Source organism: Zosterops lateralis (genome assembly GCF_965231275.1).
Source record: "Zosterops lateralis genome assembly, chromosome: 2".
Classification (NCBI taxonomy): Eukaryota; Metazoa; Chordata; class Aves; order Passeriformes; family Zosteropidae; genus Zosterops; species Zosterops lateralis.
Window position 1 is genome coordinate 74,193,194 of NC_139763.1, and position 258,551 is coordinate 74,451,744.

General features: G+C 39.1%; 1 protein-coding gene across 1 annotated transcript; it reads right to left on the reverse strand.

Moving 5' to 3' along the window:
- Positions 1 to 86,039: 86,039 nt before the first annotated feature.
- DDX10 (DEAD-box helicase 10) lies at positions 86,040 to 242,744 on the reverse strand. The gene is made up of 18 exons (XM_083854830.1): positions 242,318 to 242,744; positions 238,009 to 238,069; positions 237,639 to 237,769; positions 235,844 to 236,002; positions 235,269 to 235,389; positions 233,965 to 234,154; positions 231,781 to 231,907; positions 230,336 to 230,498; positions 228,970 to 229,054; positions 216,283 to 216,384; positions 209,557 to 209,644; positions 204,063 to 204,151; positions 195,773 to 196,241; positions 146,334 to 146,447; positions 144,168 to 144,329; positions 130,254 to 130,310; positions 95,539 to 95,672; positions 86,040 to 86,675 (listed from the first exon to the last, which is right to left on the reverse strand). The coding sequence occupies exons 1-18, from the start codon at positions 242,513 to 242,515 to the stop codon at positions 86,486 to 86,488; spliced, it is 2,640 nt and encodes an 879-aa protein (XP_083710956.1). The 5' UTR covers positions 242,516 to 242,744; the 3' UTR covers positions 86,040 to 86,485.
- Between the last annotated feature and the right edge of the window lie 15,807 nt (positions 242,745 to 258,551).

Sequence of the window (258,551 nt, forward strand, 5' to 3'; positions counted from 1 at the left end):
GAGGTGGGGTCTGTGTATGACTCTGTATTTCTCCTGTAAGATTATTTTGCAAGGATGTCCGTGATTAATATGCCCTATGGTAGCAAAGAGAGTTTATTTCTCATTTGGGATGAGCCCTTTGAACTGCCAAATGATAATACAAAGAAAATGTTATAGCCAGTTAGTTAACTTCCTGCAGCCTTTGTTTTAACGCAGGGGGGAATGTATCTGTGTTTGATCAGCCAAAAATTACACACCCTGAACTCAGATTCTGCTTTGATCTTCCTTTGATCATACACTTCCCAGGAAAAAGGAACTTGCTTGCATTTAGGGTTTGACTATAGAACAAGGAAGCAGATGCAATGAACAGAAGGCAGACAACATATTTTATTGATTCTGATTAGTAAGCAGTTCAGATGGATATAAATACATATGTGCATATATATGTGCACATATAGGTGTAAGTGGAAATAAACATATATAGTTTGAAAGACCATGGACACAAAAAAAGGGATAATTTTCTAATATTTTTTAAATCCAATGTTCTGCTCTGCTTTGGTTTACAGTCAGTAGAATATTGTTGCAGTGGGTTCTTTCCTTAATTGCACACCTCATATTTCCCACATGAGGGTACAACTGAGCAAGATGTAAATTCACTCATGAATGATCACACTTTGCAATGTGAAGTAAAGCCTTCCCCTTCTCTGTCCTAGATGAAGCCACTGTTAATTGTGGCTTCTCAGCCTGGAGTTGTCAGTGAGCTCAGTAGCGGCTAATTGCATTTTTTGCTGTTATAGTTCTTATTTTGTGGAATGCTAGAAAGAAAAAAATTATTTAGGAATACAACAGTGTTTTCCTGGTTGGATGGTGTGGTAAATGAGAAGCCATGCTTCAGAGAATGTCTGTCATGTCTAGAACCCAAACCAAAACACAACATATTCACAGGCACAGAACTCCAACAAAACCCTTACCCTTTCCCAGCAGCAGCTTGCACAGCTGTGGACACCAGTGCAAAGCTCTGCTCAGCACTATGGAGCAAGAACAGCAACAAAATAGATGTCTAAGTTACTTATGCTGCAAGTCAGTGAATTAGTTAAAAACCTAGTTTTTCAAAGTAAACCTTGATTTTTCAGGTGAGTACACAGATGAGTCCATAACATCTCACACTAGGATTCTAGGACATGTAGCTCTAGATGAATTTGCTCTCCAGGCTTTCTAATATTTATTTCTCTTAGGAGAGGAGAAAGGTGTACTTCTTCATCCACTGAAGTTCAAAGCAGTCCAGGGAGTCAACTGTGCCTCTTAGGTAACTTCACCTCCCTACCTCAAGGCAACCTAACTTTACTTTCTTAAATGTCTGGCTAATATCTTACACCATAAATGAGGCTGTGTTTGCTGATGTTTGGTAGTAACCAAATGCACAGGACAGCAGAGGAACTGAATGCTCAGTAGTATTGCCCTTGTGGAAATAAAACTTGAAGTACTTTCAGAAGCACTGCTTAATGTACCTTTCAAATTTGGGCACAGCTGCAGGATAAGTCAGGAAGAAATTATGGGGCAATTCTAGCAATGTTTAAACCAAGTATACCCTGATCATCTTCTGATACAGGCACATAGGCATGAGATAGCACACTTTGGTAACACATTCTTTGGGGACCTTTAATACTTCCTGACAAAAATCCATTGGCCATGAGAAACTGAAACAAAAAACCCTAAGAAAACAAACATGTGATACAACTCATTCTTCCTGGACTCTCTTAAAGCTACTATAACATTCATCATAAATTATGTTGCAAAATCTTAAGATATAGAAGCAGCAGTGATGTCCACATTCCACCACATCTCCTGCACCATCAAGTGGTTAGAATCACACACCACAGGTGTGTGGAGGTGCTAAAAGGGGAAGGAGACAGCTATGCCTTTATCTGTCCTCCTTCTGCCAGTGCAGAACAGAAGAGCAGATGTGGCACTGTCTCAGCATTCATAAAAGAATGAAGAAAGTTCTTACTAATTACAATTATATATGTTTAGCTTCTAGCCCTGGAAAAAGACAAAAACAATAGAAAAAGTCTTCTTAAGAAGTAGTCATTTCATTTGCATAGAATAATGCAATAATGAGCAATAAGAGTGAGGATTTATAAAGAATAGATCTTGCCTGACAAAGATAATTCCTTTTTTATGGAATTACCAAATCAATGGATGAGTGGAACAGAATAAATGTAATACTCTTGGATTTAAGCCATTTTTTAAAACAATTGGTTTGATCATCTTCTGCCTCAAAGCCAGGCAGCTACCCTGACATAAAACTGGAGAGCATGAGAATGGAAGATTGCCTCCAAAATTTCCCAAAAACATCCTTAAAAGCTTTCCTGAACTTGCTTGTGCAAAAAAAGTCTCATTTGGTCTGAAGTCTGGAATGAAGGACCAAAACACAGTTAACAAAAAGAAGAACACCAGTTTATAGGCAGGACAGGTAAATATTTATGGATCAGTCTTTGGTTTTGTATGATTTAATACTTCCAGTAATCACAAAATTACAGAATAATCTGAGTTGGAATGAACCAGAAAGAGGCATATTAAACAGTATATTAATAAAATTCATACGTGTTGTGACAAATTGAGAAGAGACAAGAAAAACAGAGAGGCCAACAACGTGGGACAGAGGGATTAATTAGCTACACAGGCCAAAAGTAACAGAACGAGAATCACCTTGGGAAAATACCATAAAGGACAAGCACTAGAGAAAGGAAAATTAGCTTGGAAGATGATTTCTATTAGAGGAAGGTTCTTTGATGACAGGAATGTCATAAGGACTAAGAGGACAAAACCCAGCAAGTTACTTTCAAGCGTCAAAGAAATACGGTAGTAGAAAAGGTCAGTGTAGCTTGTATGCAAAGAAGCAGCAGCTAAGAGAAGCAAGAATCACTCTCTGCAAGACTGAGATGAAGTGTGTGGGAAATATTGTTTCATTTCTAGTGAGATTTTCACAGACTACAGGGCTGTTTAAAGAACCACAGCACAAATAAGAGCACTGAGAGGAGGTGGTGCCCAAGGAGTGATTAAATTAGAAATGCATAGATTGAGCAGTGACCAAGTATGTGATAGTAACATTGAAAAGGTGCAATTAGCAAGCAAGAAAAGAATAGAAATAGAGGCAGCAACAGGAACAAAAACTCAGCAAGAGCTGAGTTGCAAGAGGGATCCAGAGGACTTTTATCTCTGGATTGATCTAACAATTGGTGTAACAGATGTAACAGCTACACAGCCTGGGTTTGGCTAGAGATCCATGCCAGACTCGATGTGCTGAGTCTTCTTATTTCCCTTACTCTTCTGGTTGTACCTTGGGCTCAGTTCTCAGTGTCCTGGCTCTTGCTCTGTTTGCCCTGGCCTTGTTCCCAATCAGGTCTCTCTCGGCATTGAGCCAGATGTGCATATTCTTTGTTTGAGGTACTATCCTATAACATGGAGGTCAGACCTCATTCCTATCAGGACATATTTCCACAGTTCCCTCCTAAGAACATAGCACTTATAATGGTTTCTGCATTGGTATTATTTCAAGATCTCGAGAGATTTGTCTGGATATTTCTCATGCAGTTCTAATTGTTATTCTCTCCAAGCCTATTTCCAGCATGAAAGAAGATGCAGAATTTGCAGGTAAAATTGTGTTCCTAATGAAATAAGGAATGGGGATCTGGTAAAAAGAAAATGGCAAAACCTCACAATTCTATTAAAATCTCTCAGGGAATATGCTGGGGTAAAAAAGAAATTGTCCATAAAGAAGAGGCCTATGGAGTGTTTGACACGAGTCAGCAAACATAAAGGCTGACACACTAGAGAAAATGATCAAAGCATCTAGATGGAGCCAAGGTCAAAGCAGACATAGAGAATTTTCTAAAGGGTTAGGTCTATCATTGGTAGGTCATGTGAAGAAAGATGAAAAAAATGCTTTCTTTTCATCCTAAAATACCCAAACATTGCCTTATCTAACTCCCTCTGTCTCAAGACACAGCCTTTATGGTCACAGTACACAGGAAAGGTCAAAGACTTCTGTTGCAAAAAACCCCAAGAAGCTTCTCTCAAACATTTTTTTCCCTGGAAATAGCTCCCTACAGCCACAGTCCTCCGTTTATAGAATGAATTTTAATATGTATCTTTTTTCTTTTGTTCCTCCTTACTGCTTCAGTTTTATTGTAGCTTTGCCTTTGTTTTCATTTTCATGCTCTTTCCCTTCTACTGCGTTATGAGGTCTCATTTTACTTGCTGAAAGTTGGAGCTACTGTACATATATTTAGAATACACGGGGGTGTATGTGGATACAGGTATTAATAGATACATAAGCATCACATAGCTCTCATTACTGTTCCAATATTATCAATTTTGTTCACCATATGTCATGCTATACAGTTCTCACCTTTACTAACTTTATATGGCTGTTTGCACATGGTCCATTAAAAGCACATACAAATATCTAGTATTTCAGTATTCAGGATATTTTTGATTATGTTGCTTGCCTTAAAGATGATACAAAGAACCTGGTAATAAAAGAATATCAAACTAATGTGACTGAAGTTTGCCCAGAAGAGGGAATTTTTTGATAACTAAAGCAGCATTAGCATAAAGCTGTTTTATCACATTTAAACAATGGGCAAAGGCATCAGCATAGACAATCAGAAAACAGGTTACATCCTGCTCATCAGAGGGAATTCATGTTCATTTTCATTCCACAGCATTTGTCCTCATTTTTACATCATAAGGCCAAGGAAAAAAACGGTCTACTGCCATCCAGTACTTTAAAAATCATAGCATTTGAATATTTTGTTCTGTATGAATGGCTGATGTACTCAAAACTAGCACATTTTTTGTATTTTAAAACTTCATTTTACATGAAGACACTGGACAGAACACAGCATACTGCCATAATAGGCAGGAACTGATGTTTTAAGAATTCAGCTCTGCAGGAAACAAGAAGTTAAAAAGCAGGAATAAATTCCCTTTTGTTACAATTCAAAATCTCCCAGCCAGATACTGTGTTTCATTTTGATCTCTATGCACTGCACTTTCAGCTCCATTTTCTAAGGCATTATAATCATTCAGCCATTAATATTTCTCATCCCTTTCTAAACCTCACACCAGATAGAATCAGCCCCTGGGGAACATCTCCAGAAAAGGAGATGCTGTGGCAGCACAGAGCAAAGAGGTTTCCCCGTAGCACCATGCATGGTCGTAAAAGGAGGGAGGAACCAGCAGTTTTTAACCCACATCTTCCAGCAGCTGCATGCACGTACCTTGCTCCCTTCCTCGGCAGGATACAGTCACAGCCACGTATCAGCCCCATCAGGATCCAGACTGCACATCTCTGATTGTCATGGAGACTGTTTCAAAGTCTTGCCGTGCTTCAGCAGCAGCAGCAGAGGACAATAGCACTTGGTCTTAAATGGCTGAAAAGAAAGCAACAAAGCTCAGTGTAAAAGAGAAGCAGCTGTGGCTAAAAGGGATATGAGTACAGCAAGACACTCTTCCAGCTGCTGCAGAGGGCTAGAGGTGTAGGTTAGAGCAACCTTCCAGAGGTGTGTAACTGTGCCTTCAAGATAAGCACAGGAAGAGCATTCTCAAGGATAACACATTTCTCCTCCTTCTTTCTCCCCCTCAAGCTAAGTTGCTGGGGTGTTTTAGATTAAAATGTGTTAATTAGGAGACTATTTAGTTTATGAGGTCTTCTGCTTTTTCATTCCCGTGGGCACTGTAAACATGCTGAGTTTTGGAGTAAGTGATATACAGTGTCTTGGAACAAGAGACAGGCAGAGGCACAGGCAAGTACAAGGCATTAATAGAGTTGATAGTTTGCAGGACCTGAGGCAAAGAAGTGATTTTCAGAAGAGTGAGGAGACAGTTTTTTGTCAAATAGCAAATCTGCTAAGAATTGCAATTTATGACCACCCATAAGCTATTATCAGGTCAGGTCAGTTCTCAGAAGAAACAGGAGTAAAAGGTGCAACTGAGCAATGTAAAATGCAAACAAATATAAAATGCAAAATTCAAATGCAAAACCAACTGAGTTTAATCACATCTCAGAAAATAAATCGTCAGTTCAAACCGTCAATGTAAGTGCACTTAATAAAATACAAATATAAACCTCTGAAAAATTGTTTGGTGACCTACCTGTCAAGCTCTATGTTCATATTACCAAAAGAAAAAAAATCACAGAATTTCTCCAAGGACTGAGCAAAAGCATTATGGATGGTTCCAAAGTTTTGATCAGAGTCAGTGCTTTGAAAATGTGAAAGACACCATGACTTGCAAAAGGGGAGTAAAAGGGTTACACTGAAATCAGAGAAATAGTAGAGCTAAAGATACTTCCACAAGCTTCTTCTACTGCATTTGGAGCAAACGTGATGTAAGAAGCAGATCTGCTGTGGAACAAACCAATACACTGGAAAATCATGCTCAGAGTAAAAATGAAATATTTTCCTTTGGAAAATGAAAAAGGTGAGTTTGATCAGCATATATGAAATCTCATGATAATAAGCAAAACAGGCTTCAAATCTCCTGGGAATATTCTAGGCAAAATTCTGCAGCATTCAATGTTTACTGCTTGTTCTTATGAGGGCGCAATTCTTTGGGGTGAGAAAATTCCTTTAACAGATCCTTTCTCAAGGAAGACATGGAGAAACAAGAGCACAAGAGAGAACAATTGATAATGTCTGCCAAAAGATAAAACCTGCAGAAATTATGAGAGTGACAACAGAATGACATTTCTAAGAAAAATGTTAAGATCAAGGCACCCTGCACAAACCCAACAGCTTCCTGGTGCTGTCTGTGATTTCAAAAAGCAGTTGATTGTGGGCAAAGCAAAAGGAAAAATGTTGGAGAAAATTAGTTTGGGTGGTACTCAGGAATCTAGAATCCACACAGGTTTAGGAACTGTGTGGGTCTCTCAGTTTTGGGGTGCTGGAACAGCCTGCAAACCAATCCCTTTGCTCCCAGTGGCCATCAGAACCAGCAGGACACCACCCACACCAGCACAAGTGTGAGGTGGTGATGCTGTGCTGTGCCTGTGCTTATGTGGAATGCCTAATTCATCTGAGAGAGAGAATTCCACTAATGAACATACAGCTCATGATTAAGGTCCACTGCCTTGACAGGAACAGCTGGTATCTGCAGACTTCTGCTGGTTGCAGGACTGCTGTGTTTTATTTGCACGCAGAGGAAGAGTGTGAAAAAGTAGGTAAGAAGTGGTTCTGGGGTGATGAATTTTGCACTTGGCATTTTCCTTTCTCTGTGTTAGGTCAAGCAGCATGAAGGCAGGTTGTCATGTTTGAAAATTCAAAAACTCACTTATTTACCACTCTGCTGTGCAGGTTTCCATTCCTGGGAGCAATGCCTGAGAGAAGACACTGCAGATCACAGAGTGTGGTGGGGCAGAAAAAAGCACTATATGAGAGGGTCAGATTTTCCATGTGAGATATTTCCTTTAATTCTGAGACAGATTTAACTTCCTCTTCCTAAGAGATCATTTTATACATATAACACAACCCAAATTCCCCTAGTTTCTCTTGTATGTATGAGGTGCCCTGTAAAATAAATATCACTTACACAGCAAATTGCCTTTACTATACTGTGCACAACTTTTTTTTTAATCCAGTCAATTACTGGATTCACGTAGAGAAAATTAGCAGTCGCATAATTTCCTCTGTCTCTCGTGGACAGAATTATACTGTTGTTTACATGTCAGACACCTGTGGGGTGCCCAGGAAGGCTGTGAAGCTTTCAATGCCTGTCTGTTCCCAAGCTTTTGGACCCAAGCACAGAGCTGCAGCCATTTTGTTCAGAAATAACCCACCTCCCACATGGTTACAGCCTTCATTAACATGTAATAAGTAATGTTTCAAGAAAAAATATCAATTTTATTCTCTCTATTCATAAAGCATAACTGCTCAGACAGAAGGTGATTATGTTAATAAACATTTTGGCACCTCTTCTGTGGGGAAAGGGTAAGAGAATTGGGATTGTTCAGCCTGCAGAAGAGAAGGCTTTGGGGCGACTTTATTTGGCCTTCCAGTGCCTGAAGAGAGCCTACAAAAAAGATGGAGAGAGACTGAACAGTGATAGAACAAGGAGGGTAGGTTTAGATTAGATATTAGGAAGAAACTCTTTACTGTGAGGGTGGTGAGGCATTGGCACAGCTTGTCCAGAGAAATTGGATTCTCCATCCCTGGAAGTGTTCAAAGCCAAGTTGGATGGAGCTCTGAGCAATGTCTGAGCTAGTGGGAGGTGTTGCTGTCCATGGCAGAGGGGTTGGAACTAGGTGATCTTTAAGGTCCCTTCCAATGCAAGCTGTGCTGTGATTCTATGAAATAAAAACTCTGAAGGACAGCACAAGAAGGCTACTAGACATCAAGCCAATCCATCAAGTCATCAGCAAGATACTGAAAAAGACAATATAAGCTGATCAAAACGAGATTTTCAGATGAGCAGTGTGATAATGTGATCAGATGCACAAAATACTGAGGATTTTATGGATTTTGCATTGAATTTTTCTGAGAAGACCAGTCAGCAAGAAAAATCGGGTTTCTTATGCATTAAAACCTGTAATTTTGCAGCCACCACAAAGCTTAAACCCTGCTTAACTCTGAGATTTCCTCAGAGAAGTGTCACTCAGTCAAATTTCTAAGAAAAATCTTAGCTTTATCCCCAAAGTGAGCAACTCCTCTCCAGGAGTTCACACATACTGGAGGTACCTCTGCAGCCTGAGCCAGGTCTGTGCAAGGGCTGCCTGCTCCTGGAATTCTGGTGTGCTTCCAGTGGCAAACACACACATTCCAGGAGAGGGAGAGGACTGAATCAGGTGACAGGGATGCAGAAGGAGGTGCATTAATCTTCAGTCTGGAGAGATTCACAGACCATTGTTCCCAAAACTGGAAGAGTTTTTAGAAGCTTTTCAGCGCTGAAGGCAATGATAATTACATTCCTACCTCCAGCATGGTTTGGAAAGGGACTGATTCTCTGCTGTACTGCCTTGGGGTAATACAACAAGAGCAAATAAACTTGAAGAATTCTTGTTTTCCTTTTCAGCATGCACCACACACACAGGCTGCTCAGGATTCATCGTGGAAGCTCTACTGACTGACTCAGGAAGAACAAGAATCAATGTTTTGTCTCCATAAAATATCCATGACAGGTAAATATCACTGTCCATGTGCAGCAGATGTGCAATGTGAAGGCTGACCCAGTCCCATTGTAGTCAGCAAGGCTAGAGAAGGAAAGCAGAAACCGTCTCAAGTCAGGCCAAGCTGGGGGCTGTGCCTGGTGCTGGGGACTGATGCTCCCTCCCACTACAGCCTGGATGTCCCTAACCCTTTCCCTTACCTGGCCACTGCTGTGGGGGTTGCACATTTCCACCTTGACTCTGACAGACTGGTGGCTGCTTAGTTTGCATGAGCAGGTCTGGCAGAAGCAGACCTTCCTCTCTATAGTTTGCACAGCAACTTCTTGAAAGCAAGAAAAACTACTTTGCAAATTAACTTTTTAAAGCCACAATAATTTTATTTATTTATTTATTTATTTATTTATTTATTATTATTTTTTTTTTTTAGTTCTTGGCACATTTCACCCCTGTAACCTTGACAATATTTTTAAAACCCAGACAGAGGTTTGCGATTTCACTGCACACACCAACCCTTAGCTTCTTCCCCCAAATACACAGATTTATGATGAAACACAGCAGCTGTTAAAATGCTATGCACAATTAGCAATTCTGGAAGCTTGTTTCCCACCATATTTCAAAACAATTGAGATACAGGACAGGGCAGATTTCTAGGTTGTTAATAGCCTAGCTGCAGCACAAGGGGAAAAAAATGTTCTGATTGCTTCAAGCAGACTTTTTTTAAAATTTGGTTTTGCAGTTCTGATCATCAGTGAAAATAAGATGTACGCTCTATGGTCTCTGTAAACTAATGTCATTAAATAAACCAGTGGAGCATATTTTTGTTATAAACTTCTTTCAACTCTAGTCAACTCTGGCTTGAAAATCACACAGAAAGTGAACAGAATGACAGAAAGACAACAAAAGGATTAGAGTTCAGGAAATGTTTTAGCACTTTTTAATTTTTCTTGAGGAGAGATTAATCAGGACCTTCTGGGCAGTGCTTCTCCTACAGGCAACACATGGAAAGAGGCACTGCTGGTAGGCAGCCTGCAGGCCATTTAGGATTTATTGCATAGGTCAAACCAAACTGTAAACACCAGGAGACTAACAGGGAGACAGCTTAGGTCTGTGCAGCACTGGTGTCTTGGTTTTGATTAGATTAATTCCGCAGTATGTGGGCTCCTGTTTTGAACTAAATTTTTCCTTAAGGTGGAAACCTGAAGAAAAAAATTTGAACACAGGAAAAAGGCATGTGTCCCAAAGCAAAAGAGGTGGTCACAAGGTGTGAGCAGAGCACAGACACAGAGACTGCAGCCTCCCTGGATACTCATTCTGTATAGTCAGGCAAGGGTCTGTGTCATGTCCCAGAGCTGGAACACTGCTGATACCCAGCAGGATCCTTCTCCCCACCACACAGCTGGCAAACATTCCCATCACACCTGCCAGGGGACACAGCAAGCTGAGCCATGGCCTGGGCTAGGGAGGTCTAATGTACACACCTTGATGAGGGGTGAACAGTTTAAAGAAAGAAAACAAATTTCCTTGGTATGGAAAATACCCACCCGAAGCATTTTTTGTAATAAATATTTTCATGATGTTTCAATTTGTACTGAAACCATAAGGAACTGGCATTGTGCGAAGGTGCTTAGATATGGGCAATGACTATCAGAGGTTTCTGGGGTTTCTACTAGGCAGGCAAAATCCCTGGAATCTCCATCATCATCACCACTTGAAGGTAGCCACTGGGGCACCACACTGCCACAAGACCATGCTTTTTAGAAGCATCTCTCACATTTGCACATTTGCATTTAATCCCACTGCAAAGAGGATTGATAGAGATGTGAAACATCTGTAAAAGTCCCCAGCCCAAATACAGCACCACTCCACTGAGCAGCAGGGCTGGCCAGTGCCCAGAGAAGGGGCCAAATTCAGAAAAATCCTGATGCAAAGCTCTAAAGAAACAGCCAAACTTTGTACTTGAAAACATGCAAATTAAAAGTTCAATCTTATTTCTAAGTTTTTTCCTCCCTTTGCTTCTCTGGAAAAGCTCTCAGTCCATTGACAACTGTCACTTAATTTACTTCAGTAATTGCACTGATGTTAATTTCCAGCATTTGCAGTTTTTTGTGGCCATTGTCTGCGTCTGGCTTCACAGATGAATTTTTTTCTCCCATTCATCTTTTTCCCTAGTTCCACTTCATAGTCACAGTCTGGCAGTATTTGTCTCTTCTCTGACTCTGCCTTCACTCCCATCTTGTTCATTATTATTTCACACCATCACAAATCCTACATTTGCATCTTGCAGGCAATGAGATTATTATGGATAACTGGCTTTGCTGCTCCACTGGCAGAACTTCATTTAACTGCTCTTTTCTCTTTCTATTCTGCCATGCAGATGACATGGTTTTTAAGACTGTCCTCCTAGACTTTATGACTGTGAATGAGATAACTCTTTACCATGGTGATGGCTTTTTTACCTACCCATTTGGTTTCAGGTTATCCTCGCAATTATTGGCACGTGTTAGTCAATCTGTGCTGATGTTAATTGCTCTTTTGTTGGGATATGTTTGGAAGTACAGCATCCATTGGGAAATAGGAAAAATAATGTCTTTTTCTGCAAAAAATGCAGACTGGGATCTAGTTTTTAGCAAATATATTGCAGGGTGATCAAGCCATGGAGGCAGAAGTTCTGAGCTGAGCTGTTGGCTGTGACACAAATTGTATGGACAAGATTTTTCTCTATTTATATCTTAAATATTCCACTTCAAATAGAGATTGGTGCTGGCAGGATTATGATCTAGACTGTTAGTATTGTCACACTGAAAACACCAGCATTATCACACTTCATATCACCTATCACCTGATTTTTTCTTTACTTTGCCTTTCTTATACTCTGACAGCAGCAGGCCAAACATTTTAACATCCTCCTATTCAGTCAGGTGGGGTCATTTTACAGGAAGATTGGTTGATACACTCTACAACTTAAAACAAAAGCTGTATAGAATCTCTAGCCACATGATGCCCTAAGGTCAGAAATGAATTGTCAGCTCTTTTATGCAGCACTTCTGTGTGTGCAAGGAAATGCCCAGCTAATCCTCTGCTGTCTTATCCCTTACCTCATCTGTACCTGTCCCAGCCCCTCTCGGTCACACCCACCTCTGGGAAGTTCCTGGTGGGACATGACATCCCAGAAGCTCTGCTGTCCGTTGGTGTATGTGTGACAATTCTTGGTCACAAAACAAGTGTGAAGGATGCAAAGCCTTCAGTGTGAGCCCCTTTGCCACAGCAGGCCCCAGAGAGTCAGCGTGCCTCTTTGTCCATGTGGGATCTTACTGCACCAAGTAGAATGCTGAGCACCACCTCTTTTGGTTCTCACTGCCAGTGTTTTCTGGGTCAGGATATTAAAGCCTGAGGTCTGTGCTCAAATCTGTCTGGACATGAAAGCAATGGTCCAAGGAGTGAGAGTATAAGGCTATCCATCAGATTTAATGTCACCATGGAGATGACTTATATTTGCATCTCCTCACGTTATCTGAAACTGGTCTCAGGTGCCTATTTCCCTCTGGCTTGTGCACCTTCTCCTCTATCCACTGCTGATAAAGTCAGCAAGTTTCCCCTCCTTATGCTGTGGCAGATGCAGTCACAGTTTACAAGCCTGCACTTGCTGCAGAACAAAAAGACACTGGGGAATATTTTTAATTAGACAAGAATATGCTTTTTCCTGGATGTTATCATCACCCTAAAGATATTTATCTTTGCAAATTGCCTTTGTGCATTTTGCCCTTTGACTTAGGATGGTGAGAAGGAAAATCTTCTGGGGTGAAATGAAAATGAATTGAAATAGTTCACAGATTTTTTTTTAACAGAATCTTAACAAGATCTTGCTTTACAAAATTTCTTAAGAGTCTTTCCATTATTTGATAATTGCAATTATAGTATGGGGATTGATTAGTTGTAGAAAAATAATTATACACCCAATTAAAGCAAATTGAAATAGATTCAAAATGTTGGCACCCATTCCTGCTGTATCCAACAGTAAGAATTAATTTGACCAGGATGGTTATATCACAAAAATGCTTGACTTCAGATTTAAAAACCATGTAATTCAATTTCTGGCATTGCAACAATGAATTTTCTTGAAAAACTTTATTGTAGGGCAGTGCTGACTGGGCAAAAGACAGCATATGAGATTTGATTGAAGAAATCAATAGTTAAAAATAAAACAGAAATTGATAAATCCTCAGAATGATCATTTGGCCCATTTGCATAGCTCTGCAAAGATCTGCTGCTTAAATCTAGCAAGGAAGGCTGGACCTCAGGATGAAGCAGACTTCTCTTCAGACTTCTAGAAGAGGAAATCTTTATTAAAGGCATTGGCCCCCTAACACAGCAGTAGTTTTATGCAGATGTGGCTCAGGCCTGGCACAAGAGATGTTCAATGCATTAAAATTTGAACAGGAAATGTGCGGTGTGATCAAAGTGTGCGGGAATTAAACAGAAAGATGCCAAAGAAATGTCAGTCAGACACACACAGGCCCCAGTTCCAGCTGCAAATGGATCCAGGCTGCAGGAGTCCAGTGTCTTAAATGTGTCAAGAACCTTCTATCAGTTACGTGCCAGATCAAAGGACAGGAAAAGCACAAAGGTAAAATCCTTAATCCTCTTCCTTCTGGTTCTTGCCTTCAGGCATTATGAGGTAGGATTCCATCTCATTGGTGTTCCTTGCTGCAGGTCATGCAGGTGCTGGGGGACAGGGCACCCTGGGGACAGCTTACCCAACCTGTTGACACCCAGAAGCCATGCAGTGGCAGATGGCTCTGAGCTGCATGAGTTAAGTCACAAACACCCATTTTAGAGCTGGTATCTTTCAAAAGGAATCAGCATAAATCCCACCACTGCAGTGCAATTCGAAACAAGTTACACTCTAACTGCAAGGCAGAAACAGCTTAAAATAAAGCAGTGAAGTAATATGCAGAGCTTGCATGATGCAAACACCAGCAGTGGGCTTCACATGGAGAACCTAAACCCCTTCTCTCCTGAACAGAACCATGTGGCAGCAGCAGCTTTTTTCCCTTCCACCTCACCATTTGCCACCAAACACCACTATTTGCTCACACTCTAATCTTAACAAAGAAATGAAGAATAAGGTTGTAGCTGCTAGTTTCATCTCACACCTCCAACCTTCCTTCCAAGTAAGTATATATACACTTGAATCAAGACTCCCTTTCTGTTAAACACATTGGCAGAACTTGAAATATTCTCTTAGGAATATCCCTGTGTCTGACATCCTTCTCTTTCCATTATCAGACACAGAATCATGTAACAGTCCTGCTGCATGTTTCAGTCCAATAAGTTTTAAAGGACTTGGAGAGTAATGGCCCCAGTGACCTAGCTAAACTACAGACACATAAAGAACAGCAGTGACCAAAGTGCCAGCAAAACAAGTGTATAATCACTACTTCCTACACCAAAACCAAATGTTATTTCAGCTCTGGTTTATCAGCAATTAAAATAAATGATTAGAGAAATTAAAGAAGTATTCAAAGCTCCAATGTGTTGGCAGACTTTGATCAAAATATTTTATTAGTTCATCACAAGCACAACAAATGACACCTGCAAATTAGAGCTATTCTGGATTGCTAGGTGCCAGCAGAAAAAAAAATTTGCAGTGATACATTAACTTATTAAAGTATGCTATTAAATGTCAAGGAGAATATCATAAAAATGTTTAATTTATTGAATAACTGTATTTGCTGAAGGGCACCAACATGATAACATTAGCGTTTTACACAAAATTCATCCTGCAATATAGTAGCTTTACCTCTAAAGCCTATTATAGCTCTATTCCCTAGGGCAGAAGCTGGAGAACTGCCATTTAATTGCCAGCGTTATAAATTAAAGGAGTGCTTGAGTCAGATGTCATCCAGAGCTTACAAACCAAGTAGAGTGGGTAGGAGATGCTGACAAGAAGCTTCCCAGTAGCTCTCCCAGCACTCTGAACATAATTAATTCTGCTGATCTTTTATATGCATCTGCGTTGTATTTAAATTAAATACAGCTGTGTGCACTGAGCCGGGCAAAGCCTGGATAGCTAGGAAACTAAAAGCATGAAAGAAAAAACACTGATTCTGGGGTTTTTTGGCTATTGTTTAGCACTTTACAGAGGGAAATGTAAGTCTAACAGCTTACAGAGTGCTACAATTCCCTCAGGTGTTAAGAATTATGTTACAACCCAAAGCAGGGAATCATTTCTAGGAAATACGTGAAGACAGGATTGCCCAACACATGGAAGTTAAAATCCTAATTGGCAGAGGTAAAATAGATCAAATTCCCTACTAATGACAGAAATCTTCCTAGAATGTCAGCTCTGTGTCTTTTATCTACAGACAGGGAATAGTGACAAGCTGAAGGCATTGGTTAGAGCCCATCAAATTCACCCACAGGAACCAGTTTATTCATATTCAGCTGCCTGCTCCTATGATTTAAGCTGTTTTCTTGCATTTTTCGCCATGTTCTATCAAAAAGTAAAGGAAAAAAAGAGCACAGTATAGTCACTGTAGAGTGACATTGCAGCCCCAATTTTGTATTTACAGGTTACACTCAGAGAGGCAGTGTTAATAAACACAGCATCACAGCATTCCTGCCGCAGATGTCACTTCACCTTTACCTTTTTACTTACAATCTTGTCACAACATGAGCTTTTCCCCTTCCTTTTCCTAAAAGAAATAGTGTTTTAATCTAACAAAGTACTCAAATGGTAAGGTTAGGGATGGAAATCAAGGTTTGTCAATGGTGAGTGTTGATCCTTGAATAAGGCATCTTATTACAAGGCTGTTTCATTATGAACTCAGATGATATAACAGCACCTAAGTCTGAAACCAAGGACATCTACCATTCATTTGCTTCCATTTTTTTTCCACGCACCTCCACATATGTTGAATGCTGGTGGCCCAGTTCACCAGAGGAGCTCAGTTCCAGCAAGGCTGAAGGTTCCCTTAGAGCTGGGTATTTTATTCTCAGAGTTTGTCACCAGTGAGAGCAATTTGCCGTTTCTCTCCCAATGTGATAATCACTACTTTATTTCCAAGAGTCAAATACAAGATTTAAGAGCTTCCTTCCATTCAAATTCACCTAAGACACTTGCAGAAAACAGCCATAAATCAACATGTAAAAAAAAATCCGAATCATTCTCATGAGCAGAGACAAATTATATGGAAACATTTGAAATTCAGTATGGCTGGGGGAAAGCTGCCTTCATTTTCTACTAGGTTTATGGGAAGTGGATGCAAAATTAAAACAGCATTCACAGATTAGCATGGACACAAACATAAAAACTATAGTACATTTTAATTAATCTGCATTTTAAAAAAATTTAAAACCCCTCAATAACTAACCAAACTCACATAAGTGCTAAGGGCTATTTCCACAGAGAGTCTTTGTCACTGCCATGTTCCTGTTTAAGTAGGAGGCATCTGCAGTCAGGAGTGGCAAACACAGCCCTGAGCTCTCGAACACCAGCTGAGGAGGTGGAGGAGACTCCAAGGGACTGTCACGAGCCAGCACCTGACATTCTGGATGGATAAATCCACCAAAGGGGAATATTGCAGAGCACAAGTTATAGTATTTCTCCTCAGAGATAAGGCTCCATCTTTGCACCCCAAGTGATGTATGGGACATCAGGTATCACAACCTTAGACCAAAACTAAACTGTGGCAATGATATTCCCTATGGGAAAACAGCTCAACAACTGGGGCACTGGAGACCTGGGACAGTGTCCTCTTTGGTCTGAGACATTCAAACCCTCAGATCCCATCAGAGGGACAGCTTCAGACTTTGTTCTGGGATAGCTCATTTGGAGTACAATGGCATGGAAGTCCACCTCAGTGCCTGGGAGCTGTTGTTCCACGTGTGATACATCTCTGGTCATGTGGGAAAAAATGCAGGTTTGCAAAAATAAAAGTCAAGGACTTTCTACACAGCCAAGATTAAAAAACTAAGGCAAACAGTGCTGATGCTTGCACTTCCTGATGGCCAGGGTAAGCTAGCACATGGCCAACTCTTCATTTAACCAATCCTAGGACAAAAAAAAGACCAAAACATCTCCCAATGTTTTCATAATTTTGTAAATCTTGCCAAGGGAGGATTTGATTTTCTGTGGCAGAACATCCTAAGTGACCTTCAGTTCACTAATGGCAGGTCATTCTTGGCTCTGATTGTTTCTTCAAAGAGTGCAATGGTATAATCAGTACAAAAATTTACTGAGAAACATAAGCTATTTCCAAATGTAGCCAATTAATAACTTGATAATTAAAAACAAGATGCAAGCAAATACAATAATAGAGAAAGGGTAAAGGGTACAGTTTCAGTCAATAATTCAGAAACAGCAGTTATATTTTTTTCAGAAATTAAGCTAGCCCAGAGAAACTAGGAAAAGATGATGAAACCCTGTCCTCCTTCATGAAAGTCTGTAAAATCTTGCAGTATCCCAAAATATGCAAAGATACTGAAAGCCTCATTTTTTCCATAACAACTAGATGATATGAATTGTGGGAAATCAATGGTGCAGACAGTTAGAAAATTGAAGTTTTTGCACTGTGGCAGACAAAGAATCCTGCATCTCCTTGAGGCAAAGGACAATGATTGTTTGCGATAAAAATATTAAAAATACTAGTGTAGAAATGCAGACTGTATAAGAGATCACTATAAAAAGATCCACATTTCTGGTTATATCAATCAAAGACAAAATCTAAACACAAGGAAACCAGAAGGTGCTGAGGAAGCAAAGTTGCCAGAAGGATGTAACAGATGCTGAGTGCAGCAGCACCAGCATGCAGAGTTACCAGTGAGACAAGGAGGTTTCGAAAAGTTTAGCCAAGACAGCACTGGTACTTAGTTGTGGGTAAATGGAATTTGGCTAGTAAGTGCTGATATAAGTTTTGATGTCTGTTGCAGGAGCTGGCAAGGATCAGTCAAGCAAGCTCTGAGCTTGTGAATTGCCAAGACACGCTGTAGGATGCACACCCTACAGCCCCCCAGACACCCAAACCATGCTTCAGTAGTTCAGTCACAGCTTTTCCATCACTATAGGCACTGGTTGGAAGGGACCTTAAAGATCATCAATTTACAATTTCCCTGCCATGTACAGGGGACACCTTCTACTAGACCAGGTTGCTCAAATCTCCCTCCAATGTGGCTTTGAACTCTTTTAGGGATGGACATCCGTGACATCTGCTGAGCCTGTGCAGATGTTTTGAGCAAACAGAGGGAAATTACTCTGAATGGCTGCGAACCAACAAGCAATTTTGGTAGGCTCTGAAGCAGCCTTGCTAATCCTGATACATTGACCCATGATAGGAGAGGGTCTAACATTCTCTAAAGCCTGCAATATGCATCTCAGCTTCATCAGCCCCTCCAAGGCCAAGAGGGAGTAGGAGGGAATCTGGCTGCTGCCTCTGGCTCAGAATCAGGGCAGCTGGCACATGAATGGAAAACAGCTGCTATAGGATGAATGTATACGGATATCTGCAACTGCACACAAATGGGATTTTGCATATAGGATGAAAGCTGTTGTGTTTCCCTTTAAGACAAAAGGTTCTTCTGCACACAAGACTGTTACTCTTTACTTGTTATTCACCATTTACCCATTTAAAAACTTTCAGTTCCCTAGTCAGGCAATAGAAGCACTGTGGCATAACAGTTCAGTTACACCATATGAATAATGAATTGTTGAGGTTTACCAGACATCAGCAGGTTCCTCCAGACTACCAACCACTTATAAATACCAACCACATTTGCAGAAATCCCTGATGATTCAAAACTATTTTCAAATAGAAGCTGGCACATTCGTCAGATTTTATATTCCCAGTAAATAATTTATTCAGCTTTAGCATCTGGCAAACAACAGAAGAAAGTACTAAAAAGTTAGCAAAAGAAAAAAGAACTGTAAAAAACTCTTTATTTTTACTTTTATCCTTTCTTTTATTTTTTTTTTTTAACTGGAAATGAGATGAAGCAACCAAAGAGACATTTGGTAGCCAAAAGATATTGTTACTTGCTGAAAGGTATTTGATTAACCAGCAACAATGATTTGCAATTCTATAGCATTTCTCACACAATAACCACCACAGAGAATTTCAATGAGCTTCATCTCTGGGCTGGCCAGCAAACAAAAATGATAAACAGCTCAGTGGTGTTTTATCAGTAAAAGGAAGGGATGCAGCTGGCAGAAGTAGGTTTAATTTCTGATTGAGCAAAATGATGGAGTTGAAACCTGAATTGACATTTACACAGTGTTAGCTAGACAAGGTAACTCAGAGACTGCACAACTAAGTAAACTGTAGTCCATCATCTATCTGTGCCCACTTTCTCTCACACCCATAAAAGAACAAAAGCACAAACCTGAAAGTGCAAGTAAAAGTTGCTAGCTTTTGCAGTAAAGGCATCCTGGGCAAATCACTGAGGAATGGTTTTTGCTGCTGTCCTTATTAGACAGTGTGAGCATGAGCTGTGAACGTTTTCAGAATTTTCCTTAGGACTCAAATTAAACCAGACCAGAAGAAGTTTAGAGGTCATTCAGCTCATCACAATGCACCAAGCAGGACTGGCTCTGGCTCTGCCTCTTGGAAGCCGCCAGTGATGAAGAAGCCCAGGCCCCACAGCAGCCTTCTCCAGAGTGCAGCAAGACACATGGGTACCAAGTGCAGTCTAACTGTCACTTAAATGTCCCTTGTTGGAATTTTAGGTAATTAGTTCATCTTTGTAATGGATATGGATTACATTAGACTGCCTTCAGTGCAGTTCTGATTTACATATTTGAAGATTATTTGGTCTCACTTCAGTAACTTCTCTAATTCCTTTTGTCCAACACAGTTCTTCCAGCCTTCCCTCAGAATTCATGGGTTTAGATTTCAGGCATTTTATTACTCTCCATTGCCTTCTTTGCAGCTGCTCCATTCTGAACTTGTAGAATGGTACTTGAAATAGGACACAGTGCTATACCAGATATTTCAATGGAGCTGAGCAAAGTTTTTCTTCATATGGCCTATGGCACTCTGTTTGTATGTCATTGTTTGGCGTGACCTGTTTCCTTGTAGTTTCAGCAATACAATATTTTTCAGCTCATTTAAGTTTAAATTAATATTGATTGATTGCAGGAATGCAGCTTATCAGCATTCTTCACAACTTGATTTTGCACAGGATCATTCTAGTCTGTTTTTGGATAGAAATCCAGATGTATACACTTAAGAATATATAGTCTAGCCTCCCTCCCTCAACGCACAAAGTGATATTATAGAACTTTCTTATCAGATACACCTCAGCTGACATCATTAAAGGAACTCTTAGCACAGGCAATCAGAAGAACTGAAATATTCAAGTTAGCCACTTGCAGAAATCTGCATGCATAAATCTTGTGTACAAGAGCTACTGAAATACTGTCCACTGAAAGAACAGGAAGTCTGGTTAAGGAATGGAAGATTCAAACTGGCCTACAACTGACAGCACAATGCACTAGTGAGTAAAAAATGGAACAAAAAATACAGATAATATGGTTGTATTATCCTCTCAGTCCAGCTCAAAAATAGCAGAAATTGCTATTTGAAAATAACCAGTAATTATTTTAAGTGAAAAAGTATGCATAGCCAATGTCCATTCCCTAAAATGGCAATTTTCAGACGAGATAAAACAAAAAGTGAATGCACAGCGCATTTTCCAGGGTAGTAAAATTTTAGCTCAGTCAGCTTATTATAGATTAAAAAAAAAAAAAAAGAAAGTAAAAAAGCATTAGGCAATGTTCTCACACTTCCAGTTCTGTTTTGTAATAAATGTCATCCTAGGGAAGTGTATTAGCAAATTCTGTCGTGTAATCCCAGCAAACATTCCTGCTGTGAATTTTTTGCAGAGGTGCTGTTACAGCCTTGGCAATGAGCTGCTGATGCCCTCGAGTGCTGCTTGCTGTGGCAGTGCCAGGGCATGGCAGGAACCACTTGCATCTCATTGTTCAGGGTGTAACGAGTGCTGCAGAGTAATGAGACATGACACTGAATAAATTGATGGAATGAGATACAACAGGAAGAGTGGGACTGAGCCCTACAGACGAGAACTTTGTGTTGGTTAATCTCAACCTTTAATTTAATTAGATATATGTGCAATGACAGCAGGGCATGAGGGCACAACCAATCTCTGAGCTGCTTTCTGGGAGACACTGCTCTCCCAAGATGAAATAAAATAATGCAAAAAGGTCTTTTATGTAGGGCCTGCTGCGAGTTTCTTTATTACACTTTTTTATTACTATTATATATACTGTTCCTAATAAGTACAGGGCCTCACTCTGGGAAGCAGCAGAGGACAACCCTTAGCCTGAAAGCAAGCAAAAACATCACCTTGATTTGTCAGAGACACAGAAATAAAGATTTGATCCCATCATTATAGTGCCTAAAATAGACTCTGGCATCTGGGTTCAAAAGAGTGGTGAACAGTTGCATCTGTGCATCAGCCAACACAGCCAGGCCCTGGCTCTGCACTGGGGACACTGGGGACATTCACTGCCCATGCTTGGATCACAGGTGACCAGCAGCTGCTAAGGGCAGAAGGTTGGAGCTCTCCACTCTGGTATCATTCTTCAAGCCCCTACCAGGCACTGACAAGTCTCACACAGGGTCACGCATTACCACCACACTTGAGTGCCAGCCCAGGGACTGAAAATCTGACAACTATTCCTTATGTCCACTCCTTCTTCCTCACACAAGAACAAGGTGGCCAGCCACTATTGTGAATCATGTTGCAATTACCTTTTAACTTCTATTTAAAGAAAAAGTTTTAAGGATTAATGTAAGTCCTTGCATTTTTGTGCAGAGCAAACAGACTGCACTAGTGGGAACTTGGAACAGCTCTGAGGCTGTCCCCACCTGGTACCTTCTGGAACTGAAATTCAGCACATGGAGACTAAGCAGATGCAGTACAATGCCTACAAAGTGATGGGTAGAAGGAGATGCAAACGAAAAATACAAGTTTATCACCATATCTTGATTGAAGTAATGTCATAAACATCCTTCTTAATTGATTTGGAAATCAAAGTCAAAAACCATGCAATGACATTCTGTTGATACAGGGTAGAAAAAGAGCTTCTCCTCTTCTAATGCTCCTTTGTGGTCCAGGTTGGACCCAGACCTAATACCCTACAATGGCACATTGCCAGGGTTCTCACCCATATTCCTCTGAGGAGTGGGTTTGCCTTTCTACTGATATGATCTTGGCCAACTGTAGAGGGGGAAGAGAATGGGACTTGTGAAGTCAGTGCAGAAAAAAGAGGCTAAAACCCAACACTATTCAGTTAAAGAGATTCTGGGATAACATAATGGGGGAAAAATCAAGAAGAGGTCTTTGCCACCACTTGGGAAGTTTATATCCAGTATGTAGCTTCTTTCCTTACAGAGAAACTGAGCACATGGTCTATACATGAAACCAAATAGATGTGGAGCATTTGGATTTGACATTTTAGTTTGGATCTCTTCTTCATTTGCTCCTTAAAATGCTCTTGAAACTACTGAGCTGAATCTGACAGGCTGGAATTTGGTCTTGCTAGTGGTGCATTTGATCCTTTCAGCTCATACCTTTCAAAGCTTCACAGAGAAATGCCTGCTCTCCCTCCCAAGACACCTTGCATGCCAGGCTTGTACCAAAGTGTAATGCCTCTGGAGCATTTGAGCAGAACCTGTTTGCAGAAATGTGTCAGCAAGCAAGATTCACAGCTCCCACGTTATCCTGGTAAAGCTGATTGCTGAACTGTGATACAGATTTCACATGAACCAACACATGAGAATAAAACAGCCTCGACCCCAGACCTTCCCATCTCAAAGCAGGGCGGTGGAATTGCCCTTTTAATCTTTTCTGTACACCCATCTCTACAGAAATCAAATATATTTTCTCATTATTTCCTAAATTCTCTTCCATTTATACCAAGTTTCTACTCTTGCAGATCCCTGGGCTTTGTATTTACTATTTAGCATCTCTAATGTTTTATTTCACTTCATTATTCTCTGCTCAAATTTCTAGTCAGTCTAGATCCCTTTGTAGGCATTTATTATCTCCATTTATTCTCTGGTCTCAATAACTGCTGCTTTCATTATCATGCAGTTTCCTCTCTTTTTAAGATCATTAAGCAAAGTATTCAATGAAATTGGATCAAATAAAATCCTATACAAGCTTCTCAATAATTTAATCCATTTTGATTCATTATAGCACACATTTTTTATTTTCATATTATGCCATTATCTTCATAATAAAGTTAATCCAAGCTACTTTTTAACTGCAAAAATCCAGAACATACTGTATGAAATTGTTTGAATCCAAATATATAGCAATTATTGCTCATTTATTGACTAATTTTACAACTGCTTAAAAATAAAAGAGATTGTAAGACTTCTGCATTGTAAATCCAGGTAACTACTTTTTCTTAGGTCTATTATTGTCTAAATGTTTCATGAAAGCAATTAAGTTTCCATTTTCTGCCAGGTCTGGTTTTATCACCGAACAGAGAGATCTAATTAGCATAGAGCAAGACAGATTCAATAATTTAGGAAGAATGTCATAACAAATCTTCATCACCCAGATTGCTATACCACACCCCTTTCCGATGTCTCTGAGCACATCAGGAAAAAGATCTGTTCATTCACGTTTAAATCACAAAATGCAAATATGTCAGGATACTCACTGATGTTAATGTGAACTTGCAGCTCTGTAAAGAAAAATCACAGAATGAGCAAGTGCAGAAAAAGCCTCTGCACAATCCAGAACACTCAAGCACATGTGCAATAGTGTAATAAAAAAACCAAGTACCTGCTGCAAATGACAAAAACAAAAAAGGGAAGTAAAAAAATCATTAGAAACCTAATGGCAAACAAACTTAATCAACAGCCAATGTAGTGTTGCAGAACATATGGTGGAAGTCTTCATTCAGGCAAAATTGGAAGCATTCAGGCACCCTGACGTGTTCTGCAAGTGTCTATCACTTAGGGATGTTCCCTACTGCACTTCACAAGGGCCACCTAAGGGCCTTCTCAGTCCACCTCATCTCAGCCCCAGAGGCATCCCATTTCTTTTGCAATATGTGGCACCTCCCCACTGCCACGCAGATGGCAAGAGAAGCATCCACTCCAGTGGCACCTCCCCAGTCCTGTTGGGACAGGAGAAGTGGAGGCAGCAGCTGGGGCAGCACATGCTTGGAGTCTGAAAGTCTGGCTGGGGCAAAAGAAGGGAGAAGAGGGAGAGAAATAACTTGTCATGGTAAGAGAAATAACTTTGGTGTCAGAGAAATAACTTTTTACATGGTAATTGATATGTTCTGTTAATAAAGTAATACATTCTTTTTATACACCATAGAAAAATTGTTTCATATCTTTGCTTTAATATAGTTGTGAGACTTGGCCAGACCAAACATTTTTGTCGTTCCCCATAGATCTCAATCCTTCCTTCTGGTCAACACAGGAATGTACATCAAAGGTGGATAGAAGTTCAAAAGCTAGCAGGAGATCTTAGGAAGTTAGACAGGCATCCAGGATTGAGCAATTGAGGACTTCCCACAATATAAGGAGCAGGAGTAATCAGGAAGGGATGTGATATGCATTCAGAGCACTTTATCTTCCTGAAGATATTCTTTTCTGAAAATACATTTGTCCTAAACAACAAATACAATGCTTTAAGGATGTTATTTGGTCACATAACTACTAGTGTTGCCTGTGATGAAAAAGATTTGCACATTTGAATGTAAGTTTGACCTAGTGAGGTAATCATGGGTTGATATACATAAGACTGCAACCCTGGGATGATCTGAGGGAGAATTGCCTGGTTCTGTGGCATGAAAGGAGAGAGCTGGAATAGGTGTGTTGTGCATTGACCATGGGATGCAGTACAAAGTCATGCATTTGCCCCTCGCTAAACAGATATTACTGTTACAGGCCAGAGGTTTCCTCAGCTTCCCAATAAATTAAACCAATGGGCCTTGTGATGGCCTAAAGCATCTGTAACCCCTTAACCTTAGCATTAACTTCAGCAGCCCAGCTGTACCGAAAAAATAGAGACAGCTCCAAAGAAGTAGATCTTCTGTAGCATTTTCACTACTGCCTGGGCTGTTTAAAGACCAAGATGTCATAAAGTAGCATGACCCAGAAAAAGAACCATGGGCTGTATACAAATCACTTTGTGGATCCTTGCAGCTATGGGGTCCAGTACTGCAGAAGGCAAAACTAGCTAAACATTGTCATCAGTAAGTAAACAGACAAAATACCAGTGCAAGAGCCACAGCTGGTTACCCCTGTAAATTGCTGCTCCAGAGAAATATCACAGAGTAAGCATAAAAATAACTGAGCATAGTTTTGCTGAGCTCACTCACTCATATTGCCCCAGCACAGAGGGAAAAAAGGAAAAAAACCCTATCTATTTGCAAATCCTCCAAAACACTGCACAGATTCATGTTTACAGTACGTGACTTGCTTACGACTGGAACCGAGGACAGAAATTCCAGCTTCTTCCTAAATCTTCAAGCTGGATTTAGGTAGCAACACAATTTAGATTCAGGTGTATCAAGCAACAGTAGGAAAATAGATTTTTTTTTAATAATATTTTTTTAATTTTTTTTAAATTTGGATATATGGTCAGGTTCTTTACTGTGCACTCTCAAAAAGAGGATGCAAAACAAAGGACAAACTTTCCAGGGAACCGGTGGAGTCTCCATCCCTGGATGGAGATGCATGGATATGGCACTTGAGGCCATAGTTTAATGGTGGATGTGGTGGAGGTGTTTGATTGATGACTGGACTTGATGATCTTAAAGGTGTTTTCCAACATTAACAATTCTATGATTCTAAATCATGTTGGTGCCTAGATGCAGAACTGAAAACCACTGAGGCAAATGTACGTTCTTTGCTTTTTCTCAAGTATTTCTATATCCAGCCTAATTTCAGGATTCTGGGGTTGTTTGATTTATTTTCTTTAAAACTATCTAATCTCTGTAAGACCTTTGGTAATTTTTGCAGGAAGATTCAGAGATCTATTTCTTATTTCTATATTTCATCACTTATCTGAAATCAAGAGACTTCTTAACGATCATATAGTGCCCTTCCAGCTCTAATGTAATAAAGACATCTCTCTTTCAGGAAAGGAGATACTTTTTCTTTTTATCTAAATAGCCTCTCTAATATTTCTCTTTTTTGATTATTAGCTGTTCACAGTTGTCTCTCCATTCATTTCTCTCTCTAAACTCTATTTAGGAATGCTCTCTATAGCTTGGTTGCCATTTCAATCACAGTGCCCAGTGGGGATGTTATGTCAATAGTGATATTTGCAGTCTTCTCTATCAGTGTGTGTTTTATTGAACAATTTGATACCAATTGCACAAGTTAGGCCTCTGTGCCTTATGAATGTTTTATTTTCCGTCATCCACTAAGTGACATAACTTTGGGATTACAGAATGAACGTGTACAGACATTTTTGCTGTTCTTTTGCATTTCATTTCTAGTTGAATAAAGAGGAGGAATAGTTCACTGACCACAGCAGTAAGAAATGTGGTCTTTTGGGGAAGTGAGTTCAATTATTGGCACTGCCAAAACAATTCTGTGGCTTTATCTGCCCTGTCCAAAGCATATGATGCAGAGGTTCTTGATTCACAGGTCCTTGATCAAGTCAATTCCTAAAGCAAACCTCCAGAGCTGGCCCAGAACAATTGTCCTCTACTCCCAGACCTCTGTTGCTGCTTCACGCTGTCCTGAGCAGCTGAAGGTATGGCTGAAGTGTCCTGTCACATTTTCTCTGAGTGATTCCCGTTTTCACACAGGTCCTTATTCACGAGTAGGGAAACACATTTTTATTGTGATGGTGAGCAAGCACCAACACAACCTGCCCAGGGAGGTTGAGAAATCTCCCTCCTTGAGAACACACAAAAGATAGATGACCTGATCTTGGGTAACTAATTTTAGGTGTCCCTTCTTGAGCAGGGGGAGTTGGACTAGATGACCTTTGGAGGTCCATTCAACCTCAAACATTCCATGATTCATCAAGGAACCAATAGTTATCTACTTTAGTATGAAGATAACTCCTTTCCAGGCTCTATGGGTTTGATGAACTACATCTCCATCAACAGTAACAGGAGCCTTGATACCCTCCTGGCACTGAGTCAGCAATGCCCATATGTGTTTGAATCTGGAGCTGAAATTCAACTTGTGTACCTCAGCTCTGTGTCAGTGAGATGGTGACAATACACTGTGCCTTTCTGACAGAAATGTTGTTAGAGAAAAGTGTTTAGTATTGGAAGGGCTGTACCGCTGCTAAAGAAGCTCATGACATTTACCTTACAGTGACTATTAGCTGAAGTTCCATAATTTCTAATTAATTCTGAACAATTGAGGGTGAACGCCTCATCAATGTACATATACAAAGCCAATATATGCAAGTTTTGGTGTGAGGTGGAACAGCTGTAATGCTGCTTCCATTATGTCATTTAGAGGGGGTCAAGAGAAGCTGAATCTTATCTAAAAACAGAGTGTGACTAATGTGGGCAAGTCACACTTGGGCCCTTAGCCAGATGGAGTAAGTCAATGGGAGGCTTTGAAATGTAGTTTAGTGAGCATTGGTGTGCAGCCTGAGCAGGTCTTGTGTCAGTAGAGTTATCTCCTTTTATTTTTTGCATCTGATGAAAGACAAGTCTTCTCCAAAGCTTAATATTGCTCTGTTAATTAACTAGCATATGAGCAGATGTTAACTGCTTCAGAAGTGCCAAACATCTCTGTTGTTATTCACTTCAATGTCAGATGTGTCTAGATAGCTTTTTTCAGAGCAATGGGCAGGGTTTGAATGCAGCTCTTACTGGCTTGAACTGCATCTGTGTGGCTAAATCTCCACATTGGGCTTCAAAAATTGCCCTTGAGGCAGGGCTGTATTCTGCCACTCAGTGCATATAGAAAAGACAGCACTCACAGAGTGCTGCAGAATATGGAGCATAGCTAATTAACACTGCCTCATTAATCTCATCCAGCTTAGAAAAGGGACTGGTTCCTATAACATTTTCAAGTGATCATAGAATCATAGAATTATTTAGCTTGGAAAAGACACCTAAGATCATTGAGTCCAACCATGAATCTGATACTGCCAGGTGCAACATCTACAGATCTTTTAAATACCTCCAAGGATGTGACTCCAACACTTTCTCGGGCAGCCTATTCCTGTTATTGACAACTTTTTCCATAAAGATTTTTTTTCTGATGTACAATCTAAACCTCTCCTGGCACAATTTGAGGTCATTTCCTCTCATCCTGTTGCCTGGAAGAAGAAACCAATCCCCCCCTTGGCTACACCCTCCTTTAAGGCAGTTACAGAAAGTGATGAGGTTCCCCTGAGCCTCCTTTTCTCCAGGCTAAACACCCCCAGCTCCCTCAGCTGCTCCTCACAGCACTTGTGCCCCAGACCCTTCCCCAGCTCCGCTGCCCTTCTCTGGACACGCTCCAGCCCCTCAATGTCTTTCCTGCAGGGAGGGGCCCAGAACTGAGCACAGGATTTGAGGTGTGGCCTCAGCAGTGCCCAGGACAGGGGGACGGTCACTGCCCTGGTCCTGCTGGACACACCATGGCTGATCCAGGCTGTTGGCCTGCAATAAAAGTCATCAAAAGGAGACTCAAGACACAGAGTTTGAAAGTCCATGACTGATGTAAGCTGAAGCCCCAGAATCAAATGCAAGTTACAGAAAAATGAAAATCTAAAGCTTACTGAATAGATGAAAGGAAGAAAACTTTGCAAGCATCACACTAACAGGGCTGCATTTTGTAAATTGCTGTCAGTTTGGTCTAAAAGGATTAGGGCTGATTCCTCGCTTCAAGTGGTGACAGTACCACAGAGCTACATTTTTTTGGATGATTTCTGAAAAAAAGTCTTTCCCTCTAATCAACCAGTGCTGTAAACAGCAGTCTCTGACCTACCACTTTTAGAGTTTGAATACAAATCTCCACATACACTGAAATGCCATGTGACATTTACCTAATTTCTCATTCTATTATAAAATGCATGAAAAAAGGAAGAGCTTCTAAATGACCAAGCAGGCAGTAACCTGGCATGGAGTGATCTGTTACAGCTCCCTCATCCCTTGAGTTCTGGTTGTGCTGCTCAGAGACTAAATGTCATATGTGATTTTTGAAACTGCCCAAAGTGCCCTACAAAGTTTATAACTCCAATGCAGAGAAGCTTTCAAATCAATGCAAGTCTTGCTGTTCCACTCCCACAGGCTATGTACTTGCAGCATGTGATAAGCTAAGCAGTAGTAGATGCATTCAGGTTGAGACCTGCAATTAAAACCCATTTTTTTAAAAAAGTACAATGGTTGTAACGTCATGACATGAGCTGTGCCTCCTTCCAAAAGGAGAGACAAAAGGAGTTTCTAATTAAAGTCTCCTCTTTCTTAAATATGCTGTATCACTTCATGATAGTTGCACTGCTCAGAGTCCAAAAGGAGTATGTGAATTCTGCCTAATAAAGTTTTCTCTTTGGGTCTTTTTAAACTGTGTTTGGGCTCTGTAAAACCCCAGTTTGTAATTCAGGAACTGGCTGTGTGTTGCTACTCTCTCTGTATCTTTGCAAAACACTTGTGCACCTTCTGATGATCTGCACAGCCTGCAATAAGTACAGAGGTGCATCAGGAACATCTCCAGCTCTAAAACACTATTGAAAACACCTGAATATAAAGAATTTCTATTTGCTCAGGGATTCAATGATAATTATTTTGGGGTTTTTTACTAGCTGATCCAACCAAGAGAAAAAAGAAAAGAGGAAGAGAGAAAAAAGAAAAGGAAAAATAAATTTCCCAAACATTTTCAGGAGAGAAAAAAGAAAAGGAAAAATAAATTTCCCAAACATTTTCAGGACACTGCAATCAAAAAGTCTGTAATCCCTACTACAATAAAAAACAAACCAAAACCAAGCCAAAACCACCTATGAACAAACAAAAAAACCCATATCACACTGAACTACTGAACTACTACTCTAGAGAGTAAAAAGTTAATGCTGCATTTGACTCTCGTAACTCACAAACGAGCTGCCAAATTGACTCCCAGAGGCTGGTTCAGATATGGCATAAAAAAGAAACCTGACTAGTGGGGACCCATCAATTCCCAGTCAAGACTTTCTCTAATCTGCCATCAGTCACAGAATATGATTATAATTATCCCAACTGTCAAAATGCTCTGGAACTCTTAAAACTGTGTCCAGAGGTTTTCAAGTATTTTTTATCCTGCTGCAAAATACAGAAGATGAATGACTCTTCTGAGCTCCTCCTAACAACATTTTCTCTCTGATCTTTAATCAGCAAAGGTAAAATCATGCTCAACTTAACTATTTTTTCCCAGTATAAGAATCTGAAGTGGTTTTAGGAAATGTCACCCAGATATGTATTTGAAATGCAGGGTGCAGAGATGTTCAGGAAAGCTCAGTATGACCGTGTTTAAGATCCCAAGACAGTATCACTTTTTTGTGAAGTAAATCTCACATTAATTAAATCTTGAGAGACATCCTGTGTTACCTAAAATAGAATATATCCCAGCATTCCACAAGGCTAGGGAAGAGAAAGCTGTTTGGTACTCAGTATATTTCCTATAACATCTGGATTAATGAAAGTCAGGCTTTAACCTAAATTTCTGGGATTACTTTATGTTACAGTAGAACCAAAATGTAATAGTTACTTACGAAACCTACAAGACAAGTCAGTTCTTGCCCTTAGGCAAGACGAAAAGTTTTCTTTTTAAAGAAACTTTGGAATTATTACCATATAACTATTGGCTGTGTGCAAAGCTGCTGGGAATCTGCTGCTGGAGGCAGAGACCTCTGTCAGGAGCACGAGGCATTGAGTTGGGCTGGCTGCTGGTTTATTTCCCAGTAGAATTTAATCCTTAAAGCTCTCTTTTGTCAAACACCTGCACATCCAAATGACCACTTTTATATCTTCTTCCCCCATTCCCTCTACATCCATAGTTCCCCCAGCCTTGCCCTTCTAAACCTAAATGGAGCGGATTGAGGCACAAAATCCCAGGTAAGCTTTATGAAAGAATAACAACAACACCAACAAGAACTCCTGATGGATGCCTGAAATAAATTGAAATGGCGTCTCTCCTGACCTCTAATATTTTATATTTGTCATGTTGCTCCTGAACTTTCAATCCTAGAGTCAAATCCAGTGCTGATCAGACAGCATAGGTATTGGACTTACCTGACTTAAGCTCTCAGAAAGAGCACTAACCATATGCTTCAGACACACAGCCTGGTTCCACCTCGCTGCTTTTTCAGAAATTGTTCCTCTAAATCACCTGGATCTTCTTGCTCCAGTGACTCTCCAGCCTTTCTGAACTTGCCATTGCTCATGGTGATCCAGCATTCCTCACTGGACCCCACAGGGTGAAGCCAAACAAACTGTGAGGTATCACAGATGTACCAGGACCCTGAAATAATCCTCTCTCACCTCTATTGTCATCACCCAGACCAAATTCCTGAGGACCACAGTTCTTGTGGATCACAATTATTTTATGTGAGGCTGCCTATTTGTGCAAAAGTTCTCCCCAGATAGTCTCCAAGCCAATAGTTAGAAATATTATCATTTTCAGCAATACCTTACCAAGAACTCAAAATCATTAGTTCTTCTGCAAACCTTACCTTAATTGTTGGCAATCAGTCCTTATTAAGTAGTGCCAGGAAATGTTCCCAACTAGTGGAACTGGATTTCCACCCTGTGCTGATTGGGTGAGAATTTTGTGCCATGGACATGGACCACCCCATTCTGGAACAAGTTCCAGACATGCTTCATTTCCTTACCGAGAAGTAACCCCAGGTTCTTCCACAGAAAAATAGATCCGATTCAAAAGTAATCATAATAGAAGACATTTGTGGCAAAACAAAGGAGAGAGAAAATGTTGCTGAGAAAATGGTGATGAGATCCTCACCAGAAATGCCATCCTTTTTCTATCTACAAAGACACTTACCTGAGATCCCTCAGCATCATACTGTGAGAAGCAAGTTCACCACTAAGGTGCAAACTATCTTAAGTTGAAATTCAAGGCCTTGAACTTCATCCAGAACCAAACTGAAAGCCAGGAAGATTCAAGAGCATAAATGCTACCAAGACCCCTGAGGAAAGAACAGCCAAGTTGGAAAGCAGCTGCTTCATTCCCTGGGCACTGCATATAGAGAGGGTTGAAACCCAAAGGGCACAGCCTGGATCACTGCAGCATTGCTTGCATCTAAAAAAAGTGACAATTTTGTGGATAAGAACAGGTAGAAAAATGGGTGGTGTCTGTTCAGTTCCACATCAAGAAGAACCAAGGACTCATCTCGCCTTCCATTTAGTGATTTTGGCTTTAATAAAAGGAACTGACTCTCAGTTGTTGCCTCACTTACAAGGAATTTTAATTTCACCTAACTCTGGCTAAGTATCAATCTGATCACTCCTTCTCTGTAGGGAAGCCTGGCTTGTGGTTCTATCCCTTCCTCAAGGAAGAGAGGGGGTATGGTATGTCTATTCCAAGCTTGCTGGTCAGAGCTCATGCTGGATGAATTGCTACAGTGATGGTCATTGGAGAGGTGTGAAAATAGACTGTGGCAGGCTGGGTCCCCAAATGCAATGCTAGTAAGCCCCCAGCTTTGTGCTGCCATGGTTGGGGGCTTAGCTGGCAGTAATTCTGCATCAACCCAGCAAATCTGCAGCCATGGTCTCCTCGTTATCCTGAAGTACGAACTATGAATCATAACCCACATCACCTCACTACCTAAAGAAGCAAAATCAAACCTTTTTTCTGCAATATTCGTGATGTCCCTGGGGAACTCACAGGCACAGAACACTGTGAAGGCTGAAGGGTTGAGCAAGTTTGAGAATTCCAGGATGATCAGTCATTCGTGGCCATTAAACTCAGCAGTATGCATGGCACCTTACCATACCACATGGACAGCACCATATCCATAAAGTCTTAAACCAGACTGCTGGGATCAGGGGTGTTATTCAAGGGCAGCGATTGTTCTTACCTGCTCCATGCAAGCATGCACTGCTGGCTCTTGGTGGAGACAGCGTCCTGGGAAAGATGGTCCTGAGGCAGCAAGGGCATTACTTTGGTAACATCTGAGATGTGTTGCCCTAAATTTTCTTGCTTTCAAGTGTTTGAATCCCTGCAGTGGAGATTCTCACACAGTTTCATGTAAACTATGTATATATTTAGAACTTATCAATTTTGTTTACATATTTGTCCTCTGAGAGGAGAAATATAATTGATGGTGATGTTCACCAATGAGGTCAAAGAGGTGGCAACTTGTGCAGCCAATCTTTTGCCTTCTGATCAAAGTGTATTTAAAATGGAATAAAAAAAATTAAAATAAAGCTTTCCTGCCTGTTCTTCTGCTGCCTGCCTTGTCCTTTGTGTGTCCAAAATAGCAACAGAGATGGGCCACTGTGTACACAGAAAGGGCCTGGTACGAAGGAGGACTGAGAATACCCACAGAAAGCACTAAGGATTACAGAGTGTCACCCAAACATTTTTCCATGAGTTGTTTGAGAAAGAGAGCAACTCTTTCTTTCCTTGACCATTTGAAGGGCATCCAGATGCCAGGTCCTTTGCTAAGTAATAGCAAAAACAGTCAATAGGTACAGCCAAGAAGCTGTTCATAGTTGGTCTTCCTTTTACTGGAGCTGTGTGAATGTGTGTTATGTGTGTTCACAAGAGGAAATTTGCTCTGTGTTGAAACATTGCTAGCACTGCAACAAACTCAGTCCACTTTCCTGCTCCAAAGAGTAACAGGTATGGAATTGTACAGGACTGTTTAGGGCTTGAGTTTTTCTCAGTGAGATACACAGCTAGAAGGTGCTTCACAAAGGAAATGCCCTTTGATTCCAGCCTCCTGACTCATAGTCCTCAGTGAGTGGAGTCTGCTCAACAGCCTGCTCTGCTGACTTGCTTGTGTCTTCCCCTCGGGAAACTCCAGATTCCAGCAGCCTTGCATATGCCAGAGCATCCTTTTGCACCCAGCTTAACCCAGCAACAGAGGAAGGGGCATGTGGACATGGGCTGCCAGAGAACACATAGGTCTGACACTTCTATTAAAGGGCACCATTGATATGGCTAATTATGACAAGACAAAAATTTGAGAAATGAAGAAATATGCGTTGTCACAGAAATAAGCTTGATATAGACCAGTAATCACTGATACTTAGAGATGATTATCCATCAAATTCCAGAACATCATACTTTATGACACCTAATTTTGACAATTACAGCAAGGAATGTAAAGAAAACGTCTGAAAGAAGGGGACCAGAATATTGCAGCTAAAATGAAGAATTAGTAGTTTTTACAGGATGGGCCCAGTTACTGCATGTTAACACTTCAGTCCCTGGTTTGATTTGCTGAAATTACATGCACTTAACCTTTTGTGATGCACAAATGATTTCATTAACTTCTTACTAACAAAGCATGACAAATTCATTTAAGTAATGGGAAATGAAAAGAGGAAAGACCAAGTGTCTGCATCTAAGCTAGACACTCAGCTGCCTTCATGTAATCTCCTATTTCCAGGCCATTTTCTAGTTCCCTCTTTATCCGAAAGGTGCAAAATAAAATATTTCTCAGAATAAAATACTCTACCAAGAAAAATACTCTCTAGTTACCTAAGCTTGCTTAACCTGCCAGAGGACTGTGAGAGACACCTAGATCCAGCACCCACTGCAGTCAGTTTATGACCTTTCCTTGACTTCAGGCAGGCTTCAGGCAGAAGATAATGTTCTTACTCAAAAAATATGCATCCTCTGGGGAGGAGAAGGGCTACAAAAAAAAGTCTTGAAAAGAGAACTGAGAGAGAACTGTGGAGGGCTCTATGAGTTCTGAACTCTAGAGTGTTTTCTCTTACACATAAATAGTTTTTGAAGTGCATTTATGGAATAAAAAAGCAGAATATCTAAAGGTTTTTGGCATCTTAAAGTCCCAGCTTTTACAAACAAACATAAGAAAAGAAGAAAACAGTCATCATTGTTCAAACATTAACCTGGAAGAAGCAGAAGCTTCCTTTTCACCCATGGTACCATCAGAATACATAATGTACCACAGTTAAAACAACACTGATGATACCTTGCTAGGTAAATAATCAGAGCAGAAATGCTGAAAATAGTCTCAGAAAGAAGCTAAAGGTGGCAGACAGGCCCCCATTGTAGTTTGAGAAAATAGGAAATTATAGGGGACAAAAGTATGTTTCCTGGGAACAGGAAAAGTCACTTTTATTAGAGTTGACCCTTAGCCATAAGTCCATCCAAATGTACCATGCTGAGGATCCTTGAGGTCTGAGGAATAATCAAATTATTTTTAAAAGTACAACAAGATATGAAAGAAAATTCTCCTTATTAAAGTCTGCAACTGGATCCCTAACTGAAGGAAAACAGGGACAGCTGGAGGGTAATAGCAATCCTCTAAAAAACAAGAGATAAGGAACATCTGCTAGCAGGGACCTGAGTGAAAAAAGACCTGTCTGGGAATGGACATAAAATATTAATATTCCCATATCTAAGTTCCTCTAGACAATGGAAGAAATGAAGAGCAAACCTTGAACAAACAAGGGTTTTGCAACAGATCTCTGTTCTGTGAAATTTAAACCCATATTTCACAGCATGTCATGATTCTCAGGATGCCTCTTCACTACTGCACTTCCCAAGAGGAAGCACGACATGGAGCCCTGGAGACTGTGACACCACCAGTACCCAAACAGAAGGGAAGATTTCAATGCATGGATTTTCTATTGGTTGTCTGCTAGCTTGTTTTTTTTTTCCCTTTGTCATTTTAATTCTGCCTGTATTCTGTGTACGTATTACAACGAAGTGGCCAGATCAACAGGGACTTCAGCAAGCCACTGAACACACTTACAAAAAAGGATAATGGACCCCTTGACACCTTGCTGATGCACACTTTGCATGTGTGCCATGTTTTCTCATGGTGGCTATCTTCCCTTGGAGAGGAAAATAACTGGAACTTTAAGCAATTTTAGCAACAAGATATATATAGGAATAGAATTCCTTGTGATAGATGTCTGCCACTGGCATCATACTGTCTGAAACTGTTTCATAGCCACAATAAGCTTCATTTTGGAAGCAAGACCTGTGTGTTGTTTGGAAGGCTCTTCCTTTTCTGCTGTAGTGATGGGGAGGCACCTTTCCTATTTTAGCTTGATTTTGCTCCTGGCCCATTTATATATCTTCAGTTCTCATATGATTTTTTCTGTTTTCAGAACATCCTTGTTCTTCCCACCAGCACTTTCATAGCAGCTGCATCACCTCCAGCCTCCATTTAGCTAAGCTAAACAAGAAAAGCTCCTTTAGTTTTTTCTGATAGAACAAAGTCTTCCTTCTCTTGTTACACACAGTAATTCTTCTCCCAACCTTTTCCAGTCCAAAGGCACATATGGTCCCTGACACACTCAGAACAAGACCTTGCAATGAATCTTACCATCTCTCCACTGGAAATAGGGGAATATTCCCTTTTACATACCTGCAGTACTGCTAGCATCACACTCTTATCAGTCAATACACCAAGAAGTTTCCTCTGGAAAAGAAGCCCAATCCTGAGCTCACAGAACAGCTGGCTCAGGTGGCTCCTCCTTCCTGCAGTGCTGTCTATTGAAGAGATTCAAGCAGGAGGCACAGAGCAAAATCATTCTGTAAGAGGAATTCAGATGCAGCTTGCATCCTATGTTATATAGTAAGCTAAAATTGATGGCTGGACATCAGGCCTGTGTTATCTACCTGCAGCAAAGTCCACGTTGCAAATTTTTTCTGAGTCCTTCTCTATTCAACCCGTGGTTTCATGCACACTCAGACCTGCTGGTGTTTCTCTCCCAGCATATGAGCTACTGAGCAATTTTGGAGATACTGACTAAATTTGAAGCCACACAGGTGAAGATTAACATGCTAGGTATGCTGGAAGATTTGCAATGCAATGGTTCTGACAGTAGAGAACAAAACCATGATAAAGCACTGATGTCTGGGTGAGCCTGCAAATATACCTAGAAGACATCAGCATCCCAGCTAATGTGAGTCACTGCACATCCACAGAAACTCCTCAGCCCTTGCCTACAAGCTGATGAAAGTTTTATAGCATTGCACATGTCCTTCCCTTTGCAGTGTGATGGAGAACCTAATAGAACTTGTTGGCAGAAGTTTGAGTCACAAAGATATTGAGAAGACTGAAGCTTGGCTGCAGTAGGAATCGTGTTCTCTGGGCAGGAATACCACCACACTCTGGTAGGCACAACTGGGCAAATGAACTGGAAGGGAGATGAGGCTCAGTGTCAGAAATCCCATCAAACTTCCTGTGCTGCCTGCAAAAACCTGCTGCAGTAAACAGCTGCAGATCTTGCAGATGTGCAAAGCTCTTCGCAGACTATTTGAGAGGAGGCAAAACCACTGGTTTTGGCAGAGGGATGAATCTGAATGGATCAAAAGAACAAGGAAGAAAGGCCTGGTGTGTCTCAAGCACAATCAGCTGAGGAACCTGTCATCAAGAGCAAGGCTGGAAAATGCCTGGGACTGAGCTGTGCCTGCGTGAGGGTGAGCGAGGAGAGCAGCTCCCAAAAGGAACAATGAGCCAGTCTCAGCAGTCTTCCAGCAGCTTCACTTCACAGGGATTGCAGCAATGCCAAGCCAGTCTCAGGTGACAGAGAATATTTCATCAGCAGGTACCCAAAATACTGTACAATAGACAACCCTGACACATAAGACATTTTCTTGTTCTCAAAAGAGAAGTGCACAAGCAGCAATACAGGAGCCAAAGCCAAATGATCAGCCAGGATCAAATTTGTACTCATCATGAGAACTGTGAAGCAAGGGCAGCAAGGGCTGTAGGCAACCACTTCCATGAAGAGGAAGCCCTAAAGGCTGCATATCCCTGGGCATTGATCAATACTTAAGCACCTGGGACTGGAGCTATTTGTCTACTTATTTATTTTACAGCTGTACAAAATTGTTCTAATGTGCTTCTCTTTGGCTTCTATTTTCCCACAGATGTTTCAATATAAATTATAGTAATTATGTATGGTGAAGAGAGTAATTTTCTTTAACAATTGTGTGAAGTGTAATTCTGTCCTGTCCAATTGTCCACATAGTTTGAATGATCTGTACATCATGGAAGTGTGGATGTAGAGATTATTCTCAAAGGATAAATTTTCCATATGCATTTTATTCCATTTGACTTGGGGCTTTGGAATGAAACTGAATTTTCTGGGGGAATCAGAAAGAAGAGGTGCTAGAAAATACTTTCTAGAGGCAGGCTACAATAGAGAGAAAAAAGCCCTGCAACTTATCCTCATAACATTCTCACACAATAGGCAATAATCAACAGAGGCCAAAAATGCCACAGCCAATTTCTGTCTTTAACAAAAATGACAGGACAAGAAAAATTTTTGCTAAAATTTTCTTTCTAAGGTATCCAAGAGCACTTTCCATCACAACTTTCTGGAGCTGGAGTTAGAGATTTTCAGCAGGGCATTTGGAAAAGAACCTAAACCATTCATCTCCCATTCTAATGTGTTAAATGAGACTCTAAAGAAAGATAAGAAAGGCCCAGTTTAAAGCTAAATTAAACACATTTTATATTTTTAAAGCACAGGCTTCAGCCCTCTCACCCCATTGAGTCCCACCAGAGCAGCAATGTTACAATGCCTATGACTGATTTTGCTCAAGTTTCTACAGTGGCTAAGCCAGTTAAAATACAGAAGATCTGTATGTTCTTATGCATTTGGATTCCTCATTTTCTCTATGTCCTCACAATCCCTTTTTATTAATGTCATACGGATGTGAGTTCAGAGATCAACAATTTCACTTCTTAGCACTCACTTGTTCCTTAAGGAAACAGAAACTGGAGGAACATAAATGGGACCTCTATATTTGAGCGCTCCTCACTGAGGAAGAAGGACTCCCACTTCCTAAAGATATTGCATGATAGCATTTCTTTTCCAATGATTTCTAGCAGCTGTTTTAAAAAGGTTAGAATTTGCTACTTTTGTTTGTTTGTTTGTTTGTTTTGTGTTTTTTGTTTTTTTGGGGTTTTTGGTTTTTTGTCCCTGCTGTCTGGAAAGTTGACAGCAAATGTAATTGCTGTGATGGATAAATAATATCTTGTAACTTCAACTTTTCGGTTATTTATGGCAAGCATAAACCCAGCTATTATTGTCTGACCATGGCCTTTTGCAATAAATATTTCCTCTTTCTCTGTGGTGCTTAAATCTCCCCTTCATACACTGCGTATTTTTTTTAGATAGAATTTTCAGCCTATCATGCAGGATTGGCACTCTAGGACCCCTCTCATTCCTGTGACCCCTCTCTGCACTCTGAATCCATCTCCTATGAATCACTCAAGCACAGATCAGCTAAGGTGGGAAAGCCTTTATAGAGGTCAGCAAGTCCAGTCCTCTGCTCAAAGTAGGATCACCTAGACTGGCTTTCTTAGAACCATGCCTGGGTTGGTTTTGAATATCTCCAAGGATAGAGACTCCACAACCTCTCTGGAAAACCTGTTTCGGTGCTCAGTCACGATCACAGTAAAAAAATGTTTCTTCTCACATTTAGATGGAATTTCATGTCTCAGTTTGTGCCCATTGCCTCTTGCCCCATCACTAGGACATACTGAGAAAAGCCTGGATCCATCTTCTTTACTCCTCTCATCATATTTACATTGAATAAATCCTCCTGAGCTTTCTCATCTTCAGGCTGAACAGTCCCAGTTCTCTCTGCCTTTCCCCATCTATCAGACACTCCAAGCATTTAATAGTCTTCATGGTCCTTCAGTAGACTTACTCCAGCATGTCCCATATGTCTCCCTTGTACTGGGGAGCCCAGGGGAGCCCAGAACTGGACACAGCACTCCAGGTGCCTTCTAAGGCTCAGCAGGAGGGAAGGATCATAGCTTTGCTTAATGCAGCCTGGAATGTTAGAGCTGGGATCAGTGTTTCTGGCATACCTCATGGAATGGCACTGATATTCTCCTACCACCACTACTGACAGCTAGCCTAGTTGAACAGCCTTTTCTCAGATACGTAATTTTGAATACTTACAGCACCTCTGACCTGCCAATTGCTTCAGAAGATTTTCATTCTCTGTCGTTTACAGCTGCTAAGATCTCAATTTGTAATGAAGGTTTCGTTATTAGATAGCAAGTACCTGACATTTCATTTTGTACTGTTAAATTTCAGTCCCTTTCAATTACTGTGGTCCTCAAGGTCACCCAGTTCTTTCTGAAGATGGTTTGAATATCTTACATTTGTCCAACTCAAAACCTTTCTCTTTGTAATTCTCATTACCTTTTAAAAGTCTCTCTAGTCGAAAAGCCTCTGAAGTATTACATTCTTTATTCATTTTCCTGCCCTTTTTAAACTTTTATTATTTCTCCTTTGTCCTTCATCTTACCTGCAGTTATGCACCCCAGCAAAGCCCTCCCATGCTTGGCACCACCCATTAATTTTCCGTTCACTAAGAACAAGGTGTATGTACCTTGCAACAGGAATAACCTAGGCAGGTACTGCAGGTACTTCCAAAATTACCAACCTAGATCAAACCAAACTTTCAGTCTGGGCTGTTAAATCCACTTAAGAATCATTCTTGTGCTTATGGTGTACTGTAAGTTCAAAACTAAGGCAGGTAGCTGCTCCTTACATCTGAAATGCTAGCATGGTTCTATCAATTGTAAGATGTAGCATTTAAGCTACATGCTGTGCTAGCCAGAGATCTTCACTGAGCTACAAATGGTGACTGAGTGATTTCCTAAGGTCTTACAAATAAATCAGAGCCTAAAACCTCTATATACTGAAAATGTTGTCTGCCATAGATATATTCTTGCTAATGGAATTGCAGCTGTGATTTCTTTACTCCCTTTGAGAACCTCTTCAGTTGATTTAGACATTAGTAGGTAGGAAATGTACAGGCCAAAATAAAAAAAAAAAAAAAATTGAGCATTCTTAACAAAGTGCTGGTTAGACTATTTACCAAACTTAAAGCCAATTCAAAACCTTTTAAAATCTTTATTATTTACAATTCAATTCTTAGCCTTGGGCAACACCATGACTAGATATTGGATAATATAATAAACACCATATATGCTCTTTGGGAGTGGAGCCAAATGCAGGGAGAGTTGTTAAAAGCTATACATTTTTAGAAATTGAGAAGAAAATGGCATAACCTTGGTCTACATAGTTTGCATGTGAGGCTTAAAACATTGCAGTATGGTTTTATCTCCTTAAAGTTATTTGTATCTCTATGGTCAACGTGGGGAAGTCCTCCTTTGTGAAGTAGTTGATAGATGTGGTTTTTTTCTCCAATTTTCCATCTTTAGACTTATTTTGAAAAATTCAAAAGCCTTTAACTCAAAAACACATTGAAGTATCAATGTGTAAAAACACATTTGAGTTTTGAATATTTATCAATAGCCAGGAAGTAAATCAAGACTTCTAAATTAAAATTGAAAGTGTATTAACCTTGAGAGCCTTTTTAAGGGGGAAAAAAAAAAAAAGCATGAAGGGAAACATTTGCTTAGTTCTATGAAATCTGAAGACAGACACACACTCAAGCACTTGGGAATCTTAGAGTCTGTTCACACTGAAAACAACAGCTTTGTTTCCCCTATGTGAAAACCCTTCATACTTTGCCTTTTAGGTTACATTTCTGATTTTATGAGTACTCAAAGAATAAAAGCAGAAGAAAGATGTGGCCCTGTTAATTATTTTAGAAGGAACCCTCCACAACCAAGCAGCCTGTGAGCATTAAGCACTATCAGCAGTTACCAGGTGGGCGAGGGGCAGAGGCAAAGGGCTGGCTGGTGATTGTCTCTGCTCCACAGGGACTGGCAACCAGAGACCCTCCATTAACTTCTACACCAGAAAAGTGATTGAATATGCAAGATGTGGTGAAATGAGGAGCAAACTAGAAGTGAAGGGACTGAAGAGAGCATGTGAAACTAATTGAGGGAAGGTAAGGGAGGAAGGGTGCTCAGAGACCCTCCTGATCTGAGGAAGACTTCCCTGGAGAATCTTTAGAAACACTGCTTTTGGGGAAAAAACAACTAAGCAAACAAAACCAAACCAAAGGAGAAAAGAATAAATGAACCTGAAATTATTGGGTCACCTCTGTCAATACCCACACCTGCACTGCCCCAACACCAGGAACATTGCAGATAGTCCCATTCTCAGCAAATGGGAGGTGTGGGAGGTTGGTTGCTAGGAAAGGGAAAAACGATTTGGCATTTACCCATATAATGGGAATGTACTTATGGGCTGCTACCATCCAGCAGCTGACAGATCTGTTTTTCAGATTTTTTTCTTGGTACACAAAGGATCACAGAATGGGAAAGGCTGGAAGAGGGGACAGTGGGGTTATCTGGTCCAGTCTCCTTGTTCAAGCAAGGTCATCCTAAAGTACAGGATTGCATAGGATTGCATCCAAATGGCTCTTGAATATCTTAATTGAGGGAGATTCCACAACTTCTCTGGGCAATCTGTTCCAGTTCTTCCTCATCTTCAAGTGGAACTTGTGTGTGTAAGTTTCTGCCTGTTGCCTGTTGTCCTATTGCCTGGCACCACTGAGAAGAGCCTGGCTCCATCTCTTGGCACCCACCCTTTAGATACCTCTAGATATTGACAAGGTCCCCTCTCAACCATCTCTTCTCAAGGCTGAACACACCCAGCACCCTCAGCTTTTCCTTACTAGAGAGATGCTCCAGTCCTTTCATTGTCTTTGTAGCCTTCTGCTGGACCTGCTCCAGGAGCTCCATCTCTCTCTTGTCCTGAGGAGCCCAGAACTGGACATAGCACTGCAGACAAACTGACAAGAAGTGAGGTCACCTGGTGATGTTCTAGCACAAAAAAGAAGCACAATAAAGCCTGGAAGCGCTAGGAGATGACTACAACAGATAGTTCAATATGTAGAAAGTAGTCTTGGCCATCTTTTAGGAAATGAAGGAATGGGAACAGATCCAACTCACATGAAAGTGACAAAAAATACCAACACCCAGAAAGAACTGAAAATGGACACTACTGGGGTAGCAGTGTCAAATACAGAAGAGGCAGTCACCTTCACAGCAAATCTATCACAAAAACAGCACTTCAGTGACTGGCTTCACAAAGAAGCAAAATTGTTCCAGTGGGGAACAAATCCAAACAAAACAGAGCATACCATGCTTGGACCAAAGAGGAACTATTTTCCTTTGACCCTGGAAGCCACAAGTTTGATCAACATGTGCACAACACCACAGCAATAATGGCTGCAACAGGTATCAAATCTCCTGGGAATGTCCTTTGGTGAAGTCTGGATCATTTACCAGCAAGATTGCAGTACATCATCTCATAGATTCAAAACACCATTTAAAAAAAAGAAAAAAGTGTCTTGTAACAGATTCTTTCTCAATGCTAAAGAGGAGGGAGACTTGAGAACAGAAATACATGATATTATAACAGTCAGCAAATGTAATGAGAGAAAGATGAAATTATAACACAAGTGAAACTTCTAAGAAAACAAGTGTCACCAGGCCAGTCTGCATAAGAAAAACAAGCTTCCTGTAAAGTTTATTAATTTGGGGATGGAAAAGTAGTCCATGTGAATAATGAGCATAGCTAAAATTGATTAATTTTCTTCAGGAAATTTTAATTTTAAGGAAACAATGGACAGAAAAGATTATAAGGGGATTTTTATGCAAAAAACCCACAATCCAACAACAACAAAAGACAACAATCAAACAAACAAAAAGCCCCAAGAAGACACATATTTTCTGGCCCTACTTGAATTTAGAAAACAGGACACATGTTTAGAATTTGCTGCATTTGTTTCAAAGTGCAAGAGACAGAATAACAAGGAGCTGCTGATAATTTGTGGTACTCCTCATGGAATCTAGCAGAAATTGGCAACTGATTTGTTTGAGCACAGCAAAGCCCTGTGCAATGATAGCTGATTATTACTGTCATATTTTACCAAGTAGTTCAGCTAAGCTTCACATTATCCAGCACAGCAGTGAATGGCATAATACGATATTTGCCAAACCTCTGATGAGCTTGTTTTGAACACAGCACAAGACACAAGACACTTCCAAGACTGCAGAGGATCATGCTTCATACAGAAATTACAATCTATATCAAATGTATGCATGCCTAAGCAAAATCAGATATAAAAAGCCAAGAATCCCAAAAGTGCCAGTCACAGACTTCAAAATCTTCACATGTGCATATTAAAGAGTATTTTCGACTGTGTTAATCTTCAATGGAACCAGCTGAGTGTGGTACAGCCACACTAAGGCTGTAGTAGGTACAGCCGCTTTCAGTTTTCCAAGGACCAGTAACTGTCCATGAAACACTTAAATGTTGGCTACAGCTCTAAATTCCACTCCTACAGAGCCACTGGCTGATGTCAGCTTGGAGATCACCCAACCACATTCATATGCTGAAAATTTCATGCCTCCCCTCTGACCAGACATGTCTTAATCATAGAAAGTACCCTCTACCACCTCCCACCTGTCCCAACTGAACAGGTCAATGAGAACAACTTCAATATTAATTTCACAAGTTGAAAATTATAGAATGGCTTGGGTTGGAAGGAACCTTAAAGGTCATTTAGTTCCAACCCCCCAACACCTTCCCGTAGACCAAGTTGTTCAGAGCCCCATCCAACCTGGCCTTGAATACTTGCAGAGATGGGGCATCCACAGCTTCTCTGGGCAGCCTGTTCCAGTGCCTCACCACCCTCACAGTAAAGCATTTCTTCCTAATTTCTAATCTAACCATACCTTCTTTCAGTTTAAAGCCATTCCCCCTTGTCCTGTCACTACATGCTCTTATAAATAGCCTCTCACCATCTTTCCTGTACCCTCCCTTCATGTACTGGAAGGCCACAGTTAGGTCACCCTGAAACTTTCTCTTTTGCAAATGAAGCTGCGAAGTTAAAACCACTTTGAAGAATAATATTTTAGTTACCTTATGGTCTCATGGACTGTGCCGTGTCTGCAAAATTAATTCTAGATGAAGTTGATGTGGGTTGGAAGATAGTGTTTGCTCTTGAAATTTGGGTGCATCAGGGCCAAAGTGAAGGCATAACAGTGAGCAGGCTTAACAGCCAGCAGAGAGAAGACCCCCATTAGCAAATGAGCATCCATGCAAGGACTGATCATCCCTCAATCAGGCCTTTCCCACAGCTCAGCATATGAGCATATTAATGCACAGGTAAGTGTTATTGAGAAATGCCTAGCACAAGGGAAGTGCTGAAATTTGTCATTGTTTCATCTATTTTCTTTAACACCAGAAGTCAGTCATTTTCTGCCCTACTCGCTTTGCACCAGGTGTGGTGTGAAAGCAGAGCAAACAGCTTGCTTTATTTTGGCTACATAGCTACGAAAAGATATTAGCTCAGCTGGTTAGAGCGTGATGTTATTAAAGAAAAGGTTGTGGATTTGATCTCTTTATGATTCACTTGGGCTCAATGATCCTTGTAGGTCCCTTCCAACTCAGAATATTCTATGAATCTGTGTTTCTTCTAACAAGCCCCCAGTTCTTCCAGGAGCATCAGGATTAAAACTGGTGTTCTAAATGTGTGAATAAAGACCAGAAAAGACAAAGAGAATAAAAATTAACTATGGGAAGAGGCTATCTCTCAAAGCTCCCCAAAAGGGTACCCTATCCCTACATACATTTTGACAAACTCCAGTGAATTTGTACATCATGGATCTATCATAGAATCTGGACTGTTTGAGTTGCATGGGACCTTTAAAGATCCTCTAGTCCAGCCCCACTGCAATGTGCAGGGACTCATTCCACTAGAAGCTTTCTCAGAGCCCTGTCCAATCTGACCTTGAATGTTTCCAGTGATGGGGCACCCACCACCTCTCTGGGCAACCTGTTCTAGTATTCCACCACTCTCATTGTAAAAAAGTTTCTTCATAATATCTAGTCTGAATCTATCCTCCTGTAGTTTAAAACCACAACAGGCCCAGCTAAAAAGCCTATCCCCATCTTTCTTATAATCCAGTTTAATAGGAACTGGAAGGCTGCTATGGGGTCTCCTCAGAGCCTTCTCTTCTCCAGGCTGAACAGCCCTCACTCTCTCAGCCTGTCTTCACTGGAAAGATGCTCCAGCTCTCTGATCATCTTTGCAGCCTTCTCTGGACTCACTCCAGGAGATCCACATGTTTCCTGTGGTGGGAGCCCAGGGCTGGATGCAGCCCTGCAGGTGGGGTCTGAGCAGAGCAGAGCAGAGGGGCAGAATCCCCTCCCTGGCCCTGCTGCCCACACTGCTTTGGGTGCAGCCCAGGACACGTTTGGCTTTCTGGGCTGTGAGTGCACACTGACAGCTCATGTCCAGCTTTATCATATCATCATTGAGGTACACATTTTCAGAGCCAAACCAGCTATTACAAGCTATTATGGTGCCATTTTTTACTGAATGAAAAAAAAAAAAGAAGTTAAATACCTTCAAGTCAACCCAGAGCAGATGTAAGCTGTCACACAAGCCTTTAAAAGCAACTTCACAGAGTGCTCAGTTTCAAAAGCTGGGACTTCTTTTTAGCCTACAGACACAACAGCATAAGCAGTAGAGGAAGGGGGATTGTACCAAAAGGAAGAGAGATCCAATGGCCCAAAGATGCTGAAGCCAAAAACCTTGCAGAACTACCAGCAGGAAGACAGTCTCAAAAAGAACCTCCATGCTGAAGATGAATAGTGATAACTACATGTATTTATTAGGTTAATCCTCTTTCAATAACTAAGCAGTGGGTGAGCATATATTTCATTAAAATGGCAAAGCCTTTCGCCTACCATAAACCAAAAATATAAACATGAATATGAAAGGCCATGAATTATGCACTCTGCTGTCTTTGATCATCAAGTAGGGAGGAGAGCTTTTAAAATTACATTCAGGAATCAACTCCAGTTACCAGAACACCTCAACATCACAAGCATCAAGTAGGAGTTATCTCATAGCTGATCAAAACCAGATTTGTTGCCTGCCTTTACAGCAAATACTTGCAACATACCAAGCTACCTGTAAGATGTGCATGTTTCTCAGTAATCAGCTACAAAGAATTGCTTATCCATACCTATAGAAAAAAAACCCCTCCAAATAAGCAAGTAAGTTTTGGGTTAATAGAAGAAGAAATTATTTTGCATTTACTGATTAAGAGACAGAAAGATTACTGCCTGCTGGTAGTGATCTCAGTGTGGGAATCCTTCTGTCACACCTGAACTACCCACACAAAGCCATGCAGACCCTTGCTTGGATCCTCCTTTGTAAAGCAAAGAGTCGGGGTCTCATCTCTTGGGCCAACCATTGCTCTAGCACCATGCTATCACTTTTTAATTTTAGTGCAGTCAATTCAGTCAGCACTGGGAGGCTTCTTCACTTCCCAGTGGAAACATGCCATTGCACAGAGGTATCTGTTTGTAAATGTAGAGGGAGGAGAAAACCAAATGTCATACAGCCTCTCACTTTTGTGCCTGAAGACCCATCATTCCTGTCATCACTCACTTGAGCTGCTCCCTGTGTTGCAGCCCCATGGTCCCCAGGGGAATCCACTGTGTTGACACTGGTCACACAACCACTGCCCACCTCCCCTCTCTCTCACCACTGCAAACTGTGATGAGGGAGGAAGCCTGTGAGCTTCCAAGCACTAAAGCATCCTGCAAAATCTGCTGACTTCACCGACAGCCACGGTCATTTACTCGATAATTCACTGAATGCATCAGGTGGGCAGCAGGACCATACATCAGCTCCAGCTGTCAGCTTCCTGCACTGATTGTCCCCAGGGAGCTGCCAGGCTCCTGTGCTCCCTCTATACTCGTGTCTGCAGGCTCTGGCACAGGGTCAGTCTCAGACCTACACATGAGGGAACCATCAGTCACTTGAAAAGCAGCAAGGCTCTGACACTCACTTAGAGACAGGCAATTTCAGTGAGCCAGCAGCACAGACACAATTGCCTGTGCTCAGATTATTTAGGGTTGAGAAGGGCCTGCCAGTCTTGGTGCTGGGCAGCAGCTGCCAATTCCTCACTCACACACGGGGCCCTTTAGATGCAGTATTTAGATGTAGATGATTTTCACCTTTATAAGCAGGCATATCACTTTATATTTAAAGGTGAGAAATAGTTTTTATTTTATACCTCTGAGCTTTCAAGTGGTTTTCTTCTCTAGAACAGGAATCAGGGAGGGTTGAGGACAACCAGAAGCTTGCCAGAGAGGCACTGTCCCAGACAGCATTGCACCCCATGAAGGGGAAAGGCATCTGGAAAGGACTTACTGCCCAGCTCAGCTGCAGGACAGACATTTACAGGAAGAGCCAAAGAATGGGAATTGCGGGGAGAACAGGCAGCTACTGCAACAAGGCAAACCACATTGCTTCTTGCATGCTCTGTCCAGATGACAGACATCAGGGCTCTGCAGCTTACTGGCTTCTGCCTGTGATGAAGAAGAAACTAAGTTTCCACAGTACTCTGCCTTGGGAAAGACTCATGTCTTTTCCCAAATGATGCTCTGCCCTCTTCCTTCTCCAGACTCTGGAAAAAGCAGATGCAGGCAGCCCTGAGCACTGTGGTGGGTTTCAGGTAGGAGAGGAAAGGAGGAATAGCTGAGATGGCGTATTTCAGGCACCTGGCTGAATACACCTGTTAGGAAAGGAGGACTCATTCAGTTCATTCTCACTGTGGGAGTGTTGAGTCAGAGGGGCTGTGTGGGCTGAGGGGATTTATGGGGGCAGTGCTTGCAGAGCTGAGAATACAGCATCCTGCCAGAAATACAGTGTCTGTACATGCAAACTGTGTATGGTGGGAGACACGACAACTCCATTTGAAGTTATTAGTTAGAACAACAAAGAAGACAAAAGGCAAATAATATCTTTGTCTAAACTTCTACCTACTGTGAGAAAAACACTCCCACTTCTCACATCCCAACAGCAGAGACCCCAAGCCTTCCATACAGCCCTCTGCACACTTCTGCAAAGCTCTATGCCCCAGGGTCAGCCCTGGCTTTGCCCTGCCCTATGAAAGGCCTGCAGCCCCAAGCAATGCCTGAGGTGTCCCTGGCAAGAAAATAGCCTGAGGAATGAGAGAGGAATAAAACTGAGGGAGAAAAAACACAAATAGAGAATACTTCTGATTTTAAGAGCAGCACATTCAAGTGGACCAAGTGGGAATAAGGCATTTTTAACATTTGGAATTTTTTTAGATCACAGAAAGAACACTATAAAATGTCTACAGGTTAGAGACAATAGAAAACAGGATGAGAGAAGTCACCTTATTCTTTACAATTGAGAAAACTGTTCATATGGTCCAATTTGAGCACTTTCTTCACCAGCAAACTGTGGAGATCAAAAATATAGATACATTCAAAACTGGCTAAGTAAGTGCAGAATAAAAATGTATGCAGGGATTTAGGGAGAGTATCATTACATATTTGACCTCTTCTCATGCTCTTGTTATTGATCAATGTCAGGTAGAGGTCTTGATCTGAACAGAGCTTTGCCTGACCTGGCCCATCCCCAGCAGATCAGACAAGATCTTGGAAAATCCAGTATGTTTCTCTTTCTCCTCTCACTCTTTGGTTTTTTTCCCCCCTTTGTTCTAAGCAAAGTAACTTTCTACCAGGATATATTTGGAAATGATAGATCAGTATGGTATCAATTTGGACAAAATGGATGATTGATGTGCTTGTCAAATCCCAGGGGATTAACTCATTTGTGACAAATGTTAGGGAAACAGTGCAGATGAGACAGCCAGGTCATTGCTGCAGACATAGAGAACAGCAGGTCTGTGACCATTCTCTTCCAAAAGCAGCTCAAAAGAAGAATGCTATAGAGCAAAGCACAGATGTGAAATTACAAAGAAACCCCACCAACATTTTTGCAAAAGCCCGTTCAGAAATGTGAGGGGAATGGGATGCAAAAGAGCCTCCACTTTCCTAATGCTAACAAGGCTGTTCTCCAATACATCTGCACTGGACTAAATGCAGGGACTCTCTCTTTGAAATAATAAATTAGCTAATTAAAAAAAGGTTGGCTTCATCTGGTTAGATCTTTCCCCTGCTGCTCTGAAGGAGAAGCCAGCCTCACATAGGAGCAGGCAAGGAACCTGCCACCTTCCCTCCAGGACACAGACGATGACTGTGTTGGCATTACCACCATGATCCCACAGCCCCAAGAGGGCTTCAGGGCTATAGCCAAGGTTTCACTGTGACAGAAAGCTGATCTGGCACTAATGATGTGAAACACAGCAACAAAGTTCAGTCCATGACAGAGAAAAATTTCAATATATACTCCACATCAGAAGCAAAGAACAAGAAAACTGTTAACTAAAAAGGAAGATACAACCCTTCTGCCCTTGACTGACAAAACTGCTGCATATACCCCTAGGCAACCACTTGGATAGTTTCCTTGGAGTTGTTAATTTTCACAGGGAAAATTCATTCTGTTTACTCCTTAAAAATGTCGTTATAAGTGTTAATTTGTACATCTCCTCAGCTGTATTTTCATCTGCATATTGCACTGAAAAGTCTCTACAATAATGGCATAAGCCTAATGACAGGAAACTATTAAATGAGGCAGCCTTCTATTGAATATAAACGTTCTTAAACAATTATTTTAATCTCACCAAGGAAGTTGGTCTCCTAGGGGAGAATATGCTTTTGCTGAAAAAGAGGCCTGCGAGATCAATGCTCCAAGGCCCAGAGCTGCTCCACAGGCATATGGCAGGTGGATGGTGTTGCTCTGTGCCTCTCCCAGAAGTCATGACATGCAAACAATAGTGCTCTCCCCCTGCAGCACTCCATTGGCCTATTGGGAATTCCTCTGAGCCTCTTTAAAGCAGTCACCAAATGTTGACACACTGGTAAGGAATGAACTGTAATATCAAATTGATTTTATTCAGTTCCACAGAAAAAAATCAGCTTTTCTGTAGTCATCGTAGATGAGACAACATATCTCAAGGTTCCTAAATAATGCATTAAAAACAGAAGAGTTACTTTTCCCTTACATTTCTGTGGTTATCTTGTCAGCATTCAACATTACTGACCACAGCCTCTCTCTTTTCAGCCGTGGAAGGTGCATTGTAGGATTTTCACACAGCAAGGACTGTATCAAAGCTGTTCCAAGACAGACAACCAGGTCCTCTGCCTAGGCTGAGAATCCTATAGCACCCTACAGCAGAGACATTATCCTCTGGTGTAATGCTTGACTGGAATGTACTTCATATCCTGCCTTTGTGCTCAGGGTGTGTTTCTGACAAACACACATCAAGAAGCAGCAGCTTCCCTGGGACTGGCCATCAAAAATAACTCAGGCAGCATTATGTGTTTTGATACACCAGCTCTGTACCCTGGTTTGGTCTCAGTCATATCTTGTAACATCAAGAGACCACTTACCTTAGTTCCAGTGCCAGCCACTGCAGCCTTATGTTTTCTGGTTTGCCTTCTCATCGGTCCTTTTATTTCAGCTGAACATGAGTAGGGTAATTCCATTAGCTTTCCCCATAAGATGATGAATTTGCCCACCACCGTATCAACCTGTAAAAGTATCCTTAACCAATCCTTCCCTCCAAGAGAAATGGTCATTTTCTTGGACAGATATGCCCATTCTTCATTTCCTCATGGGAAGCACAACCAACCCAAACTCGTGCAGAATGTTTCTCCTTCATCAATGTCATAACCAGAGTTTTCCACCCTGGTGGTATTCTCCAGTGCATTGGCATTTTTGTTCTAAGGTTAATAGGGGTCATCACCAGGCAATGGCAACAAAGAGGACAATAGCCAGCACAGAGTCCAGAGACAGGTATGGAGATTGGGTCAACCCCATAATGTCAGTAAATAATTTTTCAGAGCAGCAGTTTCTCCCTGGCCAACATCACTTCTTATTTATCATTACTTGTTCAGCTCAGAGGAGCAGCCACCTGGAGTCTCTTGGCTGTTTCTAGAGCTTATGACTGGATGCACATCAGAAACAGTTCAATCTCCTCAAAAAACAAGACCTAGGATTAATGTGGTGTGGGTTTATTTTTAGGCACCACTTTCCTTCCAGAAGCCTTTGCCTGTAGTGACAGAAATTATGTAGAAATCCTTTTGGTTTCAGTGAGGATATGTATGTGCATAGCCATGTTTTCAAATAAAATCAGTTTTAAAACTCTTGGGCTGGTTTAAAACTCTTGGAGGGTAATTTGCCCCTACATAATTGCATCTTCTCAATGAATGGCAGCAGGTTGATGCAAACAAGCCTTGCTTCCTCTAGGCTCTCGAGGCCCCTGCACTGTTGTCTCTGCAGGTCTATACATCCCAGGTTTTCCTGCAGAGACCTGTAGTAACACATAATTTATTGTCCTGCAAATAGCTCAGAAACCCAAATTACAACCATTGCAGTGGAAGAAAAAGTCCCATGAAGTTCTCTTCAGCTCTTGTGCTAAAAGAAAAATCATGAAGTTTAATAAGAGAGAGGTGCCTACTGAAGCTTTTTCTTTTGTATTTGTTGAATATGACTTTCCATGCCATATTTCATCATGAGCAATGATGACTGCTTTATGAAAACTGTAGAGAGATTTGAATATTTCCTTGCATTACTAGCAAGTTATGACATGGGCAGAATTTCTTGTTTTACCAAGCAGGTAATGCCACAAATAACTAAACAGAGCAGGTGAGACTGGTCTTGTATTTGAGGGGTTGGATAACCACAAAAAATCAGCAACAGCAACAACAACAAAAGAGCTTACCCCACAAAAAAAAACAAAACAAAAGAAAACAAAAAAAAGGAGAGAATATCTGTGATAGATTATTCTCTTTTCTTTCCTTGTTGGGTAAGTTGCAAGAACATGCCATGTTGCTGAGCTGCCCAAATGCCTGTCATCATGGGCAGAACTACATAGGCAAGTCAATAAAGAAGTAATACTCAGGTGCCCAGCCAGTTACCTGTACTGCCTGAGCATCTGCTTAGGGCTGTGCTGGTCCCTGGAGGTCCTTCCAGGACAGAGTTCCTACTGTGGCCCTCAATCAAAAAATGAATATCTGGGCAAGAGATGGAGCATTGGTCAGGCAGAGCTGAGGCTGTGGATGAGCTCCTGTGGGAAGCAGGGGCCATTACACACCACAGCACTGCAAAATACAGCAAAATATGCACCCTTGTTTTTGCCTTTTCTAGCATACAGCAAGACATATAATAAGACAAACTAGTTTCTCCCCCATTCCCCAAGTCCCTAATTTCTATACTGCAAACTGATTGAAAGACTGAGCAAATTTCATCCACCAGATATAAATGAGCTCTAGGAGGCCAATGAAATACCAGAACCTACAGAGAACAGGGTGCAACAGGCACTGTGACCTTGGCTTTCATCACTTAGTATCACTTCATCATAAACTCAGTACTGCCCTTTGGAAATGTTTTAACATCGATGTGCAATATTGAGTTGTATTTATCCTGAAGGTCACAAAACAAATAAATCCAGGAAGATGGCTTAATACAGAAGGACTATTAAGTTATCCTATTTGGAACCAGAGTAGAAACAGAAAAATCATTTCACTTTCTTGTTGAAATAATATTTCCTGTCACAGTCTGGTTACTAATACCCTTCTTCCCACTGCCAGAGCTTCCCTGGATGAAGAAGAGCTGGGGCCACTACTCCACTCTGCTCTTCAAGGAGGAAGCTGTAGGTATCTCAGTGGGGATCAGCCTTCCCTTCACAGAAACATGATACTTGACCAATATAGAGTATGGATCCACGAATAAGGAGGGCATGAATGTGGGAAAGGATCTGGCATTATTCCTGTCTGTGACGTGGTAACATGCACTTTGCTTGTTAAAGGTTTTTAAAGCCTCTGACTTCCCTCTCCTACTTCACTCTGTGTCCCACACAGATCCTATTTATGCATCAAAGACAGCAAAAATAATGGTCATGACCTACATCTCCAGTCCCCAAGCTTTTTCTTCCTGTTCAATTTGTGTTTCCTTCCCTCCCAAGCAGGTGCCTCTGGTCATATTCTCTACTGCTACCTGCATGTCCTGAGGCTCAGTTCACTCCTACATCTGCATTTCTACATTGTCTTCCAAAGCGTTTTCTTCTAGATCAGTTATTAATCCAAATTGTCCATTCCAAAATGGTGTGGACTTGAAATCAGGGAGGATCAGAGAAAGAAAGTGGAGAAAGAAAAAGAAAAGGAAGAAGGGGATACGCACAAGTCTTGAGGCTCATCACAGCCTTTTTTTGCTCATCTCCATGTGCATGTTGCTTCCAGAGGCATTTGTTCTTTGCCACTGATGGTTTCATTTTTTTGCATAAAGTGCTGTGCAGTATTTTGGCATTATGGAATTAATAATGAATAATGCAATCTCTCACCTTCCCACTGGAATAAAATCATCGTTTGATTTTTGAATAATTTACTTGAACTCCCACTAAAAGACTTCTGTCAGAGATGGAACATTTTTTTTTTAATTATTAGTGGTTCTTCCCATTAAAATAAATAAAACAATAAGTTGAATTTCTAAATGACCTAGTGTTATTCAGAAATAAGTGTGGAGCAAGTTATTTGATGAGGCTGGTAATCACAAATAAATTAATCAAATTTTCTTCTTATAAATTATAAACATTTTCTAGAGAACACACCAGAAACATCTTAAATAAGAACTTTAAGATCACAGAACATCAGAGATTTATTTTCCTTCGCTCTGATATTTCCTATATTGAGAAGGTTCCTTAACAAAGGATCCAAATTCATTCCATGATAAGGTGAGTGGAAGTTTCTATTTCATCTCAGCCAGTGTTGAAAGAGATGTAGAGTCCTCATTCAGCCCACAGCGGCTGCAGCTGGACACCTCTGTGCCTTCCCTCTTCCTCCAGGCAAACTGCCAGGAATTTGCTGTTTGGACACGTGATTTCTTTTTTCTTCCCTTTTTCTTCTCTCAATAATACAAATTTAAGTTGCAAATCTTACGTGATAAATTTCTCCATACAGTAAGCAAAGTTCAACCAGGTGCCTTCCAGCTGGAAACCACAAAGAAGTGGTGATAGAAAAGCCGCAAGTAATCAGAGATGTTTAGCAGAACAGTGTGCCAATACATTATAAAATTGATAAATTGAAGAAACAGTCTGAAATTAATAATGTTCATCAGGACAAATATAAATTTATTTATGTCAGAAAACTTTTTCCCAGATGCAGAAAGACTAATACTATTAAGAGATCTCCAGAAATTTACTGCCAAGCCCTATTGGCAGTGTTCTCATGAGGAAGATGTTGAGATAGCAAGAAACAGCCACATACCATTATCAGAGTTTTCATAAATTACCTGTTAAAAAAATACCTTAAAGTCTTCCCTGAGCAGCAGAGGAAGGGCCATTTGCCTCACTAGTTTTCATTCTCCTTTATCTTGTCCCAGAATGCTATAAAATCCACAGTAATTAAGTTTAAGTACCTATTATCAGGGATCTAGAAGGAGGATATATGAGAAAGTATAAGCAGCAGTGACTCTGGTGCCACCACTGTGACAGTCACAGGCAAAGAGGAGCCAGGAAGGAGGGCACAGAGCCACTGGCACAAGGAGAATAAATCTCCATCACTCCTCCTCTGCACCCCTGCAAAGTGACCCCCAACACTGTGTCAGGCTCCAGGGGACTAGTGCCAAGAGGGCAGGTTATCAGCATGAAACCTGACTCAGAAAGATGGCAGCCCCTGAAAAAGGCCAAACCAGCAGTTTGTCCAGAGTGTGATTCTGCAAAAACCTAGTACAATCTCCAAATCACTTGGACATCTGTCAAACAACAAACACATGCAGCAATTCATCCCTGCTCCTATCTAAGCCCCATCTCCAGTCATACAGAGTCTACTGCAAATAGAGCAAAGACCTTTTCCTCCCAAATACATGACAGTTTCTGGCTGAACTGGAGTGGTAAGCCAAAACAAATCACTTAGGGGTAAGAAGTGCAGTAAATACACCCACACTTGGCTTGTCTCACCAAGCACTCACAGACAGAGGGGAAAGGTGGGGTATGTGGTCCTTCTGTACACTGAAGTCTTCTGGTTGCCCTTCTGTTGAAGACATAGCTTTATGAAATTTTCATATTCAAGCCCTTTCCTTTAACCCTCCAAAACTGATTGTGAAAATATGTATATGTTGTCCTCCTTCTAGGAAAAAGGCATTTTGTAGTCTCATCACAACCAAAAAACCATTTCAATTCAAAACACAATTCACATCCAGCCAGGCAAGGGCTCCTGAAGACTGGTTTGTTTTATTCTTCATTGGTCAAGTTCAGTCCGGAGACTTGTCTAGATGTGGCTCAGGCAGGAGTCTGTGGTCCCTGCCAGAGGCTGATTTGACACCACCTACAACAGAGAGCTCTGACACCCCTTATCTCCTGTGTTAGACCAGTTCCAGTCCAGTGTGCTTTGCTTTGGTCCACAAGGTCTTTTCCCAAAGCACAGCAGCCACCTCTCTCCTCCTACACAGACCCCATATGTCACCCACCAGCCCATGGGGTGCTGGCAGCTGCCCCTGGCCTCCACCTCACCTGGGCTTCCCTGCCTAAGGAATCCTCCATTTCTGCAGAGTTCCTCAGGGGCCCGTGAGCTGCTTCTCCCTCTTCTGAGTTTGTCTAAGAGCAACCAAGAGGGTAAAATTTTTTCATGGATGTGTGAAGAAGCAAATATCAAGATAGGTAGGACAGCTGCAGAAATTTTGTCCCCCAGAGGAGAAGGCTTGTTTAGAAGGGGTTAAGCCTTTCCTAAAATACCCAAAAGAGTTAAAATATTACTTTCAAATCTTTATTAATCATATACTTTTCAAAGATATTCAAAAAATATGTAAAAAAGTACTTTTTATCAATGGTGACTTCTCTGCCAAATCTTAACAACATCACAAATCATTTCAACAGTCTGAAAGATTATTTTTAAAGTAGAAGGTAAAGCTTTTCTTATGCGTATAACTTCAAAAGCAGCATTTATACACCCAGAGAGACACAGCTTAAACTAACTAACAATCAGATAATAATATGTCTTCAAGACCCTGTTGAAACCAGAGTATAATAGAAATTCAAGTGGCAGTCTTACTGCATCAATGAAGTATTAGTGCTAGTAACCCTCTCTTTCCCAGAGGGCTTGGCACTTCAGATTTGAAAATATTGATGAAAAGATCACAGGATAAATCTGGAAATATATTTGAACTGTGGAAGAACAGCAATTTAAATTATGATAATATGACCTATTAAAGTAAGAAATTAAAATTTCCCAATTGATTATGTTAAAAGAAGCTCAATTCCACAAAGACTTGAAACACCAGATATGTCTCAGTTTTGAAGAGGTGGAGGGAATATGGACATTTTTTTCCCTGAGTATTCTCTGGCTATTTACAGAAGTGATCCTGTGGCTATCAACCAACCTTCTCCGATGTTCAGACCCCTAAAATTTACAGCAGAGTGTCCCATTAAAGAAATCACAAAGCTGCTCACAAGAGGCTTGCTTTACCTGTTTAGTTTTACTGATCTGTCAGAAATAGTTTGTGGGAATTAAGGCTTTAAGGGGCGGTAGTCCACTCCTGCTGAGGACAGATGCTGCTTCGATGCTGAAGCACCTTGCTGTCAGCTCTTGGCATTCCCAAAGTGTCACCTGTATTTGGATTTGCGCTCACATTCAGGCACAGGTCCTGGTGAGGCCATGGGTGGGAGGAAAAGCTCTTCAAATTAGATGTAATTAGCAGGATGCTTCACCCATATGAACACCTTAATGGCAAGATAAGGCAGCATGGGCTGTAAGGAAACTTTTGTAATCTAAGGAAAGGACAAATGCAGGAAAAGGGAATGGACCTACCTATGCTATAGCAGGGCTGAACTGAAGGCCCATACTGCCAGATTTTCTCTAGACACTCATTCAAGTTCCCAAAAATCAGTGTTTCTTTGGAGAGGGACGTCCAGCTGCCCTGTGGTTTGTGCTCTGTCCCTGACAGCTTGGCCCATCATTGGCACCTCCTCTTTCCCTTCACCCTCTGCTGATGGATGGGGCAAGGAGAGCAGAGCCAACAGCCTCAGGCAGGCTCTTAATCTCACCTGAATAATTAGTTCTACTTCATATAAGCAGCTAAATATTTAATTCTCTCCCTGGCACAAGGTAGCAGAGGCAAGGGGGCAGCAAGGGCCTGCCATAAGGGAACAGTGGGACTCAAGCCCTTCTTTCATCCACCAATTCCACTCTCAGACACAGTGTCAGTTTGGCCTTTCTCCTCCCAAACTTCTAGCTGTTATAGATGCTACCTCTATGAGTTTATACACAAAGTCTAAGTTTTATTTACTTGTGAAATTCCAAAACTTCCACAATATTCACAAACCAGAATTTTTACATTCTGGCCAGCAAAGTCATCCAAATTTTCTGCTGCAGGAACCAGGACAAGCAAAGTGACTTCATCACTTAGGGATAAGAAGTTATTCTCATCCCTGATATTCACCTTCCCTTTTTAGGATCACCTTATGCATTTGTAGCAGCACAGCACCCCTGAGGACAGTGTGCATGTCACATTCATCACTAAGGCAAGACATCATGCCAATTATTCTTCACCTCTCTTGTACAAAGAACAGGTAGGAAACAGAAGGAGTTACAATTCTCCTGTCTTCACTTTCACAGCTTCCAGAAATGTGTCGTTTATTGTTGCAATTCTAAATGTTGCATGATTATCTAAGCACTAGAAAACCAGAACTAGAAGGTTCCATAGACAGACAAGTGATAAACACATTAATGATTCAGACTAGGGAAAGTTGTTCAAAACTTGTCTTTTAAGTGAATAAATACATGTAGAAGGCATGCCCCTTCTGGAAAGAGTGTCTATTTCCATAGTACTGGATATCAGCTGTGTCCTGTGTACTCCCAAATTAAAGAAATGTATCCATTGGCATATGATTAGAAACTACAAGAGTAGGCCTGTGCTGCAGAAAAGAAAAGGGTTATGTAAAGAATTAGATCAGTATGACTCATCCTGAACATTGGGTTTGAAGAATGTTAATAGTACTAATTGAGTATAAAGCTGGCTGTTACAGTTAAGATTGCACTTGGAATTTCCATTATAAATCCTATTTTCAAGGGTTTATAACTTGGCTGTAGTATAAATTCAATCACAGCTAAAACTCAACATACAGAGTCTCATCACTGGAAGCAAAAGGTTTTGTAGAGAAAAATCCTTCTGGATGTTGGAGGTCAAGGGAAATAAAAAAACCCAGTAAAATCATTAAGGGAGAGTTGATGCTTTTCTGCCCTCCAGTAAATTACAAATGACCTCTGTATTTAAACTCAGGATTTCATAGGTCATTAATTCAGAATGGAGAATGCTATCTCTAAGAGTATGGAAATACAATTAATTAAAAACACTTGATCTGTTACCCTGAAATAACTACTAGGAGGCACATTCAGCAACTTTTTTCAAAGTTTCAGTATAAGTTTTGACATTCAGAGTACCAAATTTCAACATTGGCATTAACTGAAGAGCTTCCATCAATTTCTGAGCCACTAATGATACCACATACTAAGTGTGGAGCTGCCTCCAAGTACATTTGACAAAGTCATCCTGTTGGCACCAGGATGGATCCCACAGAGGCAGGCAAACAATCCAGAATTCACAAGTCAGCTCAGGTACATTCATGTGTCAAACTCCAGCTGCACCAGAAGCTTCCCGTGACCCCAAGTCTTTCTTTGTAACTTGATGTTGGGGTGTAACCCCAGCCAGGGACCAAGCCCCAGGCAGCCACACACTTGTTCCCCCACCAGCAGGATCAGGGAGAAGATCTGGAGAGTAAAAGCAAGAAATTTCATGGTTTGAAATAAAGTCATTAAAAGGGAAAGCAGAAGCCATGCATGCAAGTAAAACAAAACAAGGGATTCATTCACCATTCCTTGTGGGCAGGCACGTGTTCAGCCATCCTAAAGAGAGCAGAGACCCACCACCTGAGAAGACAAACATCATCACTCCAAATGTTCCCCCCTTCTTCCTCCCAGCTTGTACACAGAGCATGATCTCAGATGGTCTGGAATGTCCCTTTGGTCAGTTGGGGTCACCTGTCCTGGCTGTGTCCCCTCCCAACCTCTGATGCACCCCCAGCCCCCTCCCCATTGTGGCAGCACAAAGGCCTCAGCTCTGTGTAAGCCCTGCTCAGCAATAACAAAAACATCTCTACATTATCAGCACTCTGCTCAGCACAAATCCAAAACACAGCCCCACAGCAGCCACTGTGAAGGAAACTGACTCTACCCCAGTCAAAACCAGCAGGTTTGACAAGACATGCTCAGGTGGATAAGCAGTGATTTCAACATGGTCAGTGCCTCCTAGATGTGAAACAGCAGAACACATCCCAACAGGGTCTCTTGCTCAAGCCACCACTTACCTGGACTCTTACTCCCTTCCCCCTCCCCTAATTTCACTGCAACTGTTTAATAATAACCATTTAAGCCATTTGTTAATAGTGCATTTTTAGTTCCATAAGCACAGACTTTCTCTACTTTAGTTGAGAAAAGACCACTTCCACCAATTCCTATAAAGATACACCTTTCAGCTAGTCTTTTGCTGAGGTCTTTGTTTCTACCCAGCTTACAGACAAGGAAAAGTGCAGGAATCCCTTAAAAACCAAATATAATAAACCAAACCAGGTGAAGCTCAGGCCAACAGTGAGGAAAAACTCTTCCCAAAGGGGTGGTATTAAATCAGAGAAGTCACTTCTGTATTTTTAAAAGTGGGATCATAAGAAATGTCTGAGGCTTCAATCATTTTTAAAAAGGTAGGAGGCTTGGGAAGGACAGTGCTAGCAAGGCAGGAAGGGTGACACTGTGCTGCGGGATGTGGCGCTGGGCAAGGAAGCCCAGAGCAGGTCTGGAACAGGCTTCCCACCAGTCAGTCTTTAGTGGGGCTCCCAAAGAGCTCAGCAGCCCTGGCCTGTGGATGGGCTCACCACAGGCTGGTTCTGCTTGCAATGCAAAGCACTTCCCTGTGCCACTGTGCAAATGATCTACTTTGGAAAGAAAAGAAAAAAGAAAAATGTTCACATAGGCATCGAGTTTGCCTTAGGTAAGCTACTTTCATTTCAGATCAAGCTTTTTAATCATTCCTTCTCAGATCTTTAGTGTCAGTAGCAGTGGTTTGGAGGGTTAATAGCACTTTAATGATGTATGGTGCAACCTAATTGGAAGCTTCTAATTGAGTGTTTCTAAATGGAAGGAATTAATTGTATCTATGAAAATTCGATAGGGCTCCTGTCAGGTGTCCATCTAGATTGAAAGCATTTTCCCAAAGCTGCTGAGTTAATAAGTTTCTTAATTTCATTGAGGGAGATTTTATTTCATTAACTTTCCTCATGCACATATTTCTAGACTTGTCAAAACAATTCCACCTGAATATCAGAGCACCTTGATGCATCTCACACATAACCCACCAGGACCCTGATCTAATGCCCTTGAGGCAAAATGTACAAACTTCTCCAGTAGGGGCTCTGATCTTCAAATTCACAACATGTTTTCTTCCTGTTTTTTTCCTCTTCAGGTGGAATATGCATTGGCTGATGAGCAGTGCCTACCATTGTCCATGGGAACCACAGGGCTCAGGTGGTGGAAGTGGCTGCTTGGCCCCTGTAGGGACAGTCCCAGGGTCTGGAATGCTTGGCATTGCTGGGCTTCATCACAGCTCTGAGTTTTCTCTCTGTTTGGACTGATTTCAAACCACTCAAAATACATTTGGCTTTTTTTTTTTTTTTCCTGCATCAAAACAGTGTTAAGGAGTGTTCAGTGTGCTCTACAACATATGACAGCACGGTGCTTCACTTCAGTGCTTCACTTCACCTCCTATTTGATAAGCAGTATTTCTGCCCATACATCATGAAGCAGTGCAATAAAGCAGAAGGGTCCCATCCTGCAACGTCAGAGGAGTCTATCTGGGAGAAACTTAATGAGCCCTTTAAAAAACTGGGGATGAGGAAGACATATGAGGGGTAGTTTATGAGAAAATTGAGGAGCTTACTGCAAAACTCGTATTGCTGGCAATATGGTGAAGGACTGCAGTACTTTCTCCTTGCATTTGAGACAATAAATACAGAAAAGCAGAAAATATTTTTCCTCAGTGTCTGTGCCAGTAAAAGATACTAGTTTAGGCATTTGGTGCACCCTCAAAACACAGGAGCTGGGACCTTTGCAGGTTTTCTAAAATTTAAGAACAGTGTGTCAAGGTCAGCCATACAGTGCAACATTGATTTCAGAGCAAGGCAAAGAGGAGAGGGGAAAGCACTGCTGCCAGAGGCAAGCAAGGGCTTAAGAGCAGCAGGGATCAGGTTCAGAAAATAACCCAGAGACCTGACTACATAGGTTGGACCAAACTGTGGTTTCAACATTCAAGAGACAACACTGACAGCTGCTCTGAGGCTGGGGAGGTGGCAGAGTCTCCAGGATAAAGGGAGAACTGGTGAAAAAAATGGCTTTAGCCCAAAATCCAAACACTCTGCAGTGGGAAAAATGCATGTGAAATCCAGGGTTTAGGAATACAACCCCAATATCCTGACCCTTGACCATGGACCATCACCAGCAGCAATGCTGGCACTGCCAGATGGAAAAAGAAAGGATGCAGTTTGGGCCCCTACTTCTCTAGAAATACCTTCCTACAGTCAAAGGAAAGGGACAAAGGAGAGATCAGGTGTCTTTTCACTCTGAAGGGAAATAAGGGTAATATTAAACAATGAATAAAATGTAAAAGTAAGACTTCACAAAATGACAGCAAAGTTAAGTCACTGGTCATCAGTAAGTAAAATAGATTTGTGATCAAAACTGAAATAAAAATAAAAGAAAGAACAATTGACTGTGTTCTCAACTTATTTTTTTAAGAAATCAGGAAACTGCTTCTCTTTAAACTTGAATACTTCAATTGGGCTTGATGCATTGTACAATTCTTCTAAGCAGAAACATTTACTTTTTAAAATCTAACTAAAGAGATGGTTTCAAAGGACTTAAAAGACACATTGCTTTAAGGGTGAGCAAACAAAAATAAAAATATTGCAACTGTTATATCTAAAACTTCACAGAAGGAAGTAGCCATCTATTTAGGTGGTTGTAAAACAAAATATATTGCAATTGTACCTTCCATGATGGATCTATCTATGCTAGAAGAGAAATTAAAAAGCATTCTACACCAGAAAAAATAAAATTATTAAAATCCATGCCAGCTGCCTGTTCAATCTCTGCTATAGTGCATGAATTGCCAATTCTGGTGGGCTGCCCCCACTGCCCTTGCTGCCCTGCATGGATGCATGTGCCTTAATGATACACTGAATAATACAGGAACAGGAAATTTCCCCCATAATCTTTAATTGCATAAAGGTATTTTAAACAGAAACCATCACTATCCTTTTTCTATCTGTGATGCTATTCCAAACAAGGGGAATTAAATATTAATTAAGCCTTATTCAAATCTATTCCCTATCTCCCAGTGGAAAAGCCTTATCTACAAGGGCCCAGCTGCCAGGCTTGCTGAGAGGGGCATACTCAGGGTGGTTCATGTCAAGCAGACATTGCATTAATGTATAAACTACTCACCTGGCCAAGACAGGAACCCAAATCTTTCAAGTGAGGACATGAGTGTCACTGGCATTCACTCATGTGCTCTCTCATCCCATGAGTTTTTCATGCACAGGACAAAAATCCCACATTAATGATGAAGATAAATAGGCTGAATTTCATCAGGCAAGGATAAGTTTGGCCTTGGTCCTCTGCAGAACAGAAAGAGCATCTCTCTCATCCCACCTACTGGGTTGTAAAATAAAGTAAAAAATTAATCTCTTCACCTTTTATTTTTGCAGTACTAGCCTTCAGGAAAAGCTATCAACTGTAAATCCAGACTGATAAATGTGCTTCCCTTAGTTCTGAGAAAAGATCTAAGCCCCAGAGAAGGCAACAATTTAAAACATATCCCCATCTGAAGGGACAGTGGCAAAGCTACTGCCTGTTCAGTATGCTGCCTCCTGCCTCTGCCCTTCTATGCTTCAATCTTCCCCCGTGCCTTGCAGAGAGACAGGACTCTGACCTGGGGCTCTGGAATGAACTGCCAAGACACAGCGAGTAAAAGCACAAACCATTCCACATCATGGCACACAAGTCCTTTTTTGGACAATGCTTCCTGCCCTAAGGATCACACACACCACATTTCGGAGCATCAGCCTACACTTTGTGATTCTTCCCCTTGGGCTTTAGCTTCTACACAGTGTGGCATTGATTCTTCAGTCAAGGCCTCTTCTACAAATAGATCAGCATTCCAGTCACAATACCAGGAACAAAAGGGGAAAATTCTTAATAACCCCTCATTCGTCACATGTCTTCTCAAAACTTACTGCCTTCTCTATAACCTTATGATCTTAAGCCTGTAGAAGTGTACATGTGTAACAGAACCACAGAGCCTTACTTCTCATTATAAAACTTGTCTTTTTTTGTCTTTTTTCCACAATGGATGTGCTCTCACCTCTCTTCACATGTCTAGATTAGAGTGTAAGGTCTCTAGAACAGGCAATAGCTATTGGTTTTTTGTTTGCTTGTTTGCACTCTGAAGGACTAACACATTTTTGTTTCTTTATAAATAAGTAACAGACAATAAACTTCACCTCACATGTCCTAACTTTGATAAAATTCCAGGTAATTTTACAAAGACACTCTACAGAGTAAGCATTACAATATCTAGATCAAAACAGTAGTGAAAATACCAGTTTGACTAATGAATTTAAGCTGAGTTTGTGGAGGTATTAATTCAAATTTATTCATTCAATTTGTGGTAACAAAATCTTAATTATTATTATTGTCTGTAGATTACTCCAGCATCCTCTTTCTTTCAATACTTGGACATTCTGCAATAATCAAGCACACTGAAAACGTGCCAACTGGTTATTTTTAAGGCAGTACAAAAAAATTGCTCTCACTGAAATTCTAGGTTTATACCAAAATCATGCATATTTGCATTTATAGAGACAAAGCTTTAATCAATATTCAATACAAAAATACAATGTGAATACATTATGTATCTTGTGGGAATTCCTAAAGGTCTGAAGGGAAAAAAAATCAGCAGATAATCTCCTATGGGAGGCTTGTAGATTAAAAAGAGAACTTCACTGGCACAAAACTCATTAGATTTTAAATTCATTTTACATAGCATCATTCCAACACTTGTTTATTTAGGATCTAACTGGGACAAAATGCACTCTTACATTGACTGTGAATGCCCCAGCTGCTTTAAGTTTATTTTGCTGTCCATCCACTAAGGACCTCTGTCTCTGAGAGGTTCCATCATGTGTTTATTCACTTGCATTCACAGGTGATCTCTATTTTCTCTTCATCCTGCCTGTTCTACTCTATTCAATTCAGCTGCAGCTGAGTGTCTACAGCTGAGCCTACTGCAGACCTCGCTCAAGAGCTGCAGATGTTCTCTAGATCTTCCTGGGATACGCTGGCTGCATTGCCAGGAAATTCAGTAAACTAGGACACAAACTGGACGATAGAATTGACCCTACCCTGGCACAGCAGCCTCTGCAGATTCTGTGCAAAGCTCTGCCATGGAGTGGCACTGACTCAACCTCGTCCAAAGAGCACAATATACTTGCACAACAATATAACCCAACACAGTAATATAACCCAGACAAGTACAAACGACATAATGGAGCTAGTTGAAAAATTTGTTTGGTATTTTTATGGCATTTTTTTACCCATTTTTTTTGTTCAGCCTGCCAGAAACTATAGGTGGCCTAAAGCCATTAGAACAAGATGTTCAGGACACAGTGAGAGAGGCAGGAGAACAAGAGCAATTTATTCCATATCTAAACTGGGACAAATAATTCACTGTAACATAGAGGAATAAGGAGAGACACATTTATAAGCAGCCTGGGGATCTCCTTTGCAAAGCCCTGTCTGTGTTTACTCTGCCTGCTACCAGCCTGTCGCCCTTCCTAAGGCAGGCTTGTCTTGCCACCTGTGTGCTTGGATCATTGTCACTAATAGAGCTGGGGACCATCATCCCCCTTTGCATTCCCACTTCACACACCAGGCACTCACACTGCAGCCCCGGAGGAACAGGGCACAGTGGGGTAGAGAGCATGGTCCCTGCAGCCACAGCAGGAATGGCTGTAGGAGGCAGGAGAAGGCTTGCCTGTATCCTCCCCTGAAGACTCAAGGATCTGATGAAGGCAATCACAGCAGCACATCTGATTGCACTAAAAAGGTGGAACAGGAGAAATCAGAGTTGAGTTTATCCTGCATCCCCTGCCAAGCATTTCAGGATAAGACCATGAGCTTCACTTCCCTACTCCATCTGAGCAGCACTTCTGATTTATCCAGAGGATTTGCCAACCCACAAAACACATTGCACCAGACAGGAGAAACACAGCGGGACCTGGAAAGCAGAAAGGTGAGGTATAAAAACCAATTGCTCAGGGGACTAGTCTGTCACTCCTAATTCCTCATTTTAAAGTCTTGGTGTGACACTGGAACTCACCAAGGCTCCTCAGGTTACAACTGCCTTCATCCTCTTTCATAGCATTTCAATTAAATGCAGGTATATTAAAGAAAGAAGGAGTTTGACCTGATTTTCAAAGGGCCCCTAATCTCACAGGAGTTACTGAAATGGAAAGGGTATTTTGAGTCATCTCTCCTTGTTTAATTGCCTAATCAGACAGATACTTTCATTGTCTGATTTGTGCCAACATGGAGATTGAACTTAAGATTCACATCTCATAACTCCTATTTTATCACATTAGGGCTCAAACGAGTTAGAGCAGCCCAGACCCTTCCAAATCATAGCCTGCAGGACTCTTTTATGAGGTGGGTTAAAAAAGGCCTTTGATAGTTTCCTAATAGATGGCCTTCATTATTTACAGATTTCAGAATGACAAAAAAGATTCACTGCAGAGCTAAAGCAAGCTGACAGCATATATTTGAGGTGCATTAATAGATAAGGAGATATTGCAGTACAATAGACTTTACATATTTCTGCAGCTCTACTCTCCAACATATTTTTTATCACATGGAGAATTTGCCATCCTCTTCTGCTGGAATTTTTGATCATAAGGAGGGTATCTTCTGGGGCAATTCCTTTTCCTATGTGCTCCAGACTTGGTCAAGTGTTAAGGTGTTTTAAAATAAATGAGAAGGGGAAAACAGGAATTTTGTGGAAAATTTCTTTTCTTCTGATAGCTAACAAGGCAAGAACAAAGGGAGCCTTGCAGGACTATTTTCTATTGAAACCCAGAGTGTGTCACATCCGGTCACAACCCACTGCTCTTTTGATATGACACAATATGCTTTCCAATGGACTGAGAGCAAACACTGGACCACAGGTCAGAGGACATTTTTCCTACTTTTTCTTTTTCCATCAGCAGTAAAGCAAGCGAGGAAGTCACTGTTTGATTCCATGCTACTAAGGGTTACCCATTTCTCTGGTCATTAGCTACAATTAACTGTGTAGTTATGCAGTTTGCTGCTTTATGCTTCCTGGCAGGCTAACGTCAATTTATCTGGAGCAGAGGGTGCAAAGTGGGGAATTTATCTGCAGGGCCTTTTGTCAAACAATTGTCATTTCTTCCACATGCACAGTTTTGGGATATAGTAAATCCAGTTCAATGAACAGGCAATGGGTTTTCTCTCCATGTAAACCAGAGAATAAATGTAAACACTACCATCTATTCTGGTACTTATGCACCAAAATTAGAATTGATAACCAAAAGCTCAAGAGGGATCTTTGCTTCATTAGCACCTGGAAACCTCAGCCAAAGTGCACGTGCCTCTGAGCAAGGTCTTCACCAAACAAATAAATAAACGTCATCTTCAAGTATGCACAGCTTAGACAGCCTGGAGAGAGAACAGAAGGTAGACTGGGACCAGAAAGGGGATGGCAAATACTCTCAATTTTATTATACCTCCATAAAACTCTCTGATTGGTCCTGTTGTATTGATTTCTTGCTCATTAAACATGAAGGATATAATTTTCAAACATGTCCCTTGATCTAAGGTTCCCAAGACCCATTTATAAAGGGGATTTTTGAGATATTTGTGGCAGACAGTTGTTTGCCCAGGTCACTGGGACAATTCGAACATTTTTACCTGGACACTTACTTAACCCAAGGTGCCACACTGACATTGCAGCCTTCCTCTACTTCACCCTACCACTGGCTCTTGGGTTTTGATCAGAGAAGACCAGGCTCAGGTGCACAGCATCACAAGTACCACCAGAGAAGTCCAGCTCAGATGCTGTTAACCACAGAGGAGAGAGGATTCAAACCCTGCCTGGGGCGACAAGGGCTGGTGGTAACCTGGGGTGTGAAGGTCTGCAGCAAAACCAGAAGTGATGCTGGTTCAGCTCAGGTTCTTGCTGACCTGCCCTTGGCTTACTGGAGCAGGACTCCTTTCACCTGGGGAGAACACTTCTCAGACAATACCTCCTCTGAAAGAGTCTTTGGCACTATTTTTCCTAAACACCTGATTACTCCTGTTTACCCACCAGCACAGTAAAGAGCTGCATTGCCTAATGCATTTTTTAGTGCGATACACTTATGGCCTTGCACCCTTCTACTCTTTTAATGCCCAAAAGATATCAGGGCAGAGCACCAACACAAAACAAAAAAATCCTAGCAGGGAAAACAGAAGATGACAAGACACAAGCTGAATATCCCTGGAGTCATTTTCCCTGCTTCTGTAGGGGAAACCAAGCAAGCTCTTCCTCATCCATCCCCTTTGTGTCATTACACAGACAGCCTGGCTCACCAGAACGGGTCACATTTATGCCTTTGCAGTTATGCTCTAAAAACTTGGGCACTGTTGTGTCCAAAAAGTGAGGAAAGAAACCTGTTACATTCTTGTGCATAAAGTCAGCTATAGGATGGAATGGGTAAGGGAACTACAGCCACCCTGTTAACTATTCATGATAATCAGGAGGGGGTCTACTCCTAGCAGCTCTGCTCTGAAGATGCAGAGTGGTCCTCACTGTCACAGGCAGAGGCAGTGGGAACAGGGGGATAAAAGTACACATAACCTCCATCTGCTGTTTCTCCCCATGCCTCAGTAATCCTCAGAGAGTTGTCCTGCACCATGCTTTGCAGAAAGAGCTATCTCATTTTTTACCTACATGCCACACCTTGGCTCTTGCATACATCATGGTGTTATCTGTCTCCTTGTAAAAGGACAGAGATAACATCCTACTCCAGCTCATCAGCACCAGTGTGTCCCCAGATAAATTAACTACAGCAGCCACTTTTGGTTTTCTCAAACAAATTAAGATTTTGTTCTTAAAGTAGGCTATAGGAAGAACATGTACAACATAGGGACAGAGAGATTATGGGCTTCATTCTCAGGCTGCTCATTGCTGCTCTGCTCCAATGTAATTTCAAAGGATTTTCTCTCAATTTCCAACAACATGACAGTGATCAGAATCTCAATGTGTCCCAGCTCTCCTCCTGGAGAAGGTCAATGTGTTTCTGTCCTAACCTCTGCTACATAAGAAGGAAGATGATGCTTCACTCCTGTAGTGATAAATCGTTCCTATATAGTCATTCAGGGCTTGATCCTTAGAGTCAGAGCTGGAATTAATTTTCTCAGATACAGAGCATGACCCTCACCCTTAGTTGTGCATACATGAGACCTCTATTTAGTAAAGATGATGCAGTGGTTAAATATTTGGAATTCCCTTCTAAATAAGCTGCCTAAAGCTTAAAAATTGCCATGTTTTCCTGTTAGTTCAATAGCATACAGAAATGCTCCTGGGATAAAGGGAGTGGTTTGTGTCACTAGGAACAAGATAAGGGAAATATTTATGGTGACTGTTACCCTGGAGAGCTGAAGTCACTGCCCACTGCACTGTCCTGTTGCTATGAGGTGTTTTTCCCCTCTCCTTGTGTATGTTTTTGCCTGTTGCCATTCCTTGAACAGTGAGGCTGGGCAATCTCCATCCTTGAAGATTTCTGAAACTCAACTGGACTGAGCAACCTAACCTAACTGGAACCACTTGAAGAGGGGATAGGACTGGTTGATCTCCAGAAGCCCCTTTTAAATTATCCTGTGATTTGTTTGCTAGCACGTGGAACAAGAGTTACCAGTTCTTTAATTTGTCAACACTCAGCTAACTGGTCATTTATTGACCCCAAAGTCAGGTAGTTTTCTTTCCCTGATTCAATGTCATGGGTGTAAGAACAAAAAGGTAAATCAAAGAGTTTTTCCAGGGAAGACACACTGCACAGTACACAAAGCAAACAACACATATCAGTATTACTGAAATTAGAAACAGTAAGGCTCATAGAAGAAAGAAAATTATGGACTATGAAAATGGATTCCATCTGCCAAACCCAATAATTTTGTTGGACACATTAGCTGCAGCAGTAGACACTGATTCCAGTTTTGCCAAAAGGCAAAACTTCACCTGAGCCAGAACACTGGGTCAGCACTGAGGAAAGTACCATGGGTCAATCAGTAAAGGGCAATCTTCCTCCAGGTGAATGCTGAGCTACAAATGATGGAATGCTATGAGTCCTGCATTATTGCTTCCACCTTTGCAGAGCTGTCCTGTGTGTCCTTGTACTCAGATTGATTTACCTCAGCTAAAATTAGTCACCTGCTTGTCCAAGGCTTTCCTTAAACCAAATGGAGAGTGAAACACCTTCAGATTCCTCTCTCACTTTGGCTGAAGTTTCCCATTGATGGTGTTGCCCCTCACACTTCACCCTCCTTATTTCTACACTGGGTACAGAAGGTGTGTGCTCACCTTGCCCATGGGGTTTGCAGCCCCCTGTACTGGTCACTTCTTGTACAGTTTCTGTCTGGCACACAAAGGGGTGTTTGTCCTTGGCTGGTCAGAGCAGGTGCACAGCACTGTCATGACCACAAGCAATGACCAGAACCACAGCATTGTGAGCTCTGTGAACCAACAACACAAACCCCCAGGAAAGGAGCAGGAGCATCCCACAGCTCCTGGGCCTGCACACTAAAGCTGTAGGAATGAGAGCTAGCTAAAGCTTTACTAGCAAAAGGACTGGTCTAATTCTATTTTATGTTCAATTACTTTGCCCTTAAAAAAAAAAAAAAGAAAAAAAAAGAAAAAGAAAAAAGAAAAAGAAAAAGAAAATGCTGGAGTAGAAGTAGAAGACATTTTGCTGTTCAGCCTGAAATGGTGCTTTATCATAAATTCCCTGCACAGTACCAGAAATGTGTGATCTGCACTTTGAATAAATATTTAACACCTAAAATGGGGACTCCAACTTTGATCAGGGACCACACTTGGGAATAAATTGTCATTGCTTTTAAATTGCTGCAGTTTAGCTATAGCAGGTTATATACAGCAGTTATATAAAGCTATATACAAGGAACAGTTTCTATGCCACCACACCAGGAGCAGAGTATGAGTTATACAACACTTAAACTGAGACACTCTGTCCAAGGGAAACCATATTGCTCACTCTGGGATTTCATACTGGACATTTATACCCTGGGTAAGAAAATGGATTTTCATGAAAATACATATTTATTGTTCTTATTCAAACAGAACATAAAAATGTGCAAAGTATTTTTAAAGCCAAATTAGAATTTAATTACCTTAACTGTTCTGTTTTTCTGAAAAACCCAAACATATCCATGATGTGATGTGGTTTCAAATGTTCTAATTAATCCACTGTTTTAATTTAGGATATGCCAAAGTAGCCATAGTGCCTGTTATATAAAGAGCACTGGCAACTGGTAATGAATAGCAACATCATGGTTGCTGACTCTGGATCCTTTCATGGCAATAACTCCCAAAAAAAGCTACTTTCAAACTCTCATACACATGTTTGAAAATAACCGGTAGGAAGGAGAAAAAACAACAACTGTGACATTGCATCAAAACCACTGTGTTCTGCATCACAGAACTCTTACAGTCCTACCTACAAACCTGCCCCAGCACCATTTCTCCTGGAAAACTTCAAGGAGGAAAGAAAGAAATGAGTAAACATACTTCCTTCCCTCTCCTAACGGAAAACAGGTACTAGCTGAACATGCCATTTCAAAGGGAAAGAAATCATTCCCCACTGAAGTTTGTTCCTGCAAGTCCTAGCTCCTTTCACTCCCCTCTAACTCACAGCACTGCAGAGACCAAACTGGAGGAGCTTGTGATTCTGTCCGTCATTCCCATGCTTTAACACTGCTAGTAACTGGAATTATCAAAGGTGATATCCTACCACTTCAATCATATACCAGGCCTTTATCAGATAGGAGAAATGCATCCTTCCTGGCTAAGGAGGCAGGCCCAGATCCAGAAAGGTTTTTAGCTCCTACCTCTTACCAGAAGCAATGACCTGTAGGTACATGCAGACTCCCATGGCCCAGCAAGGCTCATGTTTTCTAAGTCACCCATACCATAGCACATTTGCCCTTAAACCATAGCCCTGGTGAAGTGGAGAGTAGCACAGGAGAGCTCCATCCACATACACAAGAAGGTAGCTTGCATATTACAGCTTTACCAAGCATAGCTGCTGTCCAATGTGTTTTACCTGTTGCAAGGTGAAGAATTTAAGTCTGGCCCTTCCCTGGGGTTTCTAGCAGCCATTTCCTCTTCATGGGATCTCATTACCCCATGCAAGAAGCCAGCCCCAGGATTCATTACAGTATGGCCTGCCTGCCCCACTGTGCACTGCAAGTGGCTTTCACAGACACGACTGCCTTAAGCAGGCTCGGTGTATCTGTGGCTCATTGCAAGCCTCTGATCCATGAAGCTTCACTCTTCAGGCAATGCCAGGGCACAGCACTATGGGGTGACATGCCTGGCAGCTCTGGAGTGACAGAAATCCCTCAAGACATCTCCAGCAAGGGAGATGGAGGCATGGTTTAGTCACACCTGCCCCCATTCCAGGGAGAGAGCCCCACAGCACCCAGGGCACCTCACTGAGACTGGCTGGGGGACCCTGCTCACCTCCAGGCTCTCCTCTGGCAGAGGCTTTCTGTGAGTCCCATCAGCCAAGGAGGATGGAGCCATTTGGGAATGCCACTGGGAACATATTCCAGCTCAGGAACTACAAGTGTAAGAAGAGCCCCAGGTCTCAGAGGACTTTGGAAAGGCACTGAGAGCTGTCACCCCCATGCTGAGGCCAAGAAGCTGAAAAGCTTTTATTCTCCAGGCTGAAAAGGAGGAAAACCCACAGGTTACTCACACCAGGAATTTGTCAAAGCTGGATGACTCTAAGTCTGTGCTCATGGTAACATGGGAAGTCACTGGGAAAGGAATGATAATCTTGGCTTCATGAAGATTTAGCAAAAGAGAGCATTGCCAGGAAAAAAACATGAATTTAGTTTCACAAACAAATTCCTTGCCCAGACTAACAGAACCAAAATCTTTTCTTAATGGCTTTTTGCTGTTGGGCAGAAGCAGAAAATCTTTCTGTAAATATTGAGGAGATTCTCTGTCCTCTTGCAGCTGCCCAATTGTCAGAGTGATAAGATTACATGTGAGAGGGAGATGAGGTTAAATATTAGCAACTAGAGAGCAATATCTGAGGAGGATGCTGCTGCTACCTGTCAGAGTATGGGACTGATGCCAGTGGTTGGTGATGTCCTGTGCAAGACAGTTCTGCTCTTTCAGACTCCCTCTCCAACAGTAACTCCTTGGAGGCACAACTGGAATTTATCCAAATTGAGAGGGCTACAACAGAAACAACCCTGAAATGAAGATAAGCTCAGCTCCCAAGGAACGTAACCAAGCTTGCAGGAGCCAGCAAGCAGTTCCTTTCGTGCCCGTTGAGCACCAGAGTGTGACCTTATCAGAGCAGTAAGAGATGCAGAAGATCATCCTGGGAGCCTGGAATTACCTGCTGCAGGTGAGCTGACTGGAAACTGAGACATTCATCCTGTGGCAGAGACACTTGCAGGCACTCCAGTGTGCTCCAAGTGCTGTTTGTCCACAGCTCCTTGAGGAGCAAGGCAGGACAGGGCAGGAAATGAAGGAATGCCAGCAAAGCTGGAGTGGTTCACAGCAGCAGAGTGTCCCAGGGAGCAGAGGGAGCACAGGCAGTGGCCAGGCAGGCCCTGGCAGCTGGGCAGAGGCAGCTGCTGCACAGGCACAGCTCCAGCCACTGCAGACATTGACAGAGCTCTGCAGAGCACAAAGCTCCTCCGAAAGGCAGGTGGAGAGAAATGAGAACAGGAATCAATTACAGAAAAACAGATAGAGCTCATACCTGCCACAAATGAAAGAAAATTGAGAAACAGTCACAGCCTTCAATAGTAATAAAAAGAAAATGGTTTGGTCTCTGGATGAGAGGCTGAGAGCAGACCTCGCAGAAGCACACAAGGAGAAGGCAGGGCTGCTTGGCTTTGCTCTTTGCAGGAGAACGGACATGCTGTGGGTAAATCTCACCTGCAATTTTCAATGAAATCCTTTAACCTTGTCATCAAGAACACCTCCCCTCTTGAGAAACCAAATAAAAGCTCCAACATAATAAACTGAAAATACAGGGAATTCTTTGCCAGTCATCTAAAGCACTGAAGGAAATTTGGAAAGATAATTCTTCATATAGCAAATTGGGAGGCAGATATATAAAAGATCAGACAGCACAAAATTAGTGTTTGGATCCATCTGATGAGATGCTGATGTCTACACCTGAGCTAATCATCCCAGGTGCTCTGTGTGTTCACTGGTGAGTTTTCATGGCAACAGGTTCCTCCTGTCATTCCCTCTTTCCCTTCCCTGTGAGCAGTGCAAAGTGTACATAGAGGAGATTACATACATGAGCTATGGGAAAAAGTAGATGTTTTATTTTATAAGGTGAGAAACATGATCATATCAGAGAAGCTGCATTGTAAGATACTGTGAGTGGAAGAGTTTAGGTTGCCTGATTTACTTGTATTTATTTGTGGGACTTTGATAAGCCCTTCTGCAGAGAGTTTCCAGACAAGGCTGCACACGGCACATGCACACACACGTGTCTGTGCTGCTTAGAGGGTGATTGACACTGAATAATTAAAGTTCTGCAACCTCTCTGCAGACACTTCACTGGCTGATAGATAGACAGAGAGGTGTGTGTATGTGACAGAGCACAAAGTGATTACACACATCTAGGTCTTCACTCTTTCTGGTCTCGGCTTCTTGGCAGTTCCCTGAAGTTGTCCTTGTCTGTAGCCAAGTTTTAATCACTGTTAAATCACACCATATGACTTGTGCTTTGGAGCACTTTGTCAACATCAAAAATAAATATTATTCCCCCAAGGAATCCAGCTGGCCTCTAATTAGCTTTCAGAATATATCAATTAAAGTATAATGTGCTGTCCAGTGATGAAAGCCTCTGTCTCACCAGCTTCTAGAAGATCAATACAACTGTACTATATGAAATATCTACCAATTTATTTTCATGGCAAATGAATCAATATGGCAATTTTAATGGGACCAGTCATCAAATAAATATTATCATCCCTGAAGAAGTCCCAAAACTGAACAACATCTGTTGTATACATTCAAGCAATATTTTTCTTTCTGGTACTTATTATTGAAGAAAAATTACAATTGTCTTAGCAGCAGCAAAAGCATTAATGTAGATAATCACTGTCCTGAGCTTCAATCTATGCAATAGATGGCAAAGCTGTCTATTTTTCTGAGAAGCTCTCTTCCAGTGCTGCTTTGGTGCCAAAGAGATCTGTATATAATACTGGGGAAAAAAAGAAAATCAGAAAAGTTTGCATCTGCCCACAATCTCTTTGCATCTGCCCCACTTCCTTCCAGAAGTAACCATACTTCTGATAAGAGTGGCTATTAAAGTTCACTTCTTTAGAATTCCATGTATTTTGTGGCCATCTGAGCTGCATCTGAAACTCCTTGAAGCCAGGTTCGCAGCATTTGCACTTCATTTTGAGGCTCACCTGGGGGGTTCCAGAAGTCTGCTCCTGTCGTAACAGGCAGGAGCTCCAGCACAGAGGAGCCTTGCTCTCCAAGTGACACCATCCAGGACATGTGGTTAGGGGTCAGCCAAGAGAGTGCTGCCCCATAAAAATATCTCACAGAAATGCTTCTACCACTAAAGGAAAATCCTGGAAAAATCTCTCATCAGCCCCAAAAATGGATCACAAGTCAGCTCAGCTAAACTGACTCAAAACACCACAGCAGCGAGTTGGCTGTGTCAGGGCCTGTTATCACTTGCTATGAAGTACTTGTCAAACCAAAAGAAAAGCTGAGACAACAGCAGATTTCTCATATTTCTGGTAAGAACACATTTGCATTACTGCTAGCAATGAAGGCTCATTAGTGTGAAGTGTTTGAATACACGCTGAGAAACAGCAGCAAGTGCACAGGCAGGGCAGTAACATCACAGATCACTGGAATCAGAGGGCTTTAGAGTGTGCAAATCCCAGCATCCATTACAGGGCATCCCTTTCCCCATCTCTCCTTGGTCCCTGGTCCCTGGTCTGTTGTCTTGCCAATCTGTTTTGATTTCAGTCCCTTCATCTCCTGCACAGAAGACTCCGTATTTTTCCTCATGTTTTACATTAATATATTGAGCAGAAAACCCCATGTCTTGGTCTAAAGTGACACAGCTCCATTTGGGGTGATGATGGTAGATACCAGCCACACTTCTGGATGAAGAAGAAACAACACAGAAGTCTCTTGGCCTAGGCAAACAGGGTTTATTCCCCTGTTAATCTTTTCAAATGCCCTTATTTGCAGCCTATTCCTCAGAGATTGGAAATACCTCTCTGGGGACATGGCCACCAATGCCACCTGCCCTGCAGCTTTTATCTAGGTGGAGAATGAGCCCAGAAACTGCCTGACTGGATTAATGTCTTCTGTTTGGTAGAGCCTCTTTTGTGTTTAATAGATAAAAATTAAGATCAGCAACAGAATGGGGATTAGGATGGGGTTTTCACATCAGAGCTCAGGTTCTATGGAGTTGGGGTCAAAAGTGAGGCATTTTTTTCAGCAACATCAGCCCTGAAGCCACCTCTGCTCTTAACAAATCAGCAGGAATTTTATCACTGACCTTGAGGCACAGAAAGTACTGAACATTTCAGAGGCAACCCAGTCCCTTTCAGATACCTCAAGCAGTAGTTAAAGCACTATTTAAATACACAGAGTTCCTCCTTCATCCTGCAGTTTCAAACAAAGGGTAGTAGGCTGATGCCAGCACTTCTCCAGGCACCAATGTGCCCAAGAGGGAATTACAAGCAGACTCTCCCTAGGCAACAAACCTGATGTCTTCTTTAGGAACAAAAGCCAGAGGCGTCTGCAGGATGCACCTAAAAGACCACTGCACAAAGACTTGTGCTCTCTTCCCAGCTCTGTTTCTAGCTCAGCATTCACTTGGGGACAACAGCCCTGCTCATACAATCCTTAAAACCCTCAGCAGGGACTGCAATTTCATTAGCCACAGCTGAATCCCAGAGTGGCAAATAGCAGCTGAAAAAACTATTTTTAATTGAAATGAGTAATGACAAACAGATTTTCATTAGTGTTCATACTAAAGTTGCTCTTCATAGGGCAATCGTCCATTAATCTACTCATGATCATGGTTTTCTTAATGATGTGGCAACTCAAATATATTTCATAAAGTGAAAACTTTCTCTTCTTTCTCTGAGTGAGTTGCTACTCATTCCATTCTCTATAATCTTTCTTACCCTACGCATAACATCAGCCTCTTAAGAATGCAGATCACTTTCTCAAGGCTTGTCCAGGAGTCTCAGCATCCATGTAGGGCACCACTTGAGAGCACCTGTTATACCAGGGATACACTGTGGAGTTGCAAAATAAAACCAGGATGATCTCTTAACAGTCCTCACAGCGGATCAGAGATCACCCAAGGACAGTGGTCCTGCTGGAGGGGACACTGCCTGTTAGGGAGCACATCTGCTCCTCTGCTCATTAGCTGCTGCTTCACTGAATCTTACACACTTTTCAGATGACATCTGATGGGCAGCAGTGAGAGCTGGCAGTGAAGAGGTGACATGTTCCTCACTTCAAGCACATATGAACCATGATGAGCCTGCAGTTTTATGCAGTTATAAATTGAAGACACAGATGACCAAAGCCGCCCTCCACAGATGGCAAATTAACCCTTTGCAGACAGACCATGAACTGCCTGGAGACTGATCCTGTCACTTAAGAATGCAAGGGAGGTGGGAGAAGATTTGCCTCTGATGAAAGGATAATCCTCCACCCTGACCTAGGAGGCAGCAACCCCACATTTCAGAAAAGGCCATCCTTGCACAGGCACACACATACAGGAGCACTGCAGAGGTTTGCAGCATCATCCTCTGCCCTGCACATCCTCAGAGGGACCCCTCAGCCTGGCTTTGATGGTTGCTCTTGGACAGGGACACAGCAGTTGCTCAGGGAACAATTCCAGACAGCCAAGAGGAGTCAGGGCAGTGGCAAACATGCTGGGAAGGATGGACAGACAGACACCAGCCCCTCACCAGGGAGGACCAGAGGCAATTTTTTGGGCTGTCACTGAGAAGATATTTCCTGTCAAATGTGCAATAATGCTCAATGCCACAGAGCAGATTAGAAAATGGGGAGGTAGGGGGCTGAGAGGAGGTTAAGGGGGTATTTTAGATGACTTAACATAGGGGATCAAACACTGAGCTTTGCATTTCCCTAATAAAACACTGAGCATGTGATTTTGTGGTGCTGCTTGCTCCTGCAGAATCTGTGGCTGCTGCAGCCACATACATTAACTGCACACAGAATGAATGCTAACATCTCTGCAGAGCTAAATAGACAAGCTCATATTTTCACTTAGTGGAGAAAAACTGCCCCGCTTAATGCTTTATGACTTGACTGACAGAAAGGAAATTTCAGTGTCTGTGCAGGCAGACAGGAAGAGATGGGGGAAATAATGAATATTTACAATACAGAGGAGACTATTTAAGTGAGATATTGAATATTTTCCAACAGAAATGTGAGTGGAATTGTTGTTAAATGTATAAAATCTTATATTACCACAGAGGGAGTTGTATTTTGAAAATTCAAAATAATTTTAAATAGCTAATGAAATGAAAGAGCTTATAATAAGTACAATCTTGATAAAATGGCATAGCTGGCCAATCACACTCATCAAAAAACCAGAGAGGATTTGATTGAATTTCAGAAAAGTCTAAATGACTGTATTTAAGTCGCTCCTGCATTCCTTTGCTTCCACATCAGAGCATAGAAACTACAACCTCAGATGCTCGGCAGGAAAAAAAGAGAGTTGAATACAGAATTTTACCCTTCCTTGATTCTATTTAGCAAGTTTATGGAGGAGAGCTGCTCTTTTAGCCAAGGGAATTCTGCATCACAGATTGGCATTGTTTATGCTGAAATTGGGTGCTGAAGAAGCAAATCAGCTTGCAAAAAAATGTATCAGCATCTACAAGAAACAACAGAAAGAGTAAATGGGCTTAATTAGTCATTAGACAAGGAACTGGATTAGCGTCTTCTTACATACATTTAAGAAATACAAGCTCTTAATCCTACCCAGTGCACTTTACTCCTTGTGCTGGATAACTCATCTTTATAAACAGGACTCTTTGAACAGCTGTGTGGGTCAAGGACCATCTCTCCCAGCAGCCACAGCCACTGAGCAGATGCTGGACACAAGCTTAGCCTGAGGGAAGGCAGCAGTGGAACTTTCCCCTGCACACTGGTCCCTTGCAATCCACTTCTCTGCCTCTCTGTTAAACATTGCAATAGGAAAACAAATTTATAAAGTTTAAAAAAACTAAACAAAACTGTCAGTGAGAGGCCTGAAAAAAAAGCTCCTGGGCCAGCCCCTGACAGCTGACATCTTCATGTCACCTCATCACTGCTTTACACTGCAGCAGACAGGTCTGCCAAGGGACATCAGCCAGAGCACTGTGCCTCTGCCTGGAATGCTTTTCCCCTGTGATAGGCGAGGAAAGGTTTTGGCAAGAGAATATCAAAGCCAAGCTTGGTAGCTCCCTACAGTGTGCTTTTGAATGTTCTTATTTTCCTGATGAAGGATGGAGAAATTTACAAAGGAAAAGTCCAAAAATAGTCAGATAAAGAGAAGTATCATTCTTTGCTGCTCAGAGGACAAAAGGGCTTGTGTGCACTGCCTTGTGTATTCCAGACAGCATTAGAGTGAAACAGGATGATTGCTGCTCACTGTAACCTCACTGCTAATTCAATACTCTGATTCTCAACCATGTCCCAGGTCTTCACCAACCAACCATCCCCACAGGTCAGGAGTACCGAGGACAAGCTTAGCAGCATCCATGCAGAAATTGTGCCATTTACCATGACCTGGGATTTGAGAGCAGGACATCTGGCTTCCCTTTGGAAACAGGCTCCATCTACAAGCTGACCTGCCATCATTTGAGTGTGTGATATTGAGTGGGATGACACCCAACCATTTACTTAATTCCAAGGATTTCTCTGCTTTCTCTGCACACACTAATGAGCATTTCAGTCAAATCAATCAGGTTAGGTTTGCACAGACACTCTGGGTCTTTGCTTCAAGAAAAAAAAACAACTGAATTTTTGGGAAATGCGCACAAGGTAACACTCACATGGAGAATCACATCTCCCAACTGGATGATTATCTGCTTTCTGACAGCAACAAGTGTCTCCATTGCAAGGGTCCTCGTGGCAGCCTCTTCCCACCCATGAGGAGCTTTTATTGGCAAGCCAGGGTACCAGTTTGAAGCCCACTGGGAAGTTTCTGAGTGCAACTCAGAGAGTAGTGGAGTAGACTTTCCTCATTGCTAGGGGAAAGAATTCACATTAGTATTTATTTTGAGAAGTGGAAAAGTCCTCTCAAAACCAAATTCCACAAAGGATTGGTAGCCTCTTCAAACAGATAAGAACTGTACTCAGGGTAATGGCATAAAAAGCCTGTAACCTGCTAAAGTGTGATTTGTTAAGACATTTGTGATGACTAGCAAGCTCAGATTAGTTCCTAAGCCATATTCATTAGCTTTCACTAAGCTGGGATAAAAACAAGTTGCATTTCAGTAGAATCAAATGCAGTTGGTGGGAAGGATCACATGAGTATGGCCATTAACCATCCAGACCAGAGGAACTGTTTCACTTCTTAGGAAGTACAGCACAATGTATATATGATGGACTTGCAAAAAACTGAGCTATATTCCATTTCACCTTAAGTGTGATAAGCTCAAGCACTTCAACACACTGAACAGCAAGTTCAATTTACAGCCTGTACTTACACATTGCATTTTTTATAGAAGCTTAGGTTCAGCATCAGAGGGACAAGCTGTGCATGACAGAGAGGACTCCTGCAGTCCCTGAGAGGCCATAGCCAGGAATATTATCTTCCTCCAGGACCCCATACATGATTAGGAGAACAATGCTCATCAGTTTCCTCTTAATGCAGCTGAAATCTCAGAACAGCTACTTCTCAGCTCGAAAGGATTTCAAAAAACTGCTCAACAAAACTAATTTAGTTTAATTAAACTTATCCACATTTTATAGACAAAGCGTATCTCAGATAATGTGCAAAACTTACAGATAGCATTGACCCAAGAGATTCCACTCCTGGGTAAAGCTGCTAGCTGATAGCCCAGTGTAATTTAAGCAATCATTTTTACATGACTGAATCAGATGAATAGTTTTCTTTGTGAAAAATGGCTTCTGGCCAGACATGGACAAAAACAGGCAATGAACAAGGCATTCTTGGAACAGATCAACTTCTCTCTACTGATTTAATCATAGCATATACCTCTTAACAGACTTGAAAAGAATGTTCTTCTGCATTAGGCTTTCTAATTCCTTGATGGTTTTGACTGACTGATTTGCCTTTGAAGTTGGGGGAGCATTTAATTATAAAAGTGTGCACTACTTTATTATAAAATGTCTGCGTGGTATAAACTAATGCCTTGATAGCAATTTTCATGACTGACAAAGATGATGACAATGCATTTTTCTGGCATCTAGTTCCACCTTTAAAGATAAAATTTGCAGATCCTTCTGAGAATAAACCATCAATTTGGAAGGGTAAGACTAAATTCAGAGGAGCTACAAACACCAGAGAAGAGAGCAATGTAACTACCAAATCTAATGAAATGTGGTCCAAAGGTGAAGGTAATAGTAGTTTCTCACTAGAACTGTTTATCGCAAATTGCATGTCTCTTGGAGTTACCTTTGCTGTGTTCTGATCTTGTAGCTTGAAGCACGCTGGGTGCAAGGTTTGGCTCCACTCTGCACAGGGTCTCTATCAATTAACAACAGAAGTGGCTGCTGCACGAGTGTTACTGTCACCAGCCTTCTGCCCAATTCCCAAAATGGGCAGCATAAAGAGTCATTTCTTCCAGGACAGAATCAACCAGTTTACTTTAAACCTCAGGTTATTTGCCACAGGAAGGTTACAGCTGGGGCAGTGACCTGCAGCATAAAAGCAGTAACACCCTGAGCCACAGTGGCCATTTCTTCAGCAGCTGCAGCCTACCACAGCTCAGTATCCTTGCTGCAAGGCACACTCCATCTCTCACAGGATATAAGCATCAATCAGGTCAAACTAGAGAGCATCATGATAAAGAAAAATACCCATTAGCAGTCTTTACTAAGAGACATTTTCTTCTTGTATTTGGTATCAGTTTAGTCATATATATCCAGGATTACAGGAACTCACAGTCACTTCAGTATCTTCAGATCTTGTACTATGTTTTATAGTCTGAATTGAATGTTCTCTACCACAGTTCTCTGTTTTTTAATGTTTTGCTTCAGGCATTTTTCTCTCTTTATGAGCACGGCCAGACGGCAGGACACACCAATCAATGCTCCAGCTGAACTCAGTCAGTTGCAGGAGGAATAATTTTTTATTTCTATTCATATAATATTTAAGGAAAAATACCCATTTAAAATGTTTAATATTAATTTGCAATCCCTTATCTTAGAGCTTAAATTTCTTATACTCTTCACACAATTTAATGTGCAGCATCAATAAGGTCTTTTCAAAGTGAACACTGAACAGAAAGTTCTATGATGCTGAGGTTAACACTACCTCTGCTGTGACACATTTTATGAGCCTCATGAAAATACTGCAAGCTGGGTATCTTCAGTAGATAGTACATCTAGTGTCAGTCTATTTAACTGATCTAAAAAACCCAAACTCTTCAATGCTCTCCTTTTACCTGACTTCCAGTTTTTATCTAAATAGGCTTCAAACAAACTGCAATAAATAATCTGGCAAACAAATGTCTTCGTTATTTTTTACACAACAAAGAGAAAAATTGATTCTGAATAAAAGTCCACTAAGCTATGCAATTACATAAATGCCTAATGTATATCTTGAGAATTAGCTACATGTAATAGATCTTAATGCTATACCCAGCTATAAATCAACACACTAGAATCATTCTAGCAGCAGAAGGAAATCAACCACTATTAATATAACATACAAATGCAAACTGATCTGAAAATGCATTAAAACAAGACTTTCTGCTTGGCAGTTCAAGAATGTCTCCTGGCCAATGGCCTTGGAAAATACTCAGCACCTTACTCAGACTTTTCCACCCCTCCTGAAGGAGTCTCCAAAGGGGATCTCCCATAGGCTGCAACTTACAGGGGTGAAGAAGCCTGAAACCCATCCCAGCAGACAGTACAACACCTGAAGGTTACAATTCTGCACAGAAGGCAGTTCAGCTGCCAAGTGGGAGGCTGCTCTTGGTAAACCACAAGTGATTTAGGAATTGCAGATCAGCTACATAAAGTCATCAAGGAAGTCTTTGGCTATGATTTCCCTGCTTCCATTTCTCCTGTGTAAAGCTGGGACTGTAACGCTTATGAAAAACAACCTTGCAAAAGCTTGGGATTTATTCTGATGCTACAGTGGCACACCTGGGACCAGGAGAAAAGGAGATAGATGATGGGTGGCATGCCCAGCTGGCCCTGCTCACCTGCCCATTAACCCTGGACACACATGCCAAATCTTTTGCCAGCAGATTGAGAGGTCCCTAGGTGTGAATTGAAAGAAGCTCCCTGGAAAACACACTTCAGTCAAGTCAGGCCTGAGACTGGTACTTGCTTTGTCTATTTGTGCTTCTTTTCTTAGACCAGAAAAACACTGCTATAAACAGGGCTGGTGAGGAGCCCGTCAAACAGATCTACAGCTGACAGGAATGATAACCCAGAACCACAGCTGCTTCCCAAAAATGCTGGATGCTGGATTTTTTGTCTTACTATTTCTAGCATATGCAGCAGTTACCTGTTGTTACATACACTCATGGCATAGAGCATCTGCCTTAAGCCCCTTCCTGTCGTCCTTGCATTTCTTGGTTTCCAGTGTTTGAGTCTTTGCAGCAGCTTCTCACCCTGCTTCATGTAAACAATATTGTATTCTTAGAATTTATCTGTATGTTTTGCATTCTTGTTCTCTGAGAGAGAACTTGACTGATGGTCATATTGACCAATAGAGTCAAGAGGTTGTTACCTCCTTGGGCCAATCTTGGCCCTCTGTACAAAATTTATATAAGCCTTTGGAGTCAGATAATAAAAGAGCATTCCATGTTTCACCAAGCTGCTGCCTGCTGTCCTCTGTGAACGTCCGCTCCCACGTCACAACGTGTTGCCCCTCTAAAGGCGTAGGGTAACACCTTCCCTCTTCTTTTTCACATGACTTAATTTTTTATATACACACCATACCCTTAAGGATGGACACATTTGAAGCAGATGGGCAAACTTCATAAGGATTCAAGAAACACTGGCTCTATATCGAGCAACACAAATACATTAGAAACTTAATTATTTAAAAATGCAAAAGTAAAAGCACTTGAAGAATTATTTTTATGCAGACACTTAAAAAATCATCACAAGATAAAAACTGCACCACAATTCTTCCCACATGTATAATTTAATTTTAATCTTACTGTTCAGTAGGTAAGAATATTTCTCTCCCACTTCAGCACACAAATAAGAATATTCTAGTCAGAAACAGTAAGTCTTTTGGTTTTTTACTTGCTTGCCTCAACACCTGTTCATGCTTCTTAGAACAAAGCTTTGATTTGAGAGACATCAGGTCTCTCATCAGACAACTGACCACCACCAAGTACACTATGGATCTGTGAATATCTCTAAGAAGCACACACCACTGCATGTATTGTCATCCATATCCAAATCATCTTTGAGCAGCTCTCTGCACTGCAGTTTTCTGCCTCCCTCCACAGCTACAGGAGCAAGAGCTCTGCTATCCCAGCACACAGATTTGCTGAGGCTGCTCATTACATTCACTGCAGCCATTCACACAACGGCACATGGGACATGTGCACCAGTCACAGCAGCACCACAGCAGATCCTTCTTCATTAACAGATTCATCAGTGATGCTGGTCCCAGATCACAACATTTTCCAGACCCGCTGTGGCACTGTAGACTAAACAAACACCGTGCATCAGCTGCCAAGCAGGTCCCATCTTTCATGTTTAGCTGTTTGTGAAACTCAGTCATTTCTTCTCATTCCACATTGTCAGGAAGGAGCAGATGGCAGATGTGCTCTGCCTATAATATTGTTTTTACGATACCCTGCCTGCTGGCAGAACAGTGGAAGAAACATTTGGAGGCAAGAATTTGCAGTATATTTTCAGTTTTGGGTAACTGAGCTAAAAAGATAGCACAGAGTATAGGGAGAGGAGGAAAGGGTTGTACTGAATAGGTGATGATAGATTTCTGTGACCAAAAAAAAAATGATACTCACAAAAAAGGAGTATTTAGTACATTCATATGGAAAGACCAAACAGATACAACTAAGAGACAATGTGTTCTCATTCATCTGGCATTCAAATACAAGACTCAGTTTTAGCTTCTAAAAGGTGTTTTCTGAATTGCCTAACACCAGTGACAGAATCATAACAGAAATGATACCTGAAGGATAAATATATGGTTTCATTAAAAAGCTGAAAGACGCCATTAAGTTTACATCAAGGCTCTAGAAATTTTTATTAAAATATTCTTAAAATATGTGCCTTATACAAAGAAGAAAGTACATACTTTATTTTTAATTAATATGATCTGAGCTGCCAACAGTATTTCTTCCTTAAAAAATTTAGTACACACATATCTTCCAAAATAACAAACCTAGCATAGTCAAGAAAGCAACATCCTGTTTTCATTTAAAGCAAGATGAAAATAGAAGAAGGTAATTGTTTCAAAACTTGGAGATTTAAAATTGTGAACACTCTACTGCAAAATGACACCTGGGGATTTGGGTTGAAAAGTTCATTTAGAAAGCTTTATAAATCAGACTAAATATTTCCTATAACTTATGAACCAATCTAAGGCAATCCCATTGCACGTGGAACTCAGTTATCTACATTCGCTGGTACCCAGCTGCCCAGGTGCCAAATTCATTTTGTGTAAACTACTGACAAAATTGTGGAAATGTCCCAGAGAAGAAAACCTGCAGAAAAATAATTAGTTGTGACTGTTGAGCAGATGCAGTACAAGCTCTTCATCCTCTGCCAGAGAAAGCCCAGTATCTAATGGTAAATAGGAGTCCTCCTCTTGGCTGAATTCCATCTTCTTTCTTTTCCGTGGCATTTCTTCTGCTGTGGCATTGTTGCTGTAGCTTCTCTTCTTTCTTCCAGTCTCCTCCTCAAGTTCACTGCAGAAAAAAATCAATTAGTCTTTTTAACAACTGTGGTAATCAATATCATCATGTAATCTAACAATTCCTCTTCAACAAGGCAAATTTGTGTCAAGATAAGGGCAAACAAAATTACAATTCAGAAGGGTGAAGCAATGGAAGCTGATGAACTCTGAATGTCTAAATTAGAGCCGCTCTCAGACCCAGGTGGTGGTGGATGTTCTGCTGTCTTAATTGATTACAGTGTATCAGGATATTGCTATAAGTCTTATCTAATATTTGCTGCCTAATACAGCAACAGACAACTTGACAAAATTGATTTAGTGATGTGTCAGTGGACCTTGACATGCATTCAAGATCTTTCCTACAATAAATATGCACCAGAAATAAAAATATAAGAACTGTCCTCTGATTGGCAAATCCTACACTTGATACAGTTTTGATCTGGGACTATCTCATTTGATCACTCTTTCCCCTTCTTTCAGACATTTCCCTTGGAAGCTACTAAACACCTCTTTGCCATGAGAAGAAGAGGAAAAGCCCAAACCTAGTAATTTTTCCTCATGAAATCCTATTTCTTCTGCTGCTTCCCTTAAGACTTGAAATAACTGCTTTTTGCAGCCCTCAATCTGGATAAAACAGCTGCCAATCTGTTTTATCACCCGGGCTTCTCCCACGTGGCCACGTGACAACAATAGGAGGAAAGACACAGCTTTCATGTATCTTCATGTGCTTTTTGTCCAAACCTTTGAAAAAATGGTATAAATCTTCTTATCTGAGTTTAAAACAATCTAATAAAATTTATTCTAAGATATATCTGTGAACCAGATTACGGAGAGCTGGTTTTTGCATGCTGTAGGGTAGAATGCATACCCCAAAACCAGTAAAATGCAACCCCCACACCCCAAACCATTCCATCCAAATCAGCTAACTGGAACAACAGCATTCTCAGCTTTTCATGTTTGTATTTTTAAAAAAAACAAAAATAGAAATTTGACTTCAAAAACAGAGTTAAGGCTTTTCTAAGAGAGTTGGTCAAATTCAGATTTTCAATTTATCAAATTGCTACTCAGAAAATTCAGTTTACTTACAAAAAAGTTTCAACAAGAATTTTTTCATGTCCATAGTTTTTAAAATTGTTTGAGTGTAAATGTAATGCTTGTGAAATGTTCCATTCAGAAATAGTGTTTAGACACTTAACAGTAAGAAACAGCAGCTACAATAAACAGCTCTAATTGGGGAATACTGTCCTTAGAATCAACACAGCAAAGGAACCCAATGGCCAATTCAACACACTTTCAGCTAACCACCTTATTTTTTTCCATTAATAGGACTAATTAATAGTCTGTGAAATGCTGGTTTCACCACTCACTGGAAGCCAGCCTAACCCAAACATTAACCTCTAACATGACAGTTTTCAGCAAGTTCCCAAATTCTCTCTGAGAGGGACCAGCAGCACAATGCAGCTTGTACACTGTGCTTTCTGGCTGCCCCTCCACAGAGATGAAGGAATTATTACAGGAGATATGACAGCCTTGTGCTGGTGGGCTGCACAAGTATGACCTGCCTCCCTCTCTCATCCATCTCAACTTTCACAGAAGAACGGTGCCACCTCCTGCCTACTTGTTACAGCCCAGAAGGAAGGAAATCCTATAAGAAACACCCTGCATTTTCACAATTAAGGCAAATTAAATACCCTGCCTTTATATTGTTCTTCCCTGCCTACTCAAGAGAAATAGTGTAAAGAAACGCGGTCTAGGGAAAGGTGTCCCTGCCCATGTTGGACCAAGATGATCCAGAAGGTCCCTTCCAATTGAAAACATTCAGTAATTTCATGAATAGATGATGACTGCTCCAAATACTCACTCTTCCTATAATTCACAGGATATAGCAACTTTGCTGGCTTTGAGCTGTCATTTGCATGGGGGTGGCTTTTCAGGGCTTGCTACCAACATTTTATTCCTTTTCTGGGGAAAGAAGTCTCATATTTCTCTCTGTAGTGGTTAAAATATTCCATAAACGCTGAAGCTATACTGACAGTATATGAAAATATACTGAAGCATTCAAGAATTCTCACTTTTCCAAGGGGACAGCGTGGGTCTGGGCTGGAGTTTCATGGTGTTCACTTTGATCAGGACAGACTGTAGGGGTTCACTTTAAAAGCTCAAGAAAGGCCTCATTAAGTAAAAGCATTTTAGCTTGTTTGCAAAAGAGCCAATTATTTCCAGTCCTTGAACGGACTCTGAAGCCCAGTTTGCATTCATAATTGACTAATGCTTCATCTAGGACATTATTTAAAAACATCTTCGCAATTAAAACACTGCAGAAACCTCACGAGCTATGCATTTGTACCTACAAGCTATGAAACAGTAGACTTTAAACACCAAAATTTATAATAACTTGTGGAGTTTCAGAGGCCCTTAGGCCAAGATATCTATAAGGTAAAACATTTAAATATAAAACACACCCAGGAGGAACTGAACCGTGAGATTCCTCTATTTTTTTCCACAAACAAAAGCACATCAAGACAGTTATGATTAATTTTCATCTTAAGTTTTGTGGGATGATTCTGTTGAGTCAAGCTGCTTCTTACTGTTACTGAGGGATTGTGTAGCTTGATTAGCAGTGTAAACAGAAGATCCATCTACACATAGGCAAGTGTATTTCCACATTTATTTGACCTCAGCTGGGCTGTGAACTGGAGAGGTGAATGCAGAGGAATGTATAACACAGGAAGCAGCAGCAGCAAAACCAACAACCAATAAAGACAGCTAAATAGTTGTGTTTTCATGATGCACAAAAAGTAAATTCAAAACAGTATTTGATAACGACAGCTTCAGAAGGTAAACAGAGAATCACAAGGAACATGAGAATAAAATGTTCCTGATTTTGAGACGCAGAGTAAAGACAGACTGACTGTCCACAGAACGATTTGGGTTGAAAGGGACCTTTGAAGAACAGCAAGTCCAACCCCCATCCCTGTTATTCCAGGATGAATTTTTACCAGCACTGGTTTGGTTGGTGTGCAAAGGGGCTGTACTACTCTGAAGGAGCAGTCAGAGTTAGAGCTTTTAGAAAAGGTGATAGTAGCAATTTTAAAAGTGAGATGAAAAATGTGTGGCATCATGATGATCAAGAGGTATCCTGTGCTCATTCAGGGTGTTTTTCCTTAGCTATATGGACAGAAGGTTCTTTGGAGGAGTTGTAACAGGCATAACTCTCAGCTCCACTTGTGAAGGACTGAGTGTGCAAAAGCAGCTATATTGGAATAACTTCTACACTTATTGTCAAATGAATTCCTCCTCATTTCAAAAGTGGCATGTGAATCTGGTTTACAATTCCTTCCTTTTACCATCTGGTGAAATTTAGCTGTTCAGCTGCCTGAACAATCCATGCAGTCTGAGGCTGCCTAATGAAAGGATTTACTTTGTGTTTACACAGGTGAGGAGCTACCAACAGCCAATTTATCAACAGGCACAGTAATTTCTGTGGCCACCATTTGCACAGCTGTAACAGCTAAGTAAGATGCTATAATTTGCTGTATTTATTACTCAAAAATTAAAGTATAGTTTATGAATCCTGTACCTAAAACACCAAACGCCAGCATATCTGAATGGCACCTGGGAAATGGGATCTAATGATGAGTCTGATAGCTATACACCAAGAAACTCTAATTTTAAACTAGTCCAAAATAAACTCACAAGTATGTTTTCAGGTAAATCCAGGGGGAAATAGAAAGCTTTAATTGTCAGGATTTAACTCACTTCTAAGCTTTAAGCAATGTCTTAACAAGCTGTAAGGTTCAGATTTTAAATGCTTGAGAATCAGCCATTTGAAATGTGCAGTCACACAGCCAAGTTGCTGTTGTTTAAACAACGCGGTTCTGGCAGGATCTCTAGACAGGCTCTGCTTCACTTAACATTTATCAGGGAATGCTTTGGAGTATAGGTTTACCAGCATTTCTCTAAAAACAAACCTTCCTTGCCACTGAACTACAGGCCATGAGTCAAGTTTCCAGGCTGCAATAAAGCACACAAGCTCTTCCCCAAAGAAATGTACAGGAATAATGAATGAATCTGCTAGTAAAATACAGTTCAGAAAAGTTAAGAATAATTTATCCCATAAATATTGGCATTTTGCTAATCAAACATGCTGTGCCCAAAACTTTTTCCATGTAATAAATTTTAATTCACAAGGGCATGGCAGCAATCCTAATGAAGATTAATTACTGCAGTCCCTTCCATAAAGCCCAGTGCAGCTTCTTCCTTACTTGCTGTCACAATGCTACAGCACATAAAAATGGTAATTAAAATATATTGGGCTGTGCTATTTTCTAGATCTGGACAGGCTGGATCTATGGGCTGAGGCCACCTCTAGGAGGTTCAACAAGGCCAAGGTTGGGTCCTGCACTTGAGTCTCAGAAACCCCAGTCAGTGCTACAGGTTGGGGGCAGTAGCTGGGAAGCTGCCCAGCAGAAAAGGACCTGGGAGTGCTGGTCAACAGTGGCTAAGCATGATCCAGTGTGTGGCCAAGAAGGCCGATGGCATCCTGGCCTGGATCAGCCATGGTGTGGCCAGCAGGACCAGGGCAGTGACCGTCCCCCTGTCCTGGGCACTGCTGAGGCCACACCTCAAATCCTGTGCTCAGTTCTGGGCCCCTCCCTGCAGGAAAGACATTGAGGGGCTGGAGCGTGTCCAGAGAAGGGCAGCGGAGCTGGGGAAGGGTCTGGAGCACAAGTGCTGTGAGGAGCAGCTGAGGGAGCTGGGGGTGTTTAGCCTGGAGAAAAGGAGGCTCAGGGGGGACCTCATCAGTCTCTGTAACTGAAGAGGAAGTGGCCTCAAGTTGCACAAGTAGAGGTTTAGGTTGGGTAACAGGAAATATTTCTTCACCAAAAGGGTTGCTGTCAAGCCCAGGTTGCCCAAGGATGTGGTGAAGTCACCATTTCTGGAGGTATTTAAAAGACTTGTAGATGTTGCACTCAAGGACATGGTTTAGTGGGACTTGGCAGTGCTGGGTTAACGGTTTGATCCTAAAGGTTCTTTTCACCCTAAATTCTATGATTCTATGATTCCTTACTGGCCATTCCACTGATATAAATCACAACACCTCTAAAACTGAACATATAAGCCCCTATCAAGAGCAATTCAGTATCTCCATGTCCAATTTTGCAGCTAATCAGAATGACCAAGGCTTTTAAACTGAGACCTTTTATAATGTTTCTCCTATGCTGCTTTTCTGGCCATCACAACATTAGGTTCTGGCCTTCACAGTCACAGATATGACCTGAATAATTCATTTTAGAAGGAGCACCATGATTTGCTAATAAATCATCTCAAAAGACAATGTAATGTCAACCTCATCAAGAATGACCTAAAACTTATCAGGTCAACATCACCATCCTGCTGTAAGAAACTGCAATTTCCTCACAGTTTTCATAAATAAAGGAAGGCACACAACAAAGTAGCACTGACTTGCACACTTTTCACCTGGTGACTGCCCATTAAGTTACAAAAAAACCAGTATCAGAACAAAGATATTTTCCCTCACATCCAAGATCTTCTCCATGCTGATCTAGGAGCTAATCTGATCAGTCATACCCTTTAAAGATTTAAAGAAGATAATGATGAGGTCAATCGGAACTTTGTTCTTCCTCAACATTTTTATTTAAAGAGGTTGAGGAATTAGAAATACCAAAAACTCAATCTGACTGCAAAATGAATATTTAAGAAATCCAGCTGCTTTTCTTTCACCCTGTTCTATATTCTTAGATTTTTCACCTCATTAACAATTTACATTTGATAGCCTTAAACCAAATATGATGAATGTTACTAGATATACAAAAATTAATCTCATATTACATGCTTGAAGTCATTAATTACTCTGCTTGTAGAGGTATGGCTGGAAGGGAATTTTTATGCAAAGGCAAATTTAACTCATGATTTGTACAGCTCCCCCAGTTAAAAAAAAAAATCTGTGGGAGGACAGAGAGAAGATTAATAGTAATTTTGGCTTCTGAACCCATGGACAGATGGTCTATTTTTAAAGACTCTTGAAGGAAGACACCCTAGGTCTCATACTTACTACCAATTATCCCTTTTAGAATCATTTTTCCCCCTTAAAACAAGGAGCAGCTAGTGTAGCCCAACATATTTCTATTTTAATCCAACTCTGAGCAAAATCTCTGGATTTTGAAAATATAAAACAGATAGAGTGGTGTTTTCTAATCTCAAAGCCCAATTTTACTGCCTGCTACTCAGCTAATTTGTTTTTGTTAAAATCATTAGGTCAATATTTCCCAGCCCCAAAAGCAACTCATCATACAATTCAATAGCAATTCTAAGAGAGCTGCATGAGGCATGAGTGTTGATTTAACAGCCTCAAATTAATTTCCTTCACTGTATCTTGCTCTTTCTCAAAAGTCTTCTATGGAGTCCTCAGAGCACCTCACCAGACATACCTACACTGAGCATCAAAGCTGACTTAGGAGCAGCTGCAAACAGCCTTTATATTTCTAAGGCTGCCTGAGTGGGGTGTGTTGGGAGGCAGCACCATTGATGACTCTGGTGACAGCACAGCATGTGATGGATAATCCTGTGCTGGCCATGGCCTGCCCAGGGAATATCAGTCATGTTGTTACAGGCTAAATAGATTTGGCCGTGGTGAGGGCACAAGTATTGGCGTGTGATTGTCCACAACTGCTGTGACTTCGGATGGTGCCAACTAAAGCTCCTCTGGGCAATGTCTCAGTACTTTGCTGCAGTAAGACAGGTCAAGGACTGTTTCCAGTAAGCAGTGTTGATGAAGCCACATTTCTTCAATGTGTATAGCGGTCTGTTCTCTAGCTCCAAAGGCAGCTTTGATGCTCAGTGTAGGTATGTCTAGAGATACACTAAAGGAAACCTCCCCGGTTTCCTTTGGTGCATGTTTTTTCTTTCCTAATCTACTCTACAGGAAGCTAAAATGACCAAAGACCTTTACTTTCTTTGAGTCTTTGCTCTCCTTAAGAGCACATGACCTCACTCTAGGGGGGCCAGATCAGCCACTGATCCAACAAATCTGGACTTACTACCACTGCCAAAAATCTGCCCATCTCTGTCAACTTTTATTCTTAAAGTGCAGCTAATCTTGAGTCTGGCTGACATTCTGAGGAAAGGATCAATACAAAACGTGATGTATGAATACATACTCCCCCTTGCACAACGAAGGAGTGATTTACTGCTGCTCAAAAAATGCAATGCTTTTCCCCATGCTTGTCAGTCCTATTGACATTCACTGGTGAATAGTCTCCAGGGGACATGGCCACCAGCCTGTTAACTCAGGGCTATCTAGCCCTTAAATCCATGTCTCACACCCTGTCCTGCATACTGACTCCACAACACACAGTGACACAGGGATAAGGACAATCTAGCCCCTAGGAGTCACTCGATTCAGATGTGAAAAGCAAGACCTTCATGAACTTAGACATCTATGCTCCCATTTAAGTGTCAAGATGATCCTTCTCCATTTGTTACAGCATACATTGCTTGTCAGAAACTCAAGTGGTCTTGTTGCAGTAAACCACACAGGACTTCATGCAATATCCCTTCATTTTCCCACAGTATGCTGGCATCAACTATAGATCCTCATTCCCAACCTGTGCTTTTCTATTAAACTACACAAAATAAAGGCTTCTGGTTCATACAATTTTAAACACTGTTTTGAATTAATTTAATTCATTATTATATATTTACTTCTACTCAGACTCCACTTCACATGAGTCTTAAAGAGTCTGAGCAACACTGAATCATAGAACTTATCAAGTTTTACCATGCACAAATTCATGTAATACAGCACAGGTGCAAAGGGATCATCAAATCCTGAGGTGCTCCAGGTGCCAGAGCAGAGATTCCCCCACAGCCCATGGTGAGGCAGCTGTGCCCTTGCAGCCTCTGGAGCCCCAGAAGGCTGTGATCCCCTGAGAAGCCTGTGCTGGAGCAGGATCCTGACAGGACCTGTGGCCCCGTGGAGAGAGGAGCCCATGCTGGGGCACATCCACATTTGCAGGCAGGACTTGAGTCCACACTGGAAAAACCTGTTCCTGAAGGACTGTATGCCATGGAAGGGACCCACACTGGAATAGTTCATGAAGAATTGCAGCCCACAGGAAAGAGTTGAAGAAGACTATGGAAGAAGCCACTGCAGGAAAAAGCCCACATGGGAGCAGGGAAAGGATCCTCCCCTGAGAAAGGAGTGGAAGAAACAACATGTGATGAACTGACTGCAACCTCCATTCCCCATCCTTCTGTGCTGCTGAGGATGAAGATGTAGAAAAAAAATTAAGTTAATGCTGGGAACAAGAGAAATGTAGGGAGAAGGTGTTTGAAGATTTGGGTTTATTTCTCATTAACCTACTGTCATGTGATTGATAATAAATAAATTCATTTATTCACAAGTCAAGTCTGCTTCACCCACGACAGTAGCTGGTGAGGAATCTCTCCTGGTGTTATCTCAACCCTGGAGCTGTTCATTACATTTTCTCTCCCCTGCCCAGTTGAGAAGGTCAGTAATAGAGTGGCTTTGGTGGGCAGTGAGCATCCAGAGGGTAAACCCACCATAGAAACACATGAAACATCCAGATCAATTAGTCAATATTTTTGCATGTGAAACAGTCTCACCGAGATCCCTTCAATACTGACTCAAAAATCATTCTTATACAACTTCACAAAAGAAAATAATAGCCTTTAGCTCAGGTTTCTTTTCAGCACCTAACACACAAACTTTTAAAAGTCAAATACTAGGTCTCATGAGAAAGAGGAAGACTGTAAGACGAATTCTTAACATGTAAACAAAACAATTTATAAAAACCCATAATTTTAAAATTAACATGGCAGATGGTACATACCTATAGCTCTCTTCACTTTCTAAATCCTGTTCTGCATCAGAGTCTTTGTATTTATCAGGATCTGGGAGAGTGCTTGGATCAAACTCATCTTCACTTCCACTGTGAGCAAGAAAGGCCACTGTTTCCTCTTCAGCCTGTGAGGTGACAAACAGTGAGTTACAAGACAATCAAACAAGTCCATGATACTTGTCACAACCCCATTAACAGGGAGGCTGTAATAAAAACCACTGCCCCCAAATGTAAACACCACCAGTATTACAGCCAGGAAAAGAGAACCATTTCTGTCATCACCAGTACTCTTACCCAAGGCTGTTTGTTAAAAGTTGAAGAAACATCATTAAAAAAGGAAGCACGAGTATTTGTGTTCAAATTCTACTTTCCAATATTGTAATCTTAAATCTACAAAATCTGGGCAGCAACTAATCAACAGCCTTCTGAGAGCAAGTGTCTAAGTGATATGCAGCTTTACTGTCCCTCACAAACACACTGGCAAAGAGATACTCACATGTGGACACATAAATCACTGTTGTTAGGTGAATTTCACGAAATAGACTGATTTAAAATTCATCTGGGTGTCCTTGCAGTTAAAAACTAAAAAGCTGCTTAAGCTGAATTAACTGCTCTAAGGGAGTTTCAACCATCCTCTGCAAGAGACACATGTTCTCCAAGCATCTTCCTAGATCCCCTCATGCCTCCTCTCTGGGACTCAGCTTCCCTCTGTCCCCAAAGCACATCTCAGGATGGGCTGATGGCATTGGCAAGTTTCCCCAGGGTGCCGCAGTGCCTCACTAATTCCTTAACAAAGAGAGAAGATAATGCTCCATAAAAGTACTGGATAATATAAAAAAGCTGAATAATTTTGCAGATGCAGGTTCTGCTCCACTTAATCCTGAACTGATGGCACCACTGTTGTAAATTTTTGCTAGTAGGCACAAAGAAACTAGATAGCCTGGAGGGCACATGCAATTGTATATGCACACAGAAATGCAAACAGAAAGCTTATAGGAATTTCTAAGCAATGTGAACCCTAGATTCATGCATATTTATGCTGGAAATCAAAAACAAATTCCAAGAAATTAAAATTAAAGGCATTGCTACCTTTTGTTTATATATCTAATCAACATGCATACAGCTGAGTTTCTAAAACAGTACTCATTTAAATGATCTTTCAGTCTATGAATAACTTCACATCATTATATATTTAAAGTTAATTTTTGTTTTGATTTTTTTACCATTTCTATCACCAAGTTTTTAAAGAACAGTCTTTATGTGTACATAGCTTCCTGCAATAAAAATAAATTAAAAAGCTAAACAGAAACCATACCAATGGTCTCTTTTATATCTGCATATACAGTGAGTGAAAGGCAATGAGCTGTGAAGGCTAAGATTAGTCACCACTGCAAGAGTCCATTCTTGCTTGACCAGTGACACTTCTGCAGTATACTGAAAGCAAGTAGAAGAAAGAGACAAAAAGCCAGATTTGCAATCAGAAGGCAGAGAAAAAACATACTGAACATACATTTTGTTCTTTACTACTTTAAATACCAGTAAAAGTAATTATATAGCTGGGTGTATATAAAATTACTAAAAGCATTATCAGATTCTTCAGCACTGTAAGCTTCCTAAGGTAACAATGACCAACAGAAAAGCATGTTGATTCTCAGGAACTTCACATACCACTTCACAAGAAAGCTGGGTTTGCAGAGTTTTTGCTTACAAAAAAGTCTTCAAGCTCATCTCTTAGTACAATATTACAGAGCATTACTAACTCCACAGAAAACTATTTTGAAGGTCACCTTTTTGCTAATGAATTTTCTTATTTGAAAATCGTTCTGCATTAAATTATAGCTTATTTTAATTTCTTACAACATTAAATATTTGCTCTGTACTTGTCCTTCCAATTGCACCTATTCTTTCGATACAGCTGGTGCATACCAATCTTATATTGAAAAAGAAAAGAAAAAGAGAAGTAGCATTTAAAGCTATTGTATGGAACAATGTATTTTTTAATATGTATGTACAATACTAACATCTATTGGCAGTCACCTTTTAAAACTTGGGCTGTTCATTCACATTCTCCATTATGACACACGGACCAAACCCTCACTTTAATTACACATTCATGTTAATTTTGTCCAGCAGAAAATATGCAGAGAAGTGTTAAACATAATGCTTGCTATAGCAAAAGAAATAATTGGCAAAGATGCCTCTTTCACTCATCAGGAATCATGAGGTTGTATTTCTTTGTAAGTATCACTGCTTACATATTCATTAAAATATTTCTAAGACCCTGAAAATGTTAAGAACCTGAGCAGGAACATTTATCATCCACAGCTGAACAACAGAAACTCATTATTTTTCTTCTCTCACATCAAATTTATATCAGCCAGTCAGGAAGAAGAAGTCTTGTGACTTCACATTACTCACCACAAGAGCTTGAGAAAAGAAGTAAAATCATAGTTCAAAATGACACACGTAAAAGTTCTTCAGACACAACTAGGATGCATTTTACAGACTCAGGACTAGACTTGCCTTACGGCAATTGCCATCAAAAAAGATTAGAAGAAGAGATTTTGATGACCTGCACTTTATGTCTAAGGCTGGCTACAATGTAACACACACTTTCGAGTGTGTATTTATTGTGAAGCTCAACTGTGGAAGGGAACCTGCCATGCTTGACATCAGACATCAAATCAGACTGGCCAGGAGAAGTGAATTGGGTGGCAATCATCTTCTCACTCTGCTCAGGGATGACAAGCTCTCTCTATGTACCACACCAACCCATGTATTTTTTAATTCTAGTTTGACAGAAACCTGTACAAAGACTTGCAGTTTGAACACAACACTGAGATGCAAACATTTTTGCATTTGCACAGTCTCCCTCTGAGGAAGCAATTCTTATGCAAACTCGACATTTTAGAAAAGATCAGCAAAATTTCTGTGCTGGAAGTTTTGGAAACCTTGTTGCCTTAAACATTCCGCATTGTTCCAAGTCAACAATCACATTTCATCTTACTGCAATCATTTTGAAAACATACACCCCCTGACACAGACAGGAGGGGCTCCGCTAGAATTTTTCCCATGTTTATCAACAGAATACCTCCAGTTGAACTTCTGTCTTTGTTATGAGACATAATGACAACTTCCTCTCCTCCTAAAGAGGCCTGAATGGATGATAGAGCTCAGGAAAATGAGTTAGGCAGGCTAAGAGAAACTTAAAATGAAGAAACTGATGTACCTCAGACACCCAAGAGATTTGAATGTTGAAAAAAAACTAGAATGATGTCTCAATTTTACCAGGCAATAGGCACTCAGATGGCAATTGTCTGACTACCATCATAAGAAAAAAAAAAAAAGAAAAAAAAAAAAAAGAAAAAAAAAAAAAAAAAAAAAAAGAAAAAAAAAAAAAAACACCATGAAAACATGTATATAGAAAAATATTGTATTTACCAAGATTTCTTTTCTAAAATATATATTTATTATGCTATTTAATTTATATCTAATTTAATAAGGTTTTTTTCTCTCCAATTAAATTGTCTAGAGTTGAACTTTTGATGTTCAATCCTTTAAGCAACTTATCAGTTTTCTAGTAACCAGGTTGAGAAGGGAGAAATAATTGCTTAGGCACTATCAGTTCTGTCCATAATACTTTAAAAAGCACAGTGGGAGAATATTTCCAATTAGCTGGGAAAAAAAAAAAAAACCTCTTAAGGTTTGTTTAGAATTTGATCACACTTAATTTGAGTCCATCACACTTACACAATACTCAGTTCTTTTTGAGCTATGCCACCCTTTAGCTTTTGGTACTATGGCCTCTCCCAGTAAGTGGTGCCTGTGATGGTAATGCCTACAAATGATAAGTTCTAAATACTGCTAAGAGCTTACACAACACGACTTTTAAAAGTTGAGCATATTATGGTTCATATATGAGGATATTTAAAAATAAAGTATCTTCTAAGATGTGACAGCATTCCAAATTTTCTTAATTTTCTTTTTTTTTTTGATAATTATTTTTTAGATGAAAACAGAAGTTGTTTTTGCATAATGTTTATGATGGAAGCCATTTATATATACAGAGTGGTTTTATAGCATATCCTTTAAAACATCTTTAAAGATGTTTTTACCTGGTCACCTCACAGGTTTGGAGTTTTTTCATAGCCTGCACCCCAAACCAACACACTGTCCCCAGCTGATGAATGATTGCTCTGATATTTCACCATTATATTCTCCCAGAGGAATACAGTTCTTCTGGCAGTTCAAAAATTAAATACAGCCTTTGATGATGCTAGAGTGTTCAATCCAACAGTTGTTTTGAAGATCAAGACAAAAGCCTTTGCCTACACTGAAAACTGTGAGTCAGTGGAGCAAACTACACACGGTCTGACACACACAGAGCTGTCCAAGCTGTGCCAAAACTCACAGCTCCCCTCTAATACCATCTAAGGTGCCTCAGTGTTCTGTGGCTCTGGCCAGAAAGGCTGGTAGCCAAAAACTGGGGAAACCAAGGTTTCAGGTTAGTCAGCCAGACACGACGCCTGCACTAAGATGATCTCGCTCACTTTTGGGCTCTGGAAGGAGTCAGTCATAGTTCCTGGTTTTTACACCACTTCAGAGAATTTAATTCTTTCACTAGAAGGGACAGATAACTCTTAGCTTCATCTTTAATCATTCACCATTCCCAATCACTAGCAGTCACATCAAGGTTCAATTTCATGCAGTCATTTTTTATTTCTTTTAAGCCATACAAGATCTCAAACAATACAGTATGCCTCATTTAGCCAGCAGAACCTTACTTTTACCACCACTCTCACATAATGCACATGAGAATACTTAATTTTCTTTCTTGGCTTTCCTAAATGCCCCGCATTTTATGGTCAGTGAATGGGTAAGCCTGTGTTCCAAACTAGCAGACATTGATGCATATATTCTGACATTCAAATTCCTGCGTAACTATAGCAAAGCAATCTGTGCTGGAAATGGCTCCTGCCATGAGCACAGTTCAGAAGCACTGAAAACACAAAACTCATAGAAATTGGTGAGAAGTTCTAAATCTACTCAAAGATCTTTTGTTTTATGTATTTGGATTTCAATCAGAATGGATGTGTCTCAGAACTAGACCTTACGCTCTTCCTTTTCTAATTTTTTCTTCTATGAGCCATGTAGAATACTTATTGTAAAGACAAGTTTTTTCAAGTTGTTATTACCCACAATTATCAATGTGATTTTACCAATAGGGAAGACTAATATCAGGATACTATACTGTTACCTTTAATGTAATTCATATTACAGACATAAAAACACAACAGAAAAGAAACTAAGTTACTAGGTAAGCAGCAAAAATACAGCAAAAACCCAACTAGAAAACTACAGTGCAGAACAATGTTTTTGAACTTATATTCTCAACACATAACCCTTGGACTGTCTTTACACACTACTCCTTTCTCTCCAATTTCAGATTCACAGCAGTCATGGCTGTCAACTCAAATACTGAAAGTAAATCCCCAAAGTAGTGTCAGTGTTCAAACATTTCAACACATCCGTCTTCTCCAGGGAGCTCTGGCATATGTCCACTGAGATGGTACCTACATGAGAGAATCTTCTGTATCACTTTCCAGCACTTTTGCACAACCCTGAGGGAGCTGCCTCCCTGCCGTGACACAGCAGTGTCCCATCACCACCACTACTCACAGCAGAGACTGCTGCCAGAGACCACTCTCTGTTTAGTGATGGATATTTTTCAAAAAAGAACAGATCAACAGCAGCACTGACAAGAAATAATTAGAAGGGAAGCCTTTTAAGTCACGTAATTCTGTAAACTGGTTAGTTCTGCTCTTTTCTTGGAACAACTGATTTGTATTCAGTACACAACAAAGAGCTATACTGGCATTAAGTGCTTGTCCAACGACACAATTTTTATGTTTTCACTGTACTGCTTAAGTCACGTATTCTAAATGCTGGTACAAAATACGCATATAAAATAGCATACTTACAGGGAGAAAAATATGAATCAAATTAATTCCAGGCAGTGAAAGTTATTTTAACTGCTTCTGGTGGTTCAACATTAACTGAGGAAAAGAATCACAGAAGAGGCATCGCTGCTCATAGCAATGACTCAATCGCTTGCTGTGAGAACCTTGTGTGCCTTTGTTGCAGACCCATGTAGCAGCTGCAACAGTTTCATATTTGTTCAAATTTCAAAACAACCATTAAATCCGAAAGCACTGGCTGATGCTGTGGAATTGCAGGGTCATTTATTATTAATTGGTTTTGGTTTTGTTGAATTCACCTTCTTAAACCATGAATCTCTTCCTACAAAATTTTGCAAAAGACAACTACTGGCACAAAAAGTGTAAGGGCTAAGTAGAAGCCACAAGAGAACAGATGAATCCAGACTGATGAATGACAAGGAAGCAAGCAGCCTGGGGACGATCTAAGCAATGGGCATGACACAGCAGAAAGACCTGCCTTCCAGGATTTCCAAAAGCATTGCTGCAAAGGGGAACCTGAATGACGAAACTGAAAAAGATTCTGAGGTAGACTGGCAGCCATCCACCAGCAGACAGAAAATTATAATATCCTGATAACAATTTAACTACATGAAAAAATATGAAGAGCATGTCTTAGAAATGACAAGTATGAAGAACATGAAAGATTTATGTGAGGTTAGATCTTTTAGGCCAACTAATTGAAAGAAACACAAATTTTCAGGTCTAAAATAATGTAAAGCAACTTCAAAGCAAAAACTTCAACCTGAATTAAAAGTAATTGCTGAGTTAGTGTTACTCAAGGAATTGAGTAAAATGTACTAATATATGTGCAGCAGGCTTGGGGAATGCTGGTACAGGGAGAACCTACAGGAGAACCTCCAGGAAGGAGAGAACATATTTGTCATCTGTGGTGAATGAAAGGACAAATGGAGAATTAGGAAGAATTTAGATAAGCATCAGAAAGTGACCGTGGCAATGCTAAGGCATAGGCTGAAGTGAGAGAAAGTGGTGATACACAGAGTGACTGTGAAAGAAAGTAGCAAAGAAGCTCGAATTTTTTTCTTGAGTATTGCCTAATCCATGAAATTGATCAGCTAAGATTTTAATTTAGGCAGAAAGGTACAGCTGGAGTAGAGAGACTGAAATAAGACTGCTCAGTACAGATATGCATTTGTCTTTTTCTTCATGAGTAAGAGAAGGGGAAAAAGCAAAAGGCTGTCCAAAACATCATCACAGAAGGAGACTGAAGATAGTAAGATTCCAGTAGCCAAGAGGGACATCAGAACAGAGTGTGGTCACACTTGCAAACCCCCTAAAATGGGAGTGGATATGGAAAGGCCAAGTGAATGACCAAGTGAGAGAAAGGCTGATTAATGTTTATTGAGTAGAACTGAAACATGTCTACATTGCAAATGAACAGAAGCGCATGAAGAAATCTGGCACCTCAAAAAGTACAAAAGACTAGTGTGGAAGCAGGAATCAAAGACAAACAGGGAAGAATTGTAAGACAAAAGTGAGATGGCTTAAGAGAGGAGGACTACCAAGATTAGGTCTGATGGAGATCACAGTGATGACAAATGGAGCCAAAGGGGAGAAAAGAGCTGTCTAAACCTATTTTAAAAATGGAAGAGAGTAGGAAATCGGGAGAGTAAGAAAGTATGAGAATGGCAGAAGAGCTGACTGCAAAGGATGTAGAAAAACATCCAAGAGGAAGAACAGTCCCAGGTATGGAAGAATGAAATCAACAGCAACAGAGCAAGAGAATACATGGCAGAATACACAAAGGCACCTCTTCTCTTTGCCAAAGCCATTAATGTTTTGCCAAAGTATACAGGAGTTTACATGGGCTCAAAAAGTATGTAGGTAACAGTAATAAAATATATCAAGGCATGGTAAGTACCAGCAGCGCTGTGCCAATAACCCTGGATCTCAGGGTTATCTCAATCTCTCAGCTTCAGAACTCTTCAGCCACAGAGGAGTAATGACCACAGTTTCAAAACCACTCCAAAGGTATGACGGCAAATTTCCCTTCAAACCAGCCAAAACATCTGACAGGGAGAAGGGAAGCAGGTCATCCTCATTCCATGGAAGCCATTATTTTTCCCACCACTGTTCTCCTTTCTATCAGTCTTTCAGGGCTTCTCATATAAATACAACAGCTTATTAAACAAATCTGGTGAAGATGATTATCCCATTCTCAACAAAACCAAAATGTTTGGAACAATGCAGTGAGGGGAAAACTGAAAGCTGAGACGATTATCCATCAAATGCCTGTGCCTAATTACATCCTATGCAATGGCTCATGAAAAACTTAAACTGTGCTATCTCAGTCTTTGGGTTTTGTACTCCTGCCAAAAAGTTTTACCCTATTTCCAGTGACTGAGTAATAACTTTTGGATTCAGTAAGAAATACAAGTGGTACACAGATACTCATCTGTAGATATAATTAATGTACTACAGACTTCTAACAGAATTCTCGCTGCTCCTCAAAAGTCCACGCTTGCAGCAAATCAGTTTCTACCTTGCTGCAAGCATTGAAGGTATCTATACAAATTTTAACCTACGAAATTGCAATTTTCAGCTCATGTAACTTACTACAACCTAGAGTTGTCATGCACTTGCCTGTTCATTTCAACAGCATCTAAAAAATCTTTATACTGCATAAATAATGTATTATATCCATAACAACAGGATGCAGTACGCTGTATGATTGATTACCTTGGCATTTAGCTCCTGTGGGGACAGCTTTTGTGAAACATGGCTCTATCTAACTCCCTGAAAATTACATTATGGTAAATCTGTCTGAATGATCAAACTTAGGTATGGTTAGACATAATGTTATTAACATTGCACAGGCAGGTACAAACTTTCGCCCTTCATACTGCACTAAAGCAATGCTATTTTACATCTGTTTCTCAAGGAATCAGAGAGAGCAGTGTCAGGGGGATCAATTTAAATCAGTGATTCGAATCACTAATTATAAATCCCATTAAAATCAGGAAACTTTTAATTCCCAAAGTATATTACACATGTAATCACTGCTACTTTTTTTTTTTTTTTTTTTTTTTTTTAATGCCAGTATTCTGGGGCACAGTTGTTTTATACTGGACTTAACACAAAATGTGTACGTGCTATTTTATGCTAATTATTTAAAGTCCTAGTTTTTCCTTTTGCATTAGCAAATGATAAAAGAGCCATCACATTTTTGCCGAGTGATTATTACTCATTTTTTAATCACAGTTAGTGTCGAGCCGACTCCTATTCCATCTGAAATTAAAATTGATTCCAACAAGAATTTTAATTATTTACTAAAATATGTATATTATATGCATATTATTTAAAAGTTACTAGTTAAGTAGGACCATCTTAAATACAGCAGATACATGTAGGCAAAATTAAGTTGATCCAAGCAGATGCTGTATGGTAAGTTTAACATTTATGTATACATTCTCTGTTGGTAGCAAAATTTGCTACTTCTAAGCGTCGTATGTTATGAGATTTTGGTGCGGCTAAAAGACTCAAACCTAACTTATATTCATCAGCTGGAAGAGGATGGTTAGAATAAACAAAGATAACCAGTTCCTCAAATCCTAATGTTTTTCAACTTTTAATGGCACCTTGAATTTAACTTATCAAATATACCAAATAAATAAAGTATTTCAGAACCAGGAAAGGATACATGTTGCTATGAAAAAGCAGTTAAATTTCCCTGTTAATGACTGTTCCCTAAATCACACTCTGAAACTTATCCAGTAACTTTATTCTTGAATAATTTTTTAGATTTTTCTAGTACATTTTTTATAGGTCATTCCATAATACCTTCATTTTAGCTCTCATTTTCAAGTTCTCAAAAATAAAAGAATGTACCTAACAAATTTCAATAACTCTTTTTGTTATTGTTATTGAGCTGATGACTTTTATCTATCATGTTATTAATAAATATAAGATGGTTTTTCCACATTTCCCCAAATATTTGCAACATATATAGAGTATGTGAAGGAAAGGGAGACAAGAAGGATAAATACTATTCTCTCTGATTTGAAAATAGATCATAACATGCTTAGAAAGCTCTCAGGAGAAGTAATTTTAGCCTAACTTTACTGCTCATTCTGAACTGCAGTGCAAACAGCTCAACTGCTCTACTGACTTTGTGGTGTTACACAATCTGCTTGCAATTACCATTTGCCACCCATCAGTAAGTCCTGGGGACAGGAACAGCAGACCCAAATGTGACACTGGGGACAGGAACAGCCAACTGCAATAGCAGCCACTGGCTTGAGTGTAGACACTGTCACACCGTGCCCTGCTGGAGTGTTTCACCTCTGGCAGAAACAAATGTTTAAATTTATTATGCTTAGTATTTCCTCAAGTGCCCAGGGGTCAGACAGGGTTTCCTGTGGCCACATCAATTCTTCCTTGAGACCAATCCTTAAGGATCAATTAGCAGTCATTGGTCCTTAGTATTTCAATCTTGACGAAAATCTGAAGGGAGCAACCATAACACATCCCAAGCATAGAAATTATATTCAAATGTTACTTTCTCTACTACTTGTGGTGGATGATTTAGATCTGCATAATTCTTCAATTCTTGACCTAATATGAAAACCAACGTGTTTTTTTCCTTAGAAACCTTTTGCATCTGTTGTGTTAAATAAAGACAGTCAAACAAAAGAACTATGACTTTTAAACTGATTTCAGAGACATTGCAGTATTTCTACACTGAGAAATGGTGGGCTCTAAGTGTCTGGTTCTCTTTGCACAGTCACACATCTTTGCAAGGGGAACATTTTATTTTTAAAGTAGAATTTTTACTTTCTTCAGGACTACAAGTCTCTGCCACAGACAAGTGTAGGATTTCAGCATTATGGAGTCACTAAAATTATTTCTGCTTCAGAAGAGCAACCTGATTATAAAATCCAATTATGATTTGATTGCATTCACAAACCTATCTCCTCACGCATGTATCTTAAATGGCTTCCTTTTGAAGTTCTTGCAAATTCACAAAATTTTGAAGATCAAATTTAATGATCTATTGAAAATAAATAAATAAATTGTTATATCACATTGTACTTGGCATACAACATTAGCACAGAGAACATTTGCTAGAGGTACTGTTAACTGAATATCCTCGTTACATTATGCATGACTTCCCAAAGCACTGAGTACATAATATCCATCATGAAATTCAGAATATATAACTAAATTTAGAAAGATGTATATTCAGACCTATGATCAGCATTCTGACATCTCCAGTTATGAGTTTTAATTAAACTTGCTTTTGTATTAAGTCTATTTTTATTAAATAAGTACAGAATCCTGCTTTATACATTATGCATAAGTAAAAACAAAAGATTAAAAAGTAATTTGTAGATGCCTTTTCTTAAAGGCATAATTTAAGTCACTCTTCCATAACTTCTCTTCACAGCTGTGATGAACAGGCACCACTGCTGAAGGTGATCAGTTTCTTTGAGAGCTTCAGCACCCTCCTGGCAATCCATTTTAGCGCCCCAAATACTACTTCCAGTGACAACAAGCTGATAAATGAGATCAATGGGTAACAGAGAGCATGGATTATTTGTAATTTTTTCCCCCCGGGAAATAAATTATCCAAAACTATACCCAAAAACATTCTTGGACATCTCTGATACACCAGACTAACCACTCATCTAACAAAAAAACCTGAGGTTTGCAGCAAATTTATCCAATATTGTCCCTCTAAATATTCTGCTCATATTGTGAGCTGCTTCGAATTAGTCTCAAGCAAGAAATGAAACCAGAATTAACTTAGATGACACATTACCAAAACCAAATACTTCTTTAACAAGGGAAGCACAGCTTAAAGGATTCAGTATTTTGTGTTTCAGGAAACCTATGAGTACTGACACTGTGACACAAAAGAGAGGTGCGGTTTGGGCTGGTTTGTTCTGGGTTTTTTACCATTGTAATACTTTTCTTCAAAGGGTTCTCATTCTACATTTCCAGGAAATAGCTCTTTTATTAACAGAGCCCTGTACTACAGCATTGGCATTTTGACATGAATAAATACCTTTTGAGAAAAGTCCAAACTAAAATTCCTTGGAATCGGCACATTTGTATTTACAAATTCTACATTACTCCTTTGATACCAATCAAATGCACAAGCACAGATTTACTGGCTAACATATTAAGTAGAAGCTGAAAGTAACCGTCTCTTGGAAAAACAGCTTTATTGGAAGAACAGAAAGCTGTTTTCCTGCTGGAGAGAAACCTACTTAGTTATGCAAGAGAAGAAACTAAGAAATTCAGATTTATCTAAGCAATTTCACTGCATTCCCTGAAATTTAAACAGGTAGAATGCAGCACCTGTTTTGGTACTAATTCTGCACAAATGGTGCTTTAACTGTGGGGTTTTTTTTAATATCTCTGAAGCAATCTGTACTAGAAGAAAATTCCAAATTTGCATGTGCTTTTCAACACATGTAAACACCTTTTGCTTTTCAGAGCAATTTCTTGGGCATAGTCATGTATTTATACAAAGAAATTCCAAAACTTTTTCTGTGTTTCAAGTTGGGTAAACAAGTATCTTGAACAGAAGATAGTCACAGACAAAAAAATACACAACACTTATTAAAAGTTTTCAATAAGCCAAGATTTTGTGCAGAAAATAATCTGAAGGATGAATCAAACTTTTCATAATATTTTTTGATTATATATTTCCTATCACGGACTGTGAGCACATGCTGACAAAATGCTGGATATACATAAACAGCACAAAACCAGCAAAATGCTTTAAAGATGCATTCTGTTAAATTGAGAAGTACCACTAAATGATTAGCATAAGAATAAATGCAAATATCGGAAAGCTATTTTAGTCCTTGCTTTGCTGTTTTGTGTTTCATTGCTAAAATGTTATATCCATTTTATCACAGACATGGGATGTACAGTATTTTAAAGATCAATTAATTTTATTTTGCAAATGTGAAATACTTGAAATTTTAATATAGAATTTTCCTGGAAAGAGTTTTAGACAAGCAGTTTGTCAAATTTGTTATTATCTTATTCTCTCTCATCTTTTCCATCTATTCAATGCTTTTGATATGGATTGCAGAATGCATGGCTGCAGTCACTTTCCCTGTGTTAAAGAACACTTATTTGAAAATGAAGATGCACCAAATTATATACCATAGCTTTTGGAAAGAATGAGAAGTGAAAAACAATAATCATCCTGCATGCTAAACACAGTCTGACTACACAATGCACAAGAACTGCTGCACCAAATGTTCTTGCTGCTGCTCCACTGACACCTCTGAATTTGAACAAATGCAGCTCATTAAGATGAGGCAGAATAAAGACAAACCTGAAATGGAAGTTTCCCAAAATGTTTCACTTGAAGGTACCTTATTAATGACTCTTATTTTCTTTCCAAAATAGGTAGAATGGCAAGAATTGACGTATTGCATATGTTGTAATAAGTCTGAAGAGGTTTCAGTCTTAATGCCCTGCTTTTTCCAAAAGGTGTAGAAGAGTTAAATGAATAGCTTAAAGAGAATTATTACACAGATGGGTAATACTGCCATTTTAGAAGAAAAAATAAGAGTCATCATAGCACATTTGCAGTTGACACAAAATGTAGTTGACAGCAGTTAATTCTGGAACCTCTCCAATACTGAGGGGATGCTGACTTTTTCTGAATAGTGATTTGAGCACAGGAATAGTGTTGTCCTCTGTATAGGTTCAACTCCTTGTACCTTATTCATATTGCGACTCAAATATGCATGTGTGTGTATGTGTGTGTGTATATACATATATATATTTTAGAGAAGAGTATTATATATGCATTTGCATTCCTTTACAATGTGCACTCACAGCCCAGAGAGCCAAACATGTCCTGGGCTGCACCCAAAGCAGTGTGGGCAGCAGGGCCAGGGAGGGGATTCTACCCCTCTGCTCTGCTCTGCTCAGACCCCACCTGCAGGGCTGCATCCAGCCCTGGGCTCCCAGCACAGGCAGGACAGGGACCTGCTGGAGTGAGCCCAGAGGAGGGACACCAGGATGATCAGAGGGATGGAGAACCCCTCCTGTGAAGAAAGGCTGAGAGAACTGGGATTGTTCAGCCTGGAGAAGAGAAGGCTTTGGGAAAACTTTGCAGCCTTTCAGTATCTGAAGGGGGTTTACAAGAGCTGAAGAGGAACTTTTGACAAGAGCATGCAGGACAAAGAAGAATGGCTTCAAATTGAAAGAGGGTAGATTTAGATTACATAATAGGAACCTAATATATTTCTATATTTCTATATATATATTATATATATTTATATTTATATATAAAAATTCCTTACTGTGAGAATGGTGAGGCACTGGAACAGGTTGCCCAGAAAAGTGAACGGTGTCCTGCCCCTGGCACAGGGGGGTTGGAATTGGATGAACTTGAAAGGTTCAAGCAATTTAAGTCATGCTATGATATGCTTTTTCAGCAGGTCATTCATGTTTGTTAAAGAGACTTATAGCGCATTATTTTTCTCATTTTCAAAAACAGAGAATTAAATGGAATTGCTCAATTGCAGGTATGCATGCACAAGCTGGGATTGCTAGAATTTAATCAGGCATTAGAGAGAGACTCAAGAGAGGTTACACTATTCCAAAAATGACAGCCTATGAACAGCAGACAAGTTCCTCACAGATGCTATACAGAAGTCTGACCTTCTCTCTGCACACTAACTTGAAGAATTTTTCTGATAAAGAAAAATAACTGGCTAAGAAAGAGTGAGCTACATATAAACCAACCCCTTTCATGCTTTTGTAGCTTTAACAGAAATTTCACTGACCTCTCCCAAATTATCATTACTAATTTGCTTGCCCATTCAACAATAATATTGATGGCATCTGACACTTTCAAGATTTCTTTATTGCTTTTAATTACCTGGTCTATCATTCTTTTAAACTCAACTACTTTCTGTTTAATCTGTTAATAAGAGCAGTGATATACTACACCCTGTCTGAGATATTTAAACATCTGCATAGCTACACCAATTAGATGCTTTCCTGCATTCAGGTAGTTGTATTTAATGAAAGTATACAAAAGAAGAACCAGTACACTACATTGATTATGTCAATTAACTCACAAAGAAACAAAACTAGGTTTATTATCCATTCCAATTTGAATCAGCATGTCTACTTCTCCAAGAGTACTTCCAACCAGAGATAAGCAAAATTTTCAACAAACAAAATACCTGTCCATAGAAAGTTTTATCTTATCTGAGGCTGCCCAGAACCACAGTAGAAAGGGATCCCCTATGGATCAATACAGAAGAATATGCAAGCACTTAAGTCACCTTCAGGAACAATGAGCTTTCTTGGCACTACTGCACAGCCTAGCATGGAGACAGTCAGCAGCATCTCCTAAGTCAGAAGATTATCTCAATATCTACCAACTCACTCTTAATTAAATGAACTGACATCTCTCCATCAGTAATCAACATTCACAATGTAAGCCATGACCAGAAAGCAGCCAATTTCCAGTTAGGGTTGGTTAAGGGGAAACAGTCAGATTTGCTCTAAACTGCTGTTTTTAAGTACTAAAATGGGCATATAATCTATCAGATATTACAACACAGCTGATCAAATTTCCAACAAAAAAACTTTCTAAAACCAAGTTAAGACAAAGTACTCATATTTGTGGATATATCAAACTGACCAGGTTATTGGTCACAAAGAAGCCTAGAATGTACTTCTTTTTCTCTTTAATTATTCAGGTAGTGTTACTTTGTGTGTAAAATTCAAAAAAATTCTTGTCTGTAGAGCCCTACCTTTAATCCTTGCTTAGATGATGCTCAAAGAAGACTAGGCTCAATTATTCTTAGCTAATTACCTGAATAATTATTGGTTTCTACAATAAATCCTAATTATAAATGTTAATTCATAGAATGTGCACTTATTCACTTAAATGCTTGTAGGCATCTTCAGAATCAAACAAATTTCTCACAAGCTGTTTTAAGTTTAGCACATACTTTCTAATCAGATAGGCCAGTTCAATAAAATAAAGGTGCCACTTTAATGGAAACAATATCTACACTGACTTGTTGAAAGAAAACAATGAGCTATAGTCTTAGAAATCAATGTGCAATATGACAAATATGACGGGCTACTACGAATGTACCGAATTAACAAAAACCCCAAACACAAGGCTGCTTTTTTTCATTTAGTCTCCTTCCTAAGAGATGGGAAGAAACCTAGAAATTCAAATTATAAAACCCATCTGAGAGAGGCTGTGCTTCCAATCATTCTTTCTTTGAAAGCTTGGACAGAGGAGACCTATGCTTTTTCATTGTTTAAATGTTTTTGAGTGCTCATTAATTAAAATTAAATTAAATCACCCCTATTAAATTGTCTGTGATTCAAGACTCAAAAAATATATTTAAAATATAAGGATATTTTACTTTATCTTAAGAAATCTGAATCCTTAGTCAGCCACCATGTGGCCTAGTCAGGGGTGTCAGGTTCAAGCTTCTCTGCTAGGAAGTCCACTGTGTCTCACTAAAGAGGTAGCTAAAAGAATCAGTTTAAGTATTATTTAATTTATAATATTGCAACACCCCAAGAAATATACTACAAAGCAGGGTTTTATGAGCACCTCATATAAGAAAAATAAATTAAAAACTGTTATACCAGCATACAATTATTTTAGAGCAGTTATAACTAATGAAGCTGCCATGAGGGCATATGCAAAAAACAGTCTAATTTGCTAAAAAATTATTCAAGACAACATTTGGATGACTGGAGGCCAGAGCAACACCTTCAACTAAATTCATTTGCATCCAGTCACTTGACAACTATGTTTTCTCTTTACTTCTATGAAATGCTGCCTTGTAGACTGATGGTTGTGCATTCTTCTCAGCTGGAGCTGAATTTGAATAGGCAAGGTCACAACCATAGAAGAAATAAACCTTTCCAAAGTGCTAGGGCTTTTCAAATCAACAAGAAATCACCTACCAGTTGTTGCTTTTTTCTTGTCTGATTATACATATACACATAATGTGTATATATATAATATATATATATATATATAAAGTTCTATGTGTATTTATTCTTTAAAAAAGTTGTGTGTGTGTGTGTGTATATATATATATATATATATATATATATATATAATGGGAAAAGTGAGAAATAGAAATTAGAACACCTACTCCAAGCATGATTTCAGGTAATTGAGATTAAAGTACAGAATATCTGACACAAATGTTAATTTTTAGTTAAACTCTGATACCACTGAAACAGTGAGTATAACATCCCAAGCAAGAATATTTATAAGCAGTACCATGTCAGAGGTGCCACTACATCAACAATATCTTTATCTTTCACTGTGTAGAAACAATTCAATGGCTTGAAACAAAATCTAGATAGCATCAAAATTCAACAAACACAGGAATGGAAGGCACAGGCAGGCACTCCATAACAAACCTTGCCGCCACACGCTAAAAAACACTTAGCAAAACTTTACAAGGGAAATCTCAGATATTGCACAAGTACCAAAAAGCCCAACTATGAAATGCCTCAGAAAGATTTTTCCTAGTTCTCATGAAAGCTAGGAATTTGTAGAGGGACATTTTCAGAGGGTGCTGCTCCTCTAATTACAGAGCAAAACAAAAAGAAGCCTTCAATCCTCATGATTCAGATGGAAAGAAACAGACATATAAAATATCTGGTGACAGGTTGAATCCAAGAGTAAAATGTACCCCTGGAGGTATGTCTAAAAGCCTTTACATTCTGCTCAGCAATATATTCCAACTTCAGTTTCCAGAGGAAGCAGAAAGTCACAAGCAAAATTTAACACTGCAATGTATCACTACTATATTCATGAGAAAGATAAACAAATAACTTGCTTTTAACTTTAGTCCTAACTTCATGACCTGATCACGGAAATCAAACCAATGTATCTCATCCTGATTCTTTTAAATGCAGTTTACTGATACAGTTTTTGATAGCCTCTCTAACCACTTGACCATGGAAACACATGTTACTGGTATGAATAATTTTATTACTTTTTAAGATCAGCTAATAAATCAGTATTTTTGTTCAGACAGCTGTATTACTACTATTAAGCTACTTCAAAATATTCTTTGTATGAGAACATATAATACAAGAAAAATTTGATTTGAAAAAAACCCAGCCTGCTACTGTCCAAATTAGTACTTTTTACTTCTTTCTGTAAAATTAAAGTTTATCATTAGATATTAAAAAAATGCCAAACTGTATTCAAGTTCTCCTTTCAAAAATGCATTTTAAAAGAGCTTCCATAAAGTCAAGGCCTTACCTCCAACAGTGCATTAGGACAGAATTTTTTATTTTAAATCACTTTCAAAGCTACAAGACAGGACAGATGAATAAACTTATACAATAGATAACACAATGGCCAAAAATTTTTTAAAAAATCAGTTGTTCCTCAAACTATCGCCTGATGACTATGAAGAATACTCCTATGTAATCTATCCCACTGCCTTTTAAAAACAATTCCCAGAAAAGATGACTCACGAGGATGCTTCGCAAACAACAAGAAAGCACCAAAATTTCAAGTGGTCTGACTTCCCTGAACAGTTTCAAAGAATCCTCTTCCAAAGGAAGAGTTCAGAACATTTCAGGGAAAACATTAAAATAGAAGTTACAGCCTCTATCCTCTCCTTCATATGTACTACAGGAGACAGTCCTGTGTACCCAGAGCCTTGAGATTTTTTTTTTTTTTTGAGCACTGCAGTGGTATTTTCTATATCTTTGCAATTTGACTCTCCAAATGAGAGTAAAATCTATTACTGAGCTTGAGTACCATGTTTTTTCTATTTCACTGGACTGACACTGTGATGAGCAGACACTATTGCCATAATTCAGGGAATAATGCATAAAACCACTGGCAATGGTTTCAATTAATGAAAAGCTAAGAAGGCTGTACTCTATCCTAACAGGAAAGGATTAACACATTTTTCAAAAACACTTCTTGTTTTCAAGAAGCCACCATAATCCATACCTACACTTTCAACTGTAATCTGCACATATCTGACAGTTTGGTTCATTACCAAATAATTGACAATGCTGTTGAAATTCTGATGCCCTCTGTGTAACAGCATGGCCTGGAAAACACCTTTGGAAATACCTCTCAACAAGATGATGATGTTACCAACAAGAAATACAGAGCAGTGGAAACCTGACAAGCCTACAGTTACTGAAAGAAAAGCTTGTACCACCATCACATCAGGTATACATTGCAATTTCTTTTCAATTCCATCTTTCTATTGTTTCTCTTTTTAAAACCCTCCAGATAAGAGAGAGGAACGACTGGCAAGCAAGCAAGCAACTAGCATGAAAAGTGGGAAAATCTGGTCAAATCTCTGCTCCAGCCCCAAGTCAGAAAAAAAGTCTCAGGAATTCACTGGGTATATCCCACTGCTCTTGCCTGCACATGTGAACAGAAGTAAATCCTGATTACAGACTGCTGTGAGGAAAACCACACTGAAAGATCATGAGGCAGTTAGTACTAGTCACAAGGTCAGGAAAATTTAGACAGTATAACATGCTGGATAACAGTTTATTAACTTGTCAAGGTAGCACACAAGGAAAAGCTTTTCAGAATTCAAAGCTAAATGGCAATTTAAAAATTCAGTCCACAAAGACTTACATAACACTATTTTAAATAACACTTGCTTTCACCAGCAATGAGTGTTCTAGAAATACCTTCATTTAGACTTACGGAAGACTCATTTGGTTTAGAAGCTCCTTACAGAAGAAAGCTGTCTGAAGGCCAGCTTGGAAAATATGACTAGAATTACAGAGGACATTTCCTGCTCCTTCACTAAGTTAGATGGTTGTTGGTATTGCAATACAGACGTAGTTCATCACCAGCCTTTGAAACAATTTTCCAACAGGCAACTTGTTATCTTTGCTTACAAATACCATACTTAAAGTGCATGTATTTTAATTACAGTAAAATTACATCTGTAGTGGTTGATGGGCAAAGAGACTTCTGTGCTGACATCTCCAGCATTTTACAGCTGCCTAAAAGCAAAAACAGACTGAAATAATTTCCATTGAATGGCGAGGGTAACAGATGAATAGCTCTAGCAGCTACGTGATATTTCAAGCTACCAATTAAGAGCCCGGAAGAGAGTAAAAGATTCTGGAAAGATGCTGTGTGGTTTTCCTTCATAGTGAAACACATCAGGGCAAAAATATCAGGGCAAGTAGCTCATTCTTTTTAATGTTGTTTATGACATTATTTCATTCTAGTATTGAGCTTGTGACTCAAATATCTGAAAAATGCTTGAGCTAGAAGTGCCTTTCTGAGGACAGTACTATATTAAGACAATTCCAAACACGCTAAGCATCTTGCCGCTAAAGGTAATTTTAGACATTTGTATGCAGAGGGACAAAGCACAAGTCCTACTCAACATCACCACAAAGCAGAATAAACAAACAAACAAAAAAGGCCAAACTTGAAAATTCCAATTTCTCGCTGTGTGTTTGAAAGTATTCTCTTGTGCATATTCTGGAGATAGTACTAAAAATAGCTGCAGTTTGCTTTGAGGTCTACATGATATACACTAAAAAAAATTATAGAACTGCAGAACGATTTATGTACAACATAGATTTTTCACTATGGCCAAATCATCTTTCTCCAATAGCACACATAATTTAAAAATACTCTCCTTTTTTGGAATACTTCCAGACTTACTAGAAGAGGTTTCATAGAGAAGTTGTGCATTCCCCATGGCTGGAAGTGTTCAAGGCAAGGTTGGATGGGACTCTGAGCAACCTGGTCTCTGCCCATGGCAGAAGAGTTAGAACCAGATGATTTTTAAGGTCCCTTCCAACCCAAACTGTTCTTTCATTCCTTCAGTAACCAGGGAAAGTCATACTGCCACTACCTACTGAAGAAATAGCTTGCTCTTCCTCCTGGGACCCTGCTGCTCGGGCTTCAGCCAGAAGACACACAGAATACACATGAAACCAAAAGACTGGCAGCATTTCTCACACACAGCCAAAGTGCAATGTTTATGAGAATTGGTATTTTATTAATACTATTATTAACATTTTAACTTCAGGCTTAAAATGAGACAACAAATAACAGCATGATCATTAGGAGCCACTGTACCAGATTAGAAAAGGAACTAAAACTCACAATACAACAACTCTAGCTGGCTAGAAGCTTACACTGTACTTCATCTTTCTCTGGAAGTTACTAAAAGAGAACATCAACAAGGATTAAGTGATTCACTCCTAGTTTCTCCTTGTCAATTAGAAATGCTTCAGCAGATCCATTAAGACCGAAGCTGCTTATCTTCTACCCCAGCCAGGAGCACTCTCTGCCCACTTGAGAAGTCACTTTGGTCAACCTCATTTCTCCAGAGGAACTTAGAGAGCTGCTCCAAGACTGGCACACCATTGCATTGGAAATGACTTCACTAGATATTATCTCTAAGTGAACAATGGGCTACTGAGTCAGCCATTTTCTTTGTTCTGGCTATTGAGAACCAGAACTGAACAAGATTTTTCTGATTCCTCTTGTTAAGATAAAAAGCTAAAAATCAGAAACAGAGTTCTTTAACACAGAAATCCATCTTTATATTCATAATTTTAACATGGAAAGCCTCTAGAATAATACAGGTCTCAGAAGGCCACAAGATGATCCTTACATTAAGTCAATACCTGCTTATTGAAACAGAGCCTTGGATTATAAAGTAATTTATGTATCTAATATTCTTTTAACCATCTTTTAACAGGTGCAGTGATATTTATACATCTTTTAGGCAGTCTTACAAAAGGATAGCCTTCCAGAAGTCTGGAATACTTTGATGATACTGTGAATGCTCTTAGTGACAGAAAAAAAAAACCCAAGCATTTCTATACATGCAGGCTGTATTAATCTTTTTAATGCTCTTTTATGTTCCTACCAAGAAGCCTTCTAGGAGTTTAATTCACTCAGTGTCTGACACTCAAATGCAGTTAGCAATTTGTAAAATTACAGAACCTGTAAAAATCTGAAAACAATTTCAGCTGAAGACTGGGTTTGAAATGCAATGCCTAATGAATTACATGGAATTGTCTTTCAAATGCCTTTCAGAACAAATCACACAGATTTTCTGTAGCACTTGAAAAACTAATCTCATCGATTTGTAGTAATGAATTAAGTATGCCAACTCATTTTAAGCAGAGCAAATTAACAGAATTCATATTTTAGTTGGTGAATCAGATATCTGTACTAATCTCTTGCTCTTTGTCTGCATTTAGGTGTTTTCTGATTTTTTTCAGTATCATTGGCATTATTAATTATGAGAACACAGACATTAAAAAACAGTTCAGGATGAACTAGTGACGGAACTTATAATGATTCCTCACTAGTATCCAGAAAGTGCTTTCAACCCATGGCAGTCGGAGCAACCCAGTCTCAGAAGAGCAATGGCTGTTTAGCTTTTAATGAAGAAACACTTCATACAGTGAAGCCAGCATCCTGCAAAGTACAGCCCCAAGCTTACTCCTCACCTATGTCCACATGGCAACTTTGAAAAAGGAAAATCAAATACAGGACCTGTCTTTCTGCCATGGTACAGGCAAACTCTGCATTTACTGGCAACAGAGGGAACTGGATGGAATTCCCCCATAAATACACTCACTGGAAAATTCCTTTTTGTGATGTAATACTATGATATCAAAAGTCCTTTCACCAACTGCATCATACAGCTGAATTTCTGATAAGCGTCTAAGTAAACTACTTTCAAAGTTAATAAATATTTTGTCTTCCTGTCTTGAGGCTGAAACAGTGATCTTGTCCTTCTGTCATAGGACAAATCTGAACAGCCTGGCCATATTAACCAATTTTAAAGACATGTCAATTTTTTATAGACTTCAAAACAAATTTTAAATTAATGTTTTTCAGCATGACACCTTCTGCTTTTCTGTGAACTCTGTCTGAGCCACTGTCTGACCTAACAAATATAGCAAACCTAACTGCCAGAAGTCAGCATAAATGTGTTGCTTGTAAGATCAATCACACAGCTTCCCAACCTCTATTTTTACCTCTTCTAATTTTAGCTCTTCCTTTGCTTTACATCTGTCATCTGGGGCCCTGTCTTGGGTTTGCATGATAAGGTTTTGGTAGCAGGGGGAGCTGCAGAGGGGGCTTCTGAGAGAGCCAGCAGAAGCTTTCCCCCTGTTCAACAGAGCCAATGCCAGCCAGCTCCAAGACAGATCCACCACTGGGTAAATTCAAGCCCCTCAGCAAAGGTAGCAGTGCCTCTGGGATAATGTAGTTAAAGGAAGGAAGAAAAAACTGCACAGCTGCAGCTGAAGAGGAGTGAGAAAATATGAGAGAAACGGCCCTACGGACAATGAGCGCAGAAGGATGGGGAGGAAGTGCCCAGAGCAGACATTTTCCTCCATTCCTCCATGGTGAGTCTACCTGCAGCCCATGGAGCTCCATGAGGGAGCAGAAACCCACCTGTAGCCTGTGGAGAACACCAGGTCACAGCAGATAGATGCCTGACGGAGGCTGTAAACCCTGTGGGAAGCCTGCACTCCAGTAGGCTCTTGGCAGATGTAGCAAGGCTCTTCACCCTTGGAATGTGGTCAAACTCAATGCCATTTTGCAAGCTATCAATGGTGAGCTGAGAGGGGTCATCATGTGCTGGGTTCAGTATTGAATTATGCTAAAACCAGGCCCGAACTTAAACCCTGATAGTGAGCCAAAGCCCTGGCAGATAAATCCCTAAGATGACCTGAAGACATATGCTGGCAATCACTTTACACTGTAACAGTCCAGTCCCCTTTCATACATAAGGTTCTTTTAACATATTCCTTCTTGTCTGTATGAACATCCCTTCTTTGAAGTGGAAATGTCCCTTCACAGATACTCCTTGAGGCTGAGTGAAAGAGATATGCCCACAACTGTTGGTATGGTGAGTTACATCAATCTCTAATAACTGTTTCTTTTTGCTAGCTTTAATATAATTGCTTTGATATAGAGCACTATACTATACTAAATGGCACTAGTAGTTTTAGCTTTTATACTGTGTAGTAAATAATTCTGATAAAAATCTTTCATCTAATAACTTGTCATAATAAATAATTCATTTTACATAAATATATCTTTGCCATCTTTAATCCTGTAGGACAAAGTTACTTAAAGCATTTACAGATTACCCCTGCTCATCAGCCAGTTAACTCATTCTTAAGTTCACATCTGAGATCTGGAGCTAAGACCAGATCCAGCCTCACCAAGGCTTCTGTCTGTGAAGGGGTTCAGAAAGGAAGGAATTCCTCCCAGCAGCTCGTGACTCAGTGGGATGGCTTCTTTAATGAACTCTGGCTGAGGCTCCCCCTCTCACCCATGACAACAGGACCTGTGGCCCAATGGAGAAAGGCACCCACACAGAAGCAGCTTTGCTGGCAGGACTTGTGACTCTGTGGGAGATCCACACTGCAGCATCCTGTTCCTGAAGGACTGCACCCTGTGGAAGAGACCCACATTCATTGGAGCACTTTGTGAAGAACTGCAGCTTGGGGGAGGGACTCATGCTGGAGAAGTCCATGGAGGACTGTCTCCCCTGATAGGAAACCCATGCTGGAGCAGGGGAAGAGTCTGAGGAGCCATTCTGCCAAGGAGGAAGGAGCAGCAGAGTCAACGAGTGATGAACTGACCACAGCCACATTAACAGCCTAGTCATCCTGCTTGGGGTGGAGAACTCAGGATTGAAGTTAAGCCAGGAAGTTGGGAAGGGTGGGGAGAAGATGTTTACAGATGTTTCAATTTTCTAATTATCCTACTCTGATTTGGTTGGCTATGAATTAAATTAATTCATGAACAAAAAGCTTTGGTTTTATTCAAAGAGTTACACTACACAGGTACCTACAAAGGATGAATTTCATAAATTCTATGCATTTCTTAAGTTAGTAAATACCTTGAATAATTATAATGACCCTTAATACTACTTTTGTAGATACATAGTGTGCTAGAATATTAGGTGAAGGGAAATTAAAAATGCTGATAACTTTTGGCATTTTAACAGCATATGAATTAGCAAAGAAAATGGACCGAGGCTGCCATTTATTATGAAATTTAATGATCTTTATGAGCCTTCACCTTAAATAGCTGCTCACGTACATCATGTAAATGTACACTTACTGTGTAATTAATCAGTCCTTCCCTTGTCCACACAAAATTTTTCTGGCTGAAAATTTCAAAGCCTTGGCAGATCGTCCAAAAAGAAGGAAGAGAAGAGAGTATAAACCAGTCTAATCCTATTACATGCTGCTGGCTGCCTTCCCGACATATGCTCAATTTACCTTAGTATCAGTCGTAACTGTTTGCTTTGCAAAACTGCTTATAAGAAAATTCTACTTATTTGTCAGTATTTTCCTTTAAGTATGAGGAAGGATCAGTTGCCAATCTACCAAAATTCCTACCATGGCAAACTGTTAGAAAGGAAGCAATTCCTTTTACACAGCTCCAGCTGTAGGAATACATCTACACTCTGTGCAAACCTGGGACCTGGACACCATAAAAGTGGTGCCTCCATAACAATGCTCCAGGACCCCCATACCACAGAGAAGACCAGGACAAAAAGGCCCAGCAGGATGCTGCAGGACTCATAGTGGTGACTCTCCTTTTACTTATCTCTGTCTCTCTTCACCCCCCACTCCTCCCTGTACCTCACATTTACTGTTAAATGAAATCTGTACTCTTGACTTTGGAATATAGTCTCATTTGCATCTTCATTTGGACAGAGGTGTCTCTTAAAACTTGAATCCTAGCAATAGCCCAGCAAAATATTACCACTATATATTCATTTGAAGGAATATCAGAAAAATGTGAGACCTTACAGTATGAAGAAAATAAAACAAAGAAACAAAAAAACTCAAAACTTTTCTCTAAAAATACTCAGTACATTTTCTAAGGCTTTGCTACTAGATGATGCTATTATCTTTTTTCCTGTTATTCCCCTTTGCTTCTGCTCTTGGTTTCCCCACGGCAGAAAGTAACTAAATAGAAGCAACAGCAGCTTGAATTTAGCTCCTTCAAAAGAAACAGAAAACAGGATAAAGAAACAGCAAGAGATAAGAAACCTGTAAGTCCACAAAAAATTTCATGAAAGACCAGAGAGAAAACCAATACAAAACAAAAGAGTGAAAGGAAACATTAGGCCTTAAAGAAAAGAACCAATAAAGAAAGACCCAGATACTAATGGACTCCATATACAAGATGGAGCTTCATTTGGGAGAAATATGGGCTTACCAGATTTCCCATGAGGTATTAAATAACCACTAGCTAGTTAGTTACTAGCTTGGCATTTTTTATTAACAAACTGCTTGGTTTATTAATGCAGCTAATAGTGTGAAAGAAGAGAAAACTTCTTAAAATCTCTGCACACTGTGGTAAAACAAGGGATATTGCACTACTCTTGATCTAGTATATATGGCAAGGGAGGACTGACGAAACACTAAATCTTTGAAAACTCTGGAAAAAAAACTGGTAAAAGCAACTGAAATTCTGGTGACTGCATGACCCCAAAGCCTTCTGAAAAAACAGCCATCAGAAGAATTTTAAGATGTTGGTAACTGCAACATTATCAGTAGGAATGCAAATAATAGTTTTCTGATTGCACAAATCCATTTTCATCACTAGTAGCAACTACAATTGCTATAGCAGACAATATGTACAATACTGCAAGCAACACATTTCAAAAATATAAACAGGGGAGATGCTGAGAAAACAGAACTGCTTCATTTAAAACTAAATACCACTGCTTGCTGCAGGAGGATGCCATCAAAATACATCTGAAAGATTACTCCTGCTCATCAGCCAATTAACTCATTCTTAAATTCATATCTGAGATATGGAGTAAAGTAGAACTCCTGCATCTGAAGGCCATAATCTAAGAAAGTCTCAAACACATAAGGAATGCTGCAAAGCAGCTCAGAGTACTACCAGAACAAACCAAGCTGCAAAATAAACAAGTTTGAACAGTCTGATACAGCTTACTTGGTAAATGCAAGCATCTGCATGATCTTGATACAGATAGAAATGAGGAATGTGGATACACCCGGCTTTTCACAACAGAACCGGAAAATACCTCTCAATCCAGAGAAGATACCCACTTCCTAAATAAAAACTTTGTGTGAAAGCTGCTGTAAGCCTAAAGTCATTATGTCTGCCTTGACCAGAGTTTCCCACTTCTTCAGGATTATGAGCAGAGGTGGAAAAGAGCATGAAGATCTTCAGAAGTTCAGTTCCAGGCAATTCTTCTGTACTCCAGTGGTTATGGCATCAAAGGACTGTGGTGAGCCAAAGGCAAGAAGAACTCCACACTAATAAACAACTTGTTGCTCCACACATGAATGGAACACAGCAAATGAACTTGGAGTAACACCTTTAAATTTTGTGCTTTAGAGGAAGAGAAATTTCAAATGCTGGTTACTAAACACTATTAATGAGTAACATAGAGCAGATAAACAAATGAAGCATCATTAAAATTAATTTCATAGAGTGGTCAATTTACTAAGATGAAAATGTTCAAAGAAAGATTTATAACATTTTCGAGCAGCTTTATTTTTTTTTTCTTCTTTTCATACTGGTGGATCTGCTGCTCCAGCACTACCTATTGCTTCTTATTCCTTGGCCAGAGTCAGGGAGGGGCAAAGCAATCTTCCATGTTCCTCTCAGACAGAGACTATTAAGGAGGGTTTTAAATCAGTGAAGAAACTGAACAAGCAATTTTGGATGCCAGGGAGAAATGATGCCTCTGTGCAAGACTAGCAGAGCTCTTGAATTGCTTTTCCTGTGCTTCACCACACTGCCATGTGCAGGCAGGAACCTGATGGTGGAATCCTGCTGCTAATATCCATGGAGAAAGGCAAAGAGTAAAAATGAAACAGAGTAATATATACCTCCTTTGCTCCAAAGAGGGATGGATCTGAAACAATGACTCAAGTAAACACTGAGCTCTTTGCTGAGCCCCATCCAAGAGCTTGGGTGGAATGGTGCCAAAGCATTCCTCAATTCTACAACTACCAAGAGTTATTTGTAACTATATGATACAAATAAATGATTACAAACCCACACAAGTCATGAGGAAAAGGGAAATGCATACTTATTCAGTTCGCAATTTTCATAGCCTGAAACTTCCAATAAGAAAACTTGAGTGCTTCTTTTCCCCCTAAAATGCCAAAATATTGTTGATTCTGAAATAAATAAAATTGTGTAGTCTTTAACATATTGAAAGCTCTGAAGCTCAGCAGTTGCCTCCAAAACCCCTATTCTAACACTATCAAACTTACACAGACATTCTAAAATCAAAAGGTTTTCCAGAAGAACAACAAATTAAACAGTGTAATATTCCTGGAGTCTACTGGAGAAATTTCATCAGTATTGTCCTAGAAATTTTAAACAATCACTTACAATCAAGTGAGATAATAACCTTTGTGCTCCCTAACATGCCATAAATCCTGTTATTCTGTTGTTAAAAATCCATATTACATCTTTCATCCAAAGCTCCCCTAGAACTGCAACTCACCAATATTAGAAAAAAACCCCAAAAGTTTGAAGAAAAAAGCCTCCTCTCTTCACCATAAATGTGCAAGTGAAGACAAAACAAGGAATAAGGTATAGGTATATCAGACACGGTAATGAAGATGCACTTGTGTTGATCCACTGTGCATCCACCTGATCCCAGCAGACCTTTGGGGAATTAGAGAGTATTTGCAAGGTCCACAGTCCCACTACTATGCTTCTGTGCCAGGCCTATGAAGAAATCACCTCAGTGACTGGTAAAACATCAGCTTTTGGCATGCAGAGCAGCAAACTCTCATCACATACCACATATGATTAAAAATAGCAGTTGTGAACATTATACTCACAAATACTATAGCCATGGGCAATTAGTTTAAATAGTCAATCTGATAAATATGTTTGAAATCCTCAGTGTGCTGTTGGTTGCAATGAAAAGGTTTACAGAAGCATGGGTAATTGGCAAATCAATCCATCAGAATCTTTACTTGTAACTTGTTTGGGGTCACAAAACCCAAAATATTGGTTTAATTATATAAATTCTTAATTGCAGAGAAGACAGGACTTATTACAGCTTTACTTAAAGCAATTCAATTGTTATATTAACTGGAATCAATGTTATTTTCAAAAAGCAAAATACAAGTAACATTTCCATACAGGCACATAATACCCATTTTCAAATATTAACTTAAAATATTGTAGAATATTTTGATTTTAAAAAATGTTTCAGCATACAAATAGTTCAGAATCAGGAATGCATTTTCCATTTCACTATTTGACTTTGAAATGAAATTACTAAATTAGTAGGTTAAGATGTTGATATCCCAAATTACTCTGTTTATTCACAGAGCTTCTCAAGGAACTTCAAAACACTCAAACCTTGCATTGAATAAATAAAGCTACTTACAGCTTTTGGATATGCACACAGAACACAAGAGTTAACAGATCAGAACTACTTCTAAACTAAGGTTAATGAGATTGTTTTAAGAAAGAAGTTTGATTTATTAAAAGCGATCAAATTGACATGGTAATTTCAGTTATAAGCTCTCCACACTAAACACACTGGAAGTTTTTGTAGATGAACATTACCTCCTTTTTTTACTGTTCTTTGTGGGTTTTAGAATCAAAAAAAATTATTGATGAAGAATAATTTGAAGTCCTTTGGAGTGATTGTCAAACAGCAGTGACAAGACATTACCTTGTCCTGAGGCTACACCAACACAACAAAACTTTCTCCTCCTTAAGAACAACAAACTCCACAATCTCAACATCCTCCAGACCATTAGAATGATCTGGCTCTGAAATCCTGCTCCAGCTCCAGAAATCCCAGGGAGCTAAAGCAATGCCTCCTCAACACCATCCATCAGTGGGTCATGAGAAGTAATCCAGAACAATGCATCACCACCTACCACCAGTTATGAGGCATCCCATGACACTTACACAAGAATACTCAGTGACCCCAGTGATCAAGGGGATTTGGGAATGTGGATTCACAGGAGACAGACCAAATTCCTCCTTCACTCCTGTAAACCTCTTTTCCACAGTGAAACTACTGTTTGCATTCATAATGAATCCAGTGTCTCTAGCCTAAGCACAAGCCATGCTAGATCCCAAGAAAACAGAAATTCAAAGCTGAAGTAGAGGTAATACAAACCCAGTAACTACAGGAACTATCCACAATGGATGAAGAATTTTCACAATATTCTGAATATCCACTCATATTTCTATGAGTGGATTATCAGCCACACCTAACCAAGGGATTTGACTTCCCCTTTCCTATTTAAATTTTCCCACATGGTGCAAAGATTTATTGAGCTACATTTGGCAAGTGTATCACAAATTCCATGGTCGTGCTGGAAATTAAAACAAAATGGTGGTTAAAGCATTTTTTCTGGTTAAAATCTCCACAGAGTATGGTAGAAGGTGCAGAAAAGAGAATACTATTTGGAGCATTAGAGCTTGCAGTGATGTGACATAAGCAGGTATCAATGCCTGAATCTGCTGTATCTAAAAGTATGTGTCCCTTGCTCACCCACATGTATTTTGTAGATGAGCTCACATAAATCTTTTCGTAACAGTAGAAAGATTCATTGTGACTTTGAAAAATCTTAAATTATATACATATATAGTATGTATTTTGTAAAATCTCACGCGCCTCATGCGCACACACTAATTCCTGTGGGAATAGCAAAATATATTAGGGAGAGTAAAGGAGAGAAAGAGAGGAGAGAAGCTAAAGCATATTTATTATCCTGCTGTTGCTGTTGATCTTTTAATGTTCTACAATTATTCAGCAAGCATTCATTCCCGACAATAAGCACCTCTGACAACCAAGCTCTTGGATTTCTTCCACAAGTCAGTCTTCCAGCTGGATAAGAATTCCCATCCTCAGTTTTGCCCAGTGAAAATAGGAAAAAACATCTCAGTAAGGAATATGTGTTCAAGCTGGATTTCTCTAGGTTTCCAGCAGGCTACATTTTTCTTATGGACCTTGGATAAACAGCTTTTGCTCTGCTAATCAGAGCTTCTTCCAGTTTTTGTTTTGCTTTGGACACCAGCATGGTGTAACTGCTATAGGACTGCCAAAACCTGAATCGATGCACCAAACTGTCATGACTGAGCAAGTTTTACCTCCTGACACTGCTTACAGATGATGTCCAAACTATCTCTAGCAGATAGCAATCAATGCTTTCTTTTAGGGACCAGTTATCACTTCTTGCACAATGTTGGGAGCTGATAGCTGAGGATCACATAGCACATCAGTGCTGGGCAGGGAACAGCACCTTCTCCTGACTCCTGCTCTGCTCCTCCACCTTGAAGCACAGACCTGTTTAGCTGCTCCCAGAAATTTCCTTACCTACAAAAACTATTTTCTTTAAAAGAAATCAAAATTTTCCTCACTTCATAATTCTCAACACATCAGTAGTGCTCTAAGGCATCAGGGTAGCAACAGACTAAAATCACTAAAAGAGAAATACAGTCCTGTTTAGCTCCATTGCAGCCAGCAGTTGCTAGGAGGGCAGGGACCTTTAAATACTGGTTGGAACCTGAAAGTCCTTTATGCAGATTAAGAAAGCAGTATGTGAAGATTCTAGAAGAAAAAGTGGAAAGCCATGAGCACAGGCATGTCCTGCTTGGGGCCAGGGGCTGGCTTCATTAAGTAACACCCAGCTACTGTCCCAGGGCAGCTACCACTGCTGCTGCTGCTCAGGGCTTTCCTTCTTGCTCAAAAGACTACTTCTTGCCTAATTTTCTCCAGACTATGCTCAAGTAAATGGTATCAAAATTTGTTTGAGGGTTTGAGGACTATAATTTAATCAGTACTGAGTGAGGACCAAGTATGTATTTCTTTCATCTTAAAACACTGCATTTGTACATATGACATCAAATTCTCATAAAATGTGAGACAATTAAACATCTTATGATTAAAAAAAAAACCCATGCCTCTAAATTTCCAACTTTTCTTCAATAAGAATATATGAGAAGACTTCTTTTATCTGTTTTTACAGCCTTTCACATTAAAGTTTAATTAATGGTCATAAATACCTAGAAATACTTTCTCCAAAGCATCCTTTAAGAGTCATCACTTTTTACTCAGTTTATTTATTGCATGGAGATTTATCCAAGGTGGAGTCAATAACACTGCAGCTACCTACTCATCTAATCTCCTGCTCAGGCACACTCAGCAGAGCGTGCCAGAATTTGGTTAGTCAATTCCAGTTGCAGCAAAACTGGCTTGTCCAAGTATGACAAAGGCTGAGCAAAATCTTCCCTGCAGCTCCTGCAGCACCAGAGGAAAAGGGAGGACGTATTTCTCTCCTGTGATTCCCCCCCCCAAAATTCACAAAGAATTATTATTTAGTAATAAGAATGGGAAAGTAAATTTCTGTTTTGGTCATGTCAGACCGGGTGGGCTGTGTACTAGTGAAAAACAGCAAAATAATACTTTGTAACCCAAGGAGTTTGTAACCTGAGGGAGACAGTTAACAAAACAAACAAGGGGATAAAGCAGACAGATAGATGTGGAAAACAAATTATAACCACAGCTGCTCTGAAGTGACTGGCTACTCATAATTGTTGATCTAGTCCTGTTCTGCAGCTGCTAAACGGCATTAACATGGCTAAAAATACCTTTTCTACTTTTTTGGCTCTCCTAATTTCTTTCTCTCTCAAGAAAACATTATTAATTATCAAAGGAGTAGTCTATAGCAGAGTAAGTGGGTCACAAGCCATATTATGAAAGCACTAGTGAAAATGTTAATGTTTTTTGAACTCCTGATTTAGGGAGCATATATTTTCTAAACTGGTTTATGTTCCAATAATTTCTATGTTTTACCGTTTTCTTCCCCTTTATTCCCCTGGGTATCTTGTAGGAGCTGCTTGAGTCATATTCCACACAGACTATGGAGAGCTTTGACTGCTCTGGCTTCATGTCTAAGATCCTGTGAAACAGGCAGTGTTCTTAATTAATTCCTCAGACACCCAGCAGACAAACTGGCACCTTTATCTACTGTCTACTGCTCCTTTCCAGGCGTGAACAGCCCAGGTCCAAGCTGGCAGCCTTTCCCAGTGGAAGCATTTTCCCTGAAATGAGCCACACTGAAAATGACAGGACTCAGCTGCACACAGTTCTGGCAAGAACAGCCTCTAAACAACAGAAAAAGCCCAACAATTTTCATCAAGGAGACATGTCAGCTCCCAAGGCTTGCACCTTCTTGCAGAGGTGAGCTGAGTGCTTCAGGAATAAAATGAAGTCAAAGCAATAGCAGGTCTGCACAGCTGGTACCCTCAAGGAGAGCATGTGCCAATCTCACACCAGACTAGCACCAGTAAATCAGCTTTCCAAGTGCAAGTGCTGCACAGAAGAGTGGCAGAGGTGCATAAAATTGTGAGCCTGGGGCTAAGGCTCCACATTTAATCCATACCATGCCCATGGACATACAACCCACCCACACACACAAATAATTCCTCAACAGGGATCAACTTCATTCATTTTCCAATAGCACTGACAGATCCATTTGCTTGGCCAAGAACAGGATAGGAGATGTACATCAGCAAGTAGATAATTTCGAAAAAAATGGATTTATTTCCACAGCTGCTGAATAACATTTTATTCCTTAAAAAGATGCAAAATTAACAAGCAGTATGCACAAATGTGATACAGTCTGACTTGATCAATGTTTTCTCTCTTTATTAAGATGTTTGTTAATTATTCATTCCATAATTTTCCTAAAATGCTTGCTAAATACTTTAAAAAGTATGCATCTCTATACATTCAATTACAGGCAGCAAATTTCTATTGCTTGATTGGGGAGTCATGATGCCAACAGCTCTCATAGCTTGCCATCTTTGAAGGCAGAATCATACTTAAAACTTAGTGTAACTAGGCTTTTCATCTGAAACTGTAATTACTTTCCACTTCAGAACTACACAATGAAGCATCTTCCTCTACTTAAGCCTCTCAGAGCACAGCCAGCTTGCAAAAATCAGACAAAGCATTATCGATTTTCTCAAGGGAGTAAGATATTTGCCCACTGCTAAGAAGAAACTGTAACTATTCATGTGTAGCAAAAGTAGATGCAGTGTGAGAAAGGACACACATCACTATGTCCATATTCCAGAAAATCACTGCAGCTGAATGAAACCTCAGCTTATTGCAAACCAAGCCACACAAAAAACTAGAACAGCCACTAGGAAATTAGTAGCATACAAATGAAGAAAAGGATAACAAAGATTTTGTTTGGGGTAATGAGGGGAAGGAATGAACTTCAATGTAAATGCTTGCTATTTAAAAAAAAGTTCAGCCGAAAAAAGTTGGAGTGAGATTTGGCACACACAAAAAAATAATCTCACTGTCTGCAAATTATAAATGACTCAAGTATTCAGAGAAAAAAATGGCATCAGCACTTCAGCTGAAATTGCAACTCACCTCATATACATAATGAAGAGGCTGAAATTCCAAACAGCTTCCATACATTCTATGTATTTATACACATACAAACATACATATTCATGCTCTCTCAGAATCCTTCTACACCAAGTTATTACAACCACATCAGAGCAAGGGAGTAAGAAAAGACAAGCAAACAGAAAATGCCTTTAAAGAGCTATTAATCACAACATTGCTTATTTAAGAAAGGAAAGAAACAATCTAAAAACCATATCAAACCTCAACCAAGTAGCTTGATCAAAACAACAAAACCCCTTACCTGTGCATTCTTATTCCTGGCTTCTCTCCTTGCTGCTTTTTCTTTTAGCCTCTTCTCCTGAAATAAACAAGATGTACAGTTTTAAAGCAAACTCCTCCATTGTGTATTTTTTTCTTTTTTTTTTTTAGTATTTTAAGATTAATGTTCAGTCATTTAGATATTTTTAATACATACATGTTAGACTGGTGGTATTCACCCTACATGTTACTGAAAACAATAAATTAAAGATCTGAATGAGATACTACTCATTCTTCTTGCTCTTAAAAGAAATCATAAAACTACAAGAATGATTGAAGCTCATATTTCATCAAGACTTATTATTCTTAAAGGAATAATGAGTAAATTAACAGAGTTAATATTTGTCTCTAAAATAAGGTAGTTAAAATGGTATTAAGGGATCCAATTTTTCTTGTTTCTCAGTGACTTAAAATGAAATCAAATTCACTTAAAATAAAATGACAAATTTCCTAACTTCAGATTGGTAAAGTAACTCGGGAGTGAAAGCTAAAATATCTTTTCCCTTTCATATCTCCATTACCAACAAACACTTCACAAAAGCATTTGCTTAGTAATTGCATTGATTCAGAAACCATAACAAAGTTCTCTTAACCAAAAAGATTCTGCTACAAGAAAATTACATAAATGTAGTGATAAAACTCATCCAAAGCTGCCTGCTAGATCTGTCAGCATAAAAAAGTGCCCAAGATATTTAAATCAAATGACATTTATTGCTGCTTGTTTTGTTTATTCTTCCACCAACTGAAGTATTACCTCTAATTTATACTGTCATGTCCTTGCAATTGAACATCCTTTAAATTCTTTATTTCATGAAGAAAGGACAGAAAACCAGGTGAGAGCACAAACTCTGGAAAAGCACACAGCTCCCTCGTCTTAGCAATGCTGATGACATTGGTATTGAAACTCTTTTATGCTAGCATAAAAATGTTTCTGAAATACAACTCAGTTTCTCTGAGCAATATAGGCCATTCTGGCATCAGCACATTTAGAGTCACAACGACATAAAAGGAGACATTAACATCAGTCCAGGGTCAGCACTTCAACACAGAGAAGGCTGAAGAGCAGTTACATATCAGCTCACTCATGGGAGTAAGGAGAAAGCTACAGCTTCAGCAGCCCTGGGTGTCATTTCATCACAATTATGCTGGCAAAATATATTGGTAGGTATCACACAAAGTTGTTTGGAAAAGCAGCATTTGACAGCAGATATGGGAAAAGGAGAACAGTCACCAAGGTTTTCAAAGTTGGTGTTTAAATTCAGGGGCTTTTGAGACATTTATCTGGTCCATGCCATTTTCTATTCTTCCAATTGCCCAAACTACAGAAGTGTTAGCTTATTTTCAAAGCCCCTTTCTGTGTAAGTCAACCTCTTCTCTCCAAATCAAAATGAAACAATTCCCCAAAGCTTTGTGCAAAGCTGTCTGACTCAAACAACTCAATACGCTCACAGTTACATGTCAGTGCCTTTAATGCATGCTGTGAAAAAAAAACAACCCCAAAAAAACCCCAACAGCAACAACACCACTGTAGACAGATACAATATAGCTGTCTTATTATTTCAGATATGTTAAAGTATGAAAAAGAAAAAAGGAAAAAAAATACATTTAAGGTCACAAGTGCATCATGTGGGGCAACAAAAGCCACCAGGACCAAGTACTGTCTGGTCTACATGCAGTTCCTCCAACGAAGTAAACCTATGCATCATGGTCATAACATGATCATCCACGTTAGGATTCCTTCTCTCCCAAGTCAAATTTTATATAAGTTTCTGATCACTTTTACCTATGCTTTTCTAATTATTTACTTAAATTTTCCATTTCCTCCCCTTTAAATGGTTTAGCTGCACATTCTCCACTCTTCGGGGTAACCATTGGGGTTCTCTAATTTTTCTGCTAAAACTGTGGTATTATTCAAACTTTATCCCTCAAAAACAGAGAAAACAGAACTAGAAAGTAATACATCATATGTTACAAAGCAGCTTTTGACTTGGACAGTCTAGAAAATTCTGGATGGAAAAATTCTGACAGAAAAATTCTATGGTGTATGAAATGTCACTGTTTTAACTACAGCTATAGCAAATACAGCAGCAAAGTTCCTGCTCAAGGGTTTTATAACAGGACAGTGAGAAGACAGCTATGAAAGCAGAAGATTGACATAAGGACACAGAAGAGGAGTACACAGACAGCATTATGTACTTTAGTCTCTAAAGAATGGTGAAGACATGAAAATTTCTAATGTTAATAGGTCCAGAGACTGAAATAAGAAGCACAAGAGAAAAACAAGACAGAGAAGCAATCACCAGGAGATGCTGTCAAGACCTGCTTTTTTTTTCCCAAGCAGGAGAAAGAGAGAGTTTGGATCCTTGTCAACAAAAAACAAAGGCAGATTTTGCAGAGTGCATGTATGTTTGGCACTGAGCTTTAGTTAGGGAGTGCATTTCAGAAGCCAATGCCCTAAAATCAGGTCTGCTTCTGCTGCTTCATGCTAACACACTCCAAACAACACTGGGCATTCACAGGGTCACAGGATCATTCCAACTGGAAAGAGAGCATCGGGAGGTCTCTGGTCCAACCTCCTGTTCACAGAAGAGTCAGCTCTGAGGTGAGGTTATGCTGCACAGAGCCTCATCCAGCCATTGCAAAATCTCAAAGCTGGAGACTGCACATCATGTCTGCTCAGCCTATGCCACAGCCTGACTGTTCTCACAAGGAAAATTTCCCCATGAATCCATGCTGAATCTCTTGGTTGAACTTACAGCCATTGTCAGAGGTTTTGGTCCATTTAATCTGTAACATGGTCATTTACTAACTGGAACACTCAAGTGAAAAGTCATGTAGAAATTTCAGTGTATTCCACAGACCACATTTTACAAACCAGGTTCTGCTCTGATAAAAATACATACATACGACTCACTATACATCTAATTTCCACAAACCCAAACTGGCTAGTATTATATTATTTTCATTTAGTTTTTCATTAATAGTATTATAGAGCTCCGAGACCTCCTGGTCAGCTTTTAAAATTTACTGCAAATTATCTTTCTTTCTTCACACTTACAAAGCTACTTAAAAAGGATGGCTATAACCTTCCTATAACCTAAAGGAATCAAAGGGATGAAAATTTTTAGTCATCCTCATGTAAGATGGCTAAATCACTCGGCTTAAAGAAGAGCTGCAAACCTTCTACCTTTTCTGCACGAGAACTGAAAACAGAAACAGCTCTGCTTAAAAGGATCCCAAATCATGGATAAAGCCATGTCTAATATATGGAAGAACTTCTTGCTGTTCTTAACTGGGAAGTTAAGAAGTCTGCCACTGGCTTCTTTTCACATTTAATTTCCCCCTCCTTCTACTGTTAGGGTTTAAAACAAAACCTCATACCTCATTTAATTCTTAAAACTCCAATACAAATAAATATTCTAACATTTACATTCCAGGTTCTCAACTTGACACAAAAAATAATGAATAGTAGCATGGCAGCTCTCTCTAGCTGGTGAGGTCAGGAATATGTGAAAGACACATAAATAGAGAGCTTAAACCCCAAATTTTTAGTTATAAAAAATTAAATCCAGCAATTTTAAGAGTTCTTCCCTCCCAAAGGAAATCCCCTCTTCCTTGGATTCTCTTCTTTCTACCTTTAAGAATTCATTTTACATTGTACTGCAATATAAAAAAAAATACAGCATTTACTTCTGTTATTTCTATTATGAACAGTTTTGTTTCATACACTTATTTTTCTTTCAGCTTTTTTAATGTGTAAAAAATCTGCACAATAAAAGTCTCTTTCTTTTAAAGAATTTATGCATTGGTCAGATTTACATTCAATAAATTCTTTTAGCTGGTGATAAGCTGCAGTTTTTCCTCTCTAAAATTTCACTGACCTCTGGTATTACTTTACCTGAAGGCAAATAGAAGTTTCACTCTACACAACTAATGCATATTACGGCATATTTAGCTCTGAGAGCATTAAAAAAAGCCTGTGGCAAATCTATTTCCTGTAAAAATTTCATGCTCATCTGAGTCCTCTGAAGTCTTTTTATTTAAATACTCAAGAACTCCCTCAGGTTTTGATCCATCATTTTAACACTAGATTTTTAGTAACTATTCCTTTATATACTGATGCCATAATTTGGAGCTACCAACCCATTCCATTTAACAGCTGAGGTAATGGTCTACAACACAACAGATCTTTACAGGTGACCAAGTTCTGGAAAAAATCACTCCATTACCTGGAAAAATCTGGCTGTCATTTGCAAATACATGTTGGTCAATACTGGAACCTGATATCATGTCTTGGTATCCAACTATCTCTTGTTATTTTAGTGGGACATAGTTAAATTTAGTCAGCTGTGCTGCAGAAAACACGGAGTTGTTCAAAAGCTCAGAGCAGCTCTCATACAGTGGAACTGTCATAGCCAAGAGCTGGTTTCCACCAAAATTCTGAAGCACAAATGTGCTCTGAAAACTCACTTAAAAACTTGTTTCCCACATTTTTCTTCTCCAAGATTTCACACCAAGCTTGAATTGTTTACATGCTATGGCCATTGCTACATTTATACTATTTCTTTGTAAATTAAGCTATGTAGCTTAATATTTCTCCTTACAGTGATTAGACGACCATCTATCTGCAAGCATTTCTCCAACCACCAAAACAAACATTCCTAACTCAAAGATAAAACTTAATCAATTTGCTAGTATTTTTTTGAATATATATTTTTTTAAAAATCTGGATATTAAGCACAAAATTGATTACTATTAAATAAACAAATCTTAATACCTTCAGGGAAAAAAGCAAAAGCTTTTTTATTGTTTTGTGTTTGTTTTGTTGTGAGTTTTTTTGAATCTCCATGTTTGGTTTTAGAAATCTATTAAATAATCTCTTTGAGCAACAAACTATATAAACATAATGATGTAAGCCTCATCTGTAAAGCTGGGGTTTACTTTAAAGGCAGAGAAACTGAAACACCTAGTAATCGCCAATTTAAGGCAACAGAGTAGGCATCAAAGGCATGTGAAAAACAGCACAGGGACAGTCTTAAACATTAAACATAAAAAAGTCTTAGAGGCAGTGGAAAAAAGGCATTCTCATTAAAAAGAAGAAAACAGAAGCTAGCAGAAACTGACCCTTAAAAGGACATTCTTGGAACAAAGCCAACACAGGAAACCAGTGGACAAAGATCAAAACGATTCCTTTCCCTCTTAGACCTGAAACACACTGAGTATGTTTTAAGGATAGAAAAGTTTTTCTAAAGCTTTTAAGTGAGTTAGTTTGAAACATGCGTATGGATGAGAGGCTGGCCATGAGCTGCCAGTGTGCACTCACAGCCCAGAAAGCCAAACGTGTCCTGGGCTGCACCCAAAGCAGTGTGGGCAGCAGGGCCAGGGAGGGGATTCTGCCCCTCTGCTCTGCTCTGCTCAGACCCCACCTGCAGTGCTGCATCCAGCCCTGAAGCCTTCAGAGCAGCAAAGACGTGGACCTGTCAGAGTGGGTCCAGAGGAGGGCAGTGAAGATAATCTGAGGGCTGGAACACCTCTCCTACGAAGACAGGGCGAGAGAGTTCAGATTGTTCAGCCTGGAGAAGAGAAAGCTCTGGGGAGATCTAATTGTGGCTGTCCAGCTGGAAAGGAACTTTTTACAATGGCATATATTGGGCAGGATAAGCAGTAAAGGTTTTAAATTGAAAGAGACAAAATTTAGATTAAATATTACAAAGAAATTCTTTACTGTGACTGTGGTGAGACTGAATCTACACATACACAAACATATACAGTAAGAGATAAAGGTAACACTAATTCAAAACACAGTTTCAACAGAATTATATGATGAATGATGTCAGTTAATGCTGTTTAAAAGTAATGTTTAAAGCTGTGAACTAAAATCTTAACAAATCAGTGGAAGTTATACTGCAAATCATGCTAATATATTCTAGAGAAAAGTAGAGGAAAATGGGCAATGATGCCCCTCATCTCATTTTGTGGCTGCTTTAGGTTCTGAAGGGATGATGCCATTTAAGAGTGGAAAATTCACAATCTACAGAGCTATAGGCTCTTGAGCTGTCTTAATGCAGCCACCCATAAGGAAACATCCAGCTCAAACACCAGGTCTGACAAAAGGCAGAAAAACCCTGCACCAATCTGTGCCTGCTCATGCAGGTACCCAGATCCTCAGCAAGCAAAGGGTGCAGCTCCTGTCAGAAGCTGCAAGGTTGTCTCACAGCACCTGACAGACAGAAGTCAGTATTTTGGGCAGTTGTTCCAGTACATCCTCCAACAGGACAACCAGCCTGGCATGGAAGCTCCCTTACTACATTAGGGCTGGTAAAGGCTCACTTTAAGATTATGCTGAACTACTCCAGCCTCCACCCACAGCTGTGTCTTCTGGCATTCATCTGATCAGTGTGTACACAAACCAGTTGCTTTGAGCCTGCTGGTGTGGTTTGAATCAAGGTTGTGGGTTCAATTGCCATATGGGCCATTCACTTCAGAGATGGGTTCAACAGTCCTTGTGGGTCCCTTTCAACACACAGTATTAGGTCATGTGTCATCTCATTTTCTTGTTTTTCACATCAATAAGATGAGGTCAAGAACTTTGATTTTGCAGCAAATCTCTTAGAAAACACCCATGGACTCTCCAAGCTCTAAGTGTAGCCCATTCAGCTGTTGAAGTGAAATATAAACAAGCAAGGCCTTTGCCTCCACTGGCACCACAGGGAGACTAGATGGATGCTGGTGGTATGGCTCAAACAGGATGCTTCTCAGCATCCACCTCCCTTATCTTAAAAGCTCTGCATCTGGAGTGTAACTGCCTGCACACAAAAGCTATGGAAGGGCTCAGAGAGGCTCTCTAACAAAGTAATACTCCCTGGTTTATTTTACACATCTCTCCACCTATACTTTTCTTTGCTGTTCAGCTGAGTGCTCCTCTCAGCAGTAACCTCCTCCCCTTTATATTTTGCTCCTATTCTGGTATACTCTTTATGTGAGAGAATTTTATCATTCTCACCCAGCACTCCTTTAACCAACTGTACACATGATAATCTGACAAATTCCACCTCAAAGTGCAGGACTATTCAGGTGCTTTACTTAAGAAAAAGCATAATCTTGCACTGCAATTTTTTATCCCTTCAGATTACTTCCTTGGAATTATGATGCAGCCTTTACTCGGAATTAATCTAATGACTGACTTCAAACTAAAAATACTGTTTTTCATGGGAGCATTTCTCTTCAACCATATTGAATGGCTTGTGTTATATAACATCTGTTTTATAAAATAAAGAAAATCCCTGGTGAATCTTTTCCATTTCTTGAGCATGATACATGGTATTCAATGATTTATTACAACACACTACAACTTTTAGAATTATTTTATAAAACTATAAACCAAACATGTTTAAATCATAACTACTCTGTCATTGACAAAAATCACTTGCAAAAGCAGGGAGGTGGAGCCTAGAGTTTCATTTGGAATGGGGCTGCCAAAGGAAGGAGTAAATCCTAGGGTGCTCTCCCCTGAGAGCTTTCCCATCTGGGCCATGGCACAGCCAAGGCATGGGGTGAGGATCTTGGCAGGGGCCAGAGGTCAGAAAGAGAGATAAAGGCTGCAGAAAATCCGCAGGAATGCAGTGCAGCGTGAGATACATTGGTGGTAGGGATACCCTGAATGTAAAAATGCAGTTTGTAATGATATCCTGTTTTGACTGAGACAAAGACAAGGAGAACAATAAATTAATAAATTAATAAAGTGAATATGAAACACACTAACCCTAATGAGTAAGGCAGACAGTAGCAAAAGATGTGAATTCATAGGTTACTGACAGATGGAAAAGGACCCACACAAGCACAGCCTTGGGAAGGTCTACACAGAACTTTGTAACTGGTAAGAAAAAGAGAGAACCGGCTACGTACGTTTATCAGCCTCACAGGAAAGAGCAAACTGCAAATGGAGTATTTGAAAGGCACTGTGAGACTGAGGAGAAAGACCAGCACATGGAAAAAACCAAGGTCAGTGACAACGAAAGGGCCCTATAATGTAGTATGAAAATAGACATATTTAGAGTCCACTCTAGTATTTAATGCATTGGTGAGTGTGCTGATCAATCAAGGAGTGAGATCTTAGTCCTGCTGCTAATCATCAGGTCTTATCAGCCAACAAGAAGAAATAAGCTTGTGCTGCCTGTGCTGTGCATGTTTATGTGAGTGCAGCCTCTCTTGTCCCTGTGGACATCCACAGAGTGTTTCTTATGTGTGTCCCTCTGTGCAATACACATGCAGGGTGCTCATTCTGCAGCCTGGAACAGCAGCAGGCTTCATCAAAAATACCTGCAGATGAAACTGCCTGAGTTCAAACCCGAGGGATTTGGCTTCCCTTACCAGTCTGCAATCTCCCATTTTCGAAAATGAATTTTAATCAGAATTCAATATTCTCTCAGTGAAACCGAAAGCTATTTATTTTGTGATAGTCCTTACACAAAGTCTGGTACAAAGAATTTTCTCTTTTAGCCCTGGAAACAGTTAATAGAGTAATAATATTTAGGAGATCAAACACACAAAAGGTGAAACATCGCAGTGTTTCCTCCTCATTAAAATTATGCACTATGCCACTAACAAATCCATTTAGGGCACAGGAGACAAACCAATGAGGTATTCTGTTTCAGTACAGTTTTTAAAATAATTCTGTAATTAACATAGAACAGCATAAGCAAAACTTTGAGAACATACAGCCCTAAACTTCAAGTGGTACAAATCAAGATCATTTCAGTGGTACAAGGGCCACAAAATAATATCGCAGTTCCTTTGAGCAACATCAGTATCGCTGCAAGATTCAAAATATACCAAGTGTATATTACATTTAAAATACAGACTTGTGGTACAGTGCAGTACCTTCTGAAAGATCCCCCGTCACCTGCAGTCTAACTGAGTCATGTCTCTATAAACTTATTTGTTTAAGGTCTTCCAGGGAGGTACAGAACTACTGTGTTTTGCAGTATCAGACCCCTAAAGACAGTCTCAGCTTGATTCCTACTAATACTGCCCAAATAAAATTATATTTTAAAAATTATTTCTAGTCTTCTTCTCACTTTCATCATTCAAAATTCACAGCATATCTTACTCGTGAAAAAGAGAGGTAAGACATAAGGTTCCTATTCATTTTTCCTTCAGCATCAATGGGCATTTTTCTGAGCTTGAGTTAGTACAGGGAAAGAGAAGTTATTAAGAAGTGAGATTAATCCCTCTCTGCCACTATTTTCCTCCTAATAACACTGCATTTTCAGTGGAAAACTTGAAAAATGGAGTGCCAAAACATGTTATGAATATTCACTTTTCCCATTATTGTTGTTTATAACATTTTACACATTTCAAATGGCTTACATTAAATAGCCATTAACGCAGAATTCTTTTCACATCATCTTGATCAGTGTTATTGTCCTTCCCTCATTCAATCACTAAAATTTACCTTGTCTCCAAAACTTCAGTAAGCATTAATTACACTACAATTATACCTCAGATTTTTATTTACTTTTATCCATCTGATTTTCAGTTCTTCCATATTTGCAGAGGAAGAAGAGGATAATAAAATGCGCGACTCATGAAGGAAACCCAATTATAGTGTAGATGCTTTGCCAGTTGCCACAAGCCTTAAGGCACTGCAATATACAACTCTTCTAATCCAAGCATCTCATGAATGCATCAAAACATTCTTCTGATCCTACAGGAAACTGTGCTCATTTAAATTACATTCACAAATGGTTTGAAAAGCAATGGCCTGTGGATACTTTCTGAATAGTTTTGTTCTTCATCAGGAACAGCTTTGTAAGGAAAGTTTATAATAAGCTTATGTGCCATGTTCCCCTAAAAAAAAAAAGTATTTTGGGGATGTTTGATTTTAAGAAGTTCACTTTTTTTTCCCCCACAGACCTCTAATCTTCAAGATTATACTGTGGAAACCATAAGAAAGGGATTCTCAATTGAAGATGACCTATAAAAGTACAAGCTTATGAAAACACTTTTTTTTCTACATCCATTCATTATCCAAATCAAAACCTGAAACCCACCTGCCAGATAAAATAAGTGGATGAAATAACATCTGCATTTATAGCCTTCTGTAAATTGTTTTGTTATTGTAAGTCACCATTTCAAAGCCAATGTAGAGACTTCAGGTATTAACACACATTCAGCTTGAGGTGACTTTATGATTACATGTACATAACCATGTATCAGACTGCTACATTTGATTTATACAGAATGAAAATGCCTTTGTCTCTAATGGTCTACTAATCTTAACTTAAATAGATTTAGCATGTTTCAAAAAATCGATTTAAAGGAAAAAAACCCACAAACTTCTGCCACACACCCCAGGAATCTACACCAGGTATCAGCTGCAGTAGGGAAGAGAAGGAATTAGGAAGAGTAAATAAGAATCAAGATATATTTGAAACTTGATGTAAGTGAAGGAACAGAAGAGAGTTAAGTTGATTAAAATGTTAAGCAAAGATGAAAAATGAAGCAAAAGCAGAAAGGAAAGATTCTGCCATGGCTTTTTTCAAAAAGCTAGGAAAAAGAGTTATTCAAGAATTCAGCAGCTGAAGAAGAAAACCAAAAAACCGAGAGTTGTCACATCTGACATTGGAACATGTCAAATGGACAAGGATCTTCAGGAGTCTGCTTGCAGGAAGGAGATGTAAACAAAGATGGGAATTAAATAATTAGCATTTTTGCAGAAAGGATAGGTCAGATAACAGAGTTCATGTTACAACATGATGTATTTTGGCTCACAGTGAGGCACAGAGGATTTAAAAAGAAGCAATGACAGTCGTAAGTGATGGATTTAAGACTTTGTATAAAGAGTTCTGCTGAATGCCAGCAAAGGGATATATAAGATGGGATTAAAGTATGTGACTTTAAAAAGCTCCTCTTTCAATGGCACAAGGAAGGGCACTAAGACATCCACACTTACACAAAATCCAAGGTCATGAAAATGAAGTCTCCTAGTCTTTTTACTGCTCTCATATCCTTTACTGGTAACACACTTAAATATTCATTTTTAGGTTTCACCTACTCCCTCCAAATGAGAGTAAGTAATAACTTACACCACTTGCCTGTCAGGCTTACATAAACAACCAAACTTTTAATAGCAAACCTGATCAGGCTTCTGCAGCATAGTCATGATACACAGACTGGCATAGTTCTTCTTCTTTTATATCACTGAGGTGTAAGCCAAATATTCAAATTCAACTATTATCTGCTGCTGAGCTATTATCTTTTGGGAAGGGAAACCTTACGAGGTGGGAGAATTTTTAAATACCATTGGGAAGTCCCTACTGTGAGGCAGTTCAAATTTTGCCCTGGCATTCTTTTGTTAACGAAGGACAGATGACTTGTCCCATCAACAACACAATAAATTCCAAAAACATTAGTGAAAAAACAATGGCTGAAACAGCTAAAATAATGTTTGTCTATGACACTTACCTATGATTTCTGAATTATGCCATAGAACTTCACCCTACAGTGTGAATTTTAAAAACTACGAGTTTTCTGGTAATGAAAAAATTGAGTAGTATCTTCTCCACCTAACTATGTAGCTTCCTCATGAATGACTGGAAGAAGGCATCTTCTGATCACTGGACCAGCTTAAGAGGAACCAAGAGAAAGGAGGCATGCCTGTCTCTCCTTGCATGAGACAAAAGAGCAGGGCTCAGCATATTTTCCTATAATTACTACTATAACTGTTTCCTAAGCAGCAATAGCTGACTCTCGAGAATTCCAAACATAAATGGATGACTTAGTAATAAGGAAGAGCAGGACAATCAATCTGTACGTCAGCCTTACCTTATATAGCCTGTATTAATTAATACATGAAATGAATTGGTATCCTGAATGCCTTTTGTAGTGAGAAGAGAGGTTCATCTTTAACCACAAGGTTAGTGAAACAAGAAGGCAAATGAGGTTCTACCAGAGTAAAAGCTATCGTCTCCCTGCCCCTTCTTTCTTTGCAAGTTTCATCTCATTTAAAATTGGATGTTAGGATTCTAAACTGTTATTAGACTATTTCAATAATTAAATGACAATCAGGTAACTGGATATGTCATTACCTACAGAGAATTTACATATGAAGTATTTTTCTTCTCAAACCGTAAAGTTTCAAATGAAAAATCTGAACAATGTCAGATGTGTGTCAAAGTAATGCAATGACTGAATGGCAACCCTTAATACTAGACGATCATTTTACAGGATGTCAAACAGAGGTATTTTTTAAATCTATTTCCTTCTTTTTTATATACTATCATTTATTTATTTTATTTCATTTCATGAAATATAATAGCTGGAGTGTAAAATACACTCATGCATTAATCTCCAAGAAGCTTTACATATGACACTTTCCATAATTACAAAAAAATCCCATGCCATTGATTTTGGACAGTCTGTTAATTTTGCCTGACTTAGTTTTGAAATAAGGCATTCTCTTTTCATAGTATTTCCACAGCTGAAATATTTTTTCTTCAATGCATGTAAATATCTGGTCAACTTCACTTGTTCTCCTCAGCTCTATAACAATGACGGTGCGTTAATAGACCAAGAGATGGAAGTATTTTATCACTGAAATCTGATGTCAAACTTACAGTGGTGTTACTCAAAGTATATGAATCTGCTAGTGAATAACAGATTGCAAAGTGATAGAATCACTCTTTCCTTCCTTGTTCATTAACTGCATCCTTGAGATCTGATTGCATTGTTTCTGTAATCTTGATTATTATTCCACTTAAAGCATAGCAAACATGACTTCTTTTCACCTCCTATCAATTGCAACCCTTTGCTAAAGATGAGGTGAGATTTTTTGTATTTCTCAAATGACTGCAACAGGACTAGAGGAGTAGACTTCCAAATTAACCTGTGAAGTATGCTTTGACATTAGCTGGGATACTTCATAGCCGAAACATAACTTGAAGCTTTCACAAATGCCTTCCAAATTATTTTGTTCAAATTCAAATACTCAAAAATGCTGGAAGATCTTGCACTAACTACTAACAATCAGTGTTAATTCAGTCAAACTGAATTAAGTCAGCATTTACAGAGCAGGACAATAAAACAATGCTTTCTAACTCTTCAGAAATTTGAAGCTTTGAGTATAAATCAGGCCTTTAACAACACGGAGTCCTGGGATCTTACATGTATCCATTATCTGGAGAATGCCAAACCCATCTCACAATCACTAACAGAATGACCCCTGAGCTCAATACACCTGTGCTCTATTTGACAGGTACACGGCAAGGTCAGAAAACCCTGCTTTGGTCCATAACAAAGAAGTAGTTGGAAAACTTGTGGTCTGCAACTTAAAGGTTTTTAAACACCAGAGAGAAGCCAGACTGCAGATACTGATCTTTTCAAGTCACAGCCAAAATCATATCATGTAGTTTGAGTAATTCATTAAGTAAAATCTGAGAGTCCTAACAACACTGACACAAAATGTTAAGACTTTGGCCTAGCTGAAATGTAACACTAAATGTCGAGCAAATGGTAGTCTGAAGACATTTCAGAGATTTTCTTTCACTGCCAGCAGGTTTTAGAGCACATATGCCTAATAATATTTCTTTTGGTGAAACATACCATTCCACTGAACACTGCTTAAAAAAAAAGATACTCCTACTGAACTCACCCAATTTTAAAGTTGTAAATAAAACTCTACTGTTACCAACACTTAACGCTGAATAAGGATTTGTGCTATCCAGCTACTTACTTTAAAACAGTTTTCCTGTGAGCAGTGTAGTCCTGAAGAAGACTGAAGAATTTAAATGAACTTGTACTACATTTATTTCACGATTTATTTAAGTATTTTTCCTCACTAAGCAATCCACAGCACAGTATTTCTGTACCTCAGTAATTGAGGTAGTAATCAACTTACCCTATGTTTTTCCTTTACTTTCTTCCTGTATTCTTCTTTGTCAAATTTGTCTTCTTCACGCAGTATTTCTTTCGCTTTATCCAGGTTGATACCGCTGGCATCATCTTCCTCGTCTGCTTGTGCCAAACTGGATTTTTGCACAGGTGGCCACTGCTGGACTAACTGAATTAGAGATGCCAGCAAGAAAAACAATGGTTAGAATCATTTTTTTCCACATCACACTTTTGATACCCTAAATATTTCAATACATTATTTTTCCAGACTAAATAAAAAGGTTATCTGCAAAGGAACCAAATTAACAAACCTTATTTAACTTCATATTCAGTAAAAAAACCACTATTTCAAAGTAGCGTCTCCATTATATCACATTACTGTTTAGTGAATTCACTTGAATCTCTTCCCTTCTTTTGTCCTGTTTCCTGATTATAAACATGGCTGCAGGTTCATGTTTTGACAGAAGCAAGGAGAACAGACACGGAAAGGTTTGCAGATTATTGTACTAAGGCTGTATTGGAAATGTTTGATGATTCATGCTGATGAAATGTTTGATGGACGACACACTGAACACATCCAGCTTCCCTTAAGTATCTGACACTCTAAATTGAAGACAAAGACTACACATTGACCAAAAAATATCCCCATCTATCTTACGAAGAAGTAGCTTATATCTCATGGTATGAACACACACCTTCAAGGGAAAGTCTTTGCAAAATCATTCTTGCTCACAGACTGGTACAGTACCAACTCTTGAAAGGAAAGCAGAAGGCAGAAAATACAGAATGCCTTTCAGTACAAATGCAAAACCAAACATATTTAGGACTCCCTAATGTACACAGGGTGTTTATTCTATAGGCACAGATAAATCCAATCCATTGTTTCCACATTCTTTTATAAAACTGAGTTTGAGTAGTTGTATTTTCCAGAAAGATATATATTTTAGGGGACTTTATCAAAGAGAAGCATGTGGAATACAACAGTAAAATTTCCAAGCACAATTTTACATAGCTCGGGAGGGAAAAAAAAAGGCAAGAACGACATCCATAGATGCAAATTTTGTGTTTCCTTAAATGTCACCCTTTTTCTATTGTATTGCTTTTCAAACTACAATCTTTGTGATTATTTTTCTCCCCATCCTAGCTCTTTTTCGCTTCACTGCATAGATAAAATGCACATGCAGATGTTTTAGGTAAGTTGAGACAACAGCTTCTGAATATCTAAAAATATCTGACATTGCAGTTTTTGGTCAATGGGGCAACCTCTAAAACCTTTTACATTCCGTCTAATGTTAGTAATTATGTATATGGCTACACTCTCTCTACCTGCAATATAAAATTGCTTTGTTTAATTTAGTCTGAAAAAAAGATAATTATATACTTGTAAAGGTGACCTCTCAGTTTATGCCTTACTGAAATTATTATAAGGAGGGAAAAAAACACCCTACTTTTTATCTTGGTGCTGGAAACAGAAAAATAACATACACAGCATCTGAAGCTGTGAAACCAAATGATAGAAAAGTTCATAGAACATGGACACTTGCTAGTGAGGTTATTTCCTCAGGGAAACCCTAGAGTGACTAGCATCCACAATAGCTCCTTACAGTATAAAGTCAATAATTGTTCTATTAAAAGAACAAATCAAATAACTGGCAAATTTCCAAGCACTGCTACATCAGCACCACTAGGCCAAAATTTGGTATTTCCACAGCTTTTTTAACAAAACTTTTAATCTAGAAATAGTGAATGCTGGGAAGTAAACCAAGGTCTTCTTTTAATTCCAGTACATTAACTCAAGACTTTGGGGAGCTTTGGCAAACAGCTACAGGAAAATTGATTTGCATTTCTGTAAGAAAAAAACCCCATGCTCTTGATTCCACCTGAAATTGAAGATAATAGGCAGAAAAGAGATACAGTTCTGTACATCCACTTACAGCTCTCATACAAGTATCTTACACATAGGAAGATGAAAAGAGGTCAGTGCTCAACGTTTCTCTTTTTCCCAATGGAACTGAATTCTAAATGGAAGCTGAACACTTTTGCAAATGTAAGTGAATTACAAATACCTCACATCTTTTAGAAGCGTGACTTTTTATACAAAGTACATTTTTGATGTTATAGAAACAACAACTTTAATTCCCACCAAAGTACAGTTACTTCTAAGTGATCTTACCTCTCCATCTTCAGTAAAAACTATTTTTGTGTTAACTTTAAATTTCTTCTTCAAGATTTTTTTGGCTTCTTGGGTCTTAGTTGTTTTTTTCTTCATCTTTGATTTTGATGTGGTCTGCATAAAAGAAAAGAAGTTTTCTTATGAGGTTTTACTAGCCATAGAGTGTATACTTCAAATTTCCTCAAAAGCAATTAGATATATTAAAATTTAATTCCTAAAACATGAGTAAGACTAATTTCCAGTAAAAATCATCCAGCAAACCTTTTCATAAAAGTGTTTTAAGCAGGCTGTATCATCAGAAATTCATTTACTCTGATAGAAATTTAGCATACTCTGATAAAAATTTAGCATAATTTAAACCCTGCCAGCACCAGGACACCTGGCTCATTCAAATCTCACTAACCTTTTAGGGACAAGGACACTAGATTCACCAGCTTATGCTGCTAGTGAGCCTCATGAGACAAGAAATACAGTATAGCTGAGTTGAAGACATTAACTACGACTGATCAGATACCAATTTCATCTCACTTGTCATCACATTGTCCCCAGGCACTGCAGTAAACTAGTTTGAACTATCTGTGCGTCAATGAATGCTGCAAGTGGTCATGCAAGAATATTCCTACTTTGTAACTTTTGTCTCTTGCACAATACCCAGGAGGTGTTCACCAAACTTAGAATTAAGTACCACCTAAATATCACAAAAGTTATTGGCATCATAAAAGAAAGTAGTGAAAAAAAAAAAAAAGTGGTGAAGATACCAGAGCAACTAATGAATGAACCCACAGAAATTGTGAAATCCACAGATGGCCTTTCTAAGTTTCCCCAAGGCACTCATCTGGTGGCAACATCAGGGAACTAAAGAATGTGGAGATTCACCACCCCCAACTCTTCTTCCAAGAACAAAGGCTGAATGTGTTCCAACATCTACCAGGGCACAATACACAGAGGACTTTTTAAACAGTAACTGACATTGCAAAAACTATTTTGGAGCAAAAGATATTCTAAAGGAATATGTGGAGACTCCATAGAAGGCCCATGACTCATTCATCATCCTGCAAAGACTGCAATCTCTCCACTACTCAGGAAAAAGTGCCTGAAAAACAGCCACTAAACCGTCTAAACTTCTAATAAATAACAGAAAGCAGTCAAAGCAACCAGAAAGAAAAAAACTGAACTTTTTCTCACTTTCATTTTTTATTTTTGTAATTTTAATCAGTTTTCATGTTCTGTACAAAATCCACTATAAAAGGAAGCAAAAAAACATTAACTCAGAAAGTCACTGTCATTATGGTCAGCACACTAATGCACTGAAATATGAACTACAAAGGAGAAAAATTATAGTCCTTCTAACAGGAAAAATGGCTTGTGACAGCTACTACACTGTGATATGAAGTAATGACCATATCTATTATAGAAAATAGTACCTGTAGCAGCACTTTTGTCCTCAGTATTGTCAAACATTTTTTGCTGCACTGTGATGCTACCACTGGTTAGGTACATCTGCAACAGCTCAGAAAGCTGTGCTACTCCCTCATTACTGCTGCTTATCCTACAAAAACAAATTGTTTCAGAACCTGCATTAGCATAAAACCCTTACCTCAAAATACAGAGTACTTAGTAGAACAACAGGAGCTGTCCAGAGGAAGAATTTAAAGAGAAATGTACTTCAAGGTGGTGGGACAATACTATTCACTACCACAGCATTTTCTTTCGGTTTTCTTTTTTTATTAAACAATCCTTTATTTCTGCACTGCTAATATTATTGGTACCAGCATAATACGCTACTATAAAAAAATTTACTGTTAAGATTGAAATTGGTACACCAGTATTTTGCAATATTTTATTTAACTGTGAATTTCAGCTGTTTACATTTCTTGGTTTTAAAAGGGTCCAGCTCCAGCTAAGGAGCACAAACATCCAATGAGCTGAGCTGTCTTTACATACACACAAAGGTAACGTTTCCACTTATACCTTGTTCCCCATCCTTCCTCTGAGTTTGATACTCCCAAGTTGAATGGGAAAAGATGACATAGTACAAAATTTCCAAACAAATAGAAGGAAAAAGAGGAGGAGAAGAAAAAAATGGGAAGCTGAATTTTCTCACTATATACCCAAAAAGCATAGTGTAAGATCAGTGGGTCAATCTGACAGATTTATAATATTGCTTGTGTAGCATTACACAAAGGGATCAAAATTTTTAAAAACCTACAGGAAAAAGCATGAGTATAAAATACTACACACTCACTAGGTAATTAAACTGTGGTTTTTATTAGGACACCGTATTGGGTTTGCATGGCCATCTTTTAGTACCAGGGGGCTACAAGGGTGGCTTCTGTGAGAAGCTGCCAGAAGCCTTCCCCATGTCCAGCAGGGTCAATGCCAGCTGGCTCCAAGATGAATGTGTTGCTGGCCAAGGCTGGGCCCACCAGAAATGATGGTAAAGCCTCTGTGATAACATACTTAAGAAAAAGGGAAAAAAATTATGGCACAGATACCACAGCAGCCAGAGAAGAGCCAGTGAGAACATGTGAGAGAACAGCCCTGCAGACACCAAGGTTGGTGCAGAAGGAAGGGCAGGAGGTGCTCCAGGTGCCAGAGCTGAGATTCCCCTGCAGCCCCTGGTGCAGATCATGGTGAGGCAGCTGTGCCCCTGCAGCCCTCGCAGGACCATGGGGATGCAGAAATCCACCTGGGGCCCATGGAGGAGATCCACACCAGAACAGGTGGATGCCTGACAGAGGGCTGTGAACCCATGGGAGGCCTGTGCTGGAACTGGCTCCTGGCAGGGACCTGCAGAGCCATGGAGAGAGGAGCCCAGACTGGAGCAGGTTTCCTGGTAGGACTTGTTACCCATGCTGGAGCAGCCTGTCCTTGAAGGACTGACCCACATTGCAGCAGTTCACAGAGAACTGTTGCCCATGGGATAGATTCATGTCAGACAAGTTCATGGAGAACTGTCTCCCATGGGAGGGACCCCACACTGCAGCAAGAGAAGGACTCCTTTCCCTAACCAGCGGAAGGAACAAAATGTGATGAACTGACCACAATCCCCATTCTCTGTCTCCCCGTGCCACTTGGGAGGAGGAAGTAGAGCTGAGAAGGGAGGGGTGCAGGGAAGGTGTTTTAAAGGTCTAGTTTTACTACTCATTATCCTGCTCTGATTTTGTTAACAATAACTTCAATTAATATCTCTAATTTAAGCCTATTTTGTCTGTGATATTTGTTGAGCAATTTCTCCTGGTCCTTATCTCAACCCATGAACCTTTTTGTTATATTTTCTCTCCCCTCTCCAGCTGTAAAAGAGCATAATAGAGAGGCTTTGGTGGGTGCCAGGCATCCAGTCAGGGTCAATCCACCACACTGGTATTTAGCTTTCTGAGCACACTTCAAAGCTGATGGGTATCAAAGCTCCTCCAACTTCAGAGACGGTCCCCTGACTGACTCATAGTTTAAGACCAGATAGGGCTCAGATATCAAAACATTTTCATCACAGATGAAGGCATGATTTTCCAAACTACATTACTTCAGTATTCAGCTAGTAGAGGAAGGGACTTTTGGTGTGTTAGGGCAGTGGTTTTTGACAGATTCCCTGTTCCAAGGGAGAGGCTACATAATCCGAGTTAAGAATCAAGCAGATCAGTCATGGAGTATAGAGTCCTGAGGCTATCATGGGGTCCCATACATGCTGCTTTGGTTCCAGTCTGTGGATCTCTCATATTTTTCTGGAGTCCCTATATAATTCTTAAGTCTTTCTTCTGTTGTTTAACCCACTCCCTTCATGTATCTCCAGTAGCATCTTTCAGAGGATCTATTCCCCACATTCCAACAGCCTCTTGCCCTGCTTCCTGCCTCAGTGGTTGCTGCTTTATATTGAACATACCTGTGCCAGATGTTTCTCCAAGTGGCTTAAGTCTTCATGCAGGATGGGTTGTTTAAATGCATCTCAGCTCATGGCCTCCCCTATGATCCATGACATGCTGTGACCCCCTCATCCAAATTTCTAATGCCACTGCCTGTCTTTTGCTTTGACCTGACATTTGAACAGCTATGTTGAAACATCCATTTCCCATCTAGCAGGAGTCTGATTCATCCATTTTAAAAGTGAAACATCATGGATATGAGACCTCAGGCTTCCTTCATCTTAAGTACTCACTTGGTTCCTTGTGTTTTCAAGCCATTCTGCTTGCTCACTTCCCATTTTCATCTTTGTACTAGGAAATACCTGAGCATGGACAAGCAGCAGGCTGACATTCTCTATGGCTTCATCTCTTTTCTTCACAAAGAGTTCACCACAACAGCAAGCACCACCAGCTGCTGCAGGTTGCCAGAAGATACCTGCCATCTGTTAACCTTAAGTTCTGTAGAGAATACGAAGGCAGCAGGAGTCATGACTCCTCTCTGCCCAGTAAACAGCTGGAATCTGGGGTCACAGGCTTTGCAGGCACAAGTACGATCACATCAGCAGATACAAGTGAATGGAGGGTTTCTGCTGACAACTGGATCCTGTTTCTAGTGCCAGACCAAGCCATGGGCCTGGGCATTCTACAGTGAGCAGAGAGGGCACAGCTGCTGTCCATGCTGATCAGCTTATTGCAGGTCTTGCTCAACTACTATTTACCTCAGTAAATCCCTTTCCAAAGCTGAATTATTCCATCAGATAAGCCATTGATCCAAACAAAACAGCATGGGTGATCTGGGCACAGGTTTTTACATTGCTGTTAAGGTACCAAAGGAATTCTGCATTTGAACTCAAATTGCCAACAGCAGTTCAAACACCAGCTGGAGCACACACCCCTCTGTCAATGAGAAGAGTATCTGCTGCTCATCAGCAGGTAAATTTTGCCTATGCTTAACAAAACAGGCCTTCAAATCTCATCTTTTCTTCAATAAAGATGTGGCAATAGTTAAACTAATCAAACAAGACCAGAGCAATAATTAGTATCTTTAAAATTATATGTAACACTTAAACATTATAAGTTAAGAGTCTCTCAAGTTTCTAAAAAATCCATAAAATGTACGATCAGCTGCAGAGTTGGGGGATTTTCTACTGTTACTAATCTAAATCCGAAATTTCTTTTTCCTTTTGTACATGTCAGATGGCTTGCTGGATTATTTAATGAGTAACAATAAAAACTAGCTCTTAGAAGCACAGAAAATGTGAACATTTTGATATAGAGTCAATAACAATACAGCTAATGCACAAGTTATTTTCTATTTTTCTCAAGAAGGAGTGGGCTTTTGATTTCTGGCTTAAAACATCTCATATTCTTAAGCTGAATCAATGACAAAATGTTTTCTAAATGAAGATTGACAAGTTTAAGAAATAAGATTTACTATTTTTCCAATTATAATATTTTTCTGAAGAGACAGGGCAGAGAAACACAGTAAATTTTGCTATTGTAATATGTAATATTTTTTCTTATTAATAGAATTTTAAAGTCAATAGATAGACTTGAGCATTTAATCCTCCGTAACTCAGGATCAAACAGCAGTATCTTACCAAGACAAAACATATGTGCTTTGACCTTTGGAGTGTTACTCATCATTAACTTACTTTGTTTCTAGCTATAACTTTCTTTTCGATTTCAACTCAACACACATTTGAAAGCAAGCACAGAACACTCACTACAAAAGCTGTCTAAAGACAGGCCTACATTATTGTGGCAGGAAAAAATATCAGTAGGGGAAAAAAAAAGCTAGAATCAATTCTGCAGTCCCATAAGGTCAAACAAGCATTGCTGCATTTCTAGAGGGTTTGTGGGCTGTTTCTCTCTCTCCTGTTTGTATCATACAATTCCTAGGAAGAATGGTGCTGTACCTGGAAATATTTTCCAGTCTCTCCCAATATCATTACATCACCTTACGAAGAATATAACAGCAACTGCCTCTGAGAAACAAAAATCAATGTGGGACTCAATTTCAGAGACTTGTTATGTATTTCTTCTAGAAACTGCCCACAAGAAGAGCAAGTATTATCACATTTGCAGCATCACCAAGTACGTCGCTCCTCCTGTCGAGTGTCCAGACTCTGATGTCATTCCCCACAGAAGGCTTGCAGACTGAAACTACCAAACATTAGACAAAAAACAGGACTGGGTTCCTCTTTGTGGCATGGAAAGCAGAGATGGTTTTCTTCCAGCAGGCACCACAGAACTTTGGAAATACTAATTATCCTCTAGTCACTAATCTAAAGCAGCCTAACATAAAGCATTACCTCCCAACCCCATAAACTTCCCAAATTCAAGCTACAAGGTTTTGATTACCTACAATGAAGGACAGTTTAGAGAAGAGAGTATTTTTCACTTCTACTGAAAAATATCTAAAATATCACAGAAGCAGCAGTGAGTTACAAACTTCACTCCTCACACATAATTACTAAAGATTAAGACAGAAAACATCAAGAGAAGCAAATTAGTCAGACTCTGAAGTCCTGTCCATTTTACTTCAGGCAGCTACAAAATACTAAACACCAAAAAGCTTCATCTCGATAATACAATTTGATTCCTATTGAGTAAAGAGGACCAAAGAGGCAAAAATCCTGGGATGGGGCATGACCACATAGGGCTTCAAGGATGCTGATTTTCTTCATGATCTGTGGTAGCTAGGTGGTCTTTACTTTGATTTCCAGTCCATTTCTCTAAATGACAGCTACTTCTGTCCTTCCTCAGTTCTGCTAACTGTTCACAAGTCATGGCCCACTTTGTGCTGTTGAGAACATCAGACCAAGCCAAAGTCACTGAGAAGCAGCAGGGCAAAGCTGCTTCCACAAAAGAACTCCCTCAATCTTCCCTAGGAAAACAAGCTTCTTTAGTTAGCCTGTGTTGTTCTAATTTTTATGTAATAGAAGAGCAGCTAATTTTACTTTGGTGAAGTTTTTACTTTTTAATTAAATGTTAAAAATTAGGAAGCTTAAATTCACAGACACTATCCAAACAACTTGTATAGCATTGGTATACGTCACTGAGGACAGCTTTTACCAGCAGTTGTGAAAATCTGGAAATAGGGAGACATATTCAAATAAACAACACTCCTTACATGTTTTCTATTTGCTTCTCTACAGACTCTTATAGCACATTAATCAAGCACAAAGCTCAACACGATCTCCAATTTTTCAAGCAGTGGCTTAAATTAAAAGGCTGGACTGATGAGGATCTTGTTGGTTTGGGGTGTTTTTTCTTCAGGGTGTGTGCGTTATTTTGTTCTTTTTCAACTAGTATGCAAGATTTCAAGCAAAATACTGAAAAAGCAAGAGGCTGAAGTTATTGGTTGGTAATTCTTTACATAATATCACAATTTCACCAGGGAAATTCTAGACAACTAAATTACTTACTACATCTATTAATTATTTCCTTTCTAAACTTAGTGAAATTATGTTGATTTTAAAAGAGACTATTTTATAGGAGAGAACAACTTACAAGAACTGCATATGGCTTTCACAATAACAGTTACAAAGGAAAGATCCAGGTTGGTATTCAAAAGAAAAACAGCACTCCTAGCACAAAGAGTAGCATAGACAAGAATAGTTTCAAAATCATAGCAACAGGAGAAACAAAAGTAGCATATATAACAGAACATTCTAATAACCACTATTCAAAATTGCTAACTGCATGTCATGACTTAACCTCAGCCAGCAACAAACTACAATGCAGCCACTCCCCTGCATCAGGATGGGGGAGAAAAACAAGAATTGTAAAAACGAAAAAGCTCCTGGGTTGAGATAAAGACAACTTAATAGCTAAAGCAAAAGCTGTGCATGCAAGCAAAGCAAACAAAACAACTCATTCACCACTTCTCATGAGCAGGCAGGTGTTCAGCCATCTCCAGGAAAGCAGGGCTCCACCATGCCTAATGGTCACTTGGGAAGGTGAACACCATCACTCCAAACATCCCAACTCCTTCCTCCTTCTTCCTCCAGATTTATATGCTGACCATGGTGTCAGATGGTCTGGAATCACCTGGGGCCAGCTGTTCTGGTTGTGTCCCCTCCCAACTGCTTGTGCACCCTCAGCTTCCTCACTGGTTGGGTGGGGTGAGGAGCAGAAAAGCCTTGGCTTTGTGTAAGCTCTGTTCAGCAGTAATGAAAACATCCCTGTGTTATCAACAGCTTCCAGCATAAATCCAAAACACAGCCCCATACTCAGTATTATGAAGAAAATTAACTCTAATCCAGCCAAAACCAGCACATCACATTATGGACAAAGACAACAAGAGCAGCAGCTAACTACACTGCTGTGTTCCAGTTAAAATGGCATTTCAGATCAAAGAAAGAGACACAGAAATAAACCACAGCAAAGACAGACCTGTACTATGGCAACCTCACTCTTACACAATAGTTTGGATTACTGTTAGCAAAAGAGATCTGAATCCAAGTTTCATTACAGTTTTGTGTTTGGGTGCAAGAGTTTGATGAGAATAGATTTCTTATTACACACTATACTATAACAGTAAAAAACAGATTAAATTAAGCCAGGAAAGTTGAAAATAACTAAATTTAAAATTAAAACTTCAGTGTCCAACATAAAATGCAGGACGTATGATCACAAAACCCTAAACAGTTGCTAAAACAACTGGAATATTCTGCAATATATTTAAATTATGAGCTTGGCACTGAGATTAGACAGGAATTTGTTAAAATCCCTTCTATTTTAAAAAGGCATTTATTTAGGAGATTGCTTTTACTTGTATATAGACTTGACAACAGCAAAGGAGAAACAGGCATCAGTAAATGGGTCCCTGCCCAGTATTTATCCCTAACCACAGACAAGAGCCAAGCTTAAGTGCAGAAATCTTTATTAAACAGTTCTTCAGTGATAATTCTTACTCCTGTTTCTGACACTACATAGCAACATTTCTCTAGAATACTTCTAAAACACTGAAAACAACTAAAATAATATCCCCATTGTTACACTTTTCCTAGGAATGAATGCATACTCCATGTGATTCAGGATTGCTCATTCCAACAGCTGGTATCAAGACTTGAAAATGGGAGTTTTGGCAAAGGATAAACAGAGATGGAGGATGAAGTTTCTCTAAAAGGTAGGTAAAAAGAACAAATATTAAGAAAAATATGTTGATATTGCAACATGTACTGTAATTTACTGAACTTATTTTTTCAATTGCAACTTAAAATCATAACTATTTAAACAATGATAAAGACACATCACATTTTCAACAAAAACTATTCTTTCAGGATATTGGGGATTCCATCAGTAGCTCTGCACTTCCAACTATGAATTTGGATGATAGAAAGGATTATATTTTTTTTTAATCCACACACACCCATACCTCTACATTCATTTTAAGTTTAATTCTGCTTTTCCTCTTGTTTCTTTACAGGTGCTTTAGAAATGCCTGTGTACAGTTACTAATCCTGAAATACAATTCCTGCATCTACATAGCAGCATTAACAGCTGCAAAATTTAAACTAAATCCTGAAAATGTATTTTTTAAGTGCATTTTCATCCCTACATTCATGAGAAAACTTACAAGCTTTCATGTTCTATACTGAATAGAATGTTAATGTTTTACCCTGATATAAAATCCCAGAATACCAGAAGGAACCATGAATGAGCAGCATTGCGCAACCAATTTTTCATGGGTTTTTTTTTTCCACTATATTACCCTCTCTCTCTGCTTTTTTCTTTTTATTCTTATATTACATATTTCCAACTCCTCCACAGAATAGGAAATGCTTTGGTGAAGAGCCAAGCTCCCCCCAGCCCACAAAACAAACATTTGATTCACAGATTATAAATTATGTAATTGTAAACACAACTCTATCTGTATACACCAAATTGTAAACACAACTCTATCTGTATACACCAACAGTTTTTGTCATTCATCTGCAAAACCACTGCAGTTCATTTTCCAAATCTTTAAGTATAAGACTATTATACAAGAAATATAGGCCAAAAAACCCCCCCCAATATTTATTATTATATGATCTAACATGAAAATATTCACCAGTTGAAACATTTGTGAGTTAAAATAATTAGATAATATCTCACTCTGAAAGATATATCTATTTAACGCATTGGAACACAGAACTTTTCAGAATAGCTATTGCATTAGGCTGAAAGCCTCCATTATCTGGGAGCATAACCAGCAACAACATCCCTTTCTAAAGTATTAGCCCTTTAGCAACACAGGGCCATCACTTCTCATGCAGCTTATTTAAGTGAGGTGTAATAGAAAACACAGAACTATTCCCATATTTCTAGGCAAAAACTAAATTAAGTTATAATCAAGTATGCACGACCTTCCAGAATACTGTAATTCAAAACCAAACACATTAACACAGCTTTTGTTAATTTTCAGCATCTGGGCTGATAGAAAAATGCATTTCCAAAGAAACACGTACACGGTAAGATATTCTAATAACTCAGACTGCCTCAGACTGTAAATATCAAGGAAGTATACAATAAAGATTAATCCCACTAGTAACTGCAGTGCCAGATCAAGGCACAAAATGCCTTCATTCCACTCCTCTCTGCCATTACAACAAAATCTTCCTTTGACAAAATCCAACAGAAACACACAGAACCAACAAATTCTCCAGGACCTCTACAGCCAAGAGAAGTAGATGCAACATCAATTAACACACAAATCGCATAATTTTGTTGACTTATCCTCCCTATTCCAGAACTTCCATTTTTGTGAGCAAGAAAAGGCTATTATGAAGATGCTATTTCCTCTACAACCTGGCAAATTAGAAGAGCATGACCATGTATTTGATATTGGCCCAAATTACAAATTACTTCAAACCTCAGTACCTCCTGTCTGGCACTTCTAAAAAAAGCCCAAAAATCAAACAAAACCACACTCAATCCAAACCCCATACCACATTAAAGTGGAGTTGAGGAGCTAAGAAAATCTGCACCTTCTTTGCAACTTCTGTTTTATAATGGATCTCCAACAATGATTATGTTGAGATATTTTCTCAGTTTTCAGCAGGTGAAATATTCTGCTTATTCATCACCGATTAATATTCCACATGAAAGGCCCACACTCAAAACAGGAGTGAGGGGAGACAAGTAGGAAGGGAAAGGGAAGGCTGCCCTTCCCCTAAAGATGAGAAGAATCCTTAAGCCCTCAGGTGTGCAGAGTACATACTATATTCTGGACCTTATAAATTTTCAGTTCTGCTGAAAAATCGCTCCTTCTCTCAAAGGCTGCACTTAATATCTCCCTGCAAGACAGCTAAATTGAAATATTCTGAGAAATGTAATCACTGGATGATAGAGCCAGAAGGCAATGCTAAGCTGACATTTAATGAACTGATTAATTTGGGGTTTTTTTTAGTTAAATAAAGATCATTGCATTTAATGTGACTCTTTTCAAGAAGTTAGGACACAGTTATTCTAAGGAAAAAGTGGAAAAAATGCTTTTCTGCAAAATCATTAAGGCAGCCAAGGCTTAAATAAATGTCAAAACATAGTTAAAATTATGGCTTAAAAAAACTCTGCAGAAGAAACTTAGATCAAAAGGTGGAATGAGAAGGCCAAACTTTCCTGCTGTTTTTCTTTATTGTGTGTGAGCATGACCTTCCTTTCTCCCCGAAAAGCCACAGGCCTGGCCCCAGGAACACGCTACCAGCCAAGGCTGAAACTTCTCAAAACATTTTGTTGGCTACATTGTACTGATCTGTCATCAGAAAGTAACAAAAACATTACTTTGCAAAGAGAAATATGTTATCTCAACTCCCTCTCTTCTTTTGCACAAGCTAAAACCACAACCTATGCCCATTTAATTGCCACTCACAAAAATAATCTCCACAGGCTGTGACTACAAATAGCGAAGACTGAAGATGTTTTGAGAAAAAAACCTGAGTTTTGTTCATTTGACCAGTGTGTATTTTTCAGCAGTAATTAGTGTGATAACTAATCTTTAGGAGAGATTTATTTCCTCCTCTGATTGACCCAGATGGCACATTCTCCTCCCCTTCTCCTTCAGAGGCATCTGAAGGTGACGCTCCTCTCTGTGCACAGGAGCAGACACAAGTGAAGCCATTCCTCTGCCTCCACCCAGACACCACACGACTACAGAGAGCAAGAAGAGCCAACTGTTTGGTGGTCTGAGAGGGTTTATCTTTGAGAGGAGGTTTGGTTGAATTTTGCTCCTGAACAAGAAGCCTCCAGGGATCTTGAACAGGATTTCAGCTGAGGCAGCTGCTCACTGCTGTCAAGAGACCTGAGAAGATCGGAGCTGGTTTCTCTTAACCAAATGTCAATCAAGGATAATCTGAAAAGACAAGTTGTTCACAACTAAAGGCTGATACAGAAACTACAATAACAACCAGGAAAGATATTTCACATCTATTATTTATCTTCTTTAAAAAAGGTTGAGTATTATGACTTCATTTTCCATGTATTCAATACAGACTGAAAATGCTGCCTGAAGTGGTCCTGCAGTTCTTTTACACACCTCCACAGCTGCCCTTCACTAGCTCTGGCCCTTCCCCAAAGAGAAAAGCTGCTGCTCCAAGGATTTAGAACTGGCAGAAAGCTGGCACTAATACTAGATGGCCAAAGGCAACTGAGCTTCCAGCAAAGAGGATAAGAAAACTGTCTACTCATTTGGAAGAAAAAAAATAAGTAATTTTCCCCACCTCAATTCAGGCATTAAATGATCAGGTAATCCCCATTAACACAAAATCTATCAGTTGTGTGATTTTATTTTTTTTTTAATTAATCTTTATTACTGAAAATAACAGATGATTTAGAAGTGGAAACAGCAATGCTTACTAGAAACAGTGAAGGGCAAGGAAATCAGGCTACTCCAGACCATGGCAGGCCCTTAGACTAAACTCAAAAGGATGCGAAGCAGAGAAGCAAGTTTTAGAGGAATGATGGATTACAAAAATGAAATGGAAATTGGAATAAGAAATACCCTACAGCACAAGAATTACAAGACGCATTTGCAAAAAAGAAATGTTTCTTGACTCTTTAAACAAAGGTCATATAACAGGAGTAACTAATTTAACTTTCTGTGGAACATTTAACAGAATACAAGGTAAAAACTAAGAGCTAAAGTTTAAAAAATGGTCAAGGAGAGTTAAGAGAGGTCAAGGATTAGAACAGCTACAGTGACTACAATGATGTGTGTTGAAAGACAAATTACCAGGATGCTACTGATTCTCCTCAATCAGGCCCATGGTTCCTGCTCTGTGTGCACCCCTAGTTTCTCAGGCCAAGTCAAGATCAACTAGTTTATGACAGTTGTTCTGAAAGTGGAACAAACATCTGTCATTAATAATACACAATGTCTTAAAGTTTATGGCAGTTAATTAATTGCACGCTAACACTGAATCTCTCCTCCTGAGCCACATGTACAATGTTGCCACCATCTTTTAGGAAAACTTATGTTGTGGTTATCCTATCTGACCCATAATATTCATATTTTAAAGATCCTTGGAAGAAAGTCAAGCTGAAATCAAATTACTAATTATTTCTAGAGAAACACACTGGACTTTAGAGATGTTAAGAAATTAACATAATCTACTTGTTATAGTTGATTCATCCTCATAAATTAACTTTCTGTAATATCACACACACTGTTCTCTCCCTTAAATTTAACTGTACTAGTTTGGAATAAGAGTGGAATTTATATTCTGCACAGACAGAAAAATAAGTCTACAGGGATAACACATGGAGAAATGCCTTGTTAGCTGTTCACCCAAATACACAGCTTAGACCTAGACACTTCCTGTGCTTACTGAAAATCCATACAAATTTAACAATGAAGCTTCACAAACCAGACTCAATGGAAATGCATCACTGATTTTAGCAAAAAATGCTCTGAATCCCCCAAAGAGAAACACATGGCACTGATCAGTCATCCCCTATCTCTTCCTCATTGCAATACCAAGGCCAGCACTGCAGGAAAGTCACATGAGAGCACAAGCAAAGAGAATAGGAATGGCATTAAGACTGGAGCTCTAAGCACCAGAACATTCACGTGAAAAGGTTCAACAGCTGGAGATGGAAGATATTTCTGCCATCCAGAGAAATGTCTTCACTCTTCCCACAGAGAGTTCAGACAACTGTTGTGAAGTCTGTGGCAGGACACACTGTGTACCAAGGTCAAGAGTAGGGCCTATCCAATTTAAGTAATACAAACTAAACAACACATTCCCCATTCCTGAAGCGTCTTTATGAGCACTGACAAATAAGCTGCAAGTTGCTCATTTTCAGGCTTAATTCCCATCCTTGCAATTCACAGAACACGGTCTCCTGAGATATTTCTCTAAATTAAGAAATCTCTGTTGAAAGATTATCCCTTGGCTGGACATCACTTCTGTACCACCAAAGAATTATCCCATTTGAGCCTTAGCTAAGCTCCTGGGTGCACACAAAAATTGCTACTTTGTCTTAAGTGAAGAAGTAAGCTGGAGCCACCAGGAACACCAAAGGAAACAGCCTGGAGCCAGCAATATAGTGGGGACACAGCAGCTTATGTTAGCACAACTGGGTCACTGCAATGAAGTCATGAATCCCACCCCAGTCCACCCTACAGTCATTCTCATTCTCAGCAAGATGGAAAAGCTCACCTTGCTCACATGGAACAACTTCACACACACTACATCAAGCCAACTGGTGTGGCAAAAAACCACCAGTCTGAAAAAGTAAATTGAAATGGACACAAGAAAAGGAAGAAAAAAAATACGTTTTACACCTCTGAATCTGTCATCACTACTTAAAAAAATATGGGGTAGTTGCTGACAGGTCTCCATTAAAAATAAATTTAGATAGCTAGCTTAGGAAATAAGAAAAACACTCATCTCTTTCAAAAAACAACAGTTTCTGAAGCAGTTTCACAGAATGTATGGGTCATGTGCGGCAGATGACATTTGTTCAGTTAAGAATAATCTGCCTGAAAGTCAAGATTTCTAGGATGGTGAGAACTATTTCCCATTTTTAACTGCAAGTGTTTTCACCTCGTGCCAAGAGCCACCCAGTGACCACAGCTGGAAGAAACCCAAACGCCTCTTCACTTACCCAGAATGCCAAAGCAGCTGGAGAGTTTTAACAGCATAGCAAAAGTTAGGAAAAGCAAGAAAACCAAGAAGAGCAGATCAACTGCCAATGTGGAAACTGGATTTTAAATGTGCATTCACACTGACACATCTTATTCTAGATTAAACAAAAATATCCTCTTGAAACCTTTCAGCAGAAAAAGATTCTACCTAAGAGACATTACTGAGTGGGAAGATAACCATGTACTTCATCACATTGCTAGTGATCTTTTTCTACTCAAAACAGTAAACCAAAATAGAATCAAATGAAGATGTGACAGAGCAATTTTGATCCCTTTTCTCTAGTGCAAGTATTTTCTCAAACTCTGTAACAGTGATAATGTAAAATAATATGATGGTTGCAGACAGACCAGTTTGTAAGAATTCACAAATTTACCTTCTGCACAAGCTACTCAACTTAAAACTAGAAAGTACATTACTTTGAGATTATGATTCTTTTCATATGCATTTTATGCATAGATTGTTTTCCAAGAGGATGAAACTTCATGTATATGTAGATATATATATGGAAGTAATTTTCCTACTAAATCTACAGAAACAGAGCTTATCCCTTTGTAATTGCTGCATTTGATTGCTTTGATTTTTCTCAACAGAGAGAAGATACTGAGAAGATATGATTTACTCATAACTCTGGTAGGGGAAAAACTTCTGAAATGCTTTTATAAGCACTTTTTTATAGTGCTTCCATGCTTAAACAATACAGCTTTTTATGTTGCAGTAACTTTTTATCATGCATTCAATAGATTTTATTTCTGTAGCCATTTACAGAAACGTGGGTAAGATTCTTTTTATCTACCATTTTCAACTGCTCTGAGGAAAAAACCATAAAAAAGCATATCCAAGTTTAGGCTAACACAGGCAGAATATGAGAGCCCATATGGATAAAATGCCTTCTGTTTCAGTCTAGCGTGGAACTCTCTCTTATGCTTCATCTAACATGGAGCTTTCCTTACAATAAGGGTATTTGATTTGCTTGTAAGTTAAAAAAAAGCTGCTGAGGGTATTCAGTGGTCAATAATCAGGAGAAGACAAGAAGCCTGGTAAGAAGTTCACACTACAGTGTAACAGCCAGTTTCTTCCAAGGACATAACCATAATACATTTTCTATCAGTTTAGCAGGTTGCAGAAGATAACTGCCATAATTTATTATCTCATTTATCTACTTTGTTGTTTAGAACATCAGTAGGTTTCAGTATTTAGTAGAGCTATGGGAAAAATAATGAGTCAGCTATGGGCCATCAGTGCAAAGAGATCGATATCTTAGCTAGGATAAAACTGAAATGTTTAGTAATCAAATCTACCTATTACACAGAGCCTGTCCAACAGCAAGTATTTCTTCTCAATAAATTTTATACCTATATTTAACACATGCAAAACAAATTAATATTCAAAGCCATCTGCTTATTTATTTACACTGCTTTAACAAAATCTGTCTTCTGATAATTTCCACTCTCATTGCTTAAAATAGAATATGTGCTACAAAAAGTAATACTTTTATTTTTTAAAAAAACTGCTCAGTAAGCTGCTTTTTTAAAAAAAAGAGGGAAATGTTTCTCTTCCCATATTGGTTAATTAACAAAGCTATTACTACTTATCAGGGGTGAGGTGATCTGTATTCTCTTCTCCTACAGGAATCAGACATGACACTTTCAAACCTTTTGAAAATCTTATCTGGAAAACAACTACATTTCTAAAAAGACAGGAAATAGAAGGAAATAAAATTATTACTTTTTCTTCCAAAGGTCAACTTGCAAAAAAAATCCTACTTAGAATTTTAACATCGGCAACACAAACCAATTTTCATTATTACTACGTTCCAGCTTCAGGTCACACTGTACCTCCAGCTATTAACAATTCTTACTGACATAAGCCAAGACAAAACCACAGGGGTGATCAGTGGACTGACCAGCAGATCCCTACATGATAGTTATGAATTCTACCATCTGGAATTTTTATATGAGGTCAGTTTAATCCAAAACAGAAGATTTGGAAGAAGATTTCAGATCAGATTTTGCAAAAAAGTGCTATCACGTCCCTTCCACATCTAAGGGGACACTGATTCGCCAATCCTTTTGGCTAAATGTTTCCTGTAGCATAAATTTAACAGCTATACAGCAAACTGCTTCATTAGTGGGTTGGCCCATTCACTGCACATAATCCAGCAGTCACTGTTCCATGTTAGTTTTCGGCAGCAAAGGAGCTTTCTTACTTAGAAGATACTGGTACAATTTGTAATGCAGTACAAATATCAACGGGGCCAACATATTACATAGACCTCCTTCTTCCTCCAAATATTCAATATTCTTATGGAGCAAGGAGCAGGAATTCTGCAGAGGGCAGTGCTCTACTTTACAGACTTAAGTGCTTTTCTTAACTAAGTGCAGAATAGAAGAGACTCTCAAAGCAAACAGGAAGAGCAGAGAAGCATGCAAGGAAACAAAGGAAAACTATTTTCTTCTTACTACCTCTGCAAACCAAGGGGGTGATTTTAAGCAGGAGTTAAAATACCAGCACCTTTAAATCAACTCTTGAAATAACTGAATCCTAGAATCACAAAACAGTTTGAGTTGGAAGGACCTTTAAAGGTCATCTAGTCCAATATTCCTGAATTAAGCAGGAACTTTCCACTACATCAGGTTGCTCAGAGCCCCAACCAGCCTGACCTTGAAAGTTTACAGGAATGAGGCATCTACCAAGTCTCCAGGCAACCTATTTGAGTCTTTCACCACATTCATCATAAAAATGTTCTTCTTTTTATTTAATCTAAAGCATTATCTTCCTTCTCCACTAGAGGAGTAACCCTGGATGACCGGCCTACACAAGAGAATATTGTAATTATCCTTATGGTCAGTCATACCCACCCTTCAAGATGTGCTTTATCAATTTTCACTTGGACTCCCTCAAAATGCACCACTTCCTTCCTGCATTTAACACCCTCTTCCCTAGAAACCTTCATACACTTTACATGCCTTCTGCAAATGTATCCTCACCACAAAAAGGTGGTGTGATGCTGGACTGCAACAGTAGCTGTATTTCAAACAGCAGAACTTAAACAGCAGCAGTCTTTCCACACAACTATCCTGATTCTTTACTATTTTTGTACTTTTCCGATTCCAAATCAAGCATTCCTTAGGTGAATTGAGTCAAGTTATCTTACCAGGGCGGAAAGGATGATTCAGGCAAGAAAAACTAAACACTGGATAGATTTAAAACAAATTCACATGAATACTCCAATTTGGGCAAAACTTGGGAACACCACATATAAGAAAAAAGTACTCTTCTTTATGTCCCTAATACTCCATTGCAAGATTGGAAAAAATATTACTTGATTATTACTAGAGATCAACATTCACTGATATCCCCTTACCAACTGTAACACAAATCAGGGCAGTGAATGCAGATAAAAGCTGAGGAACAGTTCTCTGTCACTATAATAATAATAATGTTTGCCAACCAATACTGATCAGGTTTATAACTATATATGGAACTGCACTGCTACATATCCTTCAGGCAAAATGAAAAAAATAGTGCACTTCAACAAAAAAATGGTACTACAAAATTTCTCTCTGTAGCTGGGCAGATGGTAAATGGCAACTGCAGCTTATTACAACCCCCGTAATTGCCTTCATCACCTTGTGTTTCCCCATCTGTCTTTTGCACCCACCTGTTTTCTCACCTTAAACCAGCAGCTCTGCTACAGTCTATATGTAGTATGTTAAGTGCCTAGTGCAACAAAATTCCAGCCTTCAATACGAGATTTTATAATCTATGCTAAACAAAATATAGATCACATTTAATCATAACTGTGCATAGAGCATTTAAAATGTACATTATTAACATCCACAAATCAAGTGCTTGGCTTTTTTTAGTTAGTGAAGGAAATAGGTACTTAGTGCTCCCTTGTCTTCAAAGTCTTTTAGATTACATTGTAGAAGAGAAACTACTAATCTAAAGAATTCAAGATAGACTATTTTTTCATTATCTTGCCTCTTCACTTCCTTCAACACCACTTAGTGTTCAGCCTGCTTCATTCCATAAATATCAGGGATTAGTGTTGGTTCACAAAGAAAACTCAGGAACCAGTAACTTGAATGTATTTTGGAGCTGAAATGTTTCACTACATCTACTGGACTCAGCCCAAAGTATGTGTGGATAGAAGATTCCCTAAGCTCATAAGACACAAAAATCTCCAATGCTACAGTAATGGAAGGCCCAGCAAAGTAAGAGGGGTTTATTTTTATCCTGTTGCTTCCTCGTTGTCAGTGTTGCAATTAGGGTAAGTGCTCATTGCCCAGCTTCTCCACTGTTATTTGGCAGTAGCTGCAGTCTGCAGAGAAAATGCTCATTTACTGTGCCACTGGGTGAGAACCTCTGTAGAGCAGCACATCTTCTTTTTGTCCCAACCTTCTTTACTGTTTACAAGCCCTCGTTAGTTGTGTCCTGGGTGCTGTGCTATATAAGAACACACAACATCAAATGCTGAACCGATATGCCCAGATCAGACACTGCCTTATTGCTGAGCCATTACTAAAATCACTCTGCTAAAATACCACTCTACATCAGTGAAATACATGGCTAAGACGGATGAGAGCAAGCAAAAAATCTCATAGAAAGCATTTGATCAGTTCTTTTAATAAGCAGTTAAAAAGAAAACTGCAAGCGTTAAGCCTTTATATCAGACTTTTTTTTCAAATGCAAACTGCTAACCCCTGACTGAGGCAAAGTAAATGCTTAAAAATTCATTACTGTCTTTGCCTGTACATCATTTAATCAAAGTTGATATAGTGGGGCTATTTACTTTAATACCTTAGATTTCTTTCAAATTATATCTGCAAAGCTATTTTTATTCTGACTGCAAATTTAATATCCTATTATTCCCCTTCTCTGTAAATTTCTGTTAAAGCAATAAATACTTCAAAAATACCAAAGCTTAAAAATTCTAGGATATTGTTTCTTCTGGAGCCTCCAGCAATGTATTTCCTAAATAAATAGAAATTTTAATAAAGATTTTCATTGACCCAAAATGTTTCTGAAAAATAATATATCCATGAAGGCAGAAATGCAAATTTCAGCAAATGGAGGTTACATAACCCATTAAATAAAAAGCACAGCAGACAAATAGCAACTTCTGAGAATAAAAGCCATCTGAAAAAAAAAAAAGAACCCAATTAAAAAGCATTAATCTAAACAAGCATCTTCTGAAATATCTTTTAATTCTCTAAAAAACAATTTACCCCAAAACGTTTCATGTATTTGCTTGTTTGCTACTTCTATATATACTACTTATAGTGTTATTATTTCTCAGAATCATGACTTTTTAAATTCTTTTAAGCAGTTTACCCCAGTGAAATAGGGAAAAGATACAAAGTGATAGGAGAGATGAAAAATAAAAATGAAATAAAATCAATTTAATAAAGTCTAATCAGAAAGGGAACAAAATTAAGATGTAGCACCACAGAGCACCAGAGCAGCGCAGAACATACTAAACCAACTTCCATTGGCAGGAAATGTGGCAAGATGAGAAAAAAAGAAAAGGAAAAATCCTGTTTTTTCAAAACCAACACAGTAGTACAGAGCTAAACTGTAATGCAATCTTTACTGAAAGATTTTCCAGTTTTATACACAGGAAGGTTATAAAAAAAAAGCTAAGCTGGAGGTAGACAAATGGGCAAACAAATGTGAGAGGCACCCAAAAGGTTAAAGACACATCACTTGAGACAGAAATACACAGAGTCTAAGGAGACACGCCAGAGGAGATAAACAGAAAGTTAAACATTTCTTCAGTCATTTGCAACACAGAGATTTATAATCTGTTAAAAGATTTGAATGTTTGCTTCTGTGTGTACCACCAATGATATAGAGGCTTGCCTGTTTATAGCAACTACAATGGTAGTTTCCCATGGTTTTATTTGCATAGTCTGAGAAATGCTTCCAGGACCATTTTAATATAACTGTCATAGATTAATCAAAAAAATAAACTCTAAACAAAAGAAGAAACACTAAAGCAAACAAAATTATTATCAGCACAATTTTTAGCAAAACTTAGTTTCCCATTAGTTAACTACTAAAAGGAACAATTTTCAGGAGAGCAAAGTAAAATTCAAGGACAGAAAATAGGTCTATGAGATCAAATAAACTTTTTAATGAGTAAATAATTTAAAAAACAGCTCAAAAGTCCCTACAGAGTTTGGGATTAAGTCCATTATGCTATTTCACAGGTATGTGAAATAAAGATTGATTGATTGATTTATCACAACAACTAAGAGATTATAATTTTCCTACTGAATGCTCTTTTCTTGTTATTTGGGTTTTTTTATTGCCATCCTTGGCCATTAATGGTCAATAATATATGGACAGTTAATAGTGTCTGATATTAAACAGACCTGAAAAAAATCTCATTTTCTGTTCCCCAGGTGCTACAGAAAACCCAAAGGAAAAGCAAGGCATATTGCTGTTGAAACATACTAATGAAACAAGACCCAAACAAAAACAATTAAAATCTGTAAATTCCCACTTTAGGAAAGCAGGAATTTTTGGGAACTGCAAATACTACCCAGAGTTAAATATGGCCTGAAATCCCTGGAGTTGGCATTTCATCCTCTCCAATGAGTCTCTATGTACCTACCTACACTTCCCAGATGTGGACTATTAGTGTCACAAACTCTAGCACCTACTGCCTGAGGACAAAAAATTCAAGCCCTAAAAGGGCTTGCTGAGAAATTAAGCAACTGAAGACCAGCTGGAGGACAGATCAACTTCATTAGAAAAGATTATTAACCAGCAAGTATGAAATTCTTAAAAATATAAATCTAAGCAAAACCAAGCCTGTAGGACTATGAGAGATTCCTGAATAAATAACCATGACAAGACAACTTACCGGGAACCCTGAAAGTAGCAGAAACCGGGATCCAAGTGAGAAAATAACATCATACAATATCATACTAATAGGACTGAAATCAAACTGATTCTATGACTGCACATACAGTAAAAATAATAATAGTGGAGTTGTTACGCAGGAAGAATATAGGATTACAGAGTATCAGAATGTGCTTTCCGAACAATACAGCATAGTCACAATCAGAGCCCAGGAAAAACAAAGCAACTATCACCAGCTGATTTAGTGGGATGGAAAGGATCTGAAGCAATATTTGGTGGAAACAGAAACAAAAGATATGATAATACAAAACAAGACAAGATTCAGCATGGGTTGACCAAACATGCCAGGCTAAACCCATACTCTTTAGCAATCAAAGGAATTGTTTTAAGAACAGAAATGCATAAAATATTTCCGTTCAATAAAGCTTTTGATACAACAGCACATGGAAAATCACTCCTTCAATTGAAGAGACACTGATGTAATTTAGCCAGGAGTCATCTAGCTGTACTGAAGTTAGCACAGAGGTGTTACTGTAAGCTTAAGAGCAGGACTGTAGGGGAGGTTACACATCCCTTAAGCACAGCCTAAAAAGGCTTGTAGGCGGCACAAGCAAATGACAAAATAAGTATGATTGAACTTCCTGAAACAACACCAGCAGCTGCCACTGTGTGATTTGAGACTCCCTAAACATAATGCAAGAGAAAAAACAAAAAGCCAAAAATTGTCTGTGGAAAGGTATAGAAATCTGAACAGTTGGAGTGAGGAATGAATTGCTGACAAAATTAAGTCCTACTAGCTTGTTTGTAGTAGAAAAGCACAAAAAAGTGGAAAATTTTACAAGGTGAGGAGCTGAACCTGCCCTGCAGGTTGATGCCCATCTTCAGGCTTTCACCTGAGGATTGTCTGCCTCCAGGTAAGATTACTTGCCTCCAGTCTTGCTCAGTGAACTCCTGCCAAGAGGTTCTGCACGGCCTGGCTTTTCCTGGCACAGCCAAGCATCCTCTTGCACTCGCCTCCCTAAGAGGAGTCAGAACCTGCATCCCACCGGCTCGCACTCAGCTGCCCACTACCCACATCCATCACTCCAGCAACTGAAATATTAGTCTTGGCACTACTCTTCAAAATTCAAATCACTTGCTTTTGCACAAAGACTGTGTTATAACTGTATTTGATGAGAAACAAGATCAGAGAGGCAGCAGCAGCTGGAAAGACCAGGAAAAACCATTAAAGGATGAAAAACTGCAGTATAAGAGGGCAGACCCCCTTATACACTGATAAAGTATTAATTTATATAAGAGTGAAAGACACTTTTCACAAAGTGGGAGGGTTGTTAACAGGAACTGCCAAGAATTTCAGCTAAGATTTATAATGTTCCACACATTTCTAAGAAATTTTGAAGCAAGGGTGAATAACTGGGTTAGAAAAATCTGTGAACAACAAACTTACTGAGAAGAGTCACGGTGCTACTGAACTTGAAAGCAGAATGATGTACTAAATAACAGAAAACACAAATTAATGCAGAAAAATGGCTAGATAGCCCTATTCACACACTAATGAACTTTATACTACCTATATCACCCTCTAAAGATCTCAAATTACTGTGCATAATTTTTCCAACATGAGCTAACCACTTATGTGCAATCAAAAAGGAAAATAAATCAAGAACAAAACAGAAAACTAATGAGTATCTTTATTCATGATACACTGCATTCTGATAGCTACATCTGTTCTGATCATCTTGCCTCAGAGACATGGATACTTTGCAAGAGATACAGGATAAAGCAACACAGATAATCAGAAGTATGGAGCAACTTAAGTACAGAGCAACCATAAACAAATCCTACATATTAAATAAACCACAGGGATCAGGGTAATATTATAAATCCTCTAAAAAACCCTCACTCACAAAACATAGAATCAAACAATATGCCCCTAAAATTTAAAGAGTAAGTAAGAAATTTAAGTTATTTAGATTTAAAACTAAAGCCTGCGCAGGAACAACTAGATATAATTTTCACATAAAACTTAAAAAATTATATTGTAAAGCAGAAAAAAGAGACAATGTAGCTTCTAAACGGAAACGTAGAAACCTGAATGCTGAAAGATGAGTCCATTCCAAGACTGTATTCCTAAAACAAATTTCCAAGATGATAAAACTATTTTAGATTGCAATAGCCCATAACAAATACGCTGCAAATCCATGAACTTCAAACAAACACAGGAAGGAGTTAAAAGAAGAAGTGACATGAAGGAAAAAACTTTGAAGGACTGTTTAGTGATGAAAAAGGTGACAGAGAATTCAGTGTGACCTTGCAGAGTAAAAATAACAGTTACATTCAGGAAGAGAGATAAGGATATGAAGACTTGACAGGCCCAGTATTGTTTCAACACAGATCTGACAATAGAATTTTTCTGCCTTCTAGCTGTATTCTAGAAATATACCCTTTTTGTACACTAAATTTAATTTGTAGAACTATTAAATTCAAATTATGCTATTTTCAAAATTGCATCAGATAGCTAGTAACATTTAAAATGTTGTGTTGCTGTCTGGAACAAGAGATTTGATTTCTCCCTTCCCTTTGGTGATGTACTTATATTTTAAGAAGGAGAGAAGTGACATCATCTACTCTATCTTCCCTGGAAAACCTGTGGCAGAATTCAGTGCTAAAGAAGACCTTAAGGAGTTCTCCAGATTCTTATTACTGTAATTGTTGTGCTGCCTGGAGTTACTGGCTGCAGAAACTCTTCCTGGTTTTCTCCCAATTACCAACAATGACAAATAGTCCCGCGTAAAAGATCAAATGCTTGACCCAACTTGATAGTTTTATTTGATCCTAACAAATCCTCAAGTAAGATGCTGAAAACTAACTGCTTAGCTCTTAGAATCCCATTACTGGCCAACCTTGCAGATAATTGTCATATGGCTGATACCACCAGACAGTGTCAGTTACACTCTTGGAAAGTCACACACACAGCTGGAGAAGTATCATCATTTCATATTGCTGTGGATGCTTAAATTCCATGAAATACACTGGTGTGGATTGTTCAAAGTTAACTGTATATTTTAAGCCCCACTTCTGGATGCACTGATTGCTCTGAGCATGCTGTGAAATCATTTTTCATTCGTGATCCCAGTCTTTTGTTTTAAGAGCTTTGAAGAACAGAATTTCAACTGAATATCTAATAGGAGCTTTGGGCATTCAAATTATACATTTGAAGACTCATAAGCAAATTAAGCAAACAACTATAAATCCTTGTCTCCTTTAAAGTAGGAGTCACATTTCAGTAGCATCTCAATATCAAAAATGAGAACTGCATTACTAACTGCATAAATATGCAGTGCAAAGACACTGACCTTGTAAGAAGCACAGTATGCTTAAAAGATCCTATATCCCACTGGTTTGAAATAATCTCATAAGGCAAGGACTAATGAAGAAATTCCCTTAAAGCCTGTCTAAGTACAGCGCATTCCTTTATTTGCATGGAAAGGAAGACAACCTGGTCCTGGGGAACACAGTCACAACACAGAGCTGAAGAGGACAACATTCAGCATCGGTTTTAGTGCAAGAAAGACATTATCAAGTGTACACTGTCAATCACTGATACTGGGACATCCTTCCATCCTGCATGTCTTCTTTAATCCCTGCCAGGACTCTACTGGTTACAGACTGTAAGTGTATCAGACTATTGACATACAAACCCTTCACTCGAAGAATGTGCATACATATTTGTGGGCATCTATATACACATTCTACTCATAATTTATACTCTGCTAAGAATGCAGGAAATTGATATGGTACATCATGGTGTTTTGCACTGAAAAAACATCAGTGATAATAAGTAAAAAGAGAGGACAAAGGGAAAAAAAAAAGTACTGAAAAAAGTATGACCTCAAGTATACCAAAAAATAGACCATCAGCATTACAGAGTGTGTCTGATCATTCCTATCTATTATGTTTTGGTGGGCACACTACAGCAGTCTCAGAACACATGAAATGGGTTCAGTTTGGATGAAACAAGACTTTCAAATGCCCTTAGGAATGCACCTTACCTACTCTGACTGCCTATGGAATAGACTGGGTCAGCCACAGCGTTAAACCCCACTCTTACTAAATTACACTGCTTGCCTCTGCAGCCACAAACACAGATTATTCTGTTCTTCCACTCTATCGGGAAGAATTAAAACAACAGATTTCACAGATTTTTAATGTCTTGTCAGTTCATATGTCCCCACTTGACCCCTCATAGTGCCAGCTTGGTATTGAGTCTTTGGCAGAACACAGCCCACCTACGTGCTGTCACATAAGGGAGAAAGCGTTAACATAGTGATCTATGTTTTAGTGGAAACAATCATTTAAGGGCTGGAGACCATGGAAAGCATCATACAGTATTTGCTAGCCAAATTCATGAACACACCAAAAAAAGCCTTTCAACCTGCTGACAAAGTTTATTTTTCCTACTGCAACACTAGTTCCCATTAAACTAATCCATAATCACTTGGCTCATCACAAAATCCAGCCCATGCACATGAATTAGGACTCCTGAAGTATCTAATATTGGATACCATATAAAAGAGGATTTTTGAGAACCAAAGACAATACACTAGAGATGGAATTTATTCACATATCAATAGGCTGCCCAGCGAGGTCATGGAGTGTCCCTCTCAGGAGACATGAGACATTCCAAACTCACCCGGATGTGTTCCTGTTTTACCTGCTCTGGATGATTCTGCCTTAGCACAGGGACTGCACTAGATGATCTCCAGAAGTCTCTTCCAGCCCTAACAATTCCGTGATGAATGAAACACAATGGTGTAACTGGGCTGCCCTGCCAGAAAGGTTGATAGTGATATATCTAGAATTAACCAAACTATGTTAGGACATGATCTGATTGGATTTCAATCTCAATTAAGCAGGTTCCTGACACAGTAGATAATTCCCAAGAAAACAAAGCAATCCTGGAACAGGTAGAGAGCAAGCACAAAGGCTCAAAAATGGTCTAAAGGACTGGATGTTCAAAGTCGACATTTTTCCTAATACAAAGTGAGAAGAGCATTTCAGGTTATTAAAATTCCTGGTGTGTTTTTTACAGGCACAGTATGCTTTGTCAGACTCCTACTCTTCCATTTATATTTTGCCTATATTAAACATGTCACATAGTCAGAAAAAAATAATTCAAATTAAATATTTTGAAGCTTAATCAGATTACACATGAGCATCCTGTAATGGAGAACAGCCAGGCAAGCACTGGCCCTCAAAGTCTATTTATACAATCAATATCTCAGAAAGATCCCTTAGCTTTCATAACATATATATATATACACACACACATGTATGTATTTCAGTACTAATCATCTCCTCTTGACAAAATAAACAGCAAGAAAAGTTAAAGAACCCACTTCTTTTTTTTAATTCATTAAAACCTCTAGACTGAAGAGTGAAAATCAAGAATGTATATCAAAAGATCTGCAGTTTTTCCTTTGGCTCATAGTCTTTTTAAGTATCAATAACTTCTATACAAAACTATTTCCTTGTAATGAAAGCACATTTTCATCTAATTAAGAAAACATAACAACTAGTCTTAAGTTTTATTTTGTACAGTTAAACTTCCAACCATTTAATATCAGCTAGGTTTTCAATATTTTTGAGTGGAAAAGGTCCCAAATTAAACACATATTACACTCAGGCAGCAACTTGTTTACAATGACACAGGTTCAGGGGAAGCAAACTATTGTTTGCTTTCATTTATGCAAAAGGTTTTTCTACTTCTTAAATAGATACAGCTGAAGGCAATTTAAATAAACTGTTCCACTCATGTCTCTAGGTTCATTATTGAGGAGAGGAGAAGGTTTAAAAATGAGAAGTGCATTTTAAGACAGCAGTTCTTGGTCTGCAATGAACTTGAGGGTCTGGGAATTTCTTTAAGGACCCACCCTGGCTCTATAATTTAATTTCTATTAAAATAAAGGCCTTATTTATAGAAACAGAGATTTCACTAGGTGCTCTGAAAATATAATCAAACCTGTGTGATTCTACAGTAGCTCGAAGTATCTCTCTGGAACACTGAAGTACCACTTGAAAAACTCCTCAAAACAAATACAGCAGCACTTAAAAAGCACAAAGTTAAGTACAATATAAGGCTCTTGACTTGGCTCTTAAGTTTGTTGACTCAACACAGGGACAGGTAAGTGTTCTACAGGATCAACACACACCACTGACCCAGCAGAAGGCTTTGTTCTAATTGTTCTGTGGAGTAAAGGAAATCAAAGCAGACTAAGTTACACTGTTTAAGACCAACAAAGGGAAGACTCACCATAAGCAGAATGAAAAATGTCTCCAGCCCCATGTTTTAATGGTAGGCAAAATTAACCTCGCAGATTTGATCATGAGTAAGATTTTTCCAACCACCCTTCTACTGTCATGTGTGTCACTGTAGAGAATAAGCAAATCATTCCAGCTTGGTGCTGAAATCCATGCAACCTCAGAAAATCGTAAGAAAATCCCTTTTTAAAAAAAAATTCATTTACACAAAAATATTTCAAAGTAGTGTATTAAAAAAGAATAAAGTATGTAGAGGTATGAAGACTCTTTTAAAAAGTGTCAACATTCACCTTACAGATCTTTTTAATTAACCAGCTTCAAAACAACTCTGAAATTTAACTACTCATATCTTTCCTTAACCTCCTTGAAAGAGCAGATGTAATTTCCTTTGGTGTTTTCATTAAAAAAAATACAACATTTTCTACTCTATTTTAGGGGTAGCCCAATAGTTCTGAAGGCTTTGGGGAGACTTTTTTTTGTTGCTGTTGTTGTTTTTGGTGTTTTTTTTAATATACTCACTACCTCCCTCCATAACCCTGAAGACAGCACAGTGTTAAGCCATGGGAAAAATGACAACCTGAATAATCAAAACTCTGGTCCCTAAATTTTAACTCTACAATCTCAACTCCAGCATTTGCATCTACGTCTAAACGAGTATGCAGAGTTGTCTGCACCAGTTTGAATTTCTACTAGAAACTGGACACTAAGTCAAGAAAAAAAGAACAACTCTGTAATCCTAAAACCCATCCCAGAAGCCTTCTGAAAGCAGCAGTAATATTTGCTTTTTGCCTGCACCACTGCAATAGAGGAGATGAAGGATTAAACAATTCCATTCTTCCTTATCAGACCCCTAATGTCTGGGGACAGTGGTGTCTCGGCACAGGACACTTTGAGGTTGGCTGTGCTGCCTGCCATGTTCATGCCACAATAATGTGTACAGCACTTCAATCATCAGCCTGAGAATTTTTGCAAAGTGTAACCATATGGGTTTTGGCTTATCAAAGTGTACTGCTTTATCCTGAAGTGCCAGACCAGAAATCAGAAGCTGACTGTTGAGCATGTGAGGCATCCAGCAGTGATGGCTGTGCTGCAACCTGAAGCCATTGCACTGAACAGCAGATGCCTGGGTGCCCTCACTACATTTTTGGATACTCCTGATGCTCCTCAGTGTACACACCTGTCCATCAAGAGTATTACCAATCTGCTACATAACCACATCAAAAGAGAATCAGGAAGGACTTCAAAAAATCATCTGGTCCAACCTCTCATGGGAAAGGGAGCCAACATGAGATTATCTAGTACACTGTCCAGCCACCTTTTGAAAATATCCAGCAGTGGGGGACATTGTTCCAGGGATTGCTTGACCACCAAATTGATTATTCTCAAAATACTCTTTTTTAAAAAGTGATACTGTACACTCCTGAGAACTTCAATAGAGATCAAGTAAGTGCTTAAAAGAATGACAGCCTTTATCTTAACAATGTTTTCTTTTAAGACAGCAGGCAAACCTTAGCTAGGCTGGCACACTGGCAGAGCCTAGAGCTCCTCCTGCTGCAAGAATTTCCCGGCTGAAACCAGAGCAGTCTCAAATGACAAACTACAACCCTATTGACTGCATTGCAACATCTAATCAAACCTGCCAGCTTTACTGGCATGGAACTGAAAACTTGCTGCAACAATAACTTGATCTGTTAATTTTGGGCATAAAAGCACCACATATTAAAACCAGAAAGTACTCAACAAATATACATTGTACTTGCTAAAGATTTCTGTGACCCTTATGCAAATATTTCACAATGTGTGAAAAGACCAAAGATAATTATAGTTTGAACCATTATCACAAAGTCAATACTTACTAATACTGTTTCATAATATCTTTCAAAAAAGCTTTCACTAATTTAAGTTTCAAGAAATAGTCAAAAGTCTAGGAAGTTATGCACACTGCAGGCTGGATAAGCCCATAAAATATATCATGGAATATATCAACAAAACTACCCCCAAATGCAGAGTTCTAATTTTCCATGTGCCATTTTAATTACATAGCATTAATAAAATAATAGTCTCAAGCCCTAGGAACACAATCCAGTGTTGACTTTGAATAACACTGACTATTCTGCAAATTAAAATCTGCTTTTTAAGCTATGACTAATATTTTTTTAGAATAATGAAGGGGGCTTAATACAGTACAAATCTTCTCTCTTTTCTTCTTTAGAACTCACTTTTCTACACCAACCAATTTTTTAAAAAAACTATTTGTACCAAAAACACTTTTACCCATTTATGTAAGACAACAAAAATTGAACATTTGTTCCTGAAATGTCCTAGACAAACATTAAACGTTTGTATTTAGAGCACAAATTGGCATTCCCATTATCCAGGATACATTCATTTTCCTTTTTTCCATCTCAGAACAAAGAGGGAGGATTTTGATATACTTATTCCATAACTGTGCTTATCAACAAACAATTTTTACTTTTGGGAGACAGAATCACACTGAAACTTTGGCTAACCATACCATTGTGTTACCCTCTTGAATGGTAAGGTAACACAATGCCAGGACTTGTATAGGGAAAATCTAAATGAGAAACTAAAAACAATGCTATAAAGATTTTTTTTGAAGTTTACTTTTATCTTTTCATAGACTTTTACCAAATCAAGTTACTCTACAAGTCCCTTTTTAAAGAGACACCATACAGAAGCTTTCTATCTTACAAGGATGCTGTAGTGAACTTTACCAATCTGCCGCTCCAAGAAACATCATATACCACAAAAGCATTTTTTCCTCCACACAAGTTTGAGTGGCTCCAATAAACGTTTGTTGTGAAACAGATTTAAACAAGCCAGTGCAAATAACATATGTTCAATTTCACTGTGATTCATTTTGGCTCATTTCACGCAGAAAAGCAAGCATCTGTATACTTCTAGCTTAAAAGAGATAGTCACATGGAATTTATACTGGGCTCATTAATCTCTTTCCGCCTGCATTTAAATCTCTGAAATTATCTTATTCTTCAAACAATTGTACTGGTATAGCTTGTTTTTTCCATTCACTCTAGACAAAATGTAAGAGTAGGCACTCACTGCTCACAGAGGGACACACATTTTCTGCATCTTCCTGACCCTGCTGTGGCACAGCCACAAGCCATTCCACCTTTTCCTTTCAGTGGAATCCTTCTCAAGATCTAATTTTTAAATGGATCAACTGTCAGCACTGAAAAGAGCATTAGAAATTATTGTTATTCCCCTTGAGAATACCATTTAATAGGCTTATGCAAATTATGTACCTTTTATTTACTGCCCTAGACAAACCTAAAAGGAACAGGTTGTCAGTAACAGTTTTGTTCCCCAGTCACATACTCAGCCCACTCATTAGGGGTGGCTGAGCGCTGCACTTAGATTGTCATTCAAGAAATAATAAAGGCTCTCTTGGGACATATTGCCAAGACAAGTATACCCATTGCGTCTTCATAAACTACAAATTATAAACTCAGTTATTTCCTACAAATCTGAACAAGCAAAGTGCTTTAAAACTTTTGGGTTATTTGATGTACATCTTCACATTCAAGTGAATGCAAGGAAATGCACCCATAGCTGCTTCAAGCTGGCTGCTACCACAGCCATTGAGAAGCACTTCTGAAGTGAGAATAATTACACTTTTGGTATCATTATATTTAGATATAATCTTTAAACTTTCCTGTTTCAGATGCAAGTACCAATTCTATTTCAAAATCACAGGGCACAGGTCAAATGAGCTGAACAAGGCTAAGATGCAAGTTCATGCACCAAGAATGAACAGCTTCTGAGAAAGTCCTGAGTCCTGTTCGGGCAGTTGACAATGTTTAGATAGAGAGAGGAGCTTTCAAATTTTAAGCTGCTCACATATGAGCATACTTGGTTTGAGTGCTAAAGATTCTAGCAAAAGTCAGTGCACATGCAGCAGTCTGTCAGCCTCACCACTTAAGCATGTAAGATCAGACTGGTTTTCCAATTTATGAGTATTCCAGTTGCCAAGACCAAGGTGTTATTTTTTATTTGCTATAGAAGTTGCAGTACTGCAGTCTTTGTCACAGAGCTGATTTATGAACCTGATTTATAGAACCAGAGAACCATTTAGGTTGGAAAAGACCTTGAACATCGACTACAACCATTAACCCAGTACTGCCAGGTCCACTGCTCAACCATGTCCCCAAGTGCCACATTGAGATGTCTTTTTAATACCTCCAGGGATGGTGACTCCACCATTTCCTTGAGCAGCCTGTTCCAATGCTTAACAATCCTTTCCAAAAAGATTTTTTTCCTAATATCTAATCTAAATCTCCACTGGTGCAATTTGAGGCCATTTCCTCTTGTCCATTGGCAGGACACCTTTCACTAGACCAGGCTGCTCGGAGCCCCACTCATCCCAGCCTTGAATGCATTTAGGGATGAGGCAGCCACTTCTCTGGAAGTGGCTGTCCCACCATCCTGATGGTAAGATTTGTTTCCCAATATCTAATCTAAACCTACTCTCTTTCACTTTGAATCCATTGCCCCTTGTCTTATCACCACATGCTCTTCTAAACAGTCTCTCTCCAGCATTCCTGTAGGCCCCCTTTAGGGAAGGCCATATTTAGGGCACCCCATACCTTCTCTTCTCCAAGTTGAGTAAACCCAGTTCTCTCAGCCTTTCCTCACAGGAAAGGTGCTTCACCCCTCTAATCATCTGTGAATGCACTTAGAGAAATAACCATTCAGGCATTAGCACATACATTACACATAGCACATACTTTGCCAAAGAGCCAGAAGGATTTGCTGACCTGCTCTAGGGCCATGCAGAAAGGCCTCTAACACTCCTTAAAGCAGATTTTCTCTCCTTCTCAAGCAGGAGAATGAGAAAATTTTCTCTCCTTCTCTATTTTTTTCCACCTCTGTGTGTACCCAAAAAATTTAATCCACCCGAACCTGTATATCACAATGCCCTTAAAAACACTGACAAAAATAATCCCTTTTGTAGCTTCAAGAATTGAACAGTTCATCTCTCAAAAACCCACACTTATTCAATGCAGCACTTGGATGCACCCAGTTTGCCAATACCTGTGTGAAGAGTAAGGAATGCTGCCGTCATCTCAGTGTTTCCTCATTCTGTGCTGAATAATAATTTTAAAAACTACTTATTTTAAGCACCTTCCCCCCCACCCCAGACAGTATCAAAAATTGTCTCTACAGTTGTGTACAACTTGCCACTGCCTACAGCAGTCATCTGTCAAATCTAGTTCTGGGACAGCTGGTACATTACTCTGACTACACAGCTGGGATTAGCAACACTTTTCGATTTGAAGCTCAAGAGGGAGTTCTTGGAGAGGCTATTGTTGTTGTTGTTGTTGGTTGGTTGTTTGAAGATTCTTTCAACTGAAGTTTTAAGTGCTTTCATCAACAACCCATCTCATCTATTAGAATAAGCGAATTAGTCTAGACCCAGTATTTAGAAGTGATGCCTGTTGTGCATGCAGCTAGCCACCAAAGCTTTTCAATACAAGCACAACCCACTCAGATCTTAAAATTCATTTACTCATTAACGATTTGGGGGGTTGCCAACTCAATATTAAAAGTGACAGATGTTCATAAAGTAATGTCTAACAACTGCTGCAGCTTTCTGATAGAACAGAAAGTAGGTTTTCACTGGTTTAACTTCCATTAGCATATCCAACACAAAGTAAGGAATACAGTAAAAAGGTGAAGTATTAACAATTCACACATTTTAAATTAGCTCATGTCCCCAAAGAACTAAAGAATTCTAACTGCCACTGGTAAGCTCCCATTTCTGTTTGAATATCAGTGTGGTTTTCTCTTCTCTCAAAGTCTATTATCCCTACATACTTTTTCTTATATCATTACTGTATATGCCTTTTAGTTGAGCAGTACCTTCTCTGGAATTTGCCTAAAACAAAACAAAACCAAGAAACTCAAATCCCTTCACTCCCTGTGAGTAACTAGAGCTAATTCTCAGCAACAGTGAAGTGACTTTTGCAGGTCCTGCTGCCCAGCGGGCATCAGCAGAAGTTCCAGCTATTAACCATAACCACATACACTGACGGAAATCACACTGGTTGAATGACCCAAAAGGGATGACTTGGATTTCTTCAAGTCTAGCTACTCACTACTTCATACAGCCATATCCTCCACTTCTCAGTGCACACCTGAAAGTAAGGTGGATCGCTTGTGTTACAATAATTTCTGCAGAGCAGCTCAGGAACTCCTACCGCTGTTCGGAATGAACAGGAAACCTTCACATTCAGCCTTGCTTATGTACAAAAATGAGCTCAATATGGAATCAACTCACTCTCTTTCCTGAAAAGCTGACAATGAACATTCACAGGAAATACAAGACTGGCAAAATCCACAGATTTATCTTTCTGCACAAAGACTGACTGGTGAGAAATTCTCTCTCCCATGTCAGCTAATTCCTGCATTTGTGAGAGAGTCAGCACTAACAAAAACAACACAAAGGAAGTATGAGAAAAGGGAACACAAATGGAAGCACAGCTCATGTACAAAAGTAACTTTATTCTATAACCATCAACATGAGCAGTTTAGGGCTATCTATCAGTCCCTTGTCTGAACACAGAACAGCAGAAGTTTGTCTCAGGACAGTCAATTTCTGTCATAAATCATTGATTTCAGCAGAACAGAAATATTTCAGAGAACTCCAAAGATAAAACTTAAAGCTTTTCCTTGTTATATACAAAAATAGTAAATAAAATAGTAAGTTGAAAAAGCTTGAATGCACTGTTCAAACTCACACTATAGGTTATATGAGACCTAAGCTTTCACCTTCAACAGTTTTCTGTCATTTTATAAATACAAAGACCCAGCTCACAAATACCAGACATTAAAGTACACAGAACTGCTCACTGAATTTTAAGTAACCTATGTGTAAACAAAAAAAAAAAAAAAAATTACTTTTACACAGCATAGAAATTGAGCTCATGGAATTTGCTCAGAGTAAACAAACCAAATAGAGGAAAACAAACAAGTTACAGCTTTATAGTTAGAAATAACCTGGTTTCTCCCATCACCTTAAATGTCCTTAACCAATATATAAGCTCTCACGACTGAAGAACTTGAGTCACCGTACATGAATATCATCATGCTCAAACACAGAGCTATACTTGTGAAAAACTTCAAGTCACCCCTATCTTAACAACTGGTTAGTTCTTATGTTGAGCCACCTGATTAAACATTCTCAAGGTAAACCCTGGCCAGTGACATCTATGAAGACAGTATTGCGCTCTGAGAGCTTCGCACCTCTTTCCAAATGTATTTACAGCTTTCAGCAACATATGGCACTTTTTGTGTGAATCACAAATGCCTGCCCACCACATTTCAAGGAGGACCAAATTCTAGGGAAATTGATGAGAAGCGCAAGAGAATTAAGAATATGAAGTTTGGGTTCACTCCTGAAACAGATTTAGTAGTTGTGGCTTTCAGAAATTAAATACTCACTATTTCACCGATTTTGTGACAACAATTTTAGCCTAGTGTGCTGCTTTTGACTGGAGTAGAATTATTTTTTTCCACAGTAGGTAGTATGGGGTTATTTTTTGGGTTTGTACTAGAAACTGTTGATAACACAGGGATGTTTTAGTTACTGCTGAGTGTGGAATCCCTGCAGCCCCTTGATATAATACCCAGGGTCTGGCCTTGGCAGGACAGACCATAGTTACCTGCCCAGCCTGACAGAGGAACTTCCCAGTGGTGCTCTGTACACATGGTTTGCCCTGGTTCCTTCCCTCCATAATGCCCCTGGCCCTTTGGTTTCTCCCCTCCTCGTTATGTCTCCCTTGGTTGTGGGACACGGTGACTGGCCCTGTCTCCCCTGTGGAATACTGACCTTACCTGCCCCTTGCTCTGCCCCCCTACCTCAAGGCTGTTGGCTGCTGAACCCCATACTTAAGCAGGCACAAGCAGATGCAGATGTCTTGCCCTCTTTGCTCTCATGTCTCCCTTAAGCTCCTGGAAATAAACCTGGAAATAAGGAATGGACCTGGTGTCAAGACCTTCTGCATCTCCCAGCTGTGCCTGAGAGCTCCTTAATTTCAAAATTACAATTCGGAGGGAGGGGGTTTAAATTCTCCATTCCAAGGGAGGCTCTGGCTTTCACCTAGTATACAACTGTCTTCCAAACTAAGACACCTTCAGACTTAAGAGAGAGGAAGCAGCAGTACTACTCCTCCACTTTCAATGCTTAACTCCTAGCCAGTAATGCCCCTTTATCTCACTGGGTACAAACCTTCAGTTACCATATAACCCATCAGGAATTTGGGTAACAAAGTCACCTCTTCAGGAGGGAAGGAATGCTGCACCATTTTGTTCCTGAAAAAAGCTAAAGGAGCAGACACAAGGAAGCAGAAATGGCTCCAGTCAGGGTAGCTCAACCCACTGGAGCCTCTCACTGCAGCAGGAACCTGCAGCCTGGACACCACAGCTCCAGCAGGCTATCGCCCTCCTGCCTCCCACCACTTGATGCTATCAACTTGGTAAGCCAGCATCTTGCATGAACAGGAAAAGAGTCCTTTTTCTAGATTCCCTGCTAAAGTCCAGACAGGCACAAAATCATAACGTAAAATAAAATCTCTTCCAATGTACTTCACATCCTTTCTTCAAGAAAATATCTGAGGAACTGCTCTGTAGGTATTACAGTCCAGAAGTACCAACGCCGGAGAATATAATGCGAGGCACAGGAAATCAGAGATGCCTGAACTGACACATAGGCAAGGAATTCATCTAGCTGAAGACCCAGAGAAGCAGGACAACTGCAATCAGTTTTCAACTACATCAATTGCCTCTCATCCCAACACCAGCACAGTGTGTATGCCAAGACAGCTCTATCCATTTCGGGGACCACAGCATTCATGCTACATTAAGTTGAGCACTTAACAACAGCATAATTTGAATTATCTTTTAACTATTACTTCATTAACTAAAGAAAAAAATGAAAACAACATGCCAACACTTACATTTCAATGAGATGCTCAGGCTTGACAAAAGACTCAAGCTAAAATTACATTCCAATTCTCTGATGTTTTTCCACTAGAAAAATTTAATGTTTCTCATACCACTATTTACTAGTTAGTCTTTTTTCAATTTACCCAGTAAATATTCCATTGTAACCATCATGATTTTAATCACTAGCAGGTATTCTACATTCCATCATTAAATGCTTTAGGAAAGTATTATTGCTCATAAGTGCCACAAAAGTGTTTAAAGGAAAAATAAAATATGAATGTTATTTTTCCAAGTGCAAAAAATTAACAGTAACAGAAATTTCAAGATTTATTATCTTCAATGACTCACTGAAAAATTTATCTCTACTAAAAATAATAAAATACTTCTTGAAAATGTTGAGAAGTCAAAGTAATTTATGTTTTAAATTTCCATTGCTAAAAGAAGATTGGGAAAGTAGAGGCATAAGAAAAAAACTGGTTAATCAAAACATAACATTTCCTTGGCTTACCGTAAATGCTGACCTTACAACCAAAGAGAGAAAAATTACCTGCAGATGTGGTACATAAAATTTTCCTCTTTCTTTTAAGGCTTGCCTTGCTAATATAATTATAATACTTGAACCAACAAGGAGCAGAAATTTGACTCAAGTTCACTCAGTCAAAACACAGAACCTTCAACTCCCACACTGTCCTTTCCACACCTGAGGAACCATTGGAGGCCTTCCAAATTACTTTTGCTAACATTCAGTAACAAATTGTCCATAAGCTAGAAGCTGCCTTAATTTGCATTTGCACACTGCGTTTTCAATTTATATCATGTCATTCACCTCCTCCAAAACATTATCACATTTCCTTCTCACATTCTTCTCTGTGCTAAAATAAAGTCTCTCTTGCAGGCCAAAGGTATATTTGCTAGAATATCTTTACTCCCCACTGCTCTCCTCTTATTATGTCCCCTGTTGTCTTCATTCTCCAATCTCATACCCAGCTCTTCAATACAATATGAACAAATGAGTTAAACTACTGGAAAAACAAACTAGTTGTGGCAGATTTTTAACCTCTTCATCTCCCCAGATCTAAAAAGGATGCCTTTAGAAGTGTACACTTATGCAAAATTCAATTTTTATATTCAATACAGGAGTGATTGAGTAACATAACATGGTTATAATATCCAGGGAAGTCAGACCAGATGACCACTTCCCTTTAGATCTATAAAATGCAACTACTGTAGCACTAAAAAGCTGTAGAAAAAGAAACCACTTATTAGTAGAATAGTCAATATTCAAAACTGTGGTAGTGAGCAAAACACTAACATATATTCAAATATCACTGCAAAACGGGTGGTATAAGTTTTTATGAAAGATGATGTTAAGAGAGACAGGAACTTGCAGACAGTATCCCATGGGTTCCCCAAGGGTCAGGTTCTAAAGAGGCCTCATGGATTTGTCACACCCATACAAAACCACTGCCTTTCAGCTGAGAAAAAGGTTTCTCATCTTATTCTCCTTTCTCCCTTCAACCCCCACTTGACATTAGTTCCAATAGCTTCTGTGACAGCTACTTACCAAGCTTTCCCTCACAATATGCCTCCATCTTCAAACACTGTTTCTAAACTGGTGTAAGAGCTACATGTGCTAGAAACTCCCACTCAAACTTGTGTCTCAAAGCTGGAGAAGAGTATTTCTTTTCAATCCACTGATCAAAATACACTTTGCATCAACACTCACTAGCCTACTACTGCTTATCATTGATAGCACCTTCTGATTCCTGCTACCGGTCTTTCTTTTCCTGTTACCATATCATTCCAGCACATAGCACATATCCAAATGTATTCCCAGTGGTACACTTATTTTTAAAAAGTTTCACCTTTTTGTGACCAACATAAAAACAAATAGATGAACAACAACCTATTTGTATTTTTCAGACAACATTATTCCAGAAACTATTGGCATAACAGCTAGAGAAAGTAACAAACTATTTTAGCTCATAGCAATTAAATAATAAATAAACCCCCTAGTATTTTATCTGGGACTGTAACATTCTTCCAAAAATGCCAATTAAAACGCCATGAAAACAACAACTCAAAATTTTAACTTTATTCTGCAACTATGCTTCCCATCTATGTGTCAAGTGAGTCTCAAATTTGAACCTGAAATAGAAACCTCAAGAAACAGGACATGAGAAAACACAGTGAAGACCTATCTTGCAAATACAGTACTCATCTGTGAGACAGTACACGTGAACTTTCATGGAACCCCTTGGAAGTTGCTCTCCTCCCACGCTCAATCTCACACCAAGCAGACATCACAGAGAATGACAGCAACAGTTCACAGAGTTCTTCAGCAGAAATTATGTGATTCTAGGTCAGCAGGCTATTCTCAAAATACGGAAACTGAGGAATAACCCATTTCTGCAAGCCCACATCAGTGAGTTCCTGTGGTTGGAATGTAACATAATCCAGCAGAACATGTGCTTATTGCTTTACAAGTATGTAAAAAACTATGGCTGAAGTACATTTTGGTATTCAGTGCATCTCAATGCAAACAAGCCTCAGATACAGCTGTTAATATATATTTTAGTATTATCAGCTTGTTCTTCTCTTCCCTTCCATAAACAAAAACAAAAAACCAAAAACAAAACAAGCAAACAAATTTTAAAAAAAAACCAAACAAACAAAAATATAAAAGCCCAACTTGGGACTAACACTGAGATTTGTGACCTCACCAGAAGGATCCCTGCTTTGCATTAATGCAATCTGAAGTAGCCAAATGCAAGAATATCACCCAGAAGTACAGACAAAATTCAGGCTAGAACTGTATGTATTTACAGGGGAGGTATAGTGACTGCAAAAACAGTAAGAAGTATATGCATTACTATTTTAAAAGGGTATTGTGTTCGAGATCTGCATTGCACAAGTACCTCCAACACACTCCTCTTCTACTCAGCTAGCAGGTAAAACTAATTTCAAAAACCACAATACCAGTGGTTTCATGGCTTGATATTGGTTTTTTTCTCTCCAGTGGCCCACATGCACAGCCTCTCTGCAAAAAGCACAGTCAATATTACCACAGAAAAATACCAAGACAGTTTCAAAAAACACTTTGTGGTCTTGGTCACATAGGGGACAAATCTGAGGGAAATTATACTGCCATTCAGCTACTCAAAAGCTACCTGTGTCATTTTGGTTTCCCACTCAAGGGCACTGATCTGTATGCTTTTCTGAGGAATTTACTAATGCACTTCATTTTCTTCAGGCATGTTGGCCAGCCATCTCTCTTTTCAAGCACAACCCTGTTACTTCATACAGGTCCATACAGAACATACGGGCCATAAGGAGCAGACAAAGCAGTTTATCTTGATCCAGTGAGCATCAGCTAGATGAAGATTTCTAGCAAGAGGAACAAACAAACACATAGCTCAGGCAAATGAGAGAAACCACCCTGCATTGAAATACGTGGAAAACTAGCACAGGAATGGTGCAGTGATGAAGAATGAGAAGACCTCAAAGACTTCCCCACCAGGCTAGCCCGAAGACATTTATACTTAATTTGTTTCTTACTGAAATAAAGCTAGAGGCTGCAGCCCTAATTGGTTTAATTTCCTTTCATTCATTCAAAGTAACACTCCTTTCAGAGTATTTTGAGAATTTTATCCCCCAAGGATACAGTTGTTGCTTTATCCAAGATGGTGAGCAGAGAGACCAGGCTGCAGAAGGGGAGAGACTCCATCTCAGCTGGGATGCCAACAGTACAACTCCTCACAGCTGGGACAAACCACAGACGTTTGGAAACATGGAATATCTGCTCCATGCAACCAAGCAGATTTCCTAGCTCCTGGTCAGTCAGCAGGTTGCTATTCCAAAACTGCATACACATTTTTCCTTTTTAAATAGCCATTAAATTACAATCTGCAGAATGTTAGTGATACTGTAATGAATTACCCCAGGACTCACTTTGGTTAACAGCTGATGAGTCATCACACACAAATTTTAGTTTCAAATTATCAAACTATTCCATCTGAAAATTACACAGCTCAGACAGAAATTGAGAAATGTGCCCCAAAATATTGTTTAAAATGCACATGGGCAGTTTATTAAGCAATGCTTACAGTAGAAGATGTTTGTATCAGAGAAGTCACTATCCAATAAAGAATAATTCTCAAAATTTTAACTTTGCTGACAGTCAGAAGACTCCAGATACATACTTGATAGTTGGTCAGCATTATTACTATTTCAGAAAGCAGCATTTCCTTTAAAAATTAGTGTTGCATAATTTCTAGTAGTATTTCACAATTTTAGCATTCAACTTTTAGAACACTTATCCGAAATTATGTCACAGTTATAAATATTTCCAATGCCATCTCTCAGTAACCATTCAGGGACTAATGATTTTAAAGCAAACTGTGACATTTTAATAATTTATAAATCTTACAGATTCAGAGAATATTGATTAAAACTAGGCAGATTTAATGCAGAGTTTTTTGCTCATTCACCCTGATCTATGAAACTGCTGAAATATATTAAACAAGGGTATAAATCAGCAATAAAGAATAATTAAAACTGAGGGTATTACTGCAGGCTTGAGTAACCTACTAGAAGCATTAAATTAATAAGATTTTAGTGAATTATTTCAAGTCATACAAGTTGTACTCTAATATTTCTTGACATAGAAGTCCATGCATCTCTCTCAGTCTTTTTGGGTCTATTCAACTGAGAGATAAAGCACACACCTCATTTCAGCCTGAATTTGCACCAGATGCTGAAACCTGAGCATGTAAGTAATAGCCCAGCCTGCTCAGAGCACTCTGTACAGCACAAATCACCAATAATCTGGAAAGATTACAGAACCACAGAATTTCCTGAGTGGGAAGGGACCCTCAAGAATCAGAGTCCAACTCCTGGCGCTGCACATACCCAAGAGTCACACCAAGTGCTGGAGAGTACTGTCCAAACACTTCTTGAACTCTGTCAGGCTGGTGCTGTGATCACTTCACTGGGGAGCCTGTTCCAGTGCCCAGACACCATCTGGATGAAGAACTTTTCTCCAATAACTAACCTAAATCTCCCCTGAGACAGATCCAGGCCATTCACTGGTCACCATGGAGAAGAGATCAGTGCCTGCCCCTCCTCCTCCCCTCACAAGGAAGTTGCAGAATGCAATGGGGTCTCCTCTCAGTCTCCTCCAGGCTGAACACACCAAGTGATTTCAGACTTCGCAAGGCCACCACCACCTTTACTGCCCTCCTTTGGACACTCTCTCAAGTTCAATGTCTTTCTTATATTGTGGCACCCAGATCTGCCCCCAGCACTGGAGGTGAGGCTGCCCCAGCTCAGAGCAGAGGAGACAATCCCCTCCCTTGCCCGGCTGGCCTTGCTGTGCCTGATCCCCCCAGAACATATTTGGCCCTCCTGGCTGCCAGGGCACTGCTGCCTCATGTCCAACCTGCCACAGACCAGGACCCCCAGGTCCCTTTGTGCAGCACTGCCCTGCAGCACCTCATTCCCCAGGCTGTCCACGTATCCAGCATTGCCCCATCGCAGGTGCAGAACCCACCAATTTCCCTTCTGGAACTTTATATAGCTCGTGATTGCCCAGTCCTCTCATTTGTTAAGGTCTCTCTGCCTTGAAGGGAATCAGCAGCTCTCCCCAGTTTTGTAACACCTGGGAACTTGCTTAGTATAACTTCCAATCCAGGTTCGAAATTCATACTGTTACACACAAGTTTCAAAAGTACTTCAGTGAAGTCAAAGAAACACACTGCCAAACAGCCTCCTCTCCCCAGGGCATGTAAATGATGTGGTACTTCTGCAGGTCCCACACAGTGAAGGCAACTTGCAGGGCTGCTTCAGGTGGTATGTGGAATTAAGGAGACTAACTCATTATTTCAGTAGCTGAACCAAAATGGTGGCACTGCTAATTCAGAAGTGTGCTACAGTGGCTACTAACTTGTCAACATCCCTTGCTCTAAATGTAAGCAGTACATTTCAGCCAGCTGGAAAAGCCACTGACTTGTGAAGAACTCCCACCAGACCTGGGGAAGCCTTTTCTGGATCAAATCAGACTCCTTTTAAATATCTTTAATATAAATGTTCAAAGCAGGCCTCCTACTCATCTACCATCTTTCTACATCTGATTGCTATTTACAAGAGTAACAAACACCCAGAGGATGGATTGTGGGCATCAAAAGTACCATTATTCACAGTAGTTCAAAAGCACCCCAACATGTCAAAATTTCCACAGAAGCAAAGCCAAGCACATCAGAATTATGTACTCCATAGCCTATGATATAGGAAGATAATATCTGTGACAAGGATAGATATATCAAATAAAATCCATAAATATTCATAAAACCCCACATATTTATCCAGGTTTTCAACATTATTCAAGTATTTAGGATGACAGTCTTGAACAGATATTCTTTAAGGGATATATAGCAGCCATTTATTTCAAACACACAGTTTACCAGTAACTCAGAGATTTCTAATTGTAAATTTCTTTAATTAACCTAACCATCACAGCGATTAGCACAAATACCTGGAGTGCTGTCTTATAGGTACAAGAAACCTAAAAACTTAAGAGTGACTTCTTCATAAACTACAGAAGTCCTTAGTAAGCTGGTAAAAATCCAATTGAAAAAGAAATCTTTAGAGGGAAATTTGAAGATGTATGTGGAGCCAAAAAAAGGGTGCTAAAGCAGTGAAGAAAATCTGAACCAATGACTGATCTACATAGCTGGAGTTCAGTGTAGGTAATGGGTTTTTACAAGGGACTGCCTGAAAAGCCTCTGTTGCACACTTTAATCTAGCAAGCAAGTCATGAGTGTTCTACTCAAAAATAGTAGAGAATGAACAGGAGAATGAACTTGTCTGCAAATCCAAAAAGTAAAACTTGTCCAAGATAAGTAAATGGGTTTGGTCTGTCCTTTTTGTAGCTCACACAAGGAGTCCTGAATAACAGGACTTTTAAAAACTACATAGAATGTAAGATTGTAAACATAGAGTTTATGGTTGGACATTGTAAACATACTTTAAAAAATGAGTTTTAGTTGTATTGATGTTATTGAAATTGCTTTGAAAGAAAATGTGATTTCTTTAAAATGTTCTATTCTCTTCATAGAACATGTTCTGTGATGGCTGCTCTGCATAAAGAGGTTTGAGGTACCATCAGCAGGTTTCATTTCCATTCATCACTGAAAATTTTTTCAAACACTGGAATCTTGAAGGACTTCAGCTAGTATCTACATGTAGGCCTACTTCACTTATATGCAAATATTTTGTTCTACATATAAATTATTACTTGCTGTAATTCAACTAGAAATACATAAGCACTCTGTTACTGGGCTGAGAACTGAAAGCACTTACATTCTCTAGGAAGATTTTATGGTATGTAATGCATCACAGTATTGACTTTTATTTAACTTACAAATAAGTAACTTCTCTGTTTTCTCTGCCAGACTGCTCACTTTGCAGCATGTCTCCAAGGAATAAAGCTCTCTTTAGAGCCAGCAGGCTGCCCGGAGCAGCTTTCTTCTCTTGGACACAACACACCACTACAGCAGGAGCAAAGCAAGCTACCCCTAAGGGAAATGCCACTACCAGAGCCAGCCAGATTGCTTCCTTGCTTCTTCCATCCTTTGGGTATTTTTTATCTTGCTGTCTCCTGAAAAGCTTAAAGGAGACAAAGTCAACTGCTTAAAATATATTAATATGAAAGCATAAGAATAATAGCTAGTAAGAGGTGGGAAGAACGAGATGTTTCATGCCAAAAAAGGCAGTATGTGTTTATAAGAGTAGTGAAAAGTTCTCTCATAACACGTAGCAGGGGGAAAGAAATCCCATTCAGAGAGAAAAGACCATGTAAGAGAAGTAATCTAGAAAAATCATGTCTCTGAAAATTAATTTTGATTTCTGTGGAGTGTAACAGGCTTCCTTCTCAACATCACAGAAGAAAATTCCAGAGGACTATGTCTTCATTTTGGTGCATATTAAATGATGTTTCCTTGATCTATGTAATGTGCAAAGTCCACATTACAAGGAGCTACCACTGTCTGCTTCTTGGTATGGACTCACCCATCATCAATAGTTAGGAAGATTTACTTTTGTCTCTTCTTTCCTGCTTTTATCAATACGTACATATCGCAGTCATAATATGTCAGTTTACAGTGTTTGTTTCATGTGTTTGAGAAGTTAGGAAAATTTCACTGTATGTAATAAAAATGGATTGCAAGATAGCTGAGACAGAATCACAGCATATAAAATAATTTCCTTCCACAGCCACAATATTCAAACAGCATGCTCTTCAAGAGCCAGACTAACTCCAAGGAATCTGCAAGTACTATTCCAGGCAGCCTCCTGTATGCTTTTGCTTGTTACAGTATTCTTAGCAGTTATTGTTGAATACATTTGAGAAGTTTTAAGAGTCCATAAAACAAGGGATGGGGGAGCAGGGAGAAAGCCAGAGCAATCATAAGAACACACTAATGTAATACTGTCTGCACTAAAACAGAAAATTCAAAAGCAGAAGAGAAGTCTGACAGTATGCAATATGTTTGACAAGCTGACTAAAATAAAGGTATAAACAAAACCAAGAAAAAATATTATAGGTTTAATCTTAGTTCTCAAAATAAATAATGATAGAAGTTGAACAAGTATAGTCTTTGAATTGCCAAATGCAAAAAGCAATTTCATAAAATTAGCATTAGAAAGCAAGTTTGTAACCAGGGAGTACTTATAGTCTTTGCGACATCAATACTGCTAATACTGTTAAATGCACTTTAAAAGAATAATTTCCATAATGTTAACACAACAGCTAAATACTGCCTATCTGCTAATGGCTGTATGCATATAGCTGACCTTCTTTTTATGCATAAGAACACTGTACTTATCTAAATAAGTCCCATGAGTTAGACCACCAGCTAAAAATCCTGACATATCAAAGTAAAATTCATAAATAGAGCAGCCAGTGACTATCTCAAAAAAATGAGCTAGGAAGCCCACAACAAAATTGTAATATCTGCCAAGGTCTTTCACTTTATCCAAGGTTTCTGCTTTTATACAGCAACACAGAAAACAGATTTTTCTTTCATATGCGTTGTCACAAAATGACAAAGTACACATGCAGCCAAGGGACACACACCAAGAAAGGGAAAGAGTGAAATTGAGCTACAAGTCACATTGTTAGAAGGATTAACACTGGATGTGTCACACTTCACAGCATAACCGCTTCTACAGTTAGGCTGAGTACCACACACATTCATCAAAAACAAACAGTTCTACAAACCCCCTTCTAGTCCATATCAGTTTAAATAACCTCTGCTCTTTTTGACCAGTTCCTTTCTCTTGGTACAAAGATGGATGAGTCAACCCCACCTATAACCAAAGGTGAAGGCACTACATCACCACAGAGGATACTCAGGGCCAGCCGAACACTTCCCCTTGCTTCTTATTCCATTGGAGGGACGAGGGTAGAGAGACAAGGATGAAGAAGCAATGGTGTCTTTAACAACAGCAATTCAAAATCTGAAACTAAACTTAATGTTTCCATTTACAAAAAATGTCCTGGAGCTCCATAAACACAGCAGGACTGCTTTGCTGTCAATGAGAAGCCTACAGCAGGAATAGTGAAATTGCACAATCAATTATTGCACATTAAAAGCATAAATGCAAACTAAATTCAATCTTTGTGGGCATATTCATAAACCTTCAATTAGATGACCACATACCAGTATTTGCAAAGGACTCCTATCTTATTTAACACACAGAACAGATTTTCTAAAAAACCTTCCTAACTGATGCAGCTGAGTATGCCCTCTATGCTCATACTCCTGGACTCTCTGCAGCCTTTTCTACTATTAATTAACGCACTGTTTCATCCTAGAAATGCAGCAAACTGAGTCCTGAGTCCTTCCTAGAAGGACATTGCAACACACAGCACCAGGAAAAAATGCATTCACACTGCTCAGTGCTTCTCATGTCCCAGAATACTAAAATACTTTAAATATGAACTGATCCATCTTAATGCAATAATAATCACTTCAGAATTTCTATCCAGGAAATAAAGAAATAGGGAAAAAAATAAAAACTGTTGCACATTATCAATTTCATCTTAACATCCAGAAAATTAGGTGCTGACTTATGTCAAATAAAAAATGCACAATGCCCAAGTCTTTTTATGTAATTTCTACTGTGTTGAATTTCTATAACAAAACTTTAAAATATCATTAGTGACAGAAACCTTTATTCTCTTATTCTTACTAAAAATAAAATCCTTACATTTAAAGCATTCCGCAATTTATCAATAATTTTCATAGTATCATATTAATTAATCAAGTTACGCAGAGTATGCTCTGCATTTTGACTTTCTAAAAATCACATATTTCACTACCATAGGCATTTCTGACGGAGTTTATTTAAATATAATTTAAGCTCTTAATAACACAGATCTTAAAAATTTTGGGGTGTTTGTTCTCAGCTGCTTAAAAGAGAAATATTTAATATTTTGTTATTATGCCCCCATGTACAGGAGCTTTTAGGTGATACAAGGTCTTCTGCACTTGCACACTAAATGTGAACTACTAACCCTTAGAGCAGTTATTCCACTTTGTATCACAGAAAATAATGTCTGAGTTGCCTGAACATAAACTAACCTATAAATGTTTAATATTGAAAAGATCTTAAAAGGTTACCCAGTGTGGTTACAAATTACTTTCTAAATCACTTGTACTTTTCATAAAATTTCTTTTGTTCGTTCTTTTACCTCGAACTTTTACTTTTTACCATTTCCTGAATAAAACCTTCCAGTACGTTAAAAACAGCATGAAATCCTCTGTATATTTCAGTACGCAAAATTGTAGAAGCAATAAGAAAGCTGTGAGCTGATCATTCTTCAAATAAGGCACAGATGTTTTACTCTACTTTGCTTTTAAAACACAAAGTTCTTTCCTACGCTAAATTGAAATTTATTAATAAATATAAGCTACTGCCAGGCAGTGGCCATGCCTGGGCAGAACCACTCAGGCTTAGAGTAGCAGGATCAGAAAGTTAACTCTGTGTCCGTAGCTCTCAGATGAGATTGCAACCTGTGTCAGCCTCCTCAGAGTAGAGAGGAGAGTGCAGGCAGCAGTCAGATTACTGTGCAACTGCCCATCTCTGACAATGACAGCTGATAAAACTAGTTCATACTTCACTACATACCAAAGGAAAGATGCTGCTTATTAATGCAGCTAGTAGGCTGATTAGCTTCAAGGTCATGGGAAGTGCCCTGTGCTGTTAAGTAACAGCCCAGAAAATGAAAGATTTAAAATACCAGTTAGAAAAAATAATTACTTTGCTTAACAGGAGGCTCCCCTTTAATGCATCTAAGTTCAGAAGAACACCTTGCCAAACCAGATGGTTATTTTGTTTATATTTTTTACTACAGAAATACGGTTGCTAGATAGCAAAGGATACACACGCACACAAAAAAAAGAAAATCCCAATATGCATATACCAAATTTGCTTCACAGAAATTACAAAAAAATAAAAACGCACCAAAACTCCCCTTACTGTAACACTGTATTTAAAGATTAAAAGAATTATTTCTCTGAACACCAAGGACAAAGAAATCGAAATTATAAAGCTACTTGCCAAGGAAATGAAAGATTTACATGAATAATTTCAATGAACCTTTATAACCATGTTTTACAAGAAGTGCACTTCTCTCCCTCTTTGATACCAGCTCAATTCTTAATAGCAATGTTACTGTTGAAAGTAAAAGTCACTGTTTGAAGGTTACATTCTTGTAAAGATCATTCTGCTATGATTTCTGTCGGGAAGTGGCTCATCATGTATTGCAATTCGGTTCCCAGTGCTATAAACTGTGGTTCAGCATCAAAATTATGACTGAAAGTGGCAGATATTTAGAGAGGTACAAGCAAATTACGAAGGGATAAGAATTAAAACTGTCAAAAATTTCCAGGTTTTCGAGTCACATTATCCATAAATTAAAGCAAGTACAAGGATATTCATTATGCAAGTAAAACTAAGCTAACTGCATAAAATGATAAAAGCTAAGTCACACCACTAATCTTCTGGGAGTATTTATGACCTCTGATACATATGCACAACACGTCCAACTTCAAACGACTACTCTGCTAAGAGCAGAATTTCCTCTTTTCCTCTCCTTCCTTGGAGCAAGTCCAATAAAAAATGATTAAGATTCATGAGCCTTACTATAAATCACACTTACCGGTGCTGGATTATCTTTAGCATCCACACCAAACACATCCCGTTGTTTCACTGTCAGCAAATCAAGACCTTCAGTATCGTCCTCGTCGTCATCATCATCATCTTCAAAGAACTGCATGGAGTCTGAGTTTGGTACCCTGTTAGGTACATGAACTTCTTTTTCCTCCTCTTCAGACAGCTCTTTCAACTCATCCTCAGACTCATCACTCTCCTCAGCACTTCCACTGGAAGCAGAACATTCCTCAGTTTCTTTTCTTCTCTGCTTTACCTTTGTTTTTTTAGCAGATGTTTTTCCACTGAAATTAGTTCCACATTTCTCCACTGTTTCCTGGTTTATCAAGGTGAGGGTATTCTCATTTTGCTCTGTCTCCTCCAAGTGGTCTGTCCCACTGGCTGCCTCATTCGCACACAGCTGCTTCCTAACTCTTTGAAGGAATCTCACACGAGGTGCCATTGCAAGGCCAAGTGATCTAAAACATGGAATTAACCAAATAAATTTGAAAAGTAGATACACAAAACTTGACTAAATTAGAAGCCCTTGTTGATGGCTCAAGGGATTCAATTTCAATTATGATCATTTATATTAATACATTTTGATCAACACATTAGAAAAATCTAACATGAAATATACAAGTGAACATTGGAAGAGGAAGTGAGATGAAATAACTGAGAACTCTCGATAACAATTACAAGCCTCCCAGGAAGGAAAGCAAACAAAGAAGATGGCAAGTTGTAGATAAGAGCCAATTAAGTATCTGTGATTCCTAGTAAAACATGTAATTTGACATTGAGAACACATGGATTTCATGTCAAGGACTGAGATAACACTGATCTGTCAAGTATCCTTCACTAGTGGAAGTACATCCAGAACGTTATCCCCCCGACCTCACAGTGACTGAGAGAGCCAGAGAACAAACATGGTATGGATGAATGACTAACTGCAGAATAAGCTAGGGGAGAGACATTTCTCCCTTAGAGGCAATTTCACCTCTCTAAATCCATGGCATATGTAACTAACATTGCCAGCAAAGCTATTATTTTACCTAGTTATTCATGACAATTCAAAGGTATATTAGTAAGCATTACATGAAAAATTGCTAAAATTGCAGAGAAAGCAAAAATCCTGTCTAGCAACAATATTGGAGAGCACTGCATGGGAACAGATACTCTGACTTCAACAACCCATTTGAATTCAGTAAACTACTGTTATTACACCTGACCCTGTCAAATGCAAATTTAAAAAAAAGAAAAAAAAGGCAACTCCTTCAGAGTTCATGAGCCTTCTCATTAGGAGAACAAAAATGTGAGGGGACACTGGTACTGATGCAAGGAACGCACAGAGAACCCATGATACAGAACTGAAAGTAGTACCTGGTGCTTGTACATACACTTAACAAAGGAAAAAGGATTTAATCAACTACGGTGGCTACAAATATACACAAGCACCCACACCAGCCTCTTTTAATTCAAAACATGCACAGTTATACACCACCTCTCCTCTCAATGCTGTTCAACTAGACAGCATAATTTCTTCTTTTCACTACACAGCCTCTGAAAGGAACCCAAGTTATAGCACAGGAGAAATATCTAATCCATACTACCCAGCAGAAATATTATAAACAGTCAATGAAGCACCAGAAGATATTGCAGAGCAGCAAGAGTGCACTGTAGGCCCTGGAAAGTCTTGAACTTTTAATGGTAGTCAATGGGAAAGGATAGTCAAAAGGAGTGCCCTGCTTTAAACAAACAAACACACACTAATTATAACCACACTCACAGTTAAAGTTTTGTTACCAGCCACAGGTTACAAGTAGACACAAACCCAAACAGTAATCCACACTGCTAGGATAAAGAACAAATCTTCCAACTAAAAGTTTATTTTGAATGTAAAGATTTTGGTTTAGTGTTTCTGATAATTCAGCACTGTTCTACATGCAATTAACAGCAGTAACAAAGCAAATAGGATTTTATGAAAAAGGATCAAAGGAAGTTCTATCCAGTATATTTTGCACATTTACTGACAGTGCAGAGGACAACTCAACACCACTGGGAAATGAAATTGGAGCAACTAGCAATCTTAAACGTGTTTTACTGTTTGACAGCAAACACTAATTACCTTTGCAATGAAATGATGTGCTAAAGTTTGGCCTATTGACTAACTGTAATGGAAACAACCAAACAGCAGATGTAATGCTTCACTGCAGCAGCTGGAAGCCATTCAAACCTGGAATTGGGCCTTAACACCAGGCACAGTAAAACACACATCAAGAGATTGCTGTATTCAATCTCTTCAGCGAGAGGATCGAAGTTGCAAAAATCAAATCCTTTGCAAGAGAAATGCTTTTTTGCTTTTCCAGATTTCACATTATTCTACATAAAGTATTGCTGTCAAGTGTTGACAAAGCAATGCAAGCAGCAATACTGTATGGCAACTACACAATCAGTGTTCTCTTTCTCAAGCAGACAGGCACAAGGCATACAGGGTTGAAACCTCTGATTTTATCAGAGCTTTTCTTCTACACCTCCAGAGCTAGCATCAAAGATCAGGAATACACATCCACAGGGATGTCTGGCAAGACGAAAAACTATCCTCTGTTCAGCAAAAGTTACAAAACAGAAAGAGCAGCCCCTGATGTGGACAAGAGTTTGTATCACACATTTTTTCATTCAAGTATGAAATTCCACTTGCCAGACTGCTGTATTGCACTGATGTCTTACTTTAATAATTGAATAAAATTAATTGTCAGTTAGTCTTGAGAAATTTTTTTACACTGCTTCGCAAGCCCACCAAAAAAGACGAGTGCTATCAGAATTCAAATTACTTCCAAAAGAACACAGACCTCAGGCAGAAAGAAGAAAGAAGGTCAAATTTATTTAGTAAGTCAACAATAGTAGACAAGCTTAGAGTAAGTGTATGAAACAATCCCCCAATACTTCTAATTGCATAACTTCTCAAAGAAATGTCAGTCTTTTGGCTCATTACTGCCTCTTTTTCATAGTATATTCCAAATGGAGAAAAATCTGGGACAAACAATCAGGACATTCTACCACTGCTAAGAGCTTCCCCATATTTTAAGATTTGACTGTTTCTTTAGAAACTATTTCTTAATTATTCAAAAATTTTTTTGAATAAGGGCATTATTTATTCTCAGTAATTCATAAGATGCCACTCAGACTACAATGCTACTATGACTAAAGTAGCAGCTTTTTTTTTTTTTACTTTAGCGCTACCATTTCACACACTCATCTGGAATAAGAAATGTGCAAGGTTTTCTCATAAAGACAGACAAAAAGCAGGCAAGTTATTTAGTGAGATTTCATAAATCCTAACAGACAACACTAAAAACACACTAACACCACAATGCAGTCCTCAGACTGTGGAAGCCTTTAAATGGCAACAACAACTCAGCTGAGAAACCAAAAAATCCTGTTTCATATTTTGGTGTGAAATTTAATGATTTTTTAAGAGCAAGCTCTTCTACGAAGACATTTGAAATCAGCTTCTAAAGGCAATACTGAAACCAAGGCTGCTGCTATAAATCAAAGTACAGCTGACAGTTCTATTCCTCAACTGAAATGGAGGTGGCCAGATATCAGCATTCTCTAACACTGATTAAGGAATGCATAGAGGTAACTAAACAAATGATCTATAAGGCTCAAGTACCTTTGTTAATTTAGTAGCAAGTTCACAAGGACTTTCAGGAATAAATTTAAAGAGTAAAACTGCAAAGAAATAACACTGTATGGCTTTAAGGAGAATATCACTTTTGGTTCTAGTGAATAATGAAGACCAAATATTAATTAACATTTTAAAATTAATTTAAATTAATGATGTAACAGACTTAAAATACTGCCTCTTCTAAGGTTTGTTAATTGTGCTTAAACAAAGATCTGGAGTGTGTTTATATTAACATGATAACTTTACTTTGCCTCTACTGGGATGAGAGAAAAACTGGACATATCCCAACTCTTTAGACCAAATCTTAGATATTAAAAGCAAAATCTATCCTTGCAAAAAACAAATGTAAGACCCATAAAATCTTTACATTTTTAAGTGTGACAAATGCTCCTAATTTGCTCCTAGAAGATTACTAGTCCTTTTTAAAACATAAGCCAGATGTAAAGAATCTGAGATCACGTCTCCTGAACTGCAGCACAACAATTTTACACAAGTTACTGATTCAGTCTGATAGTAACTTAGTACATTTACTAAATATAGACATATTCCATTAGTGAACTACTTCAGAATTATTTGAACACATAAAAACACAGCACAGAGATTACTTTTACTGTAGAACAGGTTCAGACAAAGATTTAAAATAGGTTGAAAAAGGTTAAATACTCCCAGAAGCTATTTCAAGAGAAGAAATATGTATTACTTGCTAGCAATATATGATATACCCACATTAAACATTTAAAATGTTTCCAGAAGACAGGATGAGCAACCGTTTGAAAACAGGAGAAATCACATCAACTGAAAAGCTTCAAGTCTGAACTAATAGGATTTCCAGGTGGTCTGATTAATAACCAAATCAATAGAGAAATTGCATTTTCTGTGCTATTTACCTTACCAGCCAGCTTTATTCCTCTCCATTAAGGAGTTCAAATGCCTGGCACTCTATTAAGAATAAGGAGGGCCAAGCTATTCAAGACTTCATAGGTCAGAACCAAAGTGAAGGAGAACAAAGAGGATGTCATGGTGGCAATCTAATAATTCAGAAGACCAAGATACAGTCTTCCTTACAAAAGGAAAAGGAACCTCCATATTGCAGTTCCAAACCCTGGTGCTGCTCCTTGGCACCTGAGCCACCCTGACACCTGCTCAGAGGGCAACACAGCAGAGCCCAAGCAACAAGGTTTTTTAGAGTGCACTAAAAACCGTTTCTCCAAGTTAGCTGGCTTAGCCAACTCTGATAGGAACTCTACTGGAATTGCTACTCATGCATATGCAAGTACATTCACTTCTAAGGTGAGTGAAGGTCAACAGCCAGCTTGGCTGCAGAATGAGAAAAGATAGCTCAAGATCCTAGAAGAAATGAGGATGATGACTAAGAGAATAATGACCCTGGACTTTGAAAGAGGAGACTGCAGCTTCTTCAGAAAGCTGTATGGCAAAAGTTTACAGAAGTAGTTACAGAAGCTCAGAAAGGCACAGCTGGATCTCAGGTGGCTGAGGGGGAGCTCAGTGAGGAACACCCAAACTCTGCAAATGACTGGAGGGAATGCTGGAGTTTCTATAAACAATAACAGACAAGGCTAACATTAACCAGGTAACAGCATGAGAAACACTAAGTCTGGTTACAGATGCATGAAGACTGGAAACAACAGGGGAAAAGTAATTAGGAGCCATCTTTTTAGTTAAGAGGTCAGCATCTAGAAAATTTATAAAGGACAGCCAGAAGGAGGGCCAAGAACCAACAAAGGAATGACAAGATGTGCAAAGCCTGCAATGGGCACTGCCTGAGGATGAGACAGACAGCCCTGAGCAAGGTAACAAATGAAACCTTCCACCCTGACCATGTAGTAAAGGTCAGGCCAAGGGTGGGGATGAGAGTGCAGTGGGTGCTTTCCTTTGCTGGGAAAAGGACAGTCAGATGGATCATGTGTTCTACTATCACCCATTTCAGTCCTGACAGCACCTGCAGCTACCTACTGCTTTTTAGCACTGGCCTGCAAGCGATGCTTGCAAAACTATCTGGATACTAAGGAGTGTGTATCTGACATTTTCCCAATAATTTGGCTTCAACTTCTTTTATTTATTCTCTATGTACCAATACAGGAAGAAACAGGAAAATATGCTGCATTTCTCCTGAAAGACATGATGACAATCACAAAGTAAATTACCTTCCCTGGCAGCCCCTTAGAACTGTGACTAACCTGTCCATCTAGCATATTCACCTGTTAAGATGTGCCCCTAGAGAACAGTGTGTGTGTGTGTGTGTGTGTGTGTGTGTGTGTGTATATATATGTGTGTGTGTGTGTTTGTGTGTGTGTGTGTGTATGTTAGCAGTTAGCAACATAAAGTGCCTGAGAAAGAAAATACTTCAAAACACTGCCTCCTCTCCAGGAGACCAGACTAAGTAATTATTCCTTTTCACCCTGTTGTTTGTTTACATTTTCTTATGTTTTCAAAGCTGTCCTTTGCAATCGAAAGACAAATTTCTCTTTTTAATGCAAGCATTGAGCTTCTCCTTCATCAGACTTAAGGGCTGCCTACATTAACACAAGGCCTACACAAGTTTTCCTCCAGCAAATTATTCTTGACAGAAATTAATTAATGAGAGAATACTGGAGAGAATAGTAATGCACCATAGCTTAAAGGTGATCAATTGCTCGAATACATATATGTGTGTGTGTGTATGCACACATTTTTTATATATTTTGGTTTATATATAGATAGATACAATCTTATATAACATATAAAATGGAAAAGACTTGCTTTTCTGCAGACTCAATCAACAGAGCTTAAGAGAATCTCAGTGAACAGACACGCCAAGCAGGAGAGCAACAGAGAATGTGGGCAATAGCCTGAATGCAAACCTGACAGGGGCATTAAGCAGCCTGTTTTCTTTGCAGGATTTTTAGTGGAGTAACATCTATCAAGCCAGCAGTAAATCTCCATGGAAAGGTTGAAATACTTTTCAGAAAATGCACACAGAAGGTAAAGGGAAGAAAGGATTCTCATTTCAGGTTCTGCCTTAAGTTTGTGCGCAGAAGAGAAACCAAGGTTGCTTTCGGATGCAAAATTCAAACATACCAGACCTTGAGGGACTATAATATAAATGAAGATGACTGATCCACGTATCAGTGACTGTGCACTGAACTGAAAGCTAGGGAACTGCAGGGTGCATACAGGTAGACTAGCAGTCTAGAGAGCGGGGAAGAAGAGCACCAACAAACTAGAACAGAATCTCCAGATTATCTCCCAGATTTATTATCTCCTGACTTTTTGATTATACTGACACATATTTCACAGCCTTGACTGAACCCCTCCTACTCTTTCCAAACAACTGACTGGTTTCTTGCATTTTACTACAGTAATGACATTAGTAGCTTTCCAAAGCTGGGACTTGGAATTTTGAGGAAGGTCCAAATCTTGGCACACAGATTTGAGAAGAACGGAACTGTAGACTACTCCATCTACAGATACTAGATGGCACACCACACTGAAATCCAGAAAGAGGCACTGAGATTCTGAAAATTCAGCATTACCACCATCTGCTAGTCTGTTTCTTACACTGGTAGAATTTGTGTGCTTATCCCTCTTAGCCCTAATCTTCTGCCACTATTCCTTACATTCATAGCACAGTAAGACCTATAACAGATTTTAAAGATGCTGACAAACCACACAAGAGAAGGGGCAGGCATTGCATGCAGCAAAATTTTTTCAGCTTTTGCTAGTTCTCCTTTTTCAAAATGTCTCAGACCATGAAGTTAAAAAGCATTTTTTATAATAGGCTTAAAAAACATAATCATGTTAATGGCAGCATGGGACAGAAAGATCAGGTGTTCCAGTCTAGTAATTTGTCACATTTTAGTTCATTATGCCGTTTGCTGGCAAGTTAGCCTTCTCTGTATGAAATTCCCCACATATCAAGCTAATTTGCTTTGAACCTTTGAACACCTTCCTGCTCCTTACAATTACCCTATGTCCCACGAGACTTCAAAAACTTCACATCTTAAAACAATTGCAGGGGGCTGTCATCTGTAAATTCAACCTGTCAAAATTAATTTCCCTCCCATACAAAATATAGAATGATTCACATATATGTACAAAAATAGACATAGCAAAATAGATGCTATTCAGTCTAGTGCAGATGCTTCATCTTTACCAAATCTTCTGAAAAGTAACTGATGGCAATGGAGAAATGTCTGAATCACACTCAAAATGAGACTGCAATATATCATCTTTAGATAGTCCAATTTCTTTTTAAATAGTACACTTTACAAGTTGGTATTTAGCTAGGAGGCTGAAGGGAAATCTGGGGGAAGGAAAAACACTAAACATTATATTTTCTATTCCTTTACTTCAGAAGTTATGTCTTCTATTGTATATAGCAAATGTACCTTCTGCTCCAAGTTGTTCCTCTGTACAGCAATATACTGCTTTTACATATAATTTCCATTTAAAATGCTCTTGAAAATATGCAAAAGCTCAGCATGAATATGAAACTAAATACACTAGAAAACCACAAGTCTAATTCTGTGTGTTAACATAATCAAAACAGCTATTTAAAGACTGCAAAACTTCTCACTATACAGCTTTCATATTTTAAGTTGACCATACTTACAGGGCATATTCTGCTAGGGGCAATTTGAAAACATCAAATACTTCCTTGTTCTTCATTAAGTAAACTGAACGCAAGTAGGATACAAAACACTGAAAGAAAAATAAAAGTATTCAACAAAAAACCACCATTCAATTACCAACACAAGAAACAATCATTATATTGTTGCTCTAGACACAAAATAGAATTTCACTATTAAGTGGTCTAACATCGATTTCAGACTGAAATGCCTTTTAAAATACTCATCAGACAAAATTTATTGCTACTACAGAAGCGATGCAGCTTCAAGTACTCAAATATTTAATTTCATTCACATTGGCTGAATTGACTGAATTTCCCAACAGTATGTCATGTTATATTTTCCTAGAAAGAAAATATGACAGATTAATCAGAAGAAAACATCATTGATTCAATTTGATTTTTTTTCTCCTAGCTTTTCTGAATGTTGTTATGCGAGTCTGATATCTAAATTATGTGCAACTTAGAACAGACTTTGTTACTTAATTTTAGCCATGAGCAGGAAGTTATTCAACTCAATATAGCTGCTTTTCACTGTGCTCTAAAATGATTTATATTACCTTGCATTTGCCATCAGGTCATCACGTGCACACAGCCAATGAATGCAACTCAGCTGGCCAAGACAAATTCACTATACAACATCGACTAAGACCAGTCCAAGGTTGAAGTATCAATTAATCACAGACTTTCTCCAAAACAACTGGAAGCACTGCATGAGAGAATAACTTAATCTTGTATTGTGTTTTCCTGCTGTCCTTCCCAAAGGAAAGATTCTTATTCTTCTCATGCTTCCTTTACATAGTCTAGTTCTACCTAGCAGCAGCACCATAAATACTGGAATATTTCAAGTATCAGAAAAGATCCTTGGATTTCTGCTGCTCATAACCTCATTTCTAACACATGCCAGAACTCCTACCATGAGGCTTAAACCATCGAATACGAATAACAACAGCAAGTTACGCTCACAGAGTTATATTCAAGCATCACACCCTTGTTCTGTTATGTACAGGCATCTATTGGAGAAAAGTAGTGTATTAATAATTCATGTGGAATTTTTTTTTTTTTAAATCTATTTCTTGTTAACCTCAGATAGAGGAGCAAACACCCAACAGTCAGGAGCATTGATGTCTTATGGGGATTCTTTAAATGCTTATAAGAGAAAAAACACTTCCAAAGGTGAAATGAAAGATAAGACAGTAATGAGCAATATTATAAACTCATTCTTTTCTCCTGAGTAAACAAAAATAAAAACTATTGATTGTAAGGTACGTAGAGCTAACAGACATACTCTGCAAGCTGCCCATCACTTCACTATAAAAGTAAATTTTTGTTTGCTTGTTTTTCCTAATTCTGAGGGATTTTGGGTAACATTTTCTTCCTGATTATGTCCTTCAATTAACTTTAGCTGTGGAAAGTGTGAGCTCAATCCATTCAGCTGCTACCAAGATTGAGATGTAGAATAAAACACTTCTTTGCTCACAGTGAATTATTAATCATTTTACCAAGGTAATTAGAAAGTTTAGGAAAAGGCTTCAAATTTGACAGATCTCATTAATCTGTTGTTGTCTAGCAAGTGACAAAAATCAATGAAAGCCTCTTTTTTCTCTGCAGTGACAGATGAAACAAAAGTAGGTTACAAAAGAAGTATCCTTCCTGTGAATCTAAGTTTTGCTGATCTGAATATCTACATGAATCACTACTTGCTACAGGGTTGAAATCTCATTATGTCTGTTGAATAACTGATAAAGCCATCCACTTGCCTTAGTAGCATATATTTGGTACATATGATCTAGAAATTAACAAACTAAAATGGGCAGCAAAAACACACCTATTGCATCAATCAAGCCTTACAATAACTAAGAATGAACAACCAAACAAATACATAGAAGAGTTGTTCTACTTTACAAGAAGAGAAACCAAGCTATTTATTTCATTTTTGAATTTGATTTCAGTATGTTCACTTCAACCTCTGTCAAAAACTCTGTCATCTCAGTTGGATTTTTCTCAGTTATTCTGCAACTTTCTCAGCCTGCACATGCACATGGGAGTCAAGGGAAAACAAATTTAAGTCAGTCTGAACTTTTTCCCTGCTATTTTACAACTGCTGTTGTTCCCTGCCATATCTGCTGTTTGGTATCATTTTCAAGGTTTTAAGTAACTGAACATTTCAAAAATATTATATGCATTATCTTCTATGGAAAATGTTATGGTTGGGCATCATTTGCATATTACAGTTCTATTACAATAGTAGCTACAGGTCTCCAAAAGCACTGGAGATTATTGTACAAGTACTGGAAATACATAAGCAGAAAGTACCATGCTCTATGCATTTACTACCTCTAAATTTTGATTTATTGATCTATTTCCTGGATAACTGTTTTAAGTATCGAAATGCACACAATTCGACTGATGTGCTGTTCTGACAGTAATGCAAAAGTAACAGGGTGTGGCTGGAATCTCAGGCTGTAACACCCTGCACATCCCTCTGGGTGTGATGATGAATTTAATGGACAGACATCACTTTGGTGCCACAGCGACATTTGAACTAGCAAGAAAAACAGATTCTTTTTTTTAAATGTTTTCCAGAACTGGCTGAACTGACATATTAAATATTAAAATTACAAGAAATGCCAAAAGGCAGCATCAGTCCATGAGAACTGCAAAGGTTTCAAAGGAGCCCAAATCTGATTCAAACTGTCTTTCCAAGCAATAGCAGAGGAGCCATGTCCTACCAAATGAACCATGAAGTTTGTTGAAGCAATTAGTAATCAAGAACTTTCTATTTTCAAACAAAGTAAAAGCACCTTCAAGTAAATCAACAAGCTTAGAGGATACAGTAACTTAGGCCTCATGCCCTCAACACATGATGGTAAACTACCATGCTATCTGAACTTCTGTGCATAGCTGTGCTGTTTCACTGCTATCTCATCCACTCAAGTTGGGAATTTCTTTCTTATACTATAAATGTCAAGAACTTGGCAGCTTGCAACAGACAGGCTAGACAACGTAACACCCATGCCTCTGAGAAATCCAGTATTTCAGATAAGGATCCAAGGTCAGGATTTCATTTGCATTAATTTTATTGTTTTATTCACATTGACTTCACATAACATTGATGTAAGACTGCACATTTGCATAGTATGTCTGAACATTGATAGTTAAACCTTATTAAGGAGGGACACTACTATGATAAAACAAGTTTTTCAAAAACTGAATGTATTTACAGCTTGCCTGCAAGAATGACACTTTTCTGTTATCCTTAAATTAAAAACTGCAACAAAATGGCCTTAAAGGGTAATTACATGGCAATTAAAATTTTTCAAAGCTAATTTATGTTTGTATCTGCAATACTGACAGACAGCCCAAGTTTGATTTTACTCTTGGGCTATTTTGAAACTTTATCATTATTTTCCTCTGCTCAATTCAGATTGATCCTTCTCTGCATTTTAAAAGATCTCAAAAAGCCAAAGGCAGAAACAGAGGTTTGTTGGTGTTTTCATTCCAAGTAAGATGATGCTGGATTCCTCTAACTCTCATCCTCCCCCAGCCAGCTGCTCTGTCACTTCTGACATAAATTGGTGTAACTGCAACTTCCTGTGGCAGCTGGAGGTGAATGTGACACATCACCAGTGCCTCTGGTTTGTGCAGAGCCAGGATGAAGCTTACACTGACATTCCACGCTACTTCATGTAATGCTTTATGCACTACAAAAACCTGGAATACCTAAATGCCAAAAATAGTTTTTAAAAGCATTCCCTTGGAACATTGCCTTAGACATTTTATTCACAAAGCTCCCACTGAGCTCCTCAGGCACTTTGATTTAAATCTCCTTGTGTAGGAAAATAAGAACAGCATTCCACTGACTCACTAAGTGTCCATTCTGCAGGCCTCCAAGATAGGTCACATCACATAGCCTACCTCTGCAGCACAAAGAAACCACCATCCATCCCTCCCAAAGGGGTTTTAAGGTACCTGTGCCAGGAGGCATTGTAGAAGTGCTTATTCCACCTCATCAGCTATAAATGAAAGTTCAGGCAGACTAACTCACAGAGGACATCTATAGCCAGGTGAGATGAATCTCAAGAGTTTTAAATATTTCAACTTGACTCATTTTACATCCCAGTTCAACAGCAAGTTTAAAACTCTTGGTTTCTCTAAGCTTTCACAATCCTCTTTCCATTTTACCCAATCACTAAGGTTTACCAGTATACCTTCAAGTGTCCACACTAGCTCACACAAATAAAAATTTATTAACACTAATACAGAATCTCTGCAATCATATATTTCTCAGGCTTTGGTATTTCTGGATTTCTCACCATGTAGACTTTGGTTGTACTCTTTTGATTTGACCTACGTATGTAAGAAAAAAATTACATGAAAGATTTGCCTATTATCCTTCCAACTGTGTTTCCCTGCATCTCAATTTGAACTTTTGATTTTGTATAGTTTTGAAGAGACTTAAAACAACTACAGAATCCACAGGCTAATGATATACACAGTTCAAAAACAAAACCAAAACAAAACCCCAACAAACCAACCAGCCTCAGAAAACCAACATGCTGCAGTGCCTCAATAAAACAAGTGGTAAGCTCTATTCCAAAGAGTTCATGGCCTAATAACATTATAAAACCAGCAAAAGGTCAGCAAACACATTTAGTGATGGCAAGAGGCAGTGCAGTTTCCAGAAATGTTTCACAGGCTACTTTTCACGGAAAGTATCTTTTACAACCAAGCTCATTCTCATCCAAGAACCTACTTAGCTATTTGAAGTTAAATCTAAACAAAATTTAAAATGCTTTATTCAATGCATTGGATTTTACCTTGAGAAAGGACGAAATGTCACATTTATTCAAAAGATGTATGACAATATTGATCAAGGTGGGCATGTTGAGGCCTACATGGTTTCACATTTCTAATTTTTCAAATCAAGTAATGCGATCTGCTATTTTTAAGTAACTTTTTTTATTAGTAGCCTTATTTTGAAATTTTCTGTATCAGCTTTCCAAGAAACTCAGATTAGTTGAAGTCGAAGAGAAACTTCAGAGACCACCTGGTCCAAGCACCTCCTCAAACCAAGGTCAGCTAGGGCAAGCTGCTCAGGAAGAAATCCAGTTTTCAATAACCAGCATTTAGAGACTGCACAGCCTTGCTGTTCTAGAGTTCAACCACTCTCACAAGAAAGGTTTTATCTGGGTTTAAATGGACCTTTTTGTACAGACGTTTGCCTGTTGCCTCCTCTCCTGTCACTGGGCATCACTCAGAAGTCTCTTGTTCTCTCTTACTTATGTTTCTCTCCCAATACAGGAGATTCTCCAAGTGCTCAACTATCTCTGGTGGTTCTTCAGCTCCAAAGACTGCTTCCAGGGCATGTCTGAGCTGGCCAGGTATTTGAAGGCCAGGTAACAAATATGAAGGTATTTTTTAGTTCTATTCAACTAACATGCCCCAAGAATTACAGTGTAGCAGATGACTTACTTACCCTTTGAGCTTTCTCTTTCAACTCCTGATCTTGAGCTAAGAACGATTGCATCCTCTTTTGGATGTCTGTAAGTTTCTCAGGATTAATTCTAATTTAAAACAAACAAACAAACAAACAGCTTTAATTATTAGAACATGCCAAAATAAGCACTTATTAGGTTCTCAGGAGCATCTCCACATCTATTGCATTGCTTTAATATGCACAGAGCTATTACCACTGAAATAGCACAAAATGAAAACGTTTTAAGGGTAAAGATTATCCTCCTCACAAAAATAATGCAGAAAAGACATATAGCAGCTGTTTTATTCAGACAGTTTTCACGGAAGGTGGTGAAACTTCTTCCAAAGCAAAGCAGAAATCAGCAGAAAAGAACTTTTAGATTTTATAAAAATATTGCAAAAATACAAAAACAGCATAATGAATAATAGTACTACTTTATACTGAAATAAAAGTCTTCATAAGGAAATTGTCAGCATTTTTAAAAGCTTAAACAGGATTCATTGTGCCAGGAATACTGAAATTTAAGTACTTCATAGAAAGAATAGCCAGGTGAGCAATAATAAAGGACATTGAGATTAAACAGATTTAAGAGCTTCTCAAGTAAATAAAGAATATTGACTGCACTATAGAAATTGCCATTGAACCTACTAAAAGATATAAAGATCCTCTCCCAGACTGTGAATTTTTGACTTATTCCAGTGATACCTACATTATTGCAGGTTTATTTGCTCAGATCTCATCTACTTTTGAGCTGCTACTGCCACCCCAGTGTATCATACAACCTAGCATACTTTGTGGGAGGTTATTCTTACTAAATATGAAAACAAATAACAAATATTCAAATATTCATTCCCTTACAATTTCAATTTCTTCACTCTGTTCAGATACAGTCAGCACTATTAGCTAAAGTTTTAGTCAAAGACCAAAAAACATCAGTTCCAGTTTCTAGACAGCACATAATTGGCTCTAAAAATGTAAAGGCATAAGATAGAAAAAAAGAAGCATGAAAAATTGAGTGAGGAACAAACTGACCAACAAACCTTTGAAATATAATGATGCAAAAAGTAAGGAAGGGACAGCATGAGTTATAAAAAAAATTAATATGAACACCAGTAGTAAGACAGCCCCGAAAAGTGTTCGATTGCTGCTAAGTTATGGGAAAGCTATTAGAAGATGACCTCAAAGCCCTTAAATTAGCCAGTGCCTTTTTTCCTCATTCTCACTCAAAGTGGCAGCTGCAATCAGTCAGCTAACAACAGCTACAGCAGAGTGCAAGCTCACACCAGAATCACAAATCATGGGAGACCAAGTACTCCAATAAATCAGCTGGGTCAGAAGAAATTTGCTCCATAGCAACTGGAGAAAGTAAAAGCACTTGGAGTCACAGTTGTATCTAATCATAAGAATTCATCTGAGATGAAGGAAAAAGAATCCTATCAAACATAGCATGTAAATATGGTGCTCATATTCAAAAGAGGCAAAAAGGAAGTTAAACAATTAACTTTTTCTTGATACCAAAAAAAGCAGTCTGTAAGGACCGAAGAAAATAAGCAAATACAGCTAACATAGCTTAGTCAGAAGCAAAATATGATTCATCAGTTTGATTATCCTCCATAGCAGCATTAGCAGGTTTTAAGAATGGGAAAGAAACAGCAGATGTCGTACTTGGTGTCAGGAAAACATCTGGCAGTTGTACATTCTCATAACAGAGGGAAGCATAGCCTTTGTGAAATCTTTAAGTTATGCAAAAATGGCCTTGGAGCACTACTCAAACAGTATCTGAGACTGCCAACTACTCCTGGCTGCCACTTCAAACTCAAAATGCTTATGAAGTTCCAGTTTGCACCTGGACAAGCTATAACTCATTATTTTCTATTACCTGATTATTGGAGGAATATGATTCATTATTTATAAGAGACTATATGTTATTGAGGCTCCAAGCCTAACGGACAACAATTCTAGACAAAACACAGCAACAATTTGTAGACTGCATATAAATTTTGAGTAACTTGAAATTTGCAAGAAAAGAGTTTGAAAAAGGCAAAAACCCACAAGATACTTCACATTTTAAAGCATGGCTATATAATGTGGTATAAATCTAAGCAATGTCAGCTAAGAACATGGTACCCCAGGCACATTTTGAGCTTATGTGTTTGTTAATGAATGAGCAAATGTGCAGCACTGACTATCAAAAAAACAGAAGCAGTACTGAATTCTCTCTTCTCCAACACTGTATCCTGACAGTCACCCACTATCATCTTCCTCTCATGCTGAGATTCAAAAAAATGAGAAAGCTGGCCACTGTTAAATTGGATTTTGGCTTTAATGAGTATGCTATTTCTTTCTGAACAAATAAAACTCTTTACAATAAATTGTATACATGTGACTATTAGGAGAACACTGAAATGAATTACCATAATTTATAAGCTTGCCTAAATGGCTAAGAACCAGTGAGCTAAAACCAACCATGCAAAGACCAGAAGGGGATTTTATAACATTGTCTGCCATTTTAAGCAGGCTGGTTATTTCTTACTCTGTGATCACATATCTTACCTTTAAGGAGCAGTACAACTTTCTGAAGCTACAGTTTTGCCTACCAGTTGCATATATGGCCACACTTGACTGTGCCATGATGTAAATATGAACTGATCAGACAGCAATCTCCAAATTTCCTGGTTGATACAAAGTTTGATTTCCTCCTATTTTCCCTGGTTTTAATACTAGGATATAAGCACTGTTTTAACTAGACGTTCTCTTTTCCCCACTCTTCTCCAAAACAGAATTTAAGCAAGAAAGATCAACAACCACCTAAAAGACCCTGTTGCCCTGATGTAGCAAAACAGTTTCCATTCTACACCCAGCCTCCAAGCAGGAGCAGCAGGTTTTGCCCTGTGCTCTCAGTCTGGAAGGTGGCTACACTAGACAACCTGAAGGCTGAAGGGATGGGGAAGGGCTGGCACCTACAGAAGGCTCACCCCAGCAGATCACACACAGGTGTATAAGCACACTGATTAGTGACACCAATGTATTGTCTTACAGTAACTATGGCAACTGGAGGCAGTGAGTTTTAACAGATCCGCTATATTAATACTACCAACATGTGGAACACACATCCAAGTATTACCCACTGTGAGAAAGAAAAAAGAAGGAAAAAAAAGGTGGTTTGTTGTTGTTATCGCTCTTTTGTTCAAAAAACAACATTTTTTTTGCGATAACATTAAAGAAAGTGATATTACATCATGAATATCTATATACTTGCACTTCTTTTGGTAAAATTTTCTAGACACAAAATCTGTTACAGTAACCCCTGAGGAAGCAGCTCTTACCTTTTTACACAACAAAGTTGGATGCAACAATCTAACCTCAAAATACTATCAAAAATAATTTAAGTTTACAGCTTGCATGGAAAACTTGGAGATTACACACTTCTTTAAAATATTTACATACCACTTAATACTTTCAGAGTACCTTTTTGCCGTATTTGAATGCTCTAAGATATCATATTTACTACTGCATATTTTGCACCTTTTCTTGCTCTGTTTGAACAATGAAGAAGTTATGTACTGTTAAAAGTATTACCTGTAAATTGGCAGCTTGTGCAGACTAGAAGGAACTAGTCTACTGAAAACCTTTACAGGCAGCTTTGATCTAAAATTGAAAATTAAGGAAAGAGCCTAAACCCTAGTCTTTCAAACAGGTATCAAGGAAAATAGAAAATTTCTTCCTTTCTCTACTTTAAAATTATGGATCTGTTTTAAAAGGTCTGTCTATGTGAAATAAAGGAACATAGAAAATAGTTTACAAATCACAAACTATAAAATAAGAAAATTAACAGTTCTTATGACCACTATACCAGACAACAAGTTAATAAGAACAGCAAAATAAACATTTGAATAGACAACAATGTTTTAGAAACAAGCTTTTTACCAAAAGTTTTCAGAGTGAGTTTCAGAAACTTCAAGAGTTAAACTCTGTTGGCAGTGAGCAATGCTCATTATCCTCTAATTCCCAAGTTAGAATTCTTAAAAATCTATAATTAGGTGAATAAGCACAAACAACAGAAGACTTCACCAAAAGACCTGGAACATGATCCAAGTTCATGCAACTTCTTAAACAATTTATAAACTGACAAAACACACTGGGGTTGTATTAATTGAGAAACTGGCTAGAAGCAAACAGCATGAGAAAATTTGTAGTGAAAAACTTCTAGAATCAAATTGGTTTGCAATCCACAAGAAGAACATTTTAAGGATTTTAGTTAGCCTCTTACAAGGACAATGCTACATCTTTTAAATCTTAACACACTTAGGCAGATAATTCTAAGTGAAATCATTCCCCTTCATTATGATGTTATAAATTCTATTAAAGTTTGTTTTGAAGAGTGAAAAAGTAGATCTTGGGGCAGGAAGTTAAAATATGTTATCAATCAAAACTCTTGACTTTTCTAATAATGATTCCAATTAAGAATATTACTTAAATGTATTTATAATACATATGTCCTAGTGGCTTGCTACAAAAATTAATTTTTGGATTATTGTTAAAAAAAAACCCAAAGAAAACAGCAACAAAAAACACCAGAGCTTTCCATTAAAGTAATGTCAGATTAACAACAATATGTTAAGAGATGCAGCCATGAATGTCTCTCCAGAGACTCACCTAACTTGGTTTATAAATATAATATGCATTTATTGGTGGTGAAATATTTGCCCTATTACAATTGGACTAATATCCCTGTACAAAAACAGATTTCTATTTATATGGATAAATACAGCCTAAAGAGGTTTTTTACCACTTCCTTTGATACGCTGTTCAAAAAATTAACACCATTACTTACCACATTAAAAGCTTAGCTGACAAAGGGGAAATATTTATAATGTGCATGAGATCAGACATTTATTTACTGAATATAAAAGTAAGATAAATTACTTGAATAACTACTATTTTAAGAAGGAAAAATGAAGTTTATTAAGAGAGAATTTAAAAGGATCTGCAGTAAATTTAAACCACTGCAGTAAAGTACTGTGATGCTTAAGAGAAAAGAAAATATCAGACTTCAGTTTCTTTACTGATATTATCCACATTCAGTTGGTGAGGTTTTGTTTGGGTTTGTTATTAAGTACTTGTTGGACTGCATGCTAGTACTTATTTCACTGTTTTAGCAAAAATTGTTTATGTTTGAAGTTCAGGCACATCCTGTGTGGATTTGATACACGTGTTTAACCAGAAAAGGTGGATTTATTTCACCACCTGCTCTGTACTCAATTTGTTACACAGAAATAGCAATTACAAGTACAGTTCAGGAGAGCCTTTGAAACAGCATATCCTATACAACAAAAATACTTTAAAAAAATAAAACGAAACCTTAAATCCATGAAGTGCTACATGCATTATTTCTATTCTCTGAAGAAATGTCAACCTGTAAATTTTGAGCAAACCTGAAGACTAAGCAATGAAGTGTAAATAACCACCTAAAGTTTCATCCCAAGTTGATTTCTTCTCAAAAACCATTGTTCTACAGAGAAATTCCGTATAGTTAATTCTCTTTGCTTAGATATCCGTATCTTCACATGCAAGCCACAGCTTTTCAAAATAAAACGGTCCTAGCTTTGCTCATACCCACTCAAACAGAAACTTACATTTTCTAGCTTGTCATCCTTCTCTGATTTCTTTCATGTCTGCTGTACAATTTTTGGCATGGTGTGGCCTGAACTTTCTAAGTGTTAAAAATGGAGTCAGGCTCATATCACATTTTCTGGCTTGTTTTCAATTCCTCTTCCGTATTTCCTCCACATTCTCTTCTCTCTTTTAATTCAATATCAGACTGACAGGCTCAAAAAACAATAAACTCCTTCCTACCTATTGCTGCAAAATAAGAAACTACCATCAATTCTTTCAGCAGTACTCCTTTTTATTTTCCTTTATATTTTTTACAGTTAGGATTTTTGTGTTTCCTACATAATCCATTACTCTGCGTTTCACAGAAAATGGAAGCATGCTTTTTTATTTTTACCTGGCATTGTTACATTCTGCAACTCTTTCAAAGTCAATTCTATTTGTACAGATAGCATAGCTCCTTACAGGTTTCCCTTGGAACCCTCTTTTTAGTATGTAAAATGACCATCTTTTACTTCCTGTCCTTCAACTAACTGATTCAGAAAGGTCATGACAAATTCGAGAAATAGTACAGAACTAAAGAAAAAAAAATAGATAAGAGAAACAAAAATGATAACAGCAATAAAAACATACAGGGACAGATTAAAGAAATTGTAATTGTTTAATCTGCAAAAGAGAAAGAGAGCATTATCATGCTCAATTACATAAAAAGTAGCTGCAGAGAGTGAGAGAATACATCACTTTCCATATATTCTTGGCACAAGACAAAAGAAATATTCCATTTAAATTACTTACAAGTCTTATCAGACACTTGAAGAAAAAAATGTTAATGGTAGTAACTGTTGAGTAGGGATGAGTCTCTTTGGGAAATTGCAAATATATTAATTGGCGTATGATAAGAATGATTTGTGCAGCATCCTGCCTTTGGGAACAGCAATAAAATAGGTAACCTCTCAAGGTCTTTTCCTTCTACAACACTACCAAAACTAATTCATTTTTCTGATTTGTCCAGCTCCAGGCAATTAAAGCACTTTATCAAGATTGTCACAGACTCATCACACATTACTCTCGCAGAAAGAAGGCTGAATAACAGACAGACCATTAGCCACTTACTTGATTTCACTGATAGGTACTTTCCTTTGTGCCAGCTGTTCCACCATGCCTTTTTCTTCTGAAGGAAGCAATACTAACAATGCTTCACCACCTTCTTTGTACCTGATCAGAAGGAGGAAAAAAAAAAAAACAAACTTCAAACAAACATGAAAAAATTAAAGTTTCTGCTGATGTTTTTCAATAGCCAATGAGAAATTACATTTGATTCCTTAAAAGAAGTTCAAAGAACAAAACCTCTCACATAACAAAGGGAAAAGAAGAGGCAAAGCAGTTAAGTGACTTGCCAATATCCCTATCTGAGCTGATTTTAAAACCATGCCTAGAGTTCTAAACATCTGGGGCTAAGATGAGGACTCAGATCAGTGAATCTTCTCTTTCCTTGATTGAAAGCGCTTGATCAAAGCGTATTTTGATGACAGTACTAGGAAATCCAGCTACTTGCATTCAACCTTTGCCATTAGGCAAGGCTGAACACTGGTTCTGATTCCCTTTGCATATCCTGGAAGACAAAAAACTGATTCTCTTTGCAAATCCTGGAAGCCAAAAACAGGAAAGGTTACGAAAGGGTAAGTGCCTTGGTCTCAAGTAACAACTCCTTCTTACATGTTCAGTAAAGGCTAACAGGTGACAGAGACATCACTGAAAGAAAAGCATAAAAACAGGAGCTCTTTCATTTACAGAAGCAGCTTCCAGGTGCAAAAGAAAAGACACAATCAGACTTATCCCACAAGAAGGTATCTAGCATTCACTCTTCAGAGCACTTAACAGGCTGTGTCAAATGCAGATGAGCTGGTAATTACTCAAGATACATGGTTAGCAAAGACATTAAAAATCAGCTAATTTATGCTTAAAGCATCTTCTTGATCATTTCCTTTTTGTGCAAGAAAATATCAGTTCCTGCTTTTGGCACCTTTTTGTTTCAGGAAGGAAAAAGTAGGAAAAACTCAATAGCATTAGTAAACAAACAACACAATGGGTTTGAGTTCTACTGGTGGGTGCTGATGAACTTGCATGCACCAAGTCTGTACCTATTGTAGTATATACACTGTTTCCCTGTCTATATTTACAAATACTTCTTAAAGTACAGATTGATAGGAAAATACTGCACAGTCCTTCATTACAAAGAAAATAAAATTCCAACTGAATTTCAGAAATATGCCAAAATTGGACAGAATTCAACTCAGAATCAACTAATGAGAGCAATGTGTAGGACAAAGCAAAACAAGACTGGGAAGTTGCTCTGTAGAGCAGCTTTAAACTCCCTTCTTTAGGGAGGCCAGGGAGCACAGAAGGATGCTCTCAAGCACACCAAACAAGAATCATACCATTAACTGACAAAAATAATTTCTAGTGGAATACAGGGAGCCCACATTTCTCCAAGGATAAACAGTTATCACTTGGCAAAAACAGTACTGCAGAATTGTTTGAAAACTATAAACACTATCTGTCACAGCACAGTAAGCAATGCAAGTAGCAACAAAATCTGCAGTTAAAACAGTCTGACAGCTTTTATTACAGCTTTCTGCTCTCATTTGATGAATTTGAAAGATCACAACAAAATGCTTTTGGATGCCTGGAATTTTTTTTTTTTCCCAATGCTATATATGATGGGTTTGGATACCAACTTCTAAAGGTAATCTACAAATGTCTAGTAAATGTTTTCATCATGGAATTTTAAACTTTACATTCTAGATTTTGAAATTTTACATGGAAATAAAATCGATACAAAAGAAGAATCTGTTGCATGCAAACATCATGCAAATTTACTGATTATGCATGGATTGATAAGAGTACTTCGGTACTGTACAAAAACTAGCCTGATTTAAATCCATTTCATTAGTAGACCTAAAATGTTCTTAATACAAAAATATCAGCTTGTACGTATGTTTGGCTTAAGGCAATTTATTATCTTTACCAAGCACTGCTGACCAAACATCCCATGAATGTTTGCATCCTTTCTACAATAATTAAGGTTGGGAATAACTTGCTTACATAGACCAAGTGCACCTCTTACAAAAGTTCTATATTTCAACCCAACCAAATTACAAATGATATATCCACAAGGTGGGTGCCTGTCGGACACTGCCACTACTCTGAACAAGCAATGAAATCCTGGAAAGCCACTGAACCTTAGAGGACTTTGCAGTTTATTGTAAAAATTAATGATCATACTACCAAGACAGCCAATTATTCATCAAAAGCACCTGAGCACTCAGAGCACTGTTGGAAAGAAGGATGAAAATATTCTCTTTTATGTACCAGACAGGAAGACAGAGAGAATATTGCTGGCAATACCAGTCTCACCAATTTAGAGTACAGAATAATGCAGTTCTGCTTTTCTCTCCAAAGCAGGTGACATGAAAGGAAAGGACTCCAACAAGTACTACATGAATGATCTGGTATCTGCAAAAAATGTCTGTTAAATTTCTTAACAATCTTTGTCATTTGTCAAGAAAAGTCTTGATTGATATATAAACCCATACAAATGGTGTTTCCAGATTCCTTAAAGTTAGCCAAAGGCATGGATTTGTGTAGTTTTGTTGCTTGTGCTATTTCTTATCTCAGAGGGCCTGACTTGGCATTATTAAATTGTTTCTTTATCATATCTCTTTTATTCAGTGTGCAAAACACTGTCAAAGGCCAGTGTCATAGAAATTACTGAAGAAATACTCATCAAAGGCCAGAGAGTGCAGATATCCTCTCTACAAGCCACAAAACCAAAATCTGCAATGATACAGAACAGGAAAAATCATTCTATGCTTGTTTTGTTTTTATAGCTTTCCAGCAGTATCCACGAGGCCATTTATAAACAGGATCCAGGGTCAGATAAACTTCACTCTTACCCTTAAAAGTTGATTTTGTGTTATTAGTGCTAAACTCATTGTATGCTGAGTCAGTAACTGCTTCAAAAAGTACAAATCCTAAAGGCACAATCCATAAGTAATTCACAAAAAAAGCCAAACATTATATATGGTATCTACGGACATCAACTATTTCAATGTTTACATTAAGTCTTGAAAAGCCTTTACGTAGACAAAGTAGTACTAAATAAAAAAAACAGTCATATGAAAATATAAAGAAAAGAGAGGTTTTCAAGTATTTAATACTTTCTCATCTTTTGCCACCTATTAAGAAAAAAAAATGACATAAGAAATATTTCTCAGAGCTATGCCTTCAGAAATTCTAAAGGACTGAAAGATATCTGGTAACTATTGATGCAGTGCAATCCTTTTCCTTACATGTTTTGGAAATATTATCTTTTAAATGCCAGTAGTTTAAAAGAATTGAAGTTAAGGAGGAACAGTCTTTTATACAATAAAGGAACCCCTCTTATACCATAATCATGACTTAATTAATTAGAACAAACAGTTTAATAACAACACTGTTCTTCAGAGGTAAATACAAAAATGAAAACACCACAGCCTGATAAAGCTAAAAACCAAATGATCTTAAATACCATTTAGGCAGGTTTGTATCTGTTCAGTGGACGTTTACTTAAAGAAAGCAAAACACAGCCTATAAAAAAGGAGGTTTAGTTGGGCAGAGTATTATCCTATTTCTCAAAAATCCCAAAAAACAAAAAACACCAACCAGAAACCAACCTCGTGTGCTAATCAGAAAAATATAGTGTTAAAGACAATCTCAAGAAAAGAGGCTTCAGTGGAAAATTTAAGTTTTCCAAAGTGTTCCCTCTGCATATTTCATACTAAAAGCTTCCATACTGGCAAATATAGGAAAGGACAAGCTACTAAAACCTGGCATAAACAGTAACAAGAAGAGTTAGATCTGCACAAAATTTGTTTCCATTTATAATGCCTAAAACATAGGAGAAAAGAACATCCTTTATTATCCTACAGGAATAAAGATCCCATATTATCCTACAGGAATAAAGTTCTCCACCAAAGCAAATGAAGGAACATCTCTGTAATTATTTTTAGCACACAAATAAAACCTTTAAACTTTTACAGATGACAAAGCAGTGAAGAAACAACCTTGGTTACTGTAATTCTTCAGCAGGAGGACTACTTATGCAGATGAGACAATATTAGAAGTTCTCCTTATTCTTGCTGACTGCAGCCTTCAAGTTGTCCATCATCACCAAAACCTAACATCTGTCCCAAAATGCTAACTTTGGTGAGTTATTATTCAGTAAGTATGTACTTTGACTCTGCTGAAGAAAAGTGAATTAAAAACCTGAAAGTAATCAAACTTTCTTGGACTGTGTAGTAATTGATGATATCCTGTCATCTCCTCAAGGTGATCAAGAAACCAGAGAAGGAACTCATCTTTGCACTGTGATCTTAACAGTCTTTAAGGGTACAAGATACGATTTATTCCAAGTCCATGGAAAATTGCATCTTACTTGCAGGAAGTCTTCAGGGGAAAGTCTTCTAGCTCATATGTGTCTTACTTTCTAGAGTCTACTGACTTCAATATTTTTGAAAAAGGCAAACAACTTCTCTGCAACTCAATCATGACTTACAAGCAGGAAGCTGTGAAAATCATCATTAGTGCTATAAAGCAAAGGGTCATATTTACAGTGACTGCAGATAAGAAAAAGAAAGATGCCTACAATCAAGAGCAAGTGCCAAAAGCAGACAAAACCAAAGTGGGATAAATTACTTAGGACGATATGGTAGTAGTTAATTACAAATAGAGAAGAATGGTTTAAAAATGTTCAGAACACTATTTCCTTAGCAAAGAAACATGAAGTGTTGCCAAATAGCTTCACTTGATTAAATAATAATAAAAAAAAAAATAAAAACACTAAAATTAAGAGGATAGTTTATGCACTATGACAGAATCTATCTTTAACTTCTGCTAAAAATCACCCTGAGCCAACAGCTGGTATCACACATGAACAAACAGAATGGCAATAGTCCAGTGAAGAAAGGATGAGGAAAACATGGTTTCCATGCAGGCCAAATAGACACTCAATTGTAGCCTAATTTTAACCTATTTTAATCCATCCTTGATCAGATCCAGTCAACAACTGCATATACCCCTAGGCAATACTATTAAAGCAAACAACATTACCATTATCACAAAGGCAATAAATGAAAGCATACTGTGGTTGTTAATCAATTCCACCTGGCCACACAGCTAGAATTAAGCTTGTTCTAACTACATTCAGAGTACTTCTACCTCCTTGCCATGACCATTGTAACACATGATTCAGTCAAATGGACTCTATTTTAATTGTCAGTGACATATGAGTTGTGGTCATAACAGAATAAAATAGGAATGGGAACCATCTCATGATGGTCATCGGGCACCAGTATTCCGCTGTAAAAGCAAATATCCAGTAGGAAAAAAGTTACAGAAAGTTAACTGTAAGGATAAGATGCATGGATATGCAGACCTTATAGGAAAGGCTATACAGGTTGTCTCAAACAGATGTATTACAACATGTTTCCCTAACATTTGTATTTCAGAAGACATAAGCTGATGCCAAATTTCCAGAGTTAAAGGCAGTATTTCTGCTTTGTTTGGCAAGAAAAAAATAATCTATTTAAAAACTGGCCAAGGAGAAAACTGAGACGATGAGATAATCATAAAATTTGGGGGAGGAGGGTTGCAGATATAAAGATACTTGCATAATAGTTTCCTGAATTGGAATATTTCCATTACAGAAAATGCAATATACAGGAAGTGATAATGTTTTTGAAGGCATTTCCCACACATGAACATGCAGGAACCATAAATATAATTTTTTTATATACTTTGGATGTCATACATTTATCACCATACTCAAAAAAAAAAGTATTTTGTGGGTTTTTTTTTTAATCTGTAACTTGAATGGGATTTTACCAGGTTGACTTGATTAAAGATCTAAGCCTAACTGGGCCAGAATGGATAGCATCAACATACGCTGTCATCTCACCTGTCAAAAGACACAGAAGGAAGTAAGGCATCACTGCAAAATTTGTGAGCTTAAATCATAGCCTATTCTCAAAGGTGTTGCATTCCAAGCCAACAAGTCACCTTCAGATACTTAAGTGTTGCAGAAAGTCTCCAGAGTAAATCCTTTCAGAGAAAGGCAATCAGAGACCAGGGAAGCCAGATCAACTGCTCAGCTGCCTCTTTTTCACCCAGATCAAATCTGCTAGAGATTTACCAGAAGCAAGCAAGAGACTGCTCTCCTCGAAACATTAAGGTCATTAAGTTAGGCATTCAGAATAGCATTAAAACTAATCCCAAAAAATGTGCTTGTTTTTGCATGTGCATGATGATACGCTCTAGTTATGTATTTTCACTCTTCTTCTAATGGACCCTTTGTATATGATACATACTTGCAAAACTATAAATACAAAAATACTGAATAATTACTTCCACTGAAGTGAGGCCAAGTTATTCACTATGTAAGGCAATCATTTATTCACTACCCACCATTCATACACTTTGCAGAGCAGAAATAATTTGGACCACTTGATTTAGCAAAAATAATGTTCTTTAAATCTTTGCACATAATTTTGGTTTCCATAAAGAATCAAGAACAAGACAATTTCATCACATGGAAAAACTGGTGAGCGAAACACAAAAAGCAACACAGACTCCTGTTTCTAGAGCGAAGAGTCACCCCTGCAAACACTGAAAGAAATGGTAGTGAATTATTAGCTAATAACCTAACAATCATGTTTAATATAAGATGGATTGGGAAAAAAGTTAGAGTGAGTCAAGTTTTACTATTTCTAGCATGTAATTTATATGTAATTTTTAAACTGCTTTCAAACTTTTTATAAAACAACTACAGTAGTGAAGGAAAAATACTCAATTGATGCAGGCATTTGTCTGTGTTGCACTTTTTTGTGTAATGGAACAATATAAGACATCTATAAAAATATATCCAAAACATATCAGAATGGATAGTTTTATTCTGAGCAGATCTGTTTCGATCTGAAACACATAACAAATTTGTTCACCTAGACACTATCCTTTAACAAAAAGAAACTAATATCCATACCTACCCCTAAGGGCTTCCATAGAAGTACAATAATTCATATTTTGTTTAAAAATTCAACCATTAAATTTGACTACATAAGCTACTATTTATAAACATATTTCTTAAACAAAGTATCGGTTTTAGGTCTCCAATATCAGGCTCAATGCAGGCAAAACATTCTTTCCAATCATACTGCCTTCTGGGTCTTGTGACATAATGAGGACTGGTGAAATCTAAGCCTCAAAACAAGAACACATTATTTTTCCAGGCAGGAATAGGAAGAGTTTTATCTACCATTTATCATAACTTCTACACTGCTGGATTTCTTTCAGAATATGGTGATCTGCTCCTCTGTTTTTTTTAAATGACAAATGAGCACAGAAAATAAATGCGTATTGGAATTTCTATCTCATCTACATGATCAATGGCCTCTTTTTGTAATATGCATTTCTGTTTAAAACAACAAATCTTTAACAAGAGATCTGTGTGCACTGCAGACTGAAACTGTGCTGTACCATCTAAAGCACGTCTTACCAAAGCAGCCCAATAAAAATTACAACAGACCAGAAAGTGCCTTGACTACTCAGAGCTCACCCAACACAGCAGCCAGCCAGTTTTCATTGCTGAGCCCTCGATTCACCCAAGAGCTTCTTCCCATGGGTTCTGAACAGTCTGACCTCCCACACACAGAGCATTTAAACAACAAAATGGGAACTGGCTTTATTTTATAGTTTTGCTTTAGATCACTTCTAATGCTTTTTTCACTTCTATTTCTTCATTGCATAGACCGTAGCTCAGTATCCTCAAAAAATTACCAGCAGATTTTGCTATGAAGTCAGAGATAGATTCAGTTTATTTTTTCTCTTCCACTGACCGTTTAATATCCTTTTTCTGCCTGGAAATCAGCCCACTTATACCTTTTGGTGAGTTCAGAGAACCATCTGGGTTCTACTCTCACCACAGAACCACAATCCCCTTCATTCGGTCGTACCGGATCAGCGTCCCTGCTTGCCAGCCTTGGTCACAAGAAATAATGGACAAGAACCACTATTGGTTCTTGTGGCTCACCAATCTTACTTAGTTAGTCTTAAAATAAACTGATTTCAAAAGGCCTTGATTTCAAACCTTGGGAGGTTGTTGACTCCTCCAGCCTACACTGGAAGTAATCCATTCCCCAGAGCAGCTGTGTCCACTCCACTGAATTAAAATACATGTGCTTATTTATTTTGTTATTCCACCTTACAGCACAGCTTCACGCCAGCAGGTAATAACCTTGGCCATTTAATCATTCAGTGCACAGGAACACTCCTACCATTCCATTAGGAAGAGAATTCTAGTGCATAACACAGTGCCAGTCAGTACAACTGCAGCATCAGAGGCCGCTATCAGAATGTAGCTAGGATACAGTGTTTAATTTTAGAAATTTAATAAAGTGAATTCCAAGTTAAATGTGCTGTCAACAATGTCTTGTGACCTCCACTGGCAGCTATTTTTACTTAACTTGAGTTAGGATGATGGCTTGACTGCAATATAATGAGATGGTCTTAATATGGCATTTATTTTTAAACAACATTAAAAGTGTTTCAGTTGGTCTTAAAATAAAAATAGAAAAATTATTAAAACAAGGAGTTGTCATCTTGGCCATTCCGATTCTTCAGGACCCAAGACATGTATCGTTGAAATATTTTTCCCAGTTAAAAAAAGAAATAAAAATCAAGCTTCCACCATTGAAAAAGATACTATTAAGTCACTGGCACTTTTAAATGCTTTACTGCCACATTACTCTTAAGGCATATTAGTCTCACTTTCACACATGTAATGTGCAATTACTTAAGGAGAGCCCCAATAAGCATTAATGAGCTTCAAAATGATACTACATGACAGAATAAGATCCTCTATGACCTGCCCCTTTCACCTGTCCATAATTTGACAGGTGTGTGTGTTCTCCAGTACTCAAAAAGCATAAAAAAACACATCGTTCTTAAAAGTCTTCAGTTAAACCTCTTTCAGTCTAATCATCATACCAGTCATTATAAAAATGGCAGGTAACAGAGTATTCGATTTGGGAAGATGGAGTTTTTATTATTCCATTTATTTTCAGAAATATAATTTACTAAAAGAAAAGAAGCATGCCTGTATGCACACTGTTTAATGACAACAACAAAATTACAATTACTTTCCTAAGTCAGTGTAAGCACGAAAGAAAAATAATCAGCTTGGCTGGATTAAAATACCATCAGAAGTCTGAGCCAGTCAGACCTAAATCTTATATAGCCCTGGACATGTTACAGATAAAGACTGCAGAACAAAAATACTTATTCTGTTTAATTCAATGTCCGTCCCCTTAAAAAAAGACTCATGACAGAAAAATCACTAAACTCAAGCAGCAGCTTTTAATAGTCACTTCTGAAGAAAAAAAAAATAAATTAAAGATTAAGTGGAGGGATGAATGTAATGCCAGGAAAGAAAGAAATTAATTACTGAGACTTGCCAGGATATAGGTACATCCAAAATTGAAGGTATCTATGCATGAATAAAAAGATAAAAAACTTTTTGGTGTCTTGTCTCACCAATGCAATCATGACTGGAAGAAAAATGTCCCTATACACTTTTTTCACGCCATACAACTCACACATTGTTTGGAAAAACAGTTGGGGAAAAAAAAAAATGAGCAATAGGGTGCTTCAAAAATTATTATCTTCTGCTGTCCCCTAGTGGCATTGTAACTTGTTTCACAAAATTCATCAAAGAATACTTTACCTGTTGGCTTCACAGGTTACAGAATAGAAGGCATCAATAGAAATTAAAACCCAGAAGAAATTAATTTTGCAGGCAATTGCTACAAGCAGCTTTTATTTAGAGTTTTTGAAACTAAATCCCACAGGAAACACTGCAATCTAGTGCTTAAAACCACTGACTTTTCTCAGAAACTGTGTGGCAAAAATAACATCAAAATTATTTATTGGACTGCTCATGATATTGTCAGTATTTTAGAAATTCTGTCAGTGAACTACTAAAGACTTTGAAAGCAATTGGAAGAAACACCTTCCAGTCACTCCAATTGTAGCATACCTTTCAAGTTTATTAAAAAAAACACCACTCAATATATGTCAATTCTACTATAAAGTAAAAGCATTACTGGACTACACCCAGATTTTCTTGATCTTACTTTACCATAAATCAAAAATGCAGGAGTTGCAATTTATGTTCTTCAGCAGGGTAAAATGCAAATGAAACGTTTCTTAGGGAACACAGTGGCCTTATCTACTTAAAAATAAACTGTTACCTCTTGTCTTAGATCAAGCTTTGCAAAATTGTAAGCCATGTGGGAACAGATCCATGATTGTTAGTCAAAGGTTTTCCAGCCCCTTCCCCAACATAATTTCTTCCCTTTCATATTTACTTTTATATCACAAAATAATTTGACTTTAAAAGTAAACAGTATTTGGCATCCCAGTTTTAATTACAGTTTAATGCAGCCCCTTAATTAGATGAGATATTTAATTTAGCTTTCATTCTATGCAATTATATTGTCATAACGCATGAAAATTTGTAATTATCTCTAACCTCATTAATGAGGACTACTAAATTGCAGTTCAGTTCATTTTCATCAAGTTTCTAGAAGAAACACAAGCTTCTCATATGAACTGTAGCTACTGAAAACAAGTGAAGCTTCCTACTTAACACTCAGATTTCAATGAGAAGTACATTCTCAATTACCCACATCAAAAACTGCATTAGCATATTTACTTATTGCACAGTATTTACTTCAAATTATTAGACATCACCCTTATTTTATTTTCAAAGATTTATTTCATGCTGTTAAAGTTTCCTAAACAAATTTCCTTCCAGGACTCTTTTACCTTAAGGATGGAGGCAGCCTGTATGTTTCTTCAAAATGAATGCCCAGTATAGACAGAATCTGCTGATCTTTGTATCAGATTAGGAAACAGAAAATACCATGAAGCTTTTCCTACAGAATGAATTTGCTTTCACTGTCAGTCAACACCCTCCTGCTCACTCAACTTGCCCAGATGTACTCCCAATTTCCATAAGGTCTTCCTACTGAAAAATTCACATAGACAGAAATGTAATCTACATCCCAGTAGGCATCCAGCACAACCCACAGCTCTGAGACAGACACTCTGCCCCAGTTCTCTACCTAAATCTACCCCCTGAGCAATCACATAAGGTTGTATTTAAGAGGCCACTGAAGACAGACCCTTAAGACAGACTAAAGTCCTCTCAGAACAAAAGCATTATGACAAAGGGGAGTTGTTTGTCTTTGCACCTCTGTAGAGCTGTTTCCCCATGCTAAACTTACTTTAAATTGCTCTTCTCAGCTCCTAATGAGAATTGAGAAAAGGCCTGAGGATTACAACTCCAGGGAGGTGCTTTAATTGAGTGACAGGGCTCAGAAAGAGCTCAACCAGCATCCTAAACACTGCCAATTAAAAACAGTGCCAAATACATTGTTTTCCTTCCATGATGACAGTATGCCATAAAGACAAAATTACAAGCCTTCTGTGGAAGGCACACAGGACTAGAAAAAAAAAAGAAAGACAAAAAAGAAAATATTATAGAATTCTAACCAAGCCCATATGCTTTTCTCTCAATTGGTATACATAAGATCACATCTAAACTTTAAATTAGCAAAATAGCCACGTGCTTTATCTAATTATATACAACACTCACTGACTTTGTTCATTGACAGTTTTTTTTCAAAGTCATTTAAAAATTTATCATTCCCTTTTACTATAGAAGATCAGAAAATGGAAAGCAGACAGACAGAATGGGGCAGAAATGTTACCAATTACAATGAAAACATGGCTAAAACATCTACATTTTGGAAGAGTGCTGGAAGTGCACTCATGGTACAGTCACCAAAATTTACAGCCTTCTCATCCAGGAACACAGATCTCAAATTCTTATAGTGTTGAAATCCTATTTTAAGCAACTGCTCTGTCATTAGGTTTGACAACTGCCTATATTGCAAGCTCCACTACAAACAAGTTAAATTAGAGGCAAGATCTAATGCTATGTCTTGCATTTCATCCTTGAGATAATTGCATGAGGCTTTTCATCTCCTGAATTACATGCAGTAACAGCTTCTGTTTCACTTAAAAATCTACTTCAGAGATGAAGGACCTGGTTTTCAACAGTGTATCTGGGTAACTCCCTTCCATCATAAAGCTTAGCCACAAATATTTTAACTAAAGCTATGCTTAACAATGTAAGTCCACATAAGACTTAGAAAATTAAAAATTTAACCTGTAATTAACATTTGATTCCTTCCTCCCAAATTAAAATAAGGAAGAAGTATTTCCATTCTTTTGAAGAGTCTTCAATTACACAAAGAAATTGGATCCACAGTCTAAAACTTTATTTATCTAAAAATGTCAGCAGCAAAACAAGCTTTTCCACCCACAAACACACTCAACTCATCCTTTGAGGTAATCCAACCAAGAGAAAAAGGTTGCCTATTTCCTCACTATTAATCTTCCCTAATCAGATGGAACAATCAGGGATATTTTGGTCTCCTATAACAAGTCTCTGAAGCTAACTAAGAAATTATTAACTTAAATCATTATTCTTAACTAATCTAAAGGCTCTTTTAGTGATAACAACCTTTTTCTTTCTAATTTATATCTTTTTTTTTTTCAAGTGAGTCATTAGCTAATGATCTGTCCCTACAGTGATCTCATTTTAAACATTAAAATACTAATGAAAAGTTGAAAACAAACCTGGCTGTTCTTCCCACTCTGTGGATGTATGTGTTTGCATCTTCTGGACAATCAAACTGAATGACCCAATTCACTGCTGGGAAATCTGTGTAAAGAAAAATATACACCAAATAAGTTCACTGGACTCAATACCCTCATATTCAAGAGCATTAATTCCTGTAAGAACTACCACTTGGACCCATTTACAGACATTAGGTGCAACCTCTGAAAAAAAATAATTAGTTGCATGTCTTAGCATACATAAACAATCATTCTCTTCATCAAAGAAAGTTAAATTAATTGTGTGTTCATTTCCTAAATTATGATAGTGCAATGAATGGAACATAATTTCGCACTTGACTAGAACAGACATGCTTTGTGTCATGCAGATGATAAAATGCCCCATGGTTAACAATTATGTAACAGTATCTGACCCACTTTTCACCCTCACTGTTAATATCCTACCCCACTGGGGTGTGAAGTTAGCTGTGGTGAGACTGCATCACTTCTGCTGTCACAGACAGAAGCACCATAGCCACTCTCAAAGGTGGGAGGGGGTAACCAAGCCTGACAAAAGTCAACCTTGACTGTGAATGGTATTAATAATAAGCATTTTCTAACTGCTGCACTTCACTCAGCAGCAGCATCCTTTGCACTGAAGTGTTACTTCCAAACCAAATCTGCAGCTATACTGTATTCCAGAATTATACCTACACTCCAAACCAAACTAACCATACCCAAATTAGATAGTCACTGGTGAGATTTCAGCAGAATGGAAGGTATGAGAACCAGTTTTCATTCCTTACTTCAGTTTTTAAAGCACCTTCTTTCTTTTTGTAACATAGTGACAAAACCTCACCTTTTGGACAACAGAATTTGCTATCTCAAAGAATGACTGGACTCTTGTGTTGTACTGGAGGCACTTAAATGCCTCTAAGAACTAAAAGAAAAAAATCTTTTTACCCTCATTTATTTTTCTGTCTCCTTATCAATAGAGTCCTATGATGCCACTCATATATCAGACATTAAAATTTCAGGTTTCCATTTCCACATACTGACAGATTTGCAATTTTTCATATCCTTTGGAATAACCCACACGACACAGGCACACCAGAAATACTTAAAACTGCTGGAATCTTGCCTTACAGCATGTAGTAAACAAATACATCACTGTTTCCATACCACACACGTTTCTCTGGGATAAAAAGAAAAGGTAAGAACAGACAAATTTGGCCTCTTCAGTAAAGAAACAGAACTCTAAGAAGCATCTCTATTTTGAGCTCCTAAGCAAACTATAGCTTCATTTTTCAAAAATTGGGTCAGTCTGCAGAGTATAATGTCTGATGAAGCCTCAAGAGGTTTAGCTGTTGCTTCTGTGGGTACCTACCCAGACCACGAGCTGCGATATCTGTGGCGAAAAGCACTGCTGCCTTTTTCCGAACAAAACAAGTGTAGACTTCCATTCTCTTCATCTGCTGCTGCTTGCCATGGAGTGCCAGGACAGGAAGACCAGGCTGAAGCTTACAGAACACTCTGAACAGATACTGAACCTAACCAACAAATCAGGGGGGAAAAGAATTACCATGCACTGTTAAACATTTTAAGTTCATATACAGTGTATATAGCAACTGACATGGTACATCAGATTAAATAAACTTTTCTCCACATCAGAGAAAAAAGACATTGAGACCTTGTTACACAACCAGGTACTAAAAAGACAAAAGCAACTGTAGCAAAAAATTGCCATGCCTTTCAATGGCCTTTCCTAAAGGAAACTAGAGTAGGTAATAGCAAGAACAACTTGGGTCATGAGTACTTAGATTGTAGGCAATGGACCAAAGTATGAAAAGTCCACCAGAAGCACTTCTTTTAGACAGTACTGGAGGGGTGCTGTGTTTTATGCTTGCCACTCAAGTCAGTCTACAGTCCCAGTTTACTATTTCAAGTTCCAAGAGGTTCTCTTATAAAATCAGCCTGTTTACTCTTACCCACAGTACCCATGATGCAGCATTATTTTACAGCAGGCAGCAGCTACCTACCATCTTTTTCAGAAAGTAATTACATAAACTGTGTATACTGCAGGAACAGCTGCAGCTCCAAGAATTTCTGCACAACTAAGCCAAACGCTTCAGCACACTCAGCAGTCAACTGCAGAACAAAAATATTGCAACCTCTTCTACAGGTGAAAGAATTGCAATGAGCATTTACTAGGCCATTTTAAAATGGTCAATTATTGTAAACATTAGCCTTGTATTATACTAGAAAGCAATACCTGCAGTGTAAAACACTTGGTACATGCAGTAGTTATAGGTACAAACACCTGTGCCAAACAAACATGTGCAAATAACTTCAACAGAATGGTCCCAGGACACTTACACAAGCAGGTTTACTTGCTATGTAAGAAAAACCTTTGCCTGTACTATTTCACAATCACACCTTCTCAGACAGATTAGATGTAAAAGCTTGTAAGGAAAGCAAGTACAATAACTGAAATACTTTGTAAGCTAACTATGAAACGTGTCAAAAGACAGAACTGAAATAGCTGGGCCTTACTGACATTAACTTTTAGAATTCATTTTTAACAGCAAACCACAAAAATGGCTAAGAACACTTAGGTCTCCAGGACCTTCCTGCATTGAGCCTGGGTCACTGAACTGCCCAGAAGCCAGCCCCTGAATGACATGCAGCAGTAGGTGATGTTTTGCTCCTGCAATTTTCTGTTGCAAATTAGTTCACAATCTCAGCTCTCTAATGCGTTGACATCTATATGAATATCTTCATTTTATTAGTTTTAAAATTCTGGGGCAGAAGGAGGGAGGAAAAAAAACATACCTCTTTACAGCTTGCAAAAAACACAATGCTCTTCTTTTTCAAATGAGTTCTCAGGAAAGAGTATAACATGTTTACTTTTTGCTGAAGCTCACAGACAACATAGTTCTGATCCAAAGTTGCTGGGGTACTACAGAAGAAGGACAAAAAAGAAACCAAACAAAACCACACCAATAAAGTAAATATAGATAAATCACAGAAATGTCTCACTTTTCTTTTAAGCCATGAGTTTCTTATACATACTCACAAAAAGGAGAAAAGAAAAGGAATCAGGCTGGAAAGCTCTCCCACTTTAAGAAACAAGTCTTAGCAGCTTCATTTGAAAGCTACATCAATTCCCTTATTAAAAGCCAGTGGGGAGGGACAGATGACTTTTGACATTACTTCTAAATTCATTTACTTCCAGCAAGGCAAACTCTTTCCATGTCTAAGCAGCAACATTCAAATTGCCTTGACTTAAAATGCAATTTTGTCTATTAGTCCTATTAAAGCATCATTTGTGCTTAAGGCAATGTCAAAGCACAGTCTAATCACGCACAAAAAAAGCATTGCTGTACATCTACTGATTACACTGAGATGCAAAGTGACTTTCTAAAGCTCTGAATTGTCATCTGAACTCACATTTCTGTTCTTAAAAGCAGAAATAAAACAATGGAAAAAGTTCTTTGGAATATTTGTCCTTGAAACACATCTAAATGCTCATCTCTCACAGTCCCTCTACTTCACCCTTAACAGACAGTGAGTATTCAAAATTACCTTTCTAAAGGTGGTCACTTGGGAGAATGAAATTACAAGAGACTCCTCTAGTTTTTATTCTCTTATTTCATTTGAATTCACCACAGCACTTTTTGCTTCCTAAGTCTTTCAGAGGAAATTGCTTTCATAAGGTAATAACCTAAGGCAGTAAATTCTAAAACAAATTAATACTTTCCTTTTTTTAAATGGTTCATTAAATATTGCATTCTCCCAAATACAAAAAAAAATTAAATGTACTTTAAAATAGACTTCACCAAATATGGAAGATCTGTGAAATAGATAGTCACCAAAATGAAGACTACAAATGAGGTTTGTATATTCTCTGCTGCTAAGAGCGTATTAACCACACTTCTTGTTCTGGCAATCATGTTTATTTAAGATGTCTTTGACAGTACTACTGATTAAAAAAAGGTATTTGCAGTACAATACCAAGATAATCAAAGCAAATAGTAAAAACTTCTTCAAGATTCAATGTTGCTCTGCCATGCATTTTCCTGATGATTTCCTGTTTGCTCCCAGGAAAGTAATTTTTATCTCTGTGCTTTACCTTTTTCCTGCATCTTACATATGGAAATATATGCATGTTTCATAGAAGAGCAGAAAAAAAAATCATCCATACTCATAAGTAATTTGACACTCAGAAGATCAAGCCCACAGAAATGCAAAATAACATTCTTCATTTGGATTTCAAAAGAAAATTATGTATCAAAAAGCAACATTCATTTAGTGATACATTAAATTTTTTGAACATGGCACACTACATATGTCCCTTCCAGCAAGGGTCTCCTACTCTACTCCAAACTGTAGGGCAAGACAAATTTATTTTGTGCACACAGGGCCAGAGCCCTGAACATGCCCAGAAAACGTAGCACATCGGGAAGCCATGGGAGTTACCTCACATGAACTAACATAACATGCTTTCTTTTGGGCATATAATACTGAATACACATCCAAGACTGTCATTCTGCACCTTCCCAGGAGGAAAGCACATCCTTGGAAAGCCGGATTTATAAACAGTACACAGACAAACTGTATTCGTGGTGGTTTTGCACAGTAAGCACACACAGGCGAGAAGCAAGGAAGCCGAACAACAAAAAAGGAGTTATTCAGAATTGAGTACTGCTAGACCCAGGACACTGGCTATAATCCACTCTGCAACCTCCTCCTGAGGGGAAAAAAAATGCCAGTCTGAGAAGCTGCCTGAGGAGTCAAGACAAGCACAGGTTAAGCCTCCCTGCAGTGATTCAGTCAGAACTCGTCCCCTCTTATTTGGAAATTCCTTGCTTTCAGGAAGGCACACAGCAGGATCAGACACTGATCCAGTGATGGATGCACAACACAACCTCTGATACAGGGAACTGTCAGAGAAGCAGCTAAACAGGATGACTATCTAACCCTCCCCAGAAAAAAAAAAATAATACCCCAACATACCTGAATTTGGCTTTTTCATGAACCCAAACATATTCTGGATCTTTCAGACTCAGTCGTGCAAGATCCTTCACAGATTTTGTTTGTGTTGCAGAAAAAAGCAAGGTCTGGCGTTTCTTAGGTAGATTTTCTATGATTGCATTCATTGTATCAGCAAACCCCATGTCTAGAATTCTATCAGCTTCATCAAGAACTGGATTGAAAGATGGATTTGAGAAAAAACTGGGTTTAGATTTAGTTTCTAAAAAACTCTACATTAAATCCATATAGCACAAAATTCTAACCATACTTAAAATGCAGAGATTAAATTAACTACTGTACATGACAGGAATCTCTTTAGATATCCCTGTATTTCATTAAAATGCTTTTAAAAATACCTGCAACAGAAATCAAAGCATTTCCCATAATCTGTGCAGTACCCAGTCTCACATGCAGAAGCAAAAAGATCAGCATCTCAAGTAAACAGTTTGGCAATTTGCAAAACAGACCCCCTGCCCAATTACTGAAATAAAAGCACAGAATGTAAAACAGTGTTGTAGTATTTGTGACAGAGCAAAACACTCTCCTGTACCTAAGCTGAATTTACCATTGAAATATAGGGTATAAACCCAGTAGCACAGAGACAAAGATTTAAAAGAGCCTAGATTTAATGCAATTCTTGTGTAACTGCCATGAATTGTACTAAGTGTAGCAAGCATAATTTCACATTTTATCAGCTTCATTAGCTTCTTAATTGCTTCTAAGTTCCTCAAGCTATGCTAAAGATTATGCAGTTCTTACTAGCAGGCAAACATTCTCACTACGTTGAAATTTTTTGTTCAGGCTGGAAGGATGAAAACAATGCAAACAAAAGAATAAAAGGAGCAGAAATCTGTCTTAAAACATAAAGAAAAATGTTTTCTAGAACTGGTCCAAAATACATACACTGCAGTGGATATCCTATATTGCTAATTAATTATCATGTCAGGAAAGATACAAGAACCATAGCCAGAAAGGTAAGTTTAGCATTAGCAAAGACAAATGTAAAAGATTATACAGGGCACTACATCGGGGTTTGGCTTCCTTACTAAATCCCCTGCTTGCTCTTATCATCCTAAGGAAGGCATGCTCAGAAACTGCTTCAGAGAAAGTACACACAAGGAAGGGGTTTTGCTGTTTTCTAATTTAATTTGACCATGTGCAAGTTTAAATGCCATTTCATCTACATACCATGACAAGAATAAACTCTTTATGCAAGGAAGTGCTGCACACAATTATGAGCTGTTACAATACATTCCCGAGTACTTTCAAGTATTTAAAAAACTTACTCAACATTTGCAGATCAGATGCATAGAAATATGAAGTTTCATCCATGTGTTGTAAAAGCCGTCCTGGAGTACAAATCAGCATATTTATGTGGTGGATTCTTTCAGACTCTTCCTTCAGATCCTGAAATGGAGTTAACCCAACTTAGCTCTAGTTGTTCAGACTACAAGACCAGTACCAGAGACAGTCAGGCCAGTTTAACCTATTAACAGCTTTTAGAAAGAATAGTCAAGGAGCAGTCTTTCCTCTTTCTACAGACGTGCCACCATTTCTACAGCATGCTCACACCTGTGGCTTGAGAAAAAAGTATTTCAGAGTAATCTAATTTAATAGGATAGTCCTGGAAGACTTGGCAGGAAGGTCCATCCAGTCATGGACACTGGAAAGACTTCAAGTATGCTTCAAAAAGCTTCAAAATACACAGAATACACACAAGAAAATTGGTGGGTCACTGACAGGTTCACATTAACTACTCTCCTCCTTGACTTTTCGAGCCCAGGGTGTCCTCCCTAAATTAGCACTTGATACAGCACTCAGCCGTGCTTCCCCACAGCAAACTCCAAGAGAGGACACACACCTTTCCTCCAATGATAAGGCCAGCTGAGAACTCATGATTCTTCCCCACTTTACGCAGAACCTTGAAGGTTTGATAGGCCAGCTCCCGGGTAGGCGATATTATCAAAACCCCCAGGCCGTCAGCTGAAGTCCACTGCTGGCGATACAAGAGCTCCAAAGCCTGAAAGAAATTACTACCTTGTCACCACAAAAAACCTCAGAGGGAAAATGTGCAACAACAAACTGGAAACAAAAAGTGTCATTTATAAAAAAAAAAAAAAAGATTAAGACATCTTAATTAAAATAATGACACAAAGAAACAGTGCACATTTTACATAGTTTGATGATATAAATTGTAACTAATGGTAATGATAATTGCTGTGGCAAAATTCTCCAGTATCAACCCATGACAGATAGTAATGGGTGGGAAATCCATAAACACTTCACAATTAATCCTACTCTAAGTTCTAAAAAAATTCTGGAAATTAGGCCATTTATATGGTAACAGGAATCAGTATAGAAAAATATGAGAAATTTCCCTGCTCACAAGGTTTTGTGGGACCCAGGAACAGAATGAGCACCTAGATGAACGTTAATTATTGAAACTTTAATTCTGGCTTATAGACTTGAAGCAGTATTATCCACGTATTACACACAGAGCATTCCAACTAAAGTTGCCATACAGCTCACACAAGGATTATTCCTCCTCTTATGAATTCATACTTCAGAAACACTGTATTAGTCAGCTAATCCTAACACAAGGACTTTATAGGTATGAATATCTGAAGCCTTCTGAAATACTGAGAGCAGGTAAGCATACTTGCACAAGTAATTTTTTTCTACTCCTCAGCTCTTCAGCTCCTCTCTAAGCCCTCTTCTCTAAAAATCTGTTTTAAAATAAGGTTTGTAAAACAAAGTACTTCTACTCTTAGATGAAATAATAGAGTAATCTCACTTGCTTCTGAAATTCACAAGACTTTTGAAGTCATCTACATTTTTTTTATTCTCTACTAATAAGACTTTTTTAAAAAAAAAACAGCACATAGCATAAATCTTCTTTACTAGAGAGGGTATTCAAAGCACCTACCACTGTTCTCACAGTTACTGACATAATACACTCCAAAGAAATTTATGTTTACAAAAATGCAGATAATGTTTAACATGGAGTAAATCCATTTAAAAAATGTGTTTGTATCCACTTATATATGCACTTTAAGCACATGTCTCAATTATACTTTCAAATTGAAGAAATTAAATGCAGATCATGATGCTTTGAGTAAAACTGTCAGACATGTACATCCATGACAGGGTTTTTTAACCTACTATTCTGCTTGCACTTAGTGATATCTAAGGAGCTGACAGGAAGTCCACAATCACTGAAGTTAATTTTGTTAAAGGAAGTCCAAATTGTAACATTTTAAAGGAGTAAAAACCAGTCATCTAAAAAAATCTAAGGAACTGAAAATCCACTGTCCTGTTGCATACATCTAGTTTTCAAATGCCAGAAAAATTGGACAACTAGACTTGCACTAGGAAAACATTACTGAAAAACAAAGCACTTCCTAAATCACACAGGGTCTACTAATGCAAGAATCAAAATGAAACTTTTAAGTCATGGAATATTCCTAGCACAAAAACACACCTCTTTCAGAAGCTCAAGCAGCGTCATTCAATTCCTAAGTATCTTGGTTTCCCTGAAACATTCAGATCAGTTGAACTTTAACTTTTCTCTCAGGATCTACTAATGTAAGCTGACTGACATCCATATTTCACAGGTAACTTGGTTTGAGTAGAAATGAAGGATGTAAATTACTTACTGGAACGATAAAAGCCAACGTTTTGCCCGATCCAGTCTTTGCAGCTCCAAGTACATCTTTACCTTGTAAAGCCAAACCAATGGTTTGCCTCTGTATCTCTGTTACCAAACGATACTGAGCTTCCTGCAGTCCTAGGATTTGCAGGGTAGGAAGAGAAGAGATGGTGTGGGAGGGCAAGAGGAACAAGAAAAAAGAAGAAAGAAAAAAGACTATTTAATTTTATCTGGCCCACGACTGCATTGCTCTGTTTAGAAAATGACATACATGGCAATACTTACCTAAAACTTAAAAGAAAAAAATGTTCAGATGAAGATAAACAATGTATTCCTTTTTACTTCTATTATTTTCCAAAGAAAAGTTCTATACTCACCTTTAAGGGTTTTCTTTGACAACGGAAAATCTGAAAATCTTTGGATTTCACTTGCATTTATCTGAAACAAAATAATTTTAATCAATGCTTACAACCCAACCATAAGAGAGGAACCGATTAGCATTCTGCAAGTTGGTGTTAACATATATATGCAGTAGTCCACTATGACCTGATTCAAGTTAGCTAGTCAGGCAATCTATACTAGTTTGACCTAATCTAAACCGCTGATTTACCATAAACTATTCAGTAAGTAATTATATACTTGAATAATGCAGGCTAATAGCACAATTTAAAACTTACACCATCATGAAATCACAAAAAAATTTAGACAGAAGAGGACCTCAGGAGGCCCCTGGTCTCCACGTTACTAGAGCCCAGATATAATTTTCAGATCTGTGTTTCCAGATCCCAGCAGGGCTCCACTGGGAATATATGCTCATCCTTGCTGCAGGGTGTATTTGGGCACCCAGAGCTGCATCAATATTACATCTACCTGACTGCCAAAAGAAGAATTCCCCTATGTCCTGAAGCTCACCAGATTCACCAACCTCTACCACCTGGTGTATTTAAATTTTTAGAGCTGTCCTACAGGGTTAAAAAAAAATACTAAAAAAGTAGTTCATTGTCCTGACACCTACTAACTTAGTTCTCTGTATGCACCCATATTTGAGAGAAGATAATTATACACACACAGTCCCCAATAAAATGTGTTTGAGTCCATGAGTTTGTCCAATGATTTATAAAGATGAGGTGTCAAGTAGAGCTCTTTGAAAGAAATGTAGCATTTTCCAGGCTGTTTTAGCACATGTGAAGATCTTTCACTGGCAAAGTTCACAATTAATAGTGGCAGGACAAAAAAAACCCTGCAAAACTCAAGAAAAAAAAAATAGAAACTACTGTATTTGTAAAGCCTGAAAAAGAAGGTAGACTATACAGCTTTGAATGCATGCTGACTAAAATCCATAAACTGAGATTTCTAAATGTCAAACTCGGAGCTTACAACTCATGCATTTCTAATAGGTACTGTTTATCTCTAACCAACTGCTGAACAGAAATCTCCCAAATCAGAGACCAAGCAAAATAGTCTTCACAACCTCCTGACATCTTGTGTTAACAGTTCCAAAGAAGGCCTCAGATAAAGAGCTACTGAGCTGTCAGATCAGCCTTGTAGCTCCTTGAAGTACCAACCTTTTACAGCCTCTGCCTGTTACAGAAAACTGAGAGGTTATAGCTGTTTAAAGCATCTAAATCACAACAGCCTAGTTCTCTCCAGTAAAATCAAGACAAGTAACTTAATACATGAATTTAATCTCTATAACTAAAAGGTAAAAACAGGTAAAAATAACACTCTTATTAAAACCTGGGTTTGACACATTTCAAGGCAAAGCTCTTGCAAGGTACATTTCAAACTTTCACTGTGTCCTAACAGAGCAATTAAACTCTTGCCAAACATTAGTTTGGGGGATGGAAAAAATCCTACCAGAATCACCACAAAAAACATCTTTTTTTGACTTTCATAAATTGGAATTCTTTATAAGTACTTCCAAATTCAGTTGGTAATTCCCAATCTTACTATTTTGCATGCTAAATATTTACAACTCAGTGATGTATACAGTTTCTGGTTAATTTCAGCCAAGAGACTCTCTGCATAGAAAAACAGCAGGCCTACAGGAGGGAAAAGTATTTTACTAACAGCAAAAGAGAATTCATGCAATCGATTATGTGCAACTAAAGGGACAGATTTTAACAGGTTTGTGCTACATCAAATGGCTATTGCAGCAATCTGAAATCGTTCTAAATAATTAAAGTATTTCAGTAGTCAACTTCTTTTTCACTCTAGATGACTCAGTAAGAAAACAAATATTTTTTCACTCTACCTTAAACTTTTCTAAACCAATTTAAAAATCATTACACGCATAAGCCTAGCTCTTTCAAAGATGTCCAAAGAGAAAAAGTGAGAACAGTATTAAAAGAGCAAGGAATGTTGGGAAAGGACATGTCACAAACCTTCTTATATTATTTCTCTGCCCTACATACTTCCAGGAGCTGAATAACGTTATGTTGTAGTACCCTTAAACTCCAGAGGTGCTGGTATATTTTTAAGTCATGTCCAAATGGAAGGCATAAGAAGGACTGATGTCTGAGGTAGATCTTCTGACAGTCTTATTCCACATCTACATGCACCAGTGAAAACACCACCAACTTCTACTTTGTTTGTTTCCCTGTCCAAAGTCACTACCTCTGCTCACTGCTGGGAACCTGTAACCATGAGCTCTCCCTAATCACCTCCATATGAGAGCAGCCAGCTCATTTCCAATACTTCAAATGCTATTTTGATCTAACTCGACTACTTTGATGCTGAGCAGACTAGAAAGGATTTTTCACAAACAGCTCCCTAGCACATCAGTTAGGCTGTTCATGCTCTTCAAGAGCACAGCTGTTTGGAGAAGACCATATCCCCCAATGGCCTGGCAGTCAGGCAACAAAGCCACTGAATCAACAGCAAACAGCTCATCTGTGAACATGTAACACAAAACATGATCCCATGATATGGACACATTGAAACTCAATTTCACATTTTCCAGCTGTGCTGCCACATACTTGCCATCACACGTGGACAAAAAAAAAAAAAAAATCCAGTAACAAAGTACAGTGGTTGAGTTTTCATTATTAATTTTGTCTTGTTTATCCACCGCAGTCATTCTGACACACAAAATTATGGACAGGAGGCCACGCTGGATCATCTTGTTCCATCAGCCATTCTACCAGCATTTCATGTACAGGTAAACCCTGTGTGCCAGAGACCCCAGCCACTGCTCCTCACAGAGAGGATCTTACCCAAGAGCTTCCTACTTCCCTGATCCCTAAGGGATCTGCATCATGCAGAACTCACTGGAGGCCCCTGAAGATCCAAGCACATGGCAGTTCTTCAAAATTCCCACTTTACTACTCCCACTTTAACCAGATCCAGGCTAATATGGAAGAAACACTGGAGAACCAGTGGAAAATCTTTTCAAAGACCAGAAAAGAGTATCTGAAGGACTGAACAGAGAAAATTAGGTGGGCATTCAACTCTATGTTTACAGGCAAGAGAATCCCAGAGCAAAAGGACAGCAAAATCCCAGCAGAAGTGAGACCAAGAGCCCCCAGAACTATCCTAATACAAGCACATTTACTCTTTCTTAATTCTGATAAAAACATGCCTGAATGTTGCATGCCTCTCTTCATTAACATCTAAAAACACAACTTTCCACTCTCCAATCCCTACCTCTGCTGCCCCAAGCTGCACAGCCACACAGAACTATCACCCATGCCCAGAAACAGAGATACGTGCAGTCACATTAGTGACATGGAAACATCCACAGACATTCACACAGCCAAGGCTAGGAGTACAGGAACATGCCATTTGCTTTCAAACAGCAGAGCAAATTGCCCAATGAAGCTCAAGAATACTAAATTGCTAATGGAACTAACCTGACCTCTTCATGGTAACAGATGTGTTTGTGTTTCTTCTGTATCTCTTGTCATTGCTTTCTGCTCAATCAAATTACAACCACCAAAAAGTCTGCACCACGAGCTGTGCAGAGTGCTGCATAACCCAGTAGAAGTGCCCTGCACACTCAAGCAGAAGTTGACAGGAGGCAGAGCAGCACCACAGGCAGCACACATCTATCTAACCCGTTATTCACAACTACAGCTCTTTCCACTGATCAGCGCGATTGCAAAGCTGACTGTCTCTCGCAGGAATTCGAGGGGATCTGGGTGACAAAACCAACACCACTCACTTCAGGTCTCGCATTCAAATACCTATTTCCTGGCTTGAAGCTAAACAACACATTCATTCATACTGATGGTTTGCATGTCGTGCTTCTTCTATGGAGACAAGCGTGTCTTATCTCCAACACGGAGGTATATCCACATTGTCTGGTGAGAGGGGCCATGTGCCCCCTGGTTACAACCTTTCCCACCACCTGCTTCAGCCTCCTCCTCCTCGCTGCCCTCCTAACCCCAAACCCCCTGCCCGAGGGTCCCACTGCTCCACAGCGTGTCCAGTCCCCTCCACCAGAACCACTGGAACTGCGGCCTCTGCCTGGGGAAAAAGAATAGAGCATCTCTACCTGGCGACAGTAAAAGCCTCTGCCCACCCACCACAGGGCACTGCCACCCAGCACACCTCCTACCTACAGGCACCGCCGACAGCCCTGCCCGAGATCCACACAGACACCACCCTCCTGGTGGAGGCTGCTTTTTCCCAGAGGAGCCGCTTTTCCCCAGATCGCCGTGCCCGCCCGCCCCGGCCCGGCCGTACCTCGGGGTAGCGCTGCACCAGGCGGCCGATGTTCTCCCGCTCCACCTGCCACTCGGGCCGCTTCCTCTCCTTGCGCTGCAGCCGCAGCCTCTTCGTCCGCCGCGTGTATTTCTTCTTCCACCGCTCGAAGCTGCGCACGGGGTCCATGGGGTCCGCCACGCCGCCGCCGCCGCTCCGGCCCATGGTGCCCCGGCCCATGCTGTCCCCTGGCCGGGCCGGGCGCAGGCGGATGGCGTCACTCGGGGCGCGCCGCTGGTAGCCCCGCCCCGCCCCGGGCACAGCGCGGGCCGGTTGTGTGAGGGAGGGGGAAAGTGGCCCTTTGTGGAGTGTCGCCCAAAAAATGAGTTCCTGCCGCAGCAGGCGAAATACGCTGTGAATGTAAAACAGATTGTAAAACGGAAAAAAAAAAAAAAAAAAAAAGCCGTAATAGAAACGGGGTATGTGCTTTGTGCTGGCGTAAATTTTGTCCTCGGCGATGTGGTGGTGTGTGGGATCACAGAAGCATAAAGTGGATTTGATTGGAAAGGACTTTAAAGATTACCCAGTCCCAGCCCCTCTGCCGTGGGCAGGGGCACCGTTCACTAGATAGGTAGTTCAAAGCCCCCTCTAGCCTGGCCTTGGGCACTTCCAGGGATGCAGCACGTAGAGCTTCCCTGGGAAATCTGTGCCAGTGCCTCGCCACCCTGAGAGTGAAGGATTTCTTCCAAATGTCTAATTTAAACTTGCCCTCTTTTAGTTTGAATCAATTCCCCCTTGTTTTATCACTACCTGCTCTTGAGAAAAGTCCCCCAGCTTTCTTGCAGCCCCCACCCCCCCCCCCCCCCGCCACCAGCTGGTTGAAGGCTGCAATTAGGTCTTCACCCCAAAGCCTTCTCTTTTCCAGGCTGAACAATCCTAATTCTCTCAGCCTTTCTCCATAGGAGACGTTCTCCATCCCTCTGATCATCCTGGTGTCCCTCCTCTGGGCTCACTCCAGCAGGTCCCTGTCCTGCCTGTGCTGGGAGCCCAGGGCTGGATGCAGCACTGCAGGTGGGGTCTGAGCAGAGCAGAGCAGAGGGGCAGAATCCCCTCCCTGGCCCTGCTGCCCACACTGCTTTGGGTGCAGCCCAGGACACGTTTGGCTTTCTGGGCTGTGAGTGCACACTGACAGCTCATGGCCAGCCTCTCACCCACCAGCACCCCCAAGTCCTTCTCAGCAGGGCTGCTCTCCACCTGTTTCCAGCCTGTGTTCATACTGGGAGTTGTGCAGACCTATATGGAGCACTTTGCACTTGATGCACTGCTCAGCTTGGTGTCATAAGCCCCTTTTAGACACTGGAAGGCTGTTATAAGGTATCCCTGGAGCCTTCTCTTCTCCAGGCTAAACAGCTCTCTCAGCCTCTCTTCATAGGAGAGGTGCTCTCTCACTCTGATCATCTTTCGTGGCCTCCTCTGGACTCATTCCAACAGGTCCATGTCTTTCTTGTATTGAGGACCTCAGAGCTGGAGTGAGTACTCTGGAGCCGAGGAAGAGTTCTGTGGCAAGGGTGTTAATGCTTTATTTGCTCATTTGTTACAAGGAAAAACTGACAAATTTGGAAAAATCAAAACTCAGTTGAAAGACACAGAGTGGGGCTTGTGTTTAAGGTGCTGGGTTTAAGCTCTGATGTGTTTTGACCCTTCATAGTACAGCTGTGTCAGTCTTAGTGGCCTTGGCTCAGAATCTTGAACTATGCAAGAAGTTACAGAGAAAACTGCAAACAGAGTTGTTTTACACTGCATAATGTAAGGCTGGTGTCCATAAGAGGCACATATCTCTCAACAAACTAGATTTAGCCAACATGCAGATTTATATTACGCTATCTTTACATTCACCAGTTTTTAACCCCTCCCAACGGGAAGGTCTGCATTCTCTGCAGTTGTTCAGTGGTCAGAAACAATTTGCTGAGTCAGTTTCAGCACTTCATCAGCACACAGAATTAAAAACAAAAACAGGCTGTGGAATTATTGTGCCACATCAGGAAGAGAAAATTGCAAACATATTTATGCAATGGCATGAGACGGAAGTAAACACGTTGATGAGGGGAACAATGAAAGACTCCCAAAATAATTGCTGTCTCTGATGAGGGTTTGGAATTCCAGAAAGCCAAGGGAAAAGGGAGTGTCTCTTAATTAGCTCCACTTTTGCCATACATATGTTGAGTGTATCACTGAAAGATGTTTTCCCTCCTCCCTGAGATCAGGGAAACCCATAATCATAGAAATGTTTGGTTTCCCTTTAAAATCCATGAAGTTACTAATTTTAGGAGGGAATGGAAAAATCTCCTTTAAATATGCCCCAGGGAGATCTCTCCTCCCAGGTACAGCTTTGAATGCAATGGTTTTTTTCTAGGGGTTTATTGCTGTGCAGATGAATAAGTAAGTATAGTGAAGGTTTTATTCTTGAAATGTTTTGTCCAAAGCTACCTGATAAAAAGCTGCTTGCAGGAGGTGCTGATCCACCCCAAAGGATGTGCTTTGGAGGATGGCTCATGTTTCCCACAGTTACAGCACATTACCTTGACATACAAAACAAAGTCCCAGTCTAGCACAGTCATATTGTCACAGGGCTCAGCTGCCAGTTTAAGCATTTTATGTCTGCCTGTAATAGAAAAACAAGCAAGCAAAAAACCCTCCTGTGTAGAGTTCCAGCTGTTGCAGCACTGGACTAAGTTTACTTTTTTCTTAAGTAAATGTACAGTAAAAGTGTTGTGTTTGGACATGCTGTCTTTGCTCACCTGGTCTGTGTTTTGCCTGCAGGGCTCGCCTCTCTCATAACAGAACAGCAGCAGTGGTCTGTGAGTCATGACAGACATAAATCCTCAATGAAAAAAAAAAAAAAAAAGGAAAATAGTACCTTGCTGTCCTGTTTCTAAAACAACTTTTTATGCTGCTGTCATGAATGCTTTGAAAAGTATCTGAGAAGCATGAAAGCATGCTGATGCTTTTTAATAATTCTCATTAGCCAAGAGGTCCATACACCGGGAAGGGAAAACAGAAAGTGAAAAGGGCCTTGTCCTGTGTCCCACAGTACAAGGTAAAATGCTGGATGGAGCTCCAGGCTGGAGGTCTGGGAGCCTGCCAGGGCTCTGAAACCACCCTTCTAATTTCTCTGGTGTCCTCTCACCCTGAGGGGCTTGCCTGAGAAAACGGCAGGGTTTGTAGAAGTTTCCCTTTTATACAGGAAGAAATTCTACCTTGAGAAATTTATAAGACAACGTTTAAAATTTCAGTTGTCTTGTAAGAGTATTATCCTAAAACTGTGACAAAACCAGAGGTCCCTCTGAGTCTAAGAGAGAGATGATAAATGATTCAAATAAATGATCCAAGTACAGTTGTTTTCTTGCTTCATTTGAAGAAATGAAGGGAATATAGCTATAATAATAAAAGTAACAAAACCCAATGCATGAGCACAGAGAAGGCAGTAATTTTTCACTTTAAACAAGACCTATTTCAGGAACACTCATTCTGCATAGATTTCACTTTCATGCATACTCAATCTTTCCTACTCATAAACACAAACATCTATGTGTTTTGAAAGAGTTATTTATGGTGAGGAGGACATGGGGCACTAAGTATCAAGGTCAGAGCCCTGAGGGCACTCATAGACCTTGATGGCCCTGACCAGGCTCACCTCAGTCCTCCTCCTACACTCTGGCACAGCTCCACCCTGCAGCTTCGGGCCCTGTCTGAGTTATGTCATATGTCATGTTGGTCCCCAGCCACAGCCATGCCTGTGGCCACAGACCCCACTGGCTGGGACCCAGAGCTGCAGAATGACTTCCTGGCTTGACCTCACTCCTGCTGTGTCACTGTCAACGTGCCCAGTCATCAGTGACTGTATCTGACCCTGATTATGGCCACCAGATCTCATCCTGATTCTGATCCTCATCCTCATTCTGTCCCTGACCAGGCAAGTGATTTTTCCAGCTTGACCTTGGACCTGCCTCAGATATGTTTGATGAGTTGGACTCCTGGTGACCACAGCTGCCACCTGTGAGCATGCCCTGCTCCCTCACTCGGGCTGTGTTACCAGGGTGAGATCCTGGCTCTTACAGAGCAGCCAGTCCTTGCCATGCCCTGACAATCAAGCCCTTGTCACTTTGTCTGGGTTCATCCTGAATGGTGACAATGGTTCACAATCTCTGGTATTCTTTATATTCTCTCTTGAGAAAACTTCATGGCCAACCTGAGCTGTACCACACTGCTGTAGCTCTGTGTTTCATGGGGCTTTCTTCATGCCAAGGATTTAGAACAGTTGGCTCAACACCCAAATCTTGCCAATTCCCTATTCTTACCAAACTTAACCATTCTTAACAAAACAAGTTAAAACTGATTAAGTTGCTTTGACATCTCTTGTGCCATCAAAATTACTTTTAATAGCTTTTTTGGGCTCATAATTAAAGGAATCAGTCCTCCTATCTTTATTTTTCTTTCCTGCATTTCGTGTTTTGTCATAATCTGTTGACTTGTTGCAAGTGCATCACTCCCTGCACTCCTGCTGTACCATTTCTCCTGATGCCTCATGCAGCCACATACTCTCATTCATGTACCACATACCTCAGTTAAACATTTCCTCTGCAAAACTCTGCAGGAATTTAAGGTAAGTAAATGTTGATTTTATTTGATAATTATTTTTTTTAATTATCACTGGATGTGTTTAAGTTAAACTTTAGCATTCGTATTAAATCCTTGATTGTTTTATACTAACCTGCTTACTTTCCATTTTTCAATACAATTTTTATCATGCACCTCAAGAAGTAGTCAGCAAACAGAGGAAGTGACCCCAGAAGGACCATTTGTCAGTGAAATACCACTAAAATCCTTCTCAATAGAACTGCCACATGCTAGGAGAATTTCCTCAACCAAGAGGCTCTCAAAACTCTTATCTTCCAACGCTTATTTGCTGTTCTTCAGGGGGTTTGAGAGAAAGCATGTAGGAATATTCTGTCTGACTGTCTCTGAATGAGACACCTACAGTGAAAGAATGGATTTTCAATGTAATATTTGCACTGCTATGATGTATCTTCAGAACAGTTTGGAAAAAGTATGGAAATGGCAGATTTGTAAGTTATTTTTAACAGCTGTAATGTTCCTATCAGACATTATTATGAAATTTATCTGTCCAAAGGATGTACAGCATGACATAGAAAAATGGTAATCATCCTTGGAAAAAGAAAAATCACTTTAAAATGAGCATTATTAGGTGTGATGGGCAGAATTTTTCAGAGAAGAAATGGGTGTTAGAGTGGATGTCAGGGCCCTGAGAGCGCTATTGGGCCTTATTGTCCCTGCTAAGCCTCCCCCAGGATCTCTCCCAACTCCTGCCCATGGTCTCAGGACTCCATTTCAGCTCAGCCAAGAGGTATTAGTCTGAGTACTGCAGGCTGAGATAAAAAATCAATGTTCTCAGTTTAAAACAGAAATTTCAATACTCTCATGCAGACCCAGGGTAAGCAACTCTAAAAAGGAGTCACGGTAGCTGTTTGGGACAGAGAGCAATGAATAAAAGAAACAGGGCAGAGAAAAATTAAGAAAACCCATATAATTGTTTTTTCCTGTATTGGGTAGCCCTATAATAAAAGGCTACTAAGGAATTATAATTTTGAAGTTGGAAGTTACACTGGATTTTCAAAAGCATTGTAGAAACACTGTTTAAATAATTCCTGGTCTGAGCAAACAGGTTAGTTGTGATGGATAAACAGTCAGTTATTACCAAGCATATTGTGTGGTGTAACTGAGAGCTTGTATTTTCCTCTTAGTAATGAACAGCTGTTTCCCAACAATGAAACAAATATGAATTTGCAGGTGCATTTCTTCTTGGGGAACTGATAAAACAAAAATGTTTTTACCAAGCATATAAATTACAGGAATTTGGGTTTACTTAGACACTCCAAAAGCAAAAGATGCCACAACTAGAATGGCATAAACATGTCTTCTGGAATGCCAGAGGACTTCTTGTTTTCCAGATGTCTGCTAATATACATGATTTAGTCTGCAGGGCCCATAGAATGAACTTTTTGCCAATGAAAGCCCGCCTGAACATTGGGAAAGCTGTGATGTAAACTCTGGCCAACAAGAACAATTCCATGGACAAGAAGAAAAGCTTTCACTCAGATTGTCAGACAAGATAACCTATAAAACAGAAAGTAATTTTAAAAATTAATTACTTACTGTGTCATACTTTCAGTCTTTACATTAAATCATCTGCTTCTTCAAAATGTTATGATGCATAGATTTCTTTTAAGAAAGATGCAAGATGAATGTTAAAACAAATACAAAATCAAAGCATTTTTCCTTTAAGTCAACAAAAATGTTTTTATTGAAAATTATAAGCATGACCAATCTTGCAAGAAATGTATGATGGGATTTGCTGGAACTTGTTTTGGCTCAGAGAGCTGTTGAACACGCCCAGGCTTCCCAGGCCCCATCACTTCACCCCTTCCCAGAGTTTGCCCTGCAGCACTTCACCCTTCTCCGGGCTGTTGGTGCCAGACCCACGGTGGTGTCTGGGTGTCTCTGAGCCACTAGGGGCCGTGACAGACCTGGAAAAATAAAAATGAGTAATAAACTGGGATCATAACAGGCACACCACCCTGAGAAGGACCATTAAATAATCAAGCCTGCTTTTTCTTGACGGCTGGGATCTCTGTACAGTCCCAAGGCACAGGCAGTTATTCCAACGCAGGGAACTCCATATATATGCATTTAATCTTGAACACGCTTGACAGTTCTTTCACAACTGAGCTGATTTCCTGGCTGAGATACAGACTTGACAAATGAAATTACAAAAGATGAGTTAACCTTTCAGATGATCACACATTTTGGAAGAATGCCATTCCCCAAACAAAATAGTACACACTGTGGTGCTACTGAAGCTTAATATAAAAATGACTTGCTTAAATGCTGCCCTTTAATTATAAAGGCAGTCTGTAGAGAAAAGAGCATTTTCATTTAGCACAGTTCTTGGCCTTTCTGTATTTCAGAATAATTTCAGAAGACAATTAATGTATTGTTTTTCCCAGATCATTAGCATACTATATTTGGTTTGTCAGATATGTAAAAAAAGGCACAGTACCTTTATGCAACAGGCACTTATGCTTTATTATCCTGGTTTTTATGTGCTTGATTATTCTTGCACTTGGAGAAAGAGTCATAGTTTTTTATTTTGAACCTCTAGTTTATTCACCAGGTGTATTGCTCAACTCTGAAGTGTACATTTCCTTCCTATTTATGATGATTTAATAGCATCTCCTTTTGTGACTAGGAAGTGTAAGCCACCCAGCCTGCCCTATCTATCTGCATGTTTCTGGCTGTAGAAGTCAAATTTGTTTCAAATGTTTAGATTCATTAGACTGATGTTTCATAGTAATGGGTCCCGAGACAAATTTAAGAGAAGAGATGTAGGCTGGGAGTCAGTCACAGAGAGGCAATGTGGGAAGGCAAAAGAAAACTGAAGATAAACTACCCTGGTAGTGCCTATTTATGCTACCAGAGGTGAGACTGCATCCATGCCCATGTCCCTACCATTCAACCATTCCTGCTGACAATCCCTCTACTTCTGGGAGTCCTGTGGGGACCTGTGTGGACAACAGCTGCATGAACTGTAAAGTTGTCAAACCAAATTCATCCCTTAAATAACTGAAAAGTGTCATAAAAAATAAATTTATCTGCATGCTTTATTACTTCAGTTGTATTAGATTTCTCAAGTAGAAGGTGCTGACAAGCCTTGGGTGAAAAGGATACTGTCACTATAACATGAGTAGTCACATGACCTCCAAACTCCAGAGTGATCTCAGCATTCTAAAGACTGGAGACAGGAAAGCTGCTGTGCTAAATCGCCTCATGTTCACAATCACAAAAGCAAGGAAAGGGTAGAAGGGCTTCTTTAAGGGTGTTGGTGATGAAGTTATGCAGGTTTGTTCTGCAGTTCCCTACCAAAGGCCAGTTCATGATGATGGAGTAAAGACCTGTGTCTGAATAGCTGATTTCCAAATCTTTCAATAATATTTCTGTATTTCCTCTGGTTGTTGAACATGGGAAAAAGCAAAAGCAGAAAATATGTTAAGAAAAACAACATTTTTCATGGGAGATTCTGGCTAGTTTTGTTTGGCAAATGAACATAATAATTTAAAATTTCTTAACAATGAAATCTCAGGTGTGGGATTCAGCTTTAGATCATAGATATATGTATATATAGGCATCTAAATGGAGGGGCTTGGTTCAATTGCTTAGTTGCCATCTGAGGTGCTGTAAGGCACCCTGCCTGAGCTCCAGCTCCTTCTCCAGAAGAGCAGAGATCTCCAATATGCCCCATGTTGTATCTGCCAGCCTTTTGCTTCTATACCCTAGAACACTGAATGCTTATGTTCAATCCCACTGGAAACTGTAGAGCTATTTGACTCATTTTCAAAGAGACATCTGAATCCTCCTCCAGAGTCCATTAGCTGTATTGACTGGATTTCCACTCACTATAATGGGAACATGACATGTAGACAGAACATTAAAGTGCCTACAAGCTGGAACTGACTGCCCCCTATCCCTCCCTAAAGAGTTTAATGTTTTTCAGTTGTAAAGATTCAGTAAGAGGCACGTGAAGGCACAGACATAAAAAGCTTCACTGAGCTTCTCAGCAGTTTAGTGTTCCAGTTTCACTTCATTCAGCAATCCTTTAAATCACCATCAATAATAACACTCAGGAAACAGGTTGTTTCAGCAAATGTGGTTGATTCACATGCAAACTTAAAGGCTAAACAAATCTAACTGATCTTTCAGTGGCTACTTTTGGATCCAGTTCAGAAAAGGTTCAGTATTCTTTAATGAAATTAGCATCTCTGTTTCAGACTTAAATTAGACAGGTTCAACAACTTATAAAAACAAACACAAAACCCATAAAAGCTGTACACAGATCTACAAAGGATTGGCTCCTGCCACATTCAGGAGCTAAACAGTCACAGCCACCCAGTCTAAGCTAACAGGCTCTGTCACTCAATAGGGTTTGGCAGAAAAACTTCCTACTGCAGAGCTCAGATTCATGACTTCCAGAGGGGACATGGCTTGGCCTTGGACCTTGGATCACAACAAACTTGTGTGTCTGGTGGTCACTGGCATCTGCCTGAGCTAGGTGAGCACCACAGGACCTGCTCTGCTTGCCCTTTTCAGGTGCTGTGGGATTGTGCCTTGCCAAGGGAGGAGGACAATATCCTCACCTGCCTCACTCTGCCCTGGCTCCCACTTCCACAGTATGTTCTGTTGTGTCAAAGGATTTTCTGTGAAGACTGTAGCATAACTAGCTAGGTAATAAGATGACAATTAAAATTCAATGTAACTAAAGGTGATATTATACATGAGGGAAACTGTTCCAACTTTATATGTACCAATGATGGCTGCCTAGTTGTTTTTTTACTACTCATAAAATTTGGGTGTTACGATGAAACTGTTTCTATAAGAAACAAGATTCTTATTTAGTCATTCTTTGTCTACCTAGAAGCTATCCTGTGAGGCACAAATAGGAGTGACTGTAAACAAAAGCAACAAATGCCCCAGTGCTATTGCTGTGTACCATTCTGTCGTGTGTGTGTTGTCCAGCTGCATGGCTGCACATAGAGATTTAATGGTAACAGTGCTCAACTTTCTGCCCCAGACTGTAAACAGTCTGAAGAATTTATACTGCTATGTCACTCAGTAAATTTCAAAGGGAATATGCCATGCTCTGGCTTTCCTCATCCGAGGAAAACTGCATGCATTCATTTTCATCAGTCTCTATCGTTTATTTTGGAGTTTCCAAAGCATCCAGCCTTGTGACATCAGGGAAATAGTAGCACTTTCACGGCACAGAAAGGGTAAACCAAGCAGAGAACATCAGAGTAGCTTAGCCTCTCTGAGAAGAAGCCCCAGAACACTTGCTTCCTTTTAAATATAGCAATGCAAATTCTGCGAAAACTTGAAATCTAGTCCTCCTTGGAGTTCTTCTGTAGATGTACATGAGGCTTAGATTTTATTCTGATTGCAGTGCTTCAGACATGGGAAGAAGGTAGCTCCATTTAGGGATAAATAAAATTGTAACAAGCACATTCAATCACATGAGTGTTCACAGAAGCACATCTTGGCAAGAATGTTTTCTTCCACCTAGCGTTGTCTCTCTGCTTGGGATGGTATGGACAGGTTGACAAAAAGCTTCTGTTGCTTCCTACCATTTATTATTGTTATTCTGTTTCATTGTAAATCTGTGTTTATTGCCTGTTGGGCCACAAACATCGGCATAATATATTTCAGCATAATATGTTATATTATGCTATTAAATGAGATACAAAGATAACAAGAGACATGCTTGAAAAGAAACCAGAGATCAGCGGAAAAAAGCCAGGATACACAGTGAGGGATTTCAGTTCAAATTTAGGAAAAAGGAAGAGGCATTTGAGTTACTATTTCTATTCTTACAAAAAAGAATAAAAAGGTTTATTTTCCTTAATGTTGAATTGTTTTAAACACTGCAGAGCAAGTGAACTTGGTGTACTAAAAAATCCAGACCAATACCTTTAACTTACTGACAACAATTTATGCCTGTGTTTTGCTTTGTTTTCCCTTCAGTCACCTCTCAAAAGCAATAACAACCGAAACTGCCCATTCATCACCTTCTCTTTGATCTTCACTCTTGATAACAACTATTTTGCATCTTCATTCAAATCACTCCACCCCATTCCTTGCAGTAATATTAAAGAGAAACTTCCTGTAGCTGGATGCCTTTCTGCAATAAATCCAATTACTGCCACTCCAGGGAGGGGTTCAATTGGCAACAAATGCAGCAGGAAAAGCAGTTTGGTGTTATAGGTGGATTTTTAAAAGCTGTTCTGAGTCCTCAAGATTCTGAGGCAGGCAAAACAACTGCTATATGTTGGAATATGCAGATAACTGCATTTTCTAAGGTCCCTTGAGATGCTTCTACAGCATGAAAACATTCTGTGTCAGTTCTTAGACAGTATGGATTGGAAAAATGTGCTTTGCAAAATAAAGACCTTGGAGATACATTGTAATTCATGAAGGACATGAACATCAATTCAAATTTTGAAAAATGTAGTGAATCACAGAATCACAAAATCACAGCATAAGCTGAGTTGGAAGAGGGACCCAAAGCATTGAGTCCAGCTCTGGCCCTGCACAGCACTATTCCCAAGAGTTACACCATATGTCTCAGAGTGCTGTCCATGCACTTCTTGAACTCTGTCAGGCTGGTGCTGTGACCACTGCCCTGGAAAGCTATTCCAGTGCCCAAACATCCTCTCAGTGAAGAACCTTTTCCTAATATCCAAGCCAAACCTTCCCTGACACAACTTGAGGCCACTCCCTGAGGTCATCACAGAGAAGAGGTCAGTGCTTGTCCCTCCTCTTCTCCTCACAAGGAAGTTGGATACTACACTGAGATTTCCTCTCAGTCTCCTTCAGGCTGAACACACCAAGTGATTTCAGCCACTCCTCATATGACGTCTCCTCAAGACCCTCCACCACCTTTGTCGCCCTCCTTTGGACACTCTCCAATAGTTTAATAGTTTCTTGTACTGTGGCACCCAGAACTGCCCCCAGCACTGGAGGTGAGGCTGCCCCAGCTCAGAGCAGAGGGGACAATCCCCTCCCTTGCCCGGCTGGCCGTGCTGTGCCTGATGTCCCCAGGACAGGCTTGTCCCTCCTGGCTGCCAGGGCACTGCTGCCTCATGTCCAACTTGCCATAGACCAGGACCCCCAGGTCCCTTTCCACGGCACTGCTTTCCAGCATCTCATTCCCCAGTACATCCAGTGTTGCCCCATCCCAGGTGCAGAATCCAGCACTTTCCCTTCTTGAGTTTCATTTGGTTGGTGATTGCCCAGTCTCTGATTTGTCTCTGCAGAGCCTCCCTGCCTTGGAGGGAGTCAACAGTTCCTCCCAGTTAATCCTGTGATAAACATAGTAAATTGCATCTTTAAAAGGAATTACAGGCTAGCCATATTGTGAACTATGAAATCACATCTCTACTGTACAAAGCATGTATCCAATGAGTTCAGGCAAATTGTTCCTTGCAATAGCTGGTCTCAAAGCCTACTTGCACACAAAATGATGGGATTCAATGCATTTCCCTGATTTTTGGCAGCTGGACATCACACTACAAAGGAGTGTGGAGGGAACATGGATCCACAGAGACTCTTCTGTGCTTCTGCCAGGAAGCAGCTGTACTCAGAGTATTAAAACTCTTGTGAACAGCTAAGTTTACTATGAGCTGCAGATTTTTAAAGGTCTGCGCTATATATTTATGACCATTTCTGTTGTCTCTAGCAGCTTAAATGTGCAAGTAGCATTCACAGTGTATTACTTTTGAAGTATCTCAATAGTCTCATCTGACATTCCTCTGCTGGCTTACCTTCTTCCTGTTAAAGAGAGCGAAGCTGCCCTGGAGACCTTGAAGCTTGATCTCCTTGCACATTCTGAGGTCTAGGATTAACCTTAAGAAGGTGTAAATTTTGCTCCAATAATGGTGAGAGTTACTTGAAAATAAATTTCTTAGGTTTACTTCATGATTTTCTTAAGAAGCAGGAGACCATTATCTGAACATAAGTTCGTATTTTATTATCCTGATCACTTAGCCACGTTATTCTTCCTCTGCAGAATGCAAATACAGAAAGAAGAAAGAAAAAAAAAAGAAAAAAGTAAAAAGAAAAAAGAAAAAAAGGAAAGAAAAAAAGAAAGGAGGCAGAACAGATTATGACAGGAGTTTTTCAGTGCACAGTAAAGACATCAAAGCTGTGTTTGTCATATACATCTACATGCCTTTAAAGACCTTTTTTCTGACTCAAGGTCTGATTTTGGGACTTATAAAGCGATGAGAAGTGGTAATATATACGTTCCTCTCTTCTCCTGAGTTCCAAAATAAACAAAACCAAAATTTTCTTTCTTAGATAATGGATCCTTCAAACACAGTGGCATATGCTGGTTTGTTTTTAAATAATTTTACAATTATTTATGCACTTATTTAATAATTTGTCAATTTTGTATTCCAAGAGCTTCAGATTAGAGCACTAAAATTGCTCTATGTTTTCTAAGATATCACAGTATTTTATCTCATTTGCCACTTACCATAGTAAGCTACATACATTATCCATAGTACAGCTACATACTAGGATATGTAGATTGATATATTGAAGCTCTACATCTGTTCAAGCATCATCATTCACGAATGTTTAAATGGATACCTGCCTTGATGTCCCATTTAGGGAGATAAATTTATTTCATTAGCATTCTGCAAAGGCTTCGATGCATAATGGTGACAGAGAAACAAACTCTTCCTACAGATACACATGAACACTATGAAAAAAAAAAAACTTACTACCAATTTGACTCGAAGAACACTGAAAAAAGAGATTGAAATCCTCTAGAAACTCAGTAAAAATATGCAATTGCATTGGAAATACAGAGTTTATCTCTTTATCAGGAACAGAGTTTAGGAGGAATGGATGAAACAATAATATTTATGGGACTGAGGACTAGACAGAAGATAAGAAAAATCCTCAGTGGCTTCATTGCCTTGTACTTTGAAGAATAGTTTAGGTTATCATCACATGAATATAATACATAGATGTTGTTATTAACAATGCTTGCAACCGACAGTCACTTTGCACCAGAACAAGATCTTCTTTCTTAAAGTTACTAACAAATTATTGATAGTAAGCACACGATTAAGTAGATCTCCATTTAACAAGCTACTCAGCCAGTTTGCAAATACGTCAGAATATATAAACTGCTTTTACCCTTAACTCAGGCATTTAGAGAGTATTCAGGATTATTTTGTTGGATCATTTTTACTGCTTTATCTCTGCATGTCCTGGTTGTGCAAATCATCTACCCAAAGTCCTGTTTCTTAAATACAATAATAAGACACAACAGCAGGAGAGTAACCTCCACATTCAGAAGCCTAAGCTCTTTTTCCAGATAGCTCTGAGTTCAAAATTTTTGATCCATGTTGAATTACAAGTATAGATCTTACTGGTGTATTCTTGTAGTGAAAAATAGGCATGAAAACAATTTGATGTTCACTATTCTTTGTTAAATGAGAAGTATGTCATTCTAAGAGAGCAATAACAGAGAATTATATGTCATTAAGTAATATGAATTTAAAACCCAGCAAAAGATTTGAAGCGAGCTGTAAGCCAGTGATGAAGACTTGCTCTTTCTTTTGGGTTCCCCTTCAGGTCACAGTTCTAGAGATCTCCAGTGCTCTTTCTAATCTCCTCATTGCTTTAGTACACCTAAACTGTGTGATTCTCATGCAACCAAATCAATTCCCTCTCCCTATTCTAAGAGTCACTCTCACTGATCATCCACTAGAATGGAACTGAAGCCTTGCACAACTAGATCAATACTTTATCTTCACGACACAAATCAATGACCTAGTCAAAAGTATTTTCCCAGTTCAAAGTTATTCCAAGTGTGTTGCTGGGTCAACCACACGCTAGTAAGCTTTGTCATGTTAGGCATTGCCTCTCTGTGCAAGTGATATCTGCAGCTGTCTCATCCTTTTCATCGGTTTCTCCAACTCTCCCTCCTGGTCACCGATGCTGGTGATTATTGGGTCTGGATGCTGCAAGTTCCAATTTAAAATTTTGCTTTAATATTGGACTAAGCTTAGTTGGCATCTTCCTAATCTCTTACTCAATCTCTCCACACATTTTCCTTCCTCATAGCCTGTTTCATTCCACCCTCGGCCCTTACTGTTGCTTCCACCCTTATCTTGCACCAGAAAGGTATCACCACAGCCCACGCTGGAGCCATAATTAGGTTTCCCAGGTAAGAAGGTCATTTATCAGGTCCTTTCCTGGTTCCTTCTTTTGTCATTTTCTGGGCATGGAGCCAGGACCTGGGCGTTTTGCCAGCATACATACCCCACCCTGGACCTCATGTGTTCCTGCCTACCTCACCTCTGGAGCCGTGCCGGGGCCGCACCCCTCTCTACACCCCTGCTGTGGAGCCACTCCTGGCCCTGGCCACAACACCTCTGCCAGCCCTGCCTGGGGAGCCATGCCCAGGACTGGGCTGCTCCACACACCTTTGGCCATGTGTTTCCCTGACAGCTTCCTCCATGCATTTTCCCAGCAGTGGAATACAGCTTGGGTCCATCAAAGTCTAGTGTTTGATGCGCTGAATTCTGAATGCAAACAAAAAAGATACAGGGATACATTTATAACTCACTCTGCTTGAGACAAGGAGAGAACATGAGCTGCATCAATCAGACATCAACAGGTTATGGATTTTTAATTGATTTGTAGGTTTACAGTGATACACCATCCCCAGACATATCAGACTTCTCCACAGGTATGTCTGCTGGCACAGGGGCTCCTCTCCTCTTAAAACAACAGCTCTTGTAGCAGTAGAACATGCTCAGCCCTGGCACTGGGTCTGGCTGGGATGGAGTTAACTTTCTTGGAAGCCTACTGTGCTTCCTATTTGGGACTGAGACAGTCTTTGTAACACACCAGATGAATGTTGCTGATCAGTGTTTGTACAGCCCTAGGGACATCTTTTTTTTTTTTTTTTTTTTTTTTTTTTTTTTTTTTTTAATTCCTCTATTCTGCCCTGCCAGCAAATAATCTAGGGATGCACAGGAAGCTGGGACAGGATACAACCAGGACAGATGACCCAGATTGACTGAAGAGATTTTCCATGCCATGCAACATTGTGCTCAACTATGAAATCAATGGGAGAGATGGTTTTGGTTAAAGAATTTGTCATCACAAGTAACTGTTATATGTCATGAGGTCCTGCTTCCCAGGAAGTAGCTGGATACCTTCTGCCAGTGGGAAATAGTGAATTAATTCCTTATTCTGCTTTGCTATCACAAATACCTTTTTTTTCTCCTATTAAACTCTTTATCTCAATCCACATTTTCAGCTTTTGCACTTCCAAGTCTCTCCCCTATTCCTCTTGGTAGAAGTGAGCAAGGGACTAGGTCTAGGCTCAAGGTCAGCCACTACAGCACACAAACTACTTTTGCCTTGGCTGACAAAGTCTTTTTGTTGTCCTGAATGAATGCAGATCTGTTCTTTGCCATCAGGGCTGATGGAAAACAGGTACACGTGTCCCCATCAGGACACAGAGGAAGAACTGGTTTTGCCTCTCGCCTTGAATGAAGAGGTGTTTGAATGAAAATGTATTTCTGGTACTCCGACTTAATCATGCATCAGATGAATTAATTGC

What these genes read in the sequence shown, in the direction of transcription:
- DDX10 (XM_083854830.1), bottom strand. Translation starts at nt 242,515, where the DNA reads ATGGGCCGGGGCACCATGGGCCGGAGCGGCGGCGGCGGCGTGGCGGAC. An exon ending in CATGAAAAAGCCAAATTCAG is followed by an intron (nt 231,908 to 233,964) that starts GTATGTTGGGGT and finishes CTTCTTCTGTAG; the next exon opens with TACCCCAGCAACTTTGGATC. An exon ending in GAAAGTGAAGAGAGCTATAG is followed by an intron (nt 86,676 to 95,538) that starts GTATGTACCATC and finishes TTTTTTCTGCAG; the next exon opens with TGAACTTGAGGAGGAGACTG.